Source organism: Dermacentor variabilis, chromosome 6, assembly GCF_050947875.1.
Source record: "Dermacentor variabilis isolate Ectoservices chromosome 6, ASM5094787v1, whole genome shotgun sequence".
NCBI classification, from domain to species: Eukaryota; Metazoa; Arthropoda; class Arachnida; order Ixodida; family Ixodidae; genus Dermacentor; species Dermacentor variabilis.
The window spans coordinates 177,641,424-177,929,781 of record NC_134573.1 but is presented as its reverse complement, the minus strand read 5'-3'; the positions used below and the strand labels follow the sequence as shown (position 1 = coordinate 177,929,781).

At 45.4% G+C, this 288,358-nt stretch overlaps 11 protein-coding genes and 1 pseudogene across 15 annotated transcripts; 8 read left to right on the top strand and 4 right to left on the bottom strand.

Annotated features, from left to right (window-relative positions):
- Positions 1–9,687: 9,687 nt before the first annotated feature.
- Positions 9,688–13,504, top strand: LOC142586376 (tetraspanin-33-like). The gene is made up of 4 exons (XM_075697624.1): positions 9,688–9,744; positions 10,899–11,223; positions 12,580–12,766; positions 13,222–13,504. Exons 1-4 carry the CDS (start codon positions 9,688–9,690, stop codon positions 13,502–13,504), a joined length of 852 nt encoding a protein of 283 aa, XP_075553739.1.
- Positions 13,505–21,197: 7,693 nt separating this feature from the next.
- Positions 21,198–29,541, top strand: LOC142584454 (tetraspanin-33-like). 2 transcript variants are annotated; one of them, XM_075694598.1, is made up of 3 exons: positions 21,198–21,726; positions 23,164–23,488; positions 29,458–29,541. In XM_075694598.1, exons 1-3 carry the CDS (start codon positions 21,556–21,558, stop codon positions 29,538–29,540), a joined length of 579 nt encoding a protein of 192 aa, XP_075550713.1. In that variant the 5' UTR covers positions 21,198–21,555; the 3' UTR covers position 29,541. The 2 variants fall into 2 exon arrangements, with proteins under 2 accessions (XP_075550713.1, XP_075550712.1); XM_075694597.1 differs by lacking the exon at positions 29,458–29,541 and adding an exon at positions 26,985–27,169.
- An 8,188-nt stretch (positions 29,542–37,729) lies between these two features.
- Positions 37,730–58,302, bottom strand: LOC142585873 (uncharacterized). The gene is made up of 6 exons (XM_075696946.1): positions 57,995–58,302; positions 55,059–55,138; positions 54,821–54,904; positions 51,682–51,714; positions 45,364–45,405; positions 37,730–37,885 (listed from the first exon to the last, which is right to left on the bottom strand). Exons 1-6 carry the CDS (start codon positions 58,134–58,136, stop codon positions 37,862–37,864), a joined length of 405 nt encoding a protein of 134 aa, XP_075553061.1. The 5' UTR covers positions 58,137–58,302; the 3' UTR covers positions 37,730–37,861.
- Positions 58,303–63,591: 5,289 nt separating this feature from the next.
- Positions 63,592–64,882, top strand: LOC142584453 (uncharacterized; annotated as a pseudogene).
- Positions 64,883–72,037: 7,155 nt separating this feature from the next.
- On the bottom strand, positions 72,038–90,149 carry LOC142584452 (uncharacterized). Its single transcript, XM_075694596.1, has 6 exons — positions 89,925–90,149; positions 81,714–81,793; positions 79,023–79,106; positions 75,929–75,961; positions 73,521–73,565; positions 72,038–72,134 (listed from the first exon to the last, which is right to left on the bottom strand). Exons 1-6 carry the CDS (start codon positions 90,064–90,066, stop codon positions 72,105–72,107), a joined length of 414 nt encoding a protein of 137 aa, XP_075550711.1. The 5' UTR covers positions 90,067–90,149; the 3' UTR covers positions 72,038–72,104.
- Positions 90,150–118,305: 28,156 nt separating this feature from the next.
- Jwa (PRA1 family protein Jwa) lies at positions 118,306–140,006 on the top strand. 2 transcript variants are annotated; one of them, XM_075696944.1, is made up of 6 exons: positions 118,306–118,507; positions 119,394–119,539; positions 119,619–119,690; positions 120,103–120,238; positions 134,689–134,768; positions 139,392–140,006. In XM_075696944.1, the coding sequence occupies exons 1-6, from the start codon at positions 118,326–118,328 to the stop codon at positions 139,415–139,417; spliced, it is 642 nt and encodes a 213-aa protein (XP_075553059.1). In that variant the 5' UTR covers positions 118,306–118,325; the 3' UTR covers positions 139,418–140,006. The 2 variants fall into 2 exon arrangements, with proteins under 2 accessions (XP_075553059.1, XP_075553060.1); XM_075696945.1 differs by lacking the exon at positions 134,689–134,768 and having other exon boundaries at positions 118,307–118,507.
- On the top strand, positions 129,382–132,555 carry LOC142585871 (uncharacterized). The gene has a single exon (XM_075696943.1). It carries the CDS (start codon positions 130,140–130,142, stop codon positions 130,893–130,895), a length of 756 nt encoding a protein of 251 aa, XP_075553058.1. The 5' UTR covers positions 129,382–130,139; the 3' UTR covers positions 130,896–132,555.
- Positions 140,007–148,728: 8,722 nt separating the features above from the next.
- Tim17b (Translocase of the inner mitochondrial membrane 17b) lies at positions 148,729–160,280 on the bottom strand. Its single transcript, XM_075696942.1, has 7 exons — positions 160,169–160,280; positions 158,044–158,143; positions 153,137–153,200; positions 152,793–152,921; positions 152,064–152,099; positions 150,954–151,028; positions 148,729–149,050 (listed from the first exon to the last, which is right to left on the bottom strand). Exons 1-7 carry the CDS (start codon positions 160,192–160,194, stop codon positions 148,980–148,982), a joined length of 501 nt encoding a protein of 166 aa, XP_075553057.1. The 5' UTR covers positions 160,195–160,280; the 3' UTR covers positions 148,729–148,979.
- A 153-nt stretch (positions 160,281–160,433) lies between these two features.
- On the top strand, positions 160,434–202,092 carry LOC142585869 (uncharacterized). Of its 2 annotated transcripts, none has more exons than XM_075696941.1 (6): positions 160,434–160,632; positions 166,540–166,929; positions 181,569–181,885; positions 185,214–185,447; positions 188,470–188,665; positions 201,707–202,092. In XM_075696941.1, the coding sequence occupies exons 2-6, from the start codon at positions 166,549–166,551 to the stop codon at positions 201,965–201,967; spliced, it is 1,389 nt and encodes a 462-aa protein (XP_075553056.1). In that variant the 5' UTR covers positions 160,434–160,632; positions 166,540–166,548; the 3' UTR covers positions 201,968–202,092. The 2 variants fall into 2 exon arrangements, with proteins under 2 accessions (XP_075553056.1, XP_075553054.1); XM_075696939.1 differs by having other exon boundaries at positions 160,435–160,632; positions 166,543–166,929.
- LOC142584451 (uncharacterized) lies at positions 189,482–190,460 on the bottom strand. The gene has a single exon (XM_075694595.1). It carries the CDS (start codon positions 190,026–190,028, stop codon positions 189,675–189,677), a length of 354 nt encoding a protein of 117 aa, XP_075550710.1. The 5' UTR covers positions 190,029–190,460; the 3' UTR covers positions 189,482–189,674.
- A 10,142-nt stretch (positions 202,093–212,234) lies between the features above and the next one.
- LOC142585868 (uncharacterized) lies at positions 212,235–266,841 on the top strand. Its single transcript, XM_075696938.1, has 16 exons — positions 212,235–212,584; positions 212,743–212,815; positions 216,215–216,446; positions 223,202–223,328; positions 228,437–228,646; positions 233,548–233,621; positions 235,302–235,358; positions 238,464–238,518; positions 241,122–241,192; positions 245,106–245,211; positions 247,289–247,386; positions 254,140–254,247; positions 256,604–256,652; positions 261,969–262,075; positions 262,193–262,231; positions 265,732–266,841. The coding sequence occupies exons 1-16, from the start codon at positions 212,533–212,535 to the stop codon at positions 266,674–266,676; spliced, it is 2,403 nt and encodes an 800-aa protein (XP_075553053.1). The 5' UTR covers positions 212,235–212,532; the 3' UTR covers positions 266,677–266,841.
- Positions 266,842–270,644: 3,803 nt separating this feature from the next.
- LOC142585867 (U11/U12 small nuclear ribonucleoprotein 48 kDa protein-like) lies at positions 270,645–288,069 on the top strand. Of its 2 annotated transcripts, none has more exons than XM_075696937.1 (9): positions 270,645–271,203; positions 271,441–271,551; positions 275,000–275,066; positions 275,134–275,190; positions 276,825–277,010; positions 283,151–283,266; positions 284,768–284,853; positions 286,130–286,309; positions 287,923–288,069. In XM_075696937.1, the coding sequence occupies exons 1-9, from the start codon at positions 271,084–271,086 to the stop codon at positions 288,023–288,025; spliced, it is 1,026 nt and encodes a 341-aa protein (XP_075553052.1). In that variant the 5' UTR covers positions 270,645–271,083; the 3' UTR covers positions 288,026–288,069. The 2 variants fall into 2 exon arrangements, with proteins under 2 accessions (XP_075553052.1, XP_075553051.1); XM_075696936.1 differs by having other exon boundaries at positions 270,657–271,203; positions 271,438–271,551.
- Positions 288,070–288,358: the final 289 nt, after the last annotated feature.

Here is a 288,358-nt window from a genome sequence, read left to right as displayed (position 1 = left end):
TCTTGCCAAGTGGTTCTCGCTTACGAAGGGCATCAGATGATTTTACAGAAATCTCCATGTTAGAATTGGCTGAAATCGTGGAGCGACTTCCAGATTCAGCTCCCGGTGTGGATGGGGTAACATCTACTATGATCAGAATTTTATTTAAGGAAGCTCCCTTTTACCTTTTAGCTATTGTAAATCACTCAATTCGCTTCTCATGGATTCCGTCTGCGTGGAAAATTGCTAAAATCATCCCTATTCTTAAAAATCATGGGGAAGGATATACAATAGATAACATTAGGCCAATTGCGCTAACTTCAAATTTGGTTAAATTAATTGAAAGAATTCTATATGCCGGCATGATTAAATTTATACAGAACAAGGACTTGCTTAGCCCCCGCCAAATTGGATTCCGACCATCATGTTCAATTTGGCATGCTCACGTGGACCTAGAAAGTAGAATAAAATTAGCACGGCGACAGAGGCAAATAGGTGCTCTTGTGACATTAGACATTTCCAAAGCCTACGACAGTGTAGAACACTTAATTTTATTAGGTATATTGCGAAATCTAGAGATTCCAGATTATTTTTCAAACTGGATTGGTGAATTTTTAAATGGAAGAACATTTTACTGCAGTCTGAGAGGCGTTTCCTCGAGTATATATAATCAATCACGAGGTGTTCCTCAAGGCAATACTATTTAATATTCTGATGTGTTCCATTCCTCTTCATCAAGATGTACAAACATACGTATACGCGGATGACATTGCTTTCTTCGCATCAGACAGTGATATTCACTCTCTATATTATCGACTACAAAACTACCTCAACGCCATAGAAACCTGGTTAAACAAAATTCGCCTTTCACTTAACGTTCGAAAATCCTCGATATTGGTTTTCCCTCTTAACAATCCCGTTAATATATCGATATCTTATTGCCTCGAGACTATACGTCAAGTGGAGTCGGTGAAATACTTAGGTGTAGTATATGACTGTTCCCTCAACTGGCTCGGCCATATTGACTATATCGTTAAAAAAGGAGTACGAGCAGTTGGTATGCTACGTAAGCTGTGCAATAGTCGGTCCGGAATGCGGAGAGATCCACTTTTAATGATATACAAAATGTATGTGCGGCCAATTTTAGAATTTGGATGTGTTTTATTTTCTGGTGCCCCAGCTTATAAATTACGTCCCCTTGTTCTACTTGAGCGGGAAGCCATACGCCTGTGTTGCGGATTACCGAAATATGTTGCCAATAACATATTACACCAAGAAGTCAGGTTGCCTTCAATATTGTGTAGATTTCGGTTACTGACGGTACAAACAGTCTTGAAATTGTATGAATCCCCTATTAGAAGATTGAAATACATATTCATTTCCCAGCCTGCACTTTTCTTCGGAGTACACTGGCATCGTTTTCATACACCACAGGTCGTCTTCGTACAAACATTGATAAATCCCTTAAATGTACGTCTCTGGGAGGTACCGCCTATTTGTGATGTGCGAGAGAACCTAGAAATTATATTTGATGGCATCTACCCAAATAATGCAAAACCTCTCCCTTATAATATATTAAACGGCTTATTACAGGATCATTTATTGAGTTTATCTATAAGTACGGTCATTGCGACAGACGCCTCACAGTGTGAAGAAAAATCTGGCATTGGCATTTTCTCTCCCTCTCTAAACTGGTCATTTGCAATCAGGATTCCGGACTTTTATTCCGTATTTTTGGCTGAATTTCTCGCTGTAGTCCTAGCCTTACGCAAACTAAATCTGTCAACATCGGCGGTAGTAATTATAACAGATTCTTTATCCTTATGTTCCTCGCTCACAGCAAATGGTGTCACTAACCTTTTACGTACATTTCATTTTCTAGTGCCTGCCCACATAAATTTAATTAGATTGCTTTGGGTGCCTGGACATAAAGGATTAGTCATGGACGAAATGGCTGACAGTCTCGCGAGAGCGGCCCTCAGTGGCCCTGTATTACCATTACTTCCTACAATAGCTTACTTGACGACTACTAGATTCAGGAGATACACAATTACTCAAGACTTCTTGAACCCAGCTGTAGCAAATTTTTCAGAATATCGACACCTCCTATTCCCTTGGCCTAAAAATTCCTTTCACACCAGAAAAACTGAAGTCATCTTTACCCAATTACGTTGTCGAATACCAAAATTAATCTTCTATCGTCACAGGGCTGGTCTGGTGCCCTCCCCTCTGTGCCCAGTCTGTGTAGAAGATGAAACAATAGATCATTTTTTCATATTCTGCTGCCGTTTCACTTCTTTAAGAAAAAATCTAGAATCAAGATTTACACAGCTTGGTTTGAGCTTTCAATTATAAATATCCTTTCTCTAGGAGCCTCCTCTCTTGGACAGTGCCACAGGGATATTTGCTCAACCGTGGAGGATTTTATAATTACTACAAAGAGATTGTCTTGAATTCTTAAACATTTTATTTTTGTTCATTTCCTCCAGTTTGCTTTACCATTTTCAGTTGTTTAATAAAGATAGCCTAATTTCATCCAAATCTTGGCCAACCCCCCACAGTGGGTGTGCGCCATCGCATAAGGAATACCATACCATACCATACCATACCATACCATACCATTTGCCGGCTCGCTGCTTTGTACAGCGCTTCCGAGAATTTAGTCTCGAAGCATATCCTGCACCGAGGCACGGCCGCTATAGAAAGCACGCATCCGTGGTCTGACTCGCATGAGACACCTCCCACCCCGACTTGTTCTAGGCGTAGCGTCGGACGCGCACTCTGGTTGCGAGCGTCGTCTTGCACAACCCCTGCGCGGCCGCAGCGGGAGCACCCACGCCGAGAGAAGCGTGAAAAAACCGAGAGCACGCGGCGCGGTAGTTTCAAGGCGAGGCCTTGTGCCGTACAGCGTGTCCGGCGGAGAACAATGCGACGACGCCGACCGCGCAGTCCGCCAGGGCAGCTGCGTGACGCCGCGTCGTGTCCGAGCAGTTGGCCAAGTTCCGCGCTCTTCTGCGGACATGCGCGCAGGAAGGGTGCATACACACACACAGCGTCGGTCCGTGTCCGTCTGCGGGAAGCAGTGGATGTTGCGTCACGTTAACCTTGAGACGAAACGACGCTGCGCGTCCCAAGGGCCGCTTCCGTCCGCCCGTTGCGCCCGGTGTTCTTTGGAGTGACGGAATAGAGCACTGGAGCCTGTCGTGCACATGCGTCGCCTAATGAGCGCATGTGTGAGTGAATCAGACGCAGGGTCCCACGACTACTGTAACCATAAACGTAGAAATCTGATGCATTGATTTTTTTTCTCTTTTTTTGATTTCATGTACGCCTTGAATTTTCCAGTGGGGCTGCAGATGCATCTGCCGTACAAACGTGGTACTAGACATTAGCGTTGCCTCGTTCCTTCTCGCAGCTCTTGAAAAACGTTCCCGTCCGCAGAAAGCAATCGCTGTAGAAACAGGGAAATTTGTCGCTCGATTAAATTGCATACGTCATCGCGAATTCGTCTTTTATGCCAGACACTTAGCGTACATGTAAGGGGATTCTGTATAAAAAGGAAAGAGATAGAATTATGACCATTTTGGCGGAGATTACGCTAAACAGACGAATACTAAAACACCCCTTAGAAACATCGCGTTCGCTCTTTCGTGGAAAGACCACCAATTGCCTTCGCAGCCTAATGAGCACATCGTTTCGGCCACGGATTCGCAATAACTCTCTCTGAAGATGACCTGTTGCCGATGTCCTACACAGGCACTATCGGCAGGTTGCGAACGCAGTTCCCGCGCCTATACCAGGGTGCCCCTCGCGGCGGCGAGGGCCCACCCGGCAGGGCACGACCGGCCCGCTTGCGTTCGCAATGCCCGCCTGTGCAAGTGTTTCGCGCGTAGCTGTTGCGTTTTCTGAGCGATGCCGAAGTACAACTCGATCTGTTGCGTAGTGGGCTGCAACAGCACGTGCACCAACTCACGAGGAACAAAGTTTTACAGGTTTCCGAGCCGACCGTATGAAGTAGAACGGCGTCAACGCTGGATCACGCTCGTCCGACGGCAGAGGCAAGCTGGTTTTGTGCTTTATGCCAAGTGCGTTAACGCTGAATTCGTTGCTTTTACAGCAATGATGGCAGCAACGGGACACCTGCACTGCGTACCAGCAATTGCCGCAAACAAAGTAGTTTGTTCCCACACGGTACCGCAGTAAAGCTGTGGAACTCTTTCCCAATCCTCTTCCATTCAAACAACGTCAGGGCTTGCTGAGAGCTACGAGGAGGGGTTGCAGCTGGCTCAGCTGGCTTACACCCTTCTGCACGCAGCATATCAACTAAGGGACAGTTGAGATCACTAAAATATTTGACGACGTGGTTTACTGGAACCTCCTTTGCACGCACTGAAAAATGGCAACAACATAAAAGTATCGAACTTCCAGTAACCTGGCCGAACGTATTTTTCCAGCGCAGTCTAACACAACTGGCAAGTTCCTCACGTTTTTTTTGTTGTTGTTGTTTGGAGAGAGCAACGTTAGAATACCTCGGGTAGGTCTTACGAGTCTTTCGTACGCCCCACGTTCTTGGATGAGATGTTTTGGATTCGCATTTGCCGTTGTATGCACAGGAAAACTATCGCGGCGTGCTTGCACTTCCCTCCGATGCCAGCACGGCAATCGCAGCTCCCCGCTAGGATTTGTCTGTTGTCGCCGACCTTCAAGGATCAGTGTCGCCTATAATTTCATGCGTCCAAACCGTAGATAACGAAGTAACTTATGCTGAGCTTCACGCATCTCGCTGGTGCGTTGATTGTCGTTTGCGGAATACACCTAGCAGTCACTTCCTATCAGTGCGAGTTCAGCACTTCCCTCACGTCGTGGACGTGCCCCGCTTCAAATAGACGACTTGCTTTCTCTAAATTATTTTCACGAAAAAAGCTGTGAAGACCTTGTAATTCCAAAAACCCGGCTAAAGTTAATATCGGCACGCTGTTTCGCGCCATCACTACCGTTTGACAGGGCTCCAAACACGCAGCGCGAGCTGCTGACGCCGTGAGTAATCCTACAGCATTCGAGCAACTGTTCGTCAGATGGCGCTAGGGGTCCGAAAGACACGGCGCCGCCTAGCACTTGCAACGTGCCCGTAGTGCGAGTTAGGAGGATACACACACACACACACACTAACACTGTGATCAGTCGATCAGTCGTCTCTGGCACGGTGCACTGAGCGTGGCCATTTCGGAGGAACACGCTTCGTATCGAGCTTGTGCTGTTCGCTTGCATCAATGGTGACCCCTAACCGACCCCTTGACTGATGGGAAGAGTGACCGACTCCTGCGTGTTGTCTTGACGTGAATGTGCGCCGTTGTTGGATGCGCACTGTGCGAATAAACGAAGAGCACCTTGACTTTAGTTTACTGTAACATTTAGCTCTATACATGGGTAATTGGCGGTCGCAGGGAGAAGCCTTCGTCCTTCAGTGGACATAAAAATAGGCTGATGATAATGATGATGATGATGATGACTCTTGCTTAATCTTATGTTAATCTTACTTATTTTAGCTTTACTTAATCTTTTCCTTTTCTCTTCTTCCAGTGCAGGGTACAGCCAGCCACACCCAGTCCTAGTTAACGTTCCTGCCTTTTATTTGTTCTCTCTCGCCAGAGCTTTAACATTAAGCGAAATGCAGTAGCGTTGAGAGAACTGTCACCCAGTAGAAATGAATGAATGACTGGATGAGTCAATGATTCAGTAATTCACTCGATAAATTAACCTCTTTCCATCACTGCCTACCTTAGTTCTTGGTCTGCGGCCACCTACATCGGAGTGAGCCACTCTTTCGTTCCCTCTTCCGTTAATACAGAGTATAGTAAGCTATGGGCTCGGGGCGATTGCTCTGCCACGCTAAAGAAAAAGGAAAATTATATATATATCTATGCGACAATTGAATATCGCGCTGCGTTTTCTCTACGCATCCGGTTAGATGCTCTCCTGTCCAAAGCAACAAGTGGATGCGACGCGCTCGAACCGACATCCGCTCCAGATGCACTCACCGCCTTGGTGAGCGGGAAATCTCACTCGATAGAACCACTTTCTTTAAAAGGAAGTGAGTGAGAACGGAAAGCTCTGCGCTCAGAGGCAACTCACTCCCGTGGACGATGATCACCGAGTTCGTCTACGACGGCCCGTGCTAATCCATGAAGCTGTACAGTAGTACACTTTCCCTAGGGCCGTATCTCCACCCCCTAAAAAATAAATTTAGAAAAAAAATTGGTCCACATTAAAACAGAAAGGAATAAAAACAATTTTTTTCTCTACGCGTCCGCCACAACGCTGATATGCTATGCAGTAAAGCCTCCATTCAGGAGATGCACCGTGTTGTGAAGTGATGAAGTGGCCGGCCTTAGCGCCGTCTGTCGCGACACAACAGAAACACTAGTCGCGCTCCTGCCGGCGCTACATTTGAATGTAATTTTGCAGCCTAATTGCTGCGTAAGAGCAGGTTGTGAAGCGAGTGCCTGCCCTTCGCAACGTCTCAACGAAGGTTCAGTAACGCTTTCTCTGTACGGCATCCATGGATCACTGCAGAATGGAAAATATGTATGGTGGCGCAATTCATGCGGCGCTGCAGGGTTCTTTAACCGTCCTTGCCGCATTTCGCGATTTCGCGACACATCAAATGAGATTCAAAATTCAATTCTTAGACGAAAGCAAACTGGTCTGCGATAGTGCGTGGACTTGTCTGGCGACAACAAAACAGCACGTCACAATTTCTCATTTGGAAAACCCAAGTTTTAGTTTTAAACATGACCTTTCCTGTGAGCCCGCGTGCGCTGTTAGGAATGGCCAGCCGAGGTGGCAACATGCAAGTTTTCTCAGCCAGCTGCAGCTGCGAGCGTTGCGAGCTTCCCCGAAGGGAACCATGGAAGCCTACCACAATTGCTGCGGTGACTCATTTCGTAGGGACCTCGAGGTGCCGCTTCAACACCCCCCTCGGCGCCGTTGTGACTAAACGCGATCGGCGGACCAACTATTGTTACTGAACCCGCCACCGCCGATATGGTCTCTCTGCAGCAAGACGAGCTTCCCTAACAAAAGGGTACTTTGCGGTACGTGGGCCCCAGGATTCGTCACAATCTGCTGACACTCGTGGCGACTACAGGACGCAAGACAATGGACAACCGGCGGCCACGCTGCGGGGGTCAGCTCGGGAAACCAACGCGCATTTCAAGACGTAAGCCCCGAGTTCTGCGAAGCCCGTCTCACCTCGGAGGGGGCAGCGAAACCTGTGCGGAATGTGTGTGCGTAACCCCCTACCCCCTTCCCCCAAAGGCGGGCCGGCCACGAGGACTTTCTACGCTGACTGGTCGAACGTTTCCCTCACCTAGGGATCTAGGGAACAGTGGGAGGGCCTGCTCACCAGCGGCGTGCTCACAGTCCAAAAAGGATTGGTGCAACACGCTCTCTAAGTGGCCAGGCTCAGCGGTGCTCTGGAATAGGGGCGTCGACCACTCAAGACGACGGAGACTTCAGTAAAACATGAAGACCTCTGCTGGCCGCTGAAAGCTGTAAATAGAGCATTAAAGTTTTTCCTTCCTTCCTTCCTTCCTTCCTTCCTAGGGAACACGGAGTGTTTATAAGCAGCTGTTTGTCGGCTGCTAGAGGGTGCTAGTGATCGTGCTCGTGTGTGTGCTCGTCATCGTGCTCGACCAGCAGTGTGCTAGGTGAGTTTGGAGCTGTGTGCTCAAATGCTGTATGCTTCGTCTTGCGTGCTCCATTCCGGAATCACGCTAGACTGTCGAATGTATCTCTTGTTTAAAATCTATATACTGTAAATAAACCCCGTACGCTCAGTCCCTCCCAAGTTGCTCTGTACGACGTTCAACCCTTACAAATGGTGGCAGCGGCGAGATCGTCCGACAACTCTGACAGCGCCAGGAAAATCATGCTGCTACACTTATCAGATGAAAAAAAAAACTGCAACCTTTAAACTTGCAATCGAAACTGTTTCATGAGACTCCCCGGAAGCCAAAGCGGGACTGGAACGGGTCGAAGAAGGCAGATACGACGTTCAGCAGTTATTCCGATATTTCATTATGTCTATATAGGGAAACTCGTTTCCAAGTTGTTCAGTAAATGTGCGCTTGCGTTTCGGCATTATTCCGCCTGATTCCAACACGACATTCGTGAAAAGCAAGACGACATGAAGACATTACGGTTTGTGCTCTTCGGCTTGGTTACGGCTCGTTAGCCAACGCATTGAGAAGCCCATTCTAGCTGGATCGAGAAAACGTACGAGCAGTATGTGGTTCATCATTCCGGTCATCTTTACTTCTGCTGCAACAATCTGCCTGATCACTCTCTTTCATTAATATGTCATTTTATCTCCTGTCCTCTTCCTAACTTCTAACTTTGTTGGCTTCTAACGGGTGCATTCAAGCTATCTTGCTTGCCTGCCAGAACGACGCCCATAGGCGTCAATCTCCAACGTAGTCAGCACTCGTCGTGCCTCCCTATCGTCGGGCTTCACACCCTCGGCACGTTCATCATCAGCTTTGTGGTGTTTTACAACAACCTGTCCGTTTCAGGAATAAGAAAGAGGGACACAGAAGAAGCGAGGACGAGTGCTTTGGCCGTCTGTCCTGCTTCGCGCTGCACCACTTAACATTATAGGCAGACCAACTAGCCCAAACCACCACCCTCCTATAGAGCAGAAAACTGATGATGATGATGATGCACTTGATGAGTTTGGAGCATACCCACTCACGGGGATTGGCTAAGAGTCGGGCAGACTTTGCTTATGTGTTCAGGTAATGAATTTAAAGATCTATAATTTTGTTGTATAAATTGAAGCGAGGAAAGTTCAAAACGGTTCAGTAGACGGTCACTCAATCAAGACAAAAAAGTTGTATATAATATAAATGAGCCAATAACGGAGGAACGAAAAGAATAATACAGTCAACAATGAAATCGGTATGATTCAATAATGAATTTTTCTAAGGTGATGCACACATTCCTGTGTGAGAGCCCAAGCACAGACGCTCCGAAAGACAGTAGTACCGAAGTGTTCAATGGCAAGCCGAGCTGTCGCACTGTAATTTCTAATGTCATTTTTCTCAGGGAGGAGAAACGCCGGCATTCCAGTAAGTAGTGTTCGATCGTCTCTAATGAGTTGCAAAAATGGGACAAAGGGGATATTGCCAGACATTTTAACTTAACTGTTGCTATGTCGGTGATATCCACAGCGGACTTTCTCTTCGTCTCTTAATCTTTCCCTCCCATTTTCCCTACCCCTGTGCTAGGTAGCCAACCGGGCTTAGTCCGGGTTAACCTCCTTGCATTTCATTTATGCTTCTCTCTCTCTCTCTCTCTCGCTCTCTCGCTCTATCGCTCTATCTATCTATCTATCTATCTATCTATCTATCTATCTATCTATCTATCTATCTATCTATCTATCTATCTATCTATCTATCTATCTATCTATCTATCTATCTATCTATCTATCTATCTATCGCAAATGTTGCTCGGCTGCAAAGGGGTTCGCTCGCGCTTTGGAATGAAAAGCCTGTCCGACACCACCTCCTGCGTACCTGCCATTCTTTTCAAGCGCGTGACTGGCCGTGAGTGAGCATCATTATCATCACCACCACCATCATAGTCATCGTCATTCATCATCATCATCAACTAGCTGCTGCCGGCAGAAGAAGAAAAGGAAGGGACGACATGGAAGGTCGCGCTGCAGTATGGGAACAAGAGGTCGACCTCGACGTCGACCCCATGGTACACTTGTCAAGTGTGCAACTTCCGTGCAAGCATCTAAGTATGCCTTGTAGCGTAAGGCTTAAGCAAATGGTAAAGCTTTGTGTTTGAGCTTCGAGCTTACCCGGCCGCACTAGGCAGGCGCAAAATCTGGTCCCAAAGGGGTCCCGTGCAAAGCGCGTTGTTATGCGCCTACTGCGGGTGCTTATTTGGCCGGGAACCGTGCGTTTAAACTTCTTTTCGGTTGAACTGCGAAATGAGCGTCACTGCCATTAATGGAATTGAGTTGCGCTTGTATCACTGCATTTATTTCGAAGCGTTTATTTGTTGCATAATACGTCACCTTGTATTGGATTATGAGCAGCGTCTTATGCTGTTGACCTTCGGCGCGTATCTTGAGGATTCGGTCGAGTAGGCGAATTGTCATCGCTTCTCTACTTTCTACCTTTCTTCAGTCAGTCCATCTGTAAAAAAGAATACGAGCTGATTTTCGTTATTCACTTAGAATATAAGTCACTTTCTGGCATTCTTTTGGTATCAGTTACCAGGACCACTGCTTCTTTAGTAATGAATATTTTAGCACTTGGTGCACTTGAATATTCGGGTTGCGCGAGAAAGCTTACGTTAATGAAGCACTCACCAAATTATATAACATTCGTTATAACGAAATCATCGGGACCCGAACTGATCATTGCTTTAAACGGTACTTTGTTTAAAGTTGAGAAGCTTTAAAAGAGCCATATCCGCTTTGGGATACATGACGGGGGGAAATTCTGCTAACGTCCTCGAACAGCTGCATTGTCGGCCGTTATTCTATCATCAGAGGATAGAGTCAGGCCGAGGGAACTGCCGCCTTGTTTCCTCGAGTAACCTTCACAGCGCTGTGTGCCTTTCCAGGTTTATACAAAAGAACGTAAAGGGTCGCCGCATATACTGCACCGTGTGGTCCCATGCGGATTTACCGCTTCGCACTTCGTACTATCCAAAGCCCAACGCATTGAATAATCTGGTCTGAAATACGTGCATTGCGGTTAAGACCCCGCCAAACTTAAATAACGCCGTATTTATGATAAAACAATTTCATTATAAGGAGGTTTTACCGTGTGCTACTGAAATCGACACCTCTCCTTCACCCACTGTCTTGTTGGACGTCAATCAATCAATCAATCAATCAGGTGCGCTACCCCCTGCTGCTGTTCAACCTGGCGCTGTGGTCGGTCGGCGTGCTGCTCATGTCGGTGGCCACCGTGCTGCTGGTGAACTCGGAGATGAACACCGCCGACGCGGCCGCGCTCGCAAAGCTCGACCTGTCGCCCCTCGTCGTGACGCACGTCGAGCTCGTCGTGTTCGTGGTCGGCCTGGCGCTCTTCATCGTCACCACTTTCGGCTGCGTCGGGGCGCTGCGCGAGAACACCGCCCTGCTCAGGATGTACTCGTTCGTGCTCGTCGTGCTGGTGGTCGCCAGCGTGTTCGGCGGCATCGTCGTCTTCTTCATGCCCGGTGAGTCGGCCAGCGCCAGAGTTGCCTTCCGCGGCGGGCCGAATATGTTTTCTCGTTGCTTCCTGGAGTGCAGATATCATCGTCTTTTTAACTACAGACCACATGACATGGGCATCGGTACGTACGATTATATAACGCTAGTTATAGATGAGGTCACCGTTCGTGTTCCTCTCGCTTACGGGCGGGTCCAGTCAATCCAACGGTCGACGTTTCGCAAACTCGCGTCGAACGGAGTAGAAATCATGCCATCTGGAGATGGCAGATGACGATCGTACGGTGAACCGTACGATCGTCATCTTGAATCGCGCTACCATACTCCCCTTGAAGATGCATTACAACAAGCCCACATTACAACCCTCGAGATTAAGGGAAGCCCAAACAGTGCTGGATAACCAGCTATCTGCAAAATTATTCGCGTGACATCGATTCACCCCGACCGGCACGCAAAGGGCGAAAACATCCCTAACAACTCTAATACATATTTTTCACAAATGTACCGGCACTTAAGTGGTCGTGTGAAATGCGTATCCCTTTACCATGGTGTCCTTCACAATCCATGTGTTGCGTCAAAGCACCCAGAGTCCTTGGACGCCAAGTGATGGCGGCGTTGTAATGCCGTGCATGAGGCCTCGTGTTCGATTCTTGGCCGCGGCAGCCGCATGCGTGTGGAGGCGAAAGCAGAAGTGTCCGGTAAGCAACCCCAAGAAGCGGGAATTGATATGGAGCCAGAAGGCTCATAGCCGAGGTTTTAGAGTCATGGAAGCTGGTCAATCGAGAACACGGCGTTCCAGATCTATCGGGACAATGCAGAAATGAGACGATTGTAATCGAATGGTCGCTGTATCGCGTTCTAGTTGTTGTGCGTGGAGGAAGGAAAGAAGTAGGAGGTGAGCGTCACGGGATAAAGTCGAAGCTAGAAAATGTCGGCCCAACACGTCATTATCTCATGTTAAGCTTTAGTGTCTTTCACCGCCGCGCTGCGGTCAGCGCATGCTCTTCGGGTGAAAAAAACAGTGCTGCAGCAACGTACCGCGCTCGCGCGTTGCGAAGACAGACCTATACAAGTGTACGTTGCAATAAACGACACACAGTGCCGAAGATGCGCCGAGCGCAGGGTCAGGTGCTGGGCCGACCTTTTGAGAGACGAAAGAACGAAGGAAATGGATTCCCTGTGAGATGGCTTGCGAAGTCTGGCTGCGCGTCGGTGTTCCCTATATATTCTTCCTCTCCTCCATTTTGTCGTATACCTAGGCTGCAGTGGCTTCACTAGTGAATAGTGCGTCACAAGGGACCAAATAATTTCTTCGTGAACCAGAAGCACTCCGCCGCCCACTGGCATTCTCGTTACTGTCGCAGGGGAAGTGCGCAGGGTGATCAAGCAAACCATGTCGCTGTCCCTGGTGATCGCGTACCGCGACAGCGCCGACTCCGAGCAGATCGTGGACGCCCTGCAGAGGCAACTTCACTGTTGTGGAATGACCGACCTCAAGTTCAGGGACTGGAATGCCAATATGTGCGTGAGCGCTTGCGAGAGCATCGAAAGGTGTTGCAGGGCCTTTTTAATATGTCGCGTGTGTCATGCATGTAAAGGGGTTATTTTTTTTTAGATAAAAATATTGCGTGATATATAGCGTAAAGCCGCCGTTGTAGCAGGGGTACATATATGATGATAAGCTCGCTCATACGTACGCATTAGCTGTACTCAAAGATGTACGCGCGTGGCGCTATTCTCCGAAGCGCTGCATGGCGCATGTGCTTCACGCTGCTGAAAGTATCAAACATTCTAACACGAGAGCGCTCAAGTGCACTCGTTTGCATTCAGAGACACGTCACTCAGGCCAACCTCTCTCCTCTCTTAGCATTGTTCTCTAACTAGCTGTCGCCAGTGGCAGCGCTTCGCGTGTTGACGTATATACCGCCGCCCACTCGCAGCTACTTCAACTGCAGCGCGGACAACCCCAGCCATGAGCGCTGTTCGGTGCCGCACTCGTGCTGCAGGCGTCGCGCAAACAGTGCGCCTGGACTGCTGAGCCGGCACTGCGGCCACGGAGTGCTCAACCAGACCGACCACCATGCTTGGCCCCGCGTCTACCTCGAGAGCTGCCCCGAGGCCGCGTACCGATACATCAAGGAAAACGTGACCGTGATCGGCGGATGCTGCCTCATCGCTGCCATCGTTCTCTCCTTCGTCGACATGATGACCGGTTCAGTGATTGGCGAAATCGAGGCCATCCGTAAAATCTACGGCCGCATGCGCAGCACCTCTCTGCAGCAGGCCTAACCGCTTGTCTTCGACCCTGTTAAGAATCTGTTAAGAATAATAGCCAGCGATCGCCTTCATATCAAAGTGTTACTGTATCATATTATACATAGATCAGCTTTAGGCCTCTCTTCATATGTCGTCTACGTCTGTCACAGGATCAAACGCCCTTTGACTTGCATGCGGTGACGGTTGTCTCTGCACATACGACGATTAGTGACAGGTTACATCCAAGGTACGCGAGACACAGTAGCTGATGTTTTGCTGCAGAACCGAACAGTCTCATGTGTAAAAGCAGAAGGCGGCGCTGCATGATATACGTGCGCGCCCGGCGAGTTTGTTTCCGCTGCTGATGTCATAACGCTTTACTTCGAACTAGGCGATGCACCAGCCCGATTTCTATCCGTATGGCAGCTTGTTATTAAGGAACCCACTAACCGATGTGAAGATAAACCACGGGACGCTATCCACTGCTACGTTTCCACTGCTGCTGCTGTCTGACACGCCGCATCGTGGAGTGGTTCACAGCGCGTGGCAGAGGGGAAAGTAGACGTGAGAAACTCGTTTGAACCTTTCCGTCGCCTCGCTACAGTACCTTCTGAAGCTCTCTGGACGTCGCCACAACAACCTGTCGAATGACTGGTGTAATTATCCCTGAGCACCCCGCAAAAGCATTTTAGAAGCTGCAGCGCTTACCTTTGTACGAACGCGCAACAGTTCAAAGGGAAGGTAGACATAATGGTAGTGAGGAGGTAAAGATATGGAGGTGGGTGTAACCGAAGCAGTAACAGCCTTGCCGCTCTTCGCTCGTTACAGCTCATATACAAGGGGGCAGCGTGGGAGAGGGAAAAGGCAATCAAAGAAAGCAAGGAACTGTGCTCTAGACAACAGCAGCAGTTGTGGACAAACTGGAGAAATTTAAATTCTAGATATGGTACAGCCCGCGACAAAATGAATCCAGAGTCCCCACTGCCGCGTGTCTCATCAGATTGTGGGCTTGGCACCTAAATCCACATCATTTAATTAATTTAACACTTCTGCCACGATTCGTTGCGCCGTGTGGAGCAAACACACTGCTAACCTTCTCTCAGGTTATGAACAATGACGCATAGCAACACCTTTAGCAAACACGTTTTCCTGTGTGTTTTGTGTAGACAAACGAAAGTGGCGCACAAGTAATCTTCACCAACGTCAACTCACCGCTGCAGTATTGCACTAAACGCCGATAAATGTAAACATTGCAGCCATTTATCGCCGATCAATCAACGCAAACAGCACAGAATAAAGCTTCGATTACATCGATTCCGACAGTGCGTGGGATCCGCATATTTTACCGCTGACATCAACCTTGTAAGAGCTGCTCCTGCTCTGTCATGGGCTCGAGGCGTTGTAGATTTACCGCCTTGCGACTTTCACTCGTGCGCCCAACCACTGTGTCGCAGCTGTCGTGTTGCAGTGCCAGAGGAAGGATCCATGGCTCAGAGCAGGTTTCTGAACAGCGAGAGAGTAGTGATGCGCTATACTGTAGTGCCTCAGCCGCGATATATGTTTTGGCCAAGAGAGAAAGGTTTTTTTTTCTCGAGAAATAACTAAGGGGCATGTTGTTCCCATGTTCTCTAGTTGAAGCCTTTGCTTTTGTCCATTTACTGAACCACGCATATTAAGGAGATAGGCACACTTCCGCAGAATGTGATTGCTATTTGTGGATTGCTACCCAACAGCGGGCTCTTACGAACCACTTTCCTGTATGCGCCCCAAAATGTCGCCAATACACATACCAGCACTGTTTTATACTATAATTGGAAAGCACTTACAGGCACATCTGCGTCATCTATAGGTCCTGGCTAATGTCACGACAGTGAATGAAGCTATTATCTGTCTGGTCAGACGTACTGGACATATTATACGGGATTGTTCGACAAGCCTGCAGATGAGATCTCCCGGCTTGTCTATAGCCAGAGGGTCTCAACTTCCGTCTATATATAAACAGCTTGGAAGAGTTGTTTCCGTTCTTCTAGGCTACCGTGTTGCATCTAGACGCTTATTTGAACTTTGAAGAGCACACAACAAGATCGATCATAACGAAATTTTATTCGACAAGATCCGTAACCATTGCGTGATATTATCATCCCTCGTTTCCATGGAAACGTGAGGTGCTAATCCCGCACAGCGGCTGTGGACCAATGGAGCCCGTACCTTTACGATACAACGGCATACTACAACACCACAGATTGAACAGACGACAGTACCCACCTCCACACAAGACCCTCTCACGTGAAGACGCCGTAACATGGCGATGATTGCAAACCAATACATAACCCCATTTGAACAGACTACACGCAATACACCTTACACTATACTCTTACAAATGTCCACTTTGTAACGACTACGCCTCCCTATATCACACCACATGGGCGTGCCCCAACATCAAGGCAGCCCCGCAAATACCCAACCCCACACCCAAGCAATGGGAGACCGTGCTGATTAGTTCGGACCCTCGTAACCAGCAACAACTGGCGCGGCGGGCCCGGGAGACAGCAAACCGCAGGAGACCTGGACTAAGGCGCCTCCCGCACAAGCAGAAAGACACATGCTTGTCCTTTCTTCTTTTTAATGTTTTTCCTCCTCCTCCTCCTCCTCCTCCTCCTCCTCCTCCTCCTCCTCCTCTGTGGACCTTGCCGGATAAAGTTTTGCTTTCGTCGAGTCTTGCTTCTCCTCAAAGTTTCACAAGTGGCGGGGCATTTGTGGTGTATAAGTTGTGAGGATGCGCGACTCTCACGCGTCCTCTGATACGTTGTTTTCCCGCATAGCTCCCGTCTCCTGTAATCCGGCTTCGCCGCGTGGCCTGGGGCCCGCGGTGGTCGATGTGGTTGAAACGCAGTTCGAGAGATGGCGCGAGTGTTGCGCTGCTAACGCCGCCTCACGGCTGGGTTACTTGGGCGCGGAGAGGAGAAGGCGCTTCCTCTTTGGTTCGATATCGTCAAGCGGCGCGGACGGGCCGCGCGTGAACCGATCCATGGTCTGCGAGACCGTCTCGCGAGGCCTCGTTCGAACGCGCCACCGTTCGCGTGACCGTACGCGCGAACGACCAGGCGTTGGGATCCAGCATGGGGCGAACATATTCACTCGCTATCCGGTCGCGGTGTGTCGGACTTCCTAGATTTGTCGCGCGCCCATCGGCATTTTTCGGGGATAGCAACTCGGCTAGCAGGCATTGATCTATGAAAGGTGCAATAAATGCCCTTGTGATTATTTGCACTGCTGTGTTGTCGTTTCTTTGTCCCAAGAGTATGGCGGTGAGAAACCCACATCTGGCTGCCCAACGTGGACCTCTTGGGGCATCGGACGATAGTTTTAACAGTTTTGCTTCGTTCGAAACGTTTGAACCGAAGCGTAGGGCTAGCGTGGATTTTGATCGCTATAGCATTGGCGGCGTGCTTTCTTGATCGAGGCGACGGTGGCTGTAGTGTGTTTGAACTTGTCAACATGCTAAGCCTTTTCGCAAGTGTTTCTTTTTTAATGACATTTGTCGGTACGAGAGCCACGTGTTCTGCATCCTGGGAGAGCGAGACTTAGCGCCCGCGGAGCGTTGGCAAGCCTGAAGCGAGTGAGTACGGAAGCCTCGTGGGTGGTCCGAATTTCTTATGTAAATAGCTTCTTCTATTTCTTTGACTCTGATGAAGTCGCGGCTCTGGGAGCCGGGTGGCCGCGGGCCACGGGTGCCACTACGGGCTGACTGGTATTACGGCATGGCACCGGGTGCTCCGACACCGTTTGGGACGGTGGGCGCCGTCAACTCGGATGCTGTGTGCACCGAGCGGGGTAGGACCACCTAACAGAGCTGACGTCTCCTCGCGGCTGCCTGTTTTGCGCTCATTTTGGGTGTTGTTTTTTGGATGCCGGTTGTTGTCAGGGTAGCGACGCTTTAGGCTTAAGGCTTAACGAAACTGCCTGTCACACGTGGAGGGACACAACCTGGTGGATGGTGGCGTCGAGGTGTTGCACTTTGCTTCCCTCATTCTAGTTAACATCGCACGAATTGAAATTACTCGTTCGACTCAAGGAAGCCAGCTTCGTTCACGTGAACTTAGCATCTGAGTACCTGCCCGATCTTTTGCTAGACGAGTTGAACATCGTATCACGTGGGCGATGCGCATGCAGAATTCCTCTCCCTTGCACTACTTTAGTGTGTGCCAAGTGTGTTGAGTGTACGCAGCGTGATCGGAGTCACCCCTGGTTTGCCGTCACCTGCACATCGTCTGCGCTGCTGCCCCTACTACGATCGAGTCACCCCGCGCTATGGTGAGGCTGTGGCCAGTTCGGCGCAGCGACTTCGGCGGCCGCCTGTATTCAGCTCGCAACCCTCGGCGGCGGAGAAAAGAGCCGGCGGTCACCGACAGCCACTGCGGCTCTCGCCAGCAGGGCGCGTCGGCGCGTGCGACGCTTGCTCGTGCCGACTACTGCGTCACCATTTCCGGAGTCCTGGCCTAGAATCTTGCCGTAGAGTCTGCAGAGCTGCTGCTGTGACCAGTGGACGCCAGCGGTGTACCCGAAGGACAATGTCGGCTCGCATGTTATGGACAGTGTGTGGACATTTCCTCGGCGCGGCCACTGTTGCATGTACTACCTTGTTCGCGAAGCACGCGTTGATGTTAGACCGTGTGACATGTTTCGCAGGAATATGTAGTGATTTAAGGTTGGGGGAAGTGGGGATGCGCGACTCTCACGCGTCCCCTGATACGTTGTTTTCCCGCATAGCTTCCGTCTCCTGTAATCCGGCTTCGCCACGTGGCCTGGGGCCCGCGGCGGTCGGTGTGGTTGAAACGCCGTACGAAAGATGGCGCGAGTATTGCGCTGCTGGCGCCGCCTCACGGCGGGGTTTCTTGGGCGCGGAAAGGAAATCCGTTCGCGGTGAGTCGGACTTCCTAGATTTGCGCGCGCCCATCGGCATGTTTTGGGGATAGCAACTCGGCTAGTAGGCATTGATCTGTGAAAGGTGCAATAAATGCCCTTGTGATTGCTTGCACTGCTGTGTTGTCGTTCCTTTGTCCCAAGAGTACGGGGGTGAGAATCCCACAAAGTCCTCTTCGTTAAGAAAAAAAGAAAGAAACAAAGAAGGAGGAGGATCGAGAAACCCCTATTTACTATTTTGCCTTTGAAAAAAATCATAATTTTTTACTATGTCCGCGATTTCGGACCAGTTCGACGGCGACGATGATGATAAAGCTTTATTGAACTATTTATTGGCTTACTGGCCTACTAATGGTGTTTGGGGAGTCGGAAACTCTCGACTGGGCCAGCTACCGAAGAATGCTTCGCCGCACGATTATTACACCGTGCGGAGAATGCCCGACTATGCGCATAGACGTACAACGCTGTGCAGTGGACACTGTATAGCCTCCGCCGAGGAACGGTTTTTATAGGACGGGACGCAACTTAGACCAACGAAGTGGTAGTGCCAGTGAGCGCGATACCCTCTCGACGCTCGTCCTATATAATACCAATAAATATTTTATGACCCTTATGGTTCGCTTGGTGAGTTGGCTCGAACGCGCACGTCACTTCCCAAGGTAGCTTATCTGGCCAGTTCAGAAGTGCAAACAGCAAAAGCTTACGCGTTGCTGTTGTTCAAATTTGTGAGGTAAATTATGTCATTGGGCGTATCCCTTCAACGAGAATGCGGGCCCATGGACTGCCGAAGCTTCTCGCGCGCTTGGTTTCGGTGTACGCTGAATAGAAAGGCCGAGTTTGACAACTAATATCTTGAACTGCGCGCGAATTTTGGAGTTTTAAACAATTTGCGTTAACATATAAAAGCGATGACCTCCATTTCTGTCATGATACAATTAACATAGATCTTGTAGTTTAGAAGTTAATTAACGAAGTTTTGTTATTTACACATTTTGTGTGGGTATCTGTCTGGCATTTAATGTAGCCCTTGTCATAGAACCTCTGTGTCAAAACGCCACCGGCGCTGCTTTCACAGCGTCAAATTTAAAAATCTGTTAACGATGAAAAAAGAATACCCAGTATATGTCGTAATATACTTCTCTGTGCATACACTTATACCCACCATTCTTCCCTCGACAAACGTCAAAGACGTCGCCTTCGTCCTCCTGACATCGAGGACAGCTCGCAGTGTGCGTCCGCATTAACTGGTGTCTACCTTTCGGCATAGCTCGTGAACCATGTAGTGCATAAAAATACATTGCATGACATTATAATGGTGTGGGCTGTGCCTTGCTTAAACGTAAATGTTGCATGAGATTACGCTTTGCGCATAATAAAAATAAATACAACTGTATGCACGAAAATGCGTGCACATCGTTTAGCTTTATGGCACCCAACTGACCGACGGCGCAGAAAGCTCCGCTTCCCGTGCATCTCAAACATGTGTGCATTGGATTCATGCACCTCTCTCGTCGGGTATTCTCTGATGGCATAAATTTTCTTTCCCGATTTCTTGCTTGTCTGTGTAAAATTCTTTTTTTACTTTTGCTCGTTACTTTTCTTTAATTTGATTATTTGTACGTGTGATTATCGTATAGCGAAATTTAGCAATTTTCGGTGCTCTTAGACACTCGTAATAACGTAAATATTATTGCATCTGAGTTTTCTCGAGTGTCTACTCCTGCCATTTAGTGTCTCTATGCATACGCAGTGCCATCTAGGCAGCGTCCAGCGCGCGTTACTCACGCAATGACCTAGTGGGCGCGCGCTGGCCGAGAAGAAGGAGAAGAACGGGAAGAAGATTGACCGCCTCAGCTGGGCGGCTCCGCAGCTCTGCATTGCCTGAGAGGCTCGTTCGCCAGAGAATGTCATCGGTGCAGCAGTCCGAGTCGAACATAAGGCCAAAGGCGAAGCGGCAGAAGCGACCACCGGCCCATGGCAGCGTGCTCCAGGTGTCGTCCTCTCCCGAGAAGCCCAAGAAACATAAGAAGAGGGACCCCAAGAAGAAGCGGCACCACAAAAGGAAGGCCAGTCACCGCGGTCACAGACAAGGCCAGAGCAACCAGGAGTCGGACGAAACGACTGTCCTTCTCGATGTCAACCCATTGGTGAGTACCTAGATAGGCCCAGAACCAGGGCCCCGTATCGACAAAAAATGCTGTAACTGTTCGTGCAGAAGAGAACATTTCGCCCAATTCTGATGCTGGACAAATCATTAGCGAAGGCAGCTGACCAATAGCAAAAAGTACTTACAAACTAAAATATTCGTGAATGCGGCCCCATGTCTTCCATGCTCCTTTCTTCCCACTCGCCGCGGTAGCTTAGTGCTCTGTATGGCGTTTCGCTGTATGAGCTCGAGGTCGGGGGGATCGATTCTTAGCCGCGGCCGCCGCATTTCGATGGGGCGAAATGGAAAAAAAAACGTTTCTGCAACTAGGCTTACGTAAATGCACGTTTAATATCCGCAGGTCGACGAAATTAATCCGAAGTCCACTACTACGGCGTGCCTCGTAATCATATCGTGGTTATGGCACGTAAAACTCCAGAATTCTTCATTCGTTTTTCCTTTCGCTCCGGGTGTACCCTCCAAGATGCAGGCGCGCTCGTAAACGTTGACTACTGCGTGAGGGATACTCGATACAATAAAACTTGGAGGACGCTTAAGTTTCGCCTTTAAGGGTTGAACGCGGTAGCATTCTGTGATGTGTCAAGTGCGCGAGTGCCGTGATTGGAGTGGGTCAGCCATGCGATGACGACGACGAGACGCTGCAGCGGTTGCACAAGCGCGCCGAAGAAATAATTCGAACAGAAGGAACAACAACAAGCCAGCAGAGAGTAAAGAGGAAGAAGAAACCGGCGGGACGTGGAACAACAGGCCTGCGTGGAGGGAGTAGTTCGCCAGTGCACCAGGGGCAGGAGTCAAGTCGTCTGGAGTCAGGACCGTACATCGTGCCTTCTACTGCACCAGGCCGACCTCCCAGAGGCGTGGTCACCGCGTTTTCCCGATGGCACGCAGGAAGGCGCCGATTGACGTGGGAGAAATGAAGCCCATGCTCCGGGAGCAGAGGTGAAGTCATTGGGCTTTGGTGTCCGGCGTCAACATCTCTGCCGTGCCAAGAGCCATGTTCCCAACGTGGCAACCGGACTTACTCCTGCATGACTGGATCCCGGTTGTTCGACTTAGGGTGACCAGGATTTTTCTTCACCAGTACCAGCACCGCTTCTATGCTCCGAGCGCTGCCTCCGTCGCCACCCCTAGTTCATCTCGCAGCTGCACTGGAGACCATGAAACTGTAGGCCCCTTCTGACTTTGATACTTTCTTTGGAGACTTAATTACTTTTTATGTGTTTGATTAGTTTGTAGAGTTGCTTTTTCTCTTTGCGCTGGTTCTTTAATGAATGGCTTGCGGTGGGATAACAAATTGCTTTGCCACTTCATGCGCTGAGGCTGTGCCTCAGCAACAATTAACCGATGTAAGGAACCTCATCACACATTAAATGATCCCTGACTGCTTCTCACGCTTGCCGGCAACTGTAGTTTATGTAACCGTGATGTTTACTGGGAAACCGGTGGTTGCGAACGCTATGCGAGCTCTCTGGTCGAAAAGCTTCCTCTCGGGCGTGCTGGTCTTCTGTTATTGTTTCGCACTTTCAACATTTCATTCTGAGAAGACTTAACATAAAAGGCATGCGCTTTCGGTACTTCATTTCAAAACATTTGTTTGTGGGTTATCATTATCGAAATTCCGAGGAATAACTTTGTAAAGAAGGCAATACGAAGTTTGAGAAACTTTGGTGATAGAAGAACTTTAGTGCCGTAGAGCACATAGACGGCAACTTTCGCTCACAGGACGCCGACATCAGATTTTCTGCTATACGGACCCTTAACGCTGTCGCGTTAAAACCGTCTCGTTGTAGTGACGGGAAATAATAAGCCAGAAGTGCGGGTTAAGAATCCAACACTTTGTTGAACGAATTTGTGCTCAGTTAGGAAAGCAACACTCGAATCGCAACAATAGCGGCGAACACAGTCATTGGTCATCGAATCTGACCTGGCGGGTCAAGCCTGCCCGCTGTTTATGCGTGTCGCACCGTACATTTGAGATTAATCACTGCGGTGCTCGCGTACATTCGAGAACGTAGAACACTGTTCGCTACGCTCGCTTCTTCTGATTATGCATGTCGCTCTACGGCTGCAACACTTCGTAAAATTTAGGACGCAGTACACGCGTCTTGCGCCGAGCGATAGCTCGACGTAAGTGATGGTCCACTGAAGACAGACACCAGCATAAGGTAAAGCTCGTCGCGGTGGCCTAGCGGATCGGTGGCGTTGCGCTGCTAAGCACGAGGTCGCGGGTTCAATTCTCGGCCGCGGCTGCTGCATTTCTCAACTACGGCTTTTCTCATCCGTGGTGCTTGCACGTAAAACTCCACATTTTAGTGAATTATATAGAGTAAGGTAACGACGTGTGGCAACATTTTAAAGCACTAGCGCCGCTTTAGTTTGCGAGACTGACCTCGGTATAGGCAGCTTTGTTCTCTACCTCGCCAACGCTTCTGCGATCAATGCAAGGTAACTTTGCCTCATAAGCCGAGTTCGCTTTACGCTCAGATCTCTTATAGTCTCACGAAATATCTTCTGGAGGGATAGAAAAATATTGTGTTCTGGAAAAAGCACCCCGAAGGGGGCGCCGCTCGCGGCCTCTGAACTCGACTGCATGCCTCTGCAGGTTCGCTACCCTTTGCTCATGCTGAATCTGGTGCTGTGGTTCCTGGGCCTGCTGCTGTTTGTGACCGGAGTGTCGCTCTACGTCTACTCGTTTGCTGGAGAGGATGACACTGACGTACTGAGCTCCATTGACAGAACGAGCGCCATCTTTACGCGCATCGAGATCGTTGTGTCGCTCGGGGGCATGTCGCTGTTCGTCGTCTCCTTCTGCGGCTGCGTGGGCGCCCTGCGAGAGAACCGCTTCCTGCTGCAGCTCTACTCAAACGCCCTGACCACCTTGATCGCGGTGAACGTCGTCTTTGCCGTCGTCGTCTTCTACGTGCCCGGTGAGTATAAGGTTCATCGACGATATAGACCCGGACGAATGCGAGATTGCGGTTTCCTTACGCGAGGGAAACACGCAGGCAGGACACGCTGTGGGGAACCTGCGCTGGCCGGGAGTCGCCACGGCAGTTTGAGCGTCATACTAAAATGTTCTCAACGATAACATTTCTCAACGATAACATAACACATCTGTGTTCTCAATGTGTTCTCAGAATGTGTTCTCAACGATAACATACGCGAGGCTCAGCGCTTGCTTAAACCCAATGTGCCCAGCCAAGCACTATCCGGGCAGTGCGTGTTGTGATGAGTACATGCGCTCTTGCGTTCTAGCACATCGGGACACAGTGAGGTTAGAGGTGAGACCTCGAATGTTCCTCAAGCTGAGCGGTGAATTGGCTGACGCGAAATCGCAGCATATTTGCTGCTGAAAACTGTTGTCACTCAGAGTTTCAGCGCTGGTTGCCCATGTGGTTGACAGATTACCCATTTCAGAATGGTTTCACAGTTATTAACATGCCAGATGAAGAAAAACGCACGCATTAGCGGCGGAGAATCGTATGCGGTGATAAGACTTCCAGTTACTCTCGTTTAGTCTGTGTTCGCGCAGGGAGCTATATGTATTGGCACTCTAGGACTGAGGCCACTATTCGGCAGGGAATTGTGTTCGGCTTACTACCCGACTGAAACACCAGTCCATGTGGCAGCAGCCATAAATCCACTCTGCATAAATCCACTCCACAGCCATATAGCCGGACGTTTGGACCCTCCCCTCAAGTTTGTTGCCTGCTCCGTCATAAAGGGTGATAAACCACTCTCCAATCGTGCTGTTCATGTGAAATATTTTACCTCCGTGTTCTATGCAGATTAATATCGAAGCATAGTTCATTTTCAACGAGCACATATGTGTATGTATAACCAGAGGTTTTGCGCTGACGTTTGTTGGGCACCTTGTTTATACGTCCCTAATCTGTCACTCCATGCGCCGGAGGGCAATAAGAAAATATTATCTCGTCTTATCTCGTCTCTATGATGTGGTGCGTGTACAAAGGCTAAGACGTGGCGAGCAAACGCGCAGTAGTACGTTTTTTTATAAATATCAGAGAGCATAGTCAGCATTATATTTACTACGCTTCCTGTTCTTCAAAAAAGGCTGTAGGTTCCGCCCCTGAGGATTGTATATGGTTTAGAAGATTGCATAGGTAGTCAAAGTTACTCAGAAGAGAGAAGGACCGAAATGGCTGCGTTGCCCGTCACAGGTCTTTTGTACAACGCCGACATACCTGCGCGCACGTTGGGTTCGTGTGACCATCGCTATAGACGTGCGGGCAGTCGAGCGCACGACGCGTGTTGCGGGCTGCGCGCGCTCTGCAGTAGCGTTCTGAAACACGCATGAAGTACTCGCCGCGTAACATGGCCCTGTACACACGCAAGCTGGTTTCCCCGCGCCAGGATAGGTGGAATATTTTGGCATGCTCCGGTGCTTGCAGCACTGAGGCGTCGTTGACGGGCATACAAAGCGACAGCGGCGACGTCTCTATTGCAGGAGCTGCAACTTTTCTCGAGTCATTCTGGATTGCATCAGGGAAAACTAGGAGGAGGCCAACTGAAGAAGCGCAGCATGCCGCGTTATCTTGTGTACTGGTGCAGCAATCCCGCGCGGTCATCAGCACTGCCAAAGTGGCCGCGCGGCCTCGCAAACGCTCCAGTACTCTGCCAAACGATCGGGTCACCTTTTCGCAGCCATCGTTGCCCGGCATATCGCCCTTGACTCAATAAAAGTGACTGCTGTCCTCTTACGGCTTTAGACGAGTGACGCAGCTCATTGAGACGGCGCTGCAGTTTGTATGAATATGAAAACCAGATAACTAGCCATTTTTGCGATGTGCGCATTCCTTTCAATTTACTGTGTGACTGCTGAATCAAACGTGTTCCACTTAACATTTAGAATTAGTGTGAAATACTGACGAATGGTTGGCATTACCACAAAGCAACTCAATTCACAGGTAAAGTCGATGCATCGAACGCCGTATTGAATGTGGCGCAATTATGTATGCTTTACGGCCGGAACTGTACGCGTATAGACGAGCTGCTTGCATATAAGCGGCATTTTAGTGAAGGAACGCTAGAGTAACAGCACAAAATGTGCAAGCATGCAGCGGATTAGGTAAATGGCTACTATATATGACTTGCTCGTGTCTATTCTTCACAATGGCGCCCGAAAGCGAGCATCGTAGAGTTTCATACAATTACTAGAGGGACCTGTGGGGCTATTGCCTGCGGGAGCTGCTAAGGGTAGTTTAGCCAGCGTGGGAATGATTGGTAGCACATGGATTTGCTTAAACTTCGTCCTTTCGGCTTTAAATGGCTTCGTCACTTTGCAATCTGATAACTTTTAAGGAAGTATGGTGCTCTAAATAATTAAATAAAGATTATTAAAATGGTCCGACGACAGGACTCGAACACAGGACCTCTAGCAAAGAAGCGTGATATTGAAGCCACTACGCCACGGACGCATGGACAAGCGGAACCACTGCAATTAGCAGCGATTATGCGTGCTTGCAGAGTCTTATTACCCTCTGCAATAAAAAAAATGATAAATTGCGTTGAAATTTAGGCAACCCGTCGTGGTTGCTCAGTGGCTATGGTGTTGGGCTGCTGAGCACGAGGTCGCGGGATCGGATGTCGGCCACAGCGGCCGCATTTCGATGGGGGCGAAATGCGAAAACACCCATGTACTTAGATTTAGGTGCACGTTAAAGAACCCCAGGTGGTCGAAATTTCCGGAGTTCTCCACTACGGCGTGCATCATAATCAGAAAGTGATTTTGGCACGTAAAGCCCCATAATTAAAAAAAAATTTGGCCAATTTAGGTCCACCTAAAACGTAATAGACGAAGCCACAAGAACGTCCGAAGCCCCAAGCACGAAGATCAGACAAATCCACGTACTACCCATCATGGTGGATGAACGATCGCAGCACTAGAGTTGCCTCTAGTAATTGTAGGAAGCGCTACGGCCAGCATCACCTGAATGCAGCACAGGGTTGTTGGCTTTATGATATGGCTTGATCGTCGACCGTATGTTACAGAAGTCTTGTGTTCGCATCCTTGATTACGTACAGAGTACACCGCAAACATTGGAGCCATTATCGCTAACTTCTGTTGCATTTTCGTTGGTTTACGGTGGTTTCGGGGCCGAGGGCGCGGCAAAGGACGATTTCTGTCATTCACTTTTCTTAGTTCAAGTGAACAAGGCAAGGCGCCCTGTGCAAGATGCTCTCACGAGGCAAGGAGCAAAGTCGGGCTTTCGAGGCGCGGGCAGGTTCGACGTTGTGTGTGGTCAGCTGCTCCTTGTAAACGTGGAGAGCAGTTTTAGACAGTCTACTGTAGCTCTGCGCACTTATGAAGCTCATGAAATATGTTGTGTTTATGCGGGGCATGCGACGTTTGAATGGCGCCGAGCGGCATTCCCCTTGTTCTTTGGTCGGTACTTCTTGCAGGCGGCATTAGGAAGGTCCTCCAGAGCACGCTGTCGGAGTCGTTGATCATCCACTACCGCGACAGCGTGGACACGGAGCAGTTGATGGACGCACTGCAACGCGGCATGAAGTGCTGTGGCGTGAGCCGCCAGAACTTCAGGGACTGGAACAGTAACATGTGCGCCTGTACCAGCAGCCACTGAGCGTACATTATAGGCAAGGTGTAGAAAGCGAGGTCATGAACGGCAATACGGCCACTTTCTCTTCTGTGCAGGGCGCGAGGATTTGCGCTGCCTGCTCGCGGGGTCGATGTCGTATCAATAATGGAGAGCTTCAGTATAGCGCAAAGAGCTTGCATTGGTGTTAGCGTGCGGCGCAACGCTAACGCTAAGATAGACTGCACTACGCGGTACAAACTAGTCCTTTAATATAGAGGAACGGAGCGAAACGCTAACGCTAACGCAAATATATACGCGGCTATCTCGACGTCTGTTCAAATGGGTTTAAGGCGAACACGCGTCGCCTTCGGCCGTGAAGCGCACACGCATCTTGCCCATGTACCCACCGCACTGCGCTTTGTGTTGTCGGTAAATACTTGACACGTTTCGGCTTGGCTTGTGGCCGTATCCTTTGAAACGCGCGAATGAACGAAAAACTAGATACAGGCTTGGGCGTGACCTCCATGCAGCAAACATGAGCAAACTTTCTCGTTAAACCTATCTGCGCCAATAATCTAGAACGTATCTCGAAGACAGCACTCGGTTGGCGTCAGTATGCCGCTGTCGAAGCATCATTACATAAATCTGAAGCAAATGCGAGCATCAGGGTTGAACGAATGAGCCGAAGAGTGCAGGCCCACGACTCGATAAATACGACGCAGGCGTCTCCCGAAAATAGCGCACGTGCACGAAAATGGCGCAAGCGAGCATGCACCATGGAGCACCGCTTACGTACAGCGCATGCGGAGTATGGAGCACACAACCCGAACTCAAACGCTAGCTCCTTGAGTTTGCTGTTATACGATATACTTCTAAACGGCCTAGTAAGGTGTACAGGGAAATGAAAGTGCTCTGAAGGATATGGCCGCAGATGGGGACCAAACCCACATATTTCGCATCACGCGTGCGGTGATTTAGCTACCGCTGCAGTCGTCATCCGATACGTTTTCTTCTGCACTTGCGTATGTGTACAAGATTAGCTCTGGGAATGTTAGCAAGTGCAATTCACGTTCATGGCGGTGCATGTCGTACATACTATGTGTGGCAACGTTGCACCCGTGAGTGCAGCCCACCATAAAGTGGGTAGCAGTTGCTTAGCGCTGGCAATGGTGCAAGTAACCTCTTGTAGTGGGTTTAAGTTATACTTGACGCAGCTAGCCCGGCGAAGGGGTTGATCCCGACTACGCTTTCTGGTGCACGGAAGAGGATAAGCTCCCGTCAGAAGGCTATCGACTGTCGCTACTTTGGGAGCTGTTGACGTCTCCTTCACCATCTCTTTTTCCTGGTGGCTCCTGTTATATGTTGATAACAAACCGATACGCAGAGCGTACCTTTAAGTATTTATCTGAAATGTCAAGAGGCACGTCAAGTTCGGCAGTACGGGATTCCAAGTTTGGTGCTGCAAGTGACGACTAATCGACCTCTGTAAATTCTGGAACGCTGTGGCTCGAGTGCACTACGCAGGGTTCTGGTCACCAGCTGCATCTGCTGTAACGTATGTGTTTAACCGACGAAAGCGCTCGGCGCTGAAGCGTGTCAGACACTCTCACGCAGGTTGACGTGATTTATTGGGCGCTGGGGCGATTGCGGCTTCACACCGTGATTACCGGAAGAGTCAGAAGGCGATTCAAGCTATAGTTGATGTCATAGCGCTGGATTGACACGGACAAGAAAAACAGGACGTGCGCTAACTGTAAACTCAATAGTTGATAGCGCACGTCCTCTCGTCTTTTCTTGTCTGTGTCAATCCAGCGCTATGACTTCAGGTGATGCGACGGGCCAACTAGTCCAGGAATCTGCACTATAGTTGCCATTGGAAGACATTGTCGATCAATGGCAATGTCTTCCTGAGTGAGTTGGGGGCGAGAGCGAGGAGCCATAGCGCACGGCACCTTATTGCGTCACCCCGCGCCGGAGCGGTGCCGCGTCCCTGGATTGCTTTTTTTTTTCTTTTCCTGCACAATGTTCGGGATCGGCCTGCATTTTTGAGAGCGCATACGCACGGGAACGGCCCACATTTTTGGACAGCACTACCTTCGGGGTTCGCTCACGAAAAAGACGCTAGAAACCCAGGTAAACGGTACGAAAAGGGGAGGGGGGGGGGGTAACCCGCCAGTGAAGGCGCTGTCTTCAATAAGAAAGCTAAAGAAAGAGCCTTGAACCGGTACTTCTTATGCGAACAGATATCATAGTCGCGCAAACGGTGCAATCTCTCTAAACACGCAGTCTTTATACTGGCGTGTGTTTAACACGCATGCGCTCCCGCGCGCTCGCAGGTACTTCAACTGCACGTTCCAAAACCCGAGTTACGAGCGCTGCTCGGTACCGCACTCATGCTGCAGGAAGAACGACCCGTTGACGTCAGGCGATGTGGCAGCGAGCCGGTACTGTGGCAAAAACGTGCTCAACATGTCTGACAGCGACGCCTGGCACAAGGTGAACGTCGAGAGCTGCACGGACGCGGTCAACCGGTTCATCAGGGACAACGTGATCATGATCGGCGGCGGCTGCGTGGTGACCGTCATTCTGCTCTCATTCATCGACATGATCACCAACACGGTCATCGACGAGATCGACGTCATCCGGTCGATTTACGACAACGTCCACGCGGCCGCCTCGCCGTAGCGGCCGGGTTGAATCTTCTGAACCGGCGTTACAGGAGAAGGAACGCTTTTGTAGCACAGGCACGTCGGAATTGGCACCGAATTTCAAGAGTGTTTTCGCGAACACTGATATTGACACGCACCCCTGCTCAAGCGCAGCAGTTCTTAAGCTTTTGACATAGGCCTGAAGGTCACTCCGCTGCAGTAGTTCCCACTACTGCAGAAATAATGCCTTGTCCTGGAGTGTTGTCGAGAAAATATTTTATTTTTTCAACGCAAAGCGGTATGTAAAACTGGCGGTCACAGTTTCTCGGGCTGCTGCCCTTGGTACGACATATGTGCAGGCGCTCGTGGGGAGCTCTGCTCGAGCATGTCTGCTCGACGCAGAATTCGCGCGCCTAGTGTGAGCGGGATGTAATGAGAAAGCCTTACTTCTACATGTTCTCCTTTCTTATACGAGAGGAGCCAAAAGATTGCAAAAGTTATTGCAGTTACGGAGTTACAGACACCGCACTGACGTCTTGCATTCGGGCGGAGCGTGCTGCGCTCGTAACGGGCGTTGAATCCGCTCGGCGCGTACTTGGTTGGAACAGTCGATTGAAGGTCTGGCGAGAATTGATCCTGATTCGCCTGCGGCGCCTCATTTGCGACAACAGCGAACCGGATTCGAGTAAAGTTCCATTTCTTGCTTTCGTAACGAGACATTTAAAGGAGGCTCGCCACTTGCCTGTTAACTCTACATGTTTCCAGGTGTCTCAAATATAGCCGGAAAATCGATTGCTTTAGTGCAGAGAAACGGAGTGGTCTCACGTATTCGAATGCATGAGTAGCAGAATTTCATCCGCAACTTACGAGCTTGTAAAGCACTTCGACCTTTTCTTTCTTCTATTGATTACTGTATTGCGACAGTAAACAATGCGCTGGTTGTGCCATCAGCTATACCGTCATCACAGTGACCAAACAAGGGTGAAATATCAAACTGACGTTACGGAATGGACTTTAAACTATTTCTATGTTATTTCGACAACATTGTAAAAGCAGCAAGAAACAAAAATCGCATTGTCCTTTGATTATGAGCATGTGAAAGTCTCAACCAGGCCCCTATCTATTGCTTTTAATTCTAGTGTCAAGCTTCATCTTCGCGCGCGTGTGTGTGTGTGTGTGTGTGTGTGTGTGTGTGTGTGTGTGTGTGTGTGTGTGTGTGTGTGTGTGTGTGTGTGTGTGTGTGTGTGTGTGTGTGTGTGTGTGTGTGTGTGTGTGTGTGTGTGTGTGTGTGTGTGTGTGTGTGTGTGTGTGTGTGTGTGTGTGTGTGTGTGTGTGTGTGTGTGTGTGTGTGTGTGTGTGTGTGTGTGTGTGTGTGTGTGTGTGTGTGTGTGTGTGTGTGTGTGTGTGTGTGTGTGTGTGTGTGTGTGTGTGTGTGTGTGTGTGTGTGTGTGTGTGTGTGTGTGTGTGTGTGTGTGTGTGTGTGTGTGTGTGTGTGTGTGTGTGTGTGTGTGTGTGTGTGTGTGTGTGTGTGTGTGTGTGTGTGTGTGTGTGTGTGTGTGTGTGTGTGTGTGTGTGTGTGTGTGTGTGTGTGTGTGTGTGTGTGTGTGTGTGTGTGTGTGTGTGTGTGTGTGTGTGTGTGTGTGTGTGTGTGTGTGTGTGTGTGTGTGTGTGTGTGTGTGTGTGTGTGTGTGTGTGTGCATTTGTTCATTTGCGCACACTTTTCAGTTGCATGAGGTTGTGAATAAAAAAAAAGTATAACACACCTTGCAGCTGCGGCCACATTCACGGTCGAGGAATTCTCTCTTGAACCCTCCATCGGCACCCTCCCTGGGAGGAATCTCTTTGCGTCGACGTCTCTGCTCGGCCTCCCACTCTAGAAGTTGGGGGTTAGCTTGCCTCTGCTGGCACTTCGCTTCGGTCGCCTTCTTATAAAAATGCGGTTGTCTTGCCTCCACCAACGCTTGGTTTGCGCTTCCCGTTCTCAATCCTCGGCGGTAGCGGCTTCCCTCCGCTGGCGCTTTGCTTGCGCTTCTCACTCTCGAAGCTCGCGATTTGTGCGACGTCTGCGCTGCCGCTCTCGTGCGAACTCCCGCTGTCCCTCCCGCCGAACGGAATCCATGGGACGAAAGGGCGCGCGCCGGCAAAACACCTGCTCCTATACACCTCTCCCCCCCCATCCTATGGTCTATCCGCCATAGTGGGTTTGTGCCATTGACATGCCTCCCTGCTTGACACCAGACGCTGGACGGCGAAGGCTCGACTTCGAACAGCTCCGCTGTTAAAACAAAGAAATGATGGAAACATCCCTACTATTGAACGTGATAAGCACGCTTAACATTATCTCTAGGTCATCCTTTCGCGATTCGAATGCGGGTTGAATGGTCTCATAGTGGTGGGGGCACTTTTGAAAGCTTGAGAGCATGCAGGGACATTTTTCAAGGTTATTGCGTAGAATGACGTTTAGTGAAGAACGTGCGAAGTTTATACGCGATTCCTATATCGTGATACAAGTAACATAGCGCAGTAAGGATGAGGGGCAAGTGGAGACAGGACGAGCGCTTGTCCTGTCTCAGCTTGTCCCTCGTCCTTACTGCGCTATGTTGCTTGTATCACGATGAATAACCAACACGCCCAAACCTATTTCCTTCTGAAGTCGTATATCATAGTTGACCCAGGACTTCGCTATGCGGCGAGCAGCCGTTGTCAATAAGAAAATTTTCATTTATGCATGCGGCGCATAACGCGACACTTGCCGTTCGAGCAACTAAGTAAAAAAGAGGCCACATGCTTGCGGATAAATTTCGGGGATTCAATCAAAAGGGGAGAGAAACTTCTTGCAGAATCGCTCCAGAGATTGGTGTCTGTCGCTGTTGAATGTGTGCGCAAAGTACAGAAACGCAGAGTCCCACAGTCTTCAAGTAATACGCATGAAACTTGTAATACTATGAAGTTTATCTGAAGAGATATATACGCTCACGCCGCAAACACGTATTTTGGACACACGACCACATGAAAATGAAATTAATTATATTTACACGTGAGATGAACTGTACAACATAATTTTTGTACCGGAGTGAACCCTAGAACTCCTTGTAGAGTTGTGAGAAGGGCTCATGTATTATCTACAAATAAAAATGAAAAGGGCATTCAAAAGCAGGATGCTTATTGTTGCAATCGAAATGACATTGCTATCAAAATAACAAACGCATTTGGAGCAAAATTCACAACATTTTCGTTCGTAAGTGCTCGTTGGCATTTGCCGGTCACCTTCGATATGTCTTGCTCAAGGATTGGCCAGAATTTATTTTACGAACAATTATAGTCTAAGAGATTTGTGTAGATACAGGCCCCTGTTATTGCAACTTCAGGGTAAGAACGATACCTTATCCAAGTGTGGAGTATTATCAGGCTGTCTTGGTACTCGCTGGTGGTAGAAATTTTATTACTCTTCGATATAAACCACACGAAGCCCCTTCAAAGCGAGAAATGGAGGAACAGTTCCTAGGTTTAGGAACGCATCCGTGCCTTTGGTAACACTGCCTTGAATGTGTCAAGAAAGATGGCCATAATCGAAAAGGTAACAACCTTTGGTGTTATTGTGACTTGTCAAATAAAGGGTGCTAATTTTTTTGTTTAACGTGCCGAAACTGCGCAATCGATTATAAGTGCAGGTGTACTCCAGGATATAATTCTGACAGCCTGTGGTTCTGTAACGTACATTCAAATCAATGAAGCTATGTATAGCATTGAAACATTGCTGGAACCCTTTCATTTGTGCTGAAGGCGTGTTATGAAGCAAACCGCCATGTCGACCTGACGCGTGCAAAACTTACCAACAATCCTGCGATGCAGGAAGGAAGAAATAGAACCCGGTGGGTATGAGCGTCTTTGTGGCAGTATCGAGCCGTAGTGCAATTAAAACTCTAATGACCCCGCCGGACAAATGAAGGACCTTTTTGACTTTATTGAAGAAGTGCATAACTGCTCACTTCAATGTAACAAGTTCCAAGCTGAATTTGCTTCGAATAATAAAACTCGTAAGAGAGGACACGAAAGCTTAGATATTAAAATTATGGACAAAATTCTAGAAGTGCTTGAACAAAGAGCAAGAACTCTAGAACTGTACGAGGAGCAACTCGTAACAATGAAAAAATCACTTGAAGTACTCACCACTAGGAATGAACTGTTAGCATCTCGACTGAATGAACAAGAAGACCGGTCACGTCGTGACAGTTAAATCATTTGTGGTGTATCGAACGCCAAGGAAACATGGCAGTATACAGATCAGAAAATAGTTGCAACTTTTACCTCGGTTTTTTAATGCTTTTCTTACAAACTAATCGAGCGAGCACATCGAAGTGGTTGCTTTGCACCGAGTAAATGTCGGCCAATAATTATAAAGTTTAGTTGTTTTAAAACCTAAGAGAAATTTCTTTCTATGCGGAACCTGTTTAAACAAAAAGGCATGACTGTAAGCGAAGACTTTTCGCCTGCTACACGCATCGCTAGGAAAAGGCTTTCCATTTTGGTAAAAGCCTGGCTTCTTCTTCTTCTGCACCTTTCGAGCTCCATCATGATAAGCTGTATCTGAACGCAAAGTGCTCATTTTTTGCCGCTAGTACTTCCTCCCTTCACGAATTCGTGGCACGGCGCGTTAACACAATCAACACTTGCAATCATTCATCACATACGACACGTGTGTCATCGCAGGAAAACGAGAAGGTCTAACCTCATCACGTCCTCCAACGTCAGTCCTGTTTGCCAATGTTCGCAGCATTCTTAATAAATACGACCCCTTAATCATCCACAATAGATTCACGTGGCGCCCAAATCGTTGCCTTAACCGATACATAGTTGCCACCATGTCACACACCATGTCAGCGACGTTGAACCTTTCACTGTGTACAGAACTACGCAATAAACCGTTGCGATCGCGCTGCGCACAGATGAGGCGGTGTTCTCATAATAATATCAAAAGACATACCTTAGTCTGCTATCAGCGCTTTTGGGTTCTTGGAAACAGTCTGGGCTAATAGGTGCGCTGTACCGCCCACTCTCTACGTCATCTTCATTTGCCAATGAATTCCATGGCACTGTTTACGATGTACGCAACCGCTTTTCTTAATCGCCCATAGTAGTCCTCGGTGACTTCAGCTTTCCAAACATTACGTGGAACAATGACCAACCCTCGCTATTGACTTTTTCCCAACAAGCAGCAAAATTTTTAGAAGCATGCTCTGTTTTTTCGCTTTCGCAACTCGTTACAGATCCTGCACGATCCTCCGCTAACGTAGCAAATACCCTTGATTTAATTTTAAGGTCCCATCTCTACCTGATATATTCAATAACGCATTTACCCGGCATAAACGATCATTGTCTTCATTTCAGTTTCAACTCACCTAGTCCCAAAACCACCAAACAACGGAAGAATATACACGATTACAAAAGGGCTGATTTTACCGCAATTAAGAGAGAAGTAACCTCATTTCTGGACGACTTCCTCCCCGATTTTGACAACCGTCCAGTCCAAAGTAACTGGGACTTGTTCGTTGTTAAAGTAAACGAGCTTGCCAACAAGCACATCCCGATTCGCAAGATTGTTTTAAATCCGCAAACGCTCTGGTGTGGTCTCCGTACCAGGCGACTTGCCAACCGAAAGATATGTTTTTTTTTTTCATTTGGCTAAAAACTCACCGACGGCATCAAGATATGTTACTTATAATTTAGCATCAGATGCTTACGTAACTGCACTGAAGGTTACTAAGCATGAATTTTTGTCTACCGCTCTTCCATCGATGCTAACTAATAACGTTAAATACTTTAAATAATTATAAATTCACCATGTAGTGACCACAGTGCTTTGGACGACTCTTCGTTTTTCCGTTTTCCATGCGACCAGTGTACTCTCCTCAACCAAACCCTTGTTAAAAACGTTTCCAACAAGTGTAAAAGCGTTCTGACCTCCGCACGTGAATACGACTGTATGCAAATGCCTCCAATTATTCTTGAAAGCTCTGGTGCCCTAAAGCTAATTAATTCTCTCGATATTTTTTCTCCTAGCTATCACTCAATTAACGCAAGATTTTTAAACACTACTAATGCTAGTTTATTTATTCTTACATAGCTTTTTCAGTAGCCCCCAAGTACTTCAACACTACCTAAAGAATGTGCGATTGGGAAGGTGGTTCCCCTTCATATGTCAGGTAACAAAAATTCACCAAATATTTACTGTCCCAGTTCGTTGACTAGTACGAATTGCAAACTAGTCGAATATATAATTTAGTCTAACCTTGTTAACTTCCTCGAGTATAATTCATTCTTTACCCCAGCAGCATGGCTTTCGCAAAACTTTTTCATTTGAAACACAATTGGCTTCATGCACCCATGAGCTACATTGAATTTTGGACCGTTCTTCTTTTGCCGATTGTATTTTCTTCTATTTCTCCAAAGCGTTTGACAAGCTTTCCCAGTCCTCCCTTGTACAAATTAAGTAAACTAAATCTAGATTCTAACCTCCTCACGTGAATTAAACTCTTTCTAACTAATCGCACTCAGTTTGCTTCAGCTAATAGTTTTAGTTTTCCTTTCAGTGACGTACATTCTGGGGTACCAATGGTTCAGTTCTGGGCCCTCTTTTTTTTCTCTCATTTATATTAACGACCTCCCTGCTACACTATATATCTCCTAACCTACGCTTGTTCACTGGCGATTGTGTTATTTTTCTCGAAGTAGCCAAATGAAACCGACAAGTTACAACTCGATCTTAACGCAATATCTAACTTGTGTAACTCGTAGTTAATGGAACCAAATATTAACAAATGTAAAGTACTACATGTATCCCGTGTTTTTCGTCAACAAGCCACCTACCACTTAAGCAACGTTCCTTCAGAAACAGTTAGCTCTTACAAGTACCTAGGTGTTCATGTAGCTGCAAACCTGTCATGGTCAATTCACACCGAATACATTATTAACAACGCTAACCGTATGTTAGGCTTCTTGCTCCGTAACTTTTCTAGCTCACCATGTAACCTAAAAAGCCTACTCTATAAAACTCTGATACGTCCTAAACTGGAATATGCTACGTTTACAAGCTTATATGGCCGATAAAACTACTATCCTTACTTTGAACAGCTATCTACTAATTTGCTGTCGCAATCGGTGCTTCGGCTTTCCGGCGGAACTGCGAATTTTTTTGTTATCCCGTGCGCAGTTGCCGCTGAAATAAAAGTGTCGTGAAGATGTGACAGCAGTACAAGCCGCTGTGAGTTCGCCTTCGTGTATTTAATATCGTAGTGTCTACTATAAAAAAGAATAACTAGAGTAAACTGTGGAGCTAGTGTCGACATGACAATGTTCTGTGGCGCATCGCTGATTAAGCTTTCTCTGGTTGCTTTCATGAATTCCAGAAATGGTGGCAGTTGTGCGTAGATAGCCGAAGGGACTACTCTGGCAAGACCTGATGCTTAGCTTATAACTTGAATTAAAGGTATTTTACAAGCTCGGCGCTATAATTTTTCTGACAAAGATTGTAAAATGCTGAAAGGCGAGGTCAAGATTTCAGACCTTTGTATGTGTATCGATCCTGTATTTCAGATATGTCCATTCTGTTATGAAAGGCTAAAACCCATTCGGCTTTTTATTAAGTATTTATAGGTTATTTGTCCATCTTTTGTCAAAGTGTACGATTTGAATAAGTAGAATAAGTATGTTTAGTTCCTTCCTATATACATATTATATAGAAGTCTATACCTCCGCATCACTTTGTGGGGGCCGGCGCTTTGTCAAGCTGCATTTTGCGGGGTTTTTTTTTCCGGTCACCCCATATTTCTCGTGGAGAAATAAAAGTTCATTTGATTGATTTATTCATGGAGGATGTCTTCTTATATATATATATATATATATATATATATATATATATATATATATATATATTTTAAACAAGCCAAAGTCACTGAACCACTTTGCTTGGGAGGTCGTAGATTTTTATTGAGCGATGTGCGAGCAAGGTTAGAACTCCAACTACAACTTCGCCGCCGGAAAGTAGGATACCGCCGAGCGTGCTGTTTTTGGCATTGTGCTTGCCGCGTACTCGTCACACATTGTCGAGGAGGCATTGCTGCATAGAAACAACAATAAAACAACATCGATTATCACTGCTGCTACATAGACTAGGGCCGAATGCACACGCATACAAGCGCCATTTCTATCTCGTATTCTGTTCTGTTCATTCCCCCTCTTTTTCTGAGTACGGGTAAAGCTGAAGGTAATATTTAACACTTGGCAGTAATATAGAAAAAAACGTGAAAGAAGAAGAAAATTGTACTTCTTGCAATACGCACGAGGAATCAGGGGTACGTATTAAGGGATTCGATTTGTGTGATGTCAGTGCTACACTACTTGGCAAATATCGCATAAATGTATTACTGCGAGAACGACGTCAACTTGCACACTAAACGCAGCATTACTGAATCGTAGCACCACGCTCGCGCATGTCCGTTTCACAGGCACATTCAGTGAATAGTGACCAGAAGAGATCGTCACGCTGTGTCAATTTAAGATTTTCCTTCCATCAGGCATCTTTATCGGAAACGTAACGAAGTGCTGCGAATACATTGCTCAGTGCATACATCCTATTGGTGAGCTCCGGGATTATTCTGATCGCCTGGAATTTCGCAGCGTGCACTAGAACTACGAAACGCAGGCACGTTTGCATTTTCCGACTGTTGAGAATTGGTTGAGTCTCGATAAATAGTTCATGTGATCACGGGAGTCGTATAACGGCGTCCTAAACAAATTTAATACGGGAGTGCGCACAAATCATATGTACGGGTATTCACTGTGCCGTGTGATATGTGTTGTGCTATTTGAAACTGTGGCACATCTAGGTAGCTTCTGTAATACACGCTGTTCTATGTCTATAGTTTTGTGCATACATTTAGTACTGTGTGCCGGACACACCTGCCGACAACCTCAACCGCCTTAATAGACAAGCGATTTCCGTCTCTCTGGAGGCTCTTGTCCCAGGAGAAATCAAGGATATAAGAATTAATACTCGAAAGAACGTCCTGGCTATTGATGTCCACACCCAAAGCGCAATCAATGCTTTGATGACAGTAAAGCTCCTGGGCAACATCAATGTCCACTACCTCATTCCGCAGGACAACGAAACCACGGCTGGTTCTGATTATGATATTGACGAATCGATTAGCGACAGCGACCTGCCAATTTTAATCAAGCCTGCCACAGATGGTGTTGCCTTACTACAAGCTCGGCGCCTTGGCAAGTCGACCTGTGTAAGGCTCGTGTTTAAAGGTGACTGCCTCCCTTCACATGTAAAGGTCGGCCACCTTCGGCATGTGGTACGGCCTTTCGTACCCAAACCACTTCAGTGCAGAAAATGTCAAAGAATTGGACATGTGAGCGCTGTCTGCCGAAATACAACGACATGTCCACGATGTTCCGAACAACACGACACTGACACTTGCCGTGCAACAGAGCTCAAGTGCCCAAATTGTAAAGGCTCGCACTTCGCATCCTCAAAAGACTGTCCACGCCTAAAGAAAGAGCAGAAAATCTTGAGAAAAATGGCTAGAGACGGATCGTCACACAGAGATGCTTCTGCAGCGATAAGGCGACATCGCTCCCGGAAACGAGTCTACGAAATCCTCTTCCGGTTCAGGGAAAAGTCTCGTCCGGCAACGCCGCCTCCTGTTCCATCTGTCTCCAGTAAGAGCGCGAATGTCAGCGATAAAAGCGGCCCTGCTATTCACGCTTCATCAAGCGAGGCGTGGCCAGCACTGCTGAAGACATGCCACGCGCCAGAGCCAGAGCACATGATTCGCCACTTAACGTCAAATGTCACTTCAGTTGACCAAATGCGAGACAAGGATTCACAAGTGATTGATATGCTCAAATTGCTCACGAATGTCATGCGTCTACTACTGACAAACATGGACACTCCGGCTGCTCGCAGCGCACTCCAAGTACTGGACGCGCTGACTCCCGTACTTGAAAGCATCGCATAGCACCATGGCCCGCCCCTCGCTGCCTTTCCACAAGGAAGTCAAGAAAGCATTTCTATTGCAGTGGTATGCCCGTGGTCTCAAATCGAGAATTTCAGATTTTAGACACTATGTATTCGAAAACCGATTTCCCATCCTCGTGATTTGCGAACCGAACGTGCAGAATGTTATACGCATTTCTGGCTATGAAGCATTCATGTCTTCTACCTGTGGTGATGTGAGCAAGGTAATTGTATATATTCGATGTGATCTAACACACGTGTTACAACCAGTACCGCCTCACGACGACAACCAGTACGTTTGTTTAATTGTGAAAACGAATAAGCTTACGTTCACACTCGTCGCTGTTTACATTACTCCTTCAAGTGGCTTCGACTCTAAATGACTGCACGACGTGCTGTCAGCGACTCTCGGCCCTACGATTCTCACAGGAGATTTTAATGCTCACCATCCGCTTTGGGGGAGCTTGAAGATGGACTCCAGGGGAAGGCGACTAGCATCCTTTGCCACACAGCACGACCTTTACTGCCTCGACGATGGTAGTCCGACATATTCACGCGGGCCTACGTACAGCAGCTGCCTAGAATTTACCCTGGTTTCTCGGCGTCTTGAAAGAAACGTGCAATGGTTTACAGACATCGAATCACATGGAAGCGACCACATTCCAACGTACGTGAAGATCAAGGGACTATCTAAATGCCCCTCCACGACCCTCCGGAGAATTGAATGGTCGGCGTTTCGGTCGCGCATGGAGGAAGTATATCAGCAAGGGAACCATTGAAGTCTGGAACACGAAATTCAAAAAGCCATGCAGGAGGCTATGCGTGCTTTTCAGCCTTTCCCGAAATACGAAGAATTTGATGCCGAACTGCAGCGACTACGAGCAATTCGCCGGAGGGCTGAAAGAAGATACAGGAGAACCAAATCCATCCATGATCTCAGCGAGGCATGGCGGATGCAAAAGAAGATTCAACGCCGCATTGATGCACTACAATCCCAAAGATGGAAACGTTTATGTGAGTCTTTGGATCCACGTCAGCGATTATCTCGGATATGGAGAACCGTGCGTGGACTTCGCGTATCACCGCAACAGCGTGTTCCTTTCAAATCCCTCGCTTTGCACCAAGGTCGCAGCGAAATAGACATTGCTGAAGAATTTTGCTCAAGACTTGCCAACTCGCAGCTCCAACGCGCACTTACACCATGTGCCACTCCTGTGCCACGGGATTCCCGCATGGATGTAATGTTTTCGGTGGAGGAACTTGAAGCGGCACTGGCGACTTGCAGGCGCTCTTCTTCACCTGGGCCGGGCGGCGTTACCTATGCGGCGCTCGCCAATCTTGGTCAGAAAGCATGGCTCATGCTACTAAACCATTACAAAGAGTCTTGGCGCAACGGTTTGGTTCCACGTGAATGGAAATGCAGCCGCTTGGTTCCACTTCTCAAACCTGGTAAATCACCGTTGGATTTGTCATCGTACCGCCCCATCGCTCTGGCCAGTTGCATAGGGAAAATAATGGAAAAAATGATTTAGGCTCGCCTGGAATGGTACCTGGAAAATTACAACGTGTACCGAGATGCTATGGCCGACTTCCGGCGTGGGCTCTCATCCATAGATAATGTCATCTATTTGGGCACGTTTGTTCAACATCAAAAACGTCTGAAACGACTCACTGCAGCATTATTCCTTGACATAAAAGGCGCCTATGACAATATAGCACATTATGCCATTTTAGGGGCTTTAATTGAAGCCGGAATCGGTGGCCGCGCTTTTCAGTGGCTGTGCAGTTATTTGACCGACAGGCATCTCCTTGTGATGACCGAGGATCGCGCCACGACTCAACACCAAACGTGCCATGGAGTACCGCAAGGCGGAGTGTTGAGCCCGACGCTATTCAACCTATAGTGCTCGTTGGCCTAGTCCGATGCTTGCCCAGCACAGTTCAGGTATCAATCTATGCCGACGACATCTGCATTTGGGCGTCTGCTGTAACACGACTGCAGCTACGAGCACGGCTACAAAAGGCAGCTACCTTAACATCACTGTACTTGCGAAAACAGTACTTAGAGCTGTCTTCAGAGAAATGCTGCCTTGTTACTTTCACTCGGAAGGCAATGAAGCGTTATTCTGTAAGTGTCAACGGACAAGCAGTTGCAAATGCACGGAAACACCGCTTTTTAGGTGTAATTATCGACCGCGACCTATCATGGAGCCCGCACGTTTCACACCTAAAGAGGAGGTTGATGACAATAATACATCTCCTCAAATTTCTCGGCGGAAAGTCATGGGGCACATCGGTGCGGTCAATGCTGCAGCTTTCTAACGCCTTGTTCCTCGGTTTCGCAAGATACAGCTTCCCTGTGCTTGGTAACACCTGCAAAACAAGCCTGCGTGTACTCCAGGGACTACAAGCTTAAGCGCTAAGGACGTGTCTTGGTCTTCCGAGGTGTGCGTCTACAGCGGCAACGATTGTCATAGCTCGAAATCACCCAATATCAACGTACCTGGTAACTGACGCTCTCAGGGCACATATTCAACACGTTGCCCGACTACCTTCTCACCATCTTGCAACTCTACCCGCAGAAAGGCCACACGCAAATATCAGTCGTATAATTGTTGCCAATCGTACCTCATTGCCATCGAACTACATGCCAGCAGCAAGACCATCCTCACCTTTATGGTGTCTGCACAGACCTGAAATACGCCTCACCATCCCAGGAATCACGAAGAAGGCTAACATGCCGTCGTTTGCCCTGAAGCAGGCCACATTAAAGCTTTTACATGAGGCGCACAGTGGCAGCGTACACGTTTACATCGACGGCTCAGTCACATCGGCAAGTCCACCTGCTGCTGTAGTGATACCAACAAGATCCATCAAAATACAGCTAAAAACGTCACATGTATCATCAACGACAGCTGCTGAACTGGTAGCCTTGCGTGCGGCTCTTCATTTCATTCAGGAGGAACCACCCCATGCATGGTCAGCCTTCTGTGATTCCAAGGCAGCCCTACAGAGTGTACTCTCAGCACTGCGCCATGGATCACATGAACAGTTCGTCGCAGAGATCAGAGAAGCACACCATCGCATAGTTGACGAAGGACACGATATCCTGTATCAGTGGCTACCTCGTCACTGTGGCATACATGGCAATGATCGAGCAGACGCAGCTGCCCGATCTGCCCATTACGGCGTCAACTGCGTGGCCATTCCTCTTTCGAGAGCCGACGCAGCGAAAAAACTTGCCGTACTTGCACATGACCTGACGTTAGCTCAGTGGAATTCATACGATTTCACAAGTGCACGCCTTCATACCCTGGACCCTAATTTACAACTCCGTATTCCGCCCGAGCTTCCACGACGCGACTGCACCCTTCTAGTTCGTCTATGGCTTGGAGTAGCATCTTCAAATGCGTACTCTTCTCTTATCGGAATGTCCAACAGCCCACTTTGTAACTTCTGCGCGTGCAATGAAACAATCGCGCACCTTCTTTGTCAGTGCTCTCGTTTCAAACCGCAAAGAGCAGTCCTCTCAGCCACTCTTGACAAAGTGGACAAGCGCCCAATGACAGAAAACAAGATACTTGGAAGCTGGCCTACGCGAAGATCAGCGCGATCGGCTATGAAGGCGCTGCTGCGGTATTTAAAAGACACTGGACTTTCTCACAGATTGTGACTTCACTGTGTGACGCAGGATTGTGCGGTGACACTGCATAACACTAGGAACGCCTCTGCGGGCTGCGTGACAGTACCCACAGAAACAGTTTGTGTGCACGTGCATGTGTGTGTAGTTTGATTGTTCTTTATTTTTTATTTATTTTTATCCTTCTCTCCCTCACCTATCGCATCTCCTTGCCCCTCCCCCAGTACAGGGTAGCCAACCGGAGATAATCTCTGGTTAACCTCCCTGTCTTTCCTTTGCCTTTCTCTCTCTCTCTCTTAGTACTGTGTATGTACATTCAGTGTTTTGTTGGGATGCGCGACTCTCACGCGTCCCCTGATGTCCTTTATCCCCTCATGGCTCCTGTGATCCGGCTCCGCCCCGTGGCTTCACGGCGGCGGTCGGTGTGCTTGCAGAGCAGTACGAGAGATGGCGCCATTGTTGTGCTGCTAACGCCACTTAACGGTGGGATTCCTTAGGCACAAAAGCGAGAAGGCTGTTCTTCTTTGGCTCGGGATCGGCAAGCGGCGTGGATGTTTCGCACGTGCGCTGACCCATGCGTCTGCGAGACCGTCTTTCGAGGCCTAGGAGCAGGACATCTGAATCGACGAACACGATTGTTCGAACGCGCCACCGTTCGCATGACCGTACACACGAACGACCAGGCGTTGGTGTCCAGCACAAGGCGAACATATTCGTTCGATATCCAGTCGCGGTGAGTCGGACTTCTTAGATGCGTCGCGCGCTGAACGGCATGTTCTATGGATAGCAACTTTGCTCGCAGACATTAGTACATGAAAGGCGCAATAAATGCCGTTGTGATTGTTTGCACTACTGTTTCCGTTCCCTTGTCTCAAGTGCACGTTTGAGAACCCCACAGTATATATATATATATATATATATATATATATATATATATATATATATATATATATATATATATACATAGTGTGTGTGTGTGCGTGCGTGCCTGCCTGCCTGCGTGCGTGTGTGTGTGTGTGTGTGTGTGTGTGTGTTTGTGTGTGTGTGTGTGTGTGTGTGTGTGTGTGTGTGTGTGCGTGTGTGTGTGTGTGTGTGTGTGTGTGTGTGTGTGTGTGTGTGTGTGTGTGTGTGTGTGTGTGTGTGTGTGTGTGTGTGTGTGTGTGTGTGTGTGTGTGTGTGCCTTCTTGTGCACTTCTCAGGGCAACTGTTAATTACGCGGCATTGAACACTAGGTGCATAGCTCATTGTATAACAGCGTCACTGCTGCTGTTTTCATCTTCTTTCCTATGTTTCTTTTTCCTTTCACCAGTGCGGAGTAGCAGGCCAGAGGTGCGTTCCTCCGGCCAGCCTATCCACCTTTTAATTCATTAAGCCGTCTTCTTCACTCATGGCGAGTGTGTGCCGAAGTTTCTTTCAAAGTACGCGTCCACTCAGAACATATCGCGAATGACGCGCGGGGCGTGAAACTCTTTTAGGCCTTCGGTATTCTTCGGAATGGGCCGTCTAACATAAGCATGCCATCACTATATTTCAGCGATATAGAAATCACATTCTTTTGCTGTTAATTTAACTGCGCTTGTGCCATGTGTCATATGCTTGATTCGTTTGTTGCATCTATATTTGTGAAAGGGACAAATTGCCATCCACTCGTGTTGTAGTACGAAGCTTTTCTCCACTCTGCGGGCTTCCGCACAACTGATTTGCCATCTATTTTTCGTGTTTTTTCTTATCAGGTTTTTTAAATGTTTATATAATACTTCTCACGTAATGAACCTTTCCGTTGTTTGTCAGCGCCGCGTCCTCTGGTTTGTCGTTCTTTGTGTTGCATTTAGCGCCGTTCTGCTCCCAAATATGTACCAACTAGCCTCTACGTGGCCGCGAATATAATATCAAAATTTACTATATAAACAAGTAAGAAAAATGCGCTTACGGTTGCCGTCTTCATTCTTGCTTCAGATGGCCCGAAGAATTTCTGTTACAAGAGCAGATAAGTGGAAGATAAATCTGCAGTGGCAGGATTTGGCGGATCGCTAAACACACACACGCGCACACATGCACACCAGTGGCGTAGCCAGATATTTCGTTCGGGGGGGGGGGGGGAGGGGGGGGAGCTCACAATGCAGCTCGGCCTCCTCCTAAGAGGAGACATTAGGTCGGATGCTCCTATCTAAATACATGTAGAAGGAGAATTCGTTTTTCTCGGCAACCACTTCACCAAATTTGATGAGGTTTGTTGCATTTAAAGGAAAAACTTAAATTCTAGTGATTGTTTGTTTCGAATTTTCGATTTAGGTCGTCAATATTTTATTAAGAAGTGGCGAAAATCGAAAATTTTCAGAAAGCGAAACAATGAAGTTTACAACTCTGTAAATCAGCGATGAAAATTGATATCACAATTCTGTGAATTACACATTATAGTACATCTACAGCGGACAAAATTGATGTTATACATGAGTCCCAAAAAATTAAGTATTATGGAAATACGGCTTTTGCAGAACCCTTGTACATAACATAACGAATTCACATAGGATACAAATAGACATATCGAATTTGTATGCTCTGAATAGTGTAATGGATGCCGTTTACAGAACCGCGATATCTGTTCTTGATGCAGAGCTATTAATTTGTAAACTTCGTGCTTCTATTTTTTTCGAAGTTTCGAATTTTTCAAAATATTTTAAACAAATTTCGGGCCCTAAATGAAAATTCCGCTTCCAACAGACACTAGAATTTAACGTATTCTCTCAAATGCAACAAATTTCATTAAAAGCGATTCAGGGGTTATCTCAGAAAAGCGTTTCTGCGTTTTACATGTATCTGAATAGGCCGCGTCGGAGTTGGGCCCGAGCTAAAGCTTCCTCTTAAACAATTTGCTTGGGGATAAAATACATGAATAATAACTGTATTGCCATTGCCACAGATGCTGCAAACGACTTGAACGCTACGCACTATCAATACAAGTAAAATATGTATTTTTTCATAAAATATTATACTCGTATGTGCCAAAAATTGTGCCCAACATAACTGATGTCAGTGCTTACATGTTTTTTTGTCTATGTAGTAAGTAAAGAAAATATCACACGAACTTTAGAACTACATCAGTTCAAAACCAGCAAAGCAGTGCATGCCGCTGATATGAAAAATGTAAAGGCCATGAAATGAACAAGTTGAGGACAAATATGTTAATGAAACTTTGTCATTCAAGATCCTTGTTTCATTCTTGTACATATGCAACGGCCAGTGAAAAATCTCAATGACGCTGTCCTTTGTTCCAATGTATTACACAGGAGCAGCTGTCACCGGTCGTCTATCGTGAGTAATTGCACCGAAATTATAGTCGCAACAAAGAGCACGCATAAAAAGCAGGAGTTCTGCAGAATATACGAGGGCGAGTCAAATGAAAGTGCGCCAATGCGAATATGTAACAAACGGGGCACTTTATTTAAATGTAGCCTCCATGAGCATTTAGACATTTGTCCCACTGACTAACGAGTCGCGTAATTCCCGTCTCATAAAGCTCCTTGGGTTGTTGCTTCAAAACGTCTGCAACTGACTTTCACGTCATCGTCCGAGACGAATCTGGTTCCCTTGAGCTGTCTTTTTCGGTTGCCCCAAAATGTGGAAGTCGCAAGGCGACAGGTCTGAGCTGTATGGCGGATGTTGCAGTGTTTCCCGCTTGAACTTTGCCACTTTCATATAAATCACATCAGCGACGTGGGGAGGGGCATTGTCGTGGAAGATGATGACCCCATTCGTCAATTTTTCACGTAGTTTATTCTTGATGGCGACACGCAGCCGATCCGGCGTTTCACGATATCGGGAACAATTGATAGTTTCTCAAGATTTAGCAAATTTTATCAGTAATGGCCCCTGACGATCGAAAAATAAAAGTCAACAACACCTTTCCGGCGGAAATGACGGCCTTTGCTTTCTTTGGGGGTGGTGAATTCGAAAGTTTCCATTGTAAGCTTTGCCGTCGTGTTTCAGGCTTGTAGTAGTGGCATGATGGTTCGTCTCCGATCACAATTGCATACAAGAAATCGTCACCCTTATTGTGATACCGGATCAGATGAGTAAAGGCAGCACCGAACTTCTGCGTCTTCTGGCGTTGGTTCACAATCTTGGGCATCCATTGCGCGCGCGAAAGCCGATAACCGAGATGTTTATGAATTATGGCGTGAACAGAACCCCGACTGATGTTCACACGCTCGGCAGGTTCATCGATACCGTTACCATCGTTACCCTCCGTTCTTGTCTGATCAGCTCATCAACCTTTACAATTTTGTTGGGGTTGATTGCATGGTGGCTTTGGCCCGGTCTTGGATTGTATTTGCAACTTTCACGTTCTTCTTTCAACAGTTTGCTCCAACGCTTCACAGTGGCCAATGAAATGCAATGTTCAACGCACACGGCTGCCATACGGTGACTAACTTTTTGGAGGAAAGCACCTTCAGCTGTCAGAAAACTCACGACACCACGCTGTTCAACTTCTGGAGCGTCGATTACGTCACGCAGCTATGTTCAACCCAGTGTATGAGAGCATTAAAGAATATTTATCCTCATACCTACTTGTCAATTTTGTAAATGAGAGATGCCTGTGTGCTACGCGCATGTCTCACAGATAATGAACCGAACCATTATTGCGTGGGGTTGGTAGACGCACTTTCATTTGACTCGCCCTCATACATTACAAATGCGAAGATACGATGGAATATACAAATGCGAAGATACAGATTGATAAAGGGCAAAAAAAATGTCACTGGAAACAAAGTTCGCTGCACGTATACAAAACCTCGCAAAAGGATATTTAAATATACGTATAAGTCTCCAATAAACCTACGTATCTAAGAAAAAGTCGCTTTATATAATGCATCGAGTAAGGCAAATAAGCATGTTGCGAAATCACAGATTAAGGAATCCTAGACCCCGCCCCATTCCATCCACTCCCCCCGATGTATCACGCGCGACGGAAGGTGGCGCGCTTCCTCCCCGCTTATCTCCTTTTTTGCACACAAGACTGAGCTACCATCGTCGGCCCACCCATGCCATCCCCCCCCCCCCTACGCTTTCACTCGCACATACAGTATGCGGCACGCGGTCCCGATGTTATCGCCCTTGGACTTTATGCGGAACATGAGCGCGATGGCGACGGCAGGAATGCGCCTAGAGTGTCCATATCATCGCTATCGCAATAATATAATAAGAGTATCCGGCATCTGAAGCGTCCCATGGCCCATTACTTTCCGCAAAAGAAGTAACAAAATAGAACTTTCACCATGCAACAATTCGCTGCACCGCAACAACGTTTCTTTCTTTTTCTTTTGTGGGGCGGGAGCACCGTAATGAAAAAAAAAACGCAAAGGAAAGTATGTTGGTCACAATCGAATGCCTACTTTAGGCAACTAATGTGGCTATTAAAGGAATATCGAAGAAAAAACGAGACGCTTGGACCACCAAGAACCATGCACAAACTGCTCGGTATCCTACACCGGCGAGCTCGACAAAACTTTCTGGAGAGGTTGCGCTCAAGCGAAAGCGGTCGAGTTCCCACAGTGATGGCGGCGAGCGACCATTGTTCCTTTCTCTCGTCTGCTAGCTAGAAAGCGTCCAAAACTCTGCCAGGCGAAAATCCACTCGGCCAGAGAAAACCGAACGCGCACCGAAGTGCGTCGCGCGGTGGTCGGGCATGCGCTCTGGCTGGCTCTGGCAGCCCGCGGGTAGGGGAGCGAGAACAAAAAGATTGAAGCTCAATGTGTCCTCGCGATTAAAAGTCAGAGCAGAAAAAATAAATAAGAACGTAGTTACCTTGGCTGGCTTTAGTGTCTTCACTGCATGCTTTGGCGCAGGTTAAAAAAAATTATGATATTTTTTTATGTGACATCACGGCACGAATGAACCACCACAACACTGCGTCTCACCGGGCCTCGCTGCAGGCTTTGTCAACTTGTCTGATAGTGTGTTGATTTGGCTTGTCTCGTTTTATGGCCCGATGTACGACTTTGGAAAAGTTGATAAACCTTTGGCATCAAATATTTATGGGAACATTAAACTTACAAAGTTCCGCAATTGAAAATCTAAAGCACACGTTTGGAAATGTCAATGCACCTTTCACATCAATAGTTTATGAGAACTTTATACCCACAAAGTTTCGGAATTGACATCCACGCGCTCCGTAGATTCCATGATAGAGAGTAGATTCCGCGGCGTCCGCGAGATGCCGCGGCGAGCCCGTTCGCCATGAAAACGTCCTTGAAACTTTGCGCTCGGATGGGGCTGCTTGCGTTATGCGGCTCCCGGTGCGCGGGCGTTGCCGCGAAATCCAGCCCGAATTCGCAATTTTTGCGGTGAAATGGCTTTTCGAGCGTGAAAAAGACGTTCTAGACAAAATCCAGAATCATTTCCCGCACCGGAGGTTGCTTTGGTCGGCGGTGCATGGACAGCACGAAAAAATTTCGGGGGGGGGGGGGGCTGAAGCCCCATAAGCCCCCCCCTGGCTACGTCCCTGATGCACACACACACACACACACACACACACACACACACACACACACACACACACACACGCACGCACGCACGCAGGCAGGCACGCGCACGCACACACACACACACACACACACACACGCACGCACGCACACGCACGCACACACACGCACACACACTGCTAATTCTTCGGATTACCGTGAGGAAGAACGAACAGTGGGAAGGAACCTAAACAACGTCCTACCATAACTTCGTGCTCCTTGCAATAACGTTTGCTTCCGACAACTTCTAGAAACTTCTGTTCTGACTCATCAGACAAAATCTTCGGTCAGGTTTGACAACGTTTAAGTTCAACAAATAAATCAATTTTATTCACCAGTGTAAGCACTGGGTGGCCATTTTTGCATCTAAAAGCTACATAAGTAGATTGCATGTGACCCAAAAATACTAACAGTGGCTATATCAAAGTAAACGTTGTGTGCAAAAGTTACAACAGTGCAGATTAATATAACAAAGAAACACTGAAATTCTTGACCATGTGCGACTGATTTTATTTTCCCTGCATTTCGTCTTTATATTTTCGGTAACCTTCAGACTTGCCGCCGCGCCGCGCTAGTGTTCACCCCACCTACGACATATTCAGTGCGCCGCATATGTAACGCTGCTAACTGGCATATGACAAATTGAGGTTCTGATCAACGTTCTATGCGTTCGTTCAGATCACCTGCGAAGTGAAAGGGTTCACCGAAACGGTGGGCTTTACCGCACAGATATTCTTATGGCGGAGAAACAAACTTTAAAAAATGTTGGCTTGGTGAATTAATTCAACGACGATAATTTGGCTGTCTGGTCGGAAGCCACATGTAGGAAGTTGCTTGTAAAATTGAGGCGTGTGTCCTCACTCCAAGCTGGACATCTCCACTAATTTCTGCACAAGCTGAAGGCTTTAATTTTTCGTGGCAAAGTCGACATTAAGCTAAGCGGGCGTTACCTTCGCCAATTTAAGCTCCTCGTTAGAAAACATATCCTTCTTTATTTGAAAATGAAACTGTCATCCACCTTAATGCAGCACGAAGCTGCAGAGAAAATCAGCACAATTTTTTCTTCAACCGCGAAGCTTTCTCTCTGAGGAATCCGTATGGCTCTCCTTTGTAGTTTTGTGCTACAGTCGGGTAGAGAAAATATTTTCTTTTATAAACATGGATCCACTTTGCGGGCTTCCGGAGAACTACTTTGCCTTCTTTATTTTTATTGATTTGCTTCATTCACGTGTATTGAGCGTGTGTGCATTCACGCCTGTGATGTTTTCTTACTGGCCGGATTCGGGGCTCTGCTGAAAAACAAGGCGAACAAGCAGTTATGCTTGCTGTTTACGTGAGGGCCAAATCCTTTGACGAGGCAAGTTGTACGTACAGAATAGCTGCGCAGCTGCATTCTAGACATGAGAATGCTGTCATACGCTCTGCTCATATGCCCAGTCAGTAAGGGTGCTTTTTCACTGCGCATGGAGGTTATAATTTTCAGTGTATAATAATTTTTTATAAAAATTGTAATTGTGAATTTGCATAGTTGATCACCAACTAACCCAATCCCTTACCTTGACATATATATATATATATATATATATATATATATATATATATATATATATATATATATATATATATATATATATATATATATATAGGTCAAAAGTAGTAGGGGTTGAACTCCGTTGTGTTCTATTTAGAAGATCCATTGATATAGATAACAAAAATAAACTACTCACCGTGACATCCGCAGACAACATGCAGTTTATAGCCTGAAAAATAAAGGTATCATGATTGAAGAACCAGAAAAATCTGAAGAAAGCTAATTCTGTATGAGCATACTGGACGCTGTGCAGTATGGTGCCTCATTAAAAAAAAATAGAGAGAGAGACAAAGAGAAAGGTAAACCAGGCCTGTGCCATCCGAAAAACGCTCGCAGAAGTAGCTGCAACGCTAATGGCCGGAACGTGTTTACAGCGATCCTTCTTGTCTCTATTACTGGAGCAGCGCCTCCTCGATGACTGACTGGAGCGTTTGCTCGCTGGTGAATCAGAGGTGCATAGGTGACTGAGAACGGACGCGGATAGTGGTCGTGTGGGCAACACGTCGAGCGAGGCGCAGGGCAATATGGAAGAAGCATGGAGGAAGGGTTGGGAGAGAAGCCTTGGCAAGCGAACGCTCCATGACGCCCGTCCCTTTGCTCAGTGTCGTCCTAACTCGTGTGACCTCTTGTGTCAAGATCACGGGGCAAGAACCGATATTAGCCAAGTCATTTGGTGCCGCTTGGTTTTTAATCAATGCGCGCTTGTTCGGGGGCCCTGTCAGAGCGTTGCATGCAGAGCCGGATCGCTAAAATTTACCGCGCGTTCTGACGTGACTATTACGTGTTGGGACGACGCGCTCGGCTTCAGTCGCCTTGCGCGACTCTCCCTCCTAACTTTTTCCTTCCTCCATAGGCAGAATCATGGCAAAAGTAAATCCACTATAAGAAAGCATGAAATCGGGCAGCTGGTTGCGGCAAACCCCGTGCTTTCCATCGGGGCCCACATGCGCGTTTACTCTAGGGAAATAGGCATTACATAGTGATCGGGCCTTTAAAAGCACTGTTTGGGTTGTAGTAGCTTTTGCAATGCCCTCGGGCTGATGGGTCTTTGCCACCTGCCTATCTGCTGTACCCTTCCCCATATTCTCCGCTTACTTGGCGGCTGAAATTTGCCAATTGCCGATCACGTGTTGAATACCTGCCTCCCGTGAGTTTCTCCTTTGAATTTTCTAGCGATAGCAATCATACGGATATTCTACGCGCGCTGGCGCCGTCATTGTTGGCGTCGTCGTGCTGTCACGGTATCGACACGCATGCGCGACCCGCGAATGGCGGATCAGGAGGTCTGCAGAGACGCGCAGCGCGTTTGGCTGCAAAAAAGCGACGAAGATAAGTGGGCGCGCCGTCACGCTAGGCTCAACCGGCTCTGTCTGGTCCAAAGCAGCGTGCTGGCTTCCGCTGCTTGCACGGGCGCTGGGTGCACGCACACTACAGCGTTCCTTCTGAGTAGCTGTGTGCGCATTCCCCGCCGTGGTGCACTCTCAGCGGAGCGGACAGTAAGCGTCAAGGCGAGTAATCCTCTCTTTTGGGCGCTCACGAACGCCGATAGCTTTCCTTCGGTCTCGTCTCGTGCACCGCGGAGATGCGACGCCTCCGATGCCGTTGGCGGTACCCTCCATCACGCCAGCTCTGTGGCACGCTTTCGGCGCAACCCCAAACTATGCTATCGCTTTCATTGCGTCGCCTCCGACCGAAACTGCGAAATTTCATGACTATAGGCGTCAGAATTGACACGTGATGCTCTTTTCTATTGTTTTTTTTTTCTCATCATCCATCAAGTCCAGCGAATTGGTCTTTTGACTATATAGCTGACGTCAATCGCATTTGGTGCCCTTTGAGGCGGTCACAATGGCGGCAACATCGACTTCCGTGCCTTAAGATAGGGTGCTCAGGTATCATGCAGACTGCCCGTAGCATAACCGTCACACTAGATTGAGCACTTTATTACTGCAGAGAGAAGTTAGGAGCAATGAAACCATTTGAACGTTTCTTGTAGCTTGGGTAGATAAGTAGTTCTTCAAGTTCGAGAGTTTGAATATAAGCATATGGCCTGTATACTTACTGCAAGTTTTAGACTGCTGTTTGTCGAAATTGCATCAAGCGAATAAGAGTCACTGGTGTCTCTTCCTTTTACCGGCGATAGCAAGTTATACTTAGTGTTTGCGCTTGTCGGTGTCATCGTGTCTGAAGCTTTCGTATGTTATATGTGCAATCACCCAAAAATGACACGGAAAGAAGCAAGGATGTGTAATTCAATGAATGCATTATCAATCATCTGCGACACGCCTAAGTCGGAGGATCCACCATGGCAATTTCTTGATCGTCCACCTGAACCAACAATTGGCGAGCAAAAGCGCGAACGTTTGCAGCATCGTGCGCAAGCGACACCTGAACTTCTCATCGCGTCCCATTAAGTTGCATTTTTATGCGAAGAGTCTATAGTTTTGTCTTCCGTAATGTTTTTATTTGTCTGTGTGTGTGTGTGTTTATATATATATATATATATATATGTGTGTGTGTGTGTGTGTGTGTGTGTGTGTGTGTGTGTGTGTGTGTGTGTGTGTGTGTGTGTGTGTGTGTGTGTGTGTGTGTGTGTCTGTGTGTGTGTGTGTCTTTTCAACTTGTGGCTGCCTTTTGTACTTGTGCCTCCAAGATTTCTTTATAAAGCGAAAAGAATTTCGCAATAGATAGGAACGGAAGTTTCCTACAACGCTCTACAACTTTCTCAATAGATGTCGTTTGTGTTACGATTGCAAGTTAAGCAGTTGTGCCGCAGCTTCCATATAATAACCTCAGTTGGTAGTCAGCATAGGTTCTGCGTTCTCTTTGCTTGTTTCCGTCGGACGTAATACTGTTGAAGATGCCTCATTCATTTTCTCCTAAGGTTAAAACTTGGGAAGTTAATAAAATTATCCTGACTAATTGTGCAACAAAGAGAATACAAAAAATATTGTGGAATTTTCTGTGTGTTTAGGGTCGCGGACAACGTGCTTTCAGCCGCTTCCTCCTATATAGTGCGCCCAAACAGTCTACAACGTTGACCAATCTTTGCTGGTACACGCTGTAATAGCACAAATGAAATAGTGACCGCCTCCGTTGTCGCAAAGTGGAGTTTCGTTATGTCGCGCGAATGCTACACGGAGACCCAATGCTTACATTATGATGTGCTCCTGAAAGGCAACCGAAAGTAGGTTAGCTCATTGCCAATAGTTTTGAGCTCAATTTCAATGCATTATTAGTAACTTGTTGCAAAATGACTCCTCAACGTCGCTCACCTTCTCGTACTTCCCTCCCTTTGTGCACGGCCAGGCGTAATTTGGGAAGCCCTCAGCGAACGCCTCTTTCACGCATGGCGCATTCTGGAGGAGAAAGATGCGCGCCAACTCATACATGCGAACGAGGCAAAATATCCGAAGACATGGAAAGCTCTGTTGCGATGACTAGCCCGCTATAGGCATTCGTGGGGCTTTCAAGCGTTACGGCGCTAAAGAACTCAACGTGCACTGAACTCGCCTGAAAGTCGTCCCAGTTCTTTTTTAGTTGCGGTAGAAGAGGCAGCAGGCTGAACAGCCTAGGGGCACATTTTGCGAAAACTGAAAAGAAAATAAAGAAAAAAGGGAAGGAACCACAGGCGGAATACGTGTTCAAGGTTTTGGGGCATCTACTGCCTATGTCATTTGTCGGTAGCGGGTGTAGTATAACTGCAAGTATGGCGCCTAAACAACTTGTCCTATGTTAAAGAGAACTAGGGAACTCCTCACTCACTTACTTATTGGTAGACGCGTCACTCAATGGCGAGGACGAGGAGGAGGGGGAAAACATTTATTAAAAAAAAGAACAAGCAGGTGTCTTTCTGCTTGTGCGGGAGGCGCCCTTAGTCCAGGGCTCCTGCGGCTCTTGCTGTCTCCCGGGCCCGCGGCACCAATGGGGAAACTTTCTTAAGAATTGACTACAACACAACATTCTTCCTGATCTCAAACCGCTTCACTGATGAGGATGTTCACCGGTGAGCAAAAGTATACGGACCACAAGATCGCCGGAAAAAACTGAATTTATTCGTAATTAACACGTATGAACGGAAACTCACGAGTGTACTAGAGAATTCGTAATACCAAGGTTTGACTGCAGTCTTTAATTTCAATTTGTATTCAGATACATAGGAGTAAATGAGTTTTCTCGCGCAATTCCTGGTCCGTATACTTTTTCTCACGGGTGTACATTAACCTCTCACCAAACGTCAGGTCCCACTTAATTGCTTCTTTTTAATTCTATGGCCACTTTTATGTGGCCATAGAAACTATACTCTAGCGATATGTTTAGAAAGTTGTTAGTAAGTAATGCGCATTAATGTGCTCAAGTCATTCTTAACAACTACGGTATACTCCTGGCTCATGCCAAGCCTGGTATCGTTCCGGAATGGCACCAAGTGTCTTTCGAAAAAAAAAAAACATTTTGTGGAAAACTCAGCAGTGAATCAGTATACAGGGGATGTGTCATTTATGCAATCGCCTCTCTTCCTACAACAGATAAACTAGATGAACTACAGACTTTCTAAAAGACGAGAGATAGCAGACAACCTATAATCCAGAAAAGTTTAATTTCGAACTACATTCAGCATCAAAGCTGCTCCGTCGCATGTTGTCTTTGTAAAGAAATCGCTTTCTTCAAAAATTTTCGTTCACTGTTTGTAAAGCGTTCATATGGCTGCTCCCGAAAGCCGAAGATACTGTTACCTCAAGATAACTCATAAAGGGACCGCAGAGAGGTCATTTTCAACTAAATGAGAAAAATTCAAAGCCTCAGTAGAAGGCTGTGAAAGCGTGTAATGGACACAAAGCTCAATAACTTCAAGTGGATCAAGAGGTCACGTGGAAATCTCTATTGGCATGAAAGAGTAAACGATATTCGCTGAGCGACCTGTTTTACTCCAGAAACTCCAGAACCGGTGCGTTTATGATAAAATGACACCGTTACTATCATCGATAGATAAATAACGGGATGTGTTTACAGTAAACCTTTTGAAAGTCTACTATAATAATGAAACCCTAAGGCTCCACATATGAAAAAAAACACTAATAGAAAGTGAGTTTTGAAGCTGTAGTAACAGTAGCTGTAACTTAAGAACGCAGTGGCAAATACACCACTACTTAAAATAAAGATAATCTTTGTAGACGCACCAGCCAATCACGTTTGCTCAATTCCGTGCCGTCATGGTGGAGCACGGAGGCAAGGAGGGCAACTGCAATAAGTGGAGCCTGTACTGAATTCTTGAGTTATCGATTGCCGTAACAAGAGTCGCCTCGAACTGCGATCAAAGCACCAGCTTGCTACCGAAGCGCAATGCACTCGCACAATGCAGTGAAAGCAATGCATAGGGTCGAGCCGAGCCCATGGGCTTTTATTGTCTTCCTTTCCTTCATTGCCACCGCACTCGTGAATCGATCAAGAAGCATGATGGACCCGAACTAAACGGGTTCGTCTTGTCCTTGGCAGTTCGCGCAAGATGCTTTGTGCGCCGGAGTTTAAGCTCAAATGAAAATTAAATGAGTATGGTGTTTTCTTTGGAACTGCTATTTATGCTACTTTTCTATTGAATGTGTGGAAAAGCCGGGAAAAATATATTGAATTGTTTATGAATACGTATAGAGGGCACATCACATGCTTATAAGCGAACTGTTTGTTTAATGTTGTCATCGTAAACGGATGAGTGCAGCTGCATATCGTTTAAGTTCTGAGCTCGTGGGTCCGCAGTGTGCGTAGTAAGCTAACTAGATAATTGTGTTTCTTTAAGTAGAAGTGTCATCGTTCTCTACTTACTCCTATTTAAAGTCGCCCAATGATCGTCATGTACGTTCGAAATGTGGTTTGAACAGGTGTAGCGACTTTTTCGATAAATGTGGTTTAGCGAAAATCGGGATTACAGCACGCCAGCCGAATCGTCGTAAAGTTTGCTCTGGGTGCCATTTATTTTAGTCGGCGTGTTCTGACCGTGCTGGTGAAAGGCGGCGCACTGAGAACGCGACGCGAAAGGCAAACAACGATAAAAACTGGAGGCAACTTTCGAGTCACCAAAGCTTAATCACTTCGGTGCGGGATAACAGCCCCGCATGACTCGCTCTCCTGATGGCACGCAATTATTGTCCGAAGTATGTGTACTCTCGCGTTATCTAGATTATGGTTTTAATTTAGTGTGGCTTTAGCAGAGCTCTTGATTGAGCTAGTTAGTCAGACATAAGTATTGTGATGCGAAAAAAAAACGAGAACAAACGAACACACATGGACAGGACTGGTGCCTTATTAAACAGTGTGCCATAAGAACTTTGACCAAAGCAAGAAACCAACTTTAAAACAGTTTCATCAACTCTCAAGCAGCAGTGCAACCGAGCCACTAACATTCGCCTTCCAATTTGTCGCGTAACTTTCTAGCATTTTCGGGAGGAATGCCTTACCTTTCTTGCATGGTGGTGATAGCGCGTCCTTCTTCACGGCCAAAAGCTCCTTCCGAAACTCTTCGTACGTCTTCGCCTCAGCCCTTGCGCAGAGTAAGCCGCAAAGCACAGCGATTGTGAGAAATGTCACCGACCACCTCATTATCGGTCGCGCTGTCGTTAGCTGTGGTAGTACGAGGAAGGTCGCTTCAAAGCTGTTTGGAGAGTCGAATGCGCCGAACTGTGGCAGCGCTAGACAGCCGGCTTTATAGCACAGCACTGAGGCCTTTGTGTTCCACTGATGGATTGAAGTGTGTCGGAGCCATCACATGCATTGCCGGGAGCTGTTCTTTAGCCTTTCATATGTACAAGTCCATTTTTATGTGTGAGGGAGACGTTGAAAAAACGGTGAAGCAAGGTTATGAAAGATAGGCGTTGGTAGAGAGGATTACTAAGTGAGAAAAACAAAACTGAGACTCTTTAACTGCAGAGCTGAGAGAAATAATATTGAAAAGAAATCAAGAGAATGGCAGGGCCCTTAAGAAGCCACCCTGGGGAGACCACTACAAAAAAAATTAACGCTACAGAAAATGAAAAGTTGGATTTTAACGTAAAATATACTGACGCAGACAAACTGGACCCCGCCTTCGTGATCTGCTTTGTGTGCGTGCGTGCGTGCGTGCGTGCGTGCGTGTGTGTGTGTGTGTGTGTGTGTGTGTGTGTGTGTGTGTGTGTGTGTGTGTGTGTGTGTGTGTGTGTGTGTGTGTGTGTGTGTGTGTGTGTGTGTGTGTGTGTGTGTGTGTGTGTGTGTGTGCGTGTGTGTGTGTGTGTGTGTGTGTGTGTGTGTGTGTGTGTGTGTGTGTGTGTGTGTGTGTGTGTGTGTGTGTGTGTGTGTGTGTGTGTGTGTGTGTGTGTGTGTGTGTGTGTGTGTGTGCGCGCGTGCGTGTGTGTGTTGGGGGTGCTGGCTGGAAAATTCGGCTTGTCTATTTTTGGTGGAAGTTGATAATTAATGCAAGAGACGACACAAGAAAAAAATTTCGCTGATTGTTCTCAAATCCTAAAATAGGGCGTTATATTCGCAAGTCCACTATTGTTCTTGAAAGAAGGTCCTAGCACCTGTTCCTCTTTTTAGCGGAGAAATTATCCCTTCTTTTAACATGGACAGGACAATCGGTTAGTACGCCAGGCGTGTCAAAACGCGTCATTCCGATTCTTCCGTTCTTTAACCTGTGCTGTTCTTGAACAAGTGTGAAGGTATCTTAGAGAACTGTGACTACTATCGCAGCGACACTCCGCAATGCCCCATCGTGTGCTCTTGCCCGAATTCCATCTTTGGGCGTAATTTCCACGGTGACAGTTATTTATGACTCCTGAAACACTTCACGGACGACTGTCGTTACTCTGACCACACTGTCTACTCCTCGTGTTATTGCGATAGCAATTATATAGACACTCCAGGCGCATTTCTGCAGTCGGTGTCGGCGTCGCCGTGATGTACGTCCAAGGGCGATAAAGTCAGGCCGATAAAACTGCTATCCTTACTTCGTATAGACGCCTAGTAATTTACTATCGCAATCGATGCTTTGATTTCGGTCGAAACTGGGACGTTTTCGTTTTATGGTCGCTTTATTTGCCTCCTCCACCCACCTTGCTGACTGCTGCTATCTTTCGGACTACGCATCCACTTGGGCCACTGAGTGTCTGCACCTCAGTACGTGCCCGGATAGACAACTTGAGCCACTGGATATAAGCAACTGGGCATGTGACTCTACGTACGTGTATATGTGAACCAATGCATATGTATATGTATATGTGAGCCAATTCCCTAGAATGAGTGCGTGCCACCACGTAGGCGCCCAAATAGTCAAGAAAAACGAGAAGAGCGTAGTGAAGAAGTCGGAAACGGAAAATTGAAAAACACAATTACAGAGAAGTGAACAAGCTAGAATGAGAAGGCGCACACAAAGTTACGAAGTACAAATAGAAATTTATGCGAGAACTACATCATTTTAGAGCGCAGCTCTTTGGCGTCCGTTCCTGGGTTTCGCGTCGTCGTCGGCGTTGTCGTCGGCCTCGTAACCAGCTCCGCCCCCCTTTCATCCCCCCAGCGCTAGCAGCGACCGACTGATACCGCTGGATGCCGCTGACGCCGCTAGAGAGTCAAGATAACGTGACTGCATAGAACACCGTCGCCGCCATGCAGAAAGAGGAGGAAAGGGTCCACCCCCCCCTGTTCTTGTGTGGCGGATAGGGTGCTCTTCAGTTGCCGACGCGCCGGTTATTTCACGTAGGCCCCGGCACGTCGACGAATACGTGACCACCTTCCCACGGCTAGACCTGGTTCTTAGCGCTGCGGAAGCGAGGGTATCATATTGTTTGTGTCGGCATCGGCGGCGTTGTCCCTGAAACCAACTCCGCAGCTGGGGTTGACTCACTATCGGCGTCAGCGGCATCAGTCAGTCGCTGCTATCTCTTCCCTCCTCCCTTTATCGTGTTGTCCGCTTGCTGCGCGCGCTTCTGCCCCCATCGTTTGCCGCTGGGTGTACACGCCGCCCCCCTCCCCCCTCTTCCTGCGAGTCTCCGGTTGTCAAAGCGCCGGCTCGAACTTAATTCCTTTCTTCGCTCCTCCTCCAATGCAACCCCTGTGCGGTGGCAATCAGAGAGCCAGATCGATGGCGGCGGATCTGTATATGTGCACCGCCCGAGCCGAAATTGCCGCTGCCGTTCGCCCTGTGCGGTGGCAATCAGAGAGCCAGATCGGTGGCGGCGGATCTGTATATGTGCACCGCCCGAGCCGAAATTGCCGCTGCCGTTCGCCACTGCGAAATTATCTGCCAGTTCTTTCTGAGCCATGAGCGAGACGACCGATGGAAGTCCTCCGTCTGCTGCTGCTGCTGCTGCTGCTAAACGAGCTGCCAGAGCAGAGGCCCAGCGCCGTCGCCGTCAGAATCCAGAGGTGCGTGCCGCCGAAGCAGAAGCTTACCTAGTGGAGTCTTTGTTAAAGGAATACGTGTGAAAAATAAAAAAAAAATTCTGTGATAGCGCATACATGTGTTGCTCGATTTCTTTGCCTCAATCTATCGAAAAGGTGAAACAGCTTATTTGCTGCGCTCAAATTTCGCATTAGGAAGTAACGTAATCGTCGGTAATTTTTTTTTATTCTCATATAAAAAGTGAAGAAAGAAAAAGCACTACCTCGAACAAAGGAATTTAACAGCCAATATAGGCATACTTGCTAAATTATTAAAAACAAGTAATTTTCGTAAGGTTTTATTTGGCTTTGTTGTCTGTTGGCTTCAAGTTGGTCGTATTGTGCTTTCTGTGCGATGGATGGATGGATGGATGGATGGATGGATGGATGGATGGATGGATGGATGGATGGATGGATGGATGGATGGATGGATGGATGGATGGATGGATGGATGGATGGATGGATGGATGGATGGATGGACGGACGGGCGGACGGACGGGCGGGCTGGTGGGTGGATGGATGGATGGATGGATGGATGGATGGATGGATGGATGGATGGATGGATGGATGGATGGATGGATGGATGGATCTTGCTTGTACGTCCGGCGAGGTTTAACGCGACCCGGGCTCAGGACTCAGGCATGCGACGGCCTGCCTCCTGTTCAATATGGGACTCGGCGGTGGGTATATCCTTCTGGCGTTTAGATATGCACTGGTTATGTCGTTGTATCTGGTGAGCCTGTCCCGTTCTGGGCGAGGAGTGTTCGCTATCGTGCGAGAGGCGTTGCCCTGTTCGGCGCGGCGGGTCATGTCTCGCGCCGTCCGGTGCGCCGTCTCGTTTAGGTTCAGGAGCGCGTCGTCTTCCGTGGTTACGTGCGCGGGGAACCATATGATCCTCGAGCTCGCGGTTTTGGATCTGCCCGCTTTGGCCAGAATGGACAGGGCTTCCTTGGAAATTATACCTTTGGCGTAATTCTTTACTGCTGTTTGCGAGTCGCTTAGTACGACTTCGCATTTCTGTTCTGTGAGGGCCAGCGCGATCGCTACTTCCTCCGCTATTTCCGAATGTTTGGTGTATACACTGCATGTGGTTCTGATTTTGGAGTTTGTGTCTATGACTACGGCGGTGTATTTTTGGCCGTTCGGATGTTCGGCTGCGTCGACAAAGCGCGCGTTTCTCCCTCTGCCGAATGAACGGAGCAGAGCCTCGTTCTGTGCGTTGAGCTTTATTTTTAAAGAAAGCAATTCATTCAACTCTACAATGTACAACAGTTGGTGTTGAACAGGCGCGACTTGTTACTGATGACTCACGGGATTCAGTCAACCCACTTGCTTCCGGCTATCGAATACTTTGGTGCATCGTTCTATAGCAATAAAGCTAGCGAAAGCTAGCTTCTCGCTTACTGTAACCACGTCGTGGGAAGTATAGCACATTTGCTATTATTTTTAACCAATCAAGACAATTTTCATTTTTCAAATTAGACTTATTTGAAGTTGCGCTGGATGGCTGGCCATATTACGAGGCTAAGTAGCATTGTAGGATAACAGGGACCATAAGAAAAAAATCGCTATGTTCCTTGCTCCAATATGCGCATTAAAACGAAAGGTCCGTATTAGTATCCTTATTGGAATCCGTATGAAGCGAACCGCAACACAAACACATCGGCACTTTTTTTTATTATTATTACCGGCATGTAAGGATATGTTGGTGCATGCCTGGAAGCGCCAGCTGCTCCTCTTCTCTCAATTCATAGATAAGCTAAAAAATAATTTAAACAAAGTATAGACAAAAGCTTTAATGACGACAGTTCTAAAGTTCACAAACACAAAACGAAAAACAATTGTTTCTGAGCAGTTCAAGAGCGTTCGAATGTTTATGTTGACATACACTCTAAGAAAAATCCCGGGGAAAACGGGAGTAACTGCGCCGTTAGTCCTAAAAAGGGCGCTTTCGTCCCTCAAAGGACTAACTGCATGAATGTGCGGGCCGTGTGCAAATTTCGGAGAGTAACTGTTTAGTCCCTGCTCGGAAAGAGAGCAATGGGAGGACGAACGGCAACAGTTACTCCCCAGGCACTTCGCTGTTTTCGTCCGTGTCATGGAGCGATGCGGCGAAAACGGTATTGTCTATAAATCGTGAATGGTTCGAAGTTCGTGCATTGTCTATTGAACTACATGCAAAGCAGCACCTTGCCTCTTCGTGAGAAAATTACGTGAAACTTAAAACTGGAATGTGAAGAGGCATGCCCTTCGTGCGCACCCCATAAGTGAGCGACACACATTAAACGCGCAAGTCACTGATAGACGGCGAGATTTTCTTGGTCTATAGTACCTAAGTTCCTTCCGTTCCAAGGAGGGTGCGAACTGAAGCGATGTGTAGCTTAAACGGCACGCGCTAAGCGACAGAGAAATTGCCCTTCTCTGTCGTCTTCGGTGCCCCGTTTGAGCTCGCTACACGTATACATGGCGTAGTGCCTCAGTTTAAATCACCCTAAAAATACTCGGGCTGATTTCTTTTCGCAGTCGCTTATGGTTGCAAGTACACTCAACGTTAGACTCTGACTGCATAGCTTGCACAAAATACAGTCACTTTTATATTGCCGCACTTGCGTTAGAGCACAGCCGTGTGGAACGGCTGTGCTCTAAAATGCTCGCTGCTGGAAACAGCGTATCGGCCCCAGGCCGAGGATCGTCGACCCCGTTTTTGAACGAAGATGCAAGCTACAAAGTTGTCCTCCCGCGTCTACCAACCGGTAACGATGTTTTGAATTCTATTTTCCTTCATGCGGACTTGAGTGGCCGACCATACCGTGCTCCCGACTTCCGAGACGCTCTGCTTGAGGTAGTGAATACTTCAGATATTGTAGGTGTCGGACAGTATCAAATGAGCCATGTATGGATGGTTACTTGCGCTAGTAGTGCGGCAAAACAGACTCTCGTCGCCTGTGGTGAGCTCCGTGTCAAAGGGCTGAAGTGCATGGTGATAGATCCGGAGACTAAAAACATCAAGCTTAAATTACTATGGCTTCCACCTCACCTTGAACCACGACGCGTTGAAGAGGCGTTCCAGGCCTATGGTCAGGTGAAGTCGGTGGAGAGAGAAGCATGGAGATGCACTGGCATGGAACAGTGGGTGACAACAAACCGGGAGGTTTCCTTGGTGCTCAAGGACAATATCACCGTAACCTAAATACCGCACATTATGTCCATTTATGGACACCAGTGCCTCGTACTTATCCCCGGTAGGCCTCCTCTGTGCCTTCGTTGCAAGCGCGTGGGACACGTTCGACGACAATGCAGAACACCGAGATGCTTACAGTGCCATCGATTTGGTCACTCAGCGGACGCCTGCGTGTCCACCTACGCCAATAAGCTTCGTTCTGGGCAATATAGCGCAGACGAGCCACAACTGGACCACCTCATGGATTCTACAGAGGTAGTAGATGCCACCGGAGAGACTACAGGTGGCATTAGGGACGAGGACCAGGAGCCCTTGAAGCCAATGCCAACCAGTCATAACAGCTCAAGTAATACTAGCGAAGCTTCCGGCGAGGATGACTCAGTTTGCCCACCTGGCCTAGCAAGCCTTAAAGACAAGCCCCCTGATGACAAGGAAGAAGAGGAAGAGGCGATGGACATCAGTAAGGCCAGGAAACGTCCGGCACCATGCAACGACGAAGCAACAGAATGTGCACTACAGGCGCCCGAGAAAGTGTCTCCTAGTGCTCAGCAAACTCCCTCTCCTGGTGATAATGTGCCCCGCCGGTTATATCAGCGTAGTCAGGAGAGTGGCACAAAGAAGTCCAAAGGGAGCAAGACCACAGATTTACCTGTGGCCAAGGGCAATGAAATACAAAAGCTTTAGGTGAGCAAAATGGCTACCGCCTTCACCCTCCCCTTATGTGTAGCGACACTCAACGTACGTGGGCTGAGGAATATAAGGCGTCAGCAGCAGTTACTACACATGCTTAGGCAGCATGAAGTTGATGTTGGTGCAGTGCAAGAGACAAAGATATCGTCTGCTGGTGATGTCAACCTTGCGCTGCAAACTTTTCAACCTGATTACGAGGTGTGTATTACCCAAGCATGTGGTGCTTCCGCTGGATGCTTTTTGTTAGTCAGAAAGCAGTTAAATCATTCTTCATTGTCGCTGCGTGTTGATGGGGAAGGCCGCCTTATATGCTGTGACCTCTCTTTTCATTCCCGTAATTGGCGATTTATTTGCGTTTATGCTCCCTCAAAAGTGAGTGACAGGAAGGCTTTCTTCCTCTCACTTGCTCCGCTCCTAGATACTGACAGAGATTTGGTACTGTTGGGAGACTTCAACTGTGTTTGTCATTCCAGAGACCACTCATACCTAACTAATCGTTATGATGCAAGTGCTGCTTTCCTGCATCAGTTAACGGAAGATCACAATCTAATAGACGTGGGCGCCTACACACCATCTTGGGTGCGGTTCACGCACTTTCAAGGCGTCTCCCATGCTCGACTCGATCGTGTGTATGTTTCGACGAGTCTCTGGTCTAACATTCACAACTACGCCGTGAAGCCTGTATTTTTCACAGACCACTGTTTAGTAGCTGTTTCATGGGGCCCCCGAAAATTCCGCAGGTTTGCTCCAAACTGGGAACTGTGGAAACTTAATACACAACTTTTGCGAGAGGAAAGTTTTGTAAACAAAGTGAAAGAATTATGGCTAGAAATATCACAATGTCAACAGCTTCCTTTGTTTGCTCGATGGGAAATGTTCAAAAATAGAGTAAAAAATGAGGCGATTGCCATTTCATGTGAGCTGTCTCAAAGAAAAAAAGCTGAAAAGCATTACCTTCATGATCTACTTCACAAGCTGCACGCTTTCGAAAGCCAGGAACCAGGGTTGTATAGCGATGAAATAAACACAGTTCGCGCACAAATACAGAAATATGAGACGGAAGTGTACAAAGGAGCGATGGTTCGTTCACGCACAACTCGCTTCACAGAGGAACAGCCCACAAAAAAGGCTCTCGGTGATGAGAAGCGATACGCGATTTCCAAGCAAATATTATAAATTGAGTCTGGTGGGTCTATATACACAGACACGTCCCAAATAATAAGCCTATTTGAAGCTCACTATAAAGATCTTTTCGCTGCAGTTAAGCCTCAGAATGGTTACGAAGAAAACGCTGATCAGTTTATTTCGCTTATGCCACACTTAGAAGAAGATGATCGACTCAGCGTTGATGGGCCAATAAACCGAGAAGAAATTAATTTTGCCGTCGAAACGCTGCAGAAGAACAAGACGCCTGGTCCTGATGGCCTTAGTGCTGAATTTTATATAAAATTTCAGGAATTCCTGTGTCCTTTTCTGCAGCAGCTTTTCGAGGCAGCCTATCAATATGGTGAGCTTCCTCCATCTTTCTATCAGGGCCACACAACCTTAATACCAAAAAGCACTGATGATGAAACAATAAAGAGAGTAAACGGATATAGGCCGATATCATTATGTAACGTGGATTACAAAATATTTGCAAAAATACTGACAAATAGATTGCAGACAGTCATTACTAAATTAGTAGGTGATCATCAAACATGCGGAATTCGAGGCCGCTCTATACAGACAAATGTTCATATCGCACGTTCAGTCCTTGAGTGCATAGAGGGTAGTACGGATCAAGTAGCTCTTCTCCAGATTGACCTCGCCAAAGCCGTTGATAAGGTTCAACACGAATTTTTATTCCAACTACTGCGACATCTTCAGTTAGGGGATGTATTATACAATGGTATAACACTTTGTTATAAACACTGCACTACAAAGTTAATTGTGAACTGTACCCTCTCAGATATAATACAAGTACAGTCATCCGTTCGTCAAGGTTGTCCGCTCTCGCCTTTACTCTTCGCCATATACTTAGAACCGCTTTGCTTAAGCGTGCTTTGCGACTCGAGCATTAAAGGATATATGTATGCCGATGAGGAAATTAAAGTGCTAGCTTATGCAGATGACATTGCCTTCTTTTGCGTCGATAAGCCAAGTATTACCAAGGCAATAAACGCTACCCTGCGTTTCTGTGAGACTGCAGGAGCTACTGTAAATTTTGATAAAAGTAGAGGCTTTTGGCTAGGCATGTGGGCGCTCACTCCCTCTGCATTCGCGAATATTCATTGGAATCAGTCTCCGTTGCGATATCTTGGAGTACCTCTCGATAACTTCCGTAATAGTGGACCTCATTGGGCGTCCACGGTAACCACTATCCGTCGAAAGGTGACAACCTGGCAAGGACGTGATCTCTCCATTTTTGCGAGAGCTAAGGCATGCAATACATTTCTCGCTTCTAAGCTTCTTTATGTTCTGCAGGTCTTGCACTGCTCACGTGTCCATGTCCAGGCATTTCATAGAATATTTGCATGTTTTATTTGGCATTCATCATGGGAAGCCATGAGAAGGGACATCCTTTTTCTCCCGCTTGAAAAGGGCGGCCTGGGTCTTGTGCATTTGTTTGTGCGACAATTGGTCATGCGCTTATTTTACCTTAAAAATGTCCGTCATCCATTCCTTCTCGCAGTTAATCGAGCACGTCTTAGGTCACACGTCCCTTTTCTTTTTGTCACGACAAACTTTGCTCAAGAACTACCGTTATGGGGCTTCTTAAAGGAACTTGTCGACACTATTTCATTCTTAAAAGCCAGATTCAACCTTGAATATTTGTTTACCGTTAATCGCACGTCGCTAAATGCAGCACTTATAGATAACCTTTTCCCTGAACCTCTGTACCGAAAGCCGTATCTGTCTCTATTTGGTCAAGATGTTCTTTGCCGTGTCCGTAGAATGTGCATTGCGCCAGCAGCGAAAACGTTTTTCTTTAAGCTGCACACCTCCACACTGCCAGTTAAAACATGGCTTCAGGAAAAAGGACTGTATGTACCCTGGAATACAAATTGTAGGCTTTGCAATCAACCCGAGACAATAGAACATTGCTTTATACTTTGTCGTGACGCATTTCTTTTTTGGGACATTTTACAAAGAACTATCAAAAAAGACTTTCCTCTCACATGTTATGGTATCCGGTTCCTTCCTTTCAAAAACGCAGCCAGTAATACACCATATGATTTGTTTATGTTATTAGGACTTTATTCATTATGGAGAAGTCGAATGATCGACAGACATGCCGAGCCACCTCGCTCGACAAGGTCTATCTTCCGCGAAGAGACTGCTCAAGTCCGGAGTGTAGTGGCTACATATGATCCCGTCCCTGAATGGATTTCGCGTCTGGACGCTTGTGTTTGTTTACCAGAATTTTGAACTGTCATTGGACTGTATACTTTCTGTGAATTTGTTTCTCTTGTATGATCGTATGTAATGTAACTGCATCGGTTTGACAGTAACGATAATCCCATGCAATAAAGAGAAAAAAAAAAAGCGGCGTGGTGAAGTGGTTAGAGTACCTGACTTGTGAGCGCGAGGACGTGAGTTCGAATCCTGCTGTCGGGCACGTTTTTTTTTTCAGCTCATTAATTTTTTATTAGGGTATAAATGCCTATTTTAATTAATTACACCTTTGCGGAGCATCGGAACGAATTGTAGTTACTCCCTTGAGGACCATCGGGCAGGGTCAACTGTTAGTCCCCGAAGGAGTAAGCGCATGGGGAGTAACAGTTCATCCCATGTCAGTTCGTCCCCAAAAGGACTAATGGTTGTGCCAAATCAGTTAGTCCCCAAAAGGACTAACCTCCCTACCCCTTTTAGTCCTTTTTTTCTTAGAGTGTACCCACAGAGGTCCTCGTTGGTGGAAAACACAACGCCGCAAACACAGACAGAGAAACCTAAGCGACACGATACGAGCGAGTACGTGAATTGCGTATATATGAAAAAATTTAGAAATTAATCATTTCAAGAAATACAGCGTCTTGACCAAAGTTGCAATAATAAAATTTTATAACCTTTACGTACTTACAAATCTTCAATAAACTGTACTAATGCGCGAGCTGCACTGTTTGCAGGCGTTCTGATCCGTGCACTCAGGATTTCATCCAGTGATATCGGCCCCCTATCCACAGCATGTATCTTCGCAAAACGCCTCTTGACGGTGAGTATCATAATTTTTTTCAGTGCAAAAGCAGATGTTCTGTGTCTTCTTGGGCATCTTAACGAGAACATTCAGCACTGCCAGTCTTTCCTGTTTTGTACAAGAATCATTTAGTATATAGGCGGTGGCAATCCGAAATACATGAATTGTTTCTGTTGAGCAGATGGTTTTCATAGGCATGGTCAATTTCACGTTAGGGTCTATCGCATATAATGTGGAGCTTTCCGCACCATTCGTGAATCAAGTTTCTCTGGACATCTTTACAGTTTTCTTAAAGGACAACGCGCATCACTCACCGTTAGGGGTCGTAGCGATACTACTCCATTTTGGTGAGGTTCTCGCGCCATGTAATCTGCAGTGACGTTTCCAGTAATTTCAGAATGACTTGGCATCCACTGGAATACGATATCATGAGGAAGACCCTTTGCTGAAGCGTAAGCCTTTTGTATTCCGTATTTCAATGAGCTGTTTACTTACCCGCCGTGGTTACTTCGAGCCGTTGGCATTGCGCTGGCAAGCACGAGGTCGCGGGCTCGAATCCCGGCCGCAGAGGCCGAACTTCGATGAGGGCGAAATGCAATAATGCCCCTGTACCGCGCATTGGGTGCACGTTAATGAACCCCAGGTGGTCAAAATTAATCCCACGCTTCCAATACGGCGTGCCTCATAATCAAATTGTGGTTATGGCGTGTAAGATCCCAGAATTTAATTTTTACCGTTTACTTTTCCCAAGCTGATTTCCTCTATGCGCAACATGCAGCGACGCTTCCGAATCCCTTAAAATTGCCCACCGAAAGGATCATGAGTGTGAACACATGAAGCGTAATGCGGAAAGGTTAGCATAGAGCTCTGTCGTCGCAGATGTTGTAAACTGACGCCGTTTAAATATCATTCGCTCTAGATATGCCCGCAATGAGAACGCCGATGTAGAGCTCCCATTACACGAACCGTGTGTGTAGACTTGTATACGATCCCTATATGTGGTGTTGACAATGTTAACTGTCTGATCGCAATCACTGGCATGCCGTATTTAAGAGTTAGACCGCGATCCGAAGTAACGGGATCCGATGCCACGGTTATTTTCACGTCACCGCTTTCGTGGCGCCGGGCTTGGCAATGAAAATTTCGGCTAGTAGCATGATGTCCTAAAGCAGATGTGCACGGGCCTTCAATCTACATGAGGTGCTGGTTTAGCCCAGTGTGCAGCAGACTGGGCTTCTGAGCGCGGGGTCGTAGGTTCGAAGCTTACTACCGCCAACGTTCTTCCTTTAGAATTTATTATTTTTTATTTGCATTAATTTCTATATAGCGATTAGCGAGGCGAAGTTAGAAGGCAGGGGAGAGCTTGCGTGGACAACGAACGCACGGATAACGCAGGCTTGCGAGGGTGAGGATGACGTAAATGTCGAGGCGATGCTCTCTCCCCTCACGCAACACCTGGCCTCAGCCAGCAGGCGTTTCCTTTCATCCACTCTGCTCCGTCGAGGCCTGCACGCGACGTGGCGTCGCAGCCAATGGGAATCTAGGCGCCATTCCTCTGCTGCAGACGCCGGCTTTTTCGCTCAATGGGCTATTTGATGCTTTCGCATCAATAACTCTAATTAATAACTCATTATTTAACTCATCTGTAGCATAAACGCATCAATAGCTCATGACGTTCTTTGGCCTTTTGTGGCCCTTGCGCCATAAAACCCCAGTAATCATCATCCTCAACTCATTAATAATGATTGAACCCTCTTGTAGATCCTGCTGAATGATTTAAGTACTGGGGCCAGATGCCCATATGCACAAGTCGTCTGCGTTGAGAGAACAGCGTAAAAAAGTAGGCAATATGCGGGGCAACTCGGCCATTTCACGGTTTAAAAAATGGACTTAGTATACTTCCTTGCGCCTTGGCTCACTTGTTCCTTGATTTTACCATAAGCTGTTTCATAAACAACTTATTGTGTCTTTAGAACACTGAGACCGATCTTAGTGTTTAGTGTTTTGGCTTTCGCGGTGATAACAGTACAAGGTTATCTTGGCTAAATCTTCACTTGAGCGGTTGTACCGGAGCCCATCGTCAGTGCTCAAGTTGTAAGCATGTATAACAGGAAATAAGCGTAACAAGTTCTGACTTTTGAATTCGCCCTGCTCTTTGGAAGCTCCGTATGCCGAAATTGACCAACCTCATCTTGAACATTTTTAGAGATAAATGAGTTAGCAGAAGACACTTTTTAAACGCGCTGTCTGTTATTGAACAGTCTTTCCTCTTTGGGCTGGTTGCAGCCTTGAGTTTATTTGTATACAGTCTGCAATATACGAGTAAATGGCTACTGGCAAGTATGGTTGTCATTACTTTAACTACGCCTCTTGTTTTAATTTATTTGTACTTCATTATTTGAAGCTTTTGGAATAAGAATTGTCCTCTTCTAGATCGGGTGAAGCTTCGTCACTGAAGAATTTGTCAGAATAACATCAATGCACTATTAGTTCAGCACTAGTTCAGAGTACTTGAACATTAACCCATTCTCTCATTCTCAAGCACATGCTGAAAAGCACTATGAAAGCGAGAACACCTGTCTTATAGATCTTTTTTCGGCAGTCCAAAGCATAACTATTAAAACCGACAATATATTAAATGGCCTTCACGTAAGTAAATATATCACTGATATAATTTTGCTTAGACAAATCGATTTAGAGTTTTTCGCTATTTTGTTCTTAAACAGAATCTCCATATAGACGATATATGTTTAGCGTTAAACAGTAATTTGTCATTTGCCATGAGACGTCCATGGTCGGAGAAACGTTACAGCTTCGTTTTCCAGCTTTTAGTTTCGGAATGCATTACCATGTAGAAGGCACAGATAAATATTCCTTTAAGGCACACATACTTCAGACACACATGCTCTTGTCCTCTCGTTATAGCGGCTACTACGCTGTCCGGCACCTAATCGCCATGATGCGACCAGTAAAATTCATCCACATGGTTTTGTATAGGGAATGGATGAGATCCCCTGTTGCTTCTTGGGCTGTAAAAACGGCACACGCTAACATGGCATAGTGCTTATCTTTTTTTATTCACAACCTTTCCGCCCAAGGCTCAGCTTGGCAGATGTCACTCCTTTGCATTTTCCCACACGCATTGCTGAAACGAAACAATGGAGACGCATCAATAATGCAGCAGAACTATACCAGTCATATATATTTGCGGGAGATCAAGTTTTAATTTGCGACACCATTGAAAACTCTTTTTATTTACAGAACACGACAGGCCAACAAGGAACAAAACTAAGGCAAAGCATCGTCAGCGTCGTATTACTTACACAATGCTGAAATCCCAGCACTAAATGCTGGCAGATGTTGTAGCCTGAAAAATTACGTGCACTCACGCTGGGTACAGCTTTTCATTTTGTGCAGTTTACACCAAGAAATCACGGAATCAGTTCACAATTGCAAACCTCTAAAATTTACTGTTTACTCCTGAACAGTTAATTGCATTTTGAGCACTCGCATTCTAATGTCGGCATGCACAGATTCAACGGGAATACTCAGACCACAGTTGCACAAGTAGGTCCGACTGTACGATTTATATGAATTGCTGAAAACGCAAAATAGAATAAAAAGAAAAAAAAAGAGTGAACTCGTATAGATTAAAGGCTCTTCGTCAGAGTGTTAGGTGTTAACGTATGTTACAGAACAAAAGTCTTCATTTCCAAACGAGTTAAACGAGCAGACTATTTAAATGTATACGATATCTTCAAACAAACATGGTATATTTCTTCATTTTGACATTTGACTAAGCAGCGAGCGACCATAGTAATGAAGCCACGCGTAATACATCACTATGGTGAGGTTAAGTGGTTTTCGGAGCGCTGACGTAATTCCGTGTGCCAATGACGTTCTGTAACTTTCAAAGCATCTCTGTCATCGCACATACTTAATCGCTTCAATTAAGTTATTTTCAATGAACAGTGGATGTAACTTTCGTCGGTGTATGAGTTCATACCAAATAATCTTTGGTAACATCACCGCCCGTTTTTGGATAAGGCTCTTGCGCTAGAATTGTTTGTAAGGCAAATTACGGCCGATTCTGATGTTGGACATAGTATTAGTGAAGGCGGCAGGCTAATGCCAAGGAGATTTACGAAACAAAGGCTTTGTGAATTCACTCCCAGTACTTGGAGCACAAAAAAAAAACGTTTTGTTGTTATCCGAGGGAATTCGCTAAATGACGGAGAACGGCAGGATCGATATAATATAGCAGTTCTGCTCGCTGGCATCTGTTTCTTATCATCCATCCCTCACGACCGGCCGACTCTGGCGATGAAGTAGGCCGGGCACGCTTCGAGTGGCTGATGAAGCGCAAAAAGCCAAATACTTGCCGCATTATCCTTGGCCAGAACAAAAATCGCGATAATAAAATATAATAAAATAGCCTAGAATTCCATACTACATATATACGACCAGGAAAGAACATCTGTACGCTGTAAAAATGAATTGGCATTTAGTAACAGTTTGTAAACGTGCTTACGAAAGCGTCCTGCACTTGAGTGCTGTTCTCGTGTCCCAGAACGGCCTAGAAAATCGAGAATTGGTGGCGCGTCATGAGTACAAGATGCCGGCAATTACTCTACCAGTGAAAGTATAGCAGTAGAAAGAAGCAGACACATAGAGACGGCTGTCTTCGTTCAGTCGCGCTTACACATTTTATCGTGAATCCTAACCAACTAGCCTACCAACATGTCTAACCTATATAGAAGTGAACTGCAGTACATTAACTTCGTATGCATGTTCGTCATTAAGAAAGCTGATTGCTGATATTCTATATGCATCACCATAGCAGGAGACAACGCTGGTTATGACTTTGTCTTCTGCTGCTGTGGACACAATGCCTCTGTTCTACACTGATTATTTAGCCCGCCCATAAACAAGCCGTTAGAGACCCGTCGGCACCTAGATATTGGTTAAATCTTGGTGCTGGTAAATGATAAGATAGAATCGTATGAAAACCATCGTTGTATTCATGCCGAGTTACGAGCGCAATATCCATGGAACACGGGCGTACTGCATGCAACGTGCCGAAGCTGCATGCGAGTTCAGTTTTTACTGACAACACGCTCTCTTTAATTGAGTCTGAATAAATTTCAAGCTATACGAGTGCATTATGCATTTCTATGTGCATTTCTGATCCGCATTCCTTCTAGTGATGGCGGGACGCAAAGGCGCTCGTTTACTGGTTTTCGTCAGATGGCAGCGCCAGATGGCCTGCGCCGATACGGAGATCATTCCCCCCTCCGCCCCAGTCCTTCCGTAATGCGGCGTACTTAAGAGCCATACTGTCGCTTTCAGTGTTGCAAAATCTTTTCGGATCGTGTCGCTAAAGCGAGACAAATGAGTGGCTAAATGTCCTCTATATTTTGCTTCAAAGTCGCTAAAATTGTTCCTAAACTGTGGGAAGAATTTTAAATAACGGAGGCGTTATTAATAGGGTTCAAGACACCCACGGTATTTAAAGTTTGTTTGGCAGTTTTAGCGATAACATTAGCGACATTGAGGCAAAATTTAGCGGAAATTTAGCGACTTCGTTGTATTGCTTTAGCGAGACGCTCTGCAAGAATTCGGCAACACCAATATGAGTAAAGTTAGAGCAAATCATCGAGTCAAGCGTTTCATGTTTTTCTAGTGTCCGTGCAAGTGCATAAGCAATTGACGGTAAGTTTACCGGCAGGATGTAGACGACGTTTAATTTATTAATATGCTTACAAAACAAGGATTGATGCAGTGAGAACTCCGCGTTTATCTTCAAATTTAATGGCTGCAAATCCAGCACAATTAAAGATGCTGAAGTGACTAGCGCAAGAGTACACACGGGGCACTAAAAAGGCGACAAGGACATGCGCTTGTCCTTGTCACCTTCTTAGTGTCCTGTGTCCACTCTTTCGCTAGTCACCTCAGCATGGAATACCAACTAGCCCGGTCTCACACCCTGCTACAATTAAAGAAACGCGAGTAATTTTAGCATGGAAATATACTTCGCCCACAATCAGCCCTGCAAATTTTGTCGTTCTCGGCGCTCGTGAAAAGAGAACTAAATTCTGATGCATGTGCTTAGTCGGACGTTGTTAACACAACGGTGACCACAATCGATTACGTGATCCTTATAAATATAGGTTGAACACTGCGCTTTCGCGCCTTGATTCACCTGGGAGCTCCGTGCAGGGCTGATTTGTTCGAAAACCGTGGGATACGGAAGCGGTGCGTCCAGGTTTGTGTGAACGAGCCCAGCCACTCCGGTATATATAATCCTTCCTACAATCTTATCGTTCAGCTTCTGAGTTCAAAACCTCACCATAAAATCCATTGCAATGAGTCTTGGCGAGGTATGTTAATTTATTCTACGGCTACGCTCGCCAGCGTTCACCAATTGAACGTACTTAGTGAAACCGCACAACCCGCAGCGTTAAGATCCGCTCATATCGGTTGCGCGTAACAAACTTTAAATCAGTTTCATTTTATGAGCACAATGCGAAGCCTGTGAAGACTTACCGATGCGAAGGAAACTGTTGTTTCGTCATGGTCGCTGAGCATACACGCCGTGCACTCAAATTCGGCCGCTTACTTGTAGCTTTGAAATAATAAAGTACGTTCTGCTATGTTCGAAGCAGCTTTCCTAACTTTGTAGTTGATAAAACGTCGCCAATGGTTCTATCAAGTTGATAAAAAAAATCGTCGGCCATTAAATAAAAAAAATTGACGATTAATAGACAAGTCGCTAAATCTAGCAAATCTAGCGACAATATCGTCCAAGGTTACAACACTCGCTTTTGCACGTAAAGACTCATTAATAAAATTCCGTTTCTTCTTTTTTGAACCTTGCGGGATGACATCGGAAGATCAAAAATGCGGCTATATGACTTTCACGAAATTTTTTTTTCTCACCAAAGTCTCTGGGTTTCTGAAGCAGTCCAAGCTCTGGAGAAGAGAAATAGAAGACATGCGTCCATGCATATCTCTGTCACAAAATTTTCACTATATATATATATATATATTATGAGAAGCCAACAAAGACATGTGTGTGTGTGTGTCTTGAAAATAAGAATTAAGAGCTCACAACTCTATTTGTGGAAGTTCCTGATTGCCCGATATTTATCTCCCCCTTCAAGATATCCCATGTGTGCTCTTTATCATAGTATTTTCACCTTGATGGGTCACAAGCATAGTGCTAGAACCCTCCATAATACATTTAAATATGGAATAAGCAACTAAACCCCCGGATGAAATAGTGCTTCTGGGCGCTCTTGATTCAGAGCGTTTCTGTTACAATTGTTCACGTGTTCATGTAATTCTTGAATAATTTTCCACGTTTTCCTCGCGGCTGGCTTTAAGAGGAAGCTTTAATTCTGAAGCACCTGGCTAAGTTTATGGGAACGCAGCAATCATTTTTCTCTGCATTCAGTGCCCCGTAAATTCGAATAAATTTTTTGCACTTAGAGGAAAAAGGTAAACTTTAATGGCTGTAGGAAACAGGGCCCGTATTTACAAAAAAGCTCTTAAGCTAGAATTATTCTTAAGAGAAAATTCCATAGCTGCAGTCAGCCTAGATGCTGGACATAATATTAGCGAATGCATCCGGCAACTGGCAAAGAGCACTTGCGAATGAAACACTTTGTGCGTGAGGCCCAAGATGTCTTTTTTTTTTTTTGGAGCGGGGGAGGGGAGGGGCTGTCAATTTACTTTTACCAAGATTTTGGAAATCGCAACATTACGAAAACTGAATCGTCGAGTCTACAACACTGTAACACAGAAATAAAGAAAAAGTGATACCACAATTTTATAAACAATTTTGTCATTTCATTCAAAGCAACTCAGCTAGCTGTCCCCTGACGAGAGCGTTTCTGCTTCTCTCACATATTTGAATAGGGGAATCGGAGTTGGCCCCGAGCTAAAACGTTGGTAACAGGCTAGCGATGGCCATCGCACGGACGCCTTTTGTTGCTGTCACCCTTGTTTTACAACGAAGCTGCTATAGTGCAACTCTGCACTGACGAAGTGCCTTTGTCGAAACGTTAGCTTCAGAGCCATTCCGATGTTCTAGCACTGTTAACCACTTCAGTCCTCCATCTTCCTGTGAACATCCTCTCTTGTTTTGAGTCCATCGCAGACATTATATATGCGTGCTTTCACCATGTCCAAAAATAACTAGATCCTTCACCGATTTGATATTTTGGATAAATGTGGGAAATGTTAGAGGTAACATGCGGGAAAATTTTGAAGTGTGTAAGTAATTATCAACTAAATGAAAATTGCCAAACCCTCGTTTTCTGCCGGTTCAGAGGTGTTTATGAAACGCCTACACAGTTTTTCCGCTGATCTGCAAGAACCAAGAACAGCAGCAATTTTATTTTTTACATAAAGAAAGGAGGCCATGCTATGCATGAGGTGTGCCGAAAGCTTTAAGTGCGTACGTTAATTACAGACTTTGTAAATGATTACTCTATTATAGTATTCTTTTTTTCGTTTTACTGGATTGATATAAAGCGCGTATCTGCTTTTTTTTTTCTGGGTCCTGACAGAATTAAGCGTGTAACCAAGATTCAATATAGTACGTAGGGGTTGGGGGTATGTTTTGGGTTGGGTGATGGGATACAGTTTAAACTGTATTGCTTAACTGCAGCCTTTGAAGAAAGCTACGTATGCAAGCGTTCCAGAGTGTGTTCACTGCGTTCCAGAGAACAGTCACTGCCACCGAGTTCAAGTTTCGTGAAAATCGGGGCAACATTACATGCGGCTGATGTGCATGCAAAAGTTAAATGTGTGTAGGTAAATTATGGCCTTTGCAGTACATTACTTATGCAAATGCCGAAAAGCGTTGTACGCCGCTATCAGCAATTTTTGCTATCCTGTGAGAACTGCAAGTGAAACCGAGTTCTTATTTAGTGGAAATGGAGGGCATGCTAGTAGGAAATTTTAAAGTTTCTGGAATCAATCATGCTTTTGCAGATAATTACTGGACTCTCCTTTTCTCCCTATCTTCAGGCGATACACGAAGCGCGTGCAGTACTGGCTCGCTGTTCTGCGAGAACGGCATCGACTTCGCATTTCATGCAAATTGAGGGATGTTTGACATGCGTGTAAATTTGAATGTGTACACGTGAGTGATCATAGTCAGCGCTATACAAACCACCGAGTTCAAATTTTCACAATATGGGGTCCGTGCCATAACTTGTATGCGGGTAACGGTTCAAAGTGCGCCACTTTTGTTACACGCATTTGAACTTATTAATGTAACTGATCAAAAGAAACAGCGTCGCAGGAAATCGGACTGTGAATCGCAATTTCTAGCAAGTGTGCCGTGTTTTATTCAGTGAATGACTTGTTTCACGTTCGAATTTGCCTGTACGCCGTCACATCGTGAGCACTTATAGCATATTGTAGCTGAACGATTGCATATTTAAGGCCCACCGGCAAGCAAGGAACGCAAGCACCGTATTCCCTTTGATGTGTGAGAGGTGAGAGTAGTTCGGGTCGATAAAGCAGGAGGCGCCTACTGCGCTAAGATGAGATTCACGAGTGAGCTTGCAACACTGAAAAAGGGAGCACAGACTAAACGGTAACCAATCAAAATGCTGGTTTTGTTGTTGATCTCCTCTTTATTTTTTTTTTCAGTCTGAGTGTTTTTTTCTCGCTGGTCTGGCTAAAAATAATACACCACATGGTTGTTTTCTTGATTATTTTCGGTTCCAGCTATGTTTACAAATTAAACGGCAGACTTTCCGCGCATATATTGGCCAGCGCAAAACGAATTCTGCGGAAATCTGCAAGGTGAGGAAGTTTCACGAAATATCTCAGCCTTATTGATGGTGAAGCTGATGTGGCGATTCTTTTCGTCTGGCGATGGTACCGAGTTTGATTTACCGAAGTTCTCGCAAAGTTTTCGTGCCGGCTGAACGAACTGCTTTGCTTGGCGCAATATCGCGTCATAGTTACGTGGAGTTTTCCCTTCCTAAGGACTGTGACAAGTCTCATGACTCACCTTTCCGAACTTGCCGGATCTGCTGCATTCTACAGAATAGTCCGGAAATTTTCCCATCAGTGCCTCTTTCACGCACGGCAGTTGCTGCAAGAAATGTGCACATCATTCTTGTCCCTGAAGTCATTGTCTCGCTGTCAGAGCGTGTTGGCGTGTCTCTACTACAAGCGTCGTTCTTTCTTTTCTTTTTCGTCTAAGTCACCCGTAGTGGCTCATGCCAAAGTTGTGTTGTCGCAATACGGTTGTCATCTAATGGTAGCGAATATGCACACTCCGAGAGACGTCCGCAGTTCATCAAAGTTGAACCTTATAGGCAGGTTGGGTGCTGCATTACCGAAGTTTCCCAGCGCATCAGACACGGACACGATCACAGCGCTTACACAACAAGAACGGACACTGAGTGTCCGTTCTTGTTGTCTTTCCCGAATGCGCTGGTAAACTTTGGCGGGGTACCGCCTGGCATTTAAGTTGAAAGGTCGCGTAGTACACGGTGCACTACATTATTCCAGGTTCACGGCTTTGCTTTGCAGCTACGAATGGTTTAGATGTGGGCGGGATATGCGCTTATCAGATGGAGCCAGGTTATAGTGATGAAAAAGTTCCGGAAATGTTGAAGTCTTGGGGAAGAAAACCACGAAAAAAAGCTTTTATTTCCGGCAGATTTGGAAACACTGGAAAAATATCCTATTTCTTCTTAGCATATATGGAAATAAAAATACCTGCACACGAAGGTGCACGCAAAGGCGTGTTTATAGATGTTTTAGTAACATATATAACGTCGGCACTTTTAGTTCAGGAGACGTCTAAAGAAATGTTGAGGATAAGTCACTTAGCCATATTCGAATGCACTTTAGATATACAGGCTGCCCAACTATCATGCACCAAGATTTAAAGATATTCAGATGCCACGTAGCTGGACAGAACCACGGTAATGTTGTTTACAGTCGCTTGGAGATACTCAGATTGTTTTTTTTCATTCCACCTGATTAGATAATTAGTCTTAATTAATCAATTAACTTCTCAGATATTACAATTCGATTAAAATTGTCAATTACAAAATTGTAGAGCAATGTGAAAAACTCCCTATACAGCTTTCTGTTGCTCAAGACGTACTACATAAAATTGTTTTTCCCAGCGTGAAAGAAGCGCGCGAATACACGCAACATTGCCTCGAGGCCTTGTCGTATAAAGCTGCATAAGTATTACTGATGCACATGTTTCCCGTTTCCTTGATAAAGTAGGCTTCTAACTACTCTCTGGCCTTGACATTCCTGCTATTTCCAAATATGTATCTTAGCTTTGGTTCACATTTGCAAGATTCACACTACAATGGCAGGTTCAATCTTAACCGGTTTTTATCGACCTTTCGTGTTAGGCAGCTCTTTCGTTTACAAATCGATCCGTTTGCCCTACATACACTTTACCACATGTTAGCGGAATTTATTAACCACCACGACGCGCCATTTTACATGCGGCATTATGAGGTTCACGTCACAGTCTTATTTCTTGTGCTCAGCGCATGTGATACGGAAACAAAGTCGAGCCAACGTGCGTGCACTCGTTTTGTTTCACGTAAAAAACATTGACTTCTAAGTCAAATTTTAGGTCAAAGGAGCGGCACAGTGGGACACGTTCTGTTAGCTGCAACGTACTGTCATGTTCTATGTATTTAATGTCCTCGCGTGGAAGAACTAGTAGGTCCCAATGGCGAAATTGGAAAGGAAAACGGCATGGCAATCATTCCAGAACAGGAAAAGTCACATGAAAGCAACCTCTACAAGGTAAACGGACAAATTACGAATCTCCTCATATTGCGGTCGACTCTCCACCGATGCATTACGTGGGTCCTCGGTTGATAGGTCTTGGGCTCATGTGTAGATGGCGAGCCAGACGAAGGGTGGACAGGCTCAGAGGTTTCCCAAAGAGATATAGGCATGCTTGCCCTTTGCACTTCGTGTCAATCAGGCCGGGGATACTGAATCCTCCGGCCGACCTTCCCTCTTGATATTTCTCTTTTCCAATACATTCGCATCCATATACCGTTTACACGTTGAGGTTTCCAAGTACTTATCAACACGATGAACTCGTAAGATAACCAGTATATAAAAAAATTATATTGGTTAATTACCATTGTAGTATAGACCTTCAATTTTGAAAACTTACTCTGCGGCGGTGCGCGTCACGAAGACATTATTTTGTCGATTATGAAAAACAAATACGGGCGCAATAGAAAGGCAGAACGACAGTGAGCGCTCAGACGAGCCCGCAAGCTTCGATGACTACCGTGCCGTCATTGACGCTGGTTTTACCTCGTGCAACTGCCAGCCAATGGGTATACGAGATCTATTGCAATGGCAGTCTGAAATTGTTCGATGGCCTCTTCACTTACCCCTAACAATATAATAAACTAAATTGTAGGATCTGAATAAATGTAACTTAGAGTTATATCGCATTATTATAAGCAAAAGAAGACACGCGACCTGTCCTACTTCGCCATGCATGTCTCTATGAATGCTTATGCGCGAAGGTTCTTCCCCAGTGAGATTCCCGGTACGAATACAATCAGTAAGACTTGTTGCAGTAGCTTGATTTTTTTTAATTTTTTTTCTCTCTTGTTTGTTTGTTTTTTGTTGTTGTTGTTTTTTTTTTCATTCGCCCTGCTACGTCACCGTTTAATCCGCGCGCAAAGCTTACCGCGAGTTCGTCCCAGTGGCGGCTCAGGGTGTCCAACTGGCGCATGAGGCCCATCATTCGCACAACGCAGTTCTTCATCACTGCACATAACAAACAGAACAGAAGCCACACAAAACTGTCGGCAAGAACCTACACGCAAGTATGCGCCGGTAGCCTGCATTTAAATTTATATGTATGTGCGTATGCAGGTGTCTGGAAAGGCAGCCTCTGTTGTAAACTGCCAATAGTTTCGAATTTATGGGTCAATCTTTTAAAACAAATTTTACTTTGTAAAGCGGACACTAGTAATTATTTACATCGTTATAAACTTTTATATATTAATCACATTATATGCAATCTCTCGGGTACTGCCTCTCATTCCACATCTCGGATTCGTACCACGAATTTTCTGATCCTAATTCGGCGGAGCCGAACTTCCGCAGCCACCACTGACGTCTACTGCTGCGCATGCACGTGTGATCAGTAGCTGCAAAGGTAATTAAGTATATTTGGCTGTCCCAGTAAAATGGTCCCTAAGGGCGCGTTTTTCGATCAAACCTGCACGGCGTCTCTTGTCGTAATACGCCATTTTTCCTGCTGGCACATGAAAGTTTCACGTATGCAGATCCCACAGTGTGTGGGATCTGCATAATTTTGTGACTAAAATGGGTGAATTGTCAGTCTTTTTGACAGTGCACAAGCTTACACAGAGTGGGCGAGCAATAATTACAATAACAGAATGCGTAAAAAAATATTTTCTATATTATGCAATTGCAATAAATATATTTCTTTATAGCTACCTTTCCGTTTTACTGCGGTTTCACTTATTATTTTTAGCCGTAAATTTTCGTGTACACATAGAATAGCTGTTTTTGAGTTTTGTGGATCACTTCTATTACTACAAAATTCTTATAAGACGGATTTTGAGGATCTATTTGAGTTCGTCTTAACGGGAGTCTGTTGTAGTTCCGTCGCTAGCTTCTTCTTAATCGCGCCTTTTCAGTTTGCTCCTTCTTCGTCCATAACGTTACACGTAACACCCCTTTCCGATTGTCGCTGTCCGGGCCATCCGAGCTCAAGTGGCGCCCCGTCGCGGGGGAGTGGCTAAGCCTCCCTGTAATGTCCCTAATTCGGGGTGACGATGACACATGCCCGGTGATAAATGTAGCGCTAGAAAATGGAACATGACAGAAGTGACTTGTGCCTTGCGTTTGGGTGTCTCCGTGCCTCGGCTGTGTTGCTTTGTGTTTTAGCTACATTTTTTTTTACCTTCCTCATACACCAACTGCCTCGGCAATCAACGATTCTGCATTGTACTCACACTCTTTCAGGGGAGAAGACTTGAAATAGCAAAGCATGTCGCACAGGGCTAATGCATCTGGCAGGGACGCGATAAGCATTCGCAGTGACCGTCACTTGTCACGAGGCAAGAGTGTTGGAAATGTGAGAGGCTGGAAGTGCGCATGCTCTGTTCGTGACTGGACATGTTTGCGACCGAAATCATAAGCGCGAACATTGGTGATTATCTTGAGTTCAGCAAAGCTCTGACGAGTAACACACAGAGAAAGAAATTCAACAAGACGGCTCGCTCAGCGAAAACTGGCAACAGGAATTCAACACGTCACGGCTAGAGTTAATCCCGTCCGTTAGTTGACGCGAGCGTCGGGGAAGAAAGAATGTCAAATTAACTTACGCACAGCGTCCTATTTTCTTTTAATTCCTTTTCGCTAAAACTAAAAAGCTTTGAGTATAAATGCCCTTATACTTTGCGACTTATTTTTCTTGCGTCCCTTAGCAACAAGCAAACGGCACGCTAGGCGCGACAGATGCATGCGTCATGCACCAGACAGGCCACCGAAGCCAGCGAGGCCGGTTGTGCATGTGAAGTTCGCCTGTTCGGCGACCCGTCTCTTTTGGATGTGGCCCGTTTGTTGAGCTCCCGGCGTATTCTTGCGCTCCTTCTGAACTTCGACACGGCACCACTGCACTATTTGACTACGGCAAGGTGAGAAACGTTGACAGCCTGCGGCGCATTTCAAGCAATCTTGGCTTTTACGGCACGGAACCGAGACTTGCGACGCAGTTAGCGAAAAACAGCTCGGCCGTCCTGGCGTAGTTACTTTGAGTTAATGACTTGTACTGGGAGATGTTTGCGACGCTTTCTACGAGCCCCATAATTATTACAACGCATATCGGTAGTTTCTGGGCACGCTCGCCGCACACGACTTTGTGACGCGCAGCTTTCGAAAAGCAGCTAGCTTGGCCGTGTGGCGCAGTTTCGCGTGTACAGTGCCGTCCACTGCTGTGTAGAGCGCGCGAACGGTTGGCTTTGCTCTGCGGCACGGCACCTGACGACGGTTGCTGGACCCTAGATAGCGTGCCCAGGTGCGCGATAGCGTGCCCAGGTGCCCGATAGCGTGCCCAGGTGCAACCCAACTTGCGCGGGTTGCATTTAACAAGCGGTCATGTTCGTAAGGGCCTTTGTTATCTCGAACAGTCCGGGAGGGAGGTTCATTTGTTGCGAAAGAACCGGCGCACGTTATCAGCCCACGCGCTTCATTCTATATTTGCCGTGCCGCAAGCGCCCTCAGATTAAGCGCAGATTAAAGTAAACAAAAGCGCTTTTCAAAACGCCACTCGTCAAAAGCAGTTCTGCACGTTCTGCAGGTCTGTTAGGCCGCGCATGCTCCTGGGCACCGTATCTCGGACCCAGCAACTGCCGCCAGGTGTCACCCTGCAGAGCAAAGCCGGCCGCTCGCGCACTCTACACAGTACTGGACGGCACTGTACTGAATCTTACCGCGGGACAAGTTTTGGCGCTTTCTCTCACCCCGTGGAGACATTACTGTAACTACTTTCGTTACTTCTTGGGGTACTTTTTATGCACAGTGGCCGCGCCCGACGTTGTGACGCAGTTAGCGAAAAGCAACTCGGCTGTGTGCCGCACTGAGTTTCGCGTGTACTGAATCTTACTGGGACAAGTTCGTGATGCATTCTCTGACCCCCAAAATTATTGTAATTATTTCGTAACTTTTTTGGGATACTTTTGAGGTGCGCTCGTCGCGCCTGGGGTTGGGAAGCAGCTAGCAAAAAAAACAAGCCGGCCTTGGTGACAGTTTGGCGTGTACTGAATCTTAGTGACACAAGCTTCTGGCGCTTTCTGTAGTTCTGCAATATATACCTTCTGTCGCTGCTCACGCTTGTCGAAGACACGACGAGCTATTGCCAAGAGTGATAACACTAGATTGCGTTGCTTGCGCCGGCAGAACGCGCAAGAGATAACGCCGCGGAGCTCAAAAACCAGGAACTCGAAAATTCTGTCTTCTGAATGACTGAAAACGGGGTTTGCACGCATGCATTTCCCTTGAGTGCGACTAGAAGGCATTCTGCGAGCGTCTTGCATGGTCTGGCTGAGAGCCTGTGTTGTGGCCACCTCTGCGTATGCAGCGTACTATCGCGTCGGCTGAGGCCAAATTGTTTCGTAAACGCGCAGTCGACCGTGAATTTATGTTCTTAAAGTGTAGGAAATAATGCCCGGGAATGGGGGAGTGCTTGGAAATCAGATATTTTCTTCATAATTTGTAGTACTGCTTCGAATGAGTCAGGTATTTCCGACACCATGTATGTAAAAGCGAATTGCTTTTGTTGGTAACGTCACCTATTCACCACTTTCACACGTTTCCCCTGTACACGCTGTATTCCTATAGGGCTAAATACCGAAATGACACATGCTTGTATTTAACTTTTTTCAGCTGATGCCGTCTGGCGGAGCTTGGCGCAGGAACTACTGCTGCTTACCTGGTGCCACAACGTTGGATGAACGCACAAAAAGCCCGGAACGAGTATCTATATAGAGCCAAATAAACATTTTCCTCAGTTGCAATGCGTTTTGAGTTTATGAAATTGCACGTGGCACAGATTCGATGGAGGCTTGTAAGAAACGTTCGCAATCATTTTAATTAAATAAACGATTCCGCACTAAGACCCCGTGCGATGGAGCAGCAGAAGCAAAAAAAACAAAACAAATTCGTCGAGTATCGCAGCCGGCGTATAGCGCGTGCCAACTAGCGTTCAAAACGCGCGCGCCCAAAACCGAAAAGAGTTAATCCCATCCGATTGGTGCGCTACGGTCAATTCGGCCGTTGGGCTCCATGGGAGTGTCCGCTCTTGTTGACTGTCTTCCTCTATGAGTAAAAGCCAGAGGGTCGATGAAGCGTGGGTGGTTGTCTGGGAAGTGCGCCTCATTTTCTTTGTATCCTCGGCAGCACGAGCACCGAAATATTCATGGCGCTGGGAGTCCACAACACGCTGGACGAAATAGCCGAAGCACAGAGAACGGCGCAACTCGAGCGTCTCTCTGAAACGAGAACCGGAAGACATACTGCGGGACCTTGGCCTCGAGCCGAGGGAAGGCAAGCAGCAGAAAGACGTACCTATAACGGATAGCATCAACAGAAAGCTCAGTCTGCCCGATCCCGAGGAACGTGAACCCCGAGCACAACAAGGAGCGGAGGTTGGCGAGGGCCAGGGCTCTCGTGGACCTCCACGCCAGAGAAGGCGCGGTCTACGTGGACGCGGCGGAGTATCGAGGGAGCAGCGACGCATACGCGGCGACGGCTGTCGGGGCATCGACGGGTGCAACGAAGACCGCGGCGAGCGTCCGGACTCGAGAAGCGCACCGGGCGGAGGAGGTGGCCATCGCCTTGGCCGCCTCCGACCCCGGATGCACTACAGTGTTGTGTGACTCTAGAACGGCAGTGAAGAACTACGCCAAGGGTAGGGTATGTAGTGAGGCCGCGCGCATACTGCGCAAGGCCGAAGACATCGGACGCAAAAGGGCTGTGGTGATCAAGTGGTTTCCGGCCCACATGGGCAGTGACGTGTCAAAATGCGGGAACGTGAACCACAACGAGACTGCCAACTCGGCTGCGCGAGGACTAACCAACCGCGCAGCTGCAAGCACGGCCGACTCGGAGTGTTGGTCGCGGTGCATTGCCAAGGACAAGATGACCACCTTCAGCGAAATAGTCAAGTGGTACAGACTGAACAGACAGACTATGCCGCCACCTCACCCGGGGCTTACCCGGAAGGAGGCAGTGTTATATAGACATTTACAGACGGGTTCCCTGCTCACCCCGGTGAGCACGTGTGTCCGAGTACGTACTCGAGTGACGTGTGTAGACTGTGCGCGAAGGAGAGAGCCACCGCGGCTCACATCCTTTGGCACTGTAGCGTAAATCCGCGAGAAGCCAGCGAGAAGACGACGATCCCGCCTCAGCTAGAGGCTGCAACGAGGAGCTATGATCAAGAGACACAACTCAAGGCCGTCCAGCAGGTCTCGGCAGCTCTAGAGAGGCAGCGACCGCGCGAAACCGAGGAGAAGGGGGGTAGCACCCCAAGGAAGGGTGTTGCGGCCCTCTCGGACCCGCGGAAGTAGCGAGGAACCAAGACCTCGAGGAGCACAACGCACGAGACTGACGTAGTGGCCGCGTCGCGGTAAAAGCTTGTCCTCCGTGTGTGGAGGGAGCCTAACCGATTCTGCAGGCATTTTTAATAAAGTTTCTCTCTCTCTCTCTCTCTCTCTCTCTCTCTCTCTCTCTCTCTCTCTCTCTCTCTCTCTCTATCTATCTATCTATCTATCTATCTCTCTCTCTCTCCATAGAGTCCGGTGTCGGCGATAAATGAAAACGCCGTAGCGCTCTGTAACCGACTCAAAGTGTCTATACTTCGACAAAATGGGCGGTTATTTCTTGCAGCCTAGCTTAATATGTCTACAGATTAGAAGCTCATTGTTTAAACACGATAACCAACTTATCAATTAACTTTTAGTAGGCTCTTCCGACAGTGTCCCTTCGAGGGATGCGAGAATAATCTTCGCAATAACGCCACGAGCGTACGAACGAAATTATAATTTCCTTCCAAACATGTCCAAGCGACTTCTATATTGGGAACCGATTACAGTGATAGCGATTGCATCTGTTGCCATTGCATGCGTGCTATGCCTCAGTCTTATCCGTCTTCTTTCTTTTCTAGGATAAAGTATTGTGCTCGAAACCGTTTGTTGATGCAGCTTCTTTTTAAGGCGAAAGCCTTTCTAGGCTCATGGTGAAGTTTGTGTCAGCAGACCTGACCGCTGGAGTGTCCGCCGAAGCGTCATCACGCCATATGAAGACAGATTAAAGAATGAAAAATGATTGATAGTGACAGTTAGTGAACGATAACGTTATAATAGAGATTGGTACAGGTTAATAATGACTAGTAATGACAAGTAATTACTACTAATGACTCCGAAATGACCAATATGGCTAACGACGGCTTGTAATGACAACAATTGATCAGAAATGTCTAGTAATGAGTAGTAATAACTAAAATTACTACTAATAACTTTTAATGACTCCGAAATGACTTATATGTCTAACGACGGCTTGTAATCACCACAATTGATTATAGGTGACTAAAAATGCTTACTAGTGAGCAGTAATGACTAATAATGACTGAAATGACTATGAAATGACCAATGTTTAACGCCTAGAATTGATTAGAAATGACTAAATATGCCTAGTAATGACTAATAATGACTAAAATTACTTGTAATGACTACTGATAACCATGATAGGACCAACATGTCTAACGACGGCTTGTAATGACCACGCTTGATTACAAATGACCAAAAATGCTTAGTGGTGAACAGTAATGCCTAATAATGACTGAAATGACTTGTAATGACTAGTAATGACTACGAAATGACCAATATGTCTAACGAGAGCTTGTAACGACTACAATTCATTACAAATAACTAAAAATGCTTAGTAGCCAACAAACACTGATACCAAGGACAACATAGGGGAAATTACTTGTGCTTAATAAATGAAATAAAGAAACGATAATTTTAATGGAAATTAAAGTGGATGAAAAAACAACTTGCCGCAGGTGGGAACCGGACCCACAACCTTCGCATTCGGTTCCCACCTGCGGCAAGTTGTTGTTTTTTCATCCACTTTAATTTCCATTAAAATTATCGTTTCTTTATTTCATTTGTTAAGCACAAGTAATTTCCCCTATGTTGTCCTTGGTGTCAGTGTTTGTTGGCTTCTTATGATATGACTAATAAAAATTGGGCCCCTTGGTTAACCCCCTTTCTTCTCATTGAAAAATGCTTAATAATGATTAATAATGACTGAAATGACTTGTAATGACTACGAAATGACCGATATGTCTAACGACGACTTGTAACGACTACAGTTGCTTACAATTACTAAAATGCTTAGTAACGAGTAGTAATGACTAATAATGACTAATGACCTCTAATGACGCGTAATAAATCGTATATGACTTGGGATTACCGAAATGATTTGAGGTAAAGTGAAGAAGGAAATACAAAGAAGAGAAAGAGGAAAAGAAAGAAGAGAAACAGAAGAGCGAAAGGGAAAGAGGCGGAAGAGTAGGCTTTCGCCGTTCACCTCTTAAAAGAGATCTTAAGAGACACTAATTTTTTTCTTTGAGTCCTTGGTGTGCCTTGGTGTTCCAACTTTCTGGACTGTTTAATTTTGCAGAGTCGATCTAGAGATGAGCGCTCTATAGTGAGTCAAAATGTAGACCTGGGCCATATGTTGTAAAGACACCATTTCAGTTTTCGTCATTTCTGCGCTTCGTTTCACACAAAGCAGCACTCACACTGTCGTTGGGATCTGCGGCTCTTTGGGTAAGTATGAGGTTAACGTTTGGGATAGTTCGGGGTAGTTAGGAATGACCACGTTTGAGACAGTTGGTGGTATATCCTGAATGGAAGCGAGACACCACGCAGATAGCGCTCACTTGCAGCTGGTTTTATTCGCAGAAAGAGCACTTACATTATATGTGCAGTGCAGTGAAAACACCAAACAGAAGATAAAACGTACAGAAGCAAAATTCTCGAAGTCACACTATAGGGAGCCACTGATTACTCTACGTCATATCAAAAGCCCTTGCGGCGTTCAACTAATGCAAGTGTTCCTTCTCCGAATAATGAAAATCAGTTGGAAGTCAGTGCTGAACGTGCTTGTCGTTCCCCGTTGTGTTCCGTTTTGCGCTGCAAATACAAGTCGGTGGGATGCGCATCATAAGAGATGAAGGGAATAGTAGGAAAACAATCCTTACAAGATACGGCCCCTTCCTGTCAAACCACAAGGAGAAATCCGAAAACCCAGGCTGTGTATGGTTCGACATTCAGTTAGCATTCATCTTGGCGCATACCTTTTTTGCACTGAGGCATCAGCTTGGCAGGATTGATGTTGAAAAGGCCCTTGCGGAATTCGGCGAAGCTCAGCTCCGCGGCGTCTGTAATCAAAATCGCACACGCAAGCGTAAACACCAGGCCTAACGTGGCGGCCTTCATCGTATGACTCTTCAACGGGCGGTGTTCCCACGTCCTTGCAATTGGTGACCCCTGTGTCTGCTGCGACGTGTCTGAATAAAATGGCGGAGAGCGACGCCGCTACATATTGTTGCCGTGCGACAGCTGTTTGGACACAAGGAGGAGGGAACGTTGGGATGTGTGCACACAGAAGCGTCGGAGTCTCGTTAAGTGAGCAATGTTCTCTATGTACACAGCTTGGCATGTACGCTTGGCTGTAAGACGGGATTATAGGTGCGCCACCGGCGATGATTAGAGAGAGCTTGCGGGTAGGCACGTGGATGAAGTACGGTCGCACGTCGCCAACACTAGGCCATCTCAGGTGTGGAGAGCGCCATCAGAGTGTTCAGGCGTGACAGGGCGCAGCTTCCAAGAAATAGAGCAACTTTTTTGTTATTTAAAATAAAACAAAAAAAGAAATATCACCGTCGGCAGCTGTGTGCACCGTGACACGTATGGGGTACCTTGCTACTCGAGTTGGCGTCGCAAGATCGATGAAGTTTTAGCTTTACGTGCCTTTCTTTCTTTTTTCTTTATGTTTTCTTTTGGGGGGGGGGGGGCTCATATTTGTATATTTCTTGCAATATCATTGCAGCTTTCATCAAAAGCGTTTGTAATCTGGGATTTGTACGCCTCTATAAGCAAAATAATTTAGTTATTGCAAGCTATTCTTCCCAGCCAATAAATACCATTCGCGTCAATGATGCAGCAAGTTACGCAGTGCTGTCACGAAATGTATAGGCGCAAGCGGTGTGTACATTATATGATGGACTACTTTTCCTGTCCATGATATTTTTTTGTGTATACGCTGTACATAGGAAGGAAAAATTGATTTATTGAAAATAGGCAGCAAATGACACAGCACACGCTGCGTGTGTTAACAGTGGGTCTCTTAAAGTTCACAGGCACCGATGGTCATGGTGCTAACTTAGCCAGCGATCTTGACCTCGCAGGATAGGAATTTGCTCAGTCTGCATGCAGTACTTTTGTAATTTTCAAATGATGTTAGAACGCTTGCTCGCGCAGATTCATGGAACCCTATAAGAGGAGTCCTTCCCGCGCAATCGCCTTCCTTAAGGTGACTGTCATTGCTGAGTGGGCTACAGAAGCAAAGGCTGTGGTGTTTACAGCCTATCGGATGATGCCAGCAACGAAACTAGGTTAACCTTGGTTTAAATATAGGCATGAGAAGACGTACGCTAATATTCGGAACTTCGAGTAACCCATCGAAAAACTCCCTATTTGAGTCGGTTTTGGGTTCGAATGGTCACTATTCAAAAATACGTACATTTTCCGAATAGTTTTCGAATATTTTCAAGCGCCAACAGTGCACCATTCAACATAAAACTGGATAGAAAGTACGATCATTTTCATTTCCGCGGGCATAGTATTTACGTGAAACTTGAGAACTCGCGTTATGGAGCAGGCTACGGCCAGAGCTCTTCCATTTTTTTTCTTGTCACGAAACTGCCGCCTCAGTTTCGCATGGAGCCAGCGCCCGCCACTAGAGGCGCAACTGTGAATGAGCGGGCATGCGAACGCGGCTACCGCTGTGGTTGTGTGTGGGGCGGCCTCGGTATTGCATCTAAACCTCCGTAACCGTCGCTTTACTTTCACGTGACTACTTTTAACATTCCCCATGCATCAATTGCTGCCTTTTGCCATGAAATGAGCGCCACCTGAAAAAAAGAAATAGTCGCTCAAAACATGCAGTTTGCGACGGTAGGTGCAAGTCCAAAAAAAAAAAAAAAATGTGTGGTTTCACTAGCCAAAACCACGATATGATTATGAGACACGCCGTAGTGCGTAGGACTCCGATCGATTTGGCGACCTGGGGTCCTTTAACGTGAGCCTAAACCTAAACAAAGTTTTGTTTTTGTTTCATTTCGCCATTGTCGAAATACGGCCGCCGTGGCCGGGCGGTCTGCCCAGATTTCTTTCTCAGCGCCGTTCGGCTCAAAGCTTCGATAGGTCCCGCTTATTAATATTTGCCCGAAATTAAACAGCGCGCATCCGCAGCAAAGCGCCACTGGTGTCACTTGTAAACAGAGGCAAACGTCCGGGCTGCTGCACTCACTCGCCCACAAGTAAGCGCCAACTCTTGGTTGCGCACAGCGCCAAATTGTTCGCCGAGCACAGCTGTTCACCTTCTGTTAAACTGTGAGTAGCATCTCATCAGTAGCTCAAAACAATGAAACCGTTACTGCAAGGTCTGCTTCCGTAAAATTACTTCGTTTACTGACAAATAAATTAAACTGCGCTGCTCCATGCGCTTCAGATCTAATGGCAAAGCGGTGCCATTTCTGAATGCGATTCAGGTAGGATAATTGTAAGATAAACCTCACAACTAAGTGTCTTGTGTGCGGCTTTTGGTATAGCATTAAGGCGAACGTACGTGTAGTGTTTAGGACTTGAAGAGTTAAAACTGTATTGTAATTAGACAATTGTCTTAGCAAGCGGTCGTTTAGAAGCGTCAATAACCTTAGCACTTATTCACGCTGCCCGTGGTTTCGACTCAGAAACAACGAGACTAGGTATTTTGGTTCTTAATGCGCAATTATTAACAAGAGGTTAAAATATTCTAATCACCGGTCCTGATATTCTTATCATGGTCGAAAAATTTGAGAAAGAAAGAAAGCTTTGTAATTTAATCAGAAAAATAAATAAGACGTGTTGGTGCAATAACCACACGCAGGCACGATCATTTATTTATTATGTAAAAAAAAAGCGACATACACACAGCACAGATAAGCGTCCAGTCACGGATGGTCTACCATTCACGATTCAAAAAGTTTGTTAAAAGCATGGCACTGATATAAGAAGCTGAAGAAGCAACATCAAAACATGGAGACATGCATTGGGAGGCAGGAAACAGCAGCAAGCAAATGCCAGTAAATCCAGAATCTATAATTTATTGTTTCTATGCGCAAGAAAGCGTAAAGCATAAGCATTTCATAACACATCACATGGCAAAAAAATCTCTTAAACGAGCACAAGTAGCCACACCACTAATATACCAGTTTTTTTTTTCTTTTTTACTGAGACAATTCTTTTAAAAATGGCCTGTTAGAGATACCACCATTCTAGTTCTTCAGCTGTCACGTAAACATGCGCACATGACTTGCTCAACAAATCATAACGCAAATATAGCTCACACCAGCGTGCTAACAATCTTCTTATTGAATTAAAAGCACATGCAGTTCGAGAAGTGTAGCTCATCAGTAGCCAAGACAAAAGGACAATGGAAAGTAAAGCAATGCGCTATATTCTAACGCTGGTATTTATAGGCCTTCTAACGCTATCCCTTCTGTAGATCGTCGCGATCGATAGTAAGGGGTGAAGGTGCTATTGCTGTGATGTGAACTACGCTACGCTGGTATAACACAAATTGAGGTTGCAACAAAGCACACATAAAAGCGTGAAACAAATCTGTTTTGTCATCAGTGCCCTGCTCAGGCCTAACAACACTTTTGTTCTTCGTCAGCATTGCAATTTTTTGTAAGTGGTCGCCCTTACATGATAATCGTGCTTCCTACTACGCCCCTTCAACTGATGCGCCTTTAACTGGTTAGTTTCCTATACCATCCGCTGCTGGACATGAAGCTCGCCCCTTTGCTCGCATCTGCTTGTTTTTCTCTCTCGTGAAAAAATACAAGCGGGTTTTAATAAAAAACTGAACTACTTCTGCAGTGGTGCTTACAAAGTGTGATTTGCAGCCGATAGCAGCTGTAGCAGTGTGACTGTCAGTGGCGTAGCTAGGTCGTCTGGCACCCGGGGCCCATGGGTCTTCTGTTCCTCCCCTCCCCCGGTCGTAGTCAGGATATGGAAAATTTCCGGGCTGTTTCAGCCACAGCACAGCCCCCTTGGATACCGCACATTCCCCCCCCCCCTTCGCTTTCGTTCCCTGAGATCGCGAGTGTAGCAGCTACATATGCTGTTTTATTTTCTGCACCAAATAACACAGGGTGCTGCACTGATAACTTGTGATAAGCGCATCTGCACATCTGCTGTCAGAATGTAAGGCATCGCGGAGAATATGGATCACAAGTGACAAAAATGTTCTAATAAGGTTTTCATTAGCAATTTTAAAGGCAATATAGCATTTGCAAAATTGAAACCCGACAGTCATATGTTGCCCAACATCAACTGCACAAAAATAGTCATAGGTACTACGGCGTTATTTTGGCTGTGGGCAGCCCTAAACCCAAACGAAAATTAAATAGCGTGTCAGTGACGCTGATCTCCCCACCCTATTAGAAAACGGCGCCTGATTCCCTGTTGCGCGGGCGTCAGTACTATGGCAATTACGAGTTCTCTCATTCTGATCCATAAAACCTTTCCTTATTTGCTGGTATTGGCAATCATCCTAGCTGCGGTACCGCCACAATGTTGGGAACGGAAAGACCGCGCTCCGCGTCGATTCCTGGCGTCACTAAGCAAAAATCGAGAAGGTCGCGATGAAGCCCGTGCCAGCGAAAGCATGCGCTGCTGTTGCCCTGCACTCGCAATGGAGAGGATAGAGGGATCCATGTCACTGGTGCGCTATTTCATATTACTTTCGGTACTGCCATACTGGGCCGCCCGCAGTGCCCAAGTACTGCAGGCTCTAGCACCCTAGACGATTTTGTTTAGAGAATTTTTATAGCTACTAATATTAGAGAGATTTAGAATAGGGGCCCCAATAGTTTGGAGCCCCAAAGAGCTTTGCGGGTGTTAGCGTTGGGGCAGGCAGGAGTGAATAGCTTTAGAATGGGGCTTTGCGTTTGCGGATAGCGTCTTGCGCTGACAGAGCCAATACTGCGTCAAAGAAAAGCTATTAGAAATATTTAAATAAAATATATCATTTTATGATAAGAATGGTAATTTTGACTTTCGTGTATTCGCGTTTAATTACAATTTAGAGGTTATTTAGAAGATTTTCTGTTAGCAGCAAACAATTAGTTGCACTTAGTTTTGAGTAACCAATTTTAAGTGCCTTCACCAGCCAAGCTAAGCCGAGTTAGTCCTACGAGCCACAAAATCCACAATCGAATTCGGAATCAGCGACGTCTAATGAATCAATCTTCATAACACACGCTAGTTGAGAGAAAGCGATAACAGCAGTAACTTCTCCTAGCTTGCGAACTTCACGCGTTACCACGAATCGAATGCTATACTGTGTTTCTGTGTTTACTGTACTCACAGTCACTTTCCACGGGCCAGCTTCCTGCCGATTGGAAATACGGAAAGGTCATTCCAGTCTTCAAGTCAAGTATCAGAGAATCACCGCTAAACTACCGACCCATTTCTTTAACCAGTATCCCGTGCAAAATCATGGAGCATGTCATTTACACACATATCATGGACTTTCTCGATTCTAATAACTTCTTCAATCCTGCGCAGCATGGATTTCGCAGAGGTTTTTCGTGCGAAACTCAACTGGCCATGTTTGCGCACGACTTACATGCAAACTTAGATTGCAATTTTCAGACTGACGCCATTTTTCTGGACTTCGCGAAAGCGTTTGACAAAGTACCCCGTAAGCGCCTTCTACTCAAACTTTCACTGTTAAATCTTCACCCCGACGTCATACATTGGATCCGTGAATTTCTAACTAACCGCTCTCAGGCTGTTTTTGTGAACAATACTACCTCTGCTTCCCTTCCAGTAACATTAGGCGTTCCGCAAGGGTCCGTACTTGGCCCGCTTTTATCGTCACTAAAATTAGAATCTAATTTACCCCTTCTCTCATGTCGCCGCCGTATCGCCAGTCTTTCTTTATTCTATAGACTTTTTCATAGCTCGATGGGTATCCCGCCATACATTGTTCCACCAACACGCATATCTAGTCGCACTGGTCATCCTCTTCAAGTCGCGCGCCCACGTGCACGCACCGTTACCTTTTCTACGTCATTTTTTCCTCGTACAGCTGCTGACTGCAATGGCCTTCCGGGCGACACCGCTGTCATCCCTTGTCCATCCACCTTCATAGAAAGCGTCACCAATCATCTTTCCCCATATATTAACACATGGTTTCTGCTTATTTCTGTGTAACCCACCCCTTATGTAATACCCCGTTACGGGGTCTTTAAGGAATAAAAATGAAATGAAATTAAATGAAACCAGTTTGGTGCTAGGTTAGAGCCGTCGCTTCGAAGGGTGCCGCCATGTTTGTTTACGCAAATATTCTGGGGCTACTTTTGGGGCTCCCGCTAAATCAGTGAAATAGCGTGCCCAACGCAAAACACAAACGCAGTTTGCCTCTCAGGCATGCACAGTGACTTCGACGCTACTTCTTTGGCACCCCAAAACGTTTGGGGCCCCTAATTTAAAACTCTGTTGTTACGGGAAAGAAGGGAAGAAGCGTACGTCTATTCACAAATGGATTTTGATGGCAGAGCCAACATGCGTAGAGCAGCGAAAAACCTATTACTCTTCCTCGTCGCCTCCAAGGCCACCATCAGTGTGCCCTTCCCACATTACAGATTGTGACATTATACCCGTCCCAAAATGCACCTTATTGGTGCGGCTCATTGGTCCAAGAAAAGTACGGTTTGAGACGGCTGACGTGGATGATGTCAGAGAGAGGTGAAGGCACGGTGGCATCCAGTGGAGACACCTCATATGCAATAGGGGTCACCTGGCGGAGGATGCGGTAAGGGCCGTAGTATCGCGAGAGGAGTTTCTCCGAAAGAACAACCACGCCGAGTTGGAGACCAAACAATCACAACAGCACCTGGTTCGTATTCCACGTTGTGATGGCGCTGGTCGTAACGGCACTTCTGGCGTGTCTGTGAAGCAGAAAGACGAATGCGGGCCATCTGGTGTGCTTTGGTTGCTGTGGCTATGACATCCCGAGTGTACTCTGTCGGCGAGTCGAGTGTGGTCGAAAGGAGAGTCTCGAAAGTCGGCTCACGGCCGAAGAGTAGATAGAAGGATGAATAGCCAGCTATGTCGTGGCGCGAGGAATTGTAAGCGAACGTGACAATATGAGTTTGGGTCCTCAATTCGCGAATCTGAATCTCAACGTCTGCAATCTCAAAAGAATCCTCGAGCCAGTCACGGCTTCCCAGTTAACTTCCAGACTGGCAGGCGTTCGGGGAAAGGACAAAACCATTCGGCTCTGAGTCGACCTGCCAGAGCCCAATGCATCATCGTGGGCACGCTCCCACTCTCACACACGGATGTGCTGCTGCACAGTTTGGCAGGTGGTGCATTGTTCTCGAAACTTGACCTTGCCGACATATTTCAGCAGGTACTTGAGCTTACAGAATGAAATCGCTCTCTCGACTTTCATAACTTACGATGGCTTGTCCGGCTTCAAGAATGTATGGTTTGGCCTTTGGGGAAGACAAACTCAGGAGACGCGAGAGATTCGAGCGTCCCCGCAAAACTAACCCGGCATCAGGTTAAAAGTGTTAAGCTAATGCGTCATTTCACACTTTTCAAGTGTTATGGAGTAATACAATATATTTTTTTTTCATATAGCAGGTGCTGCTGTGATTTCTCAGATCTCAAGCATCAATGCTTATTCAACGCTACATAATTTAAGAACATTTCTAGCTTGTGCATTATGCTTGCGCACTATCGCTGCATTATATTTCGCGAACTATGCTCCCTGCATTATATGTTGCCTATGTTTAACTTTTAGTCAAAGATGTGCGAGACAGAGTTGAAAACAAAGACAGAAAATTTAGGGCCAGTATCTACAAAATGCTCTTACGCTAAAATTGTTCGTATAAGCGCAAATCCCAACCAATCCTGTTGATGGAAAGCTTTGGGAATCCTATATCACCCCAGGTCTTCAGGTAACTTTCTCAGAGGTGAAGTAGATTATGAGTTAGCAATAACTTGCTGAAAATATTTTTCAGCTCCTCCAAGTATTCTGTGCACGCAACTTGGTCGTGAATTGCCATGTCATAACGGTTCGTGAAAAACAAGTGTTTGTGCTGCGTGTGTATTATTGTACAAGGTTTTCATAAACTAACAAGCTTTTCTACTGTATAAGGCCAATAATATGGCAGAATATCTTTTTGTTTTGCATAACACACCGTAAATATAATCATGTATAAATATTTGGTTTGCTGGTTGTGATTTACATCCTGCCAAAAGAAAGAAGACCAATTCCATTCAGTTGGGTATAGTGTCATGCATGCATCTCATCAAGCATCTTTAAGGGCCTTGTGCAGCTTTTGTCACGTGTGCCTGGTAGATGTATAATACCGTATAGTAATTTTTAATTCCAGGAGGGGATGACGTTAGATACGTCTTCGTGGTTTCGAATCCATGCCGTCTGTCTTTGTGCTGCTATCATCATTGCCATACGGTCTATGACGTCAAATTGCCCGCTCGAAGTTAATACGTGTTAATCTTCGGAATACGTGTTAGTCTTCGCTGAAGTTCGTGCTTGTTGTTCTTTTTTATGCACCCGGCGCTTCGGCGTTCTGGCTTGGCTTCTCGCCGTCGGCCGCTTCGTCTAGTGTCCTCGGCACACAGCAATGTGAAACGTACATTTCTAGCTAAAACAATGCGGGCATTTAGACATTATCTTCGGACTTGATACTCCGCATGGCTCGAGCTGTGTGTTAAGGCATTTCAATTCGCTTTTAGGACTTGTTTATAAACGGCAGCTTGCTGACCAGGATTCATCAAGTCATTGCGATAGCTGTGGGAAAAAAAAGTAGCTACGCTCTAAGTAGACCGTGACGTAGTGATTCATGGTAGCCGGCCTGAAGGCAGCTTTCCCCGCCTGTCTCCAACTATTAATGTGGTCGGCATTCTTTGGGAACTTCCCGCGCTTTCGGAGGAGTAACTTGGGTCACTGGGTAGCGCACGGTCCAATAGGTAAAGCATGCGCCCGCTGTGCAGAGGGAACCCGGTTCGAAACCAGCCGTCGGCCCAACCTGAGTCGCTGGGTATGCGCCACTGGCTGTGTGCCGCTCTGCAGGAAACTTTTCTGACACCATGTCGGGTGGCTGCGTACGTGCCGCTCTACAGTGAACTTTTCTGACGTCATCACCGAGTATATGCCGCTCTTCAATTACAAAAGATCGTATAAAATTTCTCCGGTGCCGGGAAAAATCGAACTCGCGACAGACAATCTTGTTCGTATACACACATATACATACATGCGCCATGCGCAGGCTTCGCGGCAGCGCCGCTAGATGGCGCAACGTGCACAGAAAGAATCGCGAGAGTGCAACCCACAGCACAGCTGCATGCACACCTTACCGTGCATGATCGTCTCTGCTCAGACAACGGCGAGTTCGCTACTGCTTCACTGCTACTCGCGTCAACGTCGACATTCATCGCGAGGTGCGTCCTGCCGGACTTTTCCTTCGTTTTTCCCCTTTTTTGGCGTCGCTTCGTATAAAACCGCCCGTGCCTCGCTCTGAAGCACTGTTTCCCGAGAGCGCATTCATAATTACTTACCTCTTACTGGTCGGGAGGAGAGTGTAAGTGCACCTTGTTACTCTTGAAGACATTGTTTGTCAAACGTGAACCAGTTCTCATAGTCACGACAAATGGTGTTTATAAGAAAACAGAAAATGCGTGCGCAATTAAAGGTGAAACGCCGTAAGTGGCTGAAAGCCTATGCAATCGAATAATAATAATAATAAAGCGTCCGCCACGTAGCTTCGCACAATGTTTTTGGCCGCTCTCATTGTCCTCGTTGCATTCAAACTACGGCGACTGTGAATGGCAGTGGAAACAGCGCAAACGCGCGCGGTTACACTTGCGAACGCAAAGCGGCAACCACATGGAATGTATTTGCGATGTAATTTAAGCGTGGGGTCGCCCCACGTACACCCATGCGCGATAACTACCTCACAAGTATACTTGTCACCATAAGTTTGCTGCATTAGGGAGCTCTAAGCTGTCCTTATATGTAGCGCATTTTACGTAATACTGGAAGACAGGAGACGAGAAAGGAAGCAACATCTTGTGGAGGTTTGTTGAAACACAAAGTGTCATTTTTTTATGCTGTTCTCGTCGAAATCGTGTGAAAGGTAGCTCCTGTACGTTAATAATTATGTTGTTGCCGGCGCCACTAACTCTGGTGCTCACATCTACGCCTCCGCGGTATTGCGGAATTGCGTAACGCGTTGTACGGACATGCTAAAAAGATGCTGTGCGGCGACTGTGCAGCGCGGGCCTCGAATACGTTCCCCACATGGTTGCTGCTTAGTGCTCTCGCCCATCGTCAGCCGCCCTCGATACGGGCCCTAGGCGTGGTGACGGGTGGCGGCTCCCGGTTGGCCATGACCTCGTCACGCCACAGTCGGGCCCACACGATCACCACGACGAGCACCACGCCGGCCAACACCACGACCGAGGTGACGATGACGCGGTTCTTGGCCGCCAGCTGGCTTTGGCGCAACTGCTCGGCGATCAGCGGAATACCCGCGTGGAAGCCGGGGCTCGCTGGTCCGCTATGCGGTGACCTGCAGGCAGCGAGTTGTCAGGACTTGACCTCCGTTTCTGGCATGCTCGTAACCTGCTTCAGTTTGCTATATTTAAGCTTTCGTACGAGAGTTCACGTAGTCAGTCCGCTGGTAATTCATGCAATGCTCGCGTTTAGTGCAGAACCTTTATAAGGACATTAGAGGGGTGCAATAAGTTAGGACACATTTGTAAATTAGACTTATACGTTAGCGAAACGGCCACACTTACCACGACATGTGACTTGGTTAGACAGAAAAGCGACATTTCCTCGCCCAACGAGTATGTACCAACCGGCCCAAAACAGTGCACTGTTGGCGTACATTCTCGTGTATGTCGTGCCCTCTTTCCGCGTGGCAAAAGCGTTGTTTCTCCACAGGTCGTTTTGACAGCGTCCACTCAGGTCTAGTCAATTGTCTGCTGGTAATTAAAGGCCTAGGTCTAGTCAATTGTCTGCTGGTAATTAAAGGAGGTCTGTATTGAGTTCTAAGGAAACCAATGACAGAACAATATTCGAAATACTGACCGGATATGAGACAATACCTTTGATATTCATAACTTCACACTGACTGTACCGGCGTTGAGCGTTTGACGCGAAAATTCAATAGAGCCAAAATGAATTAATATAGAGCTTTGATAGAAACGATACAAGTGTTAAGTGATCTAGTGTTGGTCAACGTCGCGCTTGTATAGCGGTTTTAAGCTGTACTATCTCGTGTCTGAAAAGCTTCTTATGAAGTTGAACCTTTCCTCCCGCTCCACCGCACTCCAGGTGGATTGTTTGGGATGTTGAACCGCATCAGTCTCCGCGATGTTTTAAAAGGATATCAGAAGAGAAAAATAATTGTGAGCTGCATCAGTATTCAGCCTGCATCAGCCTTCAATATTGTGTAACACGGTAACTTTCTTACAGCACTGTTCCGGTTGGCAATTTGTACTTTTTATACATTTTACTGTTTAATATGCCCCCCTTACTTTATGCCCTGCCATAGGGCCTGTAAGGTGCTTTTGAATAAATAAATAAATAAATAAATTTGTATAACGCCAAGAAGTACCAAGAAGAGACGCAATAACAAAAGAGGGGACGCCGCCTTGAAGTCCCCGCAACTAAAGCCCCTCCCTCCACGCACCACCGCCGCGTTTTTCAGGTGTCCCGGTCGCGTATTTGGAATATCCAGAAAGTACAACGCATGGCAACCGCAGCACCACGCTATTGGCTTACGAGCCTGTGGGACGCCGTGATGTCACCCCTAGCAACGGCGCCAAGCGATAACTCTCGTTCCCGGTGCTCTCCGTATAAAAATCCCTCACGTGACCTGATCATAGGTGCCTAGGGACAGGATCGTTTAGGGATTTTTGAGAAGGCATGATGGTGGCGCCGAGCGGCGCCGTGGTGTGTTCGTTCTCAGCGTGATCGTTCTCCGGCTCGCGCGGGACGGTGCGTTGTTCAACGTTGCTTATGTGATCGTGCTTGCGTTGCTTGTGTGTTGGTGTTAGGTTTTGTGTTACTTGGCGGAAAGCCGCGAGTAGTGGTGGTGCGGCAGTGCGACTTTCGCCTCGGTGAGCTCTGGCAGTACAGAATCTGCGTTGTGTGACCCGTGCTTCCTTGACAATTGAAATGTCGAACTGGCCTAGCGCCTCGGCAGCGAAGTTCTACGAAACGCGATGTGGCGTCGCCGTGTCCGACTTTGCTTAACGGACATCGAGGGATGTGCTGCTCGCTACAAGTCATGTAAATGCGACTGCGTCGACCGCCCATGCACTGTTCAGCGCTGAATGTGTGTTAGGTGTGCTGTGCTTGATACGAGTGGTGCAGCCGTGCAGCGGGGGGTGGTGGAAGAACAGAATGGCTTAGGGGTCTCCATTTGCACGTTCACAGATATGTGCACCCGTTTTGGTCTCATTAGCGGCTGTCGCGGGATTGTGGTGTGCTCCTTGCCTAGTATGAAGTTTACGATGCTAACACACAGCATGTTCACGTTTTTCCGTGCTATATGTCATTTGCATGACGACCGAGTTGAAAACAAGGCATATGTCTGTGTTGTTCGCATTTGTGTGTTGTAAATTACTTCCTACTGTGGAAGTTCTGGCAGTCTTATTACGCAAGGAGTGCGAACGTAAACATATAAACATATTTCTGTGTGTCTGAAATTTTGAATTTCCTATAATAGCCTTTACGACTGATAAGCGGGCTACACAGCCTGTGTGAATCAGCTACCCTTTGTTGCGACCCTCTTCCATGTGGTAGACTGATGCATGGTGCGCGTTTATTTCTGTACTGTTGTAAAAACCATTTGTTTATTCACCCAATACAAATGTACTGCTTCTTCGCCGCAGTACATTTTAGTTACGCGCTGAAGGATACTAAAAGTGGGAGGGGACCGCTATCACCCAGCATAGTATGTCCACTGAGGCGACCTGAGAGGCGGCGGTTGCGCGAGTGTATAATTAAAGAACTCTTTTTATGTCCAGTTACAGTGGCCCCTTTCCACTTTTAGTATGCTTCACCGCAGTACATAGGTGTATTGCGAAAAAGGTAATCTTAAAAAGCTCAATTATGCAACGTTTCTTTCGTAGCTTGCTACACTGCAATACAGGGGTGTAGCATCGTGCAGTAAAGCATACTAAGAGTGGAAAGGGCACATAGGTTTACTCATTATTTTCAATTGTGATATAATTTGCAAGTGCATCTGTGCTCTTGGTAAGCTTTATTGACAATTCTTTGTACATTACAAATTCATATTGCCGGGAAGCTTACTAAGGCACATTCGCCATTTTGTAATGCATTATTCACCTTCAATGCAGGAGCACAATGCGGATTCATGCCTATGCTTGTGGCTGGACTGCACGTGCTCTTTGAGAATTGATTCGTTGTTCATAAGTGCACTGGTACTTACTCTAAACTGGAGGGCTGAAGTTGATACGGAAGCACAATTTTTATTAAGGGGACAAGATGTTGCCAAGGTGGTTGTAGTAGTTTTTTTCTTCCAGGTACCTTTTCTACTAGAAGCTTCCATTGCAGTGTTTCGAGCCTCTTTGAGCCAGCACATGGTGTATATAAAAATCGGACACCGATTGGGAACATCACCTATGCTCTCTGCAGTAAGCTGCGCACAGGATAAGTTCATGCCTATCTATAGAAAAAAATGTAGCATGACCAGACAAAATAAAAGGGGGTGGGCTGCAGCAATACTAAGTGTTAAATGGTGCCTTATCCTTTCTGTTGAGTTTTCTGTTTTGTGCTTTTTATTATGGATCCTCCACAGTAACCATTAGATTGCCGAACGTGAGCTTGTTGGTCTCAGATCTCATGGTTGTTACTAACAAAACAGTGTGATAAATAAACAAGGGCTTGGAGGCATCCTGTCACCTTGCTTATCTCATGGTGTTGCTTCATGAGCACCGTGAGCCTCCAGACCAACTAGGAAGGGAAATTTGTTGCAATCACTTCAGAACTGTATTGCAACCAAACGAACAGTGCTCTCAATGACAACTTTTGGACAGTAGAATGCTTGCACCCAGCAAAGTCTAAGAAGAAAGCATTCAGGGTGTGCAAGTGGGCCTTTTGAAGCTGGCATCATTGCTGAAGGGGCTTTGCCTGCTGCCCTCTTTGTGGATACACAAAGATGATTTCCTCTTTGAGAGGGATTGTTTCAGATGGCGTTACATGGCAACAATGCTGGGTGTATAGTAGCAGAGAAGCTTGTCTTTGCCCACTGTCAATAATATGTTCCTTTTCCAGTGCCCCTGTGGAAGTGCCTACTTTTTGGACACAAAGTGCTCTCCATGCATGCATTTTTAGCTTGTAAAGATGTCTATTATCCTTTGCCTCAAGCTGGTCCTTGATGTCACCCAAGAAGGCATTGCGGAGTATGGCAATGCGCACTTACATATCAGTGTTAATGCCAGTGAAACCAGATTAATAGAGCTGCCGTTTATTTCTGTCCACTCCATCTTCATCCAGTTACAATGAACAGTTCTTTGTCCAAACAGAAGGCATATGTAGTTGGTCTTGCATAGCCTGCGCACTAAGACTTGTTGGCGTGCCTGAGAACCTTAGCAGTGTCTATATGCAAAAACATTCTGATGTGTTGATGACTTTCTTCTCTTTATCACACTTTGCCTGATGAAGCCAGCAACTTGGTCAATTAGATGTTCAACAGGCTTCCCATTAGTTTTCCCAGCGTCTCCTTTACCAGGGTGTTGCTCATAGATATGTTTTCTTGACCTTGCACTGCACTTAAACCATGGCTACACCTGCTGAACCCATAGTATGCGAACAGAAAAGTGCTATACATCACGTTGCTCCAAACTCATGACGTGCTACAAGGCCTTGAGGAACACCCTCATTAATTTCCGCCCTCATCATACTGTATGAAGCTTCGCATGACAAGTGTGACAATTAACATCTGCTGGTTTTTCAGTGCTATTCCTGTCCAGCTTGCTAAAAGCTATCCCGAGTGTTTCAAAAGCAGGACTGCTGCCGGACAAGAAATGCATAAAGCAAGGGCAGCTATAACCATATATGTCACACAAAATGAAGGCCACTGAGTGTACAGGCGGTTTAATTCTTATCCAACAAGCTTGGTTCTCCCTTTGCAAGTGAGTAAATCCAATTTGCCCCAAAGACATGGCCTGTGACAAACTATGTGCCAGATGCTGTGTCCCCTGCAAAGCCGAAGATGTGTACAACATCCTGACACCCGCAGTGGCTTCTACACTGGGCAAACAGGCTGCTATAAGAACGACCGCCTCTACTAATATGCTAATAATATGAAAACGTGCAGAAATTTGGCTATTCATTGGGCCCAACTGCAGGTGCAAGCCACTCTTCCACCATATGTGTGTTGTTCACAGGAACTGGAGCTATACAAATGCAGACAAAAACAATGATGTTTGAAAGTATTTGAGTTGAACTATATTCTGCACAAACGGTGCTACTTGCAGCGCTGGTACCTTGTAGCTACAATTCATGGCTGTCCCACCATGCAAAGGCACTATTCTTGAATTATTAACTTCTATTTATATTTATGGTGGCCATATATTGCAAGTACATATCCACATTGTGTGCAATATGGTTAAATGATGTCAACTATGATAGCCATTCCTAATCTGAGATGCAACAAAAGAACTAATATAGGCAACAAATTGTAATCCAAAAAGACAACCTGTGCACAGGATAAGTGACAGACTTCCTTTTATTGAACAAAAGTCACATGTGTCACACGTCACCAGCAGTGGGTAGCGAACTTGCAAGCTTGGGTGACAGAGGCAAAACTTAGCAAAATGCTACACTTATACTCAAATGTAAAACGGCCTATGACACAATAAACGACATTATATTGTACTGAATGAAAGGGCAAGACTCTATCCAAGAACACATTATGGCACCACATAATTGACATGGTGTAAAAGATGTTAACATGCCCTACCCATAAAAAAAGAAACACTGAAAACATGCCTTAAAAGGCAATGTGCAGCGTCTGAAAGCAAGAAAAAACAACCCAAAAAAGGTTTAGCTAAGTCTTTCAATGATTAAAATTGTCAAACTGTCTTGTCACTTCCTTATGAATCTGCATTGTGTACTAGGGTGTTCTGATAAGGCAGTTTCAGCAAGTGTATTGGAAAGCAGTGTTCCCAGTCTGTGTCCAATATTTCGAATTTAAAGAGGGTCAGGCTGCCTTTCAAAGATGTACATTGTAGTTTATAAAACAGAAAAAGGCAAGCAAAATTGCTGTGCTTTAGAAATTAACTTAAAGCAGTGCTCTTAAATTAAAGTATTAGCTTAAAGCTGTTATAATTAAAGTATTATAACAGCTTTCCACCTCTAACATTATTTATCCCAGTTGTAAAAAGATGGGAATTTCTTTTTGAACAGAACTTTTTAAACTATATTTAACAGGCGAACCAAATACATTATAAAAGTGGCATTTCGCATCTGCAACAACTTCAATGTACTTGAAATTCAGCATATTGGGACATGGAGGAAGCCATAAAAATGCTATAACGGCCAGAGAGAGTTCTCTGCAATTAGGTGAAGAAATTGGCACATACCTGCAACATTTATTGATATCTAGAGTGAACTTTAACTTCCAACACAATATAGGCTCTTTCGGGACTGTTTATAACGTTTTGTGCCAGCGCACGTACTTTAAAAAACTATTCAGTGCTTTCACGCCGTGTCGATGTATGCCGAATTGCATTAACAGGACGTGAGCAGCACAGTAATCGCAAGGGCGTTTTGTTTCCACTTGAGGGCATCGCGCTGCGTATCATTAGTAGTAGTGGTGGAATACGACTCCATCTCACAGGTTCCGATCTTGTCGGCATGGGTTTCGCCCAGCGATCCTCGCAGCGTAAACTGTCGCACCGGCGTAGGTCCCGATTCCTATCAATCGGCAGGGCGGAGAGGGCGCTTCGATGGATGGGACGGAAAGTCGCGTCACCCTCGGCTCGCGACCGCGCCAGCACACAGTGTTTCACGTAGCCGCGTCTGCGTGCCAGCCACGACAAAACGTTGGCCACGGCGTTGGCCACGACCCACAACAAGCTACGCGAAACCGCTGGTGATGAGAGTACGTTGTTAGGCATGACGCCACGGCGCGTCCCGGCAGGCGGCAGCCAATAGCGTGGCGCTGCGGTTGCCATGCGTTGTCCCTTCTGGATTTTCCAAATACGCGTCCCGGTCGGCGGTGGCGCGTGGATGGAGGGGCTTTGCCCGCAAAGCGCGTCGTGACGTCCTCCATTGTGAACCATGGCTCGGACCCGGCTAATTGTTCATCAATCGGCATAGACGGTTCGCACGTGACTTCACAGAAGCAGCTCCTCACCGTGCTAGTACCCAAATATGGCGACCACTGTGACGTAAGTGCACCACATTATCACGCCTACATCGCTTTGCTTTTTGACGGTGACCGTTTCTCACGGGATTATCACTTTTGTCGATTTATCGCTCAGTGCATGACGCGCCTGCCGTGCTGTTGTGCTCTCACGCACATTTCTTGTTTACGCAGCTTTTCGACGTGCTAATACCCGAAGATGGCGCCCAAGATAACGTCAATGCAAACTACAAATTATCTATACAGGTCGTTTCAGCGAACACTTTCAAAATTAAAGAAGACATTTGTCTGTGGGAGATAGCACAATTCTACTCCATGAGCTGACCTAATCGAAGAGGTGGATATTACTTGCAAAAAAATTGAAATGCATAATCGACTAATTAACAAAAATTCGCCAATTAAGTTTTTAACTAATTACATTATGGCACACACTGTGTCGCAATTTACAGATACTAGCGGGTGAGACTGCAAGGCATATCCACTTGAAAAGAATTGTGTAGATGGCGCCATTTACGACATATACACCGTCAAACAAGCAGTGAAAATGCACTGTGGTTCCACCTGCTTTCTTAACGAAACGTCGTTTTATGCAATGAAGAGAAAAATTATCTGAAACAACCATGCATTTCTCCTCAAAGTTCGGGGATTAACATCTCGAAACTGGTATCAGCCTGAGAATTCATTCCACGTGGATCCGCCTTGTGAATGCTACGGCTAGAAATTGGAAATATCAGTATGTGCTATAAGGTCATTGGTAAAAACATAATTAGTCATCTTTAATTAGTCGATTATGCATTTCAATTTTATGTGCAAATAATGTCCGTCTCTTGGAGTAAACCAGCTCATGGACTAAAATTGTGCTATCTACCTCAGGCAATTTAAATTTTTTTGAAGGTAGTTGCTGAAACACCCGGTAGATGGACTACATTGCATTCCAAAAGACCTAAGAGCTGAACTTATTGATTTGTAAGAACTGAGCCACATTGGCCCGAATACGAAAAATCTCTGACGTTACGCTGACGTATCGGCGCTGTGTTTCGGTACGAAAAAAAAAAGGAAAAGAAACTTCGACCTTCATTATTTCTTCTGATAATCAACCTCTTACCAGAAAACCAAGCAGAGTAGAGTCTTCAAACATTATCAGTCTAACTGATTTGGCATTTCCGTTTCGTGCCCTTGTAACAGTGCTAGAGATCGAGCTAGTGGCATTCCGCGCTACGCCGTGTCCCAGCGCACCTGGGCGACCTGACGACGGGCGGCGAGTAGACGAGGTGTCCGGCCCTGATGACGGGCGGTGGGCTGCACACGTACGGGAAGCCCGCCTGTGCCGCCGCCGAAATCGCGGGGCCGCGCTGGACGCCGCCCGGCGACAAGGGCTGCCCTGCAGCTTGCGGAGAGAAAGGGACGCCCGCCGGATCGCCCCGTGCTGCTGGCTGCTTGTCGCCGTCGCGCTCCTTCTTGCGCTTACTCTTGGCCATTGTCGCTTTCGCTATATACTGCTGCTGTTCCCCGATACAAATGACCGGTGCGGCTCTTCTCGTTCTTGTCTTCCAGCAATGGATCATACCCACTACATGCAGTTGGCCAAGAATCGGGCGGTTTTGCGAGTGTTTTCAATACAATTATAACCAAACAGAATTTAGAATATTAGACCTTGGGTCTCCTCCTTCTTTTCGGCGTGGTGAAGGTTTATATTGGTCTCATCACTGTCGATAGTGGTTCGACGCGGATGGATAAGGGGCTAAAGAGCGGTAAGGGCTTGTAATGGTCAAATCAATTCTTATAATGTTAAAGACCACTGATAACGGTTGACAAGGGTCGGGTCATGTCCGCGAAAGTTGATAAGCACAGGTAAAGGTTGATAACGAGCTGATCGCTTGCGCTAAGTTTGATGCCACCCGGTAAGGTTTGATAAGTGTCGGATTTAGTCCGATAAGGTTGATAACGACTGATAAAGGTTGATAAGCTTTATATTGGTCGAATCAAGTTTCATAACCTTGATAATGGCACCTGACTGCATGGAGATGAGCAAGTGGCAGAATGCTACGCATACTTAGAAAACTCCCAGAGGAGTTTCTGCGCTAATTTTTTTTTCCTCTCTCCCTTTTCGTCTGCAATATGCCACCGTTCTTTCGCTAAACTAACCATTGTGGCTACGGCCATTAACCTTATAAGGTCAACAATATTGTTCCGCTCTCCAGTCCGTAATGTGGGAGCCGTCATGTTTCCGTTGTGCCGCCATCGTCTTTTGTCGTTGTCAGCTTTCCCAGGTAGCACAAAAGAGATACGTAACGTTTTCGTAGCGTTTATCCAAGACGATAAAAACGGGTTAAAGAAGACACGAATGAGAGAACTTCGGCGGGAAAACGTCGGATATCTCTGCTTATGTCCGGCTTAATTACTTTCTTGAGACGATCTAGAACAGGTCTGCAAGACGTATTCGAAAAGCTGGTCTAGAAATAGGATTGGGAAAGACACAAGTAATCCCTTTGCCAAAACTATTCGTAACCAATTTCTAAACGTTTTTAGGACGTTATCAAAAAGCTGGTCTAGAAGCGGTCTTGAAAGGTTTACGATCATCTGAAGCTAATTTTCGCGGGTGACGGGCGCGATCAGACATCGTTGTTCAAAACACGCGTTTAGTTTCGCCTCACGCGACTGGCCTATGCCGCGCAGACGTCGTCAGCCGCACCCGTTGGCACGGCCTAGGCCAATCGCGTGAGGTGAAACTGATCGGGCGTTTCGAACAACGATCTCCAATCGCGCCCCAGATGAGTAGAAGCGTCGGTGTTGACTGTAAGAGCCATGGCGCAGTGCCAAGCACTTTTCCCCGCATGGCCGGCGCATCGTCTACCAAGTCGCACGAAAATGAGCCTGTTAGGAATAATAAATCCTTAATACCGCCTTTAGTAAGCTACGATGCTTACAACCACAATGGGAATGACATCCTGCAAAGAACAAATGGCCACGTCTTGGCAGGTGGCCAGACCAAGCCCTTCATGCCAAGAGTGCATGAAATGAGAACATTGTGACAAAGCAAGAACACTTTATTAAAATGTAATGCTTATGCAAGGTTCGAACAAACTGTGTGAGAAATGCAAATAGAAATAAAAGTACATCAACAATGACAAAAGTCGCAGAAAGGATTCGTAATGAACTCGAAAGTGAACATTCACTAGCACATAAACAAAATTCCAAGTACACATACAAAAATGAACAGAAAAACCTGGAGTGTACTAAAGTGTCTAATTTATCATAGTAAAGTGCGCGTGCTATTAGATGGACTAGAGTTATGCAGAAGTGACATCGGAGCGAATGGAAGAAGTAGACTGAAAAATGCAAGAGTATGAATTGGATGGTAACTGCCTCCAAGTAATGTTACCAATCATCTAGAAGCTTGAAAAGAGCACAAAAAGAAATACCACCGCATACCATCATAAAACAATCCTGTGACAGAAATAAAAAAATGGGAACAATGCAAAATTGGAAATATTGCCTTTAGGATATATCAAAGAAGGTAATGGCGAGAAAAATAACCATACAACAAAAAAGCAATAAAGTGAAATTAGTACAGAATACTTAAACGGGGGATTCAGTGTAACAAGTGAACACTACTGTAGTACAGCGAACGATGAGACAGTAATGCTGCATCTTGCCACTCCAGAACGTGAGAAATGAATATGCAAGCCTCATATTAGAAACCCACATAAACATGGAAATAAAATGGAATGCACTGGAAGCTGCATTTGTGTAACAAAGGAAGCAATGGTCATAATAAATAGTAAGTGTTTTATCTAAAAAGCCCTTTACAAGAGGCAAAGTTGTACCTCTCTGGCAAAAATAAAGTTGCAACGAATAATTTGCAAACCAGCAAATACATTAATTAGCACACTGACATGTCACACTTTGCGCACATCTCCAGTCTCCTAAAGTAAAAAAAAGCACTCTGAATGAGAAAAAACGTTTAACACATGTAGCCCAGAGCAAATTCTTTGCCAGTTCACTCACACTTTCACATCCAAAAACATTTGCCACAAAGTCCAGGCACAGTTCCACTGATGTTTACCAATTCACCCCCACTTTCACGTCCAAAAATATTTGGCACACAGTCCAGGCAGAGCTTCATAGATAAACAGCTTGAGAGCACCCTACTGATTATTGTGCAGTCCCGCTGCTAGAAATAGAACTGCCGCACATGCTGGTAGTGGTTTCAATCTAGACACACTTGCTGCCCTGGACAGGTATGTTCAGATATCTGCACTGGTGCTCCATTTTGTCGAAGTAGACACATTGATGCACTACGCTGGTAATTGAAATGTTTTGAATGCACAAGTATTGGCTTCACCAGAGAGACTTGCCCACATACCACCACTGGCATATATATGCACTTGCTCTTCACTCAGTAGCATTGAACTTAAAGTGTTCCCTATGTGGGAGCCATGTGTAAAACCGGTGTCACACGACCACTCTCGATCGCGATCAAGCCCGATCCGGATCGAAATTATCGATGCGACTGGCTCACTCTCGTAGCTTGCGCAGAGGAGCCATCACGACCGAGAAATTCGATTTGTAACGGACTGGATAGCGGCTAAAAGAGCCCCGTGTGAAACCGGTATCAAATAATGCACAGACGTACGCTAGGAAAATGTGTTGCACAAGGACAAAGAACTGCGACATGCCCTGTTGTGCGAAGCGCGCGAACAGAACACATGTATATATATATTAAAAAAAACTGCGAGAGCGCTTCGCGAACTCCATGCGCACACATGGCACCCGCACGAACTCGGCAGGCCGCCGTAAAGCGCGAAGGGCGCACAGCGTACATTCCGACACATGTCCCAAACTGCAAACAATCGTACTACCTAAAGCATACAAGTTATTTTATACCAAGGGCATACTCGACTCACGTATGCAGTATGCACAAGCGAGTTATGCAGCGTACATGCTGTATCCATTCGCCAAATAGTAAAATTGATAACAAGCACAAAGCTACAAGGGACTCAGTACATTACTACCATTTGAGGCGTCAAATAAAATCGAATTTGGCCATTTCATATATTGGACAGAATATATGGACACATGTGGTACCCGGTAATACCATGAAATACCCATCACGTGGGTAAAGAGGGCGAAAACACAATCGAGAACCTGAAGCGCAAACGATAAAAGCACGGTATGGTGCACGCAAAATTCTGTCAGTGCGCTGTAGCGCGAGGGAAGAAAATAGGGCGAGCACTTGACCTCACCTTTTGGGATACCGCACTAGTAGTGAATCATTAAAAAAAAGCCTGTTTGAACCAGTTCCCTTGTCTGCAACACTCTTGCTAAACGGGAGACTAAAATACCACGATGATGGCTCTATTGCGGAGATCGGCAAGGTGCGCACAGACAGAAATTTTGCCGCCTTTCTTCGCATTCTGCAAAATGCTTTCTTGTTAGGATCACGCATAGCGGCCGACCCCGACGCTAGGGACACACAGGCACGATTTCGTCCCTCTAACTTTCGTCCTTATACTGCCCTTAACGCGTTAATTACAGCGTCAGTGAAAAGGCGCCTCACATAACATGACAATGAACTTGAAGAGCTGATTAGTGCCCTCCACTCCGCGCCCTCCAATTGAAAACACTACTGATTTCCAAATTAAACTACACAAACAGATCGCACAACCCAAACTAATCACAGAACGTCGTTTTCTTGACGGCAAAACCCTGCAACACTTACATTACAAAGGGCAGCGGCAGCACATTCAGAACAGCCGCTATCATACCACAGCGCAATGCAAGTGCGATAACGTTATTATGCCCGTCGCAAACAGATCGCACAACCCAAACTAATCACAGAATGTCGTTTTCTTGACAGCAAAGCACTGCAACACTTACATGACAAAGGGCAGCGGCAGCACATTCAGAACAGTCGCAAACAGACCATAGTGCCATGCGAGTGCGATAACGTAACTATGCCCGGCTTCACGAATATCGTGGCCGCCTTGATCACATAACAATTGAAAACACTACTGATTTCCAAATTAAAACCACACAAACATATCGCACAACCCAAACTGATCACCGAATATCGTTTTCTTGACAGCAAAACACTGCAACACTTACATAGCAAAGGGCAGCGGCAGCACGTTCAGAACAGCCGCAAACACACCACAGCGCAATGCGAGTGCGGTGACGCGACGACGCCATGACGACGCGACTATGCCCCGGCTCGCCCGGCTGCCCGGCATCACGAATCACGTGGCCACCTTGGTCACATGATTTGACGACGGTATCGCCACCTTGCGCAAGGTTGGATCGCGTTGATGGGTTGTTGAATATTGTAGAAGCCGCTAAAGAGGCTGACGCGCCGTGGCGTGGCGGTGGCGTTTTGAGTCGCTTGCAAAACGTATTCACCCCTCGTTTTTAAGCTGTCTGGCTTCCAACGTTATCAAAACGTATTCACCCCTCGTTTTTAAGCTATCTTGTTTGGAACGTCTTTGATGCGTCGATTTTGGTCAAAAATCCGTTTCAGACGTTGAATCCCTTAATACGACGTTTTCAAGACTTTGTGTGCTACCTGGGTTACTGGTCGTCGTCTCCGTGCCGGCCATCACTGCTTTTGGTCGCAGACCCGATCCCCTTACAATATTGTTACTTATTGTTTAAATAAAGACGTTTAATCACTCGCTCAAATAGAAACAAAGACACAACAAAGTGCACGAATAAGAAGTCAGTCCCCCTCGACGGTTCATCGCAGATAAGTGCGGTTCCCGCCGAGCAGGTCGCCTAGAAGGTGCGCGTCGGCCTCGCCGAGCGTCTCGAAGTCCGAGTCGTTCTCGATCATGGCTCGTCGGCCACGGTTAGCCTCCGATTGGCTGCGCCGAGCGGGAGGCCTGCGGCCCCCTGGCGCCTCGTCCAGCAGCACGCGCGCCAGCACCACCAGGACGACGAAGGCGACGGCCACCGCCATGACGACGAAGCCGACGAGCACGCGGCGGCCGTCCCGCTTCTGCTCGCGCTGAAGCTGCTCCAGTACCTGCGGCGAGACTCGGCTCGTCACTTGTCTTCATTCGCGCCGACCGCTGGTCGAGTGTGCACACAGACACGATATGCTGCAAAGTTGGGCAGCGGGTGACACAGAAGAGCTTTGGGGAATACGGAGTTTAACCGCTCGGTATGTTTCAAGGAGATATGGTGTCAATTTCAGTGCGACAGATGGTAAAGAACTAAACTGGGAGGCGCTAGAGAGTCGACAAAAAGCACTCCGTTTGAAACTTTTACACAGTATCTATCATTGCACAGCTGGTATACAAAGGGAGATATATATAATGCGAATCCTATCACGGGTCACGGCGCGATGACCCCTCGCTAAATGTCCGCGAACATGCCTGAAAGTCAGATTTGCTCAATATGTCTTATTTTACATGAACTGTTCGTGGTTGTAATAGAGTGCCTTCCGATGGCGTGAGTGTTCTGTCTAGTGATGTTTTCTTTGCGCTATTAAAGTGAGTGTGCGTTCTTGCTCACTTCGACTTCCTTGAAGCCCATGTTAATTTATTCCTACTTTTGAACAACGTTTACATCTATTTTTACAGAAATGCTGCCAAAATTATAATTATTGTTTTAATTATTGTTTTTGCAGCCCATGTTAACATATTCGTCGCGTTGAACTTTGTTAATATGTATCGCGATAGAAGCTCTGCTGATATCATTATCATTTTTGGAATTCTACCCCCTCCCCTCCCGCACTGGGTAAAGCATAAATAAATAAATCAGGGTTCATAACGAGAATTCATAACTGTCTCCGTCTACTGTTGGCGCTACACATATTTACACTGGATTAATTTGTCTATCTATCATGCAGAATAAGGTCCACGTTTAAATGCAACGCCGTACTATAGTCGCTGATAATAGCAATATATTCAACGCTCTTCTACTTTATCGACAAAGAAAAAGGCTGACAGGACAAATAAGGCTGACATAAATGCATTTAAAAGTAGTCTGCAAGGCTTCGTGCTCTTCTTTAGCTGTAAATGGTAGCCATATACTAATTGCCTGTTTCTTTAACAGTGGCCCATGGTACACCATTCGTACTCACTAGGGACGGTCAACCAGGCTCGGTCACTCGGCTGTGAAATTAGTGTGGTGCATGTGTGTAACGTCCTCGTGCACTAAGGAACCACGCTTGCACACATGAGACAGCCACGCCCGCCTCTCGGTGTGCACAGGTATGAGCAGGATGCAAGTCGCATACCTGTTCCAGCGAGGGACTGACCGCAGCAGATTGCCGCAGCGTTCCTCCTGCAGTGCCGCCAGTCATCGACCCACACTGCGGGGTCCCACTGCTGGCGTCTGGCGCAGCCTGCTTGGAGGTCATGGTGCCCTCTTCTTTTCCCCGCTTCCCCGCGCCTGGAGCTACACTGCTGGCTTTGCTTCCTGACGATGCTACGTCCCCACTATACGGAGTGCACGCGCACAAGTGCAATATAGTTCTCCCAGTCTACGGCCGCGTACCGGTTCCATTCCCACAGCCGGCGCGACAATTGGCCGCTTCCCTGCATGTGAAACTTCTGCCAAGCCGTCTAGTTGTCGGCAAGAAAATTCACGTACTTTCGGATTCGCTCTGAGACGGCGAAATAGAGAAACTGACGCGCGATTGGCCGCCACAATCTCATAACTGTCTGAAACAGCCTCCTTAATGGTAGGGGTGGGGGTATCCGGGCAAAAGCACCAGAGTACAGGGTTGTATCCACCCGGATACCAGCCCTCTGTGCACCAGCTGGTTTCGCGTTTATCATAAATGTCGAGAATAAATGAAAAGCTTTCTCATCCCGCGAGATAGGACACGGCCGCTGATAGTGCATCTTGGAATGTACTAGAATGTACAGGACAATATGCCGAAGCACTCTAGGAGGACGCGACTAAATGCATGTTGTTGGATATCCTATGTAGCAACTCACACTGTTCGTATTCTGCTTAAATGTATATTTATCATGCATAAGTAAAGTGCAAGGTTTTCAAATATGAATCGAATAGAAGTAGTAAGTATCCAATATCGAATAGGCAAATGCAGACGAATATTTGGAGCAGGAATATCTATATCGGTATAAATTAGGTACTATGCCTGCATTGACTAGCGTGAAAAATACAGTTGGCTATCACGGACAAAGGATCAGTTTTAAACACGATTACTAATTGTCATATTAAGAAAGCTATACATCAATAGCCTACCCACAGCTTTACAGTCTGGTTGCAAACCATCTTCTTTCAGAAAGAATGGCTGCTGTATATGACTAGCTTTACAAAAACTCTAAACAAATGGTTGCCGCAAGAAGGTCATGAAGTGGAAAGAAATTGCTGAAGGACTTGTGTGCCGTAATCGATGTAAAAGGGCCTGTTGAAACAAAGAGAAGAAACATCGCAGTTTGTAGCGTTGAATATAAAACTGTTACATGAAAAGACTTCCAAAAACACTAAATGACAGACGAAAGTGAAAATTTGAACTCATATGGCAGAGCGACCGGCCCCGGAAAGGCATCAGTCCCAAGTTCGATAAGCCGGGCCATGACGAATTTTTCTTCAACTGAGAGGCTTTCTTTCTGCGAAACCTGTGCGGGTTTCCTTGAGCTTGTTCCACACTTGGGCGGATGAAAATTTTCACTTTCATGAACCTTCCTCCATACTGTGGGCTTCCGCAGAACTGATTTCTTTTTTCTAGGCCACAGGAAACCTCAGAAACAGATATGAATGGCTGCTAGAACAGTTATTAGACATATCGGCGCTCGTACTGAGGCCGGAGACGGAACATGAGCGCGTGTGTACTTAAGGAACACGTACTATATGTCCCGCGACAGTTCATTTCCACTCTCAATATCCTTCACCGCGTAACATGTATCTGCAGCAGCGAAGCCAGTCGGCCATTATACAACGCATATTATTAAACCTTTGCGTCACTCGCACTGTGAACGCGTGTCTCGCTTGGAAGAGAACTGAGTTATGTCTACACTGCCTACACACAAATGACTTGGAATTAAACCTAACTTCAGCTAGCTACCTAGCGCATGATGGTGATTACGACGCGGCTATGCGGTATTATGCGTCTACTTTTCCATTTCTTTTGTCACCCTCGCTAGGGTTAAGTTTCTCGTGAGATTTATGGCTGTGCCCGTACAATCGTGAGGATTGGTCTGAATTTGCGAGTGTGCCGGGCAAATCGGTATAGAGTTGGCAGGTATGAATTCCATTGATTGATGGCTCTGGGAAAGAAATTTTACTTGCAAATGAAGCAGTCATTACGTGCTATAGGAGAGGGTATAGGATGAGAGGTATAGGAGGAGAGGTAAGCTTTCATATGAAAGTACTTCTCATGGCTTATTTTTACGTTTAATCCCGGTGTCACACGTACACTGCTGATCTCGATCGGGACCGATCCTGATTGAAATTATCGACTGCGATTGGCTCTCTCGCGTATTTTGTGCAAAGGAGCCAATCACGACTGAGAAATTCGATAGGAACATAGGAACACACACAGCGCTGTGTGTGTCCCTATGTGTCTTCTTTTGTCCCGTCTTTTAATCGCGCTACCGTACTCCCCTTGAAGGCTTAAGTTCGGACACATAAAAAAATGAACGCGTAATAAGAAGAAAGTCAGAACCTGCTGAATGCGGTGTTTCCTACAACGCTTTATAATTATCGCATTGGAAGTTCTGTTCTAAAGTAAATATTTTCGAAGTTGACCAATTTATCTTAATTAACCATGCAATTAAGCAGACTACAAAAGCAGTGTGGGCTGCTCCATGCAATCTCCAACAACGTGCATTTGGTCGCGTCCTCACAGACACAATCGGCACATTTTTAGCATCACATTTGTCACCATTGGTACATAAAGCTACCGACTCTGCTACGGTCACCTTTGGCAGTCAGAAACCGAAACAAGAACAAGAACCAATTGCAGAGGGCGCCTCGGGCGATTTCGACTGTTTCTTCCGAATCAAAATGGCGAACGAAGTAGAAGTAGCTCCGCTTCGGAGTTTGGATGATTTTCTTCTCGAATCAGCCCGCTTTCAGCTTCCAAACGTTAAGGATTTGGAGAAATGGGGAAACAGAGTCGTCAACAACCTCTTGTACTACCAGTCCAACTATTTCGTCCTTGCCATCCTAGCCTTCCTTGCCGTTGGGTGAGTCTCAGATGGATGACACCACCCTAATTATAGCCTTACGAACAGCTGCGTTCGCGCGCTCGACGAAGAGCCATCGAGGTTGCCCAATAACGGTCCATAACTCTATCCGTGATTCCTCAGCACTTAGGTGGAAAGTAGTCGGTTTGTAATCTGTTGCCTGACGTGCATGTCATGTCTCGTGAAACGTAACCGTGCACGCGGCAAAGACGCAAAACAGCACCCACCGACGATTCGCGGTGCCTCGACTTCAGGTGAACGTTTGCCGCGATATACTTGACTTTACCCGTTCTTGTGCCTTCTTTTGGCTGGAGGCGCGTTCTAGACACGAATGTGTTTTCTTTTGGGGCGAGCATATAAGACACCTTCTAAATGACCGTAAACAATTCATGCAAGACAGGTGTTCGCGGGAAGGTGAAGCCTTGAAGTGATCATCAGTGGGCTACGAGAGAAGCCTCAGCCGGGTGTCGTTTCGACAAAAGGACTTGTCTTCGTCAGGTCAACAACTATTGCTATCTTGACAAAGTCCACTTGTCAAAACGTTGGATTCCGAGACCCATCTTCGACCACTATTGATCAAATACAATACAGTAGGTTTAGTGCATCATGTGTAACTCGAGCCATTTGAAGCAAGCACATGCTGCCGCAAAAGTGCACAGAAAAATAATCGATTGACAAAAGGTAAATCAAATATCACCCCCACCGTCTTATTTTCTTGCGTTGCTACCGTGGTAATGAGACTCCATATCAGCAGCTAAGAAAGTCAACATTCACAACTGTTTAACGTAAACGGCGTATCAGGTAACCTACGATCTTTCATGTGGCGAACTACACATTGGCAAATTGGAGCTTGTTATACCTTATAACATTCTCTTCTGTACCGCAGAATCCTGCACCCTTCCAAAATGTTGTGCGGAATGCTTGCTGTGGCCGTAGCATTCGGCCTGTTCTATTATGTTACCAATTCCAAGAGGGCTGCCACGAAGTTCAAAAGAGACCACCCAATTCTCAGCATCCTGATTATTCTGGCAGGTATGAGCTAAAGTTGACATTATAGACTGATATTGTTTCATAATCTAGGAGGCTGAACAGAATCCTGTCTGATTTCTAGGTGGCTACTTTATTGTTCACGTTCTCGGATCCGTGGTGGTGTTCTTGTTTGGCATCCTCCTGCCAATAATGTGTAAGTATTGGAAGGTCCCATACTAAATACCCTCACATTGGATACATATATATTGCTTGTTCATTTATCGTCAGCCTTAATACTTGCAGTGTTTCTTGTTATTTATAACTACTGATATCCTTCTACTCCCCTATCAACATTTTTGGTCAGTTACAGGCTAAATAATTAACGCCAGGCAGAGGGTCATCATTTGCAGCAAGCATTGTTCAGGCAGCATATTTTCATTGAAATGCAAAGCTAGCAAAATGCCTTGGATCATTTCTTGGTATGATGCAATGCAGTAGCCCTGTCTGTAGTTTAGTATGGAGGAAATGTCTGTTTAATAAGTGCAACATCTAGTGAATGAATCTTGCTAGCAGAAAAGGTTTTGCGGCACACTGAAGTTCATACTCTTACATGTGTCCATTTCTAGTGGTGTTCATTCATGCATCAATGCGGCTGCGTAACATCAAGAATAAGCTGACAAACAAGATTGAGACTATTGGGCTGAAGAAAACTCCAATGGGACTTTTCCTTGATGCACTGGGACAGGAGCCGGAAGCTGGATCGTAAGTCTTCGCGCACACAAATGGGTCTTCCTCAGCTGCCAACACGTTAATGACAACTGCCACCCACTCTGTGCTACACATCATTTAGTTCTGCTGCTTGGCTATGTTAGGGTATGCTGATTCTTCAGGCTGAGACTCTTCTTATTTAAAACTCCCTTATATCTGAAATGAATTAGCCAAGAATCACTGAGCATCATCCTTTTAGCCAACTAACATAAACAATGCTTGCACAATGTTCCAAAGTGTAGGCAGTGCCACTTGTCACTTTACGTCGTTGTGCGTAGTGGGTAGAAAGCAGTGCAATATTTGTGCAAGTAAGTTGGTTAAGTCTGTGTGCTGTATTGTAATCAACAGCGTGACTATGTGCCACTGATCCATGAATAACAAACATCTGCTGTGATAATAAAATATGCTTACTGATCACAGGGATGCTTATGCATCCTTCCTGCTATTTCAAAACAGCTTTTGGGCTTTAAATTCATTACTGTACTTTTTGTAAGCTGTGCAGGCTCTGTAGCAAAAGAAAAAAAAGAAAAATATATATGTTCTGTTGCTTTGTTGTTTCAAAAGTGATATCTTTCTTTTTATTTTATTTTTTTGCTCATGTTATGTTTTTTTGCAAAGGCCTTTCTGTGTGCTTTTGCAACACAAAAGCTTTACAAAGCCATGAATATCAAATAAGTGCTAAAGGAAAGAAAACTATGCTTTGCTTTATTTAAAAGAAAGGTGTACTTTTGATTCAGAACCTTTGCTGAGCAGTTATAATGTTTATGGCTTCCTCGATAACAGTCGTGGTAGTCTGTATGCAGTCACTGCTAACTAGCCTTTCCAGAAATTTTCACATTGTAAATCGTGACAAGAAATCTGCTAGTTTACATGGATTCCTAGATTGTTGACTCAGCACTACACCATGCCTACAATCTTGGAAGCCCTGTGTCCAGTCTGTTTTGCTGTGACATTGACAACGTTTGTGACCACAGGTGCTGCAAAACAGAGTTGGCTCATAAGTGTGTGTGAATAATTTGTCATCAGATGCAAATAAAACACTTCTTGTAGCCACTGAAAATTAACGTATCCATTTCAAAGCACAAGCTTATGCCCTTATTGTAGTGTGTGTTGGCTAATCTGAGAAAATAAAGTGGCAAATAATCTTTGTGATTCAAAATAAACACTTTGTTGCATATAGCTCTCTGTTTCTCTAACATGTGCTGATCCACAGGCGTAGCAGTATCGGCCAATTAAAGGTGTGTTGTGTAGTGTGAACAATGACGGCCTGCTTTCTGTAAATTGTTCGTTTATCTCCATTTTTATGCTGATAATTATTATTGTACATTGCATTGCTCACAGTGTGCACTGTCCAGCTTTCCCAAAAGAACTTGGGCAAGTTGGTGTTTAGGTTTACTATACACATGGTTCTTGCCACAAAGTACAAAGCATGAAGCAAGAGAACATGAAAGAAACAGAGAAGTGTCAACTACTAACTGTTAAATAGCAGACCCAGATACAAAGTGAAGAAGACTTCCATGCATGCACAGTACAGAGAATGTGTAACATACACAACACATCATGTTGTTTTGTTCTGTAACATACTTTTTTGAACGGCAGCTCTTGTGGTGCTGTACTGTGCTGCACTCTGTGTACTATGCATGCATGGAAGTCCTCTTTGCTTTATATCTAGGTATGCTATTAAACAATTGGTAGTTGGCACTTCTCTGTGTCTTCTATGTTACCTTGCTTCATACTCCGTACCTTGTGCAAAGAACAACATGTATAGTAAGTTTGCACTGTGTTTTGAAGCTAGAAAATCAGCCTTTCATGAAAGAATCCAATACGTACATTTGATATCTTGATGAGTTGATTATTCAGAAATTTTTTGTGGGATAACTTGGGTTAAACCTACCTACCTCCTAGAAAACGTGGTACTGGTGATTGTTCACTTGCAGACCATTCTGGACAGTGCTGAGGACCTGCTATGCTTAGTTATAAGTAGGCAAGCATTCAAGCCAAACTTCCTGATGCCTGGGGTTAGACTAACTTGTAAAAGGCAAAGAATTGTTACTCATGTTACATTGTATCCTTCAAAAGAAAGCATGGTAGCATGGTTGCAGTTCTTACGAAATTTTTGATAAATGGTGTTTCATGAATAGAATAGGCTTCAGAATGATAAGCAGAACCACTTGCAGCTGCTTCACTCAAGGCATATGTGCAGCTAGCAAAGACTATTGCTTACACTTCTTGCAGGTGTCAGAATGGAGCTCAACATGTGACAGCTTTCTTGCATAACAAGATTGACCACATATTTAAGACATTCTGGATGAAAATTGGGACCCTTTTTTCTTTCATGGCATTCTAACAGGCACCCATTAACTGTTGCACATCTTTTTATTTATTGTGCTCATACACTTTTGATGATCCTCTAGCTACTTTATGTGGCTTATCGTATCACAGTTTTTATGAAGCACTGAAGTGCAGCGGGATGGTCAACTGTATGGTGTATGGTTGTGTTTCTAAAGCGGCAGACACAGGGGTGCTGACACGCAAGAATTATATGAACTTCATGTTTATGTGCTGGTGTCTCTGTGTGTGCCACCTTAGCATTGCAACCATACTCAATAATCTGTGCCATACTAGCTAGCCCCCGTCAAAGCACTTCTGAAGTGGTGGTCAAGTAGCATGCTGCTGCACCAGTCTTACTTCCTTACTGGCATATTGCTTTTTCAATGTGTCTCTTGCCACCACAGGCAGTAACCTGCTGATAAAAGAAAAAAACTGCAGAATGTAGATGGTTCAAAAAGGCACATGCAACAATATCATGGAAATGAAGTATGGTGTCTAGCAATGAACCCTGCACAAATTGAATGAAGTTGTTGTGCACTCATTTCCATGGCTTTCGAGATTTCTGATACTTGGTGCACAGCACAGGCAGTTTTTATGTCGATGTATCTCCAACAGCGTTACATAGTGAATTTGTCCAATGCTTTCTAATTGTAATGAAAAGTGACATAGGAAACCACTGAGGCCATCCCTGATTCCATGAGCCCTTGTGCGAGTTATTAAATGCCAGCAGCACATTATTTTCCAAAAGGCACGATGGGACGCCAATTCATATTTGCATAAGTCCAGTGAAAGTGAATAAATGCTTTGCCTAATAGTGTAATATAGTAAAGCAATAAAGAACAGTGGTATGTCCGGCCTGGTCCCAGTTGCATAATCTCAGCAGCATCACCGTCACCTCAAAAATTTTTTATCGGGCAGTGTTGGGAGGCCATCACTTAATCTGATTTTTCTACCAGCTTTCAGAGATGTCGTTACATGAAATGTTTTTTAATGGCACCATATTTCGTAACAATCCATTTTAGTTTTAGTTCTTTCTAGCAGCAACACGTTGGCATCCGAACCATTGACAATTGGCGAAAGAAATGGAAAATGAAATAATTCAGTACATAATACGCCCCATGTGCCACCTGGACAACATCCATATAGTTGCTCATTGAACATTACTTTCTTAGAACTTGTCGTGGTCCGCTTGTGTGTAATAGCTGTAATTTTACCAGTGTTAGCTAATCTTTCACGTGTTAATAAGGCAGTCTGGTCATACAAAATGTTAATGACTTTTCATCAGTGCCAACAAAGGGTGTTTGATTTGAACGACCTTTGTGGTCAGTGAGAGCTGGAACTATCGTTAAGACACCAGTGCATGGAATTTCAGGCCAGTTCACTAGGCCACGTGAGCTGGTGGGGAACGTGACAACTGGTGTCAGTGTAATGCGCAAGAAAAAACAGGGTCAGGGGGGGGGGGGGAGGCTTCAGTGTGCGTCAGTGCATGAAACAACGTTTTGTTAACAAATTAAGTGGAACACCAATGCATTTCTCCGTAAAGTTCGGGAATTTATATCTCGAAACTGGTGTCATCTTGAATATTCGTTCCAAATAGATCCGCCTTGCGAACTCCACAGCTATAATTTGTAAATTGCAATGTGGGTCATAATTTAGTAAGTTAGAAACTTAATCAGTGATTTTTATTAATTAGTCGATTTTGCATCTCATTTTTTTGTGCAAGTATTGTCCGCCGCTTCGAGTAGACCAGCTCATGAACTAGAATTGTGATATCTGCCATAGGCAACTTTTAAAGATTTTTGAAAGGGGGTTAACTGAGGGGCCCGATTTTTGTTAATTATATCATGAGAAGCCAACAAACAAAGGCATCAAGGAAAAGATAGGGGAAATTCATCAAGGAAAACATAGGGGAAATTACTTGTACTTACTAACTGAATTAAAGAAATGATAAATTAATGGCAATGAAAGTGGATGAAAAAACTTGCCGCAGGTAGGAACGATCCCACGTCTTCGCATTACGCGTGCGATGCTCTACCAATCGAGCTGCCGCGGCGTGGTTTCCCCATCCGCTTTCTTGGGTATTTATGTGTTACTACTAGAGCTAACCTTGGGAGTGTTAGCCAGCGCCATTACTCACAAACCTTGGCGGCGGATGTGGAACATCCTTTCTGCCACAGGCGTCACGAGTACGTGATCTAGAGCATCGCACGCGTAATGCGAAGACGTGGGATCGTTCCCCACCTGCGGCAAGTTGCTTTTTCAACCACTTTCATTGCCATTAATTCAGTTAGTAAGTACAAGTAATTTCCCCTATGTTTTCCTTTGTGTCTGTTTCTTGACTGATTATATATATATATATATATATATATATTCAGTCAAGCATTGAATCACAGGATCCGGCGCAGAAATAGTTCGAAGAATAGAAGCCCGTAGGAAAAATGGTTCCGGGTCCAGCCGGGTGAATTGATGAGGCCGGACCCCGGCCGCCGAAACGTCAGTAAAGCCCTGTTGTTTTTGGTACGTGCTTCTATTCCTCGAACTATATATATATATATATATATATATATATATATATATATATATATATATATATATATATATATATATATATATATATATATATATAGATATATATATCACTCCGGCGACGTAGCGGTCGACCTAACAACCAGACAGCCAAGCGCGAAACCCGGCAAAGTAGGAAAATGTTACGCAAAGAAACAGTACTAAAGTAACTTCAAAAAACAATACAGACAAAGGGGCAAACCTCCTGGCCCACTTCACGCTCGTGCGCACGCGCGCGCGCCAGAGCACTTCCGATGGCCTACTGGTTGCAAAGATTGGTTCGACGTTCGTCAGCCCTTTAGTGATTTTACTGCGACAGCAGAGTTCCAGACTAGACTTGTTTAGGCCAGGAGTGCAGATTTTTGGGCTAGTTGGTTCGATGCAATAATTGAGGTCATAGCGCTGGATTCGCACAGACAAGAAAGACGACAGTACGTGCGCTATCAACTTCGACAGTTTGTGCAAAAAAAAAAAAATAAATCAAATTATGGGGTGTTACGCGCCAAAACCACTTTCTAATTATGAGGCACGCCGTAGTGGGGGACTCCGGAAATTTCGACCACCTGGGGTTCTTTAACGTGCACCTAAATCTAAGTACACGGGTGTTTTCGCATTTCGCCCCCCATCGAAATGCGGCCGCCGTAGTTTGTGCACGTCCTGTCGTCTTGGCCGTGTGAATCCAGCGCTATGACCTCGTTCGATTGTTTAGGCCGGCCGTCCTTTCGTTATAGGCTGACGACGACGGCAGCCGCCGGCGTTGTGTATAAATATTTGTTCAAATAGTCAATTGTATATTAAAAAAAAAATTATTGGCGCTTGAGTTCAGACCTCGCAAAAAATTCGGAAGGAAACAAACAGTACCTTTTTTCTTTTTTTCATTGTACTTTTCCCTTTGTTAGTTATGACGTCCGAGCTTTATGGTGACTGATATTCTGATGGGTGACGGTTCAGGAAGCCGCTCGAGGCTTTTGCTGCTGGATGTAAGAGGCAAGAAATTATTGAAAGGCTTGAAAAGTGTGTATCCTTTCGTGCATGCGTGCGTGCTTCCCTATCCGCACGGCTCCAACTTCAGGGACGCCGGCGCCATCTTCGTTGATTTGACGGCGGCATGACAGCCAGGTCCTCCAGTTTGGCGCGTCTTTTTAGTTCCGTTATGCTTGAACAACGTGAATAGACAGGACAGGTCAACGGAGCGGCACGGTTTTGCAGGGCTGCAATGTCGTTAGTTAAACGTACACCCGTGAGCAAAAAAAAAAAAAAGCTATACGGACTGCTGGCTCGCTGGAAAAAAACTGAATTTATTCATAATCCATATGTACAAATTTAAATTCATGAGTGCACTGGAAAGTTCGGACCGCATTCATGCATTAAGTTACATTCGTAGGCGAAGAAGGTCGATTTTATCGCGTAATATCGGGTCCGTGTACTTTCGCGTAGGGGAGTACTTGGACGGGGTCCCAAATAGCAGAAGTATAGTCAACTTTTGTTCGAATTAGTGTTACACAAGCTAGCTTGCGCAAGTCAGAAGGGACATGTTTAAGATTGCATTTGAGCAGTCCGAGCGAGCGTTGTGTGGACTTTCCATTTGAGACTGCGAACACCGAGATTCTTGCAAGAAGAAACATGCTGAAATGAGTTGTTGTGGTATAAGAAGTTTGTATCGGTGTCCACGGTTAGGGAAAGGCATATTTACGGCATCCTCGACAAATCGCACTGGGGCGCCATTTCATTCAATCATCCTCGCCCCAGGACGCCCCGGTGTGATTTGTCGAGGATGCCGTCACGTTCACTTAGATTCAGTGGCGCTAACCATGTCGAGTTCCATGTGTTAATTGCGTGTAAGTCATATTTTAGTAGTTGACCGCAAGAGCAGCATTCAATGTTGTGGCATATCACTCAACCAGTGACAAATGGTCAAATTTTATACAATACAGTTTGGTATATCAATACTATATTATTCGAGTAAGGGACCAAGCACGCGACTATGTGTTAAACCACATGCGACGTGATCATACGATTAGCCGATATTGACGTCTGAAGACTATTTGAAAAAGAAATAAATTCATTTGATCCGTGCAAGTACATAATGTGGTTGTCAAGTATTGGCTGTGGCAGTCTGCACAATTCCGCCTCTTCGACCCTATGGAATCACTTGGCGAGGCAAACATAACTACGAAACAGGGAAACTTTATTGCCCCGAAGGTAGCCAAGGAAAGTATTGCCAGTTTAAGATGCTTAAGTACGTTAGCCTTTACAATCACCAGCAAGTCGAACGCGAACACGAAAATACAAAAAAAAGTAAGTTTGCGCTAAACGTGCACAACACGTTAGTGTGATATAAACTTCGTTGTAAGACACGCAGACCTGTCACCTTTAGTCGGCGAAGAGAAATGGCACCGCAACCGCACAGAAAGGCTACTCTTAAAGGATTACTGCCACGCTATTTTGACTATTCATTTCTTGCGTTAAATGGAAGTCCTGGACCTCTAAACATAGAAATAATATTGACATACCTCATAGCGCGGTAAATAATTTAATGGCTTTTCTACACCCAGTTTTGGCTTAATATTCAGGCGACTACTGTGTCGTGACGTCACAGTACATGGGAGCAGCACGTTGGCGACGTTTTGACACTCCTCGCTATAGGGCACGCTCGGTCGCCTCGTATGCTGCTGCTCGTTGTGAGTAGCAGCATAGCAGATCAAATTTACGGCGTTTTGAAGCTTGTCACTATTTTTTCTGTGGTTTAGAGTTCTAGGACCTTCGTTTAACGCGAAAAAGTGAACGGTCAGAAATGTCATGTCAGTACCCCTTTAATTACCAGCTCCGATGTGACTTCAGCAATGCACGGGCGCCTTTCCGAACCGCCCTCGTCGGAATGCGACCGAAAAACCGAACCCACGGCCCCCTGCTCGTCAGCAGAACGCCAGAGCCGCTCAGTTACCTCTGTGGGTGCTTAGCCATTGCGCCGTTTCACCTGCGGCGGTAAATATACGTAAAGAATGTGACAGCACTGCATGTTTTTCCCGACATCCAGATGGTTCGGTATCCTGACGTCATTTGTTGCTGACACGGAGGCTGCGAAAGCACAGTGCGCACAAAGGGAGCCTTTGTTGCGCCTGAGCGCATTCTTGCCCGTGTTGTGCGGTGTGGACCGCAAGTGAGCCTCATAAATGCTCGCGCTGCTCTCCAAAAAGAGGCTGGCGTGTGAGGAGATCTTGTTCGCCGTACGTTGTCACCAGGGATTGGTGGTGTTTACGAACACCATGTGTTTCGCATTTAGTGAAAGGCGCGTCTGCACCCCCACCCGTGCATATAGCGGCCTCTCGGCGTTATATACCATATGTGGACGCCCAAGGCAGGTATAGAGATAGCAGGCCGCGGTGCGTTCGGCACCTCAGATGGACGCGGCGTGCTTGTCGCCGTTTCACTCGTCCCGCCTTCCTTATACCAGCAGATTTGCACCCCATCCTGTGAGCGCACGGCACCGGACAAAGTAAACGGCCAAGGTGGCGGCGATAGCGCAATTGGACGGGTGGGGGGGGGGGGGGGCAACAACCTCGGAAAAGTGGCGACGACAGCATGGGTGGTGGGCCGCCGCTTCTTTCCCCACCATATGTGGGAGAAGCGGGATACCTTCCTTTCTCTTTCGCTTCTTCAGACGCGCTGTCGTTGCATGTGTAGGTAGGTGCGCTGCTTTGACACAGCCGACCGACATCTGGTCGAGCGGCCCACGGCGGACCTGCGTGTGGGAAGAAACAATGGACAGGAAATAGTGTACGCCGGCTCCGGGCCACGGAAGGATTGCGGGCTTTCGGTGTGGGTGGTGTGCTATCTAAACGAATTCGGGCGGGCAAGCGAAACTGCACTTTCGTTTATTTACATCAGCACTGACATCCCCGCGGTTTCTTTAAATTGATCCTTTGTCGCTGCCATAGCCGCGGGTGCGGTAAAAAACGTCACCGGCTGCAGAAAAGTGGATTCTTCGTTTGTTTGCTCATGTAGCGGACGACCTTGCGTTCCTCCGCACGCTCATTGGTTGTCCGTCTGCGTCGCAGACGGCGAAAAACTGGGAGGAAGGGAAAGGGTGAAGCGAGGGCGTTTCGTCTGAGCGCCTACGCGCAAGGCAGCGCGGTTGCCCCTCTACCCACTTCTTCCTTTTTTCTTTTTATATCTTCCCATTGGTCGGTTCGCCCAGCGGTTCAAGAAGCTGCCGCGGTTGCGCGTGCCATGTTTTGCCAAACGTGCTCTCTTCAGAGTCCGTCTGCTGCAACCGAGGCGTTGGAAGCTACACGAAGTTTTGGGGAGTTCCCCCTCCTACTCTCTCCTGTTTCCGTTCTTTGTTTTGTTGTTTCTGTTCCTCGCGCCACGCTACGTACGCTGGCGTCGGCGCGAAAAGCAAGAGTGCGCATGGGGGGAGAAAATCGCCGCCATCGTCGGTGCCTGAGGCACGTTCGTCCAATGAGCCCGCCTCTCTCCGCCTGTCTCCGGTCGCTTCCCGTAGACTTTATAATTAGAGCCAGCAGCACCAACTCCTCGCGCAACACCAGCGCTGCGCGCGTTGTGAAGAAAGTAAACAAGAGCTTGCCGCCCTCCGGCCAAAGCTAGCTGTTGCCCTTCGCACCATCCTAGCTCGTGGCAGCTCATGCGCCGTTGAAGCGACGTGAACCGCTTCCCTGCCGCACACCCTCCCCCGCCATCCTTTGCATAGCGGGACAAAGTTCAGAGTTCCTCGCGTTGTTGTTATTGTTGCTGCACACGGCGGCCCCTCCCTGCTGCAGACGCTCCTCCTCGGTGCTTAAGACAGAGCGAAAGAAAAAGAATGTATTAGTAAAGAAGGAAAAGGAAAGGCGCCCAAAAAGAGCCAAGCCACCGATGCTGAGTGCAGAACTTCAGTCAGAAACCGATCTCGAGGTCGCACGCGCGCACACGTGAAAATTGAACTAGCCTCCAAGACACTGCTCTCCCTGATATCGTAGAAGAAACGGAGTCCACTTCCATGTTCGCCGACGCCGAAGTTTCGGCTCTGGACGTGCCCACGGCGTACCCGCGGCATTATCAGTCGTCCGGTGCCCCGACTGCTGCATCGACTGCCTACGAGCGCTGCTACGGGTCGACGGCTGTTCTGATGCGCCGCCCGCCGTATCCAGAAGTCGCCTCGGCCGCCTTCTACCCGCTGGACGATGTGTCGCTGCCTTGCTCCACGCTGGCGGATCATCGTCGCCACACCCCTTCGTACGCAGTATATGACCGCAGTTACGTCGACGCCCCGCCTTCTTCGTACCTGTACAGCGCTGCGGCGTATGACTGCGTATACGGTGACTGCCCAGATTGCGTGGAGGCCGGCTACTCGCCTGCGCCTGGCGGTAGCCGGTCGCCCGCCGGAGCGGACGACGAAGACGCCAAGGCCTCGGCTGCCGCCTGCCCCTCGCAGACGACGTCCGCCATGTCGCGGCGTGCTACCAGCGTCGCTCGCAAGAGGAGCCTCTCCCAGGCCGAACTGGAACGGCGCAGGTCCTTGGCGAACCACCAGGAACGGCGTCGCATGCACCGGCTCAATTCGGCGCTGGATCGACTGCGTAGCACGATACCGCCGCGCCTGCAGAACGGCAGTCGGCGCCTGTCCAAGATCAAGACTCTCAAGATGGCCATCAACTACATCGTCGAGCTGCAGACCGTGCTGAGCCCGTCGACTGTCTCAGGAACTGGCGGCAGTGTCGTTGGTTGTACGTCCGTCTCCCGTTCCTGGAACTGAACGATGCCCGCATTTTCTTTGTACACTGCTATGTACCGACTGTCGTGCATGCGAGTCAACTACGTGGAACGAACGGTGAGATTACCGTTGACACTACGTCGAGCTGTGCTCGCATTTAGCTATTGTGATGATAGTACACGCATCTGGCATGGGGGATTACTGTGAGTGACGTGCGCATGTGAATCTAGCTGCGAGATGCGGTGCTTGCTTCGATCTCCGGGTGACAGGGTTGTTTATACAACACGATCTTACGAGTGATGCTGTTCAGCGACTTCCTTGCGTACATTTCTTTTTGCATATGATGCTGACCTTCAGCGCTGTTGATATTGTGATAGTAGGTTCGTTAACGAAGAAGCTTTGTTAATGGAACGGTGTTTTGGTAGCCTCGTATGACGTCTTTGTTGATGGTCACAAGCAGGCACTGCCAGTATCATATCATTCATGTATGTTAGGTTGCGGCGCTCTGGAAACTTTGACGACACCTATCCATGTGATGTGGTCCAGTATAGCGGCACAGACGCGCTGCAGCTGATACTCGGTTGTGTAAAACAGCTCGCAAGACAGACTGACAGGCTGTGCCTGTTGCCAGCGCATGCTATCCTTACCGAGGGTCGCCGAAATGGGTGTCTTCGCGATAGTTTAATCGCTATAATTTATCGGCATCTTTGACAGCGTCTGTGCTAACTGCAGTCGCTGTAATTCTGGCTAGTTCATATAAACTTATTGAAAGAGTATTAAATTGCAAACGTGTGATGTATAACATTTCAATGCTTCGCCCGAATCGTGCAATGTATCGCTGAAATTTTTCGCAAGCGTGTTGAATGTTTGCTGCAGTTCGTGGTAATTAACGCTTGTCCTATTGCAATGAAACCGCTGCGCGTAGCAAGCCATACACGTTGTCGGCGAAAAGTTCCGCTGTTGTGCAAGCGCGCATGAAAGTTAAATTATTGCATCAAAAGTAATCGAAGAGTTAACACGCGTCACATGCATCATTTGAGTGGCATCGGTGCCATTCGTTCGCACGTTCTCATTTTTTTCGGTTCATCTCGTGCGCACATTACATTTGCAATCTGTTCGCCGCTTGTTTCGTATATTTCGCACAGCTTCGTAGATAATAGGTTCGTCTCTTTTTCTTTTTAAGATTTAAGATTACGTTTGTACATATTCGTTACGCCATACGACTGTGCAGTTTGCGTTCATGTGTATGTGTGCGGCACGAGATCAGCATGTGATGTTCTATCAACTGGGGTGCAATTCAATGTGTGCATTTGTCATGAATGTGGCCATTTCATTCTCTATATCTATTTCATCGCCCAATTTTCGTGCAATCTTGGCGCATAGACCGTGGCAGTGAAATTGTTGCTCTGAATTGTTTGCTTTTTTTTTGTGTGTGAAGCAATAAAAGCTCGCGTGGTCGGCAGCGTGGCAAATTACTTCGGTCGGCACTCCGCATACAATAGCATTTTCCGTGACTTAGCTCCGGAATTAGCGTGTCTCCATTCCCTACGAATGGTGGCATGTGCATATATCTCCGTGTACACATTTCGCGATGACCGATACATAATAGTCATACACAAAAACGAGCTTTTTATTGACTGGTGCATGCTCCATCGCTTGCTAATGTAAAGTTGATTTTATAGTTTCAATAATAATTGTAGTTCTGATCTGTTTCCTCTCGGTTCCAATCGTTGTTTCCATCGAGGAACCGTGTTTGCATTCCTAATGATTATGCTGACTATCTCTGATCTGACCTCATCAAGATATGAAGAGTACTAACCTTCTACAAGGTCCTCCAATGTTGGGGGTGGCTAAGCGCACGCTTTTTGTGTCTGATCGTTAAGAATTGCGCTTTCCTCTGTGGCTGACTACTAGCATAAGTTGAAAATCGATCGCGACCGAGAACACGATTTATACGTCAGTGCTTGAATTTAGTATTATCGCAACGTCGCCCAAGATTACCAAAGTATAAAGAGCTGCCAGCATCTCATTTCTTGTTATATAGTGGAACTAGTAACTATATATAAGAGGGTTCGGATGCCGAGTTTTGGCAATACAATACGTTTATCGACCAATGTGTGAAATATGCAAGCACTGACCAATGGCTTCGCACATGCGTTGCGACTTGAGTCGAGCTCGGAAGCGTATGTGCTGTCTGTTGCTTACTGCAGATGCGTTGCCGGCGAAAAGCTTCAGTATTGCATAGAAGCGCGCATATTATTGCATCAAAACTAATCTCAGGGTTAGCATGTCACATAAACATGTTCCATTTAGGAGTAACTTATGATAGTTGAATTAAAAATCGGGACAGCAGTGACTCCGAAAAACCAGGTGGCACTGTGTTGTTGGAGCGCAGGCCTGTGCACGTCCCTTTATACGGCGTCACCTAACAAGGCCACCCGAGCGCGAGATCGCTGGTGGCCGCATTTCGACGAGGGTGAGATGCAAGAACGCTATTGCACCGTTCATTTGGTGCACGTCAAACATCCACAGGTGGTTAATGTTAATCCGGAGTCTACGGCGTCCGTCAGAACCCACGGTGTAGTTTCGGGCGATCCCGCCGCGGTGGCTCGATTAGTGGCTATGGCGTTGCGCTGCCGAGTTCGAGGTCGCGGGTTCGAACCCCGCTGCGGCGCTCGCGTTTAAAGTGCGTCGAAATGTGAAAACGTTCGTGTACTTATATTTAGGTGCACATTAGAACCCCAGGCGTCGCGAAACTGACCCGGAGTCCCCCACTGTACTATGCGCCTCACGATCAGATCGTCACGTAAAACCCAAAAATTAACCACCGTGTGGTGTCGCGGCTATGGCGTTGCGTTGCTATGGGCCCGAGGGCGTGGGTTCAAACCCTGCCCGCATTTCGATGGGGCCGAATTGCAAAAACGGCCGTGTGTATTGGGTGCACGGTAAGAACACCCAGTCGGTTGAAATTCGGAGTCCCCAACTACGGCGTGCCTCATAACCATGTTGTGAGTTTAGCACTTAAAACTCCAGTGTGAAAATTCGAACACGGACGAATAAAAGGCACGTGCGCGCACGCATGCAGAGGCGCCTCCAACGGCTTATTCTTGCGATCATATTGCTACTTTATACACAAGTGGCATCAGTGTAACCTGATCAAATTGGCGCGCTAAACTGAAAAAAACAACACAGATACTTCGCAACCTATCAATTCTTAGTATTCTGTGCTGGCACTCCTAGAAAATTAGCTTTCTTTGTTGTTGTTAATGCGATAGGTGACATGCTCGCACGCCCACTTCACCAAGCACTTCAATCTCTTCCGCTTTGTTAATCTCTCTAGTAAGCTTATTCTTGCTTCGGCCAACAATTCTGCAGGTATCTAGCAACATGCTGATGACCGCCACACGTCTTGCAATGTGCCGCAAGAAAACCAGCAGCAATTCTTCTTCTTTTTTTTTTTTTTGAATTGTAACGTAGCGCCTGTGTGTGTATGTGTGTACGTGCCTTTTATCTAATCGCGCTTTTTTCAGTCGTTCTTGTGGATTACCAACGTGGCCAAACTGCCACTCTGGTAGTTTTGGGACGTTTCGCCCCACAACTTGCCTATATGTACCAGGGCCGACGCGAGTCACGCCGCAGCGCTACAAGACGTGGTATAGCAAACGTGAAAGTGCGGAGATGCACCTTCACAAATGTTCAGTTGAAGCCCGCAGCATGCGCGCATAACATCGTGCTTTCACGCGCTCACGCTTGCTGCCGCCACATTTGACAGTCGCACGCTGGCGTCACTAACCTGCGGCCACCGCGGACTCCTCCTTCCCTTCCCATCTTGCAGCCACGCCGCCGCGACGGTTGTTCAGGCCGGAAGCGAACTGGCAGACAAGCTGGAAGAGAAGCTCGCCCAGATCGGACAACGTACGTCGCCGTTACGGGCGTGAAACGCACTCTCTGCATCTCACTCTCTGTCCTGAGCGTTCAGCCCGGGAACACAGGGTTCCACGAGCATGTAGCATGCATCCCGAGGCCACCGTGTTTCTTTTTCTTGATATCAAGTTGTATACGTCTAACACGTTTGTCTGAGCCCACTTGCGTGTCGTGTGCGCCTCCGAGATAGGTGCGCATGTATACGCAAAGTAGCGTGCCGCAACATCTCGAAGGCGCCTTGCCGCGCAAGTTCGTCTACACGTGAAGACGAGATTGATAAGCAACATCACGCACGTGAAAGCGACGTAAACACGAGAGACGCGATAGTGCTATCGCATTGGCTTTTTAGACGCTGTTTTAGGCAATTATTATTATTATTATTATTATTATTATTATTATTATTATTATTATTATTATTATTATTATTATTATTATTATTATTATTATTATTATTATTATTATTTCACATGTTTTCCCGCTTTCACGAATAGTCTCCTATCAGCTCTCGAGTCGCTTCTCCCATTGCAAGCCCCAACCACTTCACATGCATGAGCGCTTGTGTCGATCGTGTTTTATGCTTTCCTCTCTGTGCCCATATAAATCGATGAATTCGATCGAGGGTTTGTGACACGTTGTTGAACATTACTGTTGAGATTTTTCTACGCGCAACGAGGTGCACCGTCTGAAATGACGACTGTACTTCAATATATGGTCAGATTTGTCAATTTTCGGCACATTGGGTAGCCTGGAAAAAAAAAAAAAGATACTTCGACACGAGGTATTGTCGAAACTGTAGGCTCCAGAGCCCCTAATACTTCCCCTATAAAACAATACAAAATTGCGCTTTTACTCTGCAACATAATTTTATGACAGCAGCAATGAAGCAAAGAAGCTTCTGTCGGATTGTCTAAACTTCAGATACGACGTGTACGCTGTTTTAACGATATGTCAAACATCGGTACATGCTAAGGAGTGCGTGTTGTTTTGATGATTGTTTATGACTAGTGTAGATAGTAGATATATAGTACTAGCACGACTATGGGGGAGGGGGGGCAACTTTGTTGTTTTTTTCCCCCAGAGTGGATATAGCTTTTATCCGTCAGCGTTTCGACAGCGTATGTACAACTTATTCCGTACGAGCAATTCTTCACGCGTCGCGTGGTGCTTTCAGCACGCAGTCTTATTTCAGACCGACCTTCGAAGATTGACTAGCAGCTCTAATATCTTATTCTTGAACACCGCGTGTGCAAATGCATTTATTCAATGCTATACAATGCTGTGGAACACTGCGCATTACTGTGCAGTACTCTAAAGTACTGTACAAAGCACGTGAAGGCTCAGTTCGAGGCGCACCACTAGACCAGTTGCTAGCGGAGAAAAGCTGCTCTAACACAATAACCGAGTATGAGGAGGATGCTCCCCAACCTGGCGTAGATTGCTTCTAGATCCTAAAGAATGCATTAAAGAAACCAGGCGCTTGCTGCAATTAGTAAAAACAAATGCTCCTAGCACCAATAAGCGCTTACTCGTTTTCACATTTGCGAGGTCATGGCTTTGCCGCGTAGCATGGGCATCACTGTCAACATAATATATATATTTTTTGGCGTGGTCTAATTCTTCGTGCTTCTTTTGGTGCTTCTTTGAAGTTAGAACTCAAGAATTCTCGAAAACTCCATGAGCAATTGTTTCATCTTCCATTTAAAACAAATCAGTATACAATTTTATGTTGACGGTATACGATAAAAGTACCGCCTTGAAATAAAACGCTAAAAATTAAAAAAAGAAGCACCCAGAATGTGCGCCTTTCTTGCGGTAAGTAAAGAGTTAACCCATCGCGAGTCGGATCGAGCTCGGGCCGTATAGAGCACCGCTACATAGAGCACCGCTATATTCAGCAGTGCTAAATTTGATTCAGGTTATTTCATCCTGTTAGGTTCACTAGCGTTTCATTTAAGACGTCCGCCGTGGGCGTATACTGATTGATTCAATTCAAAGTAACGTGGTATCTGTCAATCTGGGCAACTTATAACGCTACAAAGTGGGTTCTAGGATTGTGCATAGTGGCACAACATACGGGGTAACCATTCTTAAGCTGGATTATTCAGAGACGCCGACATTATTTGCACGAAAAAAAAAAAAGAAACACATATTCAATAAATAAAAAAATTACTAGTTCTTAGTGAATTACCTTAGTGCACTCATTGCAATTTACGATTGTAGCCGGTGACCTTGAGAGGCGTATCCACATGGAATGAATCTCCAGATTGGCACCAGTATGGAGATATGCGCCATCCTGCAGAACGCTCACGTATTTCATGCCACATTTTGGGAAATAATTCGCGAAACTAGTGTCATCCTGAAGATTCATTTCAAGTGGATACGTCTTGCAAGACCATTAGCTACGATTCGTAAATTGCAACATGTACGGTAAAGTATTTAAGAAGTTAATTAGTGTTTTTGTTAATTAGTTGCATATGCGTTTCGATTTCTCGTGCTAGCGATATCCGCCTCTTCGAATAATCCAGCTCAAGAACTAGAATTACGCTATTTGCCACAGGCGATTTAAAAAAATTCCGGGAAACTTAAAAATGATTACCACGTGTATATACGGCTGTGTGTTGTCACGCGCTGTGTATCTGCCCCGTATCTGCAGCGCTGTTAAATTTCCCAGTACGACAGACCGACTAAGTGAAAGTACTGCTTCTGTCAAGTGATGCTTCTGGCAGTCCTAAGTTAGCTGTTTAACCGTCGCGTCTTTTTTTTTTTTTTTCGAATTCTTTTACGATTTATGGCAATACTTGCAAGAAAATAGAAACCTTAAGTAAAAGTTATTCTGCTTATCGGTCTGTATATATATTATTAACGTTTTATTGCAGCGCAGCTCGTCAAGATCGGTTCAGCGGATGTTGAGCAAACCTTTTCTAAGTGTGTAAGTTAGATAGCAGCCTGTGGCAGCTCATCCGCGTAATGAGCCCAGAGGCGTCTCTGTGCATGTCGCGTTTGGGCTTTTAAAAAAGACCAACTGTTCAATCGGTTGGAATCAAATAAATGATGCGGGATTGCAGGGAGCCAGTTTCAAGTCCAGAAGTGTTCCGTAATGATTTCATTTTCAGCCGTACCGGTGGACTCCAACTGGCTCCACGTCCTTAGAAGGAACAAAGAAAAAAAAAAGCGCAAAATAAATGCCCGTTCGCGAGTGAGACGCGCCTTGAAGAGAAACTTCTCTTTCTCATTTAAACACGTTGAAACTGTGAACTGAATTGTTTTGTTCGTCACCGACCAAATCGATTTTTGAATGTACGTATTCGTCGCATTTGCGAGAGAAAAGGTTAAGTCTCCCAGCTGCCGGTAGCAGATACCTTTAGTAAGTTTAGTGAAAGCTTTATAGTGAGTTTTAATGAGCGCAACAAAAATGATGAAGTTTGAAACATTTTTGTAAGTGTGTAGAATCGGTGAAGTTGGTGGCAACGTTGTGACTGCGATAGAAAACAATAGATATGACAAACAGTGCGACAAACAGCTTCTGCACAACGTCGCTGGTTCGATACCCATCTGCGGCTGCCGCGTTGCAAAGTTATGCGAAAAAATGCGCGTGTATTACCCGGTGACGGGAGCGCGATATGGAGCACTCCACCGAGGTCTAAGTGAATCATCCGCTGGCCTCCGTAACCGCATTTCTCATGGAATTTGTGTTGCTTTCGGTCGGACTTTAAACCACGTTTTAATCATACAACAACGTGAACGCTTAACAATTAGCGAGTCAAAACCGGAAAAAAGGGGGGTGCCTTTTGAACGGATCTTAATATGTACGATGTTGACTTGTGAACATGACTCGTGTAAAACTCGCGTAAACTAAGGAATCCACTTAAACTTTTTTTCTTTCTTGCCCGGTTCAGACGCTTTATTTAATATACGCAGTTTACAGAATTTCAATGCGTGTTTTGGTTAGAAAGTACGGATATATATATATATATATATATATATATATATATATATATATATATATATATATATATATATATATATATATATATATATATATATATAAACTGGTACTTATGTATATTTTATTTACCAATTTCCTGAAATGTTCGTTTAAGATCTCAAAAATGTACATCCAATAGTCGATAGAGAATTAACATTTCACTCTTATTTGCAACAAATATCATTCTAAGCTGCTTAGCAACTGCCTCTGTAATGAGGTGATTCTTCGTTTCACAGTCACTCGAATAGGGAAATCGGAGCTACCCTGTGCAGTATACGGCTTCCCGTTAAGATAATTCAGGAATGAAAGCACTTAAAAAAAAAAAAAGGCGCATATACGGACACCGTGATGCGCCGTTGAGACCAGTTCTGTGGCTTTGCTGTGTTTCTATGGCATAACCTCGCACCATCTTATTTCTTGTACAAACTTCTATACAACTGCGCGCCCGCGTTTGTTCACTTCCGTTGTGCGTGCTTTGCATCGGCGTGTTCCTTAAGTCAGTTATGTGGCTTTTTGGTTTTTACTTGACTTGCATTTTTTTATTCTTTTTTAGAAGTAATGACCGAAGGGTAGTGTTTCGGTGGCAGAGCTTTAATGTACGTCTCTCTGTCTTGTCTTTCACCCTCAAGGTATGAAAATTAACAGGAACCGGTGATGATGACTTCCCCTGCCCTTTTGGAGCAACTTTGTGAACCTTCGTCAGCATGCATTTGGAGACTGGAACGCGACTGGAGCGACGTCGCATTTGCACCGACTTTCGCTTTGAGGCTGAATGGACTTCGCCTTTTCTTCTTCTTTCTTTTTCCTTGCGTTATTTTGCTACATTTTTGCAATGCATTCGCACAGTCGTTTCCACTCTTGGATCTCTCGCACAATTTTATTCGCCGCATTGTTGTAAATTTTGTCTGCTCCGGTGCTTGCTTTGCGGACCGCGAAAAATGTGCGGTGTGCCTTACCGTAAAGTCCCGAGAGATAGCCCACCTAAAATCTAGAGAAAATCGAACGAAAATATGAGGTGGGCTAACTTTCAGTCTGGTGGGCAACTTTCATGTGGGTAACTTTCAGTTTTATTAAGCCGGGGGCTTAGTCAGGGGTGGGTTATCTTTCGGGGGTGCGGCATTTCTCGGGCTTTTACGGTATATGAATTACTTATTTATACCAACCTAAGGCTGCACGTGTGAGTGAGTCAAGCTGCAGTAACAACGAAGAAATCAAATGAATAAAACCAAGCTTTCAGTGCTAAATTTTCGTCTGGTGTGTTCCTGTTGAGCAGACCTTCTCTGTAAAGCAAATAAACGTATTGGTTTAAGAGGAAGCTTTAGCTCGGGCCCAACTCCGACGCGGCCTATTCAAATACATATAAAACGCAAAAAACGTTTTTATGAGATAACCACTGGACCGATTTTGATGAAATTTGTCGCATTTGAAAAAGAAAGTTAAATTCTAGTGACTGTGGGAAGCGTAATTTCGATTTAGGGCTTGAATTTTCTTAAAACGATTTTCAAATATTTGACCGTTTGAAAAAAATAGAATCACGAAGTTTAAAAATTCATAGCTCTGCATCAAGAACTGATATCGCGGTTCTGTAAACGGCATTCATTAGATCATTCAAAGCGGACAAATTCAGTATGTCATTTTACACCTTACGTGAATTTGTTACGTTGGTTACAACGGTTTTGCAAAAGTTGTATTTCCCTATGATTAAATTTTTTTATATTCATGTGTAACATATCAATTTTGTCCGCTTTAGATGTACTATTAGATGCAATTCACAGAATTGCATTATCATATTTAGTGGTTAAGTTACAGAGTTGTAAACTTGATAGTTTCGTTTATTGAAAATTTCCGATTTTTGCCAATTTTTAATAAAAAATTGACAATCTAAAGAAAAAATTCGAAACCAACAGTCACTAGATTTTAAGTTTGTCTTTTAAATGCAACAAACCTCGTCAAATTTGGTGCAGTGGTTGCCGAGAAAAACGAATTCTCCTTTTACATGTATTTAGATAGGAGCACTCGAGCTAAAGCTTCCTCTTAATTTGTCATTTATTGTCATTGTTCCTGGCTCCCTGCAAGACCGAAGGTCGCGGGTTCGATGCCCGGCCTCATTGCGACTGGACCGTAACGCAAAAAGCGCCTTCGTGTAATCAGATTCATTTGTGTGCACATGGAGGAAACACAGTATGACCAGATTTAGTTAGTAGCCGCCCACCACGGGCTTTGGTCACTGTGTGCACGCGTTGGTGCACACATGATTTGGATTTGCTTGTTCTGTCCAGTATAGCGGATGGCAAAAAAAAAAAAAAAAAACATGCACGCACGCTGAGCTGCAGGTCAGCCGAGCCCTCTGATAGCCCGACATGCGACTCCGGTTCACTCCGCACTGCAAGAAGTACCGCTACGCACGACCGCGTCACTAAAGGCAATGCTGTGTTTGGCGGGGTGTTCGACGTGCCACGGTGCGTAAGCGACGACGAAGGAATAATTGTTCCTTCTTTCGTCGTGGTGTCTTCAGCTAGTAATTAACTTGTGCGTGTTGTTTGAGCAGCTGAGTCAGATCTCTTTATTTGGAAAAGTGCGAACTGACTGACTGTGTTTGGAATTTAATGACTGTGTAATTGCGAGAACTCACTAGAAAATGCGCAAAGCATTATCTTACTACCTTTATTTTATTTCAGTGGAGTTTAAATGGAACGTAATTATGTAACCGTGATATCAAAATCCGGGATTGAAAAGGTTATTGGCAAAGTGTAGCTTTGGGACGTTAACTGCCACTGATTATTTAAAGGCAGAAACTGCGGTTCCTTTCTTGTTTTAGAAACCCGCAATCAATTTTTTTTTTCTGCGCCGGGCTTTTATAAGTAATACCACTAAAATATGTGGGTGCAGCGGTGTCGGTTGTTAACAGCTGTTCGGCGCGAAGTTGCAGAAGATCCAGACCCGCACCCGCAGAATAATAATAAGAGGTGGAGGGGAGTTCTGTTTATAAAAAGAGTTGCCAACCTATCGTGATGTTATCAGCACCATAATTTTCCCTTAAAAGTCTAGTGGGGCATTACAAAAGGTAAGAGGAGGAGGGGACAGTCATCATTAATAGACAGTGATCATTTATACAATCAAAAAACAATTTCGTCAGGCCAAAAACATAACATGCATATCACTTATGTGGTTGACTGCGTATGTGCTTTGACAACGCTTCTTGCCACCTTGAAAAGGGTTCTCTTCATTTACTGTTGAATTGGGCAATTTATTCCACTCATTAATGACGGCTGGATGAAATGATCGATTAGAAGTGTTAATCTAATCATGCAATCGTTGCATGCGTAAAGACTTATAAAGTTGGACATGTTGTTAGGGAAAGCAACCGGACAATGGAAAACAACTCTTACGAACGAGAAGCTTCGTGAACTTGTGGTTCTCGTTCATACACCAAAGTGGGAGCCCTTGTCGCTCCTGAAGAAAGCAGAAAAGCGAATAATTCGCTGACGGAAGCTCGGTTGGGCTTGAATGCAGCTTTTTGCGCACAAGACGAGGACAAAGAAGAGGCTGAGACCTCTTCTTGGTGCAAAAAGCTGCATTCACATCCTACCAACATGCCCAAACAGTCACCTTGGTTGGACCACGTGCGCAGACGGCTCTACGCCTATTTCCCGCAGTTGTTTTCAGGAAAGAGGGAGAAAGAGAGAAAGGATCGTTGGCATGAGGAGGCGGATCCGCGGCCGCCTTACAGTGGAGAGAGGTGAAGAACGAGAGGGCCTGTCTGGTTTCCGAAAGTGTCGGGAGGGGGGAGACCACCTCCAGTGCATCTCGAGGCGGTTCGTCTCTCTTTTGTACTCTCGTGTACGCGGTGTCGGTTTTCGTCGGCACGTGCTCCAGGCGAGACGGGCGGCCGTGGTGCTATCTCGAAAGGACTGGAGACCCGCTTCAGCGCCGGGCATTTCCGTGCATCGCTGCGCTACATCGACCCGTTCACGCGATGTGCGCTTAACTGCGCACATCGAGGTGACGCCTCTTGCGCATTGACCAGCATAATGAGGATCACGCTGCAGTCGCATGCATCTTAAGTCATTAGACCCGTGCTACAAAATTGAGCGGACTCATGTTACCCACTTAACCAGGAATTCACGTTATTCATCAGCCTTAATTGTTTATATGACCACTGCAAGGTGAAGGCCTCTCCCAGCGACCTTCAATTTCATTAGCTGTATTGCGTCAGTCGACTACATCTTATGTCTACAAATTTCCTAACCTTATCGCGCCACCTTATCAACTACTATTTTCCATTACCTTGGCACCCAACGCTAACGGGCCACTGTTTTCCCTGCGCATTACATTAATTCAATTTCTTCCTCTTAATATTAGCTAGCCGCGTTTGCTCTGCAACCTCGCCTCGCATATCATTTTGCCTATCTTTGGGCGGTCCTTCTCAACTTCTAAGTTCTTACGGCGATGTTGAGTTCTGGCGATGTGGTACTCCCTTGGAACGTTTAAAACTGCTTCAGGTTTTAGCCGCAGGCCCATTGTGCTGCACGCAATTACACCGAGACAGACTAGAGGCAAGATTCGTAGACGGCAATACGTCAACGGCGCCGTAGCGCATGGCTGCATGGTGCTTTAATGCAAACACTTCTCGCATTGAACAGTGCAAGCCTCGTCGCAACGGCACTGTGCCGACGGGGCCAAATTCACATCGAGTGAGCTAATCGCGAACTAATCATCCACATGTAGTTTACCTCTATGTTCCACGAATTGATGTGTTTAAATGCTCGTCTTGGCGAAAAACGATTGATACAGCCACAGCAGAGAGTTTTGAAGAAAAACTTGGGTTGGTTATTTTGGGATGTGTTCTGTGCACGTGATGTAGAGTTAATAATGTACTGCAGGTACGGGAATTGCAATGCGTTTGTTCCCCTAATGTAACAGCCCGATCAGACTTACAGTGTTTAATATAAAAATTAGACACAACTAAATAGAAAGGCAGTCAGTGCTTCCCCGTGCAAAGGACTCTGTGGACGTATACAGGGTGTTTCACGTAACATGAACCAAGGATTTTAAAAAAGATGTGGTTAACCGCAACTGAACGAAACAAACGACATGTGGTTTGCCGTCATGTGGCTCTTCTTGGGGTATTTCTTATATTGCGCTTAGTGAGTTAATTGACGAAGATTAATTATGCAAAAATCTTTAAAAAATCACTTTAGGACCAAGTGCGTTTCGTTACGTTGTAGAGGGCATTCCAAAACGACCGATCCAATTTTTTGTGGCATCGTCCATGCTGCGTGCCGATTTTTCCCGGCGTTTCAAGAAAGCCCGCGAAATACGAAATAAAACCACGTGACGGCGCTCGTGCGCTATCGCATTGCAGCGCTCTCAACCGCGCTTCGTGCGAAAGAACCGTGCGCTCGGACCGTGGCGAAGTGACCGGCCGCGTCTCTAGGCAGAGGCTTTACAGTGAGTCAGCGCCTTTGTCGGCGGCGCACGGAAAGGAAGCACCGTCGTCCCTGGTAAGCCATAGGCTCGACGCGCGGCTGCGAGCGCTGCAATACGATAGCGCACGAGCGCAGTCACGTGGTTTTATTTCGTATTTCGCGGGCTTTCTTGAAACGCCGGGAAAAATCGGCACGCAGCGTGGACGATGCCACAAAAAATTGGATCGGTCGTTTAGCAATGCCCTCTACAACGTAACGAAACCCACTTGGCCCTAAAGTGAATATTTAAAAGAACTGCATAATTGATCTTCGTTAATTAACTCACTAAGCGCAATATAAAAAATACCCTCAGGAGGGCCACATGACGCAAACCATATGTCGTTGGTTTCATTAAGTTGCGGTTAACTACTTTTTTTTTAATTCCTTCATTCATGTTACGTGAAACACTCTGTATATGATATCGCACGGGAAACTATGCTTTCGCAACACAAGGTGCCAGAGTATTTACAAGGCACCTTTTTAAATCTTTGCGAACCATCTGGGCCTTTGTCGACCCGGCCGTGTCTGCCGTTGCTGTCTTGCCGAATAGCTGCGCGCGTGACGTCACGTATCACGTGCTCCCGCGCCTGTTTTAATTAGGTCACAGACACAAGAACGAAAAGGGGCGAACCAAAGTCAATCTCGCCGCGCTGCACGCGTACCTCTCCTCCTCACCATTCTTCCTCTTGACAAACATCGCCGTCGTGACACGTCACGGAGTGTGCCATCGCACGAACTGACGTTTGTCTGCATTGAGGAACATACGCGAGTATTAATTTTTAAGGCCGAATTGAATGCAAATCGATTGTGCCAGAAGCGAATCGAATCGGACGGAATAGTTTCCGAATAGTTTGCGAATAATGAGCAGACGTTCTCACAATTAGTATACAAAAGATGTTCGCATACTGGTATTCATAACGTGATCAATTATAGTTACTGTCATTACAGCGCACGTTATTCTTTATTGCATTCTTTATTGAAAATGCAATTAAACGAAGCATTAGCAACAAATAAGCAGTTTGCACGCATACACGGGACTTTTCGGGGAGTGCGAACGGTCGCTGCGCGGCCGGCAAAGTCCGGCTTCCTGATGGCCGACGTGTTCCACTACGTGAATTCCTACCGCAGGGATGAAATTTATCATACTTTTGTTCGTGTTTTTTGTTTATTTGCGCGCACTTGACGTTTTGAAATATTCTAAAATAATCCGCAACATATTCGTGTCTATACGAATAGTGACTATTCGATTCGTAATTCGAAAGTTTCTGTTATTCGCACACCCCTACTTGTGAACAGTGTGGCGCACAAACATTGCATCTTCTTCGTTACACGTGACGTTAGAGCTGCGACCTGTGCGGTGCATCAAAATTGCATGAGCTAGGTTGCGCGTTGCTCAGGATGACATATCGTGTTTAGATTCAGGAAAGCTTCGCTTAATTCACAGGGATTCCACGATACGGGCGTTCGATCTGCGTAATTATTAAGGACTGTCGACTTAATCTGTGCCGATCTGACTTCTTCCACGCAGCACGAGTTCCATTTAGAAGTGTCTTTCGATGCATAACGTAATGTTGGTAAAGAGAGCCGTGGCTGTACCATCGCCAAACCACTAACCATCGCTAGCTAGGATGTCTCGATGCTCTCGTGCGGAGCGCAAATGCACCCAAAACACTCGGGAACGTGTACAGGATGGCGGGAGAATTGGTGGCGCCCAACGACACGCTCATGCTACCGGTGCATTATTTTAAGATCTAGTACAGAGGCCGACGCGTTGTGATCAGGTCCGAAGCGGTATGCGGGAAAGCGCACTTGCGGAATTTCGTAAGCATACAACTCGTCGTGGTTGCCCTTGGCGTTGCAGTGCTAAGCAGGGTGATCGAATCCTGGCCACGGCGGCCACATCTCGCAGCTGTGAATGTGTTGTAGTCAACGTTGAGAAGCGTGATTGGCCTTTATTCCTCTGGACGAACTGATGATGGATCGAGCTTAGGTATCGGCACAATACGACCGTCGCGACGGGGCAGAAATGCAAAATCGCCCGTGGTACCTTGCATTGGGCGCGCGCTAAAAAACAAAAGGTGGTCGAAATTAATCCGGCGTGCCTCACAATTAGATCGTAGTCCTGGCACGTAAAACCACAGATGTTAATTTTAGTTAATTTCATATATCGGGAGAATGACTGGAGTAGTGTCCCTGCATAGACTGGAGAGTCGACACCTGCGCCTGACCTTGACGCCGCTTTCTTACAAGAGGTATCTTTGTTCCACTTTGATAATATGTCACTCTAAGCCGCGCGCACAATGGGGCAGACTCCCCCCCCTCCCCGCAAGTTTGGACAGCTCGGGAGGAATGGCATGGTCGTGTGTTCCATGTCCCATGCGTGCTATCGACGGCTATATTGTTATGACATATTGTTGTGCATGACATTGCACTCACTATCTACCAGCTTCGATCATTCAGCATTGGTCAAAAGATGACATGCTCTTGAATTAATGAGGACAAGATGTACAATTAAGCTCTAGAACCATGACTCAGTTAGCATCCTTATACGTCACCGACCACTTCTTTGAAAAGCACAACGCAATACTTTTGTGTTTTTCATTTATTCCGCGAAATGTCCGCGAAATATCCTAAGGTGGATAGCACGCGGAAATGAAGGTGGTGGATGGGGGAAGCGCTGAAAGATAGCTTTGTCCCTCCTAATTAAAAGCTCTCTGCACGCCTGTGGTTACAGATTTATCCGTTTCTTTAGTACGCCGGATATTGTTCAGTAAGCGCGCTTCTTTGCACAGCGCTGAAGCGTGCGGTGCTGCATACGTACGGGGGCAAGCGCGAATAGGCGTGGAGATTAACCGGTTCTGGGACTGCATGTACAATTGTACAAGCAAAGACCTCTAAATCCAAATTTCTAGTTAAAACAATGAAATTTAAAACGTATTTTATAGTCATTGACACTTTTCATTAGACTTATGCTATGAAATTAATATGCACGAGCCATGCTAGGGAATATTTGGAGCATTGACTGCTCGGTATTTGTTCGCGGCACCAGTATGTATAGTCATACAGTGGGTTTTCTGCTTTCATTTATTGCCGGAATTGTATGGACACACCAGGCGCATTTCTGCCGTCGTCGTTGCCGTGATGTGTAAAGTGCAAGGGCGATAGCATCGTTCCCGCGTGCCGTATGCTGTATGTGCGAGTGAAAGCGTGCGAGGGTCGGCGGCTCAACCTCGCGCACTAGGGGGGAATGTGGGGAGGAAGCGAGTGGGGGGCGTTGTACTCCAGCTGCTGCTGCGTATAGCACGGCCGCGCGTCGGTCCAATCTTGAAACCCATCTGCGATGGGGTCTGTTTCTGATAGCTCTGTGAGCGCTGTTTTCGCCACCTCGTTCGCATTGAAGCGAGAGGAAGCGCAAAGGTCACTTCGCTTGCTGCTGCTGCCGTGCTTCCTCGCTGCAGCGTTTTGACAGCGAGTGCGCGCGGTCGAGTGAGAGGTGTTCATGTTGGTTTGTGCGTGCGTGACATCGTGCTTGTTAATTTAGTTAGTAAGCGAATACTTACAATTTTATAGTCGATAAAACTGCTATCCTTACTTCGTATAGCTGTCTACTAATTTGCTATTGCAATCGATGCTTTGCCTTTTGAGCAAGACTGCGTCTTTATTTTACAATAGTTTACATCTAGGTTAAGTGACTGGGTGTTCCAAGTACACAGAATTGTCAAATGTGTTTCAGTACCGTAATACCTGAGGCATGGAGTCACTTGGAGAAGTACAAAACCTCATTGACATTTTTGAGTTATGTGGTTTGCTGCTGTAAATCTAAGAAATGTAAAAAATAATTTTCATTTCAGCAGGCAGAATTATAAGCGCCGGAAGGGGATGAAGGTGGTTAAGCAAAATGAGAATTCTGCATGTGGAGTAAACACGGATAACACAAAGATGAGGGATTTTATATTAACCAAACTTTATGAACATGCCAGAGAAGGTGGTACTGGTGATGGAGCTAGCTATGGAACCATCCTGTCATGGCTGGCAGAGCATGCCACCACTCAAGTCCCATGCCAATCCATCAGATGTTGTAGACCATTGTTCTTTGCCTTTACATGGCCCCACGAACCCACCAGTGATAAGATTTCTCTGCTTTGGCTTCAGGTGGTGACACTGCCTAGTTGTGACGCCCAAGCATATCTGCCCAGTAACCATCCCACTTACTCCTGCATAAGAACAGGGGGAAGAAGTGCTGGGGTTTTTGAAAATTTGAAAGTACAGGCAGCCATTTGAGCGAAATCCTGGAGTCCCAGCATCAGTTATAGGAACAATACTTCAATCAGATGTTGCTGATAGTACTGTCGAGCGACTGTGCAAGTTTTTTGTCATGCTCAAAAAGTGTTGCTAGGCGCCTTCAAGAAAAAATTATGGTGCCATAGACTGCTGTCACATTTGTGTAGAAAGAGCTACTATTCAGTGTTTTGGGGCACAAACACACAAGGCCGCAGTGTCTACTCCTTTTCTTTTATTAGAAGTGCCACTCCTCCACACTGCAGTGTGGAACTGGCACTCTTTGGAATTGGATATCTTAATGGATTTGAATATGCACATGACACCATGCTCATGGCTGGCTAACTAACAATCTTCTCTGTAAACAGTGGGTCGAGCGGCTGTCCACCACAGGTGCTTGGGATGTACCACTGCACAGCTAGTCCTCCACACACACACACACACTCCTGCTCGTGCACAGGATGTCCACATTCACTGGTACTGTGAACTGGTGCCAAATGGTGTTGCTCCTAGTTGCGATGGGTCCTCCATTTGTGGATTCACTGCAACAAGGTATGTGACCACAGAAAATGAGACACTTGGGCCCCACATTTAGCTAAGGTGAGATCATTACGAAATGTTAAGATGCTGTACTAGTACAAATGAACGAACACAATTAGGAATACTGCTAAAGGTAAGCTCTCAACAACTCAGAAAATAAACAAAATAGGTTCTTTAATTTCTAATTTGGAACTGCTGAGCCACAATGCCATCATATCTGGCTAAAGAAAGCTTCTATTATATCTAGTTTTTCACTTTAAGTTCATCAGAGCTTTTACCAAAGCAAGAAGTGGTACAGTCCCAGCGGTAAAAGATTAGCACAAGTGAGTGGTGGCCGGAGCAGCAAAATCACGACATGCGAAGCCATTGTTCCCGAGTACGCGGACAGCGAGAGTGCCAGGCACATTCCATTTTCCAAAGCAAGTGTGGCCGGCAGAAAGCAACACACACACACACACACACACACACACACACACACACACACACACACACACACACACACACACACACACACACACACACACACACACACACACACACACACAACCATCATCAGCCTGGTTGCTTCCACTGCAGGGCAAGGGTCTCTCCCATACTTCTCCAACTACCCCGGTCATGTACTAATTGTGGCCATGTAGCTGCAAACTTCTTAATCTTCTCATCCGCCCATCTATTCTTCTGCCGGCCCCTGCTACGCTTCCCTTCCCTTGGAATCCAGTACGTCACCCTTAATGGCTATCGGTTATCTTCCCTCCTCATTACATGTCCTGCCCATGCCCCCCCCCCATTTGTTTTTCTTGATTTCAACTAAGATGTCATTAACTCGCGTTACTTTACTGCTTCCGGCGTTACTTGCGGGATTTCAAATTCTTCTAGACTATTCGCTCTTCCATTATCATCGCGGGTGCCACTGGTACTGTATAAATCTCCATAGAACTCCTCACCCACTTGAACTATCTCATCCATATTAGTAATGATATTGCCGGATTTGCCTCTTAATGCATACATCTGATTCTTGCCGATTCTTAGTTTCTTCTTCACTGCTTTTAGGCTTCCGCCGTTCTTGAGAGCATGTTCGATTCTATCCATATTATACTTCCTTATGTGAGCTGTCTTACGCTTGTTGATTAACTTGGAAAGTTCTGCCAGTTCTATTCTAGCTGTAGGGTTAGATGCTTTCATACACTGGCGTTTCTTGATAAGATCTTTAGTCTCCTGTGATAGCTTACTGGTGGTATCCTGTCTAATGGAGTTACCACCAACTTCTATTGCACACTCCTTAATGATGCCCATATTGCTTCGACACTAAGGTCCTCTTCCCGAGTTAAAGCCGAATACCTGTTCTATAGCTTGATCCGGAATTCCTCTATTGTAATAATTGTAACGTATTGTATTGTAATAATTGTATTGTATTGTAATAATTGTATTCCTCTAAATGTCATGGTAACATCACTGCTGTTCGCCACTTTGAATGATTCTTGCAGAGTAAACTTTCAAAACTTGATCACAGGAGCCATTCTGGATATGGTCAAATTCCAATATTTTTGCTTATGAGCCCTGTGAGCCAATAAGAGCCAACAAGACGGCAAATTTAACAATATGGCAAGGTTTCAGTATCCAGAATAGTGGTGAACATCTATTAACTTTGCGTTCCAACAAAATATGCAAGCAGAGCAAGAAAAAATAATTCTTTTGTCCAACGAAATGTGATGGCAGCGCTGCTGTACTATTGTGACATCATGCTGTGCAGTTTGTCTAAAATTTGCCAAGTCAGCGCGAGCTCAGCCTTTCAGTCAATACAAAACAGCAAAAATGGACCTTGAGAAACTAGCTTTCACTGTTATAATGCAGTTATTTCTTTACATTTACTTTTAATGATTCATTTTTATGCCAAATGAAGCTTACCTGGTTTGAACTGCTCTGCAGAGTATCGTGTAAACAATATTCCAACACCTTCTATCAGAGCCAATAGAACACCCCCTGCAACCAAGGCACAAGGACATCAAAGTCTGAATACTATGCAAATACCTCAGGCACCCACACTAACAAATAAGAAAATTGATATGTAACATCTCTTAAAGGGCCCCTAACCAGGCCACATAGCAAATTTTGGTTCTACGATGTAAGTTGCTACGCGCCCACTAAGGAGTGTTCTACCACAAGAATTTTTCAAATTAGTTCATTAATAACAGAGATAAAAATATTTGAAGTGCTGTGAGCCCATAATTTTAGGAAGCGAGCATTACCGCCAACATGACACTCTCTCCACTGGCCCCGTCCATCCTGCGCAAGCGAAATTCTTTCCCTATGTTCTCCCATACTAGAGCCGGAGTGAGCAAGTAACAACTTTATCTGGAGCCGGAGAATCACATGACGAATATGTCACGGGCCCCGCCTTCTTTTCTCTCTCTCTTGCATTCTTGTTGAGTGCTGCATTTCCAGTGACGGTTCTGCACACGAACTGTTGCATTTGTCTCATTTTGTGCAGTGGATGATTTTGCTTTATTTGCACGAGAACAATGCTTATTTCTATAAATTTTAATTCACCTATTGAAGCAACAAATTAAACAAATAACTGATGTTGTCTTGAATAATTCTTGAAGACAGCAAAGCCACGTACGTAGGTGCACTTGCATGATTGACAACTTTCCGGCTGGGAGAGTGGCACCCACAAGGAGAAAGGCAAATGACATTTGGTTTGAAATTTAAGTTCTTCCTGCAGCACATTGGGATGTCATACTTAGCAGACTGTTAGCGAGCATTGTATGTACTGCACTTGTGAGCTCAAAATTGTCAGACCTGGTGCGGGGTCCTTTAATACACAGACATGTTAATTTGGAGTCTTTATAAGCACTTAATTTTTAAAGAAAATGCAAATAATGCACCAAGTACTGATAATATCAACCAATGAGAATGCCTGCATTTCCACCACCTTTTAGTAGTATTGACAAGTTTATGCCACCTTAATAAGGCACCAGTAGATATGGAATCATTGACCAGTGCACAGAAACTTACCTATAACGGCTGATCCTACCATTGCTCCAGCACCATCTGTCAGAAACATGTAAGAAAAAACCTGTTAGTGTATCGTAAGGGAACAGCTGGTGGCAATAAAATGGAAGGTGCAGAAGATGTGCTCTTAAGACTGACTCCAATTTTTCAAGTGAATGACATGCTGTGACGGTGCGATTGTTGTTTCACTGCAGGCCTGCATGAACCGTATCGCAGCTAATTTCTTGCAAGAATATCAGGGAAGAGGGAAGGGCGTATGCCATACTGTGATGTGCCTGCTTACACATTCCAATCACAATGCAGACAAGACAAAGTGACACCCTCATGAGAGGCTGCCTGCCAATAAAAATAACTAGCCAACTCAATGCAAACAACCACACAGCCTAACCAGCAAGTAGTCCTTTACACTGTTTGACATTCTTGATAAATAAGATGCGAAATATTTAGAAGCAAGATTTTATGTTGTAACTACTTGCAAGTTTAATCTGTGCTGTTTTGGAATTTTAAGAGCGTACTTTGAGTGCAGATATAATTTTTTGTGCTGTAGTGGTTTCTGCTGGCTGGCAACCTGAAAAGTGCTGCATGAACAACCTTGTAAAGGTGTAGTGGGCTCAATGGCAGTGTTTTGGCTGGGTAGGCTTTCTTTCTTTTTCTTTTTGCCCATCACATTTTTGTTTGCGAAAAGTGCGCCACGAGGGTCAGCTTTTATGTGTTTACACGCTTGAGCCTTACTTCTGACAGCCAAGATGGCTCCCGTGAGAGCCCCACTTGTGATTGAGTTCCACGGGTCTTCTTTTTTGCGAATCTTGACCATGGTGCAGTCTATTGTTGAGAACAAGCCACCCCATACTGCAAAGTTTCCTGCGCATACAGCATACCACTTATTGTCAATGATCAGCAACACATATACTAATACCAGCAACAACAGGTACAACTAGTTAGATTCTCTAATAGCCGTTAAGCCATTATTTTTATTGAAGTGCAGAAAAGAAGTGAGGAAAATGTGGGTAAACTGCACAAAAAAACTTGATTTTAGGTAAGATTGAAGTAATGATAGAAAGGTTGCCCCTTCTCACCTCCTATGATGGGAGCTCTCTCCTTGATTGCGCCCAAGCTGCCGAGAAGTCTGCGATTCACACCCTAAAAAGGTAGGCAGTACTGTGTCAGCATGCTAATCAGGACATACATGAAATGAACGGGCACACACGCAATTTAACTGGCTTGTCAGTTAAACCTTCAAGGTCGCTCACAATGGTGCAAAGAAGGAAGTCATGCTTAAAGGGATACTAAAGAGAAAAATGATTTCACCTGTTTTATTTATTTATTCAAGATCCTCGCAGGCTTCGATGCGGAGTATTGTGTGAGCGGGGTTACAACAAGGTTAAACAATGAAAAAGAGCAAAGAACTTGTACATAAATTCACCCTTATGGAAATGGAAGTTATACAGTAGTTAGCGATAAAGGTTGTATCCAGTTTATACAATTCAGGCTTGAGTAAGAAATTTGTAAATGTACAGGCAATTCTATTTGAAACATGTTCACATGACATATTCACATAATCAATTCAAAATCAAGATTTAAAATGTGCACATAACTCATGTCTAAAAGTCACAGGATTGGCAATATAAGCCATTGTGTCGGGAAGATCATTCCAATATTTGCGAATTCCACTGCATTTGTAAAGTACCGTCTTGCAATGCCAAAAACAACACTCTTAACATGAGAAGATGTTTGGTAAACCAAAAAACGTGCAAGAATGTGCAAGATGTTTGACGCTGCTGCCTTGGAGTTCCTATACTAGCCCGCTGTGACATCAGGTAATTCTGATGGCATCTGCTGGGTCCTAGTTAATGTTTTATGAGTAAAAGCGGACGACATTGTGTTCTAAAGGCGCCAAGGACTGAACATGGCAAGAATCTGAAACTCTCACTGAGCCCAACGCTATCCAAATACAAGAATTACCTTGAAATCCATGACGTCTCACTGATGCACCAGCTTGACGGTTTCGATGCAAAATTCAAAAACTTAAACTTTGACCTTCGTTTTCTGATAACAAACCTATTATTGAAAAATTAACAACGCTAGGGTTCTCAAACAATGCTTTATTAGTCTAAATTGATGAGTGTATTTCTTTAGTGTCTGTTTAAAAATGTGAGGGAAGGTCAGTGTGCCCCAATAAAAGTACTTTGCACTATAATGTATAAATTTATAAATTTTCTTTAGTTACATGATTAAGGTAAACAGTTTATTGCATGTTAAAGGCTAGTGATAATACTTTCACTGAAGAAGAGGGCAAGAGTAATCTGCGAAGCAGTAAGAACTAAAGCCAAGTGCTTGCTTACGATAAGTGGCACCAACTGCAGGGCAACTTTTAAGTAAAAAAATTCCACACCTTGACAATGTTAGTCATAAAATTACGCGGGTCCCATGCACTGTGGGAATCAACGTAAGCAAAGCTTTCTGTGCTGTTTGCTTTAATTGACAACAATTAGTGGTGATTTTGATGGCAAATGATTAATTTCTTTGTTCAGTCCAACACAAAAGCAGCGGGTTGATGTTAAACTTGCGTGCACTGCAGCTGTTTGTAGGTGTAGTAAACAGAACACACAGAGGGAGGCATTTGCTTGAGGCATTGTTGTGCGCCATACTTCATAACCTCTGAGAAGGTTGAGCATATTCATTGCCTCATTTGGCACATTGCATCATGAAAGAAGTATTAAAATTTACTTGAATTATGGGGTTGTATGTACCAAACCCACAATCAGATTATGAGACTTGCCGTAGTGATGGACTCCAGATTAATTTTGACACCTTGGTGTTCTTTAACGTGTCCCTACATCTAAGTGCACGAGCGTTTATTTTGCCCACATCATAATGCGGCTGCCGCGGTCAGGATCAAACTTGCGACCTCAAGCAATGCCATAGCTGTACAACTACTGCAGCAAGCACAGAAGTGTTGATTTGACGTGTGACCGCTTCTGTACTGTCGCCTAGACCCTACGGTGTGCTTTAATTTGCAGGCCCTGTATCAGTTGTCTGCTTGACTAATTTGCATGGTATTTGTTTTTCATAAATAGCAGAAATGTACTGTACCTCACCTTGAAATTAAATTTATCCTGTTCTCCCGCAACCGCTATCGTGTATTGTTTCCTTGCCTTCTCATGTCACCTTTACCCTGTCTCCCCCTCGTATGGTGACTGTGAGCAAGACTGGCAAGGTTATTTATTTATTCTACCCATTCTCTCTAGCTTCCCTTAGGATTTGCATGTGAGTAGAAAGGTAAGCACTGTACTTTCTGCAATGCTTTTGCAGGGGGTCACGGTTAATTACAGCTGTCAAGAGGCTAATGTGGCAACGCCCAGGAAGCTCCAGGGGGCATTGTGCACATTCGATACGGAGCGAAAGTTAAAACGAGCTTCTCGCGTCACCTTTTTTCTCTGCCGCGTTCGTGTCATGCATACACATACTATGAACCACTCTCCGACACTGTGTGCCAGACAGCAGCAGCAGTTGGAAAGTCCAAGGAAGAGGCAAAGAAAGCTTGGCTTTAAAAAGCTTTTTCTTTTACTCTTCTCCTGTGATGCTCACGATTTAAAGGGGCCCTGAGCTACTTTTTATCGAAGTGGAGAAAGGCATTTGATATGAAAACAGGCTATTTCGGAAATACTTTGGCGCGAAAGGTAGTTCAATGCATTCAGCAGAAGCGGAGTTATTGGCAATCAAACACATCCTTTGCTGTGCTCCCGTTCCTTCTTCAATGCTTTGCACTGCAAAGGCCACGGCGCAGTGGGGCGTGCCCATGACACTCTGCCTTCTAAATGTCACCGTGGCACGCAGTTCAAATTTCACTTTGAATGTTGACGTAGATACTACGACTTCTGATTTTGGTGCCAACAACACACTAAACATAAGCCAAACGTGGTTGTCCTCATTGAGCCGCAGTGCGCTTAGCCAATGGACTCGTGGCGGCTGCGGTATCTGCACTATGTAGCTGACCGCAGCTACCAATAGCAGTTATGTATGGGTATCTGCTTTATTACAAAATAAAGCATAAGCCTGCCTCCTTAAGAGAGTAAGGAGGCAGGCTTCTGTTGAAAAGAGAGCATTTGAGAGAACGGTGACGTCGCGATCCGCTTGTGTGCTCCAAACACCGCATATGACAGCAAAACTTGGCTGAGATGTTCACAGCAGCATATGCTACCCGCAGACTAGGTTATTTCACCCAGCCTGAGGGGTCGTTCAGGGCCCCTTTAAAGGGACCCTGAAACGATTTTGACGATTTTCTACAAACGTACTGAGTCGTTAGAGTAGGTCCTTCTGATCATTAATTGACACATCTAATTTATTATAAGGTTTTAAAAATGCACATCGCTGCCGATCGCAGCACACTACTCGGCGGAATTTTAAGCCACCCCTACCCATATGACCGAAATCACCCATATGACGTCAGTGGGGTGAGATATCCGATTGGCTGACCAGGCCGTGTGATCGATCATTTTTCCAACTTTATCGTAAACAAATGATGTTCGTAATAGTTGGAATGTTGGTTAATTTGTTTTTATAAAAAGAAAGTAACATAAAGAGAATGCACAAGGACAATTTTTCAGTACACTTAAGCACTTACGGCACACAGCAAGTGTCGTCTGCTTGTGTTACAACGTGCTCAGTCTTTGACGAGAGCTCCGCCATCAGTGTTGGTTTGCCTTTTCGCGAGCACTATGATTCGACTTTGTTGCGTTGTGGACTGCAAACGTAGCGACTGGCAATATGTCAAGCTGCGACATCGTGTCCCTCTGCAAGCCAGTAGACGAGCGGACTGGCTGCAGCGCATCGGACTGCCACTATCCGATCGGCGACAGGATTTGTGCGATTGTGGCCGTCACTTTACACCGGAAGATTACTAACGCAATAGCATTTCGCAAGTCCGGTATTAGGGTAAACGCAAGCGCAAGGGGACAGGGCCTGGCCGTGTCCCCTTGAGTGTCGTTTCAGGGATGAACAGAAGCGCAAATGTGAATAATCTGCACGGTGCAGCCACCTGGTGGCATAGAGCTCAACCACACACAGTAGCAGCATGGTAGCAGTAACAAAATGTATTCTTCTTTGCTGCTGGTGTAAATTTTTCGCAGGAGTGTAATCGTTAACATGTTGTTTTTGTAAATGTTTAAAATGTTTTACACTTGGTTAGAGCAATATTAGCTCTTTCTTTGGCTGGTTAAGCTCCGCGCCAACGCGTGGCTGGACAGTGGAGAGCGATCAGGCAGCTCACGTACGTCTACGCTAAAATTCCTTCATCACCTTGAGTTTATGCCTCCACCGTTCCGTCGAAATATTCAGGAAGTGTGTGATTACCGGAATACCAGACATGTTCGGCACTACGACAGAATGTTCGCAACGCACGCTGCTTCGATAGCTCTCGCTTGGGGTCGACGGCCAAGCGGCTAGCAGAGAGGTTTCTCGCGGGTACACTGTATCGCGGGCGGGTGTGGGCTCCAAAACAACCGGAAGTGGATGATGTGACGTCGCATCGTGATGCAGAACTAGTGAAGGCGGAGCTTAGCCCCGACCGCTCGGCGAACGAGTTGAGGAGGAAAAGCATGTCTAGGGAGGAGGGTAACTTGTAATCGCTTCTAGCTCCATTAATATGTAACGCTTCACTTAAATTGTGGTGCGAATGTTCTACTTAAGCTGTACCCTACGCGTATACAAAATTTGTTCTAACTGTTTCAAGGGCCCTTTAACAAGTCACAGAGTTTCGAAATCAGGTGAGAGCAACAGAATAGCAGCTTTTATTGAGAAACCACTGTCACAAGGTCAATGAATAATTAAAATGCAGGAATTTTTGTAGTCGCATTTCAGTAATCCTCAAACTACTGCCTAGAAGCAATGAATACAGTTCACAGACCTGATAAACAGACATCACTACCACAAGAGTTGGATATCTAAGGGCTAGCCCAGACAAGCTACTGGCCTCCCGACTCACCGAGGGTGCATTTCTGAAGCCCTTTATGCTCTGAAACACAGCACCACCAATGGCACCCATGGTGAAGGCACCACCGCAGTCATCTACAATGCGCCATGGGCTGAAGGAGAAAAAAAGGATATATTTATACAGCTTTATCACGAGCCACGTCTATTAGGTAACTGTATTAGGCAACTTGTTGCTATATCTTACAGGCACTTCTATATGCAGATACTGCTCTAATAAAACAGGTTATGTGACTGGCATCTAGTGCACTTTGTGTTCTCAGGTGCAGTGAGCAAGAGGTGGACCTCAGTACCTTCTACCATGTACCCCATGTATGCGCACTGATATCCGTGCCCCATGGGCACAAAAAATGACATTCGTTCGTTAATGCCTTAAGTTCCCTAACGACTTTTTTTTTAAGCAGTGCTGTCACATGCTGAAATTGAATGACACTTGATGTGGTGATGTCGATGACAGGATCTTCTGAAGTGAGCCATGTTAAGGTACTGATTACAAAGTAAATGTGCATCTACAAATATACTTTGCACCTTCATAAATAGTGAATCATGAAAACAAGCATACTATAGTGCTATGAGCTTGAGTTTGTTGCTCTCCTTTACAACAACGAAACCAACCATAGCATCTTCGGCCTTTCCAAGTCAAATCCGAAGCCCAAAATCAATATGGCATTTGGCCCGTCGAAATTGTTCCAAGGCTGACTGTAGGAGGTTCACCAAGTAAAACTCCTTGCAGGAGTGTTGTAGTTTAAAGCTATGCATAAATTATTTTTTACTTGGTACAGACTGTTTCAAATACTTCAATTATACAGCACTGCGCAGGCTATGGTGTCGAAGGTATACCACACGGGCACGGGTATGACAAGGCAAGAGGATGTAACTGCAAGTAGTTATGATTCTGGCACGCCCATGTGCAAAGCAAACTGGGGAAGCATTCTCTAAGTGCTGATTGGCTGTGGCGCCTCACTGCTGCGGACGCGCAGCCCAGCCAATCAGAACTTCAACAGCAGACGCAATGGACATGCCCACTAGATGGACTCTTACAGAATACCTCCACAGGTCTACTGCTAGTTGAGAGCAAAATAACGCAGGCTCAAGATTAATTTTGACAACCTGGATTTTTTTTTTTACGCGCCCTCCAATTACGGTACACAAACGCTTTTGCATTCCGCCCCAATCAAAATGTAGTCGCGACGAACGGGTATCGAACCTGCAACCTTGTGCACAACAGCAGAACGCCAAAGCCACCTCGGCAGGTCCGGATAATTTCCTAACTTGCCCAGCACTTTGAAACCATGACGCTGGTGTGCGATTTGTTAATCATAATTTGTTATGATAGTGGATACCTTAATTCCATTCCACAATATTCAGAATTCAATTTCACGAAAGGAACAAATGAACGATAAGCTGAATAACCGCGATAAAAGACAGTGCATTGTACTACACTGTTCTACCTTTTATATATTTTTTTAACATTACACAAGAAAATACCGTTATTGAAGCGCATGCATTTTTATGTACGTTTTTACTGTCTGTACAAGAAATAAAACGCGATGACCACAGATGTCAGCTGATGCTGCGACCCCACAATTCATTCAGATTCCGACCTTGGGAAGCTATATCATAGCTTTCGAAGGCACAGGTGGACTGTCACCAAAAGGTTGCGTGACCCGTAGCAACACCTGCCAAGTGTATTCACGGCGTAAGTGTCGGTTTGTTACCAGTAACATAAGTGCATGCGACGCACAGCTATGCCCTTTGTGAATGTTGTAAGATCTTAGTTTCACTGTTAACAAAAGTTGTCACAATGCGCACCAACAACCACGCCTGCTTTTAATGAAAACGCAGGTCAGCTTTTCGGTTAAAGGCTAGCCATATTTTTTCGAACACGCGCACCTACCGAACAGCTTTTGATCAGTTGTGAATGACTTGATTTCGACTTGACCGTAGTACCTCAACATCTCACAGCTATGATGCAATAGCGGCTTCTTGCCCGAACTGAAAGATAACCGACAGAGATTTGACTGCAGTGTATCGGGGCCACGCTCTAAAATTTCCTACGTCTTGGTGAATGATTTTCAGCGCTCTCGAAAGGTTAAATAACGGAAAAAATAGGAAATTACCATGGTTCACGTGCGTATTCTTCCATGATGTTTTCGGAGGAGGCGAACGAAGGAGGAGGAGAAGCGCTAGATTATGTGGCCAGACATTACTTCGCGAGCCCGTCAATGGCGCTCTAAAAAATAATAACTTTTACAATTGGTACAGAAATACTTTTGTAATTTGTATTAGTTTTTATGTAAGCGGTTGTATATATGCAATATTATTTGTATCATTATGCACCACGTTTTGTTTTTGGGTTTATGCTGGTTGCTGTTACACCGTTAGATGGCCAGCCAGGTCAGCAACCAAAAAAGAAGAAGAAGAAGAAGGAAAAAAACACGCAGCGCGCGCGTAATGCGAAGACTAGGCAACTAAGGTTTTTTATATTAATCAGCTATGTTAATCAAGGCAAAGATCGTTCGGTTCGACCGCTTGCTCTGAACGTGTGTATTTGCTAGCTGTGTCTAAGGAGGCCTATCAAGGGGTAAGTGGATTCTGTTATACTTTTCAGGAAGCTAATGGCTCCACTATCCAACGACTCGCTTGGGAAGTCGGGGTGCGCGTATGCGCGTTGTCGCTCAGTGCCACGCATTTATCAGTAGCTCAGTATTGCCGGCTATTGCGACTACTGAGTACTACCTAATATAAGCCTCAAACATTGCGTAGCTGGCGTGGTGGTCTAATTGTCTTTCGACGATGGGGTGTGCCATGTCGTGTCGTTGCTGCAGCGAGTGAGCAGGCTCGGGCTCACCGCTCTTGTGACGCCTTCAAGCTGGAATTTCGTTTTTAGTGACTCGGAAGCAGCCGTACATAGCCGTGTACGCATTTCACGACCCATTAAGCAAGAACCGATGCAACCGATGAATTCGCTTTCAATTCTGTCTGAATTAGTCTGGGGTATGAAACGTGATCTGGAAGTTTTTAGGCCTGTTTTTGTGCAAAGGTTGTCAGTACCATTCATAATCTTATAATGCTATAATTATAAATTTCTTTCGCTTGCGACTTTCAACTATGGTGGGCCCACTGTGCAGCTGTTGGACATAACACCTGGTCAAATTTTGTTACCTGTCACGTTTGAAATTTGCGCCTATGCATTTGATGGCTTCATCAATGGTAAACATGTTAGGCCATTTTAGAGGCTTTTCTCCTTGCCTTTCTTTTTTTTCCTTCCTGTTAGGGAAAGTAAAATGCTATAGAATGGTGCATGATTTGACTAGCAAAGTGTCTATAGCACTTTTTTTTTTTAAGTTGCATTGTGCTGCTGAGCATGAGTTCATTAGTGTTAGTTCCAGCCATGGCTACTGCATTTCAATGGGGGTGAACTGCACCTGCGACCACTGTGTTTGCTGTTAGGCTAGTCGGTACATGGTGCTAAGGAAAAAACAGTGCAAGAAATGGGATAAAACAAGAAGCACAAGCACAAGGTGAACTTTGAGTGAAGCAATCCTGGGACGTGCAACAGAAAACACGATGGCTTTTGTTCCATGCCATAGGAGTGATGTATCAAATACCGCTGTCTTGCTGTCATTCGCACTTCAGGGAAGTGAGGCGGTGCTTAAAGGGACACTAAAGACAAATATTAAGTTGAGCTAGACTGACAGTTTATGCTTCTGTACTAATGAATTTTTCATTCATAATCAAAACAGCTTTTGTGAGCAAAAATATGTCGAAAATAGAAAATCGGAGTGGCGCCAACTGTTGTTGACTATGATACTTAATGTGTGGTGCTTTCACAGAGAGTGGCCGCAACCTACCACTGCAAACGGCATTGCTTTTCTCTGTTTACAATGGCTGAGGTGGCAATGTGCGGCATTTGACCACTTTACTGGCTCTGGCAGATGAGGCGTAACCTGAACCCAAGCAGAGCCACAGAGTGACTTGCACAAGCTGAACACTTACACCCACCAAGCAATATGCTTCGTATATAGAGCTTAATAAAGAGTACAAAAGACATAACAGCTTAGAGGGCCAAATACCGTCCTTTAGGCATGTATAGGCTCAATAAGAACTTCCACTGTGCATCTGAGGATAAATTAAGATTTTTTAAGAAACACAGCTCACTAAACCCCTGTTTTGTGAAACTCACTTGATTTGCTCGATTAAATGGGATGAGACAAGTTGCATAGGTTAGAAGACTTATCTGGAATTTAGTGTGACTAGACACCATGAGGAAAGTTGTGAAAGCACTAACAAACAAGTAGCATTTCAAGATTTTTGGGTTTTGTGTTGAACCTCTTTTCACTGAGTATTAGTTTGTATGTAGAAAAACTATGTTCAACAACTTCCACCGAAGTTAGGAGCGCATATTTGTATTTCCATGTGTTTGATCATCCAATGCCCTCTGAAATTCCAGAATGTGCGCTGGTCAGAATCTTTGATAGTTCTTTCAGTACAGAAAACTTGACATCTTTGCCTGAAACAGACTGAAGCTATTTTAATTGCTGTTCTGAAATCTGATGTGCGGGTCAAGCGCATCGGCTTTTATACATGACTCATGAGAAGGGTCAAGCATAATGGCTGGTGCCTGCTTGCCTTACAAAAATTACAACACTATTTGCGTCATGCACACAGTCTGATTACACAAGATTTGGTGACAACGTAGGCAACAAATGGAATCATAACATTTGAGAAAGTTGCGATGCAAGCGGGGAGTGCACTGAATGATAACATCAAGTTGTTACTGCTTGAAAGCGGTCCCCAGAAAAGGATGAACAAATGATAAACAATGTACGTGGTCAACAGCGATGGCAGGGGCATAGCCCCCCTCTGGCTACGCCTGTGCCTTGTTCACATAGTGGCCGCAACACAGTGAACTCAATATGTTAATTTTTGGAAAGAATTCCAACAATGGCATTTTTGCTCCCGAGTGCCGCTCTTGAATTCTTAAGCTACGAATTCAGCACTGCAAACGTCTGTCGGCTGCATCGCAGGCTTCCCAGTCTGCATACTTTCACCATCCATTCCATGTTAAGACATGCCTGCTAGCAAACTTATATGTTCCTTGGCGGCTCAAATTGTGCACTAAGGTATGCAACATAAGTTGTTGCTTTTAAGTTTGTTTAATTGTATGTGGGAAAGATATTGTAGGACTGGAGTACTGGCAACAGATGCGAAAATGCGCCCGATTTTGCAGAGGTATCATGCAGAGGCTGCAGATAATCTGTGAAGCATTTCTCATTTGCTGCTCTGCAACACCACAGTCTACGAACATTTAAAATACCGTATTTACTCGAATCTAGGCCGACCTCGATTCTGAGCCGACCCCCTAAAGTCCAAAGCAAATATATATATATATATATATATATATATATATATATATATATATATATATATATATATAAGAAAGCGAGGACAGCGTTCACAAAATGCAAACAGCATTTATTAAATCCGAACGTGCAGAGCTCATTCAACGTCGTCATCGCTGCTAGACTCGCCGCTGTGTTCCTTGTCACTGTCACCGTCAAACAGTGCACTATCTTCGGTACCATCAAGCGCATTAGTTATGCTGCACTTTCTAAAGGCGTGCATGATCAAAGTACCTGGGATGTCGTCCCACGCTGCAGCTACCCAGCCCGCCAGCTGCGATAGCGATGCACGTCTGATGCGGCCCGCTGCCGTTAGCATGTGGTCTTCGTCAGTCAACCAGTCCATGTAATATTTCCACAGACCATCCTTGAAAGGTTTGTTGATGCAGACATCAAGTGGCTGCAACTGGCCCGTCATGCCGCCTGGTATGACAGCGAGGTCCCTGTTCGCTAAGGCGAGCGTAGCCTTCACGTTGTCGGTCAAGTGCCCACGGTAAGAATCGACGATAAGGAGCGAGTTCTTTGTCAAAAAGGCTCCTGCATGCTGTCACCACACAATCTTAACCCACTTTTCCACCATCGCACCCGTCGTCGACCCATTCTCATTTGCCAGCACAATGACATTTCTTGGGAAAGTTTCTCGAGCAGGCAGTGTCTTCCTTTTAAATATCATATAAGGAGGGAGTTTATGTCGATCAGCTGTGCACCACAGCGTCACAGTTGCGCGTTGCTTCTTGTAGACCGCAGAGCGCACCTTCACCTCCTTGGCACCCTTTTCATTCACGGTGTACACCACTGGCATATCAAAATACACAGCCATCTGGTCGGCGTTGCCGATTTGCCCAACGTTGTAGCCTGCTGCTTCTCTCTTTCGCAGCACGTAGCACTGAAAAGCTATCAGCTTTTCTTTGAAATCGCTTGGCAGCTTCTGGGTGATTCAAGTGCGACGTCGGAGGCTGAAGCCGAAGTGCTTCATGAATTTCTGAAGCCAGCCCCGGCTGGCTTTGAAATCCTTTGGCGTAGGCCTCACTCCCTCGAAAGTTCCCTAGCTTTTGCTTGGAGCACTTCTGTTGTCACTGGAAAGGCAGCTGCTCTCTGCGTCCAAACAAAGTCAGCCAAAACTGTCCACTTCGTGGTGACGGCCTTTCTTTCGTCCGCTAAATGCCATCCTCGTTGCGGGACACGAAAAAAGCTGTTGTCGCTGTCCCCTCCAACGACGGACGTCTTTCTCATCGACGCCGAAGTCCCGTCCGGCTTGAAGGTTCGACGATGCCTCTGCGGCTATCACAACTTTTCGCTTGAAAGCGGTGGCATCTCCTGCTTGGTGCCATCGCGATAACACCACGCCGCACACCGATACGGCCGACACGACACAGATCAAAATGGCGACCTCGCTTGTGTACGGTTGGCTTCTGGCACGGCTAGTAACGGCTGCGATACTGACTTTTCTAGATGGCGCTAGCTATGCACCATATTTAGCAGTTTCAATGAAAAACTGGCACGTTTTTTAGAATCCTCGAATCTAAGCCGACCCTAGAGTATGGAATATGATTATTTGAAAAAGAACTATCGGCCTAGATTCGAATAAATACGGTATATTTTGCTTCGTGCAAAATAAATGTTCGGTTAGAAGGCAGCGTTGTTTGTCTCTTCCTTGACCTTTTTCTTGCGCTGTTTTTGTCTTTAGCACCACCTGTATACCGTACAAGTGATGAAAATTACTTTGGAACCAATGGCATCTCATGTAGTCTGTGTTGCTTTCAAGGGACCGTGACACACCTTTTTAACTAATTGTAGAGTGACATCACTATAAAATTACATTGCCTCATGAATCTCCTGCCACAAAATTTTTTCGACTACTTCAAGTACAAGTGAAGTTAGATGTAGTTATTGGACCGACTAGGTTGCTTTCCGTCTCCTTTCATTTCCACTAGCGCGCTGGAAGCTACACAGGGGAGACAGCAAGGAGGCACAAGGGAGCAATGATCCTTCGGCCCTACTCAAAGGCTGAACACAAGATGGCTCGTGGCAGCCACAGTATCTACGCTTTTCCTCTCCGATACCACTCGCAGCAGACATAGCAATGTGCAACTGTCGTGTTTAGACCTCCACTGCAAAGATTTTAAAATTGAAGACATGTATTTTTCATTTATTTAACTTAAATGAGCAAAAATTGTATTACTGAGAATGTTCTTGGTGATCACGAAATCAGCCAACAGCTATTGTGGGTCCAGCTGCTTGTAATGACATTGCATGACAACATAGCAGAAGCATGAGCTAGCGATTTTTCTCTACTTTTGACGCAAGATTGTCAATTCCTTGCTGCATACAGTGCAACAATATTTGGCTCGCATGTTTACAGGAGCGTCATTAATATCTTGCCATCGCTTTCTTACTATATTCAAGAAGTGTTTCATGGCCCCTTTAAGACATTCAGCTCTGTCAGCCGATCAGTCTTCCAGTGCAGCTCAAGCATATGCATTATTTTTTGCTACGTCCATTTCTATATAATCTAGCACATGCCTATTTGCACAAGCTTCTGTTGCCCGGCAATATTATGAAGATATCGTTCAGAAAATATTGTTCGTTATACCTGCACTCAATATTATCTTCCATTTCTTTACCATGCTCTATTTCTGCTGTATACTTATATTGTCTTGTATAGTTTTCCATTTCTGCTATTTTAGTCATTGCATGCTGTCTTGTTGCTGCATGTATTTATTGATGAGTTTTGGTAATGTGATTAATAACCTACCTATTTCTCATCATGTACCTTGTACACCCATGAGCAAAAGTATATGTACCACAGCCTCACTGAAAGAACTGTATTTGTAATTTAGACACACATCCTGAAATTGACTACTACACTGGAAATTTTGCAGTGTCAAGTTTTAACTTCATTGAAGTGTGCAATTAATGATCAGTTTCATTGCAGAATCCATCGTCTGTTTACTTTGCTCATTTGTGTACATGTGCCCCGAGGAGGCTGCCCTGACAAATTTTTTGCATGACATTACCTTCTGTGCAACTTCTACATCATGTTATTGTTTGTTACTGACCTGCAATCAATTTTGCTCGTTTATAAGCAGATCAGCATGGCCAAGGCAAGTAATCCTGATGACCTTGAGATGATGCTTCAGCAGTGTTTCAACATTTGTATCACCCGCCAAGAATTGGAGGCCCCTACTACAGCCGTGGTGACCCGTGTGCTACGTGGAGCCTTTGAAACATTTGGCTTGAATGAGGTGGCTCTGGAAGTGCCTTGCTCTATACTGCCCAGTGAAGCCATGCACATCGAGGGCTCGGTGTCTCTGTCCCATTACCTGAAGCTGATGCAAACAGTCTTTGGGCTTCTGGGTGTCAACGACGTGGGTCTGCAGGACCTTACCAATCCAAAGCCCAAACGCACTCGTCGGCTTTTCAAGATCCTCGTCAATAATTTGCTCTACACTACCAGCGTCTTCACCAAGTACACGGTTAGAGTCCTTCTCTACACCATTGCTAAATCTTGTGCCTCTAGCGGCTGTTGTTGGAAAGAGCATCAGTAGTGTAGAATGCTATGCCATAATAATCGAACCCCATTAAGTGGAATCCAACATGAGAAACTTTCATGATATCTGATTGTTAGCTAATATAGTTAAACCTCGTTATAGTGAGCTTCGCTATAACCAAATGCTTAATATCGGAAAGTAACATATAAATGGTGCGCAAAATGTGTGTACGTGCCTTGATCTACGGGAGGTAACTGGTTAATTAGTAACTTTAGTGGGCATGTTCGTCTTTCGTCGCGCAGCCAGCTTAAAAGTAGTAACATTTCAGTAACTGAGGACTTCTCGCCTGCGACAAGGCTTGCTCGAAAAAAGCTTCTCGAATTTGGTAAAAACCAGCCTAATTCGCCCTCATTTAAACTATGTTTTAACAAGCTTTTCATTGATAAACAATGTTTTATGTATGATTCAACAACTGACAGCGTTAAGCAAGTTAAAAGTAGTGTTCCAGATCATGCAAGCGCACCTGACAATCTGCGTCATCATCCTGCTACATAGCAATGCGCAAAGGGCAATGGCGTATCTTTAACACCACAAGTCCCCGTGCTTGTTGCAAATGCTAGAAGTGTGTTTCGCAAACGCGTGGAACTAGAATCGCTCATCGATAGCTGTAATGCTGGTATCATTGCATTAACAGAAACGTGGCTACAACCCCATGTGCAAGATTGTGAAATTTTTTACTTGTCTCGATTTCGTACCTTCCGTTGCGATCGCACTAATCGCAAAGGCGGAGGCGTACTACTCGCTATTTCAAAATCCCTGCAAGGTCATCAAGTCCACTTATACTGTAACCTGGAAGTTGTGTGCGCGTGCATTGATATCGGTTACCGTAAAATTACGATTGTTGTCTGCTACCGCGCTCCATCCTACCCATCCACTTTCACCGCTGAGCTTCACGGTGTGCTTAACACCCTTACTTTGCGGCATCCTTCGAACCCCATTATATTATTGGGGGATTTCAACTTCCCCAACATATGCAGGACTACTGAACCTCCGCACTGTTATCCATTTTCTTCGCAAAGTGATGACTTTCTTGATCTCTGCTCTTTGTTTTCCGTAACACAATTAGTATTAGAACCAACGAGGATCTCGGAAAGCGCTGCTAACCTACTTCACTTAATATTATGCTCTCATCCTGACATAGTTACCAATGTTTCATGCTTACCGGGCTTATGCGATCACCTGGGTCTTTCTTTCAACATATTATCTCCTGTGATAAAACCAATTGTTGAAAAAAAAATAATTTACCACTACGATGGGGCAAACTTTGACGATACTAATATTCATCTAGCTAATTTTCTTGATCCTTTCCTAAGCCAATTTGATGATCGCACGGTTGATGAGAACTGGACCATTTTCAAAAATAAGATACATGAGCTCACCGACAAGTTTATTCCATCAAGCGTAATATCCTGCAACGTTAAGAAACCCTGGTTCAATTCCAAGTTAAAAAGGCTTTCAAACCGAAAAAAACGACTGTATCGAATAGCCAACAAAAGTTCACTGGCATCGAAATGGGACGCTTATAAGGAGGCAAACAGTACTTACACAGAAGCTATAAAACTTGCCAAAAAGACATTCCAAGTACACACTTTGCCCACAATGCTTGCGAATGACCCTAAAAAGTTTGTCGTGTTATTAACCCTTCCAAAGATAATTCAATCACGTTGATTGATTCCAATGGTTCACCGGTACCCGAAGATGTATGTCCCCATATCCTTAACTCTGTGATCTGTAACAACTTTATCGTATGTAGTAACCCTGTGCTTCCAACTCTCGAGTCTTGCAATTACCCACCTATGGACTTTATTATCATTGAACCTCTTAGGATCGAAAATGTAATTAAAGGTCTCAAGTTGTCATAAAGTCCTGGTGCTGATTTGGTTAATGCGAAATTCCTGAAAAATACTTTTGTTTATTCATCTGTTCTGCTTTCGAAAATTTTTCAGCAATCCTTAGATACCCATCGGCTACCTGCAGATTGGAAGGTCGGGAAGGTGGTCCCACTTCATAAGTCCGGTAGCAAACATTCGCAACTCAACTACCGCCCCATTTCCCTCACAAGCATTCCTTGCAAGGTTCTTGAACATATTCTGTACTCGCATTTAGCAAAGCACTTACACAATAATTCATTTTTTACAAAAGCACAACATGGTTTCCGAAGAAACTTGTCATGTGAAACCCAACTTCTTTCTTTTACTCACAGCCTTCATCTTATTTTCGACAAAGGTTCTTTCGCAGACTGTGTTTTCTTTGATTTCGCCAAGGCCTTCGACAAAGTGTGTCATAAATTACTTCTATTTAAACTTAGTAAACTTAATCTTGATCTCACCTGTTTGCATGGCTTGAACATTTTCTCTTTAATCGGTCGCAGTATGTTGTGTTAAAAAATCATATGTCCCCATCTAATCCTGTAGACTCTGGTGTGCCCCAAGGATCAGTTATAGGCCCTCTTCTTTTTTTAATTTACATTAACGATTTACCCAATGACGTTTGTTCTAATATTTACCTTTTCGCAGATGACTGTGTTATCCTCCGTGACATCTTGGGCAAATCTGATCACAAATTCTTACAAGACGATATAAACGCTATCTCTAACTGGTGTGACGTATAGTTAATGCAACTTAACGTAAGTAAATGTAAATGTATGCGTGTAACTCGCTGCCATATTCCTCCACCGAACTATTACCTTAATGATACTCCCCTGGAGGTCGTAGCCTCCTATAAATACCTAGGCGTCCACATAACCTCGTCACTTTCCTGGTCGTTGCACATTGACAACGTAATTAGCAATACTAATCGCATCCTAGGTTATCTTCGCCAAAACATTTCTTCTGCTCCTACATCATTAAAATTAATTCTATACAAAACGCTTAAGAGGAAGCTTTAGCTCGGGCCCAACTCCTACGCGGCCTATTCAAATACATGTAAAACGCAAAAACCTTTTTATGACATAACCCCTGGACCGATTTTGATGAAATTTGTTGCATTTGAAAGAGAAAGTTAAATTCTAGTGACTGCTGGAAGCGGAATTTCGATTTAGGACTTGAATTTTTTTAGAACGATTTTCAAATATTTGACCGTTTGAAAAAAATAGAAGCACGAAGTTTACAAATTCATAGCTCTGCATTAAGAACAGATAACGCGGTTCTGTAAATGGCATCCATTAGATCATTCAAAGCGGACAAATTCAATATGTCATTTTACATCCTACGTGAATTTGTTACGTTGGTTACAATGGTTTTGCAAAAGTTGTATTTCCCTATAATTAAATATATTTATATTTATGTGTAACATATCAATTTTGTCCGCTTTAAACGTACTATTAGATGCAATTCACAGAATTGTATTATCATTCTTAGTGGTTGGGTTACAGAGTTGTAAACTTGATAGTTTCGTTTTTTGAAAATTTACAATTTTTGCCAATTTTTAAGAAAACATTGACGACCTAACTCAAAAATTGGAAACCAACAGTCACTAGATTTTAGGTTTGTCTTTTAAATGCAACAAACCTCGTCAAATTTGGTGTAGTGGTTGCCGAGAAAAACGAATTCTCCTTTTACATGTATTTATATAGGAGCACTCGAGCTAAAGCTTCCTCTTAATAGGAGTGAAATGGAGTACGCCTCATCCATCTGGGACCCGCACCTCGAAACCCTTACTCAATCACTTGAACTAATCCAAAACAATGCTGTACGTTTCATTCATAGCAATTACAGCTGTACATCAAGCATAACTGCCATGAAAAACTCTCTGCTGCTTGCTCCTCTCTCAGCCCGGCGTAAGTGCTTTTGCCTTGCTTTATTTCATAAACTATATTTCCACAATTCGTACCTACGCGATAATCTAATATCACCTCCTACCTACATTTCCTCTTGCATCGACCATAGCCATAAGGTTGGAATCATTCAGTGCCGCACCAGAACCTGTAACGAATCATTCATTCCTAGGACTTCTCAGGAATGGAACCACCTTCCCGGCGCAGTTGTCGCAATCAAGGACAACTCAGTTTCGTTCGGCCTTATCAGACATCATTACTCCCGGATGCAATTAACTAATCACATTTGTTGTTTATTGCTGCTTTGTTTATTTACTTTTGTATGTTTTTTTTTTACCCGCTCCCCTCTGTAATACTTCGGTCTTGAGGGTACAATAATATAAATAAATAAATAAATAAATGTTCTTGCAAGAATTGAAACTGGGCAGTTAGTACTGTTTCTTAAATGCTGACGTTAGAAACAATTTAGACTTACTTTGATCTAAGCATGTTATATCAATGTCTGATTGTACAGGCACTCACACAAGGCCATCCTTGTGTATAGTATTTGGAAGTTGTACTGTGGGGACCAAATGGATTTGCCCTAGTTGGCATTTGGCTTGTGCACTCATAATTGTACTTTTGAGTTGTGACCCGGTTCTGGGGTTCCTGTTTATGACTCGGATGCCACTCAGAGGGTTGCTTGCTTATGCCACTGGGGCACCTAAAACACGATAGCTGGTCTGCGCTATACCAGGATGTCGCACTAAGCTGGCTGAGCGGAACCACTCCATTGTGCGTATCTATTGCCGAGAGGTGCCTGTTGGTGTGGAGATGAGGTCAGGAGGTTTATATGAAAGGAAAACTGGCTCCAGATAAGGGAGCACACTACATGTCTGAGCACACAGTTCAGCGCACATGTTAGCACCAAAGGTGATCGCTTTTCAAACAATCATTTTCTCTAGGTAACTGTGCGAGGGAACCTGACGACTGTGTCTCGGCCAATCATAATGATGGAACTGTTCAAAAATCCCACCTATGGTTGCACCACCATGCTGAACACTGCCTCTGATGTCCAGCCTTTGAAGCAAGGATGAGGCAACCGGGAAACGGATTCACTATCCTTCCACGAAAGTCATCGACACTGCTTCCTTGCTCTCCGTGATGGTCAGCTTGTGACTGTCAGCTTGTGACTCGTGAGGCTGGCCTTCGTGGTCGTTACCGCTTCCACGGATGGTGGCAGTTGTCGCCTCGAAGCGAGCTTCTTTGTTTGCATGTTACAGTCAGTGTTGGGCGCCCTCGCCTTCTAGGCGGACGCTCATGAAGGGGCTGCCTTGTTGGGAGTGCCTAAAGAATGTACAAGGCCGTTTTGGGATGTAACAGAGCCTGCCTTTACCCTCATATGCCCCTCCTTGAAAACTCCTTATTTTGGAAAAAGATATGCCTACAACCACCATCAAGCAGGCATGTTTAAACTACCATTACCATCGTGGAGCTAGACAACGGCAGACCAAACCGCTACACTACTTTTGTTGTTTTGCTACTAGTTGGTTCACACCACAGCAGTCGTGCTCTAAAGCCCTACACTCAAAAAATGCCCGACAATGTTTCAGCCATTCAGCTTTAAAGGGACTAACATCTGACCAGAATGTGTTGCGAGACGTTGATGGAAATGAAGTGACCGTGATTTATAGTGATAGGATCCATCATGCTGTTAAGGAATAAAGTAGGAATTATAATGTTAAATTGTCAAAGAAAGTCTCAAAAACCAGTAAGTGGCGCGGCCTGGCGGCAGGGCCGGATTAAGAAAAATGGGGGCCCTAGGCTAATGCGCATGCAGGCCCCCTTTCCCTATACTGACCCCTACCTCCTCCCCCTCACCCCCCCCCTGTCACCTGCTACACTACTGGAAACATGCCATGTTTCATGTTAATTCCATCAAATTAGAAAGAACGAAGTGCGATCAACGGGACTATTATTATTGTTATTATTATGAGGAAAACAACAAAACTTGCTTGAAATGCGTGCTGTTGTAAACACCAACACATATGTTCACTTTGTGATTAATCTGCATTCTGTTTTCAGCAAAAGCTAGGCTTTAAGGAAAAGTTTAGTGCACTCAAGACAAACAAGAACGTAGAAAAGACAACACAGCTCAGATGTCGATCCTTCTGAAGCTAGGCTTTGTTTGCATCACTAAGTTTAATCCCGTAAGGAGACACAATGTTGTATCCAAAACATTCTTTATTAAAATTCAAGCATCAGACTGCAGTAATCGTTATACACGTTACTGTATAAATATGCAATAGATATATGCAATACTTAAGGCAATACAAACACCATAAAAATGCACTAGAATAAAGATGAAAATTACCAACTGTAACTACAAAACATTATTTGAAAATATTTTTGTTAAATGTAAGACAAGCAAGGACACCAAATAAACGTGGCACTATAAAAAAAATAGTTCTTTATAAGCATGCTAAATATCACAAGAAGAACAAACAAGAGACGAACAACAAAGATTTGCATATCTTAAAGGGACACTAAAGCGAAACAATAAATCAGTTTAGACTAATTAAGCATTAGAGAACCCTGCAGGCAGTTATTTAAAAAAAAAAAATAGTTTGATTATTAGACGAGAAAGTGAAGGTCCAAGTATCAGTATTTGAATTTCGCGCCGATACATCAGTGTGATATAAGGGATTCCAAAGTATGTTTTCGCATTTGGGCCGCGTTGGCTGAATAAAGGCTCCCGAAACTTGCCATGTTTAATATTTGGTTCCTTTAGAACACAATGTTGTCAATCTGTACCGCTATACATAATTAGTAGGCCCTAGAAGATGCCATCAAAATCCAAGACGTCACAGCCCCCAGATGCGGGAACTTAAGTAGGCGTCGCCACCCGCATTTCGTTCTTGCGCTTTTTCTGGCTTGCCAAACGTCTTATCGTTGTAAGAGTGGTGCTTTTGGTGTTGTAGCACGGTAACTTACTGATGCAGAAGAAATAATTTTTCTCTTTAGTGTCCCTTTAGATTACACTGCTCAGCGTTTCATTGGCAATGTGGAGGCTGGGAGGCGACACAACGAACTTATTGGAACTATTCATGTATAGCATAAACAGTCCTCTTTTATAATGGCATCTTTCACGCCTTCGCTTTGGCGAAATCAGATATAGTCTGTTCGAAGGATAGATCGCGGAGGAGGTCACTTTCAATGGACATGATAGCAAGCGAGTTCATCTTGCCGTCAAGGAGGCTCGAACGAAGGTGATTTTTTATCAGCGACAACTTGGAAAACGATCGTTCAGTCTCACAGTTTGCCACGGGTATGCTTTAGTACATTCACAAAGCAATAGAAAGGTTCGGAAACGCATCAGTAAACTTTCTTTCGTGCAGCAACTTCATTATTCCCAGGGGACTCGTGTCCTGGCAACAGAGTTGTGCAGAAAGTTAGCAAACTGAATGATTTCAGCGGAAAATGCTGGATCCAAATCATTTTTGTAGGTTTTCACCAACTTCTCAGCCTGCTGTGCCAGAGAGGCCTCGCTCCCAACTTCTGTCTGCAATTTTAAGAATCCGAACTTTTCGCAGAGTTCAGTGCAGGCAGCCTTTCGCACTCACAAAGCAGAGCCTAGACTGTCAAGTACAACATTGTAGGTCTCTACGATAAACTTTTTTCTACCTTGTAGCGCACTATCGCTTTTTCCGTCCGGGTGCTTACTCAAAATGATGCGTTTGCCCTTATCCTGATAACATTGATTGGTAATTAGCGTTCATGCTCTCTCTTCGAAGGTATCAAAGAGAGGTCGCAAAGAATTAACAAAGCCTTCTAGAGAGCTCAGCAGGTCTACAGCAGTTGAAATGTCTTGGCCTGGTTTCTGAAGTGCAATGCTCGTTTTGTCAAAGCGCTTCAAGATTTCACTCCAGAAAATCGCCGTGAATACAGTCTCTAGTTTTGTCATTTTCTTGGAGAGAGCGCGCTTCATTCCTAGTGTCACCATTTCCTTCCTCGTTCTTTGATATAGCTTAGAGGCAAGACAAGACTGCATTGAAATTTTTCAGAATGGCCTTACATGATACAGTGTGTCTTGACCACCTGGTCTCAGAGAGACTTTTCAAAACAAGCTGCTGGCCAGTTCCACCCATGCTGTCCAAAAGATACCTCCATCATTTAGACGAGAAGAAAGGGGGTTAACTGAGGGGCCCAATTTTTATTAGTCATATCATGAGAAGCCAACAAACGCTGACACCAAGGAAAACATAGGGGAAATTACTTGTGCTTAATAAATGAAGTAAAGAAACGATACATTAATCGAAATTAAAGCGGATGAAAAAACAACTTACCGCAGGTAGGAACCGAACCCACAACCTTCACATTTCACATGTGATGCTGCAGGTGAGGCAGCAAAGAAGACATACAGTCTCTGAATTACAGTGAAAAATTTGACTGCCTCAAGGCAACTTTCAACGCTACATGCACCAACTAAGTTCAGTGAATGACCAGCACACAGGACGTAGACTGCCAATTCGTTCAGGTGTTTGATTTGAGCTTGCAGTCCTTGTATTTTCCTGACATATTAGTCGCATTATCATAAGCTTGGCCTCTACGGTCATCAATTGAGATGCCATTGGTCGTCAAGAGGGACATCACGGTATCGACAAGATACAAGCCGGTATGCGATTCAATTGGAACAAATCCAAGAAAGTGTTCGTACAGTTTCCCATTTAAATAGTATCGTAAAACAACTGACAGATGATTAACGTAAGTAAGGTCTGGAGTCGAATCAACAATTAAAGAGAAGCATTTTGCGTGTTTCACTTCGTCAATGAGACGTTCCTTGACAGCCTTTGCCATATGCTCGTTAAATTCATCACAAATGGTTTTTGACAGATAGGATGGGTGACCTTTTCCTTTGTTCCCGTAGCATTTGGTCTGCTCCTCCAGAAAGGAATCAAACTTGGCAATGGCCTCAAGCGCTGCTATATAATTGCGATTTCTCGGTGAACCAAAAATCTTCTTTATGTCCCTAAACGCTAGGTTGCGCTCAGCTAGAAGCTTAACTACAACTACTACGCGCTTCAACACCTCTGTCCAGTAAGCGGTCTCAGTGACAAGATGCTTAACCAGCTCCTTGTCAATTGTGCTGCTCGAGTTAGAGCAGGCGAGCCATGCTGCCACGTAGTTCCGGCGCTCTACGCTATTTTCATGTGCACAAACCTTTTCTTCTGCTCTTTTCCAATCAGAAAAGCCGTGCGTGGTGAAAGCACTCAGGTTGCTTGAAATTGAAAATAGTTTGCACATGAAACAGTAAACGGAACCTTTGGACTCCGAGTACATTAACCAGTGTCGCTCGTACGCCTCCCCATTTACAGCCTTTCACATGAAAAGATGAGGTTACATATAGCGTTTCCGAGTTTTGTATTGCCTTTCGGAAGCCTGAAAGTTTTCTGCTTATTTTGAAAATAAAATGGCCCTTTCTCAAGGCATACACTCCGAAAGCTGTCAGTAATAACGCCCGGCCACTTAGCAGGGTCACTTCGGAGAATCTCGCAACGTACCTCTTGCTGCGAGGGTGTCTGTACTTTTCTGTTGCCACAACGAGAAGCCGCCTCCTTCGTCCTCTCGAGGCACACTTTGTGGGTGGGAACATGATTATTTGAAGCCAAATTAACAGGAAACAAGTGAGTTGGTTCTTGAGTGTTGTTTCCTGGCGCTCATCAGTAGAAGGAGGCTCATCGGGGAGGTTTGGCACCTGTTGATCAGCAGTAGTAGAAATCGGGCGGGGTGGACCGGACACCTGGAGCTCTGTGGCAGGAGCCCGGCCGAGTAGCATAGACGTTGCTGACTCAGGAACACAGGGTGTCCACGAACCGGGAAAACCAGGAATTCTCAGGAATTTTGAGTTTGTGCCTCTATCAGGGAAAATTAGCTGTAATTTTATTGAAAGGGTCGAAAATCGAGGTAATGCTGGCTCGAGTATAGACAGGAATCGTAATGAATCGTCTTTGACTCCCTGTCGTCGGCTGGAGGAGTTGCCAGTGTAGTCAATGACTGACTTCCCGGATTCCCGATAATTCGGTGGGCTTCACGGCACCGCCAGCACGTGTCCCATAGAGTAAATGTATCAGAACGTCTGAAATTTTAGGACGCAAGAACTCTTCACCGTCCGATTTTCCGGACGTTTTGCCGTGACCGCAGATCCGAAACGGCATTCATCCTAGCCACCACCGCTGCCATTTGATTACCTCGCCGCCTCGAACCGGCGCTCTCGCACACAGATCCGCTGGCAGCCGTAGCCACTACTGCGGCAACGTTAGGCCTAACTGCTTCGACATTCGCTATGAAGCGTCTTGCCGTTGGGTGCCGTGTTTTTTTTTTATTGCAAGAACTCGCTGCTGTCAGCAATGGCACGGACTCTTTGTGGTCCTCGCGATTGGCTTAGAAGCTTGGAAAGCACGGTGCATTGCATAAAGCCGGTTCCAGAAAGTCAGCTTCGCCTCAACACAGAAATGTTGCTTGGTGAAGCATACGCAAAAGTATTGCAGTGAAGCATAACAAGCGTGGGAAGGTCCTATTGCCACGGGACACAGTAGGTATTCGTTAATTATACACGCGTGCGCCCAGTATTTCCTGTAACAGTACGAGCACCGATATGCCGAATACGTGTACCTACAGGCCTTCAGAGCGTTTTCGAATGTGCCTATGGTGGTTTGAGCCCCTAGGGGCAGTAAATGACATGCATTTATTTTTTCCGGCTGGCCAATTTTTCGGACGTTTTCGCGGCCCCTAGGGAGTTCGAAAAATCAGACGTGGACTGTGCAACTGACCAAGAAGATGCTTCAAGTTGTCTCTGCGGGGCGAACGAGTGGCGGAAGGAGGACAAGAATAGAAAGGAACTACGCATTGAGGAATGAATGGGAAAGGAAGCGTACTGCCGCCGTTTTGAAGGAGCTTGAGCTCAAAAAACAGTGTTGGCTGATGCCGAGATGCAGGTGTCCTTCATCCAAACCAAAATAAACTCTTTAAAGCAGTGAAACGCAGCACTAAGGTGTCGTGCCCGGGCTGCGAGGATGTCAGGACAGTTGAGGTTGACTTACGAGCTGTTGAGAGAGAATCTCAATTGGTGTCAAAGTTCGGGCTTCATACCACTGAGCTTGCTATCAGTTGATAAAAATAGTTCATATTCCAAAATATTTACTTCTGTATGCATCTCCTTTTCATTTGTATTTGAGAATGTCAGACTCCATTTGCAATTTTTCTTTTAAGACATTTTATCTGCTGCGATTTTTTAACCCCTCCCTTCCATTCTTTTTGTATAACACAAACACTACTCCTTGGTATTCAAATCGGATTCAATCGTTCTTTTTTTTTAAATTTTTTATATGCTTATTAGAGAGTGACAGCATTGGGCGATATGGTTTCAGGCCATCTTGACATAACACATAGTTCTGCATCACTCAGGGAATTGTGCAAAGGCACCCAGGGAAAACCTGGAAAACTCAGGGAATTTGGAAATGTCAATTTGGTAGACACCCTGGGAACAGGACAGGGCTCGGTTAGCGTCGGTTGCTCAGAAAGCGTCGGTTGCCCGAGGTTGGCACCATTTTCACAGGATCCCGACAACCAAGATGAGTCAAACCTTGCTTCTTGCCAGGAAACCATGGTGATGGAGTTGGCAAGTCCTCCACAGAAGCACAGTCGGTACTGTTGGGAGTTTGACACGGACTCTGGGTAGAGCGATCATACTGCTCCGCGGAAGCTGCATTCAGTAGGTACTTTGTCATCTTTGGTAGCTTCTTTTCATGCTCTTCTCTTTCTAACTTCGCCTTTCGTTTAGACACACCACTTTGATGCTTCCGACCGAGCATTTTCGCATCAATGGATGCTATTTAATTGTTCACCGGGCACTTGGTCAGTCCGACACGACCGCAAATGTCCAACGGTGGCCGTCCCGATGACTGGCGCACACTGCTTGGATGGTCCGTGGCTGGCCGAGAGTGGTGCGTCCCTCGGAAGCTTCTCAGCGGCCGGGCTTATGCAAGCTTAACCGGCGGCTCGGGGCTGAATCGCTGCCCGTGATCAACTTACCTTTATAGACGTGGGCCGCGTCTGTCTGCTACTAGCGCCAAAGCAGGCGTTCACATACGCATAGATTTCCTTGTACGAATTCCCTCCTTCTCCATACCAACTCACTCCTTCTCCCGTTCTGGTCTCGTCTTCCTATTGGCTAGGAGCAATCGTCTCTTCTGGGAGGTTCTCGATTTTTCTTTCGCCCCATCGACGCCGAGCGCGAGATCGAAGGGGAGACGGCGACTCCTAGCGCGGGCGAAGTTATGCGCCCTCCGTCACCTCTGAGTCATCTTTTTCTACTTATTGCTGGAAAGTTCGGCGGCCAGTCTGACCTACTTTTTCCGTCGAGCGCGCACGAGGGTGTGCAGCCACTACGCAGGAATGGGCCCAGGAGACAGGCCTTTGTGTCCAGCTCTCCAACTTCCCGCTTCACTCTTCCACAACCCTAGCCCGTACAGTGAACATTCAATGCCCCACTGCACATGACAAAAGCACGTGTGACGTCTTCTTTCCTTTCCTGCCTAGACTCTGGCGTCAGACTCATCATCGTCTGCTATCGGACTCATCCTCCCCCGCCCAAATTACCATCACGGTAAAGAAAAGTCGAATGGGAGGCACTGTTGGGTACTGCAGCACATCCTTTCTATGAGGACAGCGGCGGAACTATTTGCGAGGTGGAGGGTGGCGTGGTGGTGACGAGGGGCAAGGGAGATTTAGGTCCTCACCCACATTACATGTTTTAGATGTTTCCCCCTTGCCCCTCCTCTCCAGGCAGCACTAGACGGACGGACTGACAGGAAATCACGAAAACTCTTCTAAGCAAACACACCTCGCTTCGTAAGAAAGAGGGCCCCGCCGGGGTGGCGGGCGATTTCTGTTTTTGCAGCTTGACAAGCTCTCCACAAATGATCAGGCTAAACGCATGCTGTTACATTAGGCGGGGGGCCCCATCTGCTCGTTCTGGTTTTCTCGCTACATACATGTTGCTTGAAGTTCCATTTCCCATGGTTCCATATAAGCAGGTTAGAATGAATGGGCCCCTTTCTCCTACTGTCCAAGGTGAGACCCTGGGCTGATCGCCCCCCCCCCCCCTCTTAATCCAGCACTGCCTGGTGGTGAAATCTTGGTACTTCGTATGTGGTATATGAGATTACTGTACTTAAGTTGGCTGTTAATAAGTGCAGCATACTTACTGCTTAAAGTTGCTGTTCGTATATTATTAGACACTTGCGCTTCATTTTATGCATACTACAAAGTAAATAAAATCCATGCTAACGAGCAGCACACGTCCCACAATGCATGGCGGCGCACATGATGAGTTTGCGAGTAAGTGCACAGAGTTGTGTGGTCTCTCCGTGAGATACAAAATGCCATCGGCTAGTTGCGCCGTAACTGGGTGCCAGCACTACTATATTAGCAAGTATCATTTTGCTTACGAGAACTTAACTTGGCTTGGCTAAACACTCTTGACTGGTTAATGACCAAAGCAGTTAGATAGGAAATCACGAAAAGAGGTAGCTATTAGTGTAGAAATAATTTAACCATTTGGAAAACATGAATCGCAGGAATATCGGCTTAATAAAGAAAATAATACTTTCTCACAGCTACGGTCGCACTTATTTTCTGCCTTCCACCAATGCCGGCGCATAATTGCTGTCGCACCCACCTATCGCTGTTTTCACCATGTTTCCAATGAAGACGATATCCTCACTGCAGATAAAATTCTGATAATGATTGTTCCATGGCATTTTCCGCATTACTTCATGAAGACAATCTGACCAGTGGACTTTCTATTATAATAAAAAAAAATTGGTACAATGAATATTGGTTGTCAGTCCCTTTAATGTAAAGAATATGTTTGCCTAAAGCCATACACTGCGAGCCATCATGCTAGAAGCTGATTGTCATTTTTACAAAGGTAAAGTCAACTTTGAAAAGCCACTTGAAAAGCTTGAAGAATGTGCTACTGAGCAACTGCTTAGCTGCGAGAAGTTGCAGTTAAGAAGGTAGTTTCACTATCTTCTAGGGTATGTGTACGGATAAGGCTTGTTTCTTTCTACTGAAATTTGGCCTTTGTCATTCTTGAATTGTCCTTGTATTTTGAGTCAGCTGTTATGTAGAAATCCTGATTCTGCCAGTATGTTGTATTTTATCCTACATTGATCATGTTCAGAAATGTATTGTCTTTACGTGCTCACTTAGCAGGTCCAGGTCTGCAAATTTTTGACTGAAGAATAGATGTTCTTAGCAGAGAACACTATCGCCAATTTTTTTGCCAGTGGCTGTGCGACCTGCTTCTGAGTGAAAAAAAAAATGCTTTATGGTGACTTGTGCTCTGGTTTTAGAGTTCATGCATTATCATTTCTGCTTTCGTTTTCTTCCGGGTATCTACACATAAAGCAGTGTTCCCTGCCTGTGGTTTTAGCACTCTTTGTCACTGACCATCTTTATGTTCAAGATATGCCATGTTTACTTGCATCTTGGAGAGCCTCAATTCAGAAAATAGTTTTCTCTGTGAACTTACCTTGTATATTAGAGCAGTTTTGTTTTAGATCCTGTATTTCAGTTTTGGATCATTTAAATGCATATGTGGTCTTTGAGTTAGGCTTGGCAAGAGCTGACTATAAGGTGGGCTCAGTGTTTTAGATCATCTTTGCTTAATCGTCAGTTTGAGTCAGTAGTGTTCTAATTTGCACATCAGAACTGTCACTGAGCCTTCTATAATGTTCATTGCTAGGCAAAGCTAAAGCAGCAGCTGGATGCCAAGGCTGAGGGAGAACATGCCCTAAGCATGCTCAATGCAACGACAGCGAAGGCCAACAAGCTGGCAACTCAGCTCCACAATGGTGGTGAGCAGCAACAGGCAATTGCTGATGAGCTTGCAGCCTGCGAGAAAACACTGGCTGCCTACGACTTGAAGAAAACTGACATCATGTCACACTACAAGCAGCTCAAGATGACCCTGTGTGCCTCCGCTGAGACAGTGCAGAAGGCAGAGTTGGACATTGTCAACCTCAAGGAAACCCTGGAGGAAAGACGGGCTGCAGTGTGCAAGTAAGTAGGCATCCGCTCTATACAGCACAAGAGGGTGTGCCTATACTTAAATGTTGGTACTGCAGAAGATTGTGCATAAAGTGTGCTGGTACACTTCAGCACAGATGACCAGTTGTGCTGCAGAAGGTCACTATAGTGACCACATGTACAGTTGGCCACAAGTTTACAGCACATGAGGTTGCAAAAAAGCAGATTTTTCTTCAAGTTCAATTCGTCTACAGCAGTTTTTGTGACCTACATAAACAATCCATTTATTTAAAAGTGCCATGCTCACAAGGCATAAATTCGTGTGTCTCTGAACCCTAGTCTTGTAAACTTTTGTGGCCAATTGTATGCAAAAGCTGTCAGTAGAAGTAGTTTCATAAACAGCTGAGAACTGCTTCCAACTAGATTGCAACAAGGTTCAAACTTGCAAGGGATAGAAAGTCAACATGCTAAGCAGGAAAGCAGGGAACCACAAAGTGAGTTTCACGAATTAGAACTCTGAATGTTGCCCTGCTCGCTCCACAAGTGTCGGGCAGCACAGCTGCCACGAATGGAGACACTTGTTGAGTTTGGCAGTAGCTAGTGCATCTGCTGTGCAGCAGACGTCACACCAGGCCCCGTTACAGCTGCTGCTACCAGCCACGCTTAGTCTAGGTTCATTTTATTCACCTGCACTCTTTGAACTAGTTCTGGAGGAGCTTTGCTTCGCTATTCATTTCACTAGATCAGCATGGTAAAATTTCCACATTGTGGGGTCTTAAACATGCTCTTGGGACAGAGGAACGACAACACAGTGGTACAAACAATCAAAAGGGCATTTATTGTGCCTTTTATGCAAAAAGCCAATTACAACAAATCTATCATGCTGATGAGTGCTGACAAATCAAGAAAGTTCGACTCACCGCGCCAGGATATCGAGCAAATATGTTCACCCCGATGCTGAGCACCAATGCCTAATCGTTCACAAGTACAGTCACACAAATGATGGCACGTCCGAACAATCATGTTCATCCATTCCTGTCCAACTGTGAGTCCTTGCATGGGACTGTTCCACAAGACATCCCAATGGGCGTGCGAGACATCCGTGCACCCAGCCGACATCAATCCAAAGCACAAGAGGCTACTCCCTTTTGTGTCCTACTAACCCCGCTGTTAGGCAGCATTAGCAACAAAACACTCGTGCCATTTCTCCAACTATTCTGCAACTACACTGCCAGCACACAGCTACACGTGGAAGTCAGATTACAGGAGACGCAAGAGCCATGCGAGCAAAACATCAGGGGACAAGTGAGAGTCAAGCACCCCCACAATGTCGCTATTCATTTCACATAGTGCAATCTTTGTGCAGGACAAGTTCACAGCATTCTCTGCACTTGTCGGAGAGTTAGAGCGTAGTGCAGGTCATGCCAAGCCAGTTCTGCAGAAGCAAGGACTGGTACTGAATGGATGGGAACTAGTTCACAAAGTGCTGGGCGACTTGAATGGAGCTTTTATTACAGCAAAGCTGTATTTGGCTAGCCGATTCGTCCATCCATCTGTCGGTCGCCTGTACGCCGAAAGCTTCTCTGGCGCAACTCCGTGCACATGCGCAAAAAAAAAAAAATGCTGGCTCTCTCGTAATTGAGAGTAGATGTAAGCATGAAATAGCTACCAGCAAAGCAGATTGGTTGGAGGTGATACTAGCTACAGTCCTAAAATGGGTTTAGTGCATGTTCGCAGCAGCACACCCCACCACAGGCACCACACCGCATCACGCCATATTGTGCACATAAAGTTTCCTGTCACAGACAGAACCTCATTGCAAGTCTCATCTCGGTCAAACAGCCATCCGCGGTGTGCCGGACACTACCAGCCTGGACTCGGCCGGATGCTACCAGCACTGCCCAATGCGTTGTGGACCTCATAGACTGCTGGCGTTGTGAAGAGCACAGGCAACTCTGTCTCGGCACCAAGAGATGACAATCAAGTGTATAGTGCACTGTATCTGCCTTTTGAACATCATTATTGGAAATGGCAAATAAAACTTCAGTGTACTAGAAGTTACAGCTTGAGTGGTATTTTTAACAAACATTTGGAAGAACTCGGAAGCAATATTATTTGTTACTTGCTTGTGAAGACACTAGCATATGTAATGCGTCCTTGACTGGTTACCTGGATGATCTTGTTTTGTTCTCGCAACTTGCGTGGATGTTCTCGTTTGAGCACTCGAATAATGGCTTTGACTTTCAGCTCAAGATCACTTGAAGGTCGGCGACAACGGGAGCTAAAGGCATTTCACACTTAAAAAGAGAGAAATAGAGGTGCTTGATTAGCCAACACCATCTAGATAGCACGAGGCCTGTTTACTCCGATCCATCACGTCACTCTATCTGGCCTGAAATTTCCATTGACAAGGCTGGCGCGATGAAAGCGGTGATGTTAAAATCACTGTTGCCTACTCGGGAGCATCCCCATTAGATTCTATGGCAGTCGGGCCAGGTAACATGACGTCATGGATCTTTAGTAAAGGCATTGTGCTATCTATTGGTGTTGGATTAGCTGTGCCAGTAGTGATGTCGTTACTCTCCGTCACAGCCAAATGCGCCCAGCAGTTTCTCTATGGCTCCAAAATGGGTATGCCACTCGTCATATATACTTCTTAGGAGCAAGCAACTTTCAATCAGCAACGCCGTGAGCAGAACCAGAAACAAGCTTGTCTGTGCCTTGCCGATGCTGCAGCCTGTGCACAAAAATGGGCTCGCCCAGCCGAGCGCAAGCAGCAGCTGCATACCGAGGGTCTGGCAGCCTACCAAGCCGTCATTTAATCAACCATCGAGATTAACCCAGTGATAAACACCGGTGCCACACGTTTCAGCTTCGCCGGTTAACCATCTGTACGGAGTGCTTGGGGGTAATATTTACGGTCACCTTCATATGCTGTAGTTCCATTTTCCGACGCAGCACATCAATCAATTTGTCTTTTTCTTTTTCAGTTAGCTTTGAACCTTCTGAAATGCTCAGTGGCTATGGTGTTGAGCTGCTGAGCACGAGGTCGCGGGATCGAATCCCGGCCACGGCGGCCGCATTTCGATGGGGGCGAAATGCGAAAACACCCGTGTGCTTAGATTTAGGTGCACGTTAAAGAACCCCAGGTGGTCAAAATTTCCGGAGTCCTCCTGTACGGCTTGCCTCATAATCAGAAAGTGGTTTTGGCACGTAAAACCCCAAATATTATTATTATTAACCTTCTGAAACATGTCGCTTTTTTTTTTCCTAATCTCTAGATTGGGGCTAGAGCTCTTGCATTATTTGTCCGACAGAGGCACAGGAGATATGAGGTGTTCGTTCTCCTGTTTATTTCTAGCGATCCAGCTGCTTGGAAGGAAAAGACTTCAGCAGATGCAGAAACCCTGGCTGTCTTGAAATCTGAAATTGAGAAGCTTCGAGCCGCTGTGTCTGCTGTGAATGAAAAGATAGGCCTGGCCCCCCGCATCAGTGAGGAATATCAGAAAACTTTGGAAAGCATAGCTGAGATGGAAGGCCGGTCTGTTGAAGCAGAGGCGTTGCAGCAGAGGAAAGCAGCACAGGAGAAAAAGCGGTAAGTACATGTTGTGATAGACCAATGGCAGGGGGAAAGGATTTCTTCGAAAGTGATAAACGAGTCTAGTTGCAGCTTCTTGTCGTCTTGTGCAGGGCCGTACCCAGAAATTATTTTTGGCTTAAGTTTTGTATTCACAGTGGTGGCCATTTTGAAATATCACTCAGTTTTTGCACAAGAATCGCACATCCCTCACCTTAACAGTATAAACACATTATGTATTTTGACATATTTTACATATGATATATATGTAAGAGCACTAAACAGTATATTGCAGTGGTTATAATTTCAGGTGGTGTCAAAACCCTTTAACCTTCTTCCTGGTTATGGCTCTGGTCTCATGTGTGTTACAGGCCAGAAGAGAACAAATTAACTAATAAAAGTAACAAAGCGCACTGTTTTACCATACATGCACAATGTCGTACAGACTGAAAAAGGCCTCTCACTGGCATGAAATTTTGTTTCTTGCCCTGTATAAGCTGAAATGAAAGTTAAAGCATGATGTCACAAATGCAGAAATTAATTGAATCTTTGCTTAACATTGCCTGTAAGACCCACTTTCTTGTTGCAAGGTATACCTGGGCAAAGCTGATACTCATTTGGTGAATGATCGAGGGTATTGCTAAGTCAATTGCACGTCAGCAATTGACTGTACCTGGCAGATTGGCCACTTGCTGCAAACAGTGCAAATGCTCTGCTCATTTCAGACAAGACTTATTTGTGCCAGAAACACTGAAGGAGGCACTGAAGATGGATGAGCAAGACAAGTGCTTAAGCACACGGTCATTACTGTTGACATTTGTGGAGGCAGTGTTTGCAAAAAAGTTCTCAATTTTCTCAACAATCAAAGCATGGCAAACCAAACTGCTGTGTTGGCCTCACTTCTTAATTTTCTTTTGTAACATTTTAACGCTTTTGGTTTTTTTTTCGTTTTTTTTTTTTAATGCTTAAGCTGTCACATCTTTCACTTATCTCTACATAGGTAATTCATGCATGAAAATCTTGTTCTCAAATTGTTTCTTTCCTCTGGTTAGCTTAGTTTGTTCCATTGTACAGTCTCACAGCGATCAGTTATCAAAAAACGATATCTGCAGTCAGTTTGTGTTCACCATCCTTGTGAGTCACTAAGTGGCCATGCATTATTACTCTTAATATGAAACAACTTAATGAGCAACACCTATCTTTAGCCTCGATTGCCAGTCAGTAGCTGTGAAATTCGACACATCATTAGGTGTAGTTGTTTTACCAGTTTACATTTTAGAGCACAGCTCTTCGTGGCTCGTTCCTGCAGCGAGCGTTGGTGTCAGCGGCAGTGGCGTAACCGAGCTATCGAGCACAACAGTGAAAGATGAAATAGTGAATGTGGAGCGGCAGACGAAAGACGCGTACAGTGAAGACCAATGAGAGCAACACCTTCAGTGACGCGCATAGGAAACTGGCTTCATGCGTACCCGCCCGACCGCTTGATGTGTACTCATATCTGGTCTCAGCTGGACCGCTCATTTTGTGCTATCATCTGCCGACGTGAGCTCTCGCTCTCGCTTGTTTGGTTTGCTTGTTTTGGTCTCGTTCATGTTTGTTTCGATTGTCATGGTTTGTGATTGTTTCGTAATTTGATAGTACGCATGTTGTGAATTGTCTGGAAGCCAAGAGGCACGAGCGATTCCACTGGAACCTTCGACGAGTCATGTACAAAAGCCGACACGCTTAAACTGCAGATCCGATTTTTACCAATTGCTAACTCTGCTATATGTCGCTCTCAAATTCTTTGCCTCAATATGTCATGAAGTGAACACATGTAGAGCTGTGCTCAAATGTTGCACTAGGGAATAGCATAATCGTTGAGTTTTATTCTAGCTTGTGTTACAGAATATTACTGTGAGCACTGATGGTCTACTGGCATAGATTATAGCGATGTGCAAGGTGGGCAAGTGGCACAGCCATGCACTTCGTAAATGTTGTCCGTGCAGCACAGTGTGCAAAGAGCTCATTATATAGAAAATGTAATGAATTGTCTTGCTGACTGGAGACTGGAAACATTCTAGGGGAATGAAAGATGTAAATTTTGCTATGTAAATTTTCCTTATTCACCAAAGTAGCTCCATGGTGTTCTGCTGGCAAGCCAGAGGTCGCAGGTTTGTTTTGCCGGGCATACTGGCTGTGTTTCAGTTGAGGTAGATCGCAAAAATGCTTGTGTGTCATGCTTTGGGTGCACCTTAAAAAAAACCTTGGGGCACCAAAATTAATCTGAAACCCTTCATTATTGTGCCCTTCGAAGGTGACAAGGCTTAAGTATGTTAAACCCTATATGCAGTTTGATATAGACAATCTTGCTGCATTGAAATACGTTAGCTTCCTATTAAGCCGGACCTGCAAGACAGCAACAGTTGCTAAGCTTGTCCAAAGTTCAGTTCAGCAGAATAATTGGTTAATATTGGTATAAATGAGTGGGGTTTGCTTCACCCAAGAAACTGGCCTGCAAGACAGGGCTGTAACTGCTTCAGTCATGGCGTACATAAAATTGCCATTTTTGTGCAGTGGTGACAAGCAATAGACCAGGAACATTAACTTTCGAGTAAACTGAAAATTCTGATTACCTAAAGTACCTCCATTTTACTTGTCAGTGAGATATAGTATCGCTAGACTACTGCTTTAGTGAAGGCACTGCAGTGTTAAATGAGACATTTGGCACGAGGCATTTCGGTAGCCATTGAAAAATATTTTTCTTCCTTTCAAATAATGCTTGCGGCCAGTAATTACCTTGTGCATGTATTTAGAGCAGGTAAGACAATTTTTTTATGAAAAAAGGTAGCATGACTGTACTATAGATATTTAATACTCTAAATAGAATGACTTGCTTTCAATGGCATCTCCAGCACCTTTGCATAAAATTCTGCAAATTCCTCTCATTTATTCATAGTTGATCATAATTCATGAGTGAAGGGGGGGGGGGGGGTAAGCTTACATTTTTTTCTTCATTTGGTTTCTAAACATGTGCTGCAGTGTGGCTCTTTGCATGCAGGATTGAACTTGAGCAATTGCACTATGCATTGCAAAAGAAAGTGGAGCTCGCCACAGAGGAGCACAAACGCCTCATGGAGAGGCAGCCACATGATGCTGGTCTCCAGTCCCGCGAGCAACGCAACCATGACGCTCGGCACGAGCTGCAACAACTCAAGACAACAGTGAAGCAAACGAGAGCCAGTGCCACTGCTAAGGTACCCACTTACGATGCATCTAAGCTTGCAGTCAGTCAGACCCTCGTATACAAACTTTTTTGTTTATTGAGATATCTTAATGAAATTTTCAGGATAGACTCATAGCAAAAGCATTAGTAGAACTACAACATTTCATGCAGTTATGCTCACTGGTTTTCAAGTTACAGCAATGTGTCAGAATGGTGCACATGATTTTCTCATTCCAGGCCTGGAAAATTTTGAAAAGGTGCTGCAACTGTGAAATTCACTGTGATGATTCCCAGATGGATACCTCAGGGCAAGACAGAGCCCTTTTTTAAAATTTCCTTGCTGAAAAATTTTAGCAGACCACCGAATTTAGTGTTGATGATTAAGGTTTTATCAATCAAATTTTGATTATATATCACAAATCACAGACACAATATATAAAAAAAAATGGGCTTGTCTTGCCCTCAGAAATTTATTCAGATGCACAATCAAAAATAAACTGATCAGCGGTTACAGAAATATGGCTGGAACAAGCAGCCTCACCAGCCAAAAAAGTCATTTTGAGAAAATGAGCTTTGAAAGTTTTGAGCATATATATCGGTCTAAAATGACCCTGCAGCGTAACTGGAGATTTCCTTAGGCACTTTCTTTGTTTACCGCCTTTCCACCTTCTCTTGTGATCGCTTCTTGACCTTTTTCAAGCGCAGAGAATCTTTCTCGGCAACCCGTTGAATGGCCAGGCGTTGGCCCCACTGATGAACATAGCCCTTGGCCCTGTGGCAGCTAGCATTATATCTTAATTAAAACTGCCTCATGCAGTGCTGTCTCCACAGCATTCAGCAACGCATGCTGCTCTTTGGGCACCAGGGACCACAGCACGGATTGAAATGATTCTGATACATTCTGCGTCTTTGCTCCCAGGCAACATTGCAGAAGAGAAGCCTGTGAGAGGCGCTCATAAACAGGTAGCAGTGCTTCTGCAACATAGCCTGGAAGATTGTGCCAATGCTTCGGAGGTGGCACACTATCACTCTTACTGGCGTTATGACGACACTGAGTCTGCATCCTCAGGGCACAAGTCGTGGTGAGGATCCTCGTCCGTCGATGTCACGTGGTGGTATGATGACATCACTGCACGCTGCATTGCAGCCACATCGTTGGAATTGTTCCATAGGGCCCAGCCATAATAGTCAGTCAACTTGTCAATGAGGGCCTTTGTCAGCCTGCCCTTCCCTCCTGAAGCCTTGTCACTTTTCTGCACAAGGTTGCGCAGTGCTGTCCCCATCCTCTTCTGGACGTGGTTCAGGCATTCCTCTTTCGAAATGGGGACCAGTCGATAACCATTTTCTTGCACAAGGGCAGAGAAGGTAGCACTATCTCCATCAGGCACGAGCATTGTGTAGCAGAGGTGGTGCTTTGGCACCGAATGTGAGAAAAGGATGACAGCTGCCTAAACCTCCATTCTCCCAGATTTATAGTCAGTGTTTTTCTGGCACACATGATCTTCCTGTCAGCTTGCATAACCTGGGTCTCCGGGCTTTGGTCCTACTTGGCAACCAAGGCACTGGTTCGATAAAACAATGGCATGCAAGATGAGGCCCGTATGATATTCAATTATTGCACCAGCTCCAATATGGGACGTGTGGCCACGCTTGTGCCATGTTCCATCAAAGTTTACTGTGATATCCCTGCCGAAATATAGATCCATTTCCGTAAAGGTGGTTTTCACAGCAGAAGCAGATTCTGCATAGAACTTGTCTGTTCACTGTGTCTGGGGTTCCCTGAATTTCTTAAGTGCTTATGAAAAGTCTTATGATGCAGGCCACGATGGGACACGTTCATCACTGCCCAAAAGTCATTGAGGACTGTTTGTCCCTTCCCTATCTGTTTTGTTGCCACAATTGCTCTTATATTCACGTCAAAGGTCATTGAGTCATCCTGACGAGCAGAACTCCATGAGCTTGCAACTACTCCACAATGTAAACATAGCACATAAAGCTGTGTTGCAAGTCCAAGTTGGGTGCCTCCTTGAAGCTTCATCCCAGTCGCAAAGCACCACTAGCATGGGATCCCGGATAGCTGGTCACCTAGGACATCCATTTGCACATGGGCAAATTTTTCGCCTTCACTTGTAGCAGTGGCAGTTTCAGGATCGCGCTCCATTGCTTGAAATTTTCGCTCCGTCGCTGACATAGCACCAAGTCTTTGTTGCACAGCAGCGCATTTTTTTATCCGCTGCCTCTTTCTCCTCACACGTCAGGAAACATGTTTTCAAGTGCACAGTGAATGACGCGATCGCACTGCCCGAGGCAGATGAAAGAGAGGATGTGGAAGCCACTGTCGATGAACGCAAGACACCAGGTGCCCTCGTCATGACAAATTCTTGCGCCAGAGGAGCAGGAGTCATCTTGCGTAGATGAAGCAGAAACTGCCCCACAGGAACCATCGGTGCAATCATCGTCGGCGCGCGGCTGAGCAGCAAGCTTCGCCATGCTGGCGAGCTTCATAGAACGCTTCCTTAGCAGGACTCTTTCAGGAATTATCAGACATTGTTTGGGATACCATCGGCCTTAGTGAGATTAGAAGAACTGGTGAGGCTTATGCATTGCTGAATTACGACCATGTCCTCTGCTTTAGAGGTCTACCAGATATGAAGCAATACGAGGTGGGATTTCAAATCCATAAGGACATAGCGGGCAACATAGACAAATTCTACAGCATTTATTTATTTATTTAAAAATACCTTACAGGCCTCAAAGTGAGGCATTGAGTAAGGGGGGCAGTACATAGAAAATACATTGAATACAAGACATCTATAAACCGTATCTGTTTACAACCTACAACCAAAGTACAACTGAGATGAAAAAAGAATTATTTAGATCACGATTCACTAGGGAAAAGAAGAAACATAAAAGAAACATAATATAATAACAAGGAATAAATCACACAGATTGTTTTCAGTGAAGTCGTGTAATTAATAAAAGCAGTAATGATGAAAAACAATGACAGAAAAGTTACGGACGCGACATTCCAATGAAACGGTAAACATAGCGACATAACAGTAATAATGCGAAAATAAGCTGTAAATATAGTGCAAGTATAGAAAGCATTGTGCGACAAACGTAAAACTTCACTTTTCTTTAGTCATGTATTCAGTCAAGGCATCACGGAATGAATCGTAGTTAGATTGGCTTGCAATGCTGTCCGGGAGCGAATTCCTTATTCTGATAGCACGAGGAAGAGCAGAGTAATGGAATGCCTTTGTAGACCCGTAAAGGCGGGCATAGCTGAAATGATTATGAAGCCTATGTGACGTGGAGTAGGGTCCTTTCAAGCATGCGGGTGTTCGAGTGGAGTGAAGGAATTTGTGGAACAGTGTTAAAAGGGCAATGTCTCGGCGAGTGCTCAAGGATTGTAATGAAAGCTTAAGTTTTATTTGTGTAACACTAGACTGGTAGCTGTAATCGTTTATGATGAAGCGGCTTGCTCTATTCTGGATCCGTTCTAGCGTTTCAATTAGGTATTTCTGGTGAGGGGACCTAATGGGAGATGCATACTCGAGCTTGGGACGAACGAGAGTTAGGTAAGCCAGCTTGCGAACATTTGAAGGAACATTTCTTAAGTTGCGTCGCAAGTACCCCAACGATTGGGAGGCATTAGCTGAAATGGACGCGATACGCTCTGTCCAAGAAAGATTTGATGAGAATAGAACCCCTAGATACTTATATTGTGTAGCTGTTGTAACAGTGTAATTGTTAATATGGTAGGGATACTGTGAGGTTGCCGACTTCAGGGTAAAAGACATTACTTTGCATTTTGTGGTATTTAAAGTCATTAGCCATTTATTGCACCAGTTATTGATTTGTTGAAGGTCTTGCTGAAGAACGAGATGATCATCTGAGTTTTTAATAGGGCGATAAATTATGCAGTCGTCGGCGAATATTCTTATGTGGAGGACAAATTTTGAGGTAAGTCGTTAATAAATGTGAGAAAAAGCAAGGGACCGAGGACGCTACCCTGTGGTACACCAGAAGAAACGTCTGTTACGGAGGAAGAGTAGTTATTTGCAATAGTAAACTGCTGATGATTAGACAGGAAATTTCGGAGCCATGACAAGGTAAGACAGTCTAACTTAAGTGCGGAGATTTTTGATATTAGGCGACAATGTGCGACACGGTCGAACGCCTTCGAAAAATCAAGGAACAAGCAATCAATTTGTAAGTTATAATTTAAGTTAGTGTGTAGGTCTGTTGTAAATTCAAATAACTGTGTATCGCACGAGAGGCCCTTCCTAAAGCCATGCTGATTATGAAAAAGGAATTTGTTAGTCTCAAGATGTCTGTAAATCTGCGAAGCGATAATGTGTTCAAGCAACTTGCAGGGAATGCATGTCAATGAAATGGGACGATAATTCTCACAGGAGTTCCTGTTGCCATTTTTAAATACAGGTATAACTTTCGCCATCTTCCAATCTGCGGGAAGGTGGCCTGTCGCAAGTGATTGTCTGAATATGTAAAAAAGAATTTTTAGATATTTCTACCGTATTCTTTAAAATCTTTGAGTTTATACCATCTATGCCACATGAAGAAGACATCTTAAGGTTATTTATGAGAGAAGACAGGCCCTCCAAAGTGACTTCAATAGGTTCCATGTATTGGTAGCCTAATTCTGAAACAAAAGTTATATTTGAAGTGTTCTCTTGTGTAAATACAGAGCTGAAGAATGAATTAAAGACCTCCGAACATTCACTGACTGGAATAGAAATATTGCTGCTGTTTTGTAATGATAATTCATCTGAATCGTTAGGCTTTATTATTTTCCAAAACTTGGCAGGATTGTTCTTAAGCAGCTCAGGAAGATCATTAGAAAAATATTTATCTTTAGCTTCGCCTAAAGCTGAGCAGTACGATTTAAGGTACGTTTTGTAATTCTGCCACGCTGCTGATGTGCTATCTCACTTAGCGATATTATAGAAGCGTTTCTTCTTGTTCCTCATGCGCTGAAGCTTTTTAGTAAACCAAGGGTGCAACTTATCGTTAGTTATATTAACGAGTGGAACATGCTTGTCTACTAATGCGCACAGTGTATTTTTAAACATGAGCCAGTTTTCTTCAACGGATCTATCGTAAAATGATGGCCACATTGTGTTTTTGAAGAAAGTTTCAAATTCTGAGATTATTGTTTTATAATTGCCTTTATTGTAATCGCGAATTTGTTTTGTCGTTTTACCCGTAACCGGTGGCGTTGTGTTTATCGTTATTTGGAGCAAATGGTGGTCGCTGAAACCATCCAAATATTCTATGTGACCTATTGTTTCAGGTGCTGTACTAAGAATGAGATCTAGAACATTGGCACCACGTGTTGGTTTCATGACAGCTTGAAAGAGATTAAAGTCTAAAGACAAGTTGATGAATTCAGACGATATATGACAAGGAGATGATAAATTCGTCCAATCGATTAGTGGATAATTGAAATCCCCAAGAAGTTAAATTAAATCAGCCGGGAAGAGTTCAATGGCTTTGTTGATTGTGTCGCGGAGAGCATTAATGAAAGAATTGTTAGAATCTGGCGCACGGTAACAATTACCTATTAGTATTCTAGAAGATGACGTCGTGCAGGCCACCCAAACAATCTCTTTCAATTAATGAAAGGGTAGCAGTAGTCGTAATAAAACGTAATAAGAGGTATAGACTAAAGGTAGTACAAGCCTGCACTCCAACATCCAGTCACGATGATGAGGAAGTAGATCAGTTTTATGAAGATGTTGAATTAGCGATGACAAAATTACAAACTCAGTATACAGTAGTAAATGGGCGACTTCAATGAAAAAGTGGGGGGAAAGTAGGCTGGTGAACAAGCAATTTGAAACTATGGCATCGCTTCTAGGAACGCTAGAGAAGAGGTGCTCGTAGAATTTGCAGAAAGGAATAAGCTTCAAATAATGAGCACCTTTTTCAGGAAGCGTAGCAACAGAAAGTGGACCTGGAAAAGCCCTAAGGATGAAACAAGAAATGAAATTGATTTCATAGTTTCTGCTGATCCCAGCATAGTGCAGGATGTAAAGTGATAGGTAAGGTAAAGTGCAGTGATTGTAGGCTAGTGAGGGCTAGGATTCACCTCAATTTGAAGAAAGAAAGAGCAAAATTGGTCAAGAATAAACAGGTCAACCTAGAGGCAATAAGGGTAAAAGCAGACGAATTCAGGCTGGTACTTGCAAACATATATGCAGCCTTAGAACAGAAAGAATAAGGCGACATATGATAGAGGTAATGAATGAAACCGTAAGTAGGCTGGCTTCAGAGGCAGCAATTGAAGTGAGAGGCAAGGCACCAAGGCAACCAGTAGGCAAGCTCTCCCAAGTAACAAAAGACATAATAAAGAAACGACAAATAATGAAAGTGTCCAACTCAAGAGATAAGATAGACTTCACGGAACTGTCAAAACTGATCAGCAAGGCAAAAATAAGTGGTATTCGAAACTATAAAATGAGAAAGACAAGAAGCCGTAAAATATGGACGCAGCCTGAAATCAATGAGCAGGAAACTAGGCATAGGACAAACCAAGATGTATGCACCGAAAGATAAGGAGGGTAATGTCAGGAATCTCGAAGATATACTAAAAGCGGCGGAAAAAGTCTATGCTGACCTGTACAGTACCCAGAGGAGTCAGGATACCTCCATTAGAAACAGTAATGAACAGGATACAGAAACTCCTCCTATATCTAGCAATGAGGTCAGAATGGCTTTGCAAGACATGAAACGATCATATGATGACCATATGATCATATGATGATCATATGACATGGATCATATCCATGTCATTGATCAGATAATTGAGAAATCCGCAGAGTACAATAAACCTCTTTATATGGCTTGCATAGATTACGAAAAGGCATTTGATTCAGTAGAGATACCAGTAGTCGTAGAGGCATTACATAATCAAGGAGTACAGACCGCTTACGTAAATATTTTGGAAGATATCTACAAAGATTCCACAGCTACCTTAATTCTACACAAGAAAAGTAGGAAGATACCTATAAAGAAAGGGGTCAGACAAGGAGGCACAATCTCTCCAATGTTATTCACTGCGTGCTTGGAAGAAGTATTCAAGCTATTAAACTGGGAAGGCTTGGGAGTAAGGATCAACGGCGAATATCTCGGCAACCTCTGGTTTGCAGATGACATTGTTCTGTTCAGCAACACTGGAGACGAGTTACAACAGAGACGGCGAAATAGAGAAAATTATGTGCGATCGGCCACCACAATCCCATAACTGTCTGAAACAGCCCTCTTGTAGGGGTGTGGATTTCCGGGCAAAAGCACCAGAGTACAGAGTTGTATCCACCCGGATACCAGCCCTCTGTGCACCAGCTGGTTTCGCATTTATCATAAATGCCGAGAATAAATGAAAAGCTTTCTCATCCCAATGGTGAATACCTCAGAAACCTTCGGTTTGCCGGTTTGCCGATGACATTGTCCTATTCAGCAACACTGCAGACGAGTTGCAACAAATGATTGAGGACCTTAACAGGGAGAGTGTAAGAGTGGGGTTGAAGATTAATATGCGGAAGACAAAGATAATGATGAATAGATTGGCAGGGGAAGAAGAGTTCAGGATCGCCAGTTGGCCTCTAGAGTCTGTGAAGGAGTATGTTTACCTAGGTCAATTAATCACAGGGAACCCTGATCATGAGGAGGAAAATTACAGAAGAATAAAAATGGGTTGGATCAATACGGCACACATTGCCAGCTCCTGACTGGAAGCTTACCATTATCATTGAAAAGGAAGGTGTACAATCAATGCATTTTACCAGTGATGACATATGGGGCAGAGACTTGGAGACTGACAAAGAAGCTTGAGAACAAGTTAAGGACCGTGCAAAGAGTGATGGAACGAAGATTGCTAGGCGTAACATAAAGAGACAGAAAGAGAGCGGTTTGGGACCAGAGAGCAAATGGGTAGAGGTGATATTCTACTTGACATCAAGAGAAAAAATGGAGCTGGGCAGGTCATGTAATGCGCAGGTTAGATAACCGTTAGATCATTAGGGTTACAGAATGGGTACCAAGGGAAGGGAAGTGCAGTAGAGGACGGCAGAGGACTAGGTGGTGCGACGAAATTAGGAAATTTGCTCGAGCTAGTTGGAATCAGTTGACGCAGGACAGGGGTAATGGAGATCACAGGGAGAGGCCTTCGTCCTGCAGTGGACATCAAATAGGCCGATGGTGATTATGATGATGATGATGGTGGTGGTTTACAAGTCCAGACGCCTGCACCAAGACGCGGATAGTTTGTTGCGTCACCCCATCGACAGCTCTGACTCCTTGACATCAAGAATTCTGCTTGTGTTTTCTCTCTGTCGCAGCTCCTCCGTATCGCCGACGAGCAATGTCGTGGTGCCTAACTCAGAGCGCTTGTAGATTATTTTGAATCTGCGCCCAACGACTCTTCCTTACGCCTCTTCGTTCTTCGGGATGGTACTGTGTACTGTCATAATGTTCATCCCGATGGCCCCGACCTCCTCGTCATTCCAAGGCACCTTCATTTGACTGTTTTTAAGGAACTTCATGACGCACCCACCGCTGGACTTCTGGACATGTCTAGAACTTACGACAGAGTACACCATTGCTTCTTCTGGCCCGGTCTTGCACGTTCAGTGAGACGTTATGTCGCAGTTTGCAAGCCATGTCAACACCGCAAGAAGCCATCCCTGCTTTCCACTGGTTACCTGCAGTCACTTGAAATCCTGGTAGAGCCAGTAGGTCGTCTCAACTGGGACCTCCTGGGCCCGTTTCCGTTATCCGCATTGAGGAACAAGTGGGTTGCTGTCACTGCTGACTACGCGACCAGATACACCATTGCGCATGCTCTCCCAACCAGCTGCACAACTGATGTGGAAGATTTCCTGCTACACGTCATCTTGATGCATGGAGCTCCACATCAAATGCTTATAGACCGAGGCCATACCTTGTTCAAGGTTATTGATGACATCATGCGCGTCTGCTCTATTCAGCATCAGCTTACCACCTCATATCATCCTCCAACCAACGGCCTGACTGAGTGATTCAACCAGGCCCTTACAGATATGCTGGCAAAATACCATATATACTCTAATCTAGGCTGACCCCGATTCTAATCCGACCCCCGAATGTCTGAAGCCCAAAAAAAAAGAAAATTTAGAAAAATTACCTCGACTGTAGGCTAAACAAAAAAGTGAGGGCAGCATGCACAAAATGAAAATAGCATTTATTTAATATAAGCATGCCGAGCCCACTCTGTGCCATCATTGCTGCTAGCCTCGTACGTTTGCAGATGCGCACAAGCTCGTGTCTGCGTGCCCACGCATGTGCAGACAGTGCTGCATGGCTCGTACGCGTCGAAACATGGCACAATCTTGGTGAATAACTCTCCGTTGTCACGCCCTTATCTTCCTTATCGCTGTCATCTCCTCGTTGCTGTAAACACGAGAAGCGGCTCCCGTTGCCCCCTCCAGCAACGGACGTTTTTGTCATCGATGCTGAAGTCCCGCTCGGCATGAACGTTTGACGCCTTTGTGGCTAGCACATCTTGTCGATTGCAAGAGGAACTGCAGTGGACTCGCCTGTTTGGTGCCATTGCAATAACGCCACGCCGCACGCCGATACAACACAGGTAAAAATGGTGATGTCGCTCGTGTACTTCAGTTGGCTACTGGTGTGGCTGCGGTACTTACTTTTCTAGATGCCGCTAGCTATGCGCCACATTTATAATTTTCCATTACAAACCGGCACACTTTTGAAATTCTCGAATCTAAGTCGATCCTAGAGCTCAGTATATGATTATTTGAAAAAAACTGTTGGCCTAGATTCAAATAAATATGGTATGTTTCAGCCAATCACCGCCATTGGGACATTGCTCTAACTTACATTACCTTCTGCTATAATTCTCGCCTTGCCACTGCCGGCTATTTCCAGTTCTACCTCCTGTATGGCCATGAACCCGTGCTACCACTAGACACCTTGCTACCATCGATTACGACCTCGACAAGTGAATATGCCCCCGGGATACCATCACTCGTGCTAACCACGCTCGACAACTTGCACGCGCTCACCTATCAGCATCACAAGAGAACCAGAAGCATCCCTATGACCTTTGTCACCATGACGTGCACTTTTCACTGGGTGTGTTAGTGCTGCTTTGGTTGCCTTCCCGTCAAGTAGGCCTTTGCAAGAAACTTTTGTCTTGTTACAAAACCCCATATCACTTGGTTTGTCAAGTCACTGATGTCACCTACGAAATCGTTCTAGTCAGCCTCGCAATGTCCTCCGCTCCAATCACCAGTGATATCGTCCATGTCGCCAGTCTCAAGCCCTGCAACTCCCTGCTTGCCACAGATATCTAACGGCACAAGGACGGTGCTTTCACTGCCGGGAATTGTGTTGCGAAACAACAAACACTCAGGAGACAGTGATGCAAATGAAGACGAAGACGAGCATTAGGGCTTGGCACGAGCTGGATTCCATCTTAGTCAGTCGTCCATGTCTTTTCACACGTAACAATATTATATAATTTTATATACACTTTTATATTCATTGTGATAACAGCTGTTTATAATTAGAAAAATATCTTTAACATATCCAAATTTACGAGCGTTATTCGATTTGTATTTGATTCGATCTCAAATAGCTGTTTACATACCCTTGCTTTTTTACCAGTGAAACGTTAAACCCGTCGTAATCTTTGCACGACTGGTGCAGCTGTGACCTATTGACGCGTTGTAATGCCTTCGGAAAGCATACAGTAATCAATTAAACATTGTTGCAACCACGCACACTCAATAAAGACAACAAACACACTCTGCATTCTGCAATGACCACTCAGGCGTTTCAGGCTTCTTGCCTCTAGCTAGATGACAGCGACTGGCTTCACATTTAGAGAGCCACTTCCACTTCAGAAGTCCCAAGTATATTGTCACGTGGTAGTGACGGTTGAGGACACAGCAAGAAAACTGTGAATGGCAAAACTAACTTTATTGGGCGAACCTGTGCCCAGAAAAAAACAGGCTACACTCAATACTCAATGAAAACAGCGAACTATAGTCGGCGAGTGTCTAAAATCTGATCAGCGAGTCAAGCGCGTTGGCTTTTATAGATCAGTCGTCAAATGTTCCAGAGCAATCGCTGGGACCCGTGAGCCTTCCACAAAGTTCTGTGCCATTTGCGTTGCGCGTGCATGCAATCAGATTACACAAGGTTCGGCGACAACAGACAGTGGATAGAAGCATCAATAACATTGTAGAAACTTCTGATACATGTAGACGCGTCCTGCGCTGAGCGATAACATTTCTTAGACGGTAAAATGCTCACCCGTAAAAGATAAACAAGTTCGCGTGTCAATATATAACCTTTTTCTCCTCTGGTGCCGTCTCGAGTTTTCCGAACCCATGCGCTACGGTATTCCCTTTCTGTTCCTTGTCATATGCTAGCCCTCTGTTCCAGCTGCCGTAAAGGATACATGAAAATCTAGGAGTCTCCAGATTTCAGAATATTAATTAGTAATACTGAGGCATTGTTAACATGACACGGAAACTGAACAATGATCGTTATTCTGAAAAGTTCATTATTTTTGAAGTTCATGGTACTAAAATATATTTACATTGAAGCTACCTTAAGCAGTCAGCAGGGGATCTCTAAAAAGTTTGTTAAAGGGACCCTGAAACGATTTTGACGCTTTTCTACAAATGTTCTGAGTCGGTAAAGTAGGTCCTTCTGATCATTAATTGATGTATCTAAGTGCTCTGCATGAAGCATGCAAGTTATTATAAGGTTTTTAAAATGTACATTGCTGCCGATCGCAGCACACTGCTCGTCTGAATTTTTAGCCACCCCTACCCATTTGATGTCATTCACCCAATTGACGTCAGTAGGGCGAGCTATCCAATAGGCTGCCCAGGGCACGTCATCAATAATTTTTACCACGTTATGGTGGACAAATGTTGTTCATAATAGTTGGAATGAAGTAACAGAAAGAAAATGCACAAGAACAATTTCTCAGTACACTTAAGCACTTCCGGCACACAGCAAGTGTCGTCTGCTTGTGTTACAGCGTGCTTCGGTTTGACAAGAGCTCCGCGGTTAGTGATGGTCTCAGTCTTTTCGTGAGCATCATGATTCTCCTTTATTGCGTCGTGGGCTGCAAACGTAGCAACTAGCAATATGTAAAGCTGCGACATTGTGTCCCTCTGCAAGGCAGAAGACGAGCAAAGTGGCTCCAGTGTATCGGAGTGTTGCTATCCGATTGGCGCCAGGATTTGTGCGTTTGCAGCCATCACTTTACACCGGAGGATTACTACCACAATAGCGTTTCGCGAGTCCAGTATTCGGAAACGCAAACGCAAAGGGAGAGGGCCTGGCCGTTTGACTGGGCCGTTTCACGGGATGAGCAGAAGCTCAAACGTAATGGTCTGTACAGTGCAGCCACCTGGTGGTACAGTGCTCAACCAAACACAGTAGCAGTAACGAAGTGTATTCTTCTTTGCTGCTGGTATAAATATTTCACAGGATCGCAATCGATAACACATTGTTTTTGTAAATGTTTAAAATGTTTTACACTTGGTTATAGCAATATTAGCTCTTTGGCTGGTTAAGCTCTGCGCCACCAGATGGCTGGACCATGTAGACTGATCAGGCCGCTCACGTAAGTCTACGCTAAAGTTCCTTCGTCAGTTTGAGTTGATGCTTCTATAGTTCCGTTAAAATGCCTAGCTCGCCTGTGGTTACCGCAATACCAGACACGTTCAGCTCTGCGACAGAATGCTCGCAACGCACGCTGCTTCGATAGATCTCACTTGCGGTCAACTGCCAAGCAGCTGGCGTTTCATCTGTTGTTTGTAGTAACAAGGTTTCACTATGTTCAGAGTGTTTCAGGGTGCTTTTAAGTCTGTTCACTGGTGGAATTAATACAGACAGTTAATACATGTTCTGTTGGATGATCGTTTGTTTGCCGCACCTGTGCTGCTAAAATGCAGTTCACTGGTTTCAACATTTGTTTGTGTCACGATCTTTTAACCCCATGGGTACTTTTGTGCATTTGCAGCTGTCTGAACTCGATGCAAGAATTTCAAGCATGCAGGAAGAAATAAGCACCTGTGAGAAGGCAACAGAATGGCATGTTGCCAGGAACCAGCAGGTTATTGACAGGATGTTGGAATATCTGGATCTTCTGGTGGAACGCTTTGAAGCTACTTTTAATGAGGATAGTCTTCCACAGATGTGTAGCGAGGACAAATTGCTGCGGTCCACCAGCGAGGACGAACAGCCGCAGTTAAGCTCCGAAGATGGACAACCAGGGTTGTAATGGAAAACAGGAAATAACTGCTTGGCTGTGTGACGTTTGTACTTTATTTATTACTGTTTTATATAACATCGATTTTATGCATGTACCTTGTAAATAAAGTCATATTTTGTATGCGCAAACAATAATGCCTGCCTTTCAGTATGAGATAGCCAAATGATTTAGTCCACATTGCTGTCTGAATTTGCATCACTGCATACCTTTTTTTTTTTTTTTTTTCTGTCTCCTTATTGCATGGCACATGTCGAAACTAAAATGGCCCTGCAATTATTTTTCTACATTATAATGAAAAATTTGCTGAACTGTAAACGAAGCTCCCGTGAACATGTGAGCCAAATATTTCACTGTAGGCAATTTGCAACCTTAAGTCAAAAACTGCAAAAAAAAAAAAGAAAATTGCTTGCTCTCTCCTTCGCAATGTCATCATGCAGCTATGTAGCAAGCAGAGACATGGCGACATTCTCAGTAATAATATTATAATTAATTTGAGTTAAATAAATGAACAATGTATGTCTGCAATCTCAAAAAGATGGAAGAAAGCATTTTATCTTAGCGCTGCCAATCTACACACATCAGTTGTACGTAGCTGGTCTGCTGCGCGTTACCTCCGAGAGAGCAGCGACATGCTGTGTAGCGGGGATATCAGAGCCGCTGCAACGAGCTCTCCCGCTGGAGAGAACTTTTGGTCAAGGCCTTGGCCCCCTTACCATCTCCTCTGTACTGCATGCTTGTGGAGAAGAAAGGAAATTCTCTCATCAGTGCGATAACTACTCCTTACTCCACTTATTCTTAAAGGATTTTAAAGATATTTGCAGCAGGAGATCCATGAAGTGATAACCTTTAATAGTGAGGCCATTCTATGATTACTAAGAAAAGTGTTTCAGAACCCGTTTAGTACCAACTGCAATGAAATTTCATGCCACCTAAAAAGCCCACTTTCAGATAATGTAGATACAGAGCAGCCTCTGTGCAGAATTTTGGTTGAAATAGTATGAGCAAATGTGCAAAAAAATATATATATATCAGTAGACAGTTTCGATACCAAATTGAAGAAAACACCACCGCCTGACAGCAATGATACAAAATAACAATACATATTTAAAACCAGCACACAACTACCTCGTGCTATTAGATCGGGAGGTACCCACAGTGTGCTGGAAATCTGAGGCAATGTGTTTGGATTTGTGTTGCATCTGCAAATCACCAGGTGCACTTATTGTCTGTTAAGGTGCTAAGCCTGCAGAAAATGAAACCGGCCTACAGTTTTGATAAGATTGCTTTAATTTCACAGTCAAACTTCGTAACAAAGTTGCATCCAACACAAAAATACTGGGTGGCTCAAGATAAAGTAAACCCAAAGCAAGTTATGAACACATGAACTGCAAGGTGATATTGTAATGAACAGATCAAGGAGTTCAGACAACTATTTATTGTGGGCTAACTTGTGCCTGGGGAGTAAATAAAAAGATGACTTCCGTGTTCCAAACAGGAGATAGGAATGCAGTCTTCTCTTTTTCTCTCGAGTGTCGCTTCACCTCTTGTTGTATTCCCCGACAACGGTCACATACGATGCGAGTGCGTGCGGCAAATGCACGTGCCAGTATGTCTTCGTCTTTTACACCAATACGGTATTGTCTTCTGGGAGAGCGCACGAACCTGCACGCATTGTTTAAAGATGGTTTCTTCCTTGTATCAATATCATACAAATAGATAAAAGACTAATGCCTACTTATGTGGTTCCTCTGTCTCTACAAGTAATGCTGTAAATGTTGACCGCCGTGATCCAAAAACTGATGCCAGGCAAACATTTTGTGTTTTAATATTGCCTTGCTGTTCATGGGTTCTTCACTTGCTTTGGGTTCGGTTTATCTTGGGCTGCCTTGTACCTTCATTGTATTTGCTATAAGCATACAGGCTGATATTGGTTTTAAAAAATTTAGGTAATTTTGTATTTACTTTGTTATATTGGAGGTGTGACTGTACGACTAATTTATACCCAATTTAGCCAGTAAATATTTTATTGTGATTGGCATTTCCATTTCTATAGGAGCATTCAGACCAGGGCAAGGATGCTCCTTTGTAAGTGCCCTTGTGTTTTGTGTGTGATTATTTGTACCCTGTGCGAGTTTTGATTTCTTTCCAATGTACAACTGTCTGCTTTTTTTTTTTGATACTGTCAATTCTACAGGAACTAACAGGAGTGGGAAAGGACAAATTTGAACATAATACGAAGTACAAGATGCAAAGATGGGCAGATATTCAACAGAAAGTGTATGCACATAAAGCAGTTGAACAGTACAGTCTCTTGGCACAAAACAAAACATAAAGGCATGAAAATATCACTTCACACAGGAAATACAGTCCTACTGCTTGGTCTAAATAGCAAACAACATTCTCAATATTTCGAAGGTATTTGGTCAATGTTGAAGATGATACAGCGAAGTCTGGGAGAGTGTTCCAATCTTTGCAAGTGCGCGGGAAATAACTGAACTTAAAGCTGTCATTGCTTAAAACTGGTAATAGAATAAATTTACTGTGGCGATGTCTGGGCATTTCGTAAGTTTTGATTTTTAAATGTTTTGTTTATCCTAATGTACTTGTGGATAATAAGGTAGAGGAATTCAAATATTTCCTTTTTCATGGGCTTTAAATGCATTTTGGCTGGCATGCAATGCATTTTGCAAGGAACCAGTTTTATCCAAAGGAATTTATATCCCAAGACTGAATGGACATGCTCATTTAGGCTGAGCGCTCTCACTTTTCAAACTCGAGAGCATCACTGCCCAGCCATCTCGGCAAAAGCGCATTGACTCTTCCACAGAAGCTGGAGACTTGTGCCTAATTGCAAAACCTCAACTACAATACCTCAACTAGGGTGTTATGCCTAGCAAACAGACAACCAGCTTTTACCAACTGACATTCAAGTGAGTGGCATGCTGCCATTTGTTTCACACACAGTGCAATCTTTGTCCAGGACAGGTTCACTGCATTCCCTACACTGGTAAGACAGGAAGGTCCATTTGATGTACCTTGCACTTCGTGAACTAGTACTGTACTCCAGTTTAGTGCCAAGTCTGTGATTGCTCACAAAACCAGCCTGACACCTCTTGCATGGGCTTTGCACTCCTTCTGAAATTGTTGGGAGTCCCTTGAAGTTCTGCACAAAGGCTGTATTGGGTGAACCGAATGGCAACGTGCAAACAATATCATGTTTAATGGTGAAATTAATAACAAGGTGCAGCACCCAACTAGTTGTACTTCAATTCAACGAAGTTAGTAGGACCTAAAAAATTATTTTAAATTGAGTTGAAACACCATTTATCTTCAAGAGCCTGCGTGGGCTTTGTCAGACTAAGGTTGAGAATTAAGACAACCCACATTTCAGTAGAGTGGCAAGTTCGGCTAGTTGGTGGAAGTTCATCTTGTAACACTGGGGTTACTTGAAAAGATTCCTAGCCATAGCCCTTTTGTTTGCCATGTAAAGCCACAGGTAACAGTTTGTTCCTTGCACGTGCGGTGTTAACTATGAATTCCCTTTCTCCTGTGGCTGTGTTTGTCGGTCAGACCGGACGCTGTATTAATGTCCATTTAAAAGAACATTTTAAGAATAAGTCATCTGATGAGCATTCCCATGTAGCAAAACATTGCAGGGATTGTGAAAAAGAGACAAAGAAGGTGTGCCTTCCACTTCTAGAAAAAAGCTTTATTCTGTCATAGGGATCGTCATACACAGGAGCTGTTTCAGGCATATGTTGTAAGGAAGAAAGTGTGTGTATGCATTAGCGACCTTTCCATTGTGCTTGCTGATTGTGAGGTGCAATTTCTGGATGCAATATTCTGACAGCAGCGATTTTGGATGGCCTATCAGCATGATGACATCATTTTGATCAGTGTATGTATATATGTAATTTTTCACCCAATAAAATTCAGTTGTGAGTCTGCGCGCGTCCCGTCCTTTTCTTCTTCTGTTGTCCGTGTGTCTTAGCGCAGTAACCCCAGTATTACAAGATGAACTTCCACCAGCTAGCCCAACTTGCCGTTAATATGTTTCTTTTGCATCGGGCTCTGTTTATACTCCGTGTTTATTGAATCCTGCTTGTTTGGCATCCATCGTCGCTCTGTGTGTTTTCAAGGCTAGGATTGCAGCCTGACATATTAAGCAAGGGACCATTGCTACAGATACGCAAACCGTGTTCGGATTTCTACAACCCTCGGCTGGGCGTGCCCAGAGGGTGAACCACATCATCCGCTCGGAATGGTGGAGACAGGCACGGTTCTTCCAAGATTGCCTTCTTTTGTAGCCTGTGCCCAACATGAGGAAGACCCTCGGCAACAAAAAAGAAACTTCTTAGACTGGAAGGCGTCAGCAGAAAAGGCTACGGAATTTCTGTGGGATTCTGCATTTCCACTGTTGCCCAGGAGAAGGAAGAAAACATCTGCACTGCAGGGAAAGGTGGTGTCTGAGGCTACTGCTGATCTACCGGTGCATGTGTACAGAGTACTACAACTTGGTCCAAAATTTTGCCAGTAATCGACGCTCTCCCCTGCTGAGAAACTTGCCCTAGCTAGGACTATCTCCTGCCAAGTGCCGGGAGACGTTTGGCTGCGTTGCACTCAGGAATGCATCCAAGTCGTCGAAAGTGCTTCAGGTAGTCGCGCATATCAACGAAGCTAAAGCCACTGGTGGACTTTTTAACGTCATCCAAGTTGTGCCTACTACCGTCTGATAAAGAAGGGTCTTTGTGGCGGTTCCAGAGCCTGTGTATAGGTTTGTTCGATTCAGAAAAAGGTGCACGGCACCACAAACGAAAAGGTGCAGGGGGTGCCGGGCTGCACCCACTCGCTGCAAGGTTGAAGGGTGCAGTGCATCGCGGCAGCACTTTACCTTGCACCCCGTTCAATCGAGCATGGGGGTGCAGGATGCACTGCTGCACCTCGGGGAATCGAGGGTCTAGGTACAGTGCACTGTGAATAGGTGCAGAGAAACTTGGCTGAATCGAATAGACCTTATGTGGACAAGGCTAGTGCCACGCTGAAAAGGAATTTTATTCCTGCCGCACTCAAGAACGCCAGGGTTAGAAACTGTGCTTTAGCACTCGTAGAGGACCTAAACCTAAGCCGCCTTCTTAGAAATGTAAAAAATGCTGCAGGGTCGGAACTTCGGCTCTTTTTCTCTGTAAAATGTCATAAACCAGACCTATCTTTTTGCTCAATCGTATCAGAAAGAGGAACTTGGCAATGTGTTGTTTCTGGTTTCCTTCAGGAGTACCTCTCAAAACTAGAGGTTGTAGATCTGTTCTTGATACCCAATCCCATGGCAGTGGCACGGTATTTACAGGATACAAACCCAGGCTGATGCAATGCGTTCAGCATAGACGTTGAGGATTTGTTTTGTGCAATACCCCAACCAGAACTTATGATTGCTGTAAAGGAGTGCATTATGGAATATAAGGAGTAGAAGTTCATTCTGCAGTGTGGTATCTCTGTGGAAGCCTTTTTGGAACTTCTGTCTATGTATTTGTCATCCACCTACGTTTCCTGGCGAGGACAGCTTTTCATTCAGAAGCCGGGGGTCTGTATTGGCTCCAGAGTAGCACCCGTCCTTAGCGACATCTTTCTGTTGAAAGTTAATAGGGCCATCAGTGACAATCTGGGTAGGATAGCTGTTCACGTTTTTCGCTATGTGGATGACTACTTGCTATTTGTCGACAGGGGAGGGCTGGAGGACCGGGTTCTGGATGCTCTGCGAGTATTTAAAAAATCAGGACTAGGACTGAACTTCACGGTTGAACACCCTCATGAGAATGAGCTACAGTATTTGGATATTCGCCTGAGCTTTGAAGTGGCTCATACCTGCTGGCTATTTCATCCTACATCCATAAAAGCACTTAAGTTTTTCTTCAGGGCATTCTAAAACAGTAAAAAACGGCATTGTTGTGTCTAGCATTGGTGCTGCCCTGATGAACTCATGCGGCCATACAGTAACAGAGAGTGTTAAACACCAAGTGGTTAGACTAAATACAGCTGGTTATCCGAGCTCTGTGGTAACAGCGACTTGCGAAAAATTAAGAAAGTTAAGTGTAACGTCACTGCTTCAACTCGACAACAACCAGGAGCATAAGAGGCATGCTGTGATACCTTGCCAACATAAGTTGTGGCACAACTTGAAAAATGTGCTTCAATGTTATGGGGTGATTCTAGCGTTTTCTTCTCCTTTAAAGATGGCCCGTTTGTGTGCACAGGTCCTGAGAACGATTGAAAAGATTCCTAGCCATTTGCCGTGTAAGCCACCGGTCACAGTTTGTTCCTTGCACGTGTGGTGTTGTTTACGAATTCCCTTTCTCCTGCGGCTGTGTTTATGTTGGTCAGAGTGGACGCTGTATTCATATCTGTCTAAAAGAACATTTTAAGAATACATCATCTGACAAGCATTCCCACGTAGCAAAACGTTGCAGGGATTGTGAAAAAGAGACAAAAAAGATGTGCCTACCGCTTCTAGAAAAAACAAAATTTTATTCCGTCATAGAAATCGTCATACATGGGAGCTGTTCGAGGCATATGTTATAAAGAATAAAGCATGTTTGTGTTAGCGACCCCTCCATTGAGCTTGCTGATTGTGCGGTGCAATTTCTGGGCACAAGATTGTGACTGCAGCGATTTTGGATGGCCTATCAGCATGATGACATCATTTTGATCATTGTATATATATATATATATATATATATATATATATATATGTCATCTTTCACCCAATAAACTTCAATTGTGAGTCTGCATGCGTCCTGTCCGTTTCTACTTGTGTTGTCCATGTGTCTTAGCGCAGTAACCCCAGTATTACAAGATGAACCCACATTTCATCTCTACTGTAACAGATGCAGCTGGCACAATCTGATAAAGCCCACACTGTGCTCAGAGCTCGGAGTGCAGAGACACTGAAACAGACAGTTTCGTAAGAAAAGTATATATATATATATATATATATATGTAAAGGTGGTTGACCTCGAACTGACAAGGCAACGCGGTAACCTACTTACTGTAGCAATACATCAATAAATTTCGAAGCACTTTGAGCACAGTGGTTATCCGTAATGTATTTCTTTAGGTATAGTTTCTTCCAGAGCTTTGTTAAATCAAGGTTTGACTGTAGTTCAGGAAGTACAGGCAAATCCAAAGGATTTATAGTGCAGGGCGTGCACGTGCAAATGGTGGACCAACTGGTTATGCATAAGCAAGATTAGAGCACGGTCATCCCACGCACCTGGGCCACAATTTGGCCTTCAGCTCAATTCTATGCCAGTGTCATCATCCACCATTCACGGCTGGCTGATCCCATTGATTTCACTGACTTAAGATAGCTCTGACCACTAATGAAAAAGCACAAACAAGAATTGCATTAAGAAAGGCATCACTACAAAATTGTGGCCCAGTTTCATGCTGGCTTGCCATCACAGCACATAATATTAGTACATTAGTATTCTTGGGGTATTTCACACACTTTCCGGGCACTGTCTGTCTGTCCATGTGCTTGTTTCTAATCGTTTTCCCTCCTACCTGGGTCACAGGTATCCCATGGTCAAATGGGTAGCGCATTGGGCTGTTGCACAGAGGGCAGAGGGTACATAACCAACCATCGGACCAACTAGGATCGCCGAGTATGTGGCAACATGTAAATATGTGCCACTCTTCAACGAACCTCTTTCACATTGACGTGGGTCACTAGTTGTTCAATGAAACTCTTTGAGGCAGACTTGGAGCACTGGGTATGCACCATTTGGTCTGTGGTAGTCTTCAATGAACCTCTTTGATGCCAACTTTGGTCACTGGGTATTTGCCAGTAGGTGAGTGCCGCTCTTCAATGAACATTGACGTCAACCTGGGTAAGTGGTCGTGCAGCTTGGGGTACGCGCTGCATGAGACTAAGGCTGAAGGCAAGCTACGGATAGCCACACACAGTCATTCCATAGTACTCCCCAACCCATAGCGCATGTAATCGCAGCTACGTTAGGTTTGGACAAATAAGGCAACCAGCCACATCGGCTCGCAACAGTGTTTATTGATGCAAGCAGTAAGCCACACTTGCAGAGTCCACTCTGTAGTAGGTAATATATAGGCTTGCCTCGTTGAGCCTGACAGTCTGGCAAGGAGGTCACTCATGGGTTGCGGCCGATATCCGATATGTCACGAGTCCGGTTTGAGGCCAGGGCACCAGAGAGAGAACATCTACTCCTGCGACGCTCTTTTATACCTTTCTGCCTTCGCGGGCGAAATATCCTCCTCGCATGTCAGATACCTTTTCCTTTCCCGCAAGTCTGGGGGCGAAGGGGGGTGGGGTAGCATGTGTGCATCTCCTGCGTAGGGTTAATTCTTTGGGGGCACTCTCCTGGTTCTCAGCTCTCGCGACGTGCCACGCCCCAGGTGTCAGCTGTGCAAGTTAGGAAGTCGCCTGCCGGGCGTCTGCCAGTGGTTCTTGACGGCCAGCATAAATCTGTCAGTGCTACAGGTGCATCAGTTGTGCCAATTCGCATGGCCATTTGCATCTCGTTTTGTTTTGGCCCTAGAAATTGGAAAAGTCCACTGCATGCAGCAACACTATGATAAGTAGCCACACAGGAGGTTGTGTAAGCAACATAATTGGCTGGATCTGGGTTGTGCCATGAATGTATTAAATATGTGGCTCTCTTCAATGGACTTCTTGCCCCCTTGGGTCACTGAGTATGTTCCATTGGGTGTGCGACAAGCAAGGGAGCAATGCTCAGCATTTGCAGGCACCGGCACACCACGCTTCTTGTCGGACGTTGCACGTGCACTTCTCAGCGTTGGGTTTTCTTAGGGAAATTAGGGAAGTGTGAAAGAGTATATAGTCCCGCTGCAGTAGACATTGCATACACAACTCGTTTCAACGATCACAATGTTGTGTCGCTATATTGATTCAATGCCAAACACATTACCGTCGGCAGTCATATCGTGAGATGGGTTCTGCCGATTTTTAGAGCACAGCTCTTAGGCGAGTGCCGGCGCTTTCCGACGGCGTTGGCGTAACGGAGCGAACGAGCGCCGCGAAGAATGGAAGCAAATGCTGAGCGTAGCGGGAGATGAAAGAAAGACGATAGCGCAGGAAGAGGGTGCAGCGCATGGTGCAGCGGAAAGCGGAGGGGAGACGGCCTGCGCATGCGCAGAGTTGCCGGCGGCCTGTAGGCATCCGCGCCGGTGATCTTATCTGCCATGTTATCTGCGCTTCCGATGGTGGGGGGGAAAGGAAGGGTGTCGTAAGGTAGGGCCACGTACGCACATCCGTGGTGTCAGCTGCTGAGGTCAGTCCGCGGTACCACCGTGTGTGATGGGGATCACTGCTCCCTTAGGTGTTGTCGCCGCTGACACTGGTGGCACGACTTCCCCGTGACGAAGGGCGCCGCTCTCGTCGTCGGTGGTACGAAAGCGTGAGAAGACCGTAGTGCCGCGCAAGACGGAGCGCAGCGTGGAATGAAACAGCAAAGAGAGCACGAGGAGGAAAGCGGAGGAGGAGGGTATGGCAAAAGCGTGAGAAGAAAAGCGCGCGCGTAGTGCCCCGCAAGATGGGCTCTGCGGCGACGATGGCTACGAGATGGCGCCAGAATAGCGCGAGTCATCTGTTCGTCGACGACATGACGCCACCGATACCATATCTATGGAAACAAAGCGCTGCATGAGCGGATGTCTGTCTGCGTCGGCTGGTGTGAATAGATCGTGCCCACGCGTCACTCACGCGCTGCTTCACGAGATATACCGATTAGCGAACCAGTCGCGCCGCACTTCGCTCCGTTTTTGCAACGTGATGAACGAGACAGATTGTCCGCGCCATCCAAAATATCGCGAAATGGAAACACGTGTAGAGCCGCGCTCAAATTTCGCGTTAGTCAGTGTTTTAAATGTCGGTAATTTTTTTTACACTGACGACCCACGATGATTCTGTGCAGTCATGGTAAAGGAGTTGTTCAAGGATGCCTTCTACACTTTTAGGGAGGTTTCATAAATGGTCGCGGTAGAACTATGCATTAATCCTTCCTCCATGGAACTACGGGTCCTAGAATAGTTCAGCGCTGCCATAGCAAAAGGGATGGCGGACAAACCGAAACCAAAATGTCATAGAGTTTCTCACTATTCTTAGGTTTGCTCATAGAGTTTCTAATAAATACTAATATGAAACTCTATGGGTCTGCTATTGGTCTGCTAGTCCAAGAGGAGGCGTTGGTCCAAGCCACTACCAAGTATGCCACAAGCCAACGAAATCCAAATGATGAGCTTCGCTGTGGCTTCGCTCTTCGCTTTCGCGAATCTGGCAGCTACGTGCGCGGTATTTAGAGAAGCGTACCGAAGTTCGGCTTCACGGCGTAGTCTTAATCGTTTTTCTATTTTTCTCAACACTTTGCAGTAATACCTTTTTATGTTGTAGCCTCAAACATTCACTCCCTCACTTTTCATAACATCCCCAGCTGTTGTTGTTAGTCTATTTGCGCGTTCGGCTGGATATCGTTTCGTGTGGGTGGCAGCTACCGGTCTGGTGCTCTGTATTCGTGCGGCTCTTGCGCGCAATGTCGGCTGAAGTGTCTGAAACAGAAGAAGTAAAGGGCAACTGCGACACCGGTGAGGAATAAATTCGCAGTCGTGTTACGGTTACGGTGTTTGCCTTACTATGTTTTCTTAATTGCAGCGCGGGCTGCTAGGCCTGAATCGAGTGAAAAGTGTTAGGTTTGCATTTTGCTTCAGCTATACGGTCATCTTTCGTTCTTGCTTTGGAATAGGCGGAGACGTCGACTTCACCGCAGACGTTACGGACACTAAGGACTGGGATGATGAGACGCCGCTCGAGCAAACGTAAGTTTAACATTCAGAAATGAAAAAACGAAAGGGGGGGGGGGGGGTTGTAAAGCAAATCACAGTGCATAATAAACGCTCCATTTGCCAGCCTCGACTATACTCTCTCATATTTCTGGAACTATCAAGTGCGCGATGTATTTGCCTTTTATGAGCAACTCCTACGTGGTGCAAACGACAGTGGAAGATGAAAGACGCTCGATTGTGCCTCGCGCGGGAGGCGCCGATGGAAGAAATTGTACGGAACTTGCCAACCTCACCTCGAACCGGAATCTTGAATGCCATGCGACTTCCTCACCGGTGCGCAAATGGGCAGTGATTTTAGCCCACTAACGCACGATAAACGCAAGACAGTAGAATGCATGTTGTGCGCTAGTCGGAATACGAACTAGCCCAAACGCACACCCGTTCTCGCGCGTGATTGTCGTTTGTTGAACTGGGCATATGTGCTCCCTACCAACATGTATCTTTGCAAAAAGCTAATGGAATTTGTCATGAAATATTAGCATGCAAATTCGTTCCTGCACATTGCAGTGCGAAGTGGAATTTAAATGAGAAATACTCGCAAATTGCATTCTGGTCGCCACTGTGCAACATTTGCTGTGCAGTTCGAATCTATCTATGTGCTCCATAATGACGCAGCACGGAGTTACCACTCAAAGTGAATCCGCCTTTTTCACGGCGCCATGGCCTGACCTAGCGGATTAGTTGCGAAACGTAAAAAGAAGCATGCGTACGCGCTCGCACTGTAGCAAACACTCGTGCCGTGTACCGCGTTGGAATCCCACTGGTATATAGCTCTACGTCGATTGGTTCCGAAAACGTGCATACTGTAAGACTGCAGCTCCACTTTAAAACAGAAAGTGGTCAGGGCTTCGTGCGGACTGCACCGTAAGCCGCGTATGTGGTTACTGCCTTGCATTGATGGCTAGTAAATTTATCAAACCCCTGTGTTACACTTGGACATTAAAAACACCATATTGCTGACAAAGTCTTCTTGCAGCGTCGCCCTTCTTGCTGGTGGTAGCAGAGCGTGCCTGACTTCACATACTTATTTAAGGTATGGTAACGCTGGGCCGGTACGAGACCGACAAGACACTGATGCCAACTATTCTTCACAGTGTGTTGCTGAGACCATTTTATCATATTAGACCAATGCCGATACAACCAGCAGATGTGAGTTGTCGTAGCGCGACGAGTTTCCTTGTCGATGGCACTGACAAAATTAGCGTGCCTACCATGATCGCTCGACTGAACCCCACACGATTGGCCTTCCCATCGAGTTTGTGCACCTGGTAACGATGCACCTGAACTTAAACATAAACACTTACAATGAAGGAAATTGCTCTTATTATAGTTCAGTTGTGGCAATTTAGCGATTTGATATTGACTACTGCTCACTTCGAACGGCACGCACACAATAAGCAGCAAGCTGCGACACAGCGCTTTGCCAATAATTGTATGTATGTCATTGTCCCCGAAGGCTGTCGGTCGCATTTGCAGCGTAGATGAGTGGGCCTGTACATGTTATGCTGACACATTTCTTAATTCCAGCGAAGCCCTGCATGATACACCTCTGCATGAAATAGGAAACGACAGAGACATTGCATTTGATACAGCAGCATAAACAACCGCCATGCTCAGTTACCAAAGATGTCGGCAGTGGCATCTGCGTTTTCGCAAGAGAAGTACATGGCGTGTAAGTGTGCGCTCATGCCAAGCACAATTTTCTCTAATAATTCTTTATGGCACTCACAAACTGTAAGTATGAAGAAGTTAAAGGAAAGCAAGAATCGGTAATAACAGCCCATGACGTATGTGCCTGGATCACAGTTGCTGTTGTTGAAGTGGCTCAGCCGCTCATATTGACTGGTCTCGGGGTGGAACAATGCGGCTCATATGCGCAGATATGTATGTTTTGATGCGTTTTGACGTCATTTCAGATCAGTGATGCGCTGTTTCCACAGTATCCGATGCTAACAACAGTCTGTGGCTGTAGATGTTGATGTAAACAAATGCACCGCTTTGGCAAGTGCAACGTGGAAGGCTGCATTCTAGGACTTCTTTGAACATGTGAAATGTCTAATGATCGTGTAAAAGAAATACAAAAAGCAAAGTACAAGGGAAGACAGCGACAACGAACTCCAAAGCAGCTGTGTCGGCAGAGGGAACTTGCTTGCCTTCGTTGGCTACATTGTTAGCACAACAGCACGCTCAGGCCTGCTCAACCAGTAGTCAGCGAGTGCTACCTGACTTCCAGGAATGAGATGCTGCCCCGGAGAGGCCATTAATTAATCGCAATGCACTAGACGCATAACCGATGCACTCTCAACATGGGCGCGGGTACACAAATCATCCGGTGAAAGCCCTGGCACCCGTCCAAAACGTTTCCAGTGGTGTGCGGCAGAAAGCAGCGCAGGAACATGAAAAAGGCAGGATCAAAAGAGGGAAAGTGCGGTACAGCTAATGCTTGTTGATGAAGTTGGCATGTAAGAGGAAAAACTGCTCTTGTCTGTCTCCTTGGACTTTTTGTGTACATGATGCCAGTAGACAATTGGAGGATGTAGAAAGGCCAGTTTTTGCCTCGGAAAGTGCCAGAGCTCCAGAAAACACGTCAGCACTGAAGCTATCACATGACAGCCACAGCAAAAGATATGCTGGCCAGTGCGGTTGTGCCGACAGTGACATACCTTGCCGCCAGCGGCATGTTGCAGACTTTTTGTCGCCATTGTGAGCGGGGATTTTGGGTTCCTTTAGTTACCTGAGATGCTGTCCATATCATTGCTGTCCAAATTACCGAGACAAAAATACATGTGCTGCTGCTAGTAATTTTGTGCTCTTCCTCCCCATCCATCATCTGCACTGCTAGTTCCTACATTAATGAGGCCCAAATACATGAGAAAGATTTGATGCCCACAAAAGTTCTCCATAAATCGAGTTACCCATGTTTACAGCGGTCATAATAGCAATGCACAATTTTGCTTGTCTCTGGGCTAGTTTGTTCATGCTAGTGCACATAGTGTGTACAGGGCACTCTAGGCATGTACAGTTTATAGACCTTTCTAAAGAGAAAACCAGGTCATTGCCCTAATGCTCTCTAGACTTCTGTAAATGCATGCGAGCACCTGGCCAAAAGCACAGGTGACAGCAGCAGCAGCACTGCGCTTTATATTTAGGTGCAACAGTCCAATGGAAAGTCTGTGCATGTGTCTGCTGCTGCTTAAAGCTCGAAGTCTGCCTACTGACCTTCCGTAAAAATTACTCCACTGAAATTTGCCCTCCTTAATTGAAACGTTCATTGTAACTGTCATGTCACAACAGCTGTCTTTTCGTTTTTGTTTCCTAAAACCATGTGCAGTGGGATGCCAGTTCAACATTTCCATTATTTATTTATTTTAGGTCCTTGGAGCACGAGTATGACGATGTACAGAACGGGGATGCTGTCAGCGGCGATGCTGAAGCAGGCGTGGTTGACGAGGGAGTGCAGGCCGAAGCAACTGCATCAGCTGATGGTGAAACTGAAATGGTAGAGGAGGAAAAGCAAGGTGAAGGAGGTTTGGCTACTGCTGAAGGAACAGAGGAAGAGTGTGCAGGTGCAGAAACGGAGAACAACTCTACTGAAGACAAAAGTGTATGTACCTTACATAACCTTTCTTCCTTGAAGGCTGTTCTCAAGGGTGATGGGCATGAAATGCGAGAATGATTGTGTTCTTAAATTTAGGTGCACATTCAAGAACCCTAGGTGGTCAAAACTAATGCGGAGTCCCCCATTGCTGCGTGCATTATGATCAGATCAGGGTTTTGACTCATAAAACCCAAGAATTCTTGCTCTTGAGGGGTGAGACTTCTGCTGTTCAAAAATGCCTTTCAGTATGTAGCCATAGGTGACACTGATGTTGGATCAGTGTTTTGTGTGTGCACATGCCAATTATTTCAAGGTGCGCAAAAATAAAAACATTAGTGAGCATAAGCTGATTTATGGCTTGGAAATTACAGCACTAAGTAACGGCTTGGATGAGAGCCATACAAAAAGCTATAGGTAATAGGCACACCCTTCCCATAGGGCCTTGTGGCCCAGGTGTCACACTGCCTCCACAAAGGCTCAGTCACACCGGCGACTTGGTGAGGTCCGCCGACCATTTGCGAATGGCGATCAAGAAGTGACTGAAGGTGACCGATGCGACCAAAGATGAGCAGATGGCAGTGAGTCGCCATCTGCTCACAATTGCATCGCCACATAAAATAAGACCGTGTATCGATGTTGTGTTCTTGCAGGCGGATTGGCTCAGCAGTTTTGCAATGAAAAAATCGATCGGCAAGTGACTGGTCCAAAATGGTCGCTTATTGAGAAAAGTGGCCATTTGCAGCTGGTCACTTTCCGACCAACTTGGTCGCGCCCCTGCTGTGAGTCACCAGTCTGAATGAACCTTAATTAAATGGCCCCTCCCCAGGCCCTACAGCAAATTTCGGTTATATGCTGGAAGTTGTTACGTGCCCTCTAAGGAGTGTTCTTCCGCAAGAATTTTTCGAATTGGTTCATTAATAACCGAGATAGAAATGCTTCAGTGCCGCAAGCCATGCTATCGGGAGGCGAGCGCCACTGCCAAGAGAGGCTCTCTCTCCGCTTGCCCCGTCTATCCTCCGCAAGCAAAATTCCTTCCCTGTGTTCTCCCATACCGGACCTCAAGGATCATGTGACACATACGTCACGGTCCCTGCCTTGATCTTTTTTTTTTTTTCCATCGCTTTTTTGTTGCGCGGCGCACTTCTGCTGACGTCGTCACGCACAAGCTGTTGTGTTTCTCTCGTTTTGTGCAGCGCACGATTGTGCGCGTTATGCACGGGAACACTGAGGAAGATACAAGCGGATCACAGAACATGAACGTGCGCTGGAACATGGTAGAAAATTGCATGGTTTCACTCTCAGCGCTTGCGACTGCACGACATGGGAACAAGCAGACAAAAAGGAAGTACATCTCTCTTGCTGCGGTGCAAAGTAAAACAAACAGACGCAGACACTCGGTTTGTGTTTTCTATTATTTTCCTAAACCTTAATTTGTTTATCGATGCAACAGATTACACAAATAATAATGTTGCCTTGAATAATTCTTGAAGTCACCAGTAACTAAGAGTGACGTCGCAGCAGAGGCACACATACGTAGGCGCACTAGCACGTATCTGTCATCCTTCCGGCTTGGAGCGCGGCGCCCGCGAGGAGAAATGCAAACTGTCTTCGGTTTGAAATTTCAGCTCTTTCCGCGGCATGTGGTGATGTAATACTTAGCAGACACAATCGTTAGCACGCATTGTATGCACGACACTTGTCAGCTCAAAATGGCCAGACCTGGTGAGGGGCCTTTTAAGGTCGCCAGTTCTTGAATAAACGAAGTTTGAACTGGGGCTGGGGGAGGGGGCTGGCTGGGGCTGGTGATGACCTACAAGGGCCTGTCACTCTGTATGTGTAACAAAGTTAGCTTTTCTTTTTTTGTTCTACGGTGTCTCGATTAACAACAGGAAAGGTACTGTATTGTTGCCTGGCTAGCACGGATACCAATACGGATGAAGGTACTGTGAACGTTTAGGGCCTACAATGAAATTAGAATGGTGATCAACACTGCCTTCATGTTTGTGACAATGAAACAGAAGACAAAAATATGAATGAGCTGACTAGCTGTAAGGTGTTATAGTCAGGGCTCTGGACATTTACGCATACGTCTGGACTGGACTGCTAGAATCGGGACGTTTGAAAACCCAGGCCAATGCCCACAGCGACTGGTCAGTCTGTTATTAATCATGTCTTTCTAGATCATTGGTGGACCACTAACCTTTGTTCTCGAGATTTGGTGGACGTTGGAGATTTGCTGGTACCAAAATACAGGGGGGGGGGGGGCTCCTGCACCAATTGCACCATTTTTCATACAGATGCAAATTCCTACGCCAAAAACAGAAAATTGACTGAAATTGTACCATGCTGCGCCAAAACGGCTTCAGCATGTGTGCTTCAGCGGTTGCCACGAACAGTGAGCAGATTTGTTCTCCGAAAAGAGTGCAGCCGTTCGCATTCCGCACACCACGCTACAGTGCCTGCCACATAGTTCCTTGTAATTTTCATATAGTAACACTGGACCTTTTGGTGCTTGCGGCAAGTAGTCGGCGCACAAGCAGCCACTCCTGCCTGTTGTGGCTGTCGGAATGGCCAGGGCACCTGTATTTAATGTGTACTAGGATACAGTTTAGTGGGCCCAGCGGCGCTGCGCTCCCTAGCTTAGGTGCAAAACAACGAAAAGTAGGCTGAGGGCACTATGAGCAAACTAGATATTAATGCAAAAGCATTAAGGGCTTCGTATTACAGAAAATCCAGCGGCGGTGGCTGTGTCCGTATAAGAAAAATAATTCCAAACCATGCATCCCGACCCATGCAAGCCCACCATGTGGTGCATAGGCGTTACTGAACTAATTCAGTTTCTCAAAGTAAAATGTGTCAGAAAATTTGTAGAGGACAACTTACACGTGACCTGCAGACATGATAGTGTCGGATTGCAATTTGAATATGTGAGAAAACATAGTTCTGTTACACGGAAACAGAAGCACAAACCTGTTTTCCGGCTGCTGTTTGAGGTCGGTCTTAGTAGGAGCGGCGCGCCCCACTCAGTTTCTTGCAACACCTTCTAAATAGCATTCACATCCGTGGCAGTGGTGGCGCCCGCTGTGTGTGTGTGTGGGCCGGGAGGGGGAAGAACCAGAAAGCTCGCCTTCGTGCAAAGCATTCGCCGCCAGTGTTTCCAGGAAAACATTATGGTTACATCAGCTGCAGTTGCCGGGAAGCGTGAGAAACAGTCGGGGATCTTTGAATGCTATTGCATTCCACTCTTAAAGGCAAAGCTTAAGCATCCTCCAAATTTTTAGGGAGGTGTGTGTTGCAGCGGACAGGCGTCTCTGTCCCTAGGGTCGGTATAACATAAAACTATTACAATCTGTTTTTATGCCCATATGAGCGAGGCCTGAGCCATTCAACAAAAACAGATGGGAATAGTTTTACGTTATACCAGAAAGTTAAGCATTAGGGGCTTTGAAATGGCCCTGGTAAGTTATGTAGAAATGGCTTTCAGTAAACCACAGTACATAACCCTGGCATCTCCATACAGTCTCTTGGTGAAGCGCATCTCCAGGCACTTCACCCGCTCTGTTGAACCAGTAAAGAAAAATGTATTTAAAAAAAATCTCTTTGGCTACTTTTCTAAATTTCAGATTCACTGTTGCAGAATGCATGTTTTTTATGATTTCTACCTTAATCTACAGGCACTATTATATTATGAGGGTTTTATGTGCCAAAACTATGATTTGATGATGAGGCATGCCATAGTGGGGGACTGTGGAATAATTTGGGACTGCCAGGGGTTCTTTAATATGCACCTAAACCTAAGTACACAGGTGTTTTCGCCTACAGGCACTATTACCAAACATTATAGCACTAGATGGCTTCAGTCTCGGGGTAATCTGCGTTAAAATTCAGCTTAAGACGATGCTCAATATAGTTGCAGTACAGCGCTCGTGTTGGTTTATTCTGCGTTTTGTCGTGGTTTCAAAGTGTGCTGCCATATTCCACCAAAATTCAGACTCGCCTGCTCCGAACTGCTTAAAAATGAGATTTAGTCTGCTCCAAGCTGCTCCAAAATGCAATTTTGTGTGCTCCAAACTGCTCCATAATACAATTTTACTTGCTCCAAAAATTGCTCCAAGATGACTTTAAGCAGTCCAACCCCTGCAGAATGGGAAACTGAGTGCAGGCCAGCGTGGTCATGTGACATGGGCAAATGAGTACTGCGAAGAAGCTGCTTCGGCTGGCAGCTACTGTTTTCAGTTGTGTGTGCCTCATGCCTTTCCTTGTTTACGTGAGATCTAGTGGTCGGAAAACGTTTGATATGATCGCAGTGTGGTGATGCACTGAACGTCAGTGCTGAAAGGTCATGTTTTCTGGGGATGTATCAACTGACAAAAATGAAGCATAACATTATCGGGTCATTTTTTATGTTCTTGTTTGCAAGAATTGGCACCAGGAAATCGTACTAAAGGAGGTAGTATCAACAAGGTTTTACTCTATTAGGTTTAACATTAGTGACTTCAAGAGCATATGAAAGCTTTTTAATTTTTGAAGAACCTTTAGAAAAACACAGCAATTGAACAGCGGATGATGGGCTAGGCCTTGTCCCATGCACTGTTTATCCTCTGCTGTTCTTTGGTGCCAAAAAACGTGCACTCGCCAAGAATGAAATAAAAATAAAAATAAAGAACCGACGTTTCGGGCCCCGTACGGGTCCCTTGATCACAATGAAGATGTAAGCATGGGCGCGCGGCTATTTATGGGTGAGGTGGCGCAGTGTTCGGGTGTATATCTCGGGAAGATTACCCCGCGTCCTGTTTATTGTGTGTCTAGTTGATTGGATGTGAAATGATTCTAAAAGCAAACGGGCAGATATGTGTTTTTCTTTTGCGATGATGGCTGCCGAGTCCTAGTCAATGATGTGTCCGGTTAGTTCGTGATGCTCCGCCAGGGCGTTCGCGGCTGTGTGGCCCTTGGCGACGTCATTCATGTGTTGTTTTAAGCGCCGTTTAAAATTTCCGCTCTCGCCGATGTACGACACGTCACACTCCTTGCAGGGTATTTTGTAAATCACTCCCGGGTAGTCCGCGTGTTGCAAAGGGTCTTTTGCGCGTACCAGCTGTTGGCCAAGTTTTCTGAAGGCACGTGGGCGATCTGAACACCGTAGCCCTTAAAAATTCGTGCCAGGGCTTCGCTTGTTCCCACTGTGTACGGTACCGCTGCGCGCCTCACTGTTTCTTTCGCCATTTCACGGCGGGGCTTCGCTGCTTTGCGCTCTTGCGTTCTGAGCAGTTGTCGAGGGTAGCCATTGTTCAGAAGGTCCCTTTTTACAACCTGTAGCTCTTGCCTACGTTTCGTGGGGCTAGAGCAGACGCGGAATGCCCGGGAGAAGAGTGCTGCTGCGACGGATCGTTTTTGCCCAATTGGGTGCGCCGAGTCGAAGCTCAGGTACTTTCCGGTGTGCGTTGGCTTTCTGTAGACACTAGTCCTCAAGCCGCTTGAAGTCCTCTCTACGAGGACATCCAGGAAAGGAATTCGCCCATTGTTTTCCTCTTCAGCCGTGAACTGTATACTCGGCTTAAAGGAATTTAGATGCTCGAGGAAAAGGTGCTGCGTGCCGGCGAGGGATAATGCAGAAGCAGTCGTCCACGTATCTTAGAAATAGCTTTGGCCGCGTTCCAAATGAAGATAAGGCGGCACTTTCCAGATCCTCTAGAGCAATGTTCGCGCAAACGACGGAAACAGAGGCTCCCATCGCTGTGCCGAATACTTGCTTGTAATACTGCTTGTTAAAGACGAAGTACGTATTCTGAAGGCAAAATTTTAGAAGGCGGTAAATGTCGTGGGATTCGAATGGCGTGCGTTCAGGCAAAGAAGAGTCAGCCTCGAGAAGTTTCCTGCAGCACTCGACCGCGTACTCAATAGGCACACATGTAAACATTGACTTTACGTCAAAGGAGATCATGATATCGTCATCGTCAATGCAAGTGCTTCTTATTAGCTCAATAAAGTGAGCGGAGTCTTTGACGAAAGTGGGCGTGAGTCCTGCAAGCGGCATAAGAATACGGTGCAGGTAGCCGGACAGTTCATACAGCGGCGAGCGTGTGTAGTCCACAATCGGTCATACTGGGACGTCCGGCTTGTGAATTTTCGGCAGTCCGTAGAGCGCGGGAGCCGATCCATTGTGGCAGAGCAACCTGTAGTAGAGATACTTTCTTTCTGAGGGGACAAACTTGAAAACTTCAGTAAGCAGCTTCTGGAGCTCCGATTCCACCTTCTTCGTTGGATCCTTAGCCAGTTTGGCATACGTCGACGTGTCCATGAGCAGCCCATTTATCTTGTTGATGTAGTCCACGCGGTCCAAAACCACAGTGGCATTTCCCTTGTCCGCAGGGAGGATGACTATGTCCTCGTTTTCTTGTAACCGTTTCAACGCGCTTGTTTCTGCTGCTGGCAGGGTCGTAGGATTTGTCCTCGCAACCTTCGAGACGACCCCAATTGCACGCGACCGAGCTTCTTCCCGTAGACCTCACCCATAAATAGCCGCGCGCCCATGCTTACATCTTCATTGTGATCAAGGGACCCGTACGGGGCCCGAAACGTCGGTTCTTTATTTTTATTTTTATTTCATTCTTGGCGAGTGCACGTTTTTTGGCACCATTATGTTTCCTCGCCAGACGAGTTTTCGTCGAACACTTGACTCTGCTGTTCTTTCATTACACGTCATTTTGTTTCGTTTCTGATGCATCATTACCCTGTCCCTGAAACATGCTTGCACATTTCAGGAACTGTCTTACACCTGTGACATGTGCAAAGAAACATTCCAAGAGACGGAGGAGGTGCACTTGAAGTCGCGGAAGCACCTTAAGATGTCAGTGAGACTTGAAAAATTTGGCAGTCTGGAAGCAGTTGGTAAGTGCTGTAGAGTAAAAGAATGTTTGTGATCTGTAAACAATTATTTCATGAACATTCGAGCCATATATTCATCTTCTGCTTGTGGCAGCGACCCACAATCTTGCATAATAGATTAGTTGCTCTTTCCTGCGGTTTTTTAGTTTTGAGCTCCCTTCACCACTAATGATGTTATAAGTAGCATAATAGCCCATAGGCACCAGCCATTACATGATTGTTCATGACCATAAATTACTCCAAAGTGACAATAACGCATGTGCACTTTTCCAATTTATCAAACGGGCAAGTGGCAGTTGTGAACCCATCCTGTCACCTCTCATATGTTACTTCTGGGCACTGTTGTCAGACACCAACCTTACAGAGCTACCACAAGTGCATTGTGACTAAAGAATAAAAAGAACAAGCAACAATATTTGAGTTGAAAGGAAACATTGAGGGGGTAGTGAGCAAGTCAAGATTGAACACAATATATATACTTTATTATTAGGTTTTCAAAAATCTCTTTAGCAGTATCTTCACAGAAGGAAATCGCACTTGTTTGAGCGTGTGCTCAGATTTAAAGAAGTGTTGCTTAACTTCACTTCTTAAGCCCCAAGAGCAACCCTGCTGTAGTAATAATCATTTAAAGGTCTTAAAAATCCATTGCAGGGACTTAGATCATTTATAAAGAAATGTGGCGTTACTTGTTTGTAGTTTAAAGAGGGAGAGTAAACAGCAATCACCGGGGTAGACACAGCTTCCCTCTACCGAGCAGACGGCTGAGGTCCTCTGGGTCTCAGCGGCTACCTCGACTAGCCAGACAACCCAGACCTGGTCTCACTGGTCTGAGCTGAGCAGCAAGGTCTCCCACTGCGGCTGGTTTTGAATTTTGCGGCTCTCAAAAGGAGCCACCTGTGAGCATGCCCATAGAATATGTGACAGATCTTCCCTACCTTTACATAATTTACATTGATCATTGTATTGCCCTGGATAAAATCTGCTGCAGGCCATCGGGTTAGGATACAGGTTTGTTTGCAGGAGGCATCAGGCCACTGCCTTTTTCTTGGTTAGCTCGGGATGAGCTAACCAAGAAAAACCAGTCGATAGTAATAGGCGATTTATTTGCAGCTGACCATGCGGTCTCCTCTCGTTCCCGGCTGGGCCAGCTCACTTGCTCGGCGAGCAAGTGCTCAAGCTACGTTGTGAGCCGCCTTCTTGCTGGGGAGAGAGGAGTGCGTGGGCACCAAAATTTTTTAGATTGTTCCACGATCATGATCACTGCTATTATTTAGAGTTTTGAGCCCCTCTGGCGAGATGCGTCTTTTCGTGAAATTATGGACTGTGATCTTTGAATTGTTTATAATTCTAGCTTTGGTGGAGGCCACCGCTAATGCTATGGCTGATTCCTCCGCAACTTTGGGGTTGTTGGTGTTAATGGTTCCTCTTGCGAAGGGTTCTCCACCAGCGTGTACCGCTACAACAGACATCTTTTTGTGTCCTCTATATTCTACGCCATCTACGTAGGCCACGCCCTCTGCGTCATGATAATTGCACTCGACATGGTGCTCCAGGTGCAGGTTCTTTGACAGTGGAGGAATATTATGCCTCCTTGTCTCTAGTGGAATCAGAAATTAATGTTTCCTCACGTCGACACTGGGACTGTAAAGTAAAAAAAAAAAAATGGAAAAAGGTAAAAAGAATTTTTTTAAACAGAGTTTGCCTTTCTTAGTGCTATTTCATATAAACATTGGCTTTCTTGTTGGTACTTTAGCATAAAAATCTTTCAGTGAGAAACACGAAAGGACTTAGGTTTTGTCATTATCATCATCAGAACAGCGAAATAATAGAAAACAACAGCACTCAACCTCTATGCTCAGATGCACAACACGAAATGTGCATTGCAATAGTGTGCAGTCTTCTTCGAGCAGCCAGGGTCACGGCTTCGTGCATTGTTATTGATGCCAACTTCCATAGGCAAATGTGCTTTAGATGTTCTGGCTATAGGCGAGGCAACCTCAAGTTTCCACTTGCTACACCAGTGCCGATTGCTCCCCTAGCAGAGCAATGCAAGTGTGCCGAACGTCCCCTCGGCATCAGCCCGCGCTTGTGTTTCATATTGTGCTAGTGGTCGTGCGCATTGTTTTTGCTATGACAAGTGTGACCTCATCATCCTGGAAGGCTGGTATGCAGTACTCTTGTGCTGCTGATCACCACAACAGTCTAGAAAATACAAAGCTTCGTGACCCACTCGTGAAGTTCTATCGATTTCTTCGGAAGTGGTATGGAGAAGATCCAAGGCAAGCATAGACAACTGCAGTACAATGTTTGTGTACTGATGCGCCTATGATTCTTAACTAGTCACAATCGGCAGGGACGAGCTGACAAGAATTACTTGAATGTGGTGTGCGGGCTGACTAGCCTTTTTCAGATGCTGCAATTTTTGGTGCTGGAAATGTGTATTTAATGTGAGCCAGGGTCATCGCGCACGTAGGGAAGCAGTGCTGAAAGTGGCCGCTCGAGGTGTTAGGGCCTAATTTTTGTTGTGCTGGCATGCTTTCAATGTTGTAAATTTTTGTATGTTTTAAAAAGTTACTGCCTTCCACATCATGCTACACGCTCCCTGTTTACAAATTTTGTTGAGTATACTCTTCATCCAATCCATTGTGGGATAATTTTTCCAATGGGTTTGCTTTGAACAAAGATTTAGGCCCATTGTACAATAGAGGAGCTGCCATCTATGCGTACCCAGCTACCAATCAAATCAACAAAAATTGTCAGCGTCCCAGCACATCTCTGCAAACCAAATCGCTTTGTGACAGCATTACTGAATTCGGTGCATACCTCAAGCTTTGTGTCTTAGAAAATGAAGTTGGTTACTTGCAATACTCACTTGACTTTCACTTATCAAGTTGTTGCACACTGTATATGTGTGGAAGCCGACACTCCCCTTTCTTGAGGTTGCTGCCACAAAAAAGGTTTTCAGTGTCGGAGACCTTAAAGCTGCACTGCAGTCTTGGCTTCGCTCTTTCATGAGCAAGCGATCTGCTGCCATTGCAGTGTGGGAAGGGGCAGATGAAAACTCACAGCGCCGCTGCGTTCGGTAGCGATGCACATTTTCTAAAACCTTACAATAAGTTACATGCTTTATGCAGAATGCTTAAATACATATTTCTCTTAATGATCAGAAAGACCTACCCTACGGAGCCAGTACATTTGTACACAAACTTCAAAATTGTTTCAAGGTCCCTTCAAAGGGCACATCTGACTGGTATTAAATGCAGTGTAATCGAAACATTTCTTAAATTTTTTCAAAAGAAATTGTCAGCCATGGGCAGATTTCCATGCATAAAAGTATGGTCTGCAGGATTTACTGTCAAGTCACAGCTCTTACAAATGGTAGATTACCAGCACACGTTGCTTTGTAGTGAAAACAACACTCTGCTCACATGAACATCTGAGATGACCCATCTCTGTTTGAGATATACAAGTCTTAATTGTCTGAAGTTATAATACTGTGTGGTCCCAGACCGAATTATGACTTTCTACATGCACTGTTGCAGACAAGTGAAGTATGAATGAGAATGCTTAAAACACCCCACGTAGCAATTCAACAGTGCCATTTTGCGTTGCTGCATATTCAGTCGCCATAGAGAATGTGATCCAGAAATTCAGCATACAAGCTTTAATATTGCTGATGTCCCATCAAGTGGCACAAGCAGAAAACAATGAAGCAAGACACACTATTGACACTGTTGATGAAGCTAGCGATCTCTGTGAACATTGAGTTCACATGGAAAGCACTGTTAGTGTCATATGGAGGTTGTCACCAGTTTAGACCCGCAACAATTTACCTTCTTCCTCCACCTTATCTTCATTTCTTTTGTACTAAAAATGAAAGAAAAATTACATGACGGTTGCGAGTGCACAACATGAATGTTGCAGCATTAACTTTGGTGCAGGCTAGGCATTAGTGTGCCCAATCTAAAGCTCACTGAATCACTTGGGGGTCTGAAAGCCCTGCTTCCTCCATGACAGTTTAGTACAATGGATGTTTTATAGCATTCTGGTTTATGTACTATGCTCCTTTCCGGTGCTCGTGTGCTGGCTGTTCTTCAGCACACACTGGCACATCTGAGCATGCAGCAGCGCACTGAGCCATTAGTGCTCGCACAATAAACCTGCATCTGTTAAACACGATGGTGCCTCCGCTTCTCGAAGGGAAAGCAAGGCATGACCACACCGTGCTAAAACTTCCACGATACTCTGGGCACAATCGGTGTTCTGCCGCTCGTAATGATGATGATTTATTGGCATCCCCTTTTAAAAGGAGCAGTGACAAATACAGTCACCTAGCCTGCCTGAGATAATCAAGTAGGCTATAGTACATGCTTTTTATTCTAGCATTTTGTATACGTCTCCTTAATCTTTTTTCACTTCTTCAAAACTTCTATGTCTTCCTTGTACTGCTACCTGTGCATGTAACGGATGCTGTAACATGATGTGTGGAGGACAGTGCCATCTGGTGGTGTTTCAGGAAACCGAAATTGGCATCAATGCACTCTGCTGTGAGGCTGTTGGTGAACTCGCTACACTTTTCCCAGCTCCCAAAATGTGGCAGTCCCAATAACTGCAAGAAACAGAAAGTTAGATATTTCTATGCAAGTACCTGTAATGTCGGACCAATTTCTTTCAGTCAACAAAAAGAAAGTTCTTGAGCTTCTTCTTTTCAGTTTTAGCAGCTGTCTCTCTTAGGTCTGTGCCATGCATAGATTACCGCGAAATAGAAAAGTCTTACTTGCTTGGGCTGTTATGTGCTCTTTATTAGAAACATTGTGAATGACCCTCTTTCTAACTTCCAATAATGATTTTGACATTCTTTGTAGTGTATTATCACTACTATCAATCCCGAATTACACTTTGTTTTGTTGCATAGCACCAAGCTGGTAAAATGGCACCCAGTGAATGGAATTATGCTCACCCAAATTGACACTAAGTTTGTCATTCTTTCATGAAATTTCACTGTTCACAAACACTCGTAGTCCGTATTCTTTGGAAGTGTCTTGTGCCTCCTCATGTAGGTTGATGAATGATAGCAACGTAGAGCTGCGCGAATTTTTGCTTTCCTGCAGCCGCTGAGTTCCAGCCCAGTGTATGCTACCTGTGTGATGTGTCGGCAGTGAGCAAGTCACAAATGCAAATGCACGTCAAAGGAGCCAAACACAAGTTGCGTTGTGCCAACCTCAGGCTTCCCCCTTCGGCCTTGGATCTCCCAGGGACGAACCGCAATGTGCAGCCACCCAGCACAGCTGAGGGCAAGTCTGCTGGGCCTCCTGATCCAAGTTGGTACCGAAATTGTGCATGTACTGTGCACTCAGCTATAGACTGTTTGCAGCTACTAGATTGCGGAGTGCAAAAGAGATGACGCTACTGGCTCCAACCGAATAAAATGCCCTCTGAGTGCAGCTGAGTGCCTTAATTGCTGCAAGAGGGAATGGGCTTGTTGTGTTAAAGGGACACTAAAAGTTACCAGAAACTCAAGTTAAAGTGGTAGAGCAATGTTCTAGAACGTCTAAGGCGTCAATATAATCGCGAACAGAGCTTTAGTAACCGAGAAATTGAGGTAAATGCATGACACGATTTGAGACCCCCCAGCGACATTCCGGTACTAGCCCGATGACGGAAGGACTCCTCATAATTTGTGTTACTAATACTCAACTGCTCGTATTAAAAATATCATTTCATTCGATTATAAGACAGAAAAAAATGCTACTTGTCTACGTCTATTCAATTCTAAGAAAAAATAACATTTTGACGTTACCCTTCAGTAATATGGGTGTTCGAAAGGTTTCGTTTTCGCTCGACTCTGCGCGCTCGACTCTGCGCCGCGCACGCTTTGGAGTTTCAGTAGTTTCGTTATCGCGTCGTGCTGTGAGGGTTCTGCTGGCTCGCAAAACTTTCATTTGGAACAAGCAGCGAGAATGCCACGTCCATGTGATGTCGTGGGAAGCCCTCGTTGCTTTCCCGCTCCGGAGAGCCGTTGTCGAGGCCGCCGTCGTAGTACGCAACGACGCCGGCAGTGCGAGCCCTCAGCAGCAGGTCGCGCTCGTCGGTGCTCAAATCGCTGAAGTTGAGCCCACCATCGCGAGCCAATCTGTCGGTGTCAGGGTCCATTGCGACGAGCGTCGAAGTTAGCGTCATAGAATGAAGTACCAGCTTATGGGCGTCTTGCGCTGGAGTTTGAGGTATAGTAGCGGCGCCTGGTGGCGGTGCGGGAAACGACATCTGGGTCGTGCCAGCTTGGGTCGTATTGAGCCCTGGCTGTGGTGAAGCACGTTTCTAGGCCGAGTTTTGCGTCGATTCGCACATTTTTATGCCCTGTTGCGAGTGCGAAAAGGCTCGTCGCTTCTCATAGACCACGCCGACCACGCTGCGAGCTCGCCGCAGCCTATAGTTTAACGAAAACGGACTCTCGCTTTCGCTCTGCTGTCGGCTCTGTCTTGGCTCTGTTTCTGGCCGCGCGTTCGCGTTTTGCGCAGAAAAGCCGTAGCGCCGTCTGCGGACGCCGTTCTACTCACCGATGGCGCATCGTCACTATGAGACCATGATGTCAGTACTCCTCGATCGGAGGGCGGGCGATTTGAACTGCGCTAGAGGTACGCGGACGCTTCAGAATAAGTCTCTCCTTGGCACGAAACAAGCGTTTCGAGGTTTCTGTGATGGTACTTCAACAGTCCACGTTGACTTAATAGTAACCTTTAGTGTCCCTTTAACTGTTGATAGTATAAAATAACAAATTGCTCTTATGAAGCAGTGTTGCATTGTATACAAAGAAAAAAAAAAGATCCTCCAACACTATGCGATCCCCTCATATTCTGCAGTTACCATGAAGAGAAAACTCAAGTTTGTGTGTTTGGCAGACAGCCCCTTTTAGTAAAAAAAAATGGTTGTTTTTCATACATGAATGAGTATGTTTAAATATTAGCCACTGTAAGAAAGATGTCTGGCTCTGATATGAATGTGCTGTGACGTGTGAGCAGTTACAAGTGTGAGTGAGCTAGGAATGACTGAGTGTTATTTCATGTGCTTTTGATGTCTCTTCACTGCATGCTTCTTAAAGATTTCATGACTGGTAATGCACATATTTAATAGGATGAGATGACTAGTCGGGGCTTGTATGTACACATAATCGCAGTGGACTGCACTTGCAATCATGATGATGAACCAAGACCATCTCCTTGGCCATGGCGACAGTTTTCTGACTGTGTTGTGGTAGGGTACAGGAATTTAAAAGGTGCTGTTTCACTGTAAGTTTTTAGGTGCGAATATTCGAAACTTTTGAGTATCGCCTTGCGCTTGTAACATTGGAAGCCGAGGACGAAAAAGTGTGTGTAGTAGCCGTTGCAAAAAACGAATAGTAAACGACCGTTCGCTTGGAACTGACTGCTTGCCTTTTCCTCTCACGACGAACTGGTGGAGGTGCTGCATATACATACGCCCTATGCATGCTGATCCTGAACCAGAAGCTACCAATGCCAGTACGTCGGGGATGACAGAAATCCACTGAAGCAGCTGTCGCCTCCAAGGTCTTGCACTGCAATACAGTCCCCTTTTTCATGGTGACACCTTTGAGGACGCCGTAGACTGTTGAGGACATTTCAACCAGGCCACCGCCTTTAATGACTGGGACGATTGCTGTAAGTTGAGGAACGTCTACGATTCCCTTTTAGATGCAGCATGAGTGTAGTACAAGAACCACAATACTTCAGTTACCAGCTGGCAGGAGTTTTACTGACTGCTTTGCGACGTCTTCAGCACCCCCGAAAGGAAAGAAAGAGCCGAACAGGCACTATCTCCGAGGTTGCAAATGCCGGACGAAACCGTCGCCATGTTCGTCGAAGACATGCTGTGATTGTTCCGTCAGGCCAACTCTCTAATGCCAGAGGACAAGAAGGTGTGTCTATTAATGTGAGGCCTAAAAGAACAGCTTTTTGCAGGCCTCGTGCGCAGTCCTCCTACAACAGTGTCCTAGTTCGTCTGTGAGGCAACAGTCATGGAACGCATGCTTTGGCAGCGGCTCTCATAGTATGAGTGCTAGACCACCATGACTCCTGCATGCTCGCTCGTACCTGCAAATGATGACAGGGAGTCCCTCACCAAACTAATACGGCAGGTTGTTCGATAAGAACTCCAGAAATATTATGCATTGGATCCGGCACCTCCGAGTGCCGCGGCTCTTATGGATGTCATTTGGGAGGAAATCAGACAGATGGTTCATCCCTCGCCACCAACACGAACCGAACCTCCCACGGTCTCGTACGCGGGTGCTCTTTGACCTTGTACACCGTCGACAGCCCGTTTCTCGCAGCCACCTGCTGGGATTCCTCGACACTTCCCGAGTCCAATACACCACACAATTTTGGAAGCAGCCTTTCATCTTGGTCTGCAGAAGTCCACGGTATGGCGCGCTCCCAACAACAGTTCGTTATGCCACCACTGTGGGGAGGCTGGACACTTGTATCGTGACTGCCTGTACCAATGGATAGGCCTGCGGGGGTACCACCTGGATGCCTGTTGCCTGCGCTATGGTGAACACCTGCACGAAATCGAGAAATATTTGGAAAGCAACCGTCTTCGTCCTGCCCTGCAGCGAAGACAGTCACTGTCGCCATCACCTCGTCGGCACGCTACCAAACCACACTCGTTCCACCTTTGATTCCACTGGAGTCAACGGTGGAAGCCGTGCCGGGGAAACTGAAAACGGCGACCTCTGGGGGTGAGGCCGCTGTCATGCAAACCGTCAAATATCCTCCGGTGACACCACCCCCTCACGACATATTGCTGACGCCTTCTTTTGAAACTGCCAAAAGAATTTCTGCTACTATTACCTTCAGTGTGGGAGCTGATTACTCGGTTATGAGTACCTCACTGGCCACTCGGCTATGCAACGTGCTGACAGCATGGGACGGCCCACATCTGATCACGGCTGGAGGGCACCACCCATTGGACATTGCACCGCCAGACTTGCAATTTGTACATCGACCTTCGTAGCGTCTTTCCTTATGCTGCCCAAGTGTTCTCAGCTGGTTATTTTGGGCATAGATATTCTTCAGGAATATGGGGCGATCATTAATCTGCACGTCTTGTTGGGGGCTTTTTCTAACTTTGTTTCTTCGGATTTGAATGTGGAAGATAAACATTGTCGCATGGCTTTATGTGTGGTCAATGACTGCGTAATGTTACTGCCTCAAAGTAGCATCTCATTCTCGTTGAGTGCCCGCAAGACTAACTAGATATAGGCATTGCTGAAGGTAATCTCACTATTTTGCTGAACCGAGACATTGGCATCGCACAAGGTCTTGTAAAGCTCCAAAATAGGCAAAAAATTATCCTAGTTACTAACTTCAGTAGCGAATACAGTACAAGCATTTCGCGAGGCATACCACCATGGCCTACTTTGAAACACTGGACGAGTCCAACGCCTGTGCTTCGGAGACGGCAATCTTTATTCATGAACACAGCCATGTAGACTTGACCAGTCACATCAACGTCAGTCCACAGCTGGAACAACCCAAAAAGGAGAGGCTCCTCAGTCTCCTCTAAGACTCCTCTAACCAAACTCATGTCACGGAGAAATGGATGCTATTTGTCATCGAGTTAAACAGATGCTGGATGGTGATGTCATTCAGCCATCGACAAGTCCTTTGGCTTCACCTGTTGTACTAGTTAAGAAGCAAGATGGTTCACCACGATTCTATGTCGATTATTGCATATATATATATATATATATATATATATATATATATATATATATATATATACTGCTTATAAATGCATAACGAAGTACATATACCTGAAAAAGAAACATACTCTTGCGAAGGTGTGTTCAACCAAAATGCCGCTAACTTTTGATTGAGTGATTGACTGTTTTACACTCTTTGATGACATAAGTGCGTCAGGAGCAACATAGTTGCCGTGAAAATATCTTTGTATCTTCAAAAAGAAAGGCAGTACAAAAAATGCTATTTTTATAAATATATTTATATTTATATATTATAAATATAAATATATTTATATTTATATTTATATTTTTATTTTTAATGTTATTTTTATTATAAGTGCTATTGGTTATCAGTGTGGTGCAGCCTTCAGTAGTTCGGTGTGCACTATGTCTATGCTAGTATATTTTCACTGCACTAAAGCTTTTTCTTTTGCTGTTGCTGAACGTCTCTTTCTGTTGCAGATGCTGTGTTGCCTGAGAGGCCTGTATGTGATGTCTGCAACATAACATTGAGCTCTGTACATCAGCTAATGCAGGTGAGATGGTGGCATTACTGTTTTGTGCACTAAAAAAAGTCGTCACAATGTCAGATCTCAACTTACTGGCAGTCCAGCAATTGTGCATTCATTGCAATATGTATTTGAGCTGAAATGGAAGACAATGTCATTTTACATGCAACTTTGTATGCAAGTGAAATTTTCCTTCCCTAGTTCTAGGACATAATACAGCAGAACGCTGCTGTTTCGTTCCTGGGTGCTGCGTTTTTCTGGCTGTTACATCATATTCGGCCGGTCCTGACATAGCTCCCATAGGATCCAGTGCATTGGGAACCCCATTGTTGCCTCACAACTACCCGCTGTGGTTGCTCAGTGGCTATGGTGTTAGGCTGCAGAGCATAGGTCGCTGGATCGAATCCCGGCTGCGGCGGCCGCATTTTGATAGGGGCGAAATGTGAAAACACCCGTGTACTTAGATTTAGGTGCACGTTAAAAAACCCCAGGTGGTTGAAATTTCCGGAGTCCTCCACTACGGCGTGCCTCATAATCAGAAAGTAATTTTGCAACGTAAAACCCTATAATTTTTGCGTCACAACTGTGGGACCCTTTTTTGCATCACACGTTGCGAACTGCCACTCCGCAACCGGCCTGAGCGGCCATATTGGCTTTTCGTGTATTTTGGCTTGGTGGCTTGCTGATGAGATTGGCCACCCAAAGTTCCAGGGGCAGCACCTATGACGTATTGGTTTCCACCAGCAAAAGCATGGCCTTTGAGATCCGCAGTTGCTATCTAAAGATGGTGTCTGTGACGCATTGGGGCTCACATTTTTTTGGCACATATGTATGCGCCAAGATATGTTTCGTATAAAATCCAAGGGTGATAACACTGTCGCCGTGGGCCATATGCTCCATGCATTAGTAAAAGCATGCGAGAGGAGCCGGCGATCGCGGCTCAATCTCGCGTGCACAGTAGTGGAAAGCAGAGAGGAATGAATGACTTCTGGGGTTTTACGTGCCAAAAACACGATTTGATAATGAGGCACAATGTAATGGGGAACTCCAGAACAATTGTGACCATCCGGGGATCTGTAACCTTCCCCCAATGGACCTGGGGAAGGAAAAGTCAGGGAGGAAGCGTGCAGTCTCCTCTCACACGCGAGGCGCCAGGCAGAGGAGAGAGGGAGGGCGGCGTTGTACTCTGGCAGCAACTGCATATTGTGCAGTCACGTGGCCCATATCTTGAAAGCAACCTGTGTTGGGTTCTGCCCCCAATGTCGACGGCTCATAGCTTTGTGTGTGCTGTGTTTCGCCACTCAGTTTGCATTGAAGCGATAGACAGCACGAAGGTCACTTCGCTCGCTGCTGCCACACTTCCTCACAACAGTGTTTTGACTGCGAGTGTCCGCGGTGATCGAGTGTGATGTGTTCGTGTTTGCCTGTGTGCTCGGACACTATGCTCGTTAACCTAGTTAATAAGCGAAAGTGTGCATGTTTATACGGACGATAAAACTATAACCTTACTTTGTATAGCTGTCTACTAATTTTCTATTGATGCTTTGCCTTTTGGGGGAAACTTCGACTTTTTATTTCAAACTTAGGCATTGAAATAAAATTGTGTGCAGTTCACCACTAACATATCAGTGGAGTTCTACTATAATAGCTTCCTAACTAATGTAGCTTGTATTATCTCCTTAATAGCCTTTTTTTTTTTTTTCACAGCACCTCAGCGGCAGGCGACACCGGGAGATTGTCAATGTCCTTAAGCAAACAGTAATGGTATGCAGTGTCTTTTCTTTTTTTAACTTTTCCTCCACGTCTCAGCATTTGAGAAAGGCAACCATTTAATTACTTGCTATAATAGTTAACTTGATGGTAAGTCTATTACCTGTGAAATGTGAGCTCTGGCTTGCCTAATGCTCATAGATACTGTGTTTAACAATATTCACATTTTTGCATCTCTGAATCATCACATAGAGATTGCTATACTTGTGGACACCTTTCTGTGGCAATGTGGGGAAAGCTACGGAGGCAAATCATGCATGAGTGAGAGTGCTGAAAGTTGTCCCACATTCCCATCTGCGTTAGTTTTGGCTGGCAAAGAGCAAGAGTAAACATCTTATAAAAGCAAAGTAAGACCAAATATGCCATGGAGCGGTAAATGTGACTTATTTTTCTGCCTTTCTCTTCCGCATTTGGGCAAATGCAAAACTGTCGCACATTAAAGCTACCCTGATGTGGCATCTGTTCCAAGCAACCAAAAGTACTGCCGGACTACATGGCCCGGAAACACAGGTGCAGAAACTCAGCCCCCTTAGCTTTCCCTTCATTGCCTCTGAAACTAGCTCGTGAGTAAACCAGAATGGTATTGGGAGCGAGTGTAAAGTCCACCAATATGGTGAAGACAGAATAGGAATTCTCAGTAAGACACTTCTTGACATTGTTCTTGTTGGAGCTAATCTGCCTTTAAAAATTCATTGTACAGCAATAACTAGTTCAGTTAAACCTCCTGGTGTGACTATTTTACCATTTTCTGAGCTTAGCACTCAGCAAAGTTATTAAAAATGTCAGGGATGATCAAAATGTACAGCATTGTTACGTCACTGCATAGCACTGCATATTCCAATCATGTATAAAATATAATTACCCATGGCAACGGTATCCAATTCTCACGCATATATTTCGTGATGGACGTGCACTGAACTCTTGCCATTTATTAAATGTATTTATGAGGAATCTGAATAGTGTTAGCATGCCATGGTGCCAGGCTGATCTCGTTTATTTGTATATTCATATGCACGACTCCACACCTATGGTTGTGTGGCCAGGTTCACTAGCAAGAAACATGACATTTGAAACTTCTTCAGCTGCCTATGCTATTGTTGCCCAAAAGTCTTTCCCTTCCCCCTAACAGCTAACTAAACTTTGGTACCTTACTTTTCGAATACAGTTTACGACTGATAATTCAGATTCCACTGGGAATGTATATAAGTCCAAACTATCGAATGTCCGAAAAAAACTAATGTATCCAAAAAAGATCACTTTAATTTTGTTTTAAGGCCCCTGTGCACGGAACAAGTGGTCGATGCGTTGCTGCACGCCCTTCCGCTTTTGTGCAGCCGAGTCCACCTGTATTTCTGCCAGTTTTGAGTTTCGCTCTACGTCAATGCAAGGACTGCTAAGGCTAGAGTCAGATCTGCCATGTGGAAGGCTCCAGAGCACATGGCACATCATCATCTGAGTCAGAGCTGCTGTTTGATGGTGGGAGAACTTGCTCAATTATTTCCTGATAGTTCAGTTCAGCACACAACGAAACTGTGCTGTTTACGTCTGCAAAGTCTTCAAATCTTACTGAGTCAGGAATTGGCACACCACAGCGCAGCAGGTCATCAATGATGTCCACACTTGAGCTCGCTGTGGTATGCGGCAGTTCAGCCTCTTCAGTTGCGGAGTTGGGCCCATTCAGACTGCGAGGGCACCGTTAGTGCCATGTGACGTGGCCTATTTATAACTTCATGAGAAAGTCTTGTTGGAGCCAGCAGAGCGCTGTCTGGAACGCAAAGTCAACAAACAAGCACAGCATGGCAGATCGCTGTGCGGAAGGCAAACTCAACAAACAGAAACGCGCCGTGTGCGGGGGTGCTGGATAAGGATGTCATGATCTTGATGTTTATGTGACCTCACAATTCAGGCAAAGCCTCTAAGATTGGCAGTTGCAGTTAAATCTCGGAGGCGCAGAGCGGCGATCAAGGCAAGGCCTCGGAGATTACCGTCTAGCATGTAATCCCTGAGGCCATACTTGGTCTTGTCTAGGTTGTTAGAGCAGGTAATGGTGACAGAGTTTGCATACACTACAGCCCCGAACAGAGTCTGGATAACCAAATGTAGGGCTGGCAGCTGTCAGAAATTTTGGTCGTCCTTACACATTAAGTCTATGGGGCCATTTGCGGTGCCGCGAAGCTGTCTGAATTACCAAGCATGTCCGGATTATCGGTGCTAGATTTATCGGTTGGCGACTGTATTTGACAGATCAGAAATCATAGGAGTGCTTGTACCTGGCAACTTTCCCGAATTTTCTGTAAAGTTTAGGTATTTTCTGTAAAGTTTATGAATTTAAGCTTGTTTTACGATTTTGCTAATTTTGCGTCAAGCTTTACAAAACATAAATTCTGTTGAGAAAAATGTTTCATTTGTTGCTCTCTAAACCTTTTGTTGGAAGACTTTTGACAGTGAAAGGATGCCAAAGAGGTGCTTGTTTTGAGGAAGTTTTACAGCCATGTTCCTGAAGCAGATGAAGTCCGCAACAGCAGAATGGCAGAAAAAGTCACTGTAATCTAAAACAATGTGTTGCTTCTCAGTCTTTACAATTCCAAGTTTGCTAAAAGTGAATCATCATCACGTGCATTTGTACCTCAGAAGGCATGTGCTCGAAGCAAGCTTTAAAATGTACATGGTATTCTTGCCCCTCCCCGAACCGCTGCTCAGTGAGCTGCTATCCGAATCGTTCCATACTTGATTCGCTTGAACCACACGCCACTCTCGCTTTCGTGGCCATGCGTTTCCTCTTCCTCACGTCACCGCCACACAATCCACATCATCACAACGCTAAAATGATATTACAAGGAGCGACTAACTAGGCCCCCTCATTGCCTTGTTAAGTTTGAGAAGGAGTGCCCACTTCATGTGTTTATCTTTTCCAACCTTTTATTACCACTGTATTGCCCACCACTGGAGTGCCCACCACTCATTACAACATTAAGAAACTAACTACTGGGTACCACTGTTGAAGTGATGTGATACCAGAAGCAGTCATCGTGTTGTGTTGCTTTATCTTGGCTGCATAGTCACCAAAGTGCACTTTCTGAACTCCTGATTTCTTTGCAGAAACTTCCACCAAACATGAGACCTTTCCAGTTGAAGACAGTGCTCCAAAAGAATGGTATTGTTTGTGTTCTCAAGGTTCTTTCTTTCTTTTGTATTTGTATGGTATTTCGATTACTTTCTTTATAGTACCCGGCATCCTGATGCCTTAACAAGTTGAAGAAAATGTTTTACTTGATTTTTACACAGTTGGCCTTTTTGTTTTTTATTACGTCTATAAGATAAGCATTAGCCTTACTGAACTGGTGTGGAATCAAGTTCTTATTAAAGGGACACTAAAGCAAAACAATAAATCAGTTTAGACTAATGAAGCATTGTTTGAGGACCCTGCAGGCAGTCATTTAAAAAAATAGTTTGATTATTAGATGAGAAAATGAAGGTCCAAGTATCAGTATTCGAATTTCGCGCCGAAACCCCAGCGCCGGTACGTCAGCGTGACGTCAGGGATTCCAAAGTATGTTTTCGCATTTGGGCCACGTTGCCTGAATAAAGGTTCCCGAATCTTGCCATGTTTGATATTTGGTTCCTTTAGAACACTATGTAGCCAATCTGTACCGCTATATACAATTAGTAGGCCCTAGAAGATGCCACCAAAATCCAAGACGTCGCAGCCCCCAGGTGCGGGAACTTAAATAGGCGTCGCCACCTGTATTTCGTTCTTGCGCTTTTTCTGGCTTACCAAATGTCTTATCATTGTAGGAGTGGTGTTTTTGGTGTTGTGGAACGGTAATTTACTGATGTAGAAGAAATCATTTTTCACTTTGGTGTCCCTTTAAAGAATAATGTTTTAGTGCTTGTCAGTGGTTTCAAGGTAACTTTAGGCTCAGCAAGCTGTGAGATTCTAGAGTCCGGCATTGAGTATTAGAAGTAGTTGTCTACAAGCCGATAGGTGGAGGAGATAGAAGGTGTGAACTTTGTTTTTGTTTCTTCCTGTCTTTTCTCCTTTTCAGGCCATTTAAAAAACCATTTGTTTGAATATATTGAACATCTTTCAGGGTGCAACAAAACTTGAATGAGCAAAGTTCTGCTGCACATGAGCAGTCCTCACTTGCTTTATTCTAATGAGACACAGACAAAGGGTTTCTGAGTTGTTGCTAGCACAAGAAAACTGATGCCTAACTGCGATGCGCAACATATATTGTCGAGCAACAGTGCTCAAGGTCATACACGGATAGAGCTCTTGAGCTGTGTACACACCTCATAGCAGACTCTTAGGTTCTGACTGTTCCACAATATGGTGAAATGTTGCACCAGTTTGTGCGATGCCATTGGCACAGCAAACATGGTTTGGACGTGAGCTGTGCAAATCTGTGAGAAACTACGTGTGAAACAGTCCTTTTTGCGTGGTGTGAGAAAATTTTTTTCTGCATGCATGATGCATGACACACATTCCATTGTACAGCCAAGTGTATAAACTTGGTTGATCATGCTTAACTAAAACAACTGCATCACAAGCTGGTTGTTTTCAGTTGCTTGCACTCATTGCCACAATCACTGCGTCTGCTAGTGGAACCAAGAGGACTGCACTTCAACTTCACTGTGATTTCACAAGTGAATAAGCAACCAGACTCGACATTCCCACATAGCTCTCTCCACAGTGAACATTATTGCACTGTTAATGCAGTTAGGCTCAGTGCTTGGTGCAGCAGTTTGTTACTGCCCAACAAACAGAGCAACACCACTCTCTGGACTCTCCAGTATCGAGCCTTCCCTCCCCTGCCAGTTCTCCTTTACCCCCTCCATAAGAAAGCATTGTGGGCCGATGCGCTCCGCGATGGAGCTCCTGAGGTTCGCCCGTACCATGTTGCAGTGGGCCCGAGATGTTGCTGGTGTCATCCTCGAGACCCTGGACTAGGGGTGACTCCTACACCTCTCTTCCTCCTCAATAAGAAATGCTTTATCTGGCTCCACTATGGAGGTACCTTGTTCAGTCCTCCTCTCCCTTAGTGCTGTTGTAGCTAGCACCATGTTGAGTAGTGTGTAGATAGGGCTTGCAGGATGTTTCTGCCATCACACAAGAGAAAGTTGTGCCCTGTCTCTTACTTGTATGTAACATAGTACTACTAAACTGCTGCTCAGCAATTGTGACTGCCAGTTTGTCTTCTTTGCTGCATTCTTTAACCAATGTGGCTTACAAACTGTCGCAGTTTGCATGTAAGCAGTTCGGTGTTCAAAACCTGGATGTGACTTGTCCAAGGCACACTTGTGACCACATCCAGTGGCTTGCCTTGAGCACTTTTGCATACATGGTTTCTTTTTATTTTTGTCTCAATTCCTAACTTCCTAACTGAACCATTCATTGCTCATTTTTACTTTCACTGGCTGGAAAATCGGATTATAGAAGAATGGTGCTTGGGGTAACTGTGGGTGATGCAGGGCAGCGTGCTGCCATGCACTATAACTGAGAAATTTTGCCCAGCTTTCCTGCAGAAGTCAGTACTTGTTTCTTCGACGCCTGCAGTCAACGTGGCTGTCTCTCTGAGACGGCTGCTGCTGCAGGGGTGTGTGAGCCTGTGAGAGCCTATGTGGGTCACACATACAGAGTGCAGAAAGAGTGCATGCTGAAACAATGGTTTCACATGCCAACTTCTGTTTCTCGGACGTTGTGACTTGTGCCCACTCGACTGGGGGAGTAAGTGCAGTGCGCCATCTGGCTCACAGATGGCAAGCCACCACCTGGCCCCGCCGTGAAACCAGCAGCTCCAGCTCCAAAGCCTGGCAATGCTGTCCAGGTAAATAAATGAAAATACTGGTATGAAAACCTTAGGCGTCCGCTTCTGAGGGAGCCAATACCCCCACAAAAGCAGTGGCATGTCAAATGTTCTTCCTGAAATCAGGAGGAGCCTGTTGCAGGTTGTGCCTGCGACTAGCGGTTCAGGTTCACCATTTTTGTTCTGTCATACTGTGCAGACACTCCTTTGGAGTGTCGCATCTAAGCACCGTGTTGTCATGGTGGTTGTATGTGGCCCCCTTATGGTACTTTGACTGGTTGCTTCCAGGTGCTCTTGTGGCTTGCTTTACATTTGGCTGGTCAAAATCGAGTACCTGGAACACATTTGCCTGGTTCATGTAAGGTGCCGTGTGCCAGCTCGATTGCTTGGAGGCATTCTCAGCATTGCTCTGGGATTATGACTGAAATCTGAAATAATGCTGGTCCTGTGGCCCATCCAATTGGTCATGAAGCAGCAGCTGGGTGTTCGGCTTAAGCAAACTTCTGGCTCCAATCTCACAAGAGCTCCACGTCATTGCAGACTGAGGTGGAGTGCTGTAGGAACCAGTTGAATGTACCATTAGTGTGCCACGCAGTGTTAAGCTCAGCACGCATAGGGAGTTCATAACTTATGTTGTGTAAATGTTTGTTCTAATCCGTCCGTCTGTGTAGTCTGTCCTAAACTTTTGCAGTGGAAGCTCAATAACATACTCCTTGTTCATGGGCAGCGTAGAATCTTGTAACGAGTGCGTGGAGGTTAGGCAGCTGTTGTAACAAGTTAACTAGTTAAGCATGTGAAATAATTTCATTTGCATCAGTTAACAATGTGGATCTTAGTCTAGAAAAATGCACTAGTAATGTGCGTGGTCAGATGGCTATTAACTGCAGGAAAGACCATAGGTAGTTAATGTGAATCGCTGAAAAAGACTAGACAGCCGCTCTAAACAGCTGCAGACCCAAAGTCACCCCTTGTGGTTCATTTGGATCTTAATTATACATATGTGGAATTTTACAGTATTTAGAATTTCTAATGAAATATTAAGCAGGGCTCTGGCATCATTAGTTAACCTTGGCTTAGAGATTAAGATAGTCAAATTGGCAACTGACATTGGTGGTAGCAAGATTCATGCTGTGGCTGAGCCTTGGCAAGTGCACTTGTTCACACTCTCGATAGCAGAACTTTCTTTCAGCATAAATATACCAGGGTCTGTATAATGTTGCAGTTCTATGCCAGTGCCATTTCTTGGTGCACTTTGTCAGTGGTCCAAGCGGCGCTCTGCCCGCATTATCGACAGGATCAGCCAGCTTTGAACAGTGGATGATAAGAGGGGCATAGAATCGAGCGAAAGGAATCGCTACATTCATAGCGGTTCATAAGATGAGAAATACTCACCTTGAGGACCTTTCTTCAATCGTGGCGTTTTTTCTCTGGGAATCAAGGAAGTTTTTAATGGAGCACACTGCTGCTACTGAGTAACTCTTTTGACCAACATTTCTCTAGCAGCTACAGAGCTGTGATGAAATTAAAAATGATGTTTCTTGCTTCAGACAGGTCCATTACACTCTGCACAGTGTTGACTTGGCATGAGCAAATGCTTCAAGCAGCATTTCACATCACTGTTGTGGTGAAGGGCTACAAGCTTCAACAGGCTACAAACAGGCTACAGGCGTCACCCCTTTTTGATGAAGCCTATAGCCTGATTCATTTGGCAGTGTTTCATGTGCCTCAGAAGCAAGCCAAATATATATCAGCTTTGTCAGGAACCTGTTACAGGTTCCTGTTGCAGGAACCTGTAACAAAAGTGGGAATTGGGAACCTGATGCAGTTTCCTGATGTATCGTTGCCAGTGCAGCATTGATGCTGTTAGGCTAATAATCGTAGTAGCTTAACAGCTGTTAATGTTGACAGTGCAAGTGTTGTAGCTTCATCAGCCATACAGATACTATTGCAGCAGGGCCAAATTTGGAAATAAGGGGTTGAGCAAAAAGAGGATACTGCATCTGCTGGGAAGATAAATATCATATAACTTTCCCACACATAATACTTCTGTAGCATTGTCAACATGTGGGCAGCAGGACCCAGCAACACTTACACTTGCACAACATGACTTTGCAAATGTTCACAAAAATGCAAAAAACACCACAATTCAGCACGGTTAGCAGCTGATCTGCGACACTTGGTAGTGCCGCAAGAAGCGACAAGCCATGGCCAAAAGATGTTTTGGTAAAATGCCATTCACTTGTTCCAGAAGTTATTTCTGGGTTATTGAATTGTGCAGCTTGACTTGATGCTACATCATCCTTTAAAAATGTGCAACAATGTTGACTTCATGCTGCCACCTTATTAAAACAGACATATTTCCCACCATTCTATATCCAGCAATATTGTATAATCATACGTGGGATCAGAAGGTGACCCTTCTGATCCCACATGATTATGCGGTATCGTTGGATGTGGAGGTTATGGGGCCGATGGAGGGCACAATGAGTTTGTCAGGTAGACTTTGCTTGTTAGCATTGCATTGTCCATAGACACTTTCTTCTGTGTTGAGGAACTGAAGGTCCTCACTTGTGCTGAACTTGGGAGTAAATGGTATTTGCTGGTTGAGAGCTTGCGTTCTGTCTCGGCCATTTTGTTCTTATTTTTGTTCGTTTACCTCTTATGATGTGCAGGCCTTGCTTGCATATTCAGAGGTTGCATTCAAAAGGTGGTGCTAAGACGGAGCGTTTGCCAGCAAAAGCTTCAAGGCTAGATCCACTTGCAGCCAGCATCATTACCAACATCATTTACACTGATAGTTCTGGCAGTTTCATACGTCAGCCTTCACTGGCGCAACCTGAGCTTGATTTAATTGTGCAGTCGCCTAATGATTTTCGGAATTCTTGAACCTGTTGGTATTTAGTTAGTTCATACAGTAGACTTCTGGTTATTCGATGCCCGTTCAATTTTTCGGTTCATTCAATCCCAACTGGAGGTCCTTCTGGCTGGCACCATTCATTTCTATTGGCCCAGACTTCGTTATTTCTGTCCTAAAATTGGCCTTCGCTGGATAATACGAAATTGACCAGCCAACATTAATGAGCCTAGCCCCTGTGGCGACACCAGTGACAGCATGTTTTAATGGCAGCATGTCTTGGCAGAGCTTAGGGGACAGTGGATGCGTTGAGCATGCATCATTTCCCATAGAAAACACTTAGTATTTTCTGCCTGCCCTAGGAAGATTTTTAAGCAATAATCGTAGCTCACAATGTCTGATTACGGTATTTATCTGATTCAAATGCACACCTTTTTTACTTCGAGGAAAATCAGGTCAGAAATTGTCTGCATGGTGCTACTGAATAGGAAACCAAAACTGCCTTTGCCCTATTTACTGCAAAACAATTGTAATGCGGTGAAGCTGACTTTAGGGAGCCTACCACCTTGGTGCAACAAACATTAGACCCTTGCCCATTTTTCTTGCTAAAAAAATTGGGTGCATGTTAGATGTCTGCTTTGTTTAAAAGCTTAAGTGTTATTTCGATGTTACTTTTCTACTTTTGACACATAGAAAGCAGGCACATTCGATATGAAAGCGGGTTAGAGCTGGGCGAATACCGCTGAATGAATCAGCAGTGTGGTTTCCCGTTTTTCCGGCATCTTGTTTAATTTGACTCGCCGGATAATTAGATAAATTTTGTCAGTCTTGTCAGGATCAAATTGACAGAAGTCAACTGTATAACAAAAATCGGCAGTTGGCATGTGCCAGTTTTTACTGAAACATCATCCCTAGCCACGGCAAGTACATCAATTTACATTGTGCATGCTAGTGGGAATGGCCATAATACTTTCACCACAAAAGTACTTCTGTCTTTAAAAGAGTGGTGAGGGTATGCTATACTGTTATTGCACTTCCAATTTACAATGCAGATTTCTTACAAGACTGTGTCTGTCTTAGGAACCTGCTGCAAAAGCAGTAAAAAGGCCAGCCCCTTCAGCTGGTGGATCTACTTCTGGACCACCCAAGAAACCGAAGCCAGAGCAAAAGCAAGAGCCATTGCAAGGTTCTCTCTTGATCCTTTTCTTTTTTCTTTACTGCTGCAGTTCTGTTAATGGATTAATGAGGTTTCATAATCATACCTTTTAATTCGTTACTCTGTTTGCATTGCATGCATATGACGCAGTTAAATTAAATTATGGGGTTTTACGTGCCAAAACCACTTTCTGATTATGAGGCACGCCGTAGTGGAGGACTCCGGAAATTTCGACCACCAGGGGTTCTTTAACGTGCATCTATATCTAAGTACACGGGTGTTTTCGCATTTCGCCCCCATCGAAATGCGGTCGCTGTGACCGGGATTCGATCCCGCGACCTCGTGCTCAGCAGCCTAACACCATAGCCACTGAGCAACCAGTGTGCTACAAGCAGTTCTTTCATTGTCATTTAAGGCAATGCCCATGATGTGGCAGACTAAAAGTGGCATCTAATATGTGTTCAACATAAGGGAGACTCGGCTTTTGCATTGCTAAAAATGGCCAAAACATTGATTTATGGAAAATCTTAAGTTTCAATTTCTATAACTTTCACTATCTCATTCCGAAGTACCTTCGCTGAAAACCACACTGAAGTGCTCTTAAACTTTTTTTATCAGCCAATGTGTCAAAATATACCTTGAAAATCATGAAATGACTGTGCTTTTGAGGCCCCAATACTTACTTGATTCCTCCGGAATGGTGCAATCGAGCACCGCCATCTTGGTTTCATGAGAGAGCTCATTTCTCCATCTTCAGATTTGCTGCTTCATTGATCTCCACACAGCAACAAGTGCACAAAAAGCAAGTCATTGGAGGTAGTTCTAAAGTCTCCCATTGGCCACTGCTGCCATGCGACTCCAGCATGCTTTGCCATTGGTCCGGTGCTCGCTTCAAGGGGCGTTGCCTGCTCTTTGACTTCACGAGCTCTCAATGTCTTGACCACATAGCGCTACATTGTTACATGTTCACACTCATTGTGTGATCATGGACAGGCAACCTTTTAGGAGTCAGTGTAAAACTGCACATCAATTTGACAGCTGCAGGCAAAGAAAGATCAACCACCAGGTTTCGACATTGTTTTGCTGATGTTCATCATGTCGTGCACATCACAGAAGCACAGCTGATTCCTCCGTCTCTGGGCATCTCAGACCCGCGACAAAGCAGGTCACTTGCGTACTCCTTGCACCCGCGGCTAGGCATTTCGACCGTTGGCGTCTCAGGCTCCATGACCAAGCAGATTGTATGCAGAACCTTTGGACCTGTGGCTGTAAGCATTTTGATAAACATTGGCGTTTCTGACTCCACGAACGAGCACATCGCACATATGTTCCTTGCGCTCGGGAACCAAGCATATCACACGTGGAATCCTCGGACCCGTGGCTAAGCCTTTTGAGCATCAGCACTTTTAACTTCGCAATGAAGTATATTGTGCTTGTACTCTTTGTAACTGCAGCTAAGCATTACAAGCATCGGTGCCTCGGACTCCGTGACCGAGAACATTTTGTGCCGACTTTTGAGTCTGGCTTTTATTTTATTTATTACTTTATTGGTCATAGTCCTTGAGCTACAGTAGACTGGCAGTGCATAGATGAAATGGTTTTTTTGGGTCTTTTTGATGTTGCAGACATATATTTTTCGTCTGTTTCATTCAAATGAGCAATGATTGTATTACAGATAATGTTCTCGAGCTGCTTGCAATGACACTGCATGGCGACATTGTGGAAGCGAGAGCAGGCAATTGTTCACTGCTTTTGACACAAAATTTCAAATTCCCTGCTTCATGCAGTGCAGTAATATTCTGCTCACATGTTCACAGGCGGCTTGTTGACAAATCAACAATGTTTTACTATGTCCAAAGAGTGTTTCAGGGCCTATTTAAATATGTTGCGATGACCTTTGCCTAGAATGTCATCGCTGGCAAACACACTGACAATAAGATATTCCGAGATTTTCTCGATTATGGAAGCTCACCTTAGGTGACATGTGCAAAAACTGCTACTGCACCAATCACACTGTAAGGAGGCCACCTTGATGTTTAGTGTACTGAGGCTCTTGGCTTTTAAAGTGCTGCAGTCTATAATTTCCATTGTGTTCTTCCATGTGCAGAAGCCTCAACGGCACCTTCTGGGGCACCTGCTGTCAAGAAGTTGTTCTCGTGTGACATCTGTAAAATCAGATTGAATTCTGAATTTCAAATGAATGAGGTAAGCTGGCAGCTGTCAACTTTTGTTGGTACGGTTTAGTAGCTACTCTCTACTCACTGTCACTCAACTCAGGCTATAGTGTTTCCTACAGAAATTATTGTGGTTCAGCCAGCATCTGAATGATCAGTCAATGACCTATTTTCTGGGCATGCCTGGTAATTCGGACACCTTCGCAGTACCACCACGTATACTGTAGAGCCAATGTATAAGGACATCTGAAATTTCAGGCGCTGTAACCCGCCGCAGTTGATTTTTCGAACTTCTTGCTATGACTGGTACATTTGAAACTGCATTACACACACACACGTGCGCATGCACACACGCACACACACACAGTCAACAACAGATTTTTGGACGCCTTTGCTGCATCGCCACCTGCCCCATAGGATCAGTGTATAAAAACGTCTGAAATTTCGGGCTCAAGAACCCTTCGCTGTCCTATTTTCGGGGCTTTTTGCCGTGATCGCAGGTCTGAAACGGCATTAATCGAAGCCGCCACCGTCTCCATTTTGATTATCTCACCGCCTCGAACCAGCGCTCTCGCACACAGGTCCGCTGGACACCGTAGCCACCACCACCGCCAAGCATGCATGATCACCGCGGCAATGCTAGGTCTAGCTGCTTCAACGTTCGTTACCAAGCTTCTTGCTGTTCGGTGCCGTGTTTTCATTAAAACAATTCGCCGCTGTTAGCAGTGGCGCCAGGACCGACTTCACACACGTTCACCTGAATGCAACACGGAAGCGAGAAGCGTTCAAACATGAATGTTATCAGCCACTGACCTTGCTTTGTTGGCAGTGAAGTGCATGTTTATTGAACATTGGAAACTTCACCAGTCAACTTTTTGCTAGTGAGAAAAGTAGCCTTGTGATCGCTGTGGTATACTGCAAGGATTTCGGTCATCTCGATGTCACACATGTCGTTTGCAAATGTCAAATCTATACATGTATGTCTTATAGTAGCGGGTACGTTTACCTGAGTGTAACACCGAATTGAGAAGCATTCAAACATGAATGTAATCAGCCACTGTCGCCCACATTAAACTTTTGTAGCCTGTGCTTTACGGCCGTATGAGCCATTGCATTTTTTGCTTGCTTATGGGGGTATGAGCCATTGGATATTTGCAAACAGACACAGATGTTTAGGCTAGATAATATAGAAGCTTCGCTTGTAAAACAAACAAACTTTGAATGTCATGTCCGAGCAGCGTGTGGCACACAACACTGTGCGCTGGCTAAGTCCACAGCTGGGGCGGTATTCTCAAGCAACCTCCATGAATTTTGAAGATAGCTTGTCTTGCGAGATTTATCAAACCCGTTGAAGTATACGGCCAACAGAGCTTGGAACAGTGACAGAAACGCGCACACATTCCATTTGGCTATTGAAGGTGAAACTATCTGATCCACCGCTTTCTCGTGGCCCTGCAGCTCTGCTGTGTGAGCGTGCCAGCTTGGCATGGCTAGCTCGTGCCGGTTTCACGCAATCGCGGAGGTCGCACTTAGCTGCGTAAGCACAGCACGGTGCACCGCAGTGTGAGCAAGAAGTGGAGGCACTGGCTTTTAGCACACCGCACACAAGCATCATCATCGATATGGGGCGTGGTGCACCTAGGCGTGTGTAGCCTCTGAGATTGTGCTCTCGGAGACTGCGCCTAGCTTTGACAACTATGTATAGATTCCGCAGCGAGGGAAAGGTGTGATGAGATAAGAAAGAAGTGCTACTTGTGCATGACAATGAGAAAGACTAGTGTTGCTTGACGGCATATTCGATGCTGGAATTCTGAACAAATATGGAACCCAGTGGAAAGTGATGTGCTGTTTGTGCAATAGTTGGTATTTCTTATTTAAGAGACTAATCTAGTTCGTTATATGCATTGGAAGAACAATTTTGCTTTGTTAAAACAAGGTTTTGATGCATAGATCTCTATGGGAATTTCAACGGGAATTACATTTACTTCGTTATATTCATTATTTCATTATATCCTGTCTCATTATAACAATGTTCATATGTAATGAGAGTTCTAAACAGAGAGTATTAGAACGTTCATTTCACAAAACCTTTTCTACATTTGAAAAAAATATTTGGAGAAGTTTTCTTGTTGCAAGTGCCATTACATACTACTTTGTATAGTGCACTAATAAATTTTAGTGCAGTAACACTGCAATGTGGTACAGATAGCTTTTAGGTCATGCAATCTTAGCATCTGCGAGAGACAGCTACAGCTTGGCCTAAACAAACTCTCGAAGTGGTCAGAAAAAAATGATTTTAAATTTAACCCTCAAAAAAGCACATGTGTTCTCTTCTCAAACAAGAGAGGCATGTCACTGGAACCCGCCATTGACCTTAACGGAGAACGACTATCGGTCAGCCTTGAACATAAATTTTAGGTATTATTTTGGACACAAAACTTAATTTCATTCCCCACTTGAAATATCTTAAGGGGGAAGGCTACCCTGGAGACCGAACTTTCTCATTTTTAAACATATCCAGATGAAACTTTCAGGATACGTTCACACCACCGAACTATGAGCAGTTTCATGAAGATATGTTTATTAGTTCCAGAGTTATTGAGGTCTAACTAGGTGATTCATGTATATGCCTGAGGAAGAGCCTGGAGAAATGCCAGGACAACGTAGGAAGCTGAAATTCACTGTGTTGATTCCTTAATAGATATCCCAGGGGGCTAAAGAGCCCTTTTCTTTAATTTCCCCTCCAAAAAAATTTAAGACAACTTTGAATTTGATGTAGCCAGTAATGACCACATTCATCAAAAATTAATTGCTTATTATAAATTAACTGCACCAGCTTTCAAAAGAAGAAGCCTGTTACCCCCTGGCAAAGTCATTCAGGAACAGAATAAAAAAAACTGCATACAAATCTGAAGAGCGGTTCTTGAGATATCGCCTTCCCCAGCACCACTACTAGCAAAAAAATCCATTCCGAGAAAACAGGCCTTAAAGTTGAACACAGGTGTTTTTTTATTAGAAAGCTCCTGCGAAGCATCTAATTAGCTCTTGCGGCTCCAGGCACACTCAGTGTGTCGGATTTTCGACTGGCGACGGCCGAAAGCACAGTTCCGCCGCTGAAAAGCGTCTACGCAGTCGGCACTCGCTGCGGGAGATCGGAATTTCGATGCTCGTACAAGACGCATATCGCGCTCCCGTGCACCGAACATCTGCACTGTCTTGGGCTTTGCCGGTGTTGCATGCAGTGAAGAACTAGAGAGAAAAGAAAGCTGAGCAAATAATCTAAAAGATAGCGCAAGGCGATGAGCTGCGCGCAAGCTCATGTTGAGGCGGACGGAGGGGACGGAGCAAGGGGCAACAACGACGTGAGCGCGGCATCAAAGGGAGCAGCCGCCGCCGCCCGCGCAGCAGCCAATGGCAGGCGCGCTTTAGCCCGCGAGATTTGAACGCGCTGCTCCGGCCAATCAGCGCTCCGGATCACATCGCGGGAAAATGCCAATAGCGGCTCAACCGCGCTGACGATACCATTTTGCAAGGCGGCAAAATAGAGACAAAGAATCCACGGTCAAAACGACACCAAGATGGCGCGGGCAGGCCGCATGGGCCGGGAATGGCGCTCGCGCGAAATTTGACTTCATTTCGGCATTTGCGCGCATTTCTTGGGCCACGGTGGCCTCAAAAGTAGCATTATTTTTGGTACTTTACGGTTGAATTAGGTGCTGATAATTACGGAACAGGTAGTTTATGAGACATACAACCCAAAAATATGGTTTTATCAAAAATTGACTTTTTCGCGATTTTTCGATTTTCGAGAGCCGCGTCCCCCCTTAAGGCGAAGTGCCGGAAGACTATAAACCAGCTGAAGCTACTTTCTCAAACAAACTGGGGTAGTGACGGGAGGTGTTTGCTTAGCCTGTATAAGAGCCTTGTACGATCACGCCTCGACTACGGAACTGTGGTGCACCAATCCGCATCGGACAGTGCTCTCAAAATTCTCGACCCAGTCCACAATCTAGGTATACGGCTGGCAACAGGTGCATTTAGGACAAGTCCTGTGGAAAGTCTGTATGTCGAAGCGAACGAATGGTCCTTACACCTCCGCAGAACATATCTAAGCTTCTGCTACTTTTTAAAATGTAAATCGAATAACGAACATTTGTGTTACTTAACTGTACTTGACTTGTCTTCTGCAAGACTTCACCATAACCACCCATCTCTTCAAGCTCCTCTGTCTGTGCGCTTAGAACAGCTGGCTAATGAAAGCGGTATTCAACATCGAGAAACAGTCCTAATGTCGCCCACTAACCTTGCGCCACCTTGGGAATAGCAGACTATCCAGTGTGATATGTCTTTAGTCGCAATAACAAAACATGCGCCTCAGGAGCACATACATTCACACTTTCTCGAACTCCAGGCGAAGTACTCCTGCGCGGGTTTTTATACAGACGCTTCAAAGTCTACTTATGGTGTAGCTTATGCAGCGCTCGGACCTTAATTTTCAACGTCCGGTGCATTAAATCCAAACGCCAGCATTTTCACAGCGGAGGCATACGCGATCCTCTCTGCTGTGAAACATATAAAACAAACAGGTATAAAGGTGTCATATTCACAGATTCATTAAGTGTTGTTAGTTGCATATCAAGTCTACGAAAACACAAAAACTTTATCCTTAGTAAAGTCTACAACCTTCTATGCTCAGCATACATGTCGAACCAAATGATTGTTCTTTGTTGGGTGCCTGGCCATAGAGGCTAGAGGGCAATGTAGCTGCTGACGAAAGGGCTACGTCCGTACCTTTTTGTGATGCAAACATTAATATACCTGTACCCTACACAGACCTTAAGCCATTTTTACAGTATAAACTACAGAAATATTGGCAACGGCAATGGGACAATCAGGTATCCAACAAACTGCACCTAATCAAACCAAAAATAGGGAACTGGATCTCTGAGAAAACAAGACACCAGGAAGTACTGTTCTGTAGATTAAGAATTGGGCACAGCTATAGCACTCACTCGTATATTCTAACTGGAACTAACCCTCCGACATGCACTAGGTGTGGAAGTAGACTTACAGTCCTTCATGTTCTCATTCAGTGCCCATTATTAGAAGAGGAGAGAAAAAAAGTTCTTCCCTTCTTTATTCCGTCATAATATGCCTTTGCACCCAGTCTTCTTTTTAGGCAATGACCCTCTATTTAATTTTAAATCAGCACTCAAGTTCTTAGAAGAAACGAATACCATAGAAATCATTTGGCCAGGCTATTTGTAGCATAGCCTCTGCTTAGAGGCTGTAGCTGCAATGAAATCAATTACAGAGCTCATGCCTCGCAGCCCTTGTGCTGAAGGGCTCTGCAGAGGCACTGGTGCTGCTATAAATTAGCACGTTTTAGTATCTAATCCTTCACAACGTACTTTTACAACCATAGGACTCACTTTTCATTGACATTATTTTAATAGATACATATTTTACACCATTTACAACAAATATTTTAGGCCAATATACAGCCACTCGATTTCCGCCATATTCAACGATACTCATTGCCATTCATCACCAAGTGTCATGGCGCTATTTGGCCATTTCTGGCTCTTGCGCCAGGAAATGATATCCATCAATCAATGCCGCAATGTGGGACTCTTTTTGTATATTGTATACTGCATTTTGTTTCTTACCATCCTTTGTCATTTTGGATGCTTAAACAGTTTCTGTATAACAGTTTGCTATCATGTAGAAATTATATTGTGCAATTGCTGGATATTATTTTAATTATTTGCTGTTTGCTTTTAGCGTAAGCAGTGGCACTTCATGACTAAGTTACATTTCGATTTTTGTACAAATTTCGCTTGTGTATGTATATTGTTCTTGTGCTGTTATTGTTTATATATATTGTCGTGTGGTGGTGACGTTGAAGAGCACAATAGCAATACTGTGAAAGACAAAACTAACTTTTATTGGGCGAACCTGTGCCCACAAAAACAGGCTACACTTATAGCACAACGATAGCGGCGAACACGGTTGGCGATCGTCGAAAATCTGATCAGTGGGTCAAGCGCGTCGGCTTTTATACAACAGTCGTCGAATGTTCCAGACTAATCGTTCGGACCCGCGTGCCTTCCACAAAGTTCTACACCATTCGCGTCAGGCGATGAAATCAGATAACACAAGGTTCGGCGACAACAGACAGCGGATAGAAGCATCGATAACTTTCCAGAAACTTCAGATACATGCAGGCACGTCCCGCGCTGTGCGATAACATTTGTTAGGCGGCGAAATGTGGTCGCCCGATAAAGATAAGTACACGTGTCAATATGTCTAAATACTTTTTACATATATTGTACTGCTCTAGACATTGTAAAGGGGGATGAGGCCCTGTCTGACAAAAAAATATATACTATGTATATACAAGTCCAGCACTCATCCCATCTCTCTCCTTGTTTTGGGTATGCGTTCCTTTACTGGGGAAAAGTTAGTGACCAAGATGAATACATAGGGCAGTAGACACAAATGACAAACATAGGCACTATGCCTGGGTGCACATACGTACGTACGTACATACACACATACGTACGTACGTACGTACATACATACATACATACAAACATACAAACATACATACATACCTGTGCTTTTGGTGTCGTACTGGAACACTGATTTTTTAAAAGAAAAGTGCCAACTATTCCGAAAGCAAGTCCTTATCAATTGGCTGACTTTTTTTCTATGCTGTTTTCTGTACCGTTGGTGCAGCATGTGGCTGAAAGCTGTGTTCTCTTGTCACTTTTTTTTGCAGCATGTGAAAGGCCGGGTGCACAAGGATCGGCTTGCCGAGGTGAAAGGGGGACCAGGAGCTGGTGTCAACAAGCCCAGAGGCCCACAGCTGAAAACTGGGCCACAGCAGGTAGTCACCTAGCAGCAGTGAAAAATCTGTGGTTAGGCTGTTCTGTACTGAACCTCAGTGCCTTGGATTACTGCCTGTTTCAATCTGTTAAACTTCAATCTCTAACAGTACGTTCGGTGAATAATACAAGAACTTGAAAGTTTGCCATAATACACAAAACATTCATTACGGTCCTTCAAAGTAGTCTCCATCAATCGCAGTGCAGGTCTGACAATCAATTTTACGAGACTTGAAAACTGTGAGCAAAGCCCTCCTTTTGGGACCGTGTTCAAGTTCGTCACGTTGTCTTGAATGGCAGAAAACTTCCTTGAGTGTGCACTTCAGTTGTGCAAACAAAAAATAATCCGGAACAGTGAGAACAGGCGAGTATGGCAGATGCTCAGGCCCCACAACCCCTGGTTAGAGTGCCCAAGTAAATACAGTTTACCATCATTGATTAGGCATGCTGTCAATTGAGAATCTCTTGCCTTGTATCAGCAGCTGTACTGCCCTTGATAGCCCTTGCTCGGTTTGCCTCATAAGCAACATGCCCATTGCAAGCTGTTGCCAGAGTAGGCATGACTACCTTATTCACCGTATTTTATAGGCAAACGTGTCATCGGTAGTGAGACTGTGGCTTTGCAAGCCTTGCATAGTCTTTGCCACTTGCAGCCCATATGTTGTCACCTGACTCTCGTTACAACGGACCCTGGTAATCTGACAAAAGATGTCCGTTTTATCTGAAGTCTGTAATATCCGAAACGTCTCACTTGCGAAACTTTCATTGCGATGTCTAACAACTTTATTGCCAAGAGTGAGTGACGAACATCCAGAGTGAAAAACAAAAAAGTAGCAGTTTCACCTGAAAGGCGAAGCATCGATTGCGATAGCAAATTGAGCAAGATAAGCGCAGCGGCAGCAGCGAGCGAATTGACCTTTATGCTGTCTCTCACTTCAACACAAACTAAATGTTGAAAGCACAGCGCATACGAAGCTACTGGCACTGGGCACACTTTGTCCACATTGCAGATCGCTTTCATGATACGGCAGCCATGCCGTAAACAGTAGCCGCTAGTGTAAAACTGCCCCCCCCCCCCCCCCCCCCGTGCCTTGCGCGCAAAAGATGCTGCTGCGTTTCCGCCCCACCTTCCTCCCTCGCGCATGCGATATTGAGCCACGGTTGTCGGCTGAACCTCGCAAGTCAGTTGTCAGCCCGTGTCACCACGGCAAAAGTATGTTTTATATGCCCGATTTTGACAAAAATGGATGCTAATTTCGTCCGCTGTAGCCGATAGTCCGTTGTAGCACGGTCCCTGAAAAGCAAACTTTGTTGCAATAATAAAATAGGTAGAACAAACTAAGGTCCACTATATCCAAAAGTCTGTTGTACACGGGTCCATCGTAACAAGCATAGACTGTAATAGGCCTCAAAGCATGTTTTAAGTGCTAAAAATTTACATAATGTTGTAACGTTGTTAAGACTTAAAAACTATGTTCCTCGTTAGTATAGGCAGACAAATGCAAGTTTTCAACAATTACAAAGAAAGCCTTCATTTACTAGAATTGGAAGAATGGAATGTATGAGCTCAGCCACTCTAGGAGTAGGAGTGGTCCAACTCTCGTCATTCCGAGGAATTAAGAGGAATTACAGGGGATTTCCACTTCCCGGAATGGAGTGGAGGGCCCCACTCCACAACTATGGTTTGAATTATCATGAGTCTTCTGTGTGTTACTTTCATGCTTTCAATCTAGAATTTAAAAAAAGTTAATTTGTTACTTGTATGCTGAGCACAGGTACATCAAAAAAGGTTTTTTTTTTTTTTTTTTTTGCAGATAATGCAATTTCCTCTCTTCGGGTGGAATGCTTGAACAGGCAGAAATCACTTGCATAACGAATTGTAGTGCTCACTTGGCAAATAACAATTTTCTAGTCATTATCTTCCTTTAGGACACATGTAGCAATAACATAATCAAAACCGGGCAGCAATGAAGTTATGTCACACACGGCTAGCACTGCTTCGGATGTTCATCCCTGAAATTAACCACAAATAAATTCGACTTCCACATTATGTTCGTGAAACGCTTCTCACACGCAGAGTGGCGCAAAAGTAATTGGAATGCCAGTAGTTTGCCGTAGTTGCGAGAATTCTTTTTTTTTCTGTGTACACTTAGAGAACATACCTAAGAACAGCATTTGAGTAGGGCGAGTGACCTGTTGGCATGTGTTTTCATTTCCTACCTCAGTGCATGATGCCTTGACAATTCGCATGTGGACATTGTCATGCCTCTGGTCGTTGTTTATGTATGCTGTTTTTTATTACAGAATTGCTGAAGAAAATCTGATTTTCTGTCTCTCTTGTTTTCGTTTCTGTTTTAGGGCACTCAACTGGGCAACAAATCACAAAATGCTACAGGTGTAAAACAAGGTAAAGTAAAGCTGGTGTGGCAATACTAGTTCCATTGTTTGATGTGACAAGTTTCATCATTTTTAACGATTTGCACTGCTATTGCATGCAAGTGCAATATGTCAAGTACAAATGGTCAAGTTGGTTTTTTAAAATATCGAAGGCTTTCTGTTAGACATGAAAACAAAGTTCTACACAGTCATGTATCACAAATAGTGAAACGTGGTTCAGTCGACTCCCGTTAATACGAAGTTCACGGGGACCGCAAAAAACTTCGAATTAAACGAACTTCCTATTAAACACAAAACACAAAAAACAGCACTTTATTTGTGGCGAAATCGAGTATTTTCTCTAAGAAAAATAGCCGGTCATCTTGCTTTGCTTCTTCTTGCCGAATCGCGCTGCTGAAAGCAAGTTCTGCAGGCTGTAGATGTGGCGGAACGCTTCTTCCGCGTTACCTTCAGCGGCAAAGAAGCGCTCCGCAAGAGCAAGGCCCGCAGCTACATCGGCAGCCTTAGGTTGCGGCTCGCCTTCAACGTCATCATCGCTTTCCTGGGTCGCTTCCTGGGGCCGAATAATCTTTACAATTTCGCTATCCGTCAGCGCACCGCACGTTTCGACCGCCTTGTCTACGGCGACGTAATCTTCAAAATTGACGTCCTCGAGAGCATCACCAAAATCAGTGCCGTCAAGCTCGCTTGTTGACGCTTCCTCCGCTGAAATTTCAGAGGCATCCTCCGAAGAAGCTGCCACAAAACCGCAAGCCCTGAAGCAGTTTGCGATTGTTTCTTGCTTCACACGATCCCATGCTCGCGCCAACATGTAGATGGCACTAAGCAGGCTCACCTCGTACTTTGTGGAGCTATCCATACACAAAATCATGCGCTCGAGGAGGTGCCGCCTGCACAGGACTTTAACATTCTTGATGATGCCTTGGTCCATTGGCTGCAAAACAGCTGTTGTGTTTGCAGGCAAAAATGCGAGGCGTATTGCACTCAAGGCTGGCACATTCACGTGAGCACTGCAGTGATCGACAAGGAACAACACCTTGCGGTTCGAAGCAGCAAACTTGCGGTCCAATTTGCTTATCCAGCTCTTGAAGATTTCGGCCGTCATCCACGCTTTTTTGTTCGCCTCATAGTCCACAAGCAGCGTCTTCACGCCTTTAAAACATCTCGGCTTCGCGGCTTTCCCGATCACAAGTAACCGACATCATTCCGTGCCAGTCATGTTTGCCGCGATCAGCACCGACACTCTCTCCTTGCTGCGTTTGCCCCCAGCACAGTCGTCGTCCTTGAATGTCAGGGTCTTCTCTGGTAGAAGCCGATAGAAGAGTGCAGTCTCATCTGCATTGAAGATGTTTTCCGGTTTGTATTCGGCGAGATATTCACGCAGCTTTCCGTCCTTCCACGTGGCGCATGTTTCCTGGTTAACGGACGCTTTTTCACCACACATGCTCTTGAAAACCAGGTCATGACGATCTTTAAAGCGCGTCAGCCATCCATCTGACGGAACGAAGTCATCGATCCCCAACATTGCTGCAAGCGTTCGGGCTTTCATCGCAACGATGTCTCCGCTGAGAAAGTTTGTTGCTCCTGGCCTCCCTAATCCAAACCAGCAGAGCCTTCTCCAACTCTGGGTAAGCGCCGGTGCGCATTCGCTTCCGAGAAGTCTTGAACTTGTCGTTCTCAAATGCATCCATTATTGCGCGCTTGTTCTTGATGTAGTTAGAGAGCGTGTTCGGCTTGATCCCGTACTTCCGCGCTATGTCTTGTTTGGCGGCACCTCCCTTCTCAACTTCCTTCAAAACCTCGACTTTCGTTGCCAGGTCGAGCGTGCGATAAGAGCCACGGTTTGCCATGGCTATAAACTGCGCGACTAGGTACAGTCAATTCCGAATCACTCGTGGAACAACCTAGCCTACGAGCATACGCTGCGCACGCTGCAAGACTAATCTTGCACAATCTTGCCACTGCCAGTATGCAGCGCTGCGTGCACCTATGGCACCGGCGTGGCCTCCGCGATCAGCTCCGGCCACGCGCGGCAGCTGCGCGTGGCCTCCGGCGGGAGCCGCTTCGCCTCCCGCCGGAGTTGATCGCGGAGGCCACGGCAGCCGTAGCAATGAATAATCGCGCCGCTCCAAGAAGGATGGCGTTGCGGGCGGCTGCGGTGGCGATGACACCAACGCGGAGCACGGAACTGTTGCAACACTTGAAAAATTGCACATTCTACCAAAGAATGACGGTCACCTCGAGGATCCCGGCTGAAAATTAACTTCCAATTAAACAATATTACTGGATGAGGAGTTCGAATTATCGAGTGATTTCTTCTATAGGATTACAGTAGAACCCCGCTGTTACGTTCCTCACTGCTGCGTTTTCCCGGCTGCTACGTCGTTTTCATCCGGTCCCGGCATAGCTTCCATAGGATCCAATGTATAAGGAACCCCGCTGTTACGTCGTAGCTGTGAAAACGTTCCCGCATGATACGTCGCAACTTAGCCCCCCGAACCCGCCTGGGCTAAAGTAGGCAACGCGCTCCAACCGCCATTTTGGCTTTTGACGAGTTTTGGCCGGGCTTGGCTATGGAACTGGCTGCAAGAAGCCGCACGCCAGTTCGAGAGGCCGCCATCGAATTGGCGTGCGGCTTCTTGCAGCCAGCTCCATAGCCAAGCCCGGCCAAAACTCGCCAAAAGCCAAAATGGCGGTCACATACGACGACTACGTCGCCGTGGATGTTGTTGTCGGGACGTCAGAGTGTCAGAGCATCGCCGAGATCGATGGGATCTCGGTCGCGAGTGAAGTCGCAGACTGCGATGCACGAGCCGCATGATGCCGGGGAGTTGCCAAATCGTAGCTTTCGAAAAGCCGTTGCGGCTCTGGACCTCCTCCGCAGGTACGTCGCACCTCACAGCGACGCTGACAGCAATGCGGCCTTCCAGGCTATTGAGAAACGTGTGGTGATTTCTAGCGAGCGAAAGAAAGGGCAAGCCACAATTCTGGACTTTTTTTTAGGTCCTAAGCGCACTCTGTGGAAATAAATTGTCTATAGTTGAAGCTGCACTTTTTTTCATTCATTTTCGGAGCTTTCCTCACTGTTGCGTTTTCCCGGCTGTTACGTTTTTTTTTCCCGGTCCGGTGAAAAACGTATGAACGGGGTTCCACTGTACATGCAAAACTGACGGGACCAGCACTTCACTTCTAATTAACCGAAAATTGCAATTAAGCGGCTTCGAATTAACGGGAGTCGACTGTATATTTAAAGGGCCCTAAACCACTCAGAGCTTGAAAACTTGTTATGTAGTCGCAGCTTTGTACCAGTTCATAGTGAACATGTGTATGCAATCGTTTTTTTTAATGACGCTGTATTAGCAAAGGTATAGGCCTTTGATAAACGGCTACATGGCAGCAGTGGTTTCTCGCTCCTCTTTGTGAGTGTTCTCTCCTCCTTGACCGGTACTTTCACCAGCTCCACACCACACGCACATGTAGGGCAGGTAAAGCTATGCAACAGCACATCAGAACAGAGGGTGCTGCGTTGTCCACCCCTAATCGCCTTCCATGCGTTGCCAACTGAACGGAACCTTCACGGAAGGATCAGCGCCTCACAACGGGCGAGCCCCCATCATTTCTCAGAAAACACAGCTAGCTATTGTCATGTTGGAGATATCATCCCTCATTGACCAATCAGTCAACAGCTTTTACCCTGGAAGTTTAGGCTGTGTTGCATTAATTTAGCTTGGAGCTTTTTGTCTATACAGTCGAACCCACTTATAATGATACCGGTTTTAATAGTATATCAGTTATAACAAGAAGAAGCTGCTGCACCGTCAACTTTTGTATGTTTTCTATGGGGAAATAACCAGCTTACTACAATGTCCCCGTGCCGAATTATCGGTTATAACGATGAAGTCTGGCTGCTGGGTGTCCGTGCCGAAAGGTAATGGAATGCGAAATACTTGAAAAGAAAAAAAAAAAAGAAAAAGTGAAAGGCAAGCCGCTGCACAATCGCAATGTCGCTGCAACTGCTGCCGCGCACTTCTCTCCATGAGAGATGCACGCCAGCCTCGCGCGCACCTTTCCCGTCACCCTTCCACCCCTCCGCCATGCCACCCTCCGAAACACGTATCGTCCGCGCCAACTACACTGCCGGCACTGCTCCGAGATTGCTCGCTGGGCCATTTCTATGGCTGGGCCCTCACAGTTGATTCTTTATTCTATGGCTCTCATTCTGCGCAATTCTGCTAACGGATTAATTCACTCATGCTTGCCTTTGTTCATTGTGTCGAAGTCGTTTCTCAGCCTCGTTTGACTTGCCACCGAAACGGAAGATGGCTGATCTGCCCGCTGATCATCGGCAATGCACGACATTGCCGGTGAAAAGAAAGCGCATTGCTATAGATTGGAAACTATGTGCTTCTAACCGATGAGGCGATCGTCGCGAACATGCTTGCATCGGATAGCGACAGTGACAGCCGCGACGGCACTGCTGACATGGTAGGGCAGGCTGCCTCAACATTCTCCCCGCGGGAAGTTCTGTAGATGAGGCAGTCCCTCATGGGCTTGTTCTCACGAGGGACTGTCTGCTTCCCTATGTGGAGCACCTGGATGCCTTGGAGAAGGATGTCTGCAAGCTTCGCATAAGGCAAGCAAGGCTGACGAACATGCGGCTTTCTTGTACAAGCCAGTGGGAAGTATGTGACAAGAGGCTTGTGATGATCACATCCCAGCGTTTCTTCTGGATTTCTCAAGCTGAGATGCTGCTGCAGCAACCTTCCCGCATTTTTTAAAAGGTGTCTTTTGGGGCCCCCAATGCGATGCCTCGGCGGAGCTCATATGTCACTTGCCACCCATGACTCCTCTTTGCAATTATAGCATTGCCATTCTTGAACGCTGACAGCTGCGGCTTTTTAACAACACGCGATCAAAGCATGCAAAAAGCAGAGTTAAACAGTTAGAGTCAATACAATCAGAAGCCGTATGGAGGAAGGTGGTGGGGAGGAGAACTGGCCTCCCAGCCATTATGATTTTCTCGAAACAGCTACGCCACCCGCCATCTTATTTTTTTTCCATGCAACTCGGTAATAACTATGGAATTTTTGTGGCATTTGAATATTGTTATAAGTCGTTTCAACTGTATGTGAGCTTAAACTGTTCCATCTAGTAAGCACATGGATGAACTGTGCACCAGATGAACTGCACACAAACACGACTTTAATAGAGTGGAGCAACATTGCAGCTTCTTTTCAGAGTTCTGTTTAAGCGGAATCTACTGCAATCTTACAAACTGCCCAAGGGAAACGACTTTATGCCCTTTCATTGTTCTCTCTTTACCCAGCTCAAAAAATAAAGGGCCAGCAGCAGCCAAAACCAGGTGTGGGGGGCGCTCCATTCTGGTGTAATGTCTGTCAACTCGCCATCAAGTCTGAATTTCAGTTCACCCAGGTATGAACTGTCAGTTTAATTAAGTACAGCCTTCTATGACTGCATTGATAAGGCAATACTCTAAATGTTGCTTCTTATTCCTCCCCCCCCCCCCCTCCAACCTCTTTATTTCTCTAGCATATGGGAAGTAACCGTCATCGTGAAAACTTGGCTCATGTAAGTACTTGTTCACTATACTACAAAATGCAACATTTTGGGCTTTTCCAGTTATTTGCATGTATTTTGAGTATGTGCTCTAAGCAATGCTGCTTTTGTTCTCATTAGCAGTGCACACATTGTATCTGAAATTAAAAGAAGAAAATTGGGGCCGCATATGCGTGCTTAAAACAGATAATCTGTTTTCTGTCAAATCATTGTGGGGAACAAAAAGGGAGGAAAAAACATACCATGTAAATCAGAATAAAGGTTGATACCGAATGTAGGTTTGTACCGATGCCTTGAGGTAAAAAAGGAAAAAGAGAGTACGCATTGCAGGTACAGTCAAACCTGGCTATATCGAACTTGCAAAAAAAAAAAAACGCCTATCAGTTTGATATAGGGCATAATTCGATGTAAGCCTGCTAAAGAATTGAACATCATAAATGCACATACCATTTATAAAATCACTTTATTGATGAAACTAGCTTAGTTTGCATGAAATAGGCTTGTATTTACTTCTGCTTGAGCAATTTTGCTGCCTGCGACGCATGCACTTCTCCACATTGTCTAAAGAGTCGGAGCAGCTGAGGCTGCAACTTTCCACATTTGCGCAGAAGCACCAAAATAGTGCGAGTGCACCAATCACCTCGGAGGATGCAGGCAAAGGACCATCGTTGCTTTCCTCATTGTGCCCAGTTTCACTTGTGCTCAGTATGATGTCGGCAACGTAGTCTTCGTTTTCGGGATGTCCCGTGGTCGTGACACCATCATCTGCACTCACAAACTCGTCGACTGTTGACTCGTCAATGGCTTCCGGAAATTCTGACAGCTCGCTCCAAATTTCAGCAATATTGGCAATGGCTTCATCGCACTCATCAGAATTTAGTCATCACCGGGCACGCGGAAGCCGGCACGTCTGAAGCAATTTCGGATAAACCACTTGTACACGGCCATGCGTACACGTTGGGCGCCATGGGCACCGGGTGGCGAGTTTATCCGTTTAGCCCTAATCTCACCTTTATTCTTCAAGATCATTCTGAGAGTGCGCCTCAGAATCTTGCACGCAGCGGGGTGATCTGTCTTCTCACCGCATTAGACTCGATTTATGTTTTCAAGCTTCACGGCAAAAAGCAAATTCTGCCACTTCATCACAGTAACACTGCGGGAGAAGGCCCACAAGGCGCAAACACAATGAAGCAGTGAGACAACTCGCACTTGCGCCATCTTGCACGACTATGTCACAAGCGCCTCCGATTGGCTGTCTGAACAAGTGCTGCGGGCGGGCCAGGATCATTTCTTGCAGGGGGGTGTCGACGGCTTGCCCAACGCAGTGCCGTCACGGTAGGGAGAGCGGTTGGATGGAGCCGCGCTCCCGGGTTTCCCCGCCACTATGAGGGTAATCTGGAAAAACTCAGGGAAAACATAGGGAATTTGTGCCTCTATCAGGGAAAATTAGCTGTGATTGTATTGAAGGGGTCGAAAGTCGCGGTAATGCTGGCTCGAGCAGCAGACAGGAATCGTTATGAATTGTCTTTGACGCCCTGTCGTTGGCTGGAGGAGTTGCCAGTGTATAGTCAACGACCGACTTTCCGGATGCCCGATAATTTGGACGGCTTCACGGCACGACCAGGTACTCCATAGAGTCAATATATCAGAACGTATCAAATTTCTGACGCAAGAAACGTTCCCCGTCCGATTTTCTGGACTTTTTGCCGTGACCGCAGGTCCGAAACGGCCTTAATCAAAGCCATTTTGATTACCTCGCCGCCTCGAATCGACGCCCTCGCACGCAGGTCCACTGGCAGCCAGCCACCACTGCGGCAACGCTAGACCTAGCTGCTTCTACGTTCGCTATTTACCTTCTTGCCATTGGGTGCCGTGTTTTTCTTTGAAAGAATTCGCTGCTGTCAGCAAAGCCACCGACTCCGCCTTTGTGGTCCTCACGATTGGCTTAGAAGCTTGGAAAGCACGGCGCGTTGCATAATGCCGGTTCCCGAAAGTCAGCTTCGCCTTTCTACAGGAATGTTACTTGGTGAAGCATGCTCAAAAGTATTGCAGTGAAGCATAAGCGTTGGATGGGGCTACTACCACGGGACACAGTATGTATTCCTTAATTATACATGCGTGCACCCGGTATCTCTTGACAGAACGACCACCGATATGCCTAATACATGTACCTACATGCCTTCAGAGCGTTTTAGAATGTGCCTGTGGCGGTTTGAGCCCTTAAGGGCAGTAAATGACATGCATTTATTTTTTCCAACTGGCCGATTTTTCGGACGTTTTCGCGACCCCTAGGGAGTTATAAAAATCGCACATGGACTGTGCAACTGACCAAGAAGATGCTTCAAATGGTCCGTGGGGTGAACGAGTGGCGGGAGGAGGACAAGAACAGAAACGACCTACGCATTGAGGAATGAACGGGAAAGGAAGCGTGCTGCCGCCGTTTTGAAGGAGCTTGAGCTCAAGAAACAGTGTTGGCTGATGCCGAGGTGCTGGTGTCCCTCATCAAAACTAAGATAAACTCTTTAAAGCAGTGAAACACAACACTGAGGCGTCATGCGCGGGCTGAGAGTATGTCGGGACAGTTGCGGTTGACTTACGAGCTGTAGAGAGAGCATCTCAATTATGAAAAAGTTCGGGCCTCATACGACTGCACTCACTATCAGGTAATAGAAATGGCTCATATTCGAAAATATTAGCTTCTGTATACATCTCCTTTTCATTCGTATTTAAGAACGTCCGACTCGATTTGCAATTTTTTTCGAAAACATTTTATTTGCTGCGCATTTTATTAACCTCTCCCTTCTATTCTCTTCTTGAATGACATAAACACTTCTCCTTAGCATTCAAATTGGATTAAATTGTTTTTTTCTTAAATCTTTATTTATATGTTTACTAGAGTGTGACAGCATCGGGCGATATGGTTTCAGCCCGTCTTGACATAAAACATAGTTCTGCATCACTCAGGGAATTTTGCGAAAGCACTCAGGGAAAACCTGGAAAACTCAGGGAATTTAGAAATGTCAACTTGGTAGACACCCTGATTCTATAACATCATTTTCGAATTTTATGGAATGGGTAAAGCTGAGCTGGGGGGGGGGGGGGGGGGGAACCTGTTAATTTTGCACCCTGAGACAGTAGCCAAGCACATTTGCCTAGTGTTTGCGAAATTTGTGCTTTTGCAACAGCTGTTTCCCCTATACATAGTGCTTTCCCTATAGTTTTTTCCTAAACAAAACTTGAAATTGTGCCAAAGACTACATCAGATGAGGAGCACTTTTCCACAAATATATTTTTTAGAGAAGAAATTACTTATGTTCCAGGTTTTTACAGTAGTTAGAGATGTTAGAGAATTAAGCAGGTCATGAAGACTAATATGTTTGCAGGAGTGCAGTGGTTGTAGCTTGCATAACACAGCGTTATTTGAAGTGCATTTGAGACCTTTGTCTTGCAGTGAATAAGGATGAGTGTTGTCGTAGGTGCCGAATGTCATGCTTCATTGTGGCTTGCTTCAGGTTGCAAGAGGACCAGTTCCTTCTGCAGTGTCCAGCAAAGGTAGTTATGGCGGAGCCCTTTTTCAGGGTGCAAATCAACATGAATTTGTACCAAGCAGCAGACAGTACCGGGACAGACCACAGCCTTCTGGCAGCCTTGATGATCACTTTAGGGCACCTGCCCAACCTCCTTCAAATTTGTGGCAAAGCCTTCCTGTCCAGTCGCAGTGGAAAAGCCCCGTCTTGCCTGCTCCTGCCCCACCCTTTCCGAGCCAGAGGCCCCTTGAGCCAGCACCAAGCACCAGCTTTGGTCTCTTGGACCCTCCTGTACAAACCCCAAGGGAGCAGGGGCCCTACGGTCTGTCATCAACACAACAGTTTTCGAAGCTACAGCTAGACTTGGCATTAGAGATCAGCAAGCTGTCTCAGCATCTGTCTAGGCCAGAGTTCAGCAAGGAGCTCAGTCAGCAGCTGAGCCATCATATAACCCAGGAACTGAGCCGCCAGCGGCAGATGGCGACCGATCTGAATCGCCCTGTCAGAGAAGATGAACGCTTACTCCCACATAGTGAAAGATTGCCACTGCTCGGTGACACGCCGCCACTGCTCGAAGAGCGCACATTGCTTCATGACAAGGCTCCTCTCCTCCATGATAAAGGCCCGCTTCTGCGGGATTCTTATGAAGACCATGCACTAAGGCGGCCACCACTGCTTGGCGAGTCAAGACCAGTCTTTGGTGATCGGGAGCAGGATTATCGCATTGAGAGAAGAGATGAGAGAAGACCTGGAATCGATAGTTACGGAGAGAGAAGGAGCCGTGACTATCTCGATGACTATGGCAAAGCTTACAGTGGCACCCATCTCCGTGATCTGCCAGCTAGAGAGTCTGGTGATTATCGACAGAGTGCACACTCACCATCTGGAGGGCTTCTTGGCAGGCCTCCTCTGCTAGGCTCTCGCTTCTAATCATTTTATGTATTTGTCACTGGCTTTGAGAACATATCTGTTCCTTCACCTTTGTTAGTGACCATCTTTTTGTGTTTATCACTGGGTTGACAAGCATCCTTATTATGAAGCGTCCTCTTAGGGCTTAGGTGAAGTGTTTGTCTGGAATAAACATAACTGGACATACATCTGTGGTTCTCTCTTTATGAACTGGATTGGCAAGTGATTTACATAAAGGGATGTGTGTGTATGTTCTCAAAAATTTGAGGTACCTTTAAGAAAGGTTTTGTATAACTGTGGATGCTGAGTTTCCTTGCTCGCAACTTTAGCCAGAAGCTTGGTTATGAAAGCATAAGTTGAAGTAAAAGTTTCCGCAAATTGTGTAGGATTACAACTTGCCCACTTGCATAGGTCGTAGTGTCAGACATGCTAAATTACTGGCACTACTAAGGGGAAAGAACATAAGCTTAAGTTAACAATTTATGTGGACTGTCATATGATACTTTCATACTACAAAGAAAAGACGGGGAATGCGGGAGATGGAAATTCAAGACGATGAGCAAAACGTGAACACGTTTTCCTTTCATACTACAAAGTATTGTTACAGTGAACTAGGATGTGCCGATTGACGTGTGCCGTGTCTTATCACACATATCGTGCAAAATTGTGTTCGTGGGCGTGGTGATGTCGTTGCTCAATATTGAAGATGTCTAGGAGATCTAGCTCCAGCCATTGCTGGTCTGGAGTGTGCAACTGGTCAGACACCAGTAACTGCAGTGCTGCCGCTACTGGCAACCCAAAACGCACCAGGCAGAGGGATGTGGTCACACCACTTAAAAATTTCTAGTACACTCGTATTGTGTCCCAATGCCTTTTGCTACAATCAAATAAGGATCATGTCATGCATAGTGTACCACTTCCAATGTGCCATTCCACCATGATTTCTTGTATTTAAGCACACTTGTACAGAGACCGGTTGATTGTAGGCTTGTCAAAAGTGCCCAGGCCCTATCAGACCAGAACCACATGAAATTAAATGCTATGGTTTCACCATGTTTGTGTCCATCTTTCAAGTTAGTCACCCAAGAATGCATTGGCATTTCTAGTATTCTACAGAGAAGGATGGTGCACTGTACAAAAGGTGTTCAAAACATGCTGGCTGCATTTTTGGCATTGACAGTGGTATGGCCTATATATCTGCATCCATTATTGTGAGGGCACTGCTGATAAGCACTACTATGTGTATATAATCGCTTAGCATTTCTGTTAAGGGAAGATGAGACACCCACCCAATCGTAGCAATTGCTGCAAAGGAAACCAATATGGGTTCCTCAAAAGAAATGCCTCGCAGCTGAAAAATTCGTCCTGGCCCGGGACTCGAACCCGGGGCCACCGCCTTTCCGGGGCAGCCGCTCTACCATCTGAGCTAACCAGGCAGCTAGCCTGGTTAGCTCAGATGTTGGCTCAAAACTTTCGTTCTGTGAAGCTTCACTTAGCTTGGAAAGAAGGCACCTCAGGCCGTAGTCAATGAATCAAAACACTGAGTCAGAAATGACATTCTGCCTCCTCGCTGGCATGCTGTGGTAGTGATGCACGGCCACCTAAAATTTGTCCAGTAAAGCATGACGATTCCTCAAGCCACAGCGAGAAAACGTGTTTATGCTCATACACTCCAGAGGGATCACAAATAGGTCAGTGTGTTGTGCGTGCCTCCAGTGCAATGAGAATGCGTACATTGTTTTCGTATCGCCAGACTTCTAGCTCGCAAGTCCATCTGAGAGCCCCAGGAAGTTAAAGCAGAGAAAAGCTAGGATCGCCAGCCATTTGTGCGCCGGCGCAAGTAAAAGCAGGCACGAGAGAGAAAATCTGGGGGCTTTTGCTCCTTGAATATATGACTCTGCCTAGGCACTACGGAGATTTCTTAGCGCGTGTTGTAGGCGTTTGCCCCTAGGCGTGCTGGCATTGTGGAGGGGGGTCGAGTTTGTTTACGCTCGGCCAGGCGCGGTAAGTAGGTGAAGCAGCAGGCACTGACGCCCGATTTGGCGACCGCGGTGTCGGACAGACTGTCTCGCACCTGCGGCGCTCATGCTGTTGGCGGCTGGACGTAAGTATATTTAATCGTGCTTTTTACTACTCGTAATCTTAACGGGTCATTATTTCGCATTATTGGCGGCGCCTCCAGGACACCTAAGCTAGAACCCGGACTAGACGGTGGGTTGGGGCTCGCTGAGGCCCCAACACACGGGCCGTCCTGCTTCCAGCTTTGATCACCCCGCTACCCCTTGGGTGCCCTGGAGATCCTGCACCGCCTACTTTATTACAGCGAAGCTGTATACCTCTACCGACGAAGGAAATTTTCGTGTCGTTGCTGTGGTAAGCAAAAAACTCCACGTACATGGGCTGCCGCCAGAGGCACAATTGCTAGTACATAGCCTCCTATATTTCGTATAATAAAATTATTTTTATAGTAAAAATATAGGAGGCTATGGCTAGTAGGTACAGCGGGGCGTGGCACTTGCGGAGACGACGGACGTTTGCGCGCATGCGCGAGTAAGAGCGGGTGCGAGAGAGAAAATGTGGGGACTTTTGCTCCTTGAATATACGACTGCCAGCGTGCGTTGTACGCGTTTGTCCCTAGGCGTGATGGCAGAAGTCGCGGGGCGTGGTAGTGCTGAACTTAACATTGCAATTGGCGGCTGGACGTAATTTAGTCAATCGTGTTCTTTTTTACTAATTAAGACAGCGTGTCATTATTTCGCATTATTGGCGGCGCCTCCAGGACACCAGAGCGGCAACGGGGGCATCAAAGCTAGAACTCTGACTGGTCCCAGGGTTGGGGCTCGCCAAGGCCTGCACGTGCCAGGGGAGTACAAGATCAGCTGTTCGCGATAGCGAACATCCCCTGGCACGCTTCGGCCTCTGCGGCGCCGACCCACGGGCCGCCCTACTTCCAGCTTTCATCGCCCCGCTACCGCTTGGGTACTTTGGAGATCCTGCGTGCTCTCCTGAGGCCTCCGTTTGCCGGTTACATGTGCCCTCCTGGAGCAGTACTTGTAAAGAATGCAATCTATCGTCGCGTGTAAAAAAGCGTGCAATGCTGGGCCGACCCGCGGTGGAGGTGAAGCAGGCGTTAAGCATTCCCCATACGTAGGCCGATTCCAAAGATAGTGCAATGCCGGGCCGACCCGACCCGCAGCGGAGGTAAAGCGGGCATTACGCACTCGCCGTACGTGGGCCGATCCCGAAGATACTGAAATAATGGGCACCGAGTTTTATAACCTCAGGTGCTCTCCTGAGGCCTCCGTTTGCCGGTTACATGCGCCCTCCTGGAGCAGTGCTTGTAAAAAATGCAGTCTATCGCCGCGACGAAAAAAGCGACCCGCGACTTGTACAACACCAGTCAGAACCTTGCCTCTTCAGAGACAGCGATCATCAAATGAGGCGTCCGTGCCCACTTTTCAAGCCTCCTCGGTAATATATATATATATATTGGGGGGGGGGGGGGGGAGGGGGCTACGCCACCATGTACGCCACCCTGCCAGGGCCCCTCTAGGCGTCTCGATATCACGCTGGCGGCGCTGACATCGAGACACCTATTATTGATATATAAGAGAAAGGGGGACAAAGCTGACATACACTCTAAGAACAGTTTACACCCTTTGGCAATTGCCCCATCTGCCACACAAAAATAATCGTCATCTGCCTTGATGCGTTTCCTTTCTTTATCGCTGCGAGCCCAGAACTTTCCAGTAACGAATGGCACGCGCGTTATCAGCATAGAACAGTTTACACCCTTTGGAGTGCCCCTTCTGATAACGCGCGTGCCGTTCGTCACTGGAAAGTTCCGGGCTTGCAGCGATAAAGAAAGGAAACGCATCAAGGCAGATGACGATTATTTTTGTGTGGCAGAAGGGCCAAGCCAAAGGGTGTAAACTGTTCTTAGAGTGTAAATAACTACCGACCTACAACAGTGACGTCAGTGGTTTACAGGGTAGTTATGCAGATTATAAAGGACAGACTGCAGGCATGGGTAGAGAACGAGGGGGTGCTTGGAGAGCTACAAAATGGATTCCGTAAGCATAGGAGGCTAGAAGACAATCTGTTCTAACGACGACCTACTGTATCGTGGTTCTCACTGACACTGAGTCTCATTCATCCACCTATCCCAGAAATTCATTATCATCATCATCAATTAGTTTCCGTTATGGCGCCAGCTTCTTTACAATTTTGCGCTCGTGTGCTTGTGTAGGTGAGATAGCGTGCTGGGTTTGCTTATCATCAAGCGCGTGACCAAACCAAACGTAAAAGTTTTAACGCAAGGTAGCCCTGCCAGCGTTTCTGCAATTTCGCCTGCCTCTGATTGCAGTGGCGTTGCGCCTGTGAAGCGCGAGGTTACGTAGTGCGCACTTCGCTGCGACGCGATTTTCAATGAACCCGAGTCGTGAAACGCAGTTGAGAAGACTGAAGTCTTTGATACAAAGCAGCGAAACACAATTAACATCTGTATTAGAGAAACTGAAATGGTCGAAAGACGAGGTCCTGAAGAAGGTACGTAGACTGTTTTATTGGATACCGGTGACTGTTCTGATCGTGATGCTGTTTCTCGCAGTAAAATCTACAGTAGTCGAAAATTTAGGCGAACCGTGTTGGATTATTGGTATGAGGGACGCAACTGTGATGTTCTTCATAGCCCCATGTGCAGCTTGATGAGATGAAAGCTGACCAAATGATCAATCGCTGAGTCGGCAGAGTTTCTCAGTGTCCCTTGAATTTTTGTTCCAGAAGGGCTATGTCGTGTGCCCTATAGAACCAGGGCACACAATGCCCGAGGCATCATTGAGCGCACACCTTGACCTCTGTGCTTGGCTCAAGGAGGGATATAGCAGGCAAGAGAAGGTGAGTGTCACTAGACGAATGTTGTGTAAAAGGAGTGTTGTCTTTTTATATTTCCAGAGTCTAGCGTTTGCTGCTATGTGCCTTAGTGGTCTCTAGATGTGAAGGCAACAATATTATCATATTGTATTGTCTTATTGTATTAGTAGAGCACACTTTTGGAACAAAGTCTCGTTAAACCTGAAGGGAAATAAAAACCAAGGAGCAGCGACCACATTGCTTTGAGATTTCAGCTCGATTTACTTCTGCAATTATAAATATAAGATGTGTAATGTCTATTCATAGATAGTTTTTTTTAATACTCTTTTTTTTATTCAAACAGGTTAACCTGTGGTGTATGAACTGTATCTGTATGAAAGTGTGCAGGCTCTCCTCATGTAAAAATTGCAAGTGCACCTTGCAGAACTCATTCACATGCCAACACACAAAACTCTCAGATTAATCAAAGTGTATATGTTGGCTTCTCTCTGAATCTCCTCTCCTGTATTCCGGGCGTTGTGAATTTGAAAGTAAATCAATTGGGCAGTCTCAGAACTTCCAGATTTTTTTTTTTTTTTTTTTTTTTTGCATAGAGACAAGTAGATCAGTTTTATGAAGATATTAAATTAACAATGAGAAAAGTTGCAAGCCCAGTATGCTGCAGTAATGGGCGACTTCAATGCAAAAGTGGGGAAAAAGCAGGCTGGTGAACAAGCAATCGGCAACTACGGCGCCAATTCTAGGAATATAGAGGAGAGATGCTGGTAGAATTCGCAGAAAGGAATAAGCTTCGAATAATGAACACCTTTTTCAGGAAGTGTAGCAACAGAAAGTGGACCTGGAAAAGCCGTAATGGTGAAACAAGAAATGAAATTGAATTCATACTTTCTGCTGATCCCTGCATAGTGCAGGATGTAGAAGTGATAGGTAGGGTAAAGTACAGTGATCATAGGTTAGTGAGGGCTAGGATTCACCTCAATTTGAAGAAAAAAAGAGCAAAATTGGTCAAGAAGAAACAGGTCAATCTAGAGCCAATAAGGGTGAAAGCAGATGAATTCAGGCTGGCACTTGCAAACAAATATGTAGCCTTAGAACAGAGGGATGATGATGACATAGAGCTGATGAATGAAACCTTAACTAGGCTGGCTTCAGAGGCAGCAAGTGAAGTGGGAGGCAAAGCACCAAGGCAACCAGTCGGTAAGCTCTCCCAAGTAACAAAGGACCTAATAAACAACGAAGAATGAAAGTGTCCAACTCAAGAGATAAAGTAGAATTCGTGGAACGGTCAAAACTGATCAACAAGGCGAAAATAAGTGATATTCGAAACTATAATGTCAGACAGGCAAGAAGCTGTAAAAAATGGATGCAACCTTAAATTAGTGAGAAAGAAACTTGGCATAGGACAAACCAAGATGCATGCGCTGAAAGATAAGCAGGGTAATATCATCAGCAATCTCGAAGATATGGTAAAAGAAGCAGAGGAATTCTATACTGACCTGTACAATTCCCAGAGGAGTTGGGATACCTCCATTAGAAACAGTAATGAACAGGATACAGAAACTCCTATAACTAGCAATGAGGTCAGAAGGGCCTTGCCAGACATGAAAATATGAACAGTGAGAGGAGAAGATGGAATAACAGTCGATTTAATCAAATATGGAGGAGACATAATGCTTGGAAAACTGGCGGCTCTTTATACGAAGTGTCCATCGACTGCAAGGGTTCCAGAAAACTGGAAGAATGCAAACATTATACTAATCCACAAAAAGGGAGACATTAAAGAATTGAAAAATTATAGGCCCATTACCTTACTGCCAGTATTATATAAAATATTTACCAAAATAATCTCCAATAGAATAAGGGCAACACTGGACTTTAGTCAACCAAGGGAACAGTCAGGCTTCGGGAAGGGATACTCTACAATGGATCACATCCATGTCATTAATCAGGTAATCAAGAAATCCACAGAGTACAATAAGCCTCTCTATATGGCTTCTATAGATTACGAAAAGGCATTTGATTAAGTGGAGATACCAGCAGTCATAGAGGCATTACGTAATCAAGGAGTACAGAACGCTTACGTAAATACCTTGGAAAATATCTACGGAAATTCTACGGCTACCTTAATTTTACACAAGAAAAGCAGGAAGATATCTATAAAGAAAGGGGTCAGACAGGGAGACACAATCTCTCCTATGCTATTCACTGTGTGCTTGGAAGAAGTATTCAAGCTATTAAACTGGGAAGGCTTAGGAGTAAGGATCGACGGTGAATATCTCGGCAACCTTCGGTTCACCGATGACATTGTTCTATTCAGCAACTATGCAGACGAGTTTCAACAAATGAGTGAGGACCTTAAGAGAGAGTGTAAGAGTGGGGTTGGGGGGGGGGGGGAGATTAATATGCAGAAGACAAAGATAATGATGAATAGCTGGGCAAAAGAACAAGAGTTCAGGATCACCGGTCAGCCTCTAGAGTCTGTAAAGGAGTATGTTTACCTAGGTCAATTAATTACAGGGAGCGCTAATCATAAGATGGAAACACACAGAAGAATAAAAATGGGTTGGATCGCTTACGGCAGACATTGTCAGCTCCTGACTGGAAGCTTATCATTATCATTGAAAAGGAAAGTGTACAATCAGTGCATTTTACCAGTGCTGACATAATTGGCAGGGACTTGGAGACCGACAAAGAAGCTAGAGAGCAAGTTAAGGACCGTGCAAAGAGCGATGGAACGAGGATTGCTAGGCATAACATTAGGAGACAGAAAAGTGGTTCGGATCAGAGAGCAAACAGGTATAGACAATATTCTAATTGACATCAAAAGAAAAAAAATGGAGCTGGGAAGGTCATTTAATGTGCCAGTTAGATAACCGTTGGACCATTAGGGTTACGGAATGGGTACCAAGAGAAGGGAAACGCAGTCGACGAAGGCAGAATAGGTGGAACAATGAAATTAGGAAATTCATGGGCGCTAGTTTGAATTGGATGGCACAGGACAGGGGTAATTGGAGATCGCAGGGACAGGCCTTCGTCCTGCAGTGAACATAAAACAGGCTGCTGATGATGATGAAGTGAAATGTACAGAAACACCATGAAATTCATGATGTCGTGGTGATGTCATCAGCATTGCAGTTTAAACGCAGTCATAGAATTCGGGCCTTAATTTTTCTCCTCTAATAACCAGCCTTTTCCTGCCAAAGATAGATATATATATATAGTGTGTGTATGTGTGTGTGTGTGTAAGAAAGTTTCGAACAAATATCATACCTGTCCATACCGATTTCATACTTAATCTTAAAGTTCCTTTAAATGTCTTTACTCAAATACCAATAAAAAGCAGTTTTTTCCGTAATACTGCAGAACAGCCATGAATTTGTTGTATGTTGGTGAAACTTCCCCAAGTTTTTCTGTTGACATCAGCATCCTGCCTTTATAATATGCTATCCTTTTTCCCTATTGCTAAATGCAGGAGGCTGCCCCACCAAGCTCACATTTCTTTTATGGAAGGTCCACGTCAGTTGTTCCTGTGTTAATAGGTAAGGTGACGTGTGATGCGTCCTAAGCGAATTGATTTTGTCAGCTTTCATCCATTCTCCATTACAGACAGGGAAACTCAAAGCAAAATAATTACAGATGCAGCATTCAGAGGAGACGTTCCAGGTAAGCTACTGCAAACAAAAAAGAGAGTGATTGTGCCTATTTAAGAAATTCACTTGATGTGATTGATGCAAATTCTTTGTTTTCTAAAAATAAATAGTATCAAGCTCCCAACCAACTACTCTGTCTTCACTATTTTGTTGATATATTTATAGTTCTGCCAGAATGCTACTTGAGTTGAGAAGTATGTTAACAGACTGATAGCTGCCCAGAATGCATCAATAGGTTGTTGTGGAAATTTTCTTTTGTACTGAACTAAGCTTGATAGCTGCACTTAAGCAATAAATTATGCTGTTTTCAGATAAAGCCATACGAAAGCAAGGGAAATGATGCTTGGCAGTGTAGTTAGCAAAAACAGGATGTGTGCCCATTGTGCAAATGGAAAACATGTATGGTCCCAAGCTATAGTGTGATGCGTTACGTTGTCCACAAAGAATATTTTGGTTTCATTACAAGTTATGGCTCATAACAAAAGGTAATTTTACAGCAGTTTAGCAAAATTTGGCAGATGTACAATCTATATACTTATTTTGATATGTGTTTTTGTCATTTGTGTTAAACAACCGGGGTTTTACAGGTGTCATTCATTTATATCTTATATTTGGCCCAGCGATTGTCTACGTGGAGCATATCTATATTGCATGCATATTTTAACAGGAAAATTGCTGTTGGGTTCAAGTAAAGCCTCCAGTAACATGGTGCAATTTATTTTAATTGAGCAGCCGTCATCGTTTTTTTGCTAATGTTGTATTTCAATCATGCTTAACCATTCATAGAAAGTCGTATTAACACTGCAGATTACTTTCAGCTCATCTTGCCTCTGCTACGGCCACCATAATGATGCTCTTTGTGGCAAGACTTGTGTATCCTCGCTTAAGGATATCCTTTTATTTTTTACTGAATGGTACCTCTTTGGAACTTGGCAGCACTACTGTAATGAATAAATGCATCATAATTGCCTTTGCTTGACTTTTCCCGTGGCTCTATCTTGCATTCATTGTAATCGAAGTGCATAAAGCTTCTTGTGCAGTGTTGTGAAGAAAGAAAAACAGTAGAAACACCAAAAACAGTGAACCCAGGCAAGAAATGGAGAAATCTGATAGGAGAAGATTGTGTATTGGTAATATTTTACATTTTAGCACAGGGTATTTTCTGAACGTAAAGTTTGTGTGGTGCTTTGTATGGTCATATTAGAGCAAACATGTCGCCCCACCATTGCTTTCTGATGCAGATTTTGATAATTAATATAATGAAAACTGCTGGTATTCTTAGGATTCCAGCTACACAGGTAGGCTGTGAGAACTCGCTTCAGTTTCATATTTCCAACGTGTGCCCTCAAGTAATTCAAAGTTGTGAATTTACTTAATAGAAAGTGATCACAAATTTCTAACCTCTGCTAGCGGGAGTGGTATGTCACCAGGAAACATAATCCTTGTATCTCTAATACATGATTTTTAATAATTACTTGACGTTCACTTGAACATCATCCAGTATAGAAAGCTCTATCAGTGTAAATGAGCTGTGTTTCTGTGTGTGATCCATGTGTTCACCGTACTGGTTAGTCGCAGTTTCTCTTTCCTGCTGGGCATTGTAGGGTAGTTCTTGACGAAATGACACTGCTTATGTACTGCAAACAGCCGAAGTTTGCCAGAAGGTGAAGAATGGCGTGCCACTGACAATGGAGCGCTGCTTTTCGGAGCTCACTGCTGCAGAGAGGTTTGCAGTCTACGACTATGTGGTTGAGCGAGCAAAAGCCACAAACAAGGCATCTGCTGTGAAGCTCGAGGACCTCCAAGTCAACTTTGAAAAGAAGCCTGACAAAGGTAGGCTGACTAGTGGTGAATGTCACTCTGGAATCAAGGGCTAGGACAGTAACCCATATCTTTGCGTTTTACATGGCATAAGCATAGTTCTCTGCCTTTGGAACATAGAGCATCCTTCTCATCTTCCTTTCCTGTTACTTGCTCAATACAGTTGCTTTTAGGGGTATGGTCACTGCATGGCCTGCTACCACTGAAGTGGCCTGAGTGGTGCAAGAGCTCATGGTTTGCAGTACCATTAGCGAGTTCGCCATAGCAGAGTTGCAGAGTGCCACCTCCGGAGTTTTAATGAGTCCAGCATCATTCCACATTTTCCAATACTCTGAATGGAAGGGTGGCACCATTGGGACACATGGAGTGTGAATGGAATGGGAGTCCGAGATTACGAAATGTAGTTGGAATGGAATGGGGACAACGCGCTATTCTACACATTCCACATTTCTGGTGATACAGAAACCTTTCTTCATTACAACATTGAAGTGCATTTAAAGATGGCAACCCTTAGTTAGAGTTAATTCCTGAACTGTTAATTGGGAGTTAAGCTCATAACTTGTTAGCTTTAGTGAGGAGTTGTCAAGAATGATTCGATTTAGCAAAAGCATGACCTACGACAAAGAGTAGGCCAAAAAGGGCCACATCGCAAATGCAGACTTGCCAACTTTAGAATTTGAAAAACACGACGGTGGAAGCCAGAAAAGTATGAAAATTTGTAAAAATACTGTGTGTGTGTGTGTGTGTGTGTGTGTGTGTGTGTGTGTGTGTGTGTGTGTGTGTGTGTGTGTGTGTGTGTGTGTGTGTGTGTGTGTGTGTGTGTGTGTGTCAGGGTGTCTACCAACCGGGAATTCTCAGGGATTTTTAGCAGTCTGGGAAAACTCAGGGAATTTGTGCCTCTATCAGGGAAAATTAGCTGTAATTTTATTGAAAGGGTAGAAAGTCGCCGTAATGCTGGCTCGAGTAACAGACAGGAATCGTAACGAATCGTCTTTGACGCCCTGTCGTCGGCTGGAGGAGTTGCCAGTGTAGAGTCAACGACTGACTTTCCGGATTCCCGATAATTTGGACGGCTTCGTGGCACCACCACGTACCCATAGAGTCAATGTATCAGAACGTCTGAAATTTCGGACGCAAGAACTCCTTGCCGTCCGAATAATAATTGCAATAATTTTGACTTTGAAGCTCGGAAAGCACCACGCGTTCCATGATGCTGGTTCCGGAAAGTTAGTTTCGACTCAGTACAGTGGTGTGACGCGGTGAACGATTCGCAAAGGTATTGCAGTGAAGCTTAACAAGCGTAGGAAGGGGCAATTGTCACGGGACACAGTATGTATTCCTTAATTTTACATGCGTGCACCCACCCTCTCCTGTAACAGTAGGAGCGCCGCTATGCCTAATAAGTGTACTGACAGGCATTCAGAGCTTTTCCAGACGTGCCTGTGTCGATTTTAGCCCTTAAGAGCAGTGTGTGTGTGAAAACATTTATTGGAATGAGGTCCGGAGGCTCGACTTCTTAAGTCAAGGCGGGCTGCTCCCACGTTGGCACTGTTAGGCCAAGCCTTTTAGCGACATCATGGGCCCTCTGGACGGCCCTTAGTTGGTCCTGAAACAATGGGCTTTGAATCCTTTTCTCCCACTGTGTCCATTCTTCAACGAGGTTGGGGGAATCGCGGGGCACCCTGCTAGCATAAAAAGACATGCATTTATTTTGTCGGACTGCCTGATTTTTCGGAAGTTTGCGCGGCCCCTAGGGCGTCCGAAAATTTGGACGTTGACTGTAAACTGACCATGAGTATGTTTCAAATGGTCCGTAGTGCGAACGCGCGACAAAAGGAGCATGAGAAGAGAAAGGATCGATGCATTGAGGAATGAACGGGGAATGAAGTATGCGAGCGCTTCTTTGAAGGAGCCTGAGCTCAAAAAACACTCTTGGCTGACGCCGAGATGCAGATGTCCCTCATACAAACCAAAATAAATTCTTTAAAGCAGTGAAACACAACACTGAGGCGTCATGCGCTGGCTGAGAGTATGTCAGGACAGTTGAGGTTGACTTACGAGCTGTTAAGAGAGACTCTGAATTGTCACAAAATTCGGGCCTCATACCACTGAGCTTGCTATCAGTTGGTATAAATAGCTCATATTCGAAAATATTTGCTTCTCTATGCATCTCCTTTTTATTTGTATTTGAGAATGTCTGACTCGATTTGCAATTTCTTTCGAAGACATTTTATTTGCTGTGCATTTTACTGACCCTTACCTTCTATTTCTTTTTTGAATGACATAAACACTACTTGAAGAAAGAGGGTTAACTGAGCGGCTCGATTTTTATTAGTCATATCATAAGAAGCCAACAAACACTGACACCAAGGACAACATAGGGGAAATTACTTGTGCTTAATAAATGAAATAAAGAAAAGATAAATTAATGGAAATTAAAGTGGATGAAAAAACAACTTGCCGTAGGTGGTAACCGAACCCACAGCCTTCGCATATCGCGTGCGATGCTCTACCAATTGAGCTACCGCGGCGCTGTTTTCCCATCCACTTTCTTGGGTATTTATGTGCCCTAGTAGAACCCTGGGAGTGTTAGCCAGCGCCACCACTCACAGACCTTGGCGGCGGACGTGGCACGTCCTTTTTGCCGCAGGCGTCACGAGAACGTGATCTTTTTGGGTGAAGGCAACTGGTCAATAAACCCACATATGCTACCTGAAGGCATCAATGTTGCCGGATTCTAGATGCTCGTTATGTAATAAACGAGAAGAAAGAGGGTTAACCAAGGCGCTCAATTTTTATAAGTCATATCATAAGAAGGCAACAAACACTGACACCAAGGACAACATAGGGGAAATTACTTGTGCTTAATAAATGAAATAAAGAAACAATAAATTAATGGAAGAAAAGTGGATGAAGAAACAACTTGCCGCAGGTGGGAACCGAACCCACAACCTTCGCATTTCGCGAAGGTTGTGAATTCGGTTGTTGTTTTTTGTTGTTTTTTCATCCACATTAATTTCCATTAATTTATCGTTTCTTTATTTCATTTATGAAGCACAAGTAATTTCCCCTATGTTGTCCTTAGCGTCAGTGTTTGTTGGCTTCTTATGATATAAACACTACTTAGTATTCAAATTAGATTAAGTCGGTTCTTTTAAAAAAATGTTTCGTATGCTTTTTAAAGAGTGACAGCATCTGGTGACATGGTTCCCGCCCGTCTTGACATAAAACATAGTTCTGCAGCACTCTGGGAAATCCTGGAAAACTCAGGGAATTTATTTGGAAATGTCAACTTGGTAGACACCTTGTGTGTGTGTGTGTATATATATATATATATATATATATATATATATATATATATATATATATATATATATATTGGCTGTTTATCAGTGATTCGCAGACTTTGTTCTGAAGGGATGATTAGGTTGCTGTTATACATTGGTTCTATTAGTTGATGTTGCTGCCACGTGGGCACATTTATATAGTGAATAGATAAAAAAATTGGCCATGAAAAATCACTCAGCAATAGTATTTGTCTTTTTTTAGGTTGTTTTTACCCTAAACGTATACACAAATGAAAAATCTTGTAATGTTTGTGCCATTACAACAATTGTAAAGGTGCGCTAAATATTGGGTATTTTACGATCAAATCGTAAGTGTTGGCAGGTATGCAAATGGTTGCACCCTGTGCAAGGCCACGGTGGTTTGGAAAGCACGCCATATTTTTTCACACACTGCTGAGTATCCAGTAGGCATGATAACAGGTGGTAGGAGAATTGTGCAGGAAAATTGTGCCTGTTAAGATGCCAGTAAATGTGAACCAAAGAAGAGGCAGCAGGCTTCAGTGACTCTGTTGGCTAGGAACTCGTGTACTGCCACAGCAGCATTCTTCTTGATGATCACCATCTTAATCTTGCTTGTCTGATTTTTCCTCAAATAATTCTGCTCACTCACTGCAGGGCACACGATATAGGATTAATTTGTGCTTTGCTTTACTCCAATAATTAATAAGCAGAAGTGGACGAATATCAATTCATTTAAGTACCCACTGTGGTTGCTTAATGGCCATGGTGTTGGGCTTCTAAGCACGAGGTTGCGGGATCGAATCCCGGCTACGGCGGCCGTATTTCGATAGGGCCGAAATGCAAAAACACCTGTGTATTTAGATTTAGGTGCACGTTAAAAAATCCCAGGCGGTCAAAATTTCCGGAGTCCCGCGCCACGGCGTGCCTCATAATCATAAAGTAGTTTTGGCATGTAAAACCCTGTAATATTTTTAAGAATTCTGTTAAGTATGAATTGAATACTAATAAGAAGTATAGAATATTGAATAGTCAAATGTAGATGCATATATTTGCAGCAGGAATACTTATGGCAATGCAGTTAGGTACCACGCCTTTACTGATCAGTGAAAGAAGGACAGCTAACTATATCGGGTATAAAGAAGCAGTTTTAAACACTAGATCACTAATATGTCACTAAAGAACCGCACAGATATCCTCTCAACCACTTCTAGAGCCTGGTTGCAAACAAAATTGACAAACTATTGGCTGCTTTATGTCTAGCTTTCCAAGAATGCGAAATATGTGGTTGCTGAAAAAAAAGATCAGATGGAGGGAAAGAAAGAGAGAGAGAAGCTGTTCAAGAACTTGTTTGCCATGGACATATGTAAAAGGCCCTGTTGCAAAGGAAACACTACTCGTAGTGTAAAAAATGTGCATGATTTGACAGCTAACAACACTAAATGACAGAATACAAGTAAAAGTCGCACGTCATGTAGGCTTCAGTTGCAAGACCTAAAACAAAGCTTGCATTGCCCATTTTGTTTCTGCATTGCTTTGAAAGCTTTTGTCATTGTTTCACTTCTTATAAAATGTGACACTTTGCCTAGCATACAGAGAGCAGTAACAATACATTTGGTTGTTTCAAAGTATTTGCTTATACTTTAATGTGTCAAAATACAGAATATTGACCTCTTCGGATACGAATGTGAATGTTGTGAAATATTCTTGAGGCAAAGCGCAAAAAAAGCATTACGACAACAGAAGGGAACAAAGGCACAGCGCTACTAACAGTTGTTAGTAGCGCTGTATCTTCGATCCCTTCTGTTGTGCTTTTTTTCACTTTGCCTCAGGTTATGCAGTACCACCTAGCCCCCCAGTCTGTTCTCGTGAAATATTCTATTCATATTTGAAACTTGGGAGTATTTGCCAACCTCTATTAATTAGATAGTTTACATTCAACCACACCCTGAAGGGATAATAGACCTCAAAGAATGTTTATTATTGTTTGAAAGAATTGTATGTAGCATTGTGTGTTATATTGTTGAAGTGTTAAGACTTCTTCTTCTTTTTTTTTTTTTGTCACTAGACCTGCAAGTGCAAGTATAACCAATTATAGAGAAGGCACTTTATTTATTGGAATTCGAGGAATAGAATGAACCAGCTCAGCCACTCCAGGAGTGTAAATGGCCCAACTCTCACCATTCCGAGGGGTTAAAGGGAGTAGAATTATGGGGATCGCCACTCTTCGAAATGGAGTAGAAATGGAATAAACGGCCCCACCCCGCAACTCTGGACCACAGCCTCTGATTAAGTTCATACTAGTATTGCCCGCTCTAATGGCTCAATTACTGTGGTGTTCTGCAGCAAAGTGACATGTCGTACGATTGAAACACGACCTGAGAAGCCACATTCAAATGGGGGAAAAGTTCAAAAATGCTTATGCATTGAGATTTAGATATATGTTATTGATCCACTGCATTCAATTGTTTGACCCGAAGATTTTGCGCTTCATATTGTTGCAGAGTTTCATATGCAGTGTACAGGGAGCAATGTTTCTGGATTTCATGAGGTTTCAAATTTGTTAATGCTCCTGGCTTTCCATTTCCAGACTTGCCATATTTGGCAAAGTACTGGATAGACTGTTATGAAGTTTGACTGTACTGTGCATTGTCACCATGTTTGAGCGAAACTAGGTGCACATTTCACTGTGATGTATATGCTCATTTCACGTTTTTTTTTCCTTTCTGTATGTGTAGTAAACATTTTGCAACTGTGTGATGGTGCCGTTAATGAGAGAGGAGGGGGGACACAGTTTGAGAACACTCATACTGTCGTATCATATACAAGATATGCTGCTATTTTCAGATGAACAACACCCGCCCAGTGAGTTGGAGTTGAAAAGGCAGATGCGAGACTACAAGCGTCGAAGGCAGTCTTATCGGGCTAAGAATGTCCACATTACACAGAAGACATACACAGAGGTAACACATCTTAGATTTAGTGCTTTCCTAGTGCCTTGGGAATCTGTCTGCATGATAAAGAAAGCTAGCAATTCACGACATAATCTACAATTCCTTTTTTTGCTCACACAATTGGAATAACTGCAGATTTGCTGGTATGATCCCTAATGATATTGCTTCAGTGTAATAAGATGTTGGTTGTTAATGAAGTGTAACAGGCAACATTTCTATTGAATAATACAGCAAACAGCTGTTTGGGCATGTTTTGGTCTAAAAAGCAATAGTTTCAGATGCTGTGATGATATCTGCCAAGTCTCCTGAATTATCTGTACAATGAGCAGAGCTTGATGACATGGTGCAGTTGTACAGATGAGAATGGCATTTCCCATAAACCGTAGATTCCCATTTATCACCCTCAAATGCTGGCATTGGTCTAGCCATACACAAGAAAGGCTCATCAGTGTAGCTGAAGTGAATTGACACATTACCATGGCGCGATAATTTTACTGTAGCTCCTCCATTTAACAACAGCGCTAAGAGAATTTTAGTACATCAAGCTACTGCCAAGGAACGCCTGCACCATTGCATTGAGTAACTCTGAGTCCATACTTATTACCACATTTTTCTGCAGCATCTCTCTGTAAAAGGCAGCACTGGCATTGATATGACCATCATGATGTCCTATCTTTTCTTACGTGCTTTGTTCTTTGTGGCAGTTACAATTTCACTAATGCACAGAAAGCATTCAATTGTAGTGAGCGTTTCTCTCAATCACCTTTTTTTATTTCTTTTGCTTGCTTCACAAGTCTCCCCGAATCTTAGGGTTGTAGCGTGGGCAGGTTAGTAAACTACAGACATAAGTCAAATAGTGGTTTCATGCCAGTTGTTGCGCAGATGACAATAGTTGTCATTATCAGATAGGCAAGGTTCCTTTTCTGTTAGTATGGCATTTGACTGAACAATGGTGTCTAAGCATTTTTGTCTCTGCCTGTTCAAATAGCCTTGAGCTCTCTCTTGTGCTGTCTTTTTTTTTTATAAACTATGGCAGATCGTGTCAGCCTTATTTGGGATGCAGTTCGGCTAACCAGTATAACAGAACATGCGTGTATAAGGTTATCTAGAACATGAAAAAATTTTAGCTTATTCAGTGACGAGGAGTCACAGTGTAGCTGCAGATTTGTTAAGCTTTTTTTGTCTTACTACTGTTATGCTGTCAGTAGCAGTGCCTATATGCTGTCATTATCTTTGTTGTCATGCTAGGCATGTCTGGTGGGCCATTTGTCTGAAAAAAAAAAAAAAAACACAACTTGTTGCCTCAGAAGAGTACGTTGCAAATAAAAAAGAAGGTGCCTTGTTCTCATGAAAATCAGCAGACATTTGACTCAACATTAGCCAAGCAATGTGTTAGTGAGTTTATGGCTTGAATTAGCTAATATGTATAGCACTTTTTTGTAAGGGTCAAGAGTTTCCTGTCACATGAGTTCCATGTTCCCATGGTAAATTTGACATCCTGGTTTTCCAGATCCTCAGAGAGGTCATAGAAAACCAAACAGAGTACCTCAAGCAACTTCAAACAGGAAATGACGAGGGAGCAGGGTGTTCACCAAGGTAATAGCTGTTATGCCCAGTGGCGTAGGAATGGGGAGGGCCATGGGCGCCTGTTGCACGGGCCCAGTAGGGGGGGGTGGGGGATTCATATACGTCTGAAGACACCTGAAAATTGCCGATATCCTCACCTTCCTCGACTACAGGGGGGGGGGGGGAGGTGACAGAAGAGCTATCGGCCCCTGGTACCAAATGACCTAGCTACGCCACTGGTTATGCCTTGCTCTTATCATTTTTCTTGAGTACACTTTTAGATAGGCAAGTTTTCTTACTGTCATTATTGTTTGCCATTTGCTTTTGGTAGTGATGGCTACCCCTGATCGTAATGCCACATACCAAATTCCTTTACAGAGCTTTCTTGCTGTGAAACACACTGTATGATGTTATTTTGAATAGAGTCTGATTGCATCATGGAAATCTAGATTATTTACGAGTTTTAGTTGTCTTGCAAGTTTAACTTGCAAGGCAGGGCAACTTATGAGAAGTCCTAAATAATAGACCTGTACTGGAATTACCAGAAAAGGCAAGAAAGTAGTAAGCAGGGGAACGCTTCCACCTACCACAAACTAAATTTAACTTGTCATTCATTGAGTTGCATGAAAATTTCTTCTTGTGGCTTTTTTGTGTTTTGGACTTGGTGTTCACCTTTTATACCAGAATACATTAATTTTACTTGCAGTATTTTTGCGTGGCCAAATTTCCAGCTGGCCAGACTATTACATAAATTTTGGGGAATGGCAGCAGCGAGTCACAATTAATGAAGCTTGTAATTTACATCTGGCACTTGGGTCCAGTTGTGAATAACAACAGCCTATTTTCGCACACTGAAACCCCTTTTTCAGTTACTGCGCAGCTTTGTGTATTGAAGTAACCGTGCAAAAAATTAACAATCATCCAATAGCATCCGTGACCCTTTGTCCACCTCCTTTTGGCATCTCACTTTGTGAGTACTTACAAAAATTGGTGACTGATGATGACCTGAATGTGGCGACCACAATCTTTCTAGGCCGCCTGACAGGTGCTGTGAAGTGGCTTTCCAGTGGCGGCAGATGGCAGTCAGTGCTGCATTAGTGGTGTGCCGTGAGTGTAACAGCCAGGAAAGCATAGCAGGAATGTATCAAAGTGGTTCTACACTATGTACAAATCCCCCTGTAATAAAGCTGGCATCATCATTGCTTTGTGGAGCGAAGGATAGCTACCTCAGAATTTCATTTGGCGACTGCAAGTAGATAGCTCCAAATTTCATCAGAATGTGAATTTTTGTTATGTTCATGTTCAGACTGGAAGGAAAGGATGACATCGAAAGACAGCCACTGCCTCGTGCATCAGAGTGGAGGGATAAGAGGGAGTCATCTGTGGTGTCTTCAACGTCATCAAAATGGAGGCGCAGTCGTAGCCCCGACACTAATGGTCGCAGCATCGACAGAAAGCCTTCCGATGTATCCCACAGCAGACACAGGTTAGTGTGTGCATGTGTGTGTGTGTGGCGTATGCGAGAGCTTGTTACGAAGCAGTTTACAGAGAGAATGTTAATGCAACCGCTGAGCTCCTTTGACCTCTAAAACACATCTTCTGATCATGCAAACGCAATGTACAGTACATAAGTATTTCAGGCACACTGAATGGTGTCATAATCATTTGGTGTAGTGCAGAAATCTTGCCTACAGTGTTGACTTGAGTTCTGATTTGAGAAGGCCTTTCTGTCAAATGCTCTATGCTATCTCACTTTGCATGTTGATCTTGTTGCAGTGTTATGAAGGCTATGAATAGGCCTTTACAATAATGGCAGTCATGTTGCAGTGGTCCAATTCTTCGTTTTCTAGGTCACACTGAAAATTACAAGTAATTCCTGTGGATTTTAGGGTGGCTGTATGTTCTTGAGCATGCTGGACTTCTCTGCCATTGGCATAACTCTTTATTTGCTGTGATGCATGTGTACTTTGTGTGGAAGTGATATGTTTGAATTTAGATTAGTAAATCAATTCTGTGGAATCCTGCAAGGTGGAGGAAGGCTCATGAAAGGAAAAATTGTCATCCACCCGTATATAGCATGAAGCTACAAAGGATACCCACATGGGTTTCTCAGAAACAAAGTTTCATAGTTGATGAGAAATTTTCGAACCTGGGATTAACACCTTTGTGGGGCGATTGCTCTACCTCTTGAGCCAACTAGGAGGCTAGCAGATCGCAGCGCGAAGGTGAATTTATCGACAACTCGAAGCACAAGGACACTAAATATGGCAAATCAGTTCTGCAGAATCCTGCAAGGTGGAGGAAGGTTCACGAAAAAAAAAAAAAAAATCAGAACTGAACTGCCATATTTAGTGTCGTTGTGCTTCAAGTTATTATTTCGCCCTCGCATGGTGATCTGATAGCCTCCTGGTTAGCTCAGATAGTAGAACTGGCCCAGAAAGGTGTTGGTCCCAGGCTCGAATTCCAGACCAGGACGAATTTTTCCTCAACTACAATACTTTGTTTCTGAGAAACCCGTGTGGGTTTCCTTTGTAGCTTTGTGTTGCATACGGGTGGATGGCAATTTTTCCTTTCTTGAATTTAGATTGTATACTTAGGTTGTAAAGTTTACTTAAGTTAGTTTGCTGTTGCAGTTGTTACCTAGTGTGCAGTTTTTGTTTCTTCTTTGCTGTACTATGTGCACTAGGGCTGCAAGTTAGTTCAGGTATGTTATTAGTGTAACATGGGAGGGGCAAATGTCTATAGGAACACCACAAGACTAACTGCCTGGGACATTTACAATAGAACAGCTGCCGTGCGCCACCACCGCCCATATAGGAAATTAGCTTGAAATTAGCATAGCAAATCAGCTATTCAGTAAAGGAGCCTGAAACTGTGATAATCTGAAAATCCGTTTTTGCAACAAGTCCTGAATATCTTGCTCCATCTCGTCTATTTCGATTATTCGTGTTAATTTGTTTACCTGGAGCATGAGTCTACGTACAAAAGCAGGCTTCTGTAAGATGACTCAGGTCAAGACACCACAGCACAGACTGAAACAAATGGGGTCAATGTTGTTTTGAATTGAAGGCTCTAACATCAATGTGTCTGTTATTGCAGGTCAACAGAAAGTCATGAGCACAAAAAGCATCATCGATCTCATCACCACAAGAGTAGACACAAGCACAAGCATAAATCGAAAGACACTGAAACCTTGGAGTAGGGACATTTTCCCCCATTTCTTGAATAAATTTGTACTGCTTTGCATATAGTCATTTCCTATTCAAAGGTAGACTAAAGAGAAATATTAATTATGCTGTGTCAGTAAATATGCCTGTATAGTCAAAACGGCCACCTTTACCGTAGGAGGAGGCTTGGTAAGCCAGAAAAACTGCCAACCAATTTATACAGGTCCCCTGCACTGTGAAAATCAAAGCATTAGCAACAAGCACAAGAGGGTGCGCTACCTACCAGTGGTCAGATCACAAGGGAATCCCAGCACCAATCGAGCTACATTTCTCTATGCCTTGGCCACTTGGTCACATAGAGTTTCTCA

Coding starts and splice junctions, on each gene's coding strand:
- LOC142585869 (XM_075696941.1), top strand. CDS start 166,549: ATGGCCAAGGCAAGTAATCCTGATGACCTTGAGATGATGCTTCAGCAG. Junction 181,886..185,213: donor AGACGGGCTGCAGTGTGCAA/GTAAGTAGGCAT, acceptor GTTTATTTCTAG/CGATCCAGCTGCTTGGAAGG. Junction 185,448..188,469: donor GCAGCACAGGAGAAAAAGCG/GTAAGTACATGT, acceptor CTTTGCATGCAG/GATTGAACTTGAGCAATTGC.
- LOC142584451 (XM_075694595.1), bottom strand. CDS start 190,028: ATGCTCGTGCCTGATGGAGATAGTGCTACCTTCTCTGCCCTTGTGCAA.
- Jwa (XM_075696944.1), top strand. CDS start 118,326: ATGGCGAACGAAGTAGAAGTAGCTCCGCTTCGGAGTTTGGATGATTTT. Junction 119,540..119,618: donor CATCCTGATTATTCTGGCAG/GTATGAGCTAAA, acceptor TCTGATTTCTAG/GTGGCTACTTTATTGTTCAC. Junction 119,691..120,102: donor CATCCTCCTGCCAATAATGT/GTAAGTATTGGA, acceptor GTCCATTTCTAG/TGGTGTTCATTCATGCATCA.
- LOC142585871 (XM_075696943.1), top strand. CDS start 130,140: ATGTTCGCCGACGCCGAAGTTTCGGCTCTGGACGTGCCCACGGCGTAC.
- LOC142586376 (XM_075697624.1), top strand. CDS start 9,688: ATGGAAGGTCGCGCTGCAGTATGGGAACAAGAGGTCGACCTCGACGTC. Junction 9,745..10,898: donor ACCTCGACGTCGACCCCATG/GTACACTTGTCA, acceptor TCAATCAATCAG/GTGCGCTACCCCCTGCTGCT. Junction 11,224..12,579: donor CGTCGTCTTCTTCATGCCCG/GTGAGTCGGCCA, acceptor TTACTGTCGCAG/GGGAAGTGCGCAGGGTGATC.
- LOC142585868 (XM_075696938.1), top strand. CDS start 212,533: ATGTCGGCTGAAGTGTCTGAAACAGAAGAAGTAAAGGGCAACTGCGAC. Junction 247,387..254,139: donor CTGAATTTCAAATGAATGAG/GTAAGCTGGCAG, acceptor TTTTTTTTGCAG/CATGTGAAAGGCCGGGTGCA. Junction 254,248..256,603: donor TGAAAACTGGGCCACAGCAG/GTAGTCACCTAG, acceptor TTTCTGTTTTAG/GGCACTCAACTGGGCAACAA.
- LOC142584452 (XM_075694596.1), bottom strand. CDS start 90,066: ATGAAGGCCGCCACGTTAGGCCTGGTGTTTACGCTTGCGTGTGCGATT. Junction 75,962..79,022: donor GATCCGGCAAGTTCGGAAAG/GTGAGTCATGAG, acceptor TCTCTTCTCCAG/AGCTTGGACTGCTTCAGAAA. Junction 72,135..73,520: donor CTCAAGTGCAGGACGCTTTC/GTAAGCACGTTT, acceptor GTTTCGTTTCAG/CAATGCGTGTGGGAAAATGC.
- LOC142585867 (XM_075696936.1), top strand. CDS start 271,084: ATGAACCCGAGTCGTGAAACGCAGTTGAGAAGACTGAAGTCTTTGATA. Junction 275,191..276,824: donor ATTCAGAGGAGACGTTCCAG/GTAAGCTACTGC, acceptor TACTGCAAACAG/CCGAAGTTTGCCAGAAGGTG. Junction 277,011..283,150: donor TGAAAAGAAGCCTGACAAAG/GTAGGCTGACTA, acceptor TGCTATTTTCAG/ATGAACAACACCCGCCCAGT.
- LOC142585873 (XM_075696946.1), bottom strand. CDS start 58,136: ATGAGGTGGTCGGTGACATTTCTCACAATCGCTGTGCTTTGCGGCTTA. Junction 55,139..57,994: donor ATCACCACCATGCAAGAAAG/GTAAGGCATTCC, acceptor TTTTCTTTTCAG/TTTTCGCAAAATGTGCCCCT. Junction 37,886..45,363: donor CAAGAATGAAGACGGCAACC/GTAAGCGCATTT, acceptor GTTTCTATGCAG/CAATGCCTCCTCGACAATGT.
- LOC142584454 (XM_075694597.1), top strand. CDS start 21,556: ATGTTCCCAACGTGGCAACCGGACTTACTCCTGCATGACTGGATCCCG. Junction 21,727..23,163: donor GCACTGGAGACCATGAAACT/GTAGGCCCCTTC, acceptor ATGCCTCTGCAG/GTTCGCTACCCTTTGCTCAT. Junction 23,489..26,984: donor CGTCGTCTTCTACGTGCCCG/GTGAGTATAAGG, acceptor TACTTCTTGCAG/GCGGCATTAGGAAGGTCCTC.
- Tim17b (XM_075696942.1), bottom strand. CDS start 160,194: ATGGAAGAATACGCACGTGAACCATG. Junction 152,922..153,136: donor GAGAGCTCCCATCATAGGAG/GTGAGAAGGGGC, acceptor CTGTATGCGCAG/GAAACTTTGCAGTATGGGGT. Junction 149,051..150,953: donor TGCAGAGCAGTTCAAACCAG/GTAAGCTTCATT, acceptor ACCTTGTTGCAG/TGAATCCACAAATGGAGGAC.